Source organism: Drosophila teissieri, chromosome 2L, assembly GCF_016746235.2.
Source record: "Drosophila teissieri strain GT53w chromosome 2L, Prin_Dtei_1.1, whole genome shotgun sequence".
NCBI classification, from domain to species: domain Eukaryota; kingdom Metazoa; phylum Arthropoda; class Insecta; order Diptera; family Drosophilidae; genus Drosophila; species Drosophila teissieri.
In genome coordinates, this window is record NC_053029.1 from 12,004,698 (window position 1) to 12,236,843 (window position 232,146).

The 232,146-nt window shown below is 43.9% G+C and overlaps 40 protein-coding genes and 1 non-coding gene across 58 annotated transcripts; 20 read left to right on the forward strand and 21 right to left on the reverse strand.

The window, feature by feature from the left end:
- The first annotated feature begins 14,447 nt into the window (after positions 1-14,447).
- LOC122620465 lies at positions 14,448-29,250 on the forward strand. Its single transcript, XM_043797944.1, has 5 exons — positions 14,448-14,583; positions 15,322-15,854; positions 24,819-24,912; positions 28,463-28,985; positions 29,089-29,250. The coding sequence occupies exons 2-5, from the start codon at positions 15,438-15,440 to the stop codon at positions 29,237-29,239; spliced, it is 1,185 nt and encodes a 394-aa protein (XP_043653879.1). The 5' UTR covers positions 14,448-14,583; positions 15,322-15,437; the 3' UTR covers positions 29,240-29,250.
- A 31-nt stretch (positions 29,251-29,281) lies between these two features.
- LOC122620456 (UDP-glucuronosyltransferase) lies at positions 29,282-31,491 on the reverse strand. Its single transcript, XM_043797933.1, has 2 exons — positions 30,827-31,491; positions 29,282-30,769 (listed from the first exon to the last, which is right to left on the reverse strand). The coding sequence occupies exons 1-2, from the start codon at positions 31,489-31,491 to the stop codon at positions 29,917-29,919; spliced, it is 1,518 nt and encodes a 505-aa protein (XP_043653868.1). The 3' UTR covers positions 29,282-29,916.
- Positions 31,492-32,166: 675 nt separating this feature from the next.
- On the reverse strand, positions 32,167-36,189 carry LOC122626285 (dynein-1-beta heavy chain, flagellar inner arm I1 complex). The gene is made up of 6 exons (XM_043806482.1): positions 36,126-36,189; positions 35,373-36,071; positions 34,947-35,286; positions 33,373-34,891; positions 32,632-33,313; positions 32,167-32,546 (listed from the first exon to the last, which is right to left on the reverse strand). Exons 1-6 carry the CDS (start codon positions 36,187-36,189, stop codon positions 32,167-32,169), a joined length of 3,684 nt encoding a protein of 1,227 aa, XP_043662417.1.
- Positions 36,190-36,551: 362 nt separating this feature from the next.
- On the forward strand, positions 36,552-38,064 carry LOC122625324 (polyamine-modulated factor 1-binding protein 1). Its single transcript, XM_043805434.1, has 3 exons — positions 36,552-36,913; positions 36,990-37,362; positions 37,422-38,064. The coding sequence occupies exons 1-3, from the start codon at positions 36,613-36,615 to the stop codon at positions 37,933-37,935; spliced, it is 1,188 nt and encodes a 395-aa protein (XP_043661369.1). The 5' UTR covers positions 36,552-36,612; the 3' UTR covers positions 37,936-38,064.
- On the reverse strand, positions 37,926-38,398 carry LOC122625331 (probable 26S proteasome complex subunit sem1). The gene is made up of 2 exons (XM_043805446.1): positions 38,196-38,398; positions 37,926-38,143 (listed from the first exon to the last, which is right to left on the reverse strand). The coding sequence occupies exons 1-2, from the start codon at positions 38,305-38,307 to the stop codon at positions 38,016-38,018; spliced, it is 240 nt and encodes a 79-aa protein (XP_043661381.1). The 5' UTR covers positions 38,308-38,398; the 3' UTR covers positions 37,926-38,015.
- Positions 38,399-38,779: 381 nt separating this feature from the next.
- Positions 38,780-46,499, reverse strand: LOC122626690 (menin). Of its 2 annotated transcripts, none has more exons than XM_043807050.1 (7): positions 45,645-46,499; positions 45,420-45,581; positions 45,256-45,354; positions 44,785-45,112; positions 44,127-44,588; positions 43,253-44,064; positions 38,780-41,350 (listed from the first exon to the last, which is right to left on the reverse strand). In XM_043807050.1, the coding sequence occupies exons 4-7, from the start codon at positions 45,050-45,052 to the stop codon at positions 40,607-40,609; spliced, it is 2,286 nt and encodes a 761-aa protein (XP_043662985.1). In that variant the 5' UTR covers positions 45,053-45,112; positions 45,256-45,354; positions 45,420-45,581; positions 45,645-46,499; the 3' UTR covers positions 38,780-40,606. The 2 variants fall into 2 exon arrangements, with proteins under 2 accessions (XP_043662985.1, XP_043662986.1); XM_043807051.1 differs by having other exon boundaries at positions 45,256-45,357.
- LOC122611740 lies at positions 41,372-43,106 on the forward strand. The gene is given in 3 exon segments (XM_043785030.1): positions 41,372-41,426; positions 41,654-41,875; positions 41,878-43,106. Coding segments are annotated over 3 exon segments (1,410 nt in total). The 3' UTR covers positions 43,011-43,106.
- A 348-nt stretch (positions 46,500-46,847) lies between the features above and the next one.
- Positions 46,848-65,655, reverse strand: LOC122626689 (trafficking kinesin-binding protein milt). 5 transcript variants are annotated; one of them, XM_043807048.1, is made up of 6 exons: positions 65,378-65,655; positions 62,789-63,098; positions 62,245-62,454; positions 51,281-51,559; positions 49,549-51,154; positions 46,848-49,351 (listed from the first exon to the last, which is right to left on the reverse strand). In XM_043807048.1, the coding sequence occupies exons 2-6, from the start codon at positions 62,964-62,966 to the stop codon at positions 48,256-48,258; spliced, it is 3,369 nt and encodes a 1,122-aa protein (XP_043662983.1). In that variant the 5' UTR covers positions 62,967-63,098; positions 65,378-65,655; the 3' UTR covers positions 46,848-48,255. The 5 variants fall into 5 exon arrangements, with proteins under 5 accessions (XP_043662983.1, XP_043662981.1, XP_043662979.1 ...); XM_043807046.1 differs by having other exon boundaries at positions 65,288-65,655; XM_043807044.1 differs by lacking the exons at positions 62,245-62,454; positions 62,789-63,098; positions 65,378-65,655 and adding exons at positions 55,936-56,900; positions 60,816-60,967.
- A 386-nt stretch (positions 65,656-66,041) lies between these two features.
- Positions 66,042-70,835, reverse strand: LOC122611986 (RNA-binding protein 39). Of its 3 annotated transcripts, none has more exons than XM_043785437.1 (6): positions 70,704-70,835; positions 70,525-70,639; positions 68,060-68,208; positions 67,590-67,994; positions 66,931-67,465; positions 66,042-66,829 (listed from the first exon to the last, which is right to left on the reverse strand). In XM_043785437.1, exons 2-6 carry the CDS (start codon positions 70,576-70,578, stop codon positions 66,191-66,193), a joined length of 1,782 nt encoding a protein of 593 aa, XP_043641372.1. In that variant the 5' UTR covers positions 70,579-70,639; positions 70,704-70,835; the 3' UTR covers positions 66,042-66,190. The 3 variants fall into 3 exon arrangements, with proteins under 3 accessions (XP_043641372.1, XP_043641370.1, XP_043641371.1); XM_043785435.1 differs by having other exon boundaries at positions 66,931-67,468; XM_043785436.1 differs by having other exon boundaries at positions 66,931-67,468; positions 70,525-70,813.
- Positions 70,836-71,141: 306 nt separating this feature from the next.
- LOC122619805 (ras-related protein Rab-30) lies at positions 71,142-72,487 on the forward strand. Of its 3 annotated transcripts, none has more exons than XM_043796981.1 (2): positions 71,142-71,537; positions 71,597-72,487. In XM_043796981.1, the coding sequence occupies exon 2, from the start codon at positions 71,669-71,671 to the stop codon at positions 72,338-72,340; it is 672 nt and encodes a 223-aa protein (XP_043652916.1). In that variant the 5' UTR covers positions 71,142-71,537; positions 71,597-71,668; the 3' UTR covers positions 72,341-72,487. The 3 variants fall into 3 exon arrangements, with proteins under 3 accessions (XP_043652916.1, XP_043652906.1, XP_043652925.1); XM_043796971.1 differs by having other exon boundaries at positions 71,142-71,463; XM_043796990.1 differs by having other exon boundaries at positions 71,505-71,529.
- A 4,024-nt stretch (positions 72,488-76,511) lies between these two features.
- LOC122625924 (mitochondrial magnesium exporter 1) lies at positions 76,512-77,941 on the reverse strand. Its single transcript, XM_043805985.1, has 4 exons — positions 77,552-77,941; positions 77,059-77,491; positions 76,809-76,985; positions 76,512-76,744 (listed from the first exon to the last, which is right to left on the reverse strand). The coding sequence occupies exons 1-4, from the start codon at positions 77,666-77,668 to the stop codon at positions 76,572-76,574; spliced, it is 900 nt and encodes a 299-aa protein (XP_043661920.1). The 5' UTR covers positions 77,669-77,941; the 3' UTR covers positions 76,512-76,571.
- A 177-nt stretch (positions 77,942-78,118) lies between these two features.
- On the forward strand, positions 78,119-80,598 carry LOC122625923 (trithorax group protein osa). The gene is made up of 3 exons (XM_043805984.1): positions 78,119-78,769; positions 78,838-79,301; positions 79,632-80,598. The coding sequence occupies exons 1-3, from the start codon at positions 78,716-78,718 to the stop codon at positions 80,239-80,241; spliced, it is 1,128 nt and encodes a 375-aa protein (XP_043661919.1). The 5' UTR covers positions 78,119-78,715; the 3' UTR covers positions 80,242-80,598.
- A 926-nt stretch (positions 80,599-81,524) lies between these two features.
- Positions 81,525-90,620, forward strand: LOC122620272 (trifunctional purine biosynthetic protein adenosine-3). The gene is made up of 7 exons (XM_043797660.1): positions 81,525-81,893; positions 86,108-86,355; positions 86,419-87,068; positions 87,124-87,349; positions 87,599-88,020; positions 88,080-89,129; positions 89,203-90,620. Exons 1-7 carry the CDS (start codon positions 81,717-81,719, stop codon positions 90,489-90,491), a joined length of 4,062 nt encoding a protein of 1,353 aa, XP_043653595.1. The 5' UTR covers positions 81,525-81,716; the 3' UTR covers positions 90,492-90,620.
- On the reverse strand, positions 82,987-83,807 carry LOC122620283 (pupal cuticle protein). The gene is made up of 2 exons (XM_043797671.1): positions 83,782-83,807; positions 82,987-83,708 (listed from the first exon to the last, which is right to left on the reverse strand). The coding sequence occupies exons 1-2, from the start codon at positions 83,791-83,793 to the stop codon at positions 83,169-83,171; spliced, it is 552 nt and encodes a 183-aa protein (XP_043653606.1). The 5' UTR covers positions 83,794-83,807; the 3' UTR covers positions 82,987-83,168.
- Positions 90,621-90,811: 191 nt separating the features above from the next.
- LOC122625975 (dnaJ homolog subfamily C member 28) lies at positions 90,812-92,136 on the reverse strand. The gene is made up of 2 exons (XM_043806056.1): positions 91,969-92,136; positions 90,812-91,903 (listed from the first exon to the last, which is right to left on the reverse strand). Exons 1-2 carry the CDS (start codon positions 92,053-92,055, stop codon positions 90,911-90,913), a joined length of 1,080 nt encoding a protein of 359 aa, XP_043661991.1. The 5' UTR covers positions 92,056-92,136; the 3' UTR covers positions 90,812-90,910.
- A 674-nt stretch (positions 92,137-92,810) lies between these two features.
- On the reverse strand, positions 92,811-93,289 carry LOC122626612 (essential MCU regulator, mitochondrial). Its single transcript, XM_043806929.1, has one exon. It carries the CDS (start codon positions 93,251-93,253, stop codon positions 93,056-93,058), a length of 198 nt encoding a protein of 65 aa, XP_043662864.1. The 5' UTR covers positions 93,254-93,289; the 3' UTR covers positions 92,811-93,055.
- A 1,981-nt stretch (positions 93,290-95,270) lies between these two features.
- On the forward strand, positions 95,271-125,834 carry LOC122615168. 3 transcript variants are annotated; one of them, XM_043790112.1, is made up of 13 exons: positions 95,271-95,313; positions 105,832-105,993; positions 111,687-111,768; positions 113,917-115,347; positions 115,413-115,615; positions 115,680-117,170; positions 117,239-122,557; positions 122,623-122,998; positions 123,063-123,188; positions 123,322-123,417; positions 123,730-125,117; positions 125,196-125,306; positions 125,372-125,834. In XM_043790112.1, the coding sequence occupies exons 2-13, from the start codon at positions 105,879-105,881 to the stop codon at positions 125,401-125,403; spliced, it is 10,770 nt and encodes a 3,589-aa protein (XP_043646047.1). In that variant the 5' UTR covers positions 95,271-95,313; positions 105,832-105,878; the 3' UTR covers positions 125,404-125,834. The 3 variants fall into 3 exon arrangements, with proteins under 3 accessions (XP_043646047.1, XP_043646038.1, XP_043646056.1); XM_043790103.1 differs by lacking the exon at positions 95,271-95,313 and adding an exon at positions 97,058-97,189; XM_043790121.1 differs by lacking the exons at positions 95,271-95,313; positions 123,322-123,417 and adding an exon at positions 97,058-97,189.
- Positions 125,835-125,985: 151 nt separating this feature from the next.
- LOC122615187 lies at positions 125,986-126,826 on the reverse strand. Its single transcript, XM_043790133.1, has one exon. The coding sequence runs from the start codon at positions 126,711-126,713 to the stop codon at positions 126,084-126,086; it is 630 nt and encodes a 209-aa protein (XP_043646068.1). The 5' UTR covers positions 126,714-126,826; the 3' UTR covers positions 125,986-126,083.
- Positions 126,827-127,304: 478 nt separating this feature from the next.
- On the forward strand, positions 127,305-129,231 carry LOC122614239 (U1 small nuclear ribonucleoprotein 70 kDa). Its single transcript, XM_043788775.1, has 2 exons — positions 127,305-127,460; positions 127,545-129,231. The coding sequence occupies exon 2, from the start codon at positions 127,589-127,591 to the stop codon at positions 128,933-128,935; it is 1,347 nt and encodes a 448-aa protein (XP_043644710.1). The 5' UTR covers positions 127,305-127,460; positions 127,545-127,588; the 3' UTR covers positions 128,936-129,231.
- A 1,828-nt stretch (positions 129,232-131,059) lies between these two features.
- On the forward strand, positions 131,060-131,929 carry LOC122625977 (small ubiquitin-related modifier 3). Its single transcript, XM_043806057.1, has 2 exons — positions 131,060-131,213; positions 131,335-131,929. Exon 2 carries the CDS (start codon positions 131,412-131,414, stop codon positions 131,682-131,684), a length of 273 nt encoding a protein of 90 aa, XP_043661992.1. The 5' UTR covers positions 131,060-131,213; positions 131,335-131,411; the 3' UTR covers positions 131,685-131,929.
- A 999-nt stretch (positions 131,930-132,928) lies between these two features.
- Positions 132,929-134,336, reverse strand: LOC122622902 (oxygen-dependent coproporphyrinogen-III oxidase). Its single transcript, XM_043801574.1, has one exon. The coding sequence runs from the start codon at positions 134,232-134,234 to the stop codon at positions 133,062-133,064; it is 1,173 nt and encodes a 390-aa protein (XP_043657509.1). The 5' UTR covers positions 134,235-134,336; the 3' UTR covers positions 132,929-133,061.
- Positions 134,337-134,709: 373 nt separating this feature from the next.
- On the forward strand, positions 134,710-137,261 carry LOC122612413. Of its 2 annotated transcripts, XM_043786018.1 has the most exons (4): positions 134,767-134,849; positions 134,933-135,044; positions 135,217-136,873; positions 136,944-137,261. In XM_043786018.1, the coding sequence occupies exons 2-4, from the start codon at positions 134,971-134,973 to the stop codon at positions 137,181-137,183; spliced, it is 1,971 nt and encodes a 656-aa protein (XP_043641953.1). In that variant the 5' UTR covers positions 134,767-134,849; positions 134,933-134,970; the 3' UTR covers positions 137,184-137,261. The 2 variants fall into 2 exon arrangements, with proteins under 2 accessions (XP_043641962.1, XP_043641953.1); XM_043786027.1 differs by lacking the exon at positions 134,933-135,044 and having other exon boundaries at positions 134,710-134,849.
- Positions 137,178-138,423, reverse strand: LOC122612427 (hydroxymethylglutaryl-CoA lyase, mitochondrial). The gene is made up of 2 exons (XM_043786038.1): positions 138,292-138,423; positions 137,178-138,224 (listed from the first exon to the last, which is right to left on the reverse strand). The coding sequence occupies exons 1-2, from the start codon at positions 138,334-138,336 to the stop codon at positions 137,295-137,297; spliced, it is 975 nt and encodes a 324-aa protein (XP_043641973.1). The 5' UTR covers positions 138,337-138,423; the 3' UTR covers positions 137,178-137,294.
- A 40-nt stretch (positions 138,424-138,463) lies between these two features.
- Positions 138,464-139,711, forward strand: LOC122617598 (ZZ-type zinc finger-containing protein 3). The gene has a single exon (XM_043793521.1). The coding sequence runs from the start codon at positions 138,523-138,525 to the stop codon at positions 139,600-139,602; it is 1,080 nt and encodes a 359-aa protein (XP_043649456.1). The 5' UTR covers positions 138,464-138,522; the 3' UTR covers positions 139,603-139,711.
- Positions 139,636-141,824, reverse strand: LOC122611993 (mini-chromosome maintenance complex-binding protein). Its single transcript, XM_043785465.1, has 3 exons — positions 140,536-141,824; positions 140,232-140,475; positions 139,636-140,121 (listed from the first exon to the last, which is right to left on the reverse strand). Exons 1-3 carry the CDS (start codon positions 141,723-141,725, stop codon positions 139,636-139,638), a joined length of 1,920 nt encoding a protein of 639 aa, XP_043641400.1. The 5' UTR covers positions 141,726-141,824.
- LOC122617589 (E3 SUMO-protein ligase ZBED1) lies at positions 141,814-144,266 on the forward strand. Its single transcript, XM_043793510.1, has 3 exons — positions 141,814-142,208; positions 142,631-143,593; positions 143,649-144,266. The coding sequence occupies exons 1-3, from the start codon at positions 141,900-141,902 to the stop codon at positions 144,264-144,266; spliced, it is 1,890 nt and encodes a 629-aa protein (XP_043649445.1). The 5' UTR covers positions 141,814-141,899.
- Positions 144,236-148,474, reverse strand: LOC122617579 (cohesin subunit SA-1). The gene is made up of 10 exons (XM_043793497.1): positions 148,296-148,474; positions 147,917-148,232; positions 147,686-147,859; positions 147,331-147,630; positions 146,844-147,277; positions 145,947-146,782; positions 145,525-145,883; positions 145,174-145,464; positions 144,517-145,057; positions 144,236-144,451 (listed from the first exon to the last, which is right to left on the reverse strand). The coding sequence occupies exons 1-10, from the start codon at positions 148,364-148,366 to the stop codon at positions 144,390-144,392; spliced, it is 3,384 nt and encodes a 1,127-aa protein (XP_043649432.1). The 5' UTR covers positions 148,367-148,474; the 3' UTR covers positions 144,236-144,389.
- A 222-nt stretch (positions 148,475-148,696) lies between these two features.
- On the forward strand, positions 148,697-149,635 carry LOC122626350 (YEATS domain-containing protein 4). The gene is made up of 2 exons (XM_043806580.1): positions 148,697-149,308; positions 149,366-149,635. Exons 1-2 carry the CDS (start codon positions 148,783-148,785, stop codon positions 149,521-149,523), a joined length of 684 nt encoding a protein of 227 aa, XP_043662515.1. The 5' UTR covers positions 148,697-148,782; the 3' UTR covers positions 149,524-149,635.
- Positions 149,636-151,341: 1,706 nt separating this feature from the next.
- LOC122616828 (interference hedgehog) lies at positions 151,342-154,807 on the forward strand. Its single transcript, XM_043792402.1, has 2 exons — positions 151,342-151,812; positions 151,887-154,807. Exon 2 carries the CDS (start codon positions 151,899-151,901, stop codon positions 154,539-154,541), a length of 2,643 nt encoding a protein of 880 aa, XP_043648337.1. The 5' UTR covers positions 151,342-151,812; positions 151,887-151,898; the 3' UTR covers positions 154,542-154,807.
- A 260-nt stretch (positions 154,808-155,067) lies between these two features.
- LOC122622671 (FGFR1 oncogene partner 2 homolog) lies at positions 155,068-156,631 on the forward strand. Its single transcript, XM_043801312.1, has 2 exons — positions 155,068-155,225; positions 155,290-156,631. The coding sequence occupies exon 2, from the start codon at positions 155,361-155,363 to the stop codon at positions 156,309-156,311; it is 951 nt and encodes a 316-aa protein (XP_043657247.1). The 5' UTR covers positions 155,068-155,225; positions 155,290-155,360; the 3' UTR covers positions 156,312-156,631.
- Positions 156,632-157,561: 930 nt separating this feature from the next.
- Positions 157,562-168,136, forward strand: LOC122626084 (rootletin). Of its 2 annotated transcripts, none has more exons than XM_043806207.1 (16): positions 157,562-158,184; positions 159,285-159,499; positions 159,556-159,626; positions 160,358-160,566; positions 160,633-160,826; positions 160,887-161,880; positions 161,945-162,157; positions 162,790-162,880; positions 163,391-165,098; positions 165,189-165,291; positions 165,348-165,518; positions 165,579-166,043; positions 166,628-167,149; positions 167,274-167,501; positions 167,565-167,804; positions 167,866-168,136. In XM_043806207.1, exons 2-16 carry the CDS (start codon positions 159,318-159,320, stop codon positions 167,929-167,931), a joined length of 5,457 nt encoding a protein of 1,818 aa, XP_043662142.1. In that variant the 5' UTR covers positions 157,562-158,184; positions 159,285-159,317; the 3' UTR covers positions 167,932-168,136. The 2 variants fall into 2 exon arrangements, with proteins under 2 accessions (XP_043662142.1, XP_043662143.1); XM_043806208.1 differs by having other exon boundaries at positions 160,376-160,566.
- Positions 166,260-166,332, reverse strand: Trnar-ccu. The gene has a single exon. It is a non-coding gene; the product is annotated as a tRNA-Arg (tRNA).
- Positions 168,063-168,456, reverse strand: LOC122626085. The gene is made up of 2 exons (XM_043806209.1): positions 168,214-168,456; positions 168,063-168,157 (listed from the first exon to the last, which is right to left on the reverse strand). Exons 1-2 carry the CDS (start codon positions 168,358-168,360, stop codon positions 168,152-168,154), a joined length of 153 nt encoding a protein of 50 aa, XP_043662144.1. The 5' UTR covers positions 168,361-168,456; the 3' UTR covers positions 168,063-168,151.
- A 4,646-nt stretch (positions 168,457-173,102) lies between these two features.
- Positions 173,103-179,162, reverse strand: LOC122611801 (heterogeneous nuclear ribonucleoprotein 27C). 2 transcript variants are annotated; one of them, XM_043785135.1, is made up of 3 exons: positions 179,010-179,162; positions 176,348-177,117; positions 173,103-175,983 (listed from the first exon to the last, which is right to left on the reverse strand). In XM_043785135.1, the coding sequence occupies exons 2-3, from the start codon at positions 176,840-176,842 to the stop codon at positions 175,213-175,215; spliced, it is 1,266 nt and encodes a 421-aa protein (XP_043641070.1). In that variant the 5' UTR covers positions 176,843-177,117; positions 179,010-179,162; the 3' UTR covers positions 173,103-175,212. The 2 variants fall into 2 exon arrangements, with proteins under 2 accessions (XP_043641070.1, XP_043641071.1); XM_043785136.1 differs by having other exon boundaries at positions 176,348-177,113; positions 179,010-179,141.
- Positions 179,163-180,422: 1,260 nt separating this feature from the next.
- LOC122616422 lies at positions 180,423-183,150 on the forward strand. Of its 3 annotated transcripts, XM_043791878.1 has the most exons (5): positions 180,424-181,983; positions 182,168-182,272; positions 182,325-182,421; positions 182,514-182,899; positions 183,019-183,150. In XM_043791878.1, exons 1-5 carry the CDS (start codon positions 180,550-180,552, stop codon positions 183,031-183,033), a joined length of 2,037 nt encoding a protein of 678 aa, XP_043647813.1. In that variant the 5' UTR covers positions 180,424-180,549; the 3' UTR covers positions 183,034-183,150. The 3 variants fall into 3 exon arrangements, with proteins under 3 accessions (XP_043647804.1, XP_043647813.1, XP_043647822.1); XM_043791869.1 differs by lacking the exon at positions 183,019-183,150 and having other exon boundaries at positions 180,423-181,983; positions 182,514-182,983; XM_043791887.1 differs by lacking the exon at positions 183,019-183,150 and having other exon boundaries at positions 182,486-182,625.
- LOC122616452 lies at positions 183,048-183,618 on the forward strand. The gene has a single exon (XM_043791908.1). It carries the CDS (start codon positions 183,061-183,063, stop codon positions 183,529-183,531), a length of 471 nt encoding a protein of 156 aa, XP_043647843.1. The 5' UTR covers positions 183,048-183,060; the 3' UTR covers positions 183,532-183,618.
- Positions 183,605-184,562, reverse strand: LOC122616442. The gene is made up of 2 exons (XM_043791897.1): positions 184,356-184,562; positions 183,605-184,297 (listed from the first exon to the last, which is right to left on the reverse strand). The coding sequence occupies exons 1-2, from the start codon at positions 184,495-184,497 to the stop codon at positions 183,651-183,653; spliced, it is 789 nt and encodes a 262-aa protein (XP_043647832.1). The 5' UTR covers positions 184,498-184,562; the 3' UTR covers positions 183,605-183,650.
- A 2,447-nt stretch (positions 184,563-187,009) lies between these two features.
- On the reverse strand, positions 187,010-192,708 carry LOC122613497 (nascent polypeptide-associated complex subunit alpha, muscle-specific form). The gene is made up of 3 exons (XM_043787702.1): positions 192,593-192,708; positions 188,281-189,398; positions 187,010-188,212 (listed from the first exon to the last, which is right to left on the reverse strand). The coding sequence occupies exons 2-3, from the start codon at positions 189,395-189,397 to the stop codon at positions 187,263-187,265; spliced, it is 2,067 nt and encodes a 688-aa protein (XP_043643637.1). The 5' UTR covers position 189,398; positions 192,593-192,708; the 3' UTR covers positions 187,010-187,262.
- Positions 192,709-194,229: 1,521 nt separating this feature from the next.
- Positions 194,230-195,607, reverse strand: LOC122626244. Its single transcript, XM_043806432.1, has 2 exons — positions 195,114-195,607; positions 194,230-194,915 (listed from the first exon to the last, which is right to left on the reverse strand). The coding sequence occupies exons 1-2, from the start codon at positions 195,526-195,528 to the stop codon at positions 194,284-194,286; spliced, it is 1,047 nt and encodes a 348-aa protein (XP_043662367.1). The 5' UTR covers positions 195,529-195,607; the 3' UTR covers positions 194,230-194,283.
- A 969-nt stretch (positions 195,608-196,576) lies between these two features.
- LOC122626360 lies at positions 196,577-198,652 on the forward strand. The gene is made up of 5 exons (XM_043806595.1): positions 196,577-196,631; positions 196,687-196,904; positions 196,960-197,566; positions 197,626-198,153; positions 198,206-198,652. Exons 1-5 carry the CDS (start codon positions 196,605-196,607, stop codon positions 198,422-198,424), a joined length of 1,599 nt encoding a protein of 532 aa, XP_043662530.1. The 5' UTR covers positions 196,577-196,604; the 3' UTR covers positions 198,425-198,652.
- Positions 198,653-200,875: 2,223 nt separating this feature from the next.
- On the forward strand, positions 200,876-202,453 carry LOC122626586. Of its 2 annotated transcripts, XR_006326715.1 has the most exons (3): positions 200,876-201,157; positions 201,218-201,515; positions 202,082-202,453. XR_006326715.1 is itself a non-coding variant. In XM_043806903.1 (2 exons), the coding sequence occupies exon 2, from the start codon at positions 201,257-201,259 to the stop codon at positions 201,419-201,421; it is 165 nt and encodes a 54-aa protein (XP_043662838.1). In that variant the 5' UTR covers positions 200,876-201,157; positions 201,218-201,256; the 3' UTR covers positions 201,422-201,654. The 2 variants fall into 2 exon arrangements, 1 of the variants encoding a protein (XP_043662838.1); XM_043806903.1 differs by lacking the exon at positions 202,082-202,453 and having other exon boundaries at positions 201,218-201,654.
- Positions 202,454-232,146: the final 29,693 nt, after the last annotated feature.

Genomic DNA, 232,146 nt, shown 5'->3' on the forward strand with positions numbered 1-232,146 from the left:
AAAAAGTAGGTTTTTTATTGCCTAAATTTGAAAAACCGCTCTTTACTTAGGCTGCTGAAAACCTGCAACCTGTGGACCCATTTTGGTAGCCAATTTCGTGTTAATTACAGCGTCTAAGCTGAAAAGTTGGTACTAATGAAAATGCATAACAAATACAAGCTCTTCGTTCGACCCACTCGCCGCCCACCTGCACCTTCACACAGGTGTAATTTTCCCACATACACAGACACAGCGACAGACACAGACGCACGTCGCAATGGGTGCTGGTCACATTATGATCTAAAATTTATAGAATTTGTAAGTGGAGTGCACCCAGCAGGGCGGACGAGGATGATAGCGCCACCTAGCGGCGCACGCCGCAACCGCAGCGGCGATAAGCTTGTTTCAATTCCAACGAATCAGTTCTGCACCTCTGGCTATTTTAGTTGCTTCTATGCAATCGAGATGATGATAAATGAAATAAAATCCGGTGAATGACATGTTTTCATCGGAACTAAATCTAGTGTTTCTATGCATCAAAAATTCTGTCAATTTCCCGACAACGAACCGGAAATAAAAAGCAGACTCCGCAAATTTGGAATGCTATTTCGTGGGAATTGCGATTTCCTGCTTTAAAACTTATTCTTAAAAATCTTATATCACGATAAAAGTCAAATAGATTGACATGGCAAATTAGCTTAACTCTAATTTTGGATAGAGTATTTTCTATTTTATGTTATAAATTTCGCAAAAATTATGATTCATAACTTAGCACTTATCAGTATCACAACTCGTGGTAGGCAGCACTACGTAAGTTCGTGACATTGGTGATTGATCATATGCCAGCTAAATTAAATCATTTAAAACTGCAATAAATGGTGGAGGTGCCACCCAGATAGTGCCCCCATAGGATAGCGGATCTCAAAGCGATTTTCTCAAGGACTCCCTGTCCCAAATTGCTCATCGATTCCTGCCGGCCAAGTGAAATCACACGGAATTACAAACAACACTGGAACACAGGAGAGCAACAAAAACAATACGCCAACCAGAAACAAGCGATGGGTGGCAGGGGGCGTGGCCCAGGGACCCTGGCAAGTGGGCGTGGCTGGGGAAATTGCAATGGCAAACAGCGGAAAGGAAAAGGATCAGGCAAAATGCACGGGCACGGTCTCACAAATTAAAACCGCACACGGAAAGGATGCGACTGTTTGAGTGCGTGTGGTAAAGGGACGGGGAGGAGGGGGTGGAGGGTGGAGAAAGGAGTAGCCATGATATGCCTGCATAATTAATTCCCACCTCATACACGCGCACACCCACACACACCCACACACAGACACTGCCTGTAAGTTTCGAGTGGGTGACATACCCACTTCATCCCACCAGGAAATGCCAGCAGCGCTTAAAATGGAGCTCTCGCTCTCCCACACACACACACACACATAACATCCGTTCGCACACACAGATGCACAGAAACACAGATACAAACACACACAGATATGTACATACAGGTGGAGTTATCATACTGAGCCGTCCGGCATTTAAGTCCTCGCTAAATTGCATTTAATTTCCTGCTGAAACTTTCAACGCGATATGATCTGACATAATGATTGCACGCCACACGAGCAAAACATATCCACATCCGCGAAATATGTGTAATAAATGCAAAAAAAGAGTTCCCCTAGATAAACATCAGAATAAAGAGATAGTTCTAGTATCAGACCGTACGAGAACGTGTACCCTGTATATCTGTAGGGATATATGTACATATTATTTTACATGTAAACTATACAATTTAAAATAAGTTATTCGTCTCATTCTCCGATCGCCCTAGAAATAAAAAAACATACGTCTTTTTTGAAAACATATAAAAAAATTCGAAACCGTTTTCATTCAATTTAAGTTAATTTATTCATTATCGAAAAATTGAATATTATTTATAGCACTATAATTTATCGTTCCATAGCTTTTCCTAATGAGACCGCAACAAAATGTTCTTATTGACTACTAATAAGTGAACAGAACGTGAGCCATTATTTTTTACTATCGCTAATAAGTTTTAATATATGTGAACCACTTAGCACAATTCTACTAAGAACTTCATCGCCATCACAGCAAATATAAGCTTTATACATGGAATTTCCGTATCTCTATTTTCACCTTTCAACCATTTTTATTTGCCGACAGATTTGTGAACCCATTCAGTCTGTAAACACGTGTGCCACTGTAGGTTTTGGACTTATTTATGAGTGTACACATTTTGCATGCTCTTCCAGTTTTTATTGCGTTTTTGTTTCACTTTGGCTAACAGAAATGTGCAAACATTTACAAAACATTAAGCATTAATGCAATATTCAAATTTGCATATATGCGCCGATTTTAATTGGACGAAAAAATCGTTTATGCGTAAATGCAACTAACCGAAACTAATTTTAACTTTTTCACCCTGCACTTTTAATGAACGTTAATTGTTGTTGCGGCTGCCGTTCATAATCGTAACTTCATTTTTTGGGTAATTTAGGCGGACTCACATAACATAAATTATTCACTATTTGGATTAAAACGCTCACGATGCTGGCATTTTTGAAATAACATAAATTATACATTTTATGAATATTCTGAATAAATTAAAATGTGTTTGCAGATAATTTTCCAGCCATTTAAAGTTTGACTTCCGTTTGCTGGAAATTTCCGTATCACAAGCTTAGATGAAAATCGCGAGTGGCTAGCATTAAGGTCCTTTGTTTGGGGTACTCCGAAACTTGCACAATACTCGTATAATTGGCATTCAGATAGGAGAACTCCGGCACTCTCGACCTTGACTCATTGTGTTTGGCAAGTTCTTGGGCGAGTGCGAGGCACTTGGGATCGTGCCGGGTTATTCCACATTGACCTTAGGCCCATAAATACCATCGACCCCAGTGGCCGGGCACGCTTCACACATCAAAAGGCGCATTTACGGCACCCACACACAAAGGAGGCTTTATAAAGGACCGCGATTATCCTCGCCACTCCTCGAAGGCCATCGGCACAAAAGAGGGTAGGGGGAGGAGCGGGGGAAAGGGTCGTAAAAAACATTTATGCGCCCGTGCTGCAAAAGATACAAATGTATCTTGATATGCGGCACTATAATGGGTTACGCATGTGGGACGCGAACGAACGAAAAACAAGAACGAGGTGAATTTCGCAGGATGAACCTGACTGAACGGAGGGAAAGGTAAAAGCCAAACGAGTTGGAGATTAAAACGCAACAGAAGTTGTTGTTTGGTTGGCCATTCAGTACACTTAAACAAACAGCAATCATTAGTCACTTGTTACAAAGGCGAATCTTCCGCCTTCTGCGAAATTTTCACGTAAACACCTCCATTGCATTTTGGCAGCTGCCTGGAATCCGAAAACAAAGAAATCGAAGTCCAACCCCCCGAGATGCCAACAACGGGTGGGAATGTTGCTAATCTCGTGCTTATCTTTATGGTCCCGACGGTCTTGGACTTGTTTTCCATACATCTCCAGTTTTGTCTACCCTCTGTCTGGGGTATGACATGTTTGCACTGCAGTTTTATAAAGTATATATCATCATCATATTATATGGTTCTTACTTTGGTAACGCAAAAATGTTTATCAATACTTGCACAGATACAAAATTGCATCTCAAGCTTATTAGCTTAATATAATCGAAATATAACTCATGCTTTTGGGTAGCAATAGGCTGCTGAATATTTCAGGGTATCCAGATATTCTTCCTACCAAGTTCTTGGTTCCTCATGTTGAGGAGTGCGTTAATGTTGCCCCAGCTTGCTTATGATATGTGAGTGTGTGTGTGTACGTGTGTGTGTGGAAGCAAGGGGGGAGCAAGGAGGCAGGAGGCAGCATTTGAGCCAACTTAAGTTATTGGCCAAGTTTGTGCTGCTGCTGCTGTTGCTGCTGCTGCGTTGCTCGCCTGTTTGCATATTAGTCACACAACAGAACAGAAACGCAAACAACTTGACGCCTTGGCCGGGAGCGAGGGAGAAGGGTAGAGTGGCGAGAAAGAGATGGCTGGGAACAACACCAAATTGAGTATTAAGCGAAAGAAATGATGTCGGGCCTGAACATCTGAGGCTATTAGAATTAATCAAAGGGATTTGTTGGCACCGCAGGCGATAAAGAGGAAAATGCGCGAAAGGGAGACGTGATATCAACCGAAAGAGATGGCAGAGACCGAGTGAGAGAGACGGCAACACTGATGAAGTTCGTTGGCAGAAAAAGCACAGAAGCCTTCGCGAATTCTGCGGTTAGTTGGTAATAAATTCGTGGCTTATTGATATTTATTATTAGCGCCGGAAATTGTTTGCCCCATTTGGCGTATATATCGCTCCGATAATGTTCCACTTGGGAATCGTTGCAGCGCGCTCTTCTTCTTCTCCTTCTTCTTGGCAAAGGGGCGCTGGGCGTCAAGGGGGCGTGTCAGCGGTTATGTTTGCTCTTGGGCCTTTGGCCTGATCATAATTGATTAGCTGCTTGGGGAGCTACGTGCTGTTCAATGTTTGCTCGGCTCAATTACACTTAAGCGGGGATTAAGTATGTTGACCAAATGTGCAGGGCCATAAATATCGAATGTGTTTTGGTTGAGAATGGAGAATGAGATGGAGAAGTGATTTGCCAAGTGGAACATTTTTCATGCAGATGGCACCATAACCATATATCTAAATTCCAGTATGTATATGAGCTTATACTTTTATAGTAAACCATTTGAAAGCACTCTATAGGTAATGAATCCTAATGAATTTCTAGACTCGGGTGATTGATAATTTGTTTAATTACATGCTCATTTACTCCATAAGTCAGCGAAGCACTCTTCACCACCTTTTAGCTCTTTTCGCACTTTAGTATGTAGACCCTCCATTCTAGCAGCGAACCAAGCCCACATTTTCCCCGCCCACACATGGAAATAAAAGTTTTCGGCTCTTCTTGCGAAATGGTTCAAGATTTTCCACCTTTTCAAGGCGCGCTTTTCACAGTTGACATAACGAAAGGTGGAAAATACATAAAGCCAAAGAAAAAGGAAGATGGAGGTGAAGAACAGGAGGAGAGGAGCTAGGAAAGTGCCATTGACGCATTGCTTCAATTAACATAAAATGTGCATATGCAAGCACACAGACATACACTGGGAGAATGATTCTAGGATTTTAGATTAGGCTCAGGTTTATTTAGATCTATACATCAACACATTGCTTACGATTATACAAATAGTTGTTAAGCATCTTAATTTAGAAGAACTCAGTTCTTACTTATAATCATTTCAGCTTTTTCTCTCAGTGCATAAGTCAGTGTGTTAGTATGTATATTAGCGCTTTTTGTTACCACCTTTTAAGTTTTGCATATGTGCGCCAGAGCTCAGTTTACTTCCTTTATGAAAACCATTTCACACTGACTGCGAAAACTTTTCGCCAGACGCAGTCGACATCTCTGGCCCCCCGTTCCCCTCGAACCCTTCCGTTCACTCCATCCTGCAGCGGCGTTTTCCCCACCTCCTGCTCCCCTTTTCCCAGGGTCGGAAAACCACTTGAAAAGACTTCCCACGAACTTTCTAATGCACCGTCGTCTCTGGCTGACACCCAAGAAAAAGGGGGCGGAAAATCGGGGGGCTTAAGGATTGTTGCTAATGGCACGCCTCTTAATCATTTAACAACCTTTCGCCCCATTTTCTTTTTCATTTTCATTTTCATGACACCCACATATTGGCGGCCAGGCGGGGAGGAGTGTGGTGGTGTACGGAGGGATCCGTGGTTCATTGAACGATCTTGAGTCAGTTTTATTGGCAGATTTTGATCGCAGCACTGCTAGATGGGAAAGCCAATGGCCAATTATTAAGATCTACCCACACCAGCGACACCGAACTCGAACCATCCAATCTCCCCCGCAAAAGCGTCAAAAGCCGGCTCAATTAACATGCCATCTTGGCCCCTCCCATCGATACCCTGGCCAAAATAGCTACAATTTCCTAAACTAGCCATGAATATAAATTGTGAACCAACTAAAACACACAAATAATAATATCTAAGAAATGTAGATATGGATTCTTGCTATATTTTTTGTAGCAACGCACAAGCATATATATTCCAGGGTGTCCACCGATTCAACACAGCTTCCTTGTCTTTTTCTTAGCAATTGATTTCCATTTCATTTGAGGCCACAGACCGATTCGCAAATGAAGAGTCCACCGCCGCAGTCGTCAAGTTGGTAATAAAAATTATTATTTTGCAATTTAATTGCCAGCCGCACAACGCCCCAAAGGCCAAGACTCGCGCATCCACCAGACATCGTTTTGGTCTTGAATATGAGTGCCCACAAACTCGGCTCCCCACAATCTTGGCTCCCCATATCCATATCCATATCCCCCAGGCCGACCCCTCCATTTGGCTGATCTGCGGCTGTCTGATGCAATCTCCTGGCCATTGGCGCTTGTGTCTTGGCCTCGCGATCTGCGATCTGCGATCTGTGCTTGTGGCCCCTTGTCATTTATTGGATTTGAATTGAAAGCCTGTAAATAACACGACGAAAAACCGAAAATCGAAAATCGATATTGAAATTCGGCATCGTTGCGAATTTAATTGAATTTCATCGCATATGTGGGCCCGCGGGCAGAATGTGTGTCTCATGGTATCACAGGTCAAAACCTTTTTGTCTGGCCCACATTTTTGGCCAAGTACGAGTATCTATGCAGAGAGGCGAGAGATATGGGAAAAATAAGCCACAGTTTCAGTCGATGCGTCGAAACCAAGAAAGTATGATTGTGTTGCAAAAGTTCAAAGCCCCATAATGCGTCTCTTATGGAAATAATTATTCGGCATTTAATTATTCAGCATTCGTGAACCTGCAGCGCGGTGACAAACAGTAGGGTAATTCCCCAGATCAATTGATTCACAAAGAACGCAAGTTGGAATATTTGGTAGCTCTGACTCATGGCAAAGAGCACTTGACTAACCTGAAGAAAGGAAGTCCAGTGCGATGACTCAGCACACGGAAGCGGGAAGCGAAAGTGTGGCCCTTTCAGGAGATGAAACCCAGCCCTTTTCCATATGCACAGCTAGGGTCAGCTTACTAGCAGCGAAAATGTATAGGTATGAATCATGCTGAATACTTATGTTAACTCAAGGTTAAGGCTATAATCATTATATTTCTTAAGTGTCACTTATATAACAGATCACTTGTAAGCGGTTTTCTTTATAAATGAAATAAATTGGTAATAAAAATGAAATAAAATGAAATAGAAATGAAATAAATAATTGAAATCCAATCGAAGTACTTTAATGCCTGTAGTGCACAATTAGAGTGGAATATATATGTAAATAATAATAATGATAATAAATTCCTCTGGAACTGTGTATCTTAAACGTCTAACAGGATACAGTATAGTGCCCTCTGCTGTAGCTATGCAAACCGCAAATAAAACTGGAACGCCGAAGTGGAGATGAGGCAAGGGTGCCCACAATTCTGTCAAATGTCAGGGTCTGCACCCCACATCTTCCTGTTGGCCAACACATCACGCTGGAGCCATTGAGCACCCATCCCACCACCGCCCCCGCTCCAACAGCCTACCCCTCGCCCACCTTCCGCGCAAACCCGCAACCTGGGGGGGTAATAAAGATCCAAAGAGACTGGAGTCGCGGGGAAAACCCTTCTGTGGAAAAGACAAATCACATAAGCAAATTGGTTTACAATAACCAACCACAAGCAGGGGGAACACATGTGATGTTGGGGATACATGGGGCTACATGGAGCTTAAGGGGGCTAAGGGGGGTACTAAAGGGGGGACTGGAGAAAGGGGACAACGGGCGGAGTCTGTGGGATGGGGCAGAGAAAAACCGCTTGCAGACACAAATATCACAAATTTAGCAAGCAATTTGCATAAAACTCATATTTTGGTGCTGCTACTTCCAGCCATTTTCGTTGTACCTTCTTTCTAGTTGCCCATTTTTTTCACAAATTTTTCTTACATATTTTTTACAGGCGCTTTGGGCGACAAAAAGAAAACTTAACAATTTGTATGCATACAGCAAACGGCAAAAAATGTATGCAAAAATCCGTCGAGATTTCGTAATCCCAAGGGGGGAAGGGGGTCCATATGCAGATGAGGTAACCGAGTGTTAGCCGCAGAGGTCAACCGGTAATAGTCACAGCACCTCAGCCCCTCACGACCTCTTGCAATTAAGCTACAAGACTTGGGCACATTTTCCAACACCCAGTAATCTGGTTGGGCAATCATCGAATTTTGGATCGCGCGCCGAACAATCAAGTGCGACTAATTAAGGGGGGCGCGGAGGTGGGGAACTGTCGTGTGTCTGTTTAATCAATCAAAATGCAGTTCGTCTCGGTTTTCAGCTACGCATTTTTGAACTCACCGGGTGCCCGGAATTATTTTCGAACGTGCAGCGCGACACGTTGGCCGCCAAAACCAAATAACCAGCGCAGTCGGTGATTTCCACCCGGAATACCTTTATTTACTCGCCGGAAAACTGTCCACGTGCTTATCGACATGGTCGGCAAACAAGAGGAGCTGGTAGCCGCCAGCAGTGGAAAGTCGAACAGCCAGAGTGACGCACTCACCGTGTGTTCCACAGACAGTGGAAAATCAGAGAAAATAAATGTCTGAGGCAGGGGCAAGTGGCACTTTTTGAAGGCCGCAGCATGAGATCATTGTTTGACTCACGTGCAGTGTGTCAGGAGTTCGGTTTTAAGTCAAACAACCTACTCTAGGCACCTGGGAAGTGGATCCAAAATTACAAACGAATGCGGTGAAAAGAAATACCCTTTGTTCGCACAATTAAACGATTTAGCTAATACCTTCAGTTGATTATTTCGACATAAACTCATATTATGTCCAATTCATTCTGCATTAAATGAGGATTCTTATTTTCAGGGTTTCGTTAAGTTCATTATTTCTATTTCTAATTTTAAAACTTTTTTTCTGATTTCTATTAAACTCCAAAATGTTCGTTAAAACCACACATACCCCACTTGAGTGTAGGAAATTTTCCACTCCACTCAAAAGACCCCACGATGCGGCGATGCGTTGAGCTTGAACTTTGCGCATGGAAAAAATGTAAATAAAAGATTTTCCTCCACCGATAAGCAAAAAAAGGCGGACAAAATCAAAGCATATCTTGAGGCGTCCGGCGGAGAAAAAAGGCAATTACTGTATCCCACTTTTAAAAGAGAAGTTCACTCGCGGCAAGTTGGGCAAACAAACAAACATATCATGGCAAACAAAGGGCACATACTTATACAACTCAACTTTATTGTGCGAGAGGCGAAGAACATTTTGGGAACTTATGCAAAAGACATTAAACTGAACAGGAATTACCTATAAATAGTAAGCAAAATAATTAAACGTTTTTATCTTGTTTACTGAGATAGTTAAATCATATTTTGATTCAAATTTTATGAGTATATGAGTTTATGAGTATGAAAGAATCGCACAGACCCAGAAATTACAATTATAGAAAGTATTCGGTTGGTAGTTTATGAAGTCAAATAGGAACTAATTGGAAAAAGTCCTGGCTGCACATTCGCTTGTGATCTTTTTGAGTCCGGGTCAGTAATCTAGAAAACCATCTCTGTGCATCTGTTACGTATTTGCATTCGGGTCGCTAGAGAACTTTGAACTTGCAGCTGAGCAGCAGAGAAATAAAAAACGAAAATACAAGAGAGATATCACCAAATTGACCCAATTGAAAACTGCAAATTCCCTTGGCCAAGTAGGCAAAAATAAACAGCATTAATCATCAAATGCACAGCAGCCAAGAAGAAAGGAACAACAACATTTGCGCTGCAGACACTTGTTGCCTCCCCCGAAAACAAAATGATTTTGGGAAAATTGCCAGGGCGAGGAAAATGAGAAAACTGACGTCGAGTAGATGTCGCCAAATTGGCTTTGGCTTGGCGCCCCCGAAGAAAAGGAAATATATATATGTATATTTATATGCATATGAGAAAATAAAAACATTAGCACACTTCGGGATGTTTTATGTCCACAGCATATGCCGCAGAACGAAGAGACACCAAAGTGCCCGCAAAATGTGGCAGAAAATATGTAGTTTATGTGGTTTGCGATTCCATCTAGAGATAGCACTTTGGGTGCCCTATAAAAATGTGAAGAGTACTAAAGTTCGCTATACAAAATCATATAAACGTGGACTTGGGATTCAAGGATAAGAAAAGATATAACATTAGTCATCTTCTCTTGAGTCATCTTTACTTTTGATAGTTTGTAATATTAATCCAATATAATGTTGGTTGACTTAACCGATATTGATTGAGATACCTTAATATTAAATGTTATGATTGCCCAGTTCAACAGTTAAAAGAAAAATTCCAGCCCTTTTGCAAAATATCCCAAGTGAAATCGCAACCTAAAGGCTTGGTAATGCCCAGTCCCACAAGAATCAGTTCTAACCACTGCGCGATACACTCTCTTCTTGGCCGGAAGACATAAGCCAAATAAACACTTGCGCTGGCTGCCAAAAGAAAGCCGAGCAATTAATATCAATGAGAGCCCACGCACTCGCACTCGCACAGAAAGCCGCAGAAATGGCATAAAAAATAGCCGCAAGAACGGCCGGCAAATAATGTTGTCGTAAAAAATAAGCCACAAAGAGGAGGGCCGCCTTGCATCATCGCCAATTGCCAGACGCTATAAAAAATAGCTTGGCAACTTGTGGCGCGATGCCACGCCCCCCATACATATATATATATATATATATATATATATATATATATATATATCGTAGCGGGTACACATGTCTCATCGGAAATTCTGTCGACTTCGTCATGGCCTTTATTTTTAGGTTGCTGCCTGCCGCCGTCTTGTCTCGTTTTTCGATTCGATTCTCTGCCAAATTATTCGTACAACGCGTTTGATTTACTTGCAAATTCGCTGGCACAATTTCGCGACTTCAGTAGGCCAACAGTCAACAGCCAACAGCCAGCTGGCCGAAACGGCTGCGATTTTGCCGCTTTATCGCCACCTTTTGGCCGCATAAAACAGCCAGGCAACAGGCAACCAGACAATTTGTCGTGGCCACAATCTATTAAGCCCTGTTGTGGAGCATAAATCTCGCGGCTCTTCTGGAGCTCTGATAATTTGTTTATTGTTTACACACCGATTTTTTATTAATGGATTTCGAAGCGAAAGGAGCGCAAACCAAAAGTATTCAAAGAAAAGCCCACAAACAGTTTATTTAAAATTACTGAAGCCCTATTCTCCCTATTTTGTTAATATACTTTATCTTAAACATGCCTCAAAAAATATGAGATATGTACTCAAAGCCAGTGAAAAGGCAGAGAATACGAGGAACAAGATCAGAGTCAAGGTTGCAAAAGAATCGATGGGGATTGGTGGAGGAGAATCCTGGTGAAGAGTCTTGCAAAAAAAACCTACCTATACTAAATACTTGTAAATTACTTGTAAATACTGTTAAGTTACTTGTGTAATTTTTCAGAGTGCAGCGAGCAAAGTGCAAATCAAGGGGATTAGCCTTCTCAAATATTCACACGTCCCAGGGCGAAAGATCTCGATGGGTTGGAGCCATAAAAGGCATTTACAGATATTTGGTCTAGGCAAACAGCCGCCACAAAGACAGACCAGACACATTTTCCACTTTCACTAATTGTCAATTCTGTAGCTCGATCGAAAGAAAACACAAAACCGCAGACTGAAAACTGAAAACTGGAACAGGCCGGCTTAAAAGGGGGAAACGGGTGCTTGAACTCAGCTGAGTGATAAGTAAGCGATCGCTTTGCCCCTCGCCAGATGATAAAAAGATTACAGTGCTCTCATACATGGGGTTTTCAACAGCCGTATTAAGACGTCGGATTCAGACCGAGTTTTGGTACTCTCACACGACTCGCGATATCACAGTACCAACACATTTGCTTTAATTTAGCCTCATGACTCATGAATCACAAAGCGTGAATCGAAGTAAAGACACTTTTTGCATGGTTTTGTTGTTATTATTACATCATTATACGAAATATCATAAATATAATATATCACATCGAATTGTCACAATTAGTTTGGGATTTCATCAGAAATAAAGACAGAGACAGGATGTAGATAAAAACGACCAGCTCGCAATTTCAGATATCTTTGTTGGAATCTCCCAGCTGTATTAGAAGTATCTGCAGTTTAGAACACACAAAGTGATAGGTTTGGAGCTTCGAAATCTGGCACCGGTTTTGAAGACCACAGGAAGTACAAAACAGCGATATGAAAATTTATCAAAATGTCTTTGCACAAGCTACAAAAATCTACGACGAAGACAAAGGGGCGAGCGGAGGTGATGAACTAAAAATTCAGAGCAGGCGACGCATATGCAAATTCCCGATCGTGGGTGTCTACAAGAAAACTCGAAAGTCGGGCGGGGGGGGGGAAAACTTTTTCAGGGGGGGCAAACTTTTTTGGTGGGGGGAGGGGGTTGTTGTGGGGAAGTGGGTGCAGGGCAACGCGACATGGACGGTCGCATATTTGCGCTTGGTGTTGACTGAAAAGAGAGTAGACAGCTACGAGAAAAAAAATTCTTCAGACCTATTAAAGATTATTGGCCTGGTGCGAAGTCAGCTACGCCCACGAGCCACGCCCACTTGTGGCAGGGCGGGTGCACTCGAGTGTTGCACAACAAAGTGTGAACTAGGAATGCCAGCCAATGATAACGACCTCGGAATACCCTTACCAAATCCTGCTAGACTGCCAGCTAATTACAACATTAAAGTTAAACTTGTAATACACGTTAGTTCTTTTAGGGAATTGATTTTCACTCAAAACATTTACTTGCTACAATTTATTATTCATATTAATCATTCACTATAATACATAATTATTTATTGTATATTTTCTTTTGTATCTTGTACCTCAACTTACGCCTTGTTTAAATGTTTAACGTCCCACTTTAAACAAACATATTTGCTGCCCTAATTAGACTGACTTTTGTGCCCAAACGGAAGGGCATACAAGAGTGTCATTGTCGGCGCATGTTTTCTCGGAAAAGGGGTAAAAACTTTTTGTCAGCCCGACTGATTGACGGTAGCGCTGAAAGCTGTTGTCCATCATCAACACCAGAGAATTGAGAATGGAGAATGGATAGAATCGAGTGGGGGGGAGGGCAGCAGTCTCAACCGAGAATTCCCGACTTAGAACCGAGAAATGAGACGGCAGTGCATATGGATGCAGATCTCGCTGGATTGCCGCGCTCACTTGACAGATATCATTAATAAGATTTATGGGCTATTAGCAGAACCAGCCAACGGCCATAAATAAGACGAATCCGTCGAGGATTCGCATCTTCAACGGCAAACGTGTTGACAGCCCGCATAACATCTGGAGCTGAATCACATTCGTATCGCATTCGTGCGAATTTACATACGAAATTGAAACAAGTCCCAGCTCAACGCGTGCTATCGATAAGCATTCTTGTAAGTTGCCTGCAAATGAGGCTTTTAAAGTCGCCACCTCAGCAAGTGGCTGATAACTATGCGATCACTGCTATTTATAAACTGTAACTAGATAAGCAACGGCTAGAAAAGTGTATTTATATGTGCTACTTTATGTGCGAAATGGGGAACTCTTTGTAACATCCTTCTTCTCTACATCGGTAGTAACAGTTACTCACAGAGTAAAAGGGTATGCTAGATTCGTTAGAAAGTAGTAACAGGTAGAAATAAGCACTCCTAACTCAAAAACGCAACCGCTAGCTTATTAACGGGTATGTGATAGTCGAAGAACTCGACTATAGCGTTCTATTATGTTAGGTTCTATATTTGCTTCCCAATTCACCATGATAATTGACCCATGATAAATCATCAAAAATGATGTCAGAATTAATTATGTACTATGTGTTACCCAAATTAAAATTACTCGGCATTTCGGATCTTTAAATAGTAAAGTGTGCAATCGATATCCCATACCAGTTACTCAGCTGTATGGTACTATTTCCGGAATTGCTCATAACTTTTTTGGATGTAACAATTGACTAGCAAAACGAAATTCCCCACGCCAACACCCGGACGGATATTCAAACGGACATTCGAACGGACAAATGGATAACCAAACGGACACGGCACTGCCAGATAGACTCGAATATGCATTATTTTACAGTCGGAAACGCTACCTTTCCATGCTCTTCAACGGAGTCTAATGCTATGATTTACTCCACGAGTTACAGGTAACCATTTTAATTGGGATACAAACAAGAGGTATGCAGAACTGCCACACGATCACAAGTAGACGACATAGACGACGCGATGACGTCATCGGCCATAGTACGGCCCGAAAGTCCCTTTTCAATGCAAATGCAAGTGGCTGACAAATGCTTTCTCTCCAACCTCCGATCCGATCTCTGAGTGAAAAGAGAGCGCAGAGCACAAGCTTTTTGCTTCGTGCTGCTGTGAATCGGCAATGCCGATCAGTCGTGCGGTGGATCTCGAAGCGATCGGTCGCATGCTGCGTGAGATTCAGTACACAAATTTTTAATCCTTTGAGGCTCCAAAAAGCGTCCTTTTGAAAATCAAGAACTTGGTGAAAAAATAAGTGCCAGTTACAAAATAATCCTTTGAAAAGTGCGCAAGAAGGTAAATCCTTTGGAAATGTGTTTTAAACGAAAGATCAGTTGCTCATCGAATAAAATGAATTGACAAAGCTGATGAAACACAAATTTAATTACATTTCACAACTGCACGTAAAAAATTGCAATTGATTGCAAATTTGTTAAAGAATTACCAATTAACAACTGGGTATAGCAAATTATTGAACAAAACAAATAAGAGGCTTGTTTTATGTTTTTGAGCAGCGACTATGAAATGTTTATTGTCTTGCCGGCAAAGTTTATTAACGTTTTGAAAATCGCACAGACACAAAGAGAATTGTAAATAAAAAACCATTGAGTAACGCGTTGTTTTAGTTTGCTTTTCGATATTTTTGCATCTGAGAAAAACGCCGGTTCTGCGCAGCTGCGCGTTAAAAGCGAAGACGTGTGCCAAATAAAAACATTCAGCTGCCAAAAATATTTAGCAACTTGTTAGACTCGAAAAATTGCCTGGCAACTTGGAGCATAAAATTATCACAAAAAAAGTGGCCGCAAAGTGCAACTAACGGAGCAGAAAAAATACAATGCAAATGAGCTAAAAAACAAGTCAAAAATAAAGTGGAATAAAACAAACACGGCAATCAAAAAATTTCAATTTTTGTTAAAAGTAAAGCTATTTAAAATAAATAAACCTAATGAAATATCAAACGGGAAAATCTGAATGATTGATTAATTCATAAAAAGCCAAGTGTCTAATGTTTTCGTATATCTTATTCTTTTGCAGAAAAGCGGAATATTATGAGTTTGCCAATATAGAATTATCGCGAACGGAGTGCTAGTTAGTTATTTTATAAACCCAAAATCCAACTAAATACAAAAGAAAAAACGCACTATTTAATTATGAATCTCGTAATGTGCAATCTCGTGCTGGCGTTCATCGCCATAACATTTTTGAAGACGACACTCGCCTACGCGAATTATCCGACTGAAATAAATATCAATTATTTCGACGTGCGGAATTCGACCTTGCCCATGACCACCTCCCATCCCCACACCAATCCTCCCCTCGGTCGCTACATCCTCCCACCCCGCGAGTTCCACGACGCGGACGAGGACGAGAAGTCCCCCGACTACGAGCAGTACTCCGAGGATCGGGCGATCCAGAGGGACAGGTCGTACCTGATCCAGTTAATCCGCAGGCGCGTGCCTCGTGATCAGGCCCCCCAGCAAGTGAATCCTCGGGGCCGCAGTCTCGGTGGCCCCCACTGGGGGCAGGGCGACAACAATCACCTTGACTCCGATGCCGGCGTCGATGGGGTGAGTACTGTAGCTCTAATCTGGGGGACACACACGAGGGCAAACACTTCGGGGAAACCATCAAAGTCAAGTCCTGCTTGCTCGCCCCCCATCCTATGTTTTCTTCATGTCAATTTCAAGCTGGTCAAATATTTACTTTTATTTGAATGACACGAAACTGAGAAACTGATATGAAGGTAATGTAATGGTAAGAACGAAAAGAATGATGCAGGATCTTACAAATGCAGGCAAATCAAACTTTAGCCAGGGTTAATAGGCTGATAAGCTTAAAACAATATTTGGATATATGTATATTACAAGATCATTCTTTTCTCGAAACAAATCTTCAAAGATAATTTACCCACCAATTTCCACAGATGAATCATAGCCAGTTTTTTTTTCTGATTTCTTGTGGCGATTCTCGGTGAGTTTGTCCAGTATCTGCAGTAGCTGCAATTGCCAGTTGCGCATTAGAATCGGAATGGTAATCTCAGTCGGATCGCAACGAGATGGCTCACCTTGAACCCCACAGCGAGCCAGTGAATCGGCGACGGGTGACTAACCCTGAGACTGGCAATCGCTCCGATCCGATCTGCGATCCCAGCTCTCCACTCACTCACCCAATGCGGATCGAGGATCGCAAAAGCCCACCCATGTGTTGGATGTGCGGCCAGAGGAGTTACACAACGGCGGCAATTATGAAACGTGTTGCGGCAGGTAGGAGCCACCAATTTGGTTAACAAGCCAATTTGGCGGTGTGCCAACGGGAGCCAGCATACTGCCCAGATCCAGACCCAGATCCAGATCCACATTCAGATCCAGAAGAGAGATACAGATACCTGCCCAGCAATCGCTTTCGGTTTCACTTTCCGGCCGGTAATTGTGCCGATCCGTTTAAAATCGACAAAAGGGGCAATCTGCAGAAGAACCTGTCGCTCTGCAGTTTCATTTTTTATTGCATCTTTTTTATGTTTTTTTTTCGCTTCCATGGCCGACAGCTGGTTGATGGCAATAAAAAGGGAAAGGGGAAAAGGGTAAGCGGGTTGCAAAGGGGGTTGGGGATCCTAAAGACATGTTGTTCCGTTATGGTGGTCCCTCGTTAATTGGCCTAATTGACTTGACAACTTGCAACTGGAGCCGCCCTTTAAGGGAAATCAATCGTGTCTAAATATATGGGATTTACTCTGTTTAGGAGCAATTTCACTGATTTACATTTATTACTCCTAATTGAGATGGAACATCTGTTATAAGAATCATTTGATGTGTATTTATTACCAATTAATGCAGACTTCTGAGAAAAAAAATATGAATCGATTTTGTGGAAAAGGAGTTTTGCCAAAAAGTAACTTCTCAGTAACTCAGTTGATTAATTCCGAGATGATTAAACGCATACAAGTTTGTCACAGATTTCTGCGTTTGATAAATCTAAAAACTGATTATCCAAAGCGTGGTAAACGAATGGGCATTTCCAATGAATTTTATTTAATTCGCATCTCAAAGATTTTTGTTAGTTTAGTATTGCTGTGGGGAATGCAAAAACATAAATGTTTCCTTTTAAATTTAATGTGCGTGACTTTCGCGCGAATCGCGATCAAGTAGAATAAGATAATATGGCGCAAGTTTTGGAAATATACATATGTATATTGCTTTGGATTTCCCCAAAGCTGACGACAATCATTTTTAGATTCTGCTATTAATCGCTTATCAGCCCAAGGCCTGCGTTCCTTATTCCCCGTCGCAGAGTCTGGGCTGGATTCTCACTGTTATCGCTTGCACATTTGCCTGCAACTATCAGTGATCCAATCGCATACAGAGGTGCGATAAGGTGCCGGCTATAAGAGATATTTGCCCCATTGGGAAATCGGAAAGTGGGGAATGTAAGGGGGGCTGGAACTTGTGGCAGAAGCACTCAGGCGGCATAAATAGCTTATGGTCTGTGGTCATGATTGTGCCTTAATATCCCTGCTCCCGCTTCCGACCCCATCCTTTGACTTTTGAAAAGAGGAATTTAATATCTGCTCCTCGGAACTTTGTACTTTCCACCCGTCTTTTTGCACTGGGAAATCGCTGCACTTGCCTCTCAGCTTCAAGTCCCCACATACCTTTTCATTTCTCCCTGTGTGTTTACCTCTGCCAGTTTATTTGCCAACGCATTCCGTGTGCATAACTGCACTGAGATTAAGTTCTGGGAATGGGCCCTACTTCTGGGCCACAGAGTTCTTTTGGCACAGGGTAAAAATAACGCCGCTCAATGGAAAATGTTAATATAAGCCACGCAAATGGGTCAGCAACCATTCTGGCATTGCAAACAGCCAGCAAGTGAAAACGAATCGAGTCGACTTAATCGATTAATCATCAAGAACTTAGCTGCTGTTGGAGCAAGGTCAATAAAATGTAAATCTGCATACGTATTTATAGCACTTATAGGCAAATGTGCGATTAATATACAACTTGATCTGGTCGTTAGCACACGACCCACAATTCTACAATCGCAATAGTTGAATGACTAGAAAATGCCTTTATCAACACGGGCTTGGAATAAAAGGAGGTTATCTACGGCAAATGAAAAGTTGGCAAAGAACTCATAAGAGTGGAGAAAAGCGAAGGCAAATTTATAATAGATTGAAGCTTTAAGCACTATTTGCTCTTGAACTTAGTCTTGTGATAAGAAGTATAATGCTGAACCTATTGACAAATAATCAACAGCAATTACTGGTAGCAATTAGTTATTTCGGTTGACATTTCGCGCAATAAGTAAATCAATCAATGCGGAGATTTTTCAGTACATTCGCATAGAACTTCGCAAGTGAATTCATTTCACTTTCAGCTCAACGGCTCATCAAGAAACAAACAATGTTCTCCGCGCCCTATAAAATTTCTATTCCCAGCAGGTCTGTGTCGACTCCGTCTATTGCCACATAGAGTTGAACGATGAAATCTGTTGGCACGCAGCAATACAAATTTTGGGGATATGTGTGTAAATGTCGGCAAGATTTCTGATTTATTAGCAATCTTTTCAAAGAAAAGAAAAAATGAAACTAATGACGGGCAAATCGGCTTATGACATAATAGCAAACCGCTTTCGGGCGGTCTCTCTATAAAGTACTCGGTATGTCAGTGATCTGTTCGTGATTTATGGCCCACAAGAGATCAAGTATTCAAGTATTTCATGCGGAAGCTCTGCATATTTATGACAAATCTATAAAGTTTTATGCAATTCATTTCTAGTCTGCAACACAGCGTCTAATGAACGGAGAAAACTAGTCGCCAAAAGACCAAAAAAAAGCAGCATGTGTGTAGGAAAGTGTAGGGAAACTCGTCGCCAGACCCATAAATTAAGTGTAAAGAGTTCACGCATTTCGGCTGCTGGCCATTATTAAGTGGACGCGACTGTACGGCTGGCTGATTGATCGCCGGCGACTTGTTGGCCATTAAACGGGGCATGCCGCATGCGCCAAGAGTCACGCAATTAAGACCCACCAGCGAATATAAATCACGGCCAAGACGAGGCCTTAATACACTCCTCGCGAACATAAATCATATAAATTCCTTTGTTCTAAATTTAATGGCAATTTCTCCCTATGTTTTCCGGGAAAGTTTTGCGGAACCACACGATCCGGGGGAAAGATGAAAGACATTGTGAAGAATTTGGAAGTGTGTCATTCATCTTTTTACAATATAAATCACATTACGGTGTAAATGATCCCAGGAGATTATGTGTTTGGAAATTCCCCCGTATGTATATAGAATACCTTTATCATCTTTTATAAGTTCCGCAGATTTAAGTGTAGCCAGCTACCCTAAGCACTGATAAATCACCGATTTCCGTGTTGTCCATCGTTTATTTGCGCACGAGTCTCGCAACAAAGTCAATATTTCCCTTTCGTCAGTCAGTGTATCGCCTTTGATAAATTCAAACAAATTGCAGATTGAAAAGTCAATCTAGAGCAGGCCAGACAAGTCGGGAGATCGGTGGATTGGTGTGGCAGCTACGTTTCAATCTCTTGGGCAATCTAGCGACAATCTATCGGTGCGTGTGGGCGTTGCAATTAGAAGAGTCAGACACTCGCAGCCCCTCCTTTCCAAGTCTGATCCCCTCAAGTTTGCCCAGACATGTTCTGCCATTCGACATCGACATCTCGACCGGCAATCGAGAATCAGTTTCTCGATCGATCCCCCTGACGACGACGACGCGGATGATGATGCATCAGTTCACATTTCCGGCATTGGCCGTGCAACTGCAACATGTTGCAGCGAGTTTTTGCTGTGAATGGGCGATTTAATTGGGAGGCGCCTTCTCGACTGGGTAACGCAGCCTGTGGAAAGCGATGTAATAACGTTTTAGGAGATTTAGATTAGGGATTACTTAAAATAAAATGTATTGAAGTAGCTCATATTGTATGAGTAATCTCAATACAAATCTATACCATATGTTTTATGAGTATGATTCAATTTAGCAACCTTTACTGTAGACTTATGCGAATTGAATTGGCTTCGCACTCAAGCTATCTTATAAGTTAAAGTCCTAAGAAACTGTAAACCCATTCAGTTTTCTTTAAACTTAAGTGCCAGCCCTGAAAGCCGTTTGGCCTGTTCTGTGGCCAAAACATCACCGCGCTGTCATTGACATTGGACGGATATTATGGCCATTTATGGTCCCAAAGGCGGCGTCTCTGTGCTTTCTGATTTCTACTTTCAGCCTTGATGCTTTCCTTTTGGCTGCTTTCGTTTTCGCAGTCGGCCGAAAGCAAACAAATATAAAATTGTCATAATAAACGAGCCTAGCAGTGGCGGCAGATTTCGCGGCTACGCTCGCTCGTTAAAAATTAAAAAGCATTTTATGCAGCCAGTCCTTTGCGCATTTCTTTTGGCCTCTCTGAAATGCGAGGCGCGCTGAAAAATATAAAATTGTATGGGCTTTTAATGCGAGTAGTTTCAATTAGGATGCGAAAAGGAAAAAAACACCAAGTAAATATGCAAAGTGTGTCCAATTTTAATTACTCAAGTTAATGGTTGAATTGGAAAGAGGCAGGGCGGTGAGTGCCCGCCTAATTGGCACTACATATACAACGCAAACTGAGTACAATAAGAGAAGCACCCATGACATATTAAGCATACGCCATGTGGTCCATCAGCAACTTCCCCTTTTCATGGCAGTGCGTGTCTGGGCCATGTTTCCATTTCTGGCTGCGCTTTTCCATACATTTTTCCATTTTCGCTGCTTAGCTTTTAGTCAAATTGCAATTGCTACATTTGCATTTCGCGGCATCGCATTCAACACAAATTAGTAACACACAAGCTGAAAGGCCTCGAAAGCTGACTGCCCACGAACTGCGGATGCCCTAGAGAAGATAATGTAGGAATTCAAAGGAAAAAGAAATGGGACATTCCTCGCTTTCGCCTACCATTTAATGAATGAATCTTATTCATTCTTTTCAATGAAAGATTTGCAGTGTAATCTCATTCAATGAACTCGAGCCACTGAACTCTGAAATACTGCATTAAAAACTAAACGTATGTGCATATCTATATTTTAGATATATAATTTAGATGGATCTGTAGAGTGATCTGATTTAATTTACATCCAAAAGTGTGGCACATATATTCATGTTAAGCTATTACTAAATCCAAATATACATATGTAGCTGAGAAAAAGCCTAAAATCTTTCCAATGACTATTATTTATAGATCTAGCAAATTCTGATCTGATATATTATGGTTAATTGATTTCTGTTCGTTCATTGACTTGGCGGACTTTTGCGGAATTCGTGTTACCCTTCTGGGTGAAAATTCTAATTTCGCTTAAGCGATTCATTGCGAATATACTTGCCCATTTATCGTTGTGCGTTTAAATGGGAAATCGGTGGAGAGAAAGATAACGAGTGGAGTAAGGCAATGCACATTCAGTTGGCCCTGTTTGTTGTGCTCTCTTTTGCGAGAACAAATATTGGATTGTACTATAGCTAACTATACGAAGCTCTCCGCCCAACCGCCCCGCCCTTTCTGTCCCATTATGCACCCCCGCACACCCCGCCGCCCTCGCAGGTTTGTTGTTTATTTGCACAGTTGTTGGCGAATTTGTTGGCCAGACTTTTTGTGCCGCCACTGCCACTGTTGATGGTGATTCTCCTGTTTCTTTTTCATCTTTTGCTCATTCACGCATTTTACAATCCGCAAAGAGGGCGGGGGGAAGGGGGTATTTAATCTTGACCAGGTACAACACCTTTAAGCCCTGCAGTTCGCTGTCAGAGGCATAGTTCAGGCACTGCAAAGGAATACACTGGTATAAATATTTAATAATCAAATGGAAGTAACTCACCTTAGCTTTAAATTGAGCTTTACATGCTGTTTTCATTAAGTTTACAATATTACAAGATCATCTTATAGTCTTGGATGTGAAAACTCCTAATTGATTTTAGTTCTCAATGGTAGATTTTGTTTCAGAGTGTAAGGGACTGGGGATCATAAAACTGGGTACTGGGTGCGCTATTTGCATTTGGCTCATAACTCTTTTGATTGCAAATAAACCCACGACAGGCTCTTTATTATTGTTGTCGCTGCCGTTGTTGTTACCTTCTGGCTCGTAAAATACCAAACACAAGTCACACCCACGCAAGGAATCCCAATTGAGGCTAAACAAAAAAGGTGCGGAAAAAAAACAAGAGTGAAAAATAATAAAGAAACTGCTCCTCCGGCCAAAGCATCCTTCAAACGCTCAAAACAGAACAAGGGGCAAATGCAAATGAAGTGTGGTCTCTTTTTTTTTCTTATTATTTTCTATAGCAGCTGAAGCGGGCCTAACAAAAAAAAACCAACTGTTTTCGAATACTGTCAACCAAGCAGACACTTAATAGCTTTTTTTGTTCATTCCTGGGTCCCTGCCTCAACTTCGTTTTTGCACTGAGAAAAAAATGGTCTAGCTTCTATACCATTTTCAATGCACATTCAGCTTATTCTTGCAGCGATCCATTCTTTAAATCTGTAACGAAACTATATTATTACTGATAACCAATGCTTCTGAGCTATTATATAGGTGTCTTTGTAGTTAGGATGTTTTTCTCTCCACGTAGTGCAGCTCCGGTTCCTGCTCCTGGGATTGGCACTCCAGATTGATGGTAATCCGAGGGGAACTGAGGCGGGTGGGCAGTCGCCAGAATGGGACGGGGGAGTCACCAACTGCCAACCTGGATGAAATGGTCGTGTCATGGCTGAGCATGCGTAATGAAGCTTAAGTAGAACTGGTTATAAGAAAGGAGAGCTGAGGAATTGCCTACAATGTAAATGTGCAAGGGGCAAGAAGAAATGGGGAATGGAAAGGAAATGGGGCGGAGTGATTCCAGATCCGATTCGAGTGACTTTGATTCGCATGGGCAAAACGATCGTTGCACTCCAGGAAATCCTATCGAATATTAATTGGCTGAGCAAGGCTTACAAACAAAAGTTTGAACAAGATGAACAATTAACAAGTAGTTAATTAAAGTTCAGCTAAAACATGATAATTGGTGCCTTCTAAATCCATGGAAATAAAGAAATTCACGCAGCACAGAAAGAACTTCAAAATATTGTCTAAAAATAATGATTAAAAGAGAGCCTGATCCTGCCAAGTCAAAATGTCCTTGCAGGTCCTGGCTGGGCATTCATTAACCGAACTGAAAAATAAAGCTAATGCATCCAAGCCATAAGCTGCTTTTGCATGCGGCCCATGACTCGGCATTACCCTCAATTTCAATTCGCAAACGATCTGCTCAGTTTTGCAGCCGTGAACAGGGACCCTTTCTCCCATTTCGCTGGCCATTTCACTTAACGCTTTGGTGACTCTGCTGGGAATGCGAATGGAGTTGTATGCTGGCTGCTGACTGCTGGCTGCTTCGTCCTTGTCGCTCCTGCTCCTGCCGGTGTCATTTTTCTTACATGCACACTTCATTTATTACACCCAGAAGGCAGCCACCCCCCGCTTTTCCGCTTTTCCGATTTTCCGCTGCTACCCCCAGCCCCGTCGCATTATGTATCACTTATATGCATGTCGTTAGTTTTCATGACATTCGGGACGCCTTTTTTGGGGGCTGGGAAAAACGTGGGAAAAGCAAGTGCATCCCTTTGTTGAAAATCGATACGTGTGAGTGTGCGGCAATGCAAATTGTAAAAGTTTTCCCCACACTCGCTGCTGTTGCTCTTTGAGCTGTAAGTGATAGCTTTTCAGGTGCTCTCAGGTGTGGCACGCAGTTTTCACTTTGCACCTGCCCTTGCAACTACTCCCCACTTTCCTGCGGCTCTGTGTGAGTTGTGTTAAAAATCAGTTAAATAAATCAAAATTGCTGCGTGAGCTCTACTTGCCGGCATAAATCAAAAGGCAATTTAATTTGCACTCGACCTTTGTGGGAAAGTATGAGGAAATTAATCAGAACATTCCGACTTTATGTTGAAATAATTTTTAAATATTTTTAAAGTTCTTTGTTTTCCATTAGTATTTGTTCCTTATTTATTTTAATCTGCGTTCCTTGTTTTATGTTTTATATAAAAATATTTACCCGCGTAAATATTTATCCAAATAATCGCCAAAATAAATGGATGCTCCACATGCTGTTTCATACAATACTTGATTGGGTAAATATGGGAAAAACATTTCTTTATGCTGCCCGTCACATGACACAATCCAATTTATTAGCTGCTCCATATTATTCTCCGCCACGTTTTTACTCCAAGAAAAAACGGCAAAATTTTTGTAATATTCATGGGTGAAAAAATATGTGTAAAAGCGGAGCTCTCCCGCACATTGTGCAATAATAATGAAAGCAGCAAAATTTCGTTCTCTGAATGGGAAATATAGTTACGTGTTCGCGGTGCAGCCGAAAAATAAATAAAAAATTAGCCGACTATAACCATAAATAAAGTGTTGGCTCGCACATGTTCTGCAAACATTATGACTTCTATCTCTGCCATATTACAGTATTCTAAACTTTAATTTCTTTCTTTTCATCAAAACAGAGCGATGACTATCCATCGGATCAGCCGGTCAACTCGACGTGGAAAGGTCGCATCCCAGAGCAGAACTTGGTTAAAGAGCTGAGGAAATACAACAGTGAGTATGAGTGTGCTACCCTTTACCCCTTTTAGGGATTGCCTCGTTCGGGGTTCATTGGGGCCATTAATGGCGTCTCCCCTCCTCGGCAATTGGGCTGCAAATAGATGTCCGAGGCGCCCGCCCATGATCATCACGTTCTGGCCATAAAAAATGTGCTAAGCAAATGTGCTAAACGAACTCAATGCGAATCTCTCTGAGCAAAAGGGCCAAGCAAGCCAAACAAGCCGAACAAAACGCCATCAAATGCCCTTTGATGTGGGCAAAGGAAGTCTAGGCAAACAGTTGCGTTCGCAATAATAGAAGCATGCTGAATTATAGGACAGCCCACTTGCCATTTCTTACGCAGCTTAAACTTAAAAAAAATACAAATCTAATTAAAAGCTTATAACAAAGCATTGAAATAGCCATCATTTAAATAAGTGTTTAAATAATAAGAGAAGTACTTCAAGCTAAGAATAAAACAGCTTATTTTCTAGAAAGGCAGAATAACTTCACTTTATATTGCAACTTTTTTAATAACTGCCAGAAAACGTCAGAGCGATATTTGGCATTCCCCAACTGTAACTACAATTCCAAGCAATCCCAGTTGTTTTTCCTGTTATTTACGACAATGGAAATGAAAATGACTGTTTTATCCTTTGGCACGTGACTCTGCTCATGAATGATGGAAAACCAGAGCACAGATGTCAACGGGAAGACGGGTGAAAAGTCAGGCACGCGCTTAACTCACGCACTTCACTTTCCAACCGTAGAAAAGTGAGTGAAAACTGCGCCTTAAGGAGTTGAAAAATCACCCAAAAGATATTTCTCCGCTGCGTTTTTTTCATTTTAGTTACTTGGGCGGTGCATCTGCACTTTCGTTGCAATTAAAAGGAGAGTTTTGCTGGTAAACAAACACAAGACCCCATCTCTATTAATTTAAGTTGTTAGTTTGCCGTTTTTCTCTTTTAAGGAGGAGGAAATTCGAGACTTCCACAGATCTAGCCAATTACTTCATTACAAGACACTAGGCTAAACAAAATCCACACTGAGACTGGGAAAAATATTTTTTCTTCAATTTAGTTGAACATTTATTTGGGCTTTACTTTTTTCAGAGAGTTCTATGAAAATCCTTGAGGGAAAGAAAGCATTGATTAGCTACTTAAAGAAACACCTTATATCATAAATTTAAAGAAGTTTTTCCCAGTGTATTGGTAATTGCGAGACAACCACAAGCTAATCCAGACCCCTGACAATGAAATGTGAGCTCGGTATGTCTCAATATTTTTGTATCTCCACCCCCTTTTCGCATTTTCTCTGCATTTTGCATTTGAGTGGAAAATTGTTGTCGCTTAATGGGCGCGACAGTGTTGGGATGTTGGGAAAACCGTTAAGAGCGTGTGGACAGCTCCACAGCAAAAGTCGTGGAAAGTGTGTCACTCGGCCTGGGAAATTGTCAATGGAAATGCCTGTGGATGGTGTTGTAAATGGCTAATGATGCAATTTTCTTATCACAGCGATTTTTGTTGATTTTTCGTTTCAATTGAGTATGTTACTTAATTTGCCGCTAACAAATATTTAATCATCGCGTATGCCTAAGTTTGCTTTCTTTTGGTGTCTTATTTATTCGGGGACTCACACTGTTTAAATGCAAAGATTAATATTGATTGAACAAATATTGCCGCTTGAAATCGACAACGCCTTATCGCTATTCTTAGAATCACATATCAAGCTGTTTTCAATCGTATGTATTACATACATTTTTAGGCGTTTGTTTCTAAAGGTTTGAGTTGACATAATGATCTTAATATAATTACTAAGGATTATAGGAACTTCTCTTGTTATTTCCTTCACTAATGTGGTGTGTAACATTCTGCAGCTATCAAAATGATTTTATTGGCCTAGTACAACTTTGTAAACTGTGATGTTTTGGGGATCTCCCCCTTACCTCATCGCCTTGGGTTTCCATGAGATTGGCCCACATTTTCATGGCCACTGCCGTCAAGTTCAAAGACAGCAAAGCAGACTTTCAAGAACACTGCAATTGCCCCCCTTATACACCACACACCCCACTCCCCCCATTTTCCAGGCCACCGCGCCTCTGAAAGCCCTGTGTTTTCAGCACTCCTGGCTTGTTGAGCCAGAGCCCCTTGAATTATTCATGTGGCTGTTGTGGCTGGGGCAGATGGAGCCAACTCTGAGGCTGTCCAACAGCTCCTTCTGCGCCCTTCTGGTCGCCACTGCAACCTGGAGCTACCACAAATACACTGAGCCAAGACTTGAGTTATAACTGCTTTGAATTACATCCTAGTTCCAGAATCATTCACAAATATTCTTTTATTGATATGTATATATATTCTGTAAAAGCAGCCCCAAAATAGCATTATAATTTTGCTCTTGCAAAAAACAGTAATCTGCATGGGTGGGTCCTAGTATTTTGTGGCAGTGCAACCATTCACACCCACCCCTCCCAGCGTGCTCGTTATGTTGATGATTCAATCATGGAGCATTTATGAAAATTACATGTGGAGCCCACAGTTGATTCTCCCTAGGAGATTCGCCATCAAAGTTCTTCTCCCAGTAGCTGAATGAATGGGGACTGGGACTAGGACCTGGGATTAGCTTGGCCAACTGCACATTGGGTGGTCTTGGAGCAAGCCGCTCCCTTCGATTCCCGCCAATCCGCTTGCTTCCTGCCACTTTATGGCCGACAGGCGGCCGAGAAAAAGTTAATTCCGCATGCAAAGATCGCTTCTGGGTGTTGTTGGTTTCGGTTTTTTTTTTATGGTCGCGACAAAAGACGATAAATAAAACTCGCGTGCAACGGTAAACTTAAGCCAGCCAAAATGGCCTTAAAGGGGCAATCTCCAGCAGCCGATCAATAAAAAAATTGCATCTCACAAATGATCTTAAGCCATTGGCATCGCGAAAAGCCAGTGGGCGATCGAAAACGCTACCGAATCGCACGCAAATAGCACGCAAATCGCACGCGAGTCGCGCGCGAAAGGCATTGAAAACGCAAGGAGAGAATTTCTGGCAGTTTACTGAACTCACCGATTTAGTGGGCTATTAAGTAACAAACCCGTCGACTGGTTATTCCAATGACACACATATGCAGGCGCTGAATTGTGTTTATGTCAATGGGTTGCATATAAAAATTAAACATTTTTGGGGATTAGTCAAAGCAGCAGGATGCATTTTAGTGCTTAGTGCCTTCAGTTATGACTTGCATGTTTACAACGATCATAAAGAGAATTTCAAAGATAAGTTATAGCAACAGGATTGAAGGCAGTTGAAAAGATGCAATAAATATTGGGTACTTGAGCATAGAGCACGCTAGCATTTAAATTTAACTTCCGTCGGTAGACTTACAAAGGTAATTCAATTATTTTTAATTGTTTTCCTTATTACAAATCTAAATTTCTTTACCTATGAACGATTTTTTGGAAAATGTATGCCTTTGTTATCAAGCGTTGGGAAAGTTTTAATGAGCTTTGTCCGAGTCTTAAATCATTTTTCTTCCTTGTGAATTATGCATGTGTATTATAAATGATGGGTTTCCTTGCAGTTTCGCGTACCAGGGAGCTCAACAAAATGATCGAGGCTCATCTGCAGCTGATGGCAAGGGAGGGCATCTGCCAGGTGCCGCGGCCGGAGGTGGTCCACATTACGAGGGAAACGAACACGGTCTACTCGCCTCGTGCCACGATCCTGCACAGGTGCAGCGACAAGATCGGATGCTGCGAACCGGGATGGACCTGCCAAATGAAGAGGAACGAGACGGTGGTGCGGGTGTTCGCCAAGGTGCAAGGCCGTTACTCGGAGCCCTTTGTTGTGCCGATGGAAAATCACACGGAATGCGGATGTGTGAAGGTGGAAACGCGCCGCAAACGGAGTCCCATTTGCCTGTGTCCCAAGCACTTCAGCGACTTCAGCTGGACGGGATCGCAGGTGGGGCACCAGGAGGATCACCAGGAGGTGCGTCTGTGGGAGCGGAGGGAGCAGCGCTGCCGATGCGACTGCCACCTCAGCGACGACACGTGCAAGAGGCTGAAGAACGGCGTTGAGGGATTCTCGGTGATGGAGCGACGGTAAGTTGCCGCTATAAGTACACTCACCCCATGTTTTGCCAGTAGTATCTTTATTTTATTCTTAATTGCTTTAACTATTATTTCATTTTTTGTATTGTTTCAGCCGCATTCAAAGTGGGGAAGTCAGTCCGCCGTTCTGCAATTACGGGGCGTATGATGTGAGGAACGGTCGATGTCCGCGCCCAGGACTTCCGAATCGGAATCCGAATCTGCAACCGTACTTCAAGTCAAGGCGTCAGAATAGCAAAAGCTAAACCAAATTCCCATTGAAAGAATGAAAACCCAGCACTGTACACGAGCTGAAATCTATATATATGTATCGTATAACACTGGTTCAGAAGAAGATTTCTATCCCCAGTAATGATGCAAGTTCGTGCTATGGAAGTAACACTGTGGTTAGAGATACGCGATGGCCATAGAACAAAGAAATCCAGAACTGATCGTTTGGATAAGCGGGCAAACTAAAGGCATACTACGTTTGGTTGTTAGTATTACGAGTAATAATATTATAATATTAAAGACCGATTCAAATTACTATTTGGACCAAGTGATTACTTTACAGAACATAAACTTAAAATGTACTTTTAATTAAGCTGAGTGTAAGATGCCAGTGAAACTAGATAAAATCAGACATTGGGAACTGAAAGTATTGGTTCTTTCGGCCTTTTATCTGAAATGGCTACAGTGTTTTAATTATAATTTATTAAAATCGTAAGAATCTGTCGAATTCACAATCACTGTAGCGCATTCATAAAAAAGTCTCAAGCAACTGTAATTTTCGGTCCTCTTGAAAAATAAATTAAACAGATTCCCAAGTTCCGATCAGAAGTATTGAAAAACAACATTCGAGTGTACTTAAGTTATTGTCGATTAAGTTGACCTCCTAGCTACTTATTTAATATAATTTTGTATGCAATAAAAATACTTCTAGTCACAGCAAGCGATTTACTTTTCTGAGTATGGCAATCGTTACAATTAAGAACCCATAAACTATGAAATAAATATCCAGGGAGTGATATTCGATCATATTAAGTTGCCTGGCGGGATTGTACAGATTTTTAGCTCCTCTATGTCGAACGATGTACTCGATCCAATACGTGGCCAAATCACTGGAACTCATTGGACGATCGCGATACAGTTGAGAAGCTTTCAATATAGTTTCAGTGTAGCTGGAATTGCTCATGATTCTAGAAATGGCCTTCGCTAGTTCCGAGTGCGTGAGATTGTGAGTGGATAAAGTCAGTCCCCAGTTTTTTGACTGCATTCTCTGGAGATTGGCGCGTTGATCCCCAATTAAAGGTAGTCCCAGCATGGGCACTCCATAGAAAAGAGCTTCCGAGATACTTCCTTTTCCTCCATGAGTGATGAACAATCGAACCCGGCCACTTTGCAACAACTGGGATTGGGGCCACCACTTGGCGACCTTCAAATGGGGATAATCCAAACTGATGGCACTTCCATTGGGTCCATCGTAAGTCCAGTAAATGTCATAGTCCGGAAACCGAGCAAAAGCTTTCGTGAAAGTCTGCACTAGTTCGTCAGTTGACTTGCGCCAAGTGAAACGAGTGCCCAAACTGAAGATGATGAGAGATCGATTGCCAGCTGATATTTCCAGAGGAGTCTTGTTTAGCTGTTGCTCTAGCACAATACCTCCTATGTCCACCATACTGGGGACTAATGGTGCTATGGGACCCTCGCTGATCATGTGGTGATTACTTAAAGCCAGAGCCACCGATCTGCGCATGGTTTCAAAACTAGGGTATCGTGGTTCGGGAAAGTGCAAACTAAAAAGGTAATCACAATGGATCTCATTTTTGCATGCAACTATTTCAGCTACATACCTGTAGATCCTTGCCAGCACTCTCCTCGCCATAATTTCCATGAATTTCTCCCAAATTCCAAACACGCTGGCTGAGATTCCACTCCGCTGGTGGCTATCATAGGGCTGTGGGACATACCAACGCTCCTCGGGATTGCCCATGATGCTGTTGACGAATCCGGTTGGCTGTTGGGTGGAAACTATAGCCACCGGACAGTTGAAATGTGCAGCCACTCCCAGCAGATGATCGTTGAAATGATAGCCCAAGAGGAGGAGATCATAGGGAGTTCTAGGTGGACTGCTGAGAAACGCCTTCCACTCCGGCAGATCCAGCAGATCTCCAGAATGTTCCAGCCGCCTAAACATCCGTTCCAGACGTCGAATAAGATCTGGGGAGGATCCCTCTTCTGCTGGCTGCTTCCAGGGAATAAAAACGTGTGACACATTCCCCCGAATCTCTGGCTCCTCCAGCGGCAATGTGGTGACCAGGGTTAAGTGGTGACCCTTCTGCAACAGAGCCCGACACACCGCCAAATGGACCATTAACTGCGACCGGTGCACATTGACAAAGACACCCAAAATGTGATGGGACTCCACCGGGGCTGGGCTATCAGCCAACAGCCACAGCAGGAAAATGCCTGTGTAGCCCATCCATTGAAGTGACAAACTGACCGGCGACCGCTTCATGACTGAAGCTCCCGACTCAAATTCACATTAACAGCTAATTAGCGCAGTCGCACGAACTCACCATAAATCAATCAAAAAGATAACAAGTAATTTGGTTACCAAACGACACCAAATGGAAACCCGTGGCGTCACGGAGCTGGCCCGTTCGAGCCATTAATAAGTTTAACAAAATCGGAGAGCACGGTAATTAAAAGTATAGGTAAACTATAATTTATATTTAAGTTTTAAATCCAGAACAAGGTAGAGCTATCGTATAATTTTTGAAATGTTTGCTTTTATGTTTCACTTAGTTCATTGATATTCCATATGTTTCGCGCAGTCGTTAAACACAGCGATTAATTAAAGTAAACCGCACATCAACGCTCGATGAACAAAAAAGTTAATCACACTAGGATTTCAGTTTATTTGCGGTCTTTGCTTTAACAGCATTCTAATTGAAAATGGGAAAAAATGAGAAGTCGTGTGGAAAAATTGCTTACATATAATTTGCATTTTTCATATGACAGATGGTAATATGGTATCAAAAGGAATAAATATTTAATGGAAACTTTGTAACAAAATTAAATTTAAAGTAAGTAAATTGATTACAAGAGTGTTGAGACAGTTGCTTAATTCGTACCTAAGGTAATAGTTATAACCAAAATAACTTTTATAAGCAATGACTGGGATATCCTCCTATTTCTTGGGCAATTTGGAGTAGAAGTCCTCCAGAAACTCCTTTAATATCAACTTGAACTTTTCAGCGTGTCTGGCCAACTGCAACTTGGCCTCACTGTCCTCGTTGTCCAGCATCTCATCCGCTTCCTCCAGCACTTGGAGGTAGTGCAGCCAAGCCGTCTCCAGTCCCATCACCTGCTCAAATGTTTTCTCGCTGAGCTGCACCCGGTACTTGTGCAGGAGCACAAAGAGTTCCAGCATCGGAGTAAATGCGGATTGCTTCACTGGCACGTCCTTCAGGAGTTTTTCAAAGAGCTGCTTGGCAGCCACCGTTTCACGTATGGTTCGCGGAACCTTCATCACATTTCGCTCGTTGTGCCGCATATATCGGTAGACGGCTAAAAAAAGAAAAATATAAAATAGGTGATAGTTCTTATCTACATACCTTCTCCAAATAATGGATAGTAAGTATGAAGCACTTACCTCTCATCAAATTGGTGCCATGATCCAGCAGCATTTTAATATTCAGAGCCTGCCACTTTTCGATCCAATCCAGGATGGTGCTCTTCAGTGCATTCTGATTGATCAGGATAAAGTACACGTTAGTGATGGCATCCTCGAAGATGACATCATCCGCCAGGGCACTGTAGTGTTCGATGCCACCCTCAAAGACGCCAGCCGTCCGAGATTTAGACATCAGGCGCTGGCGGAATTCCTCCTCCGTCATCTCCCAAAGGACACGATTCTTATTCCACACCGATTCGTATTTAGCTAGCTCCTCTCGCTGAATGCCGATCTCCGCTTGAATGCTTCTCATCAATTCTGAGCACTCCTGATCCTCCCGAAACACGCTGGCGAATCCCTGGCGCTGCTGCTTCTTGGGGAGCTTTAGCTTATAGCCCAGTCGTGGAAACTGATCCAGCATGCTGCGTATGCTATCCACGATTCCATTGATCATACCTCCAATGGCCTCCATGTCGGGAGTAAAGACAATACGACCATCTTTCACATCCGATTCGACGACAATAATGGGGGCGAATGCCATATCCTCATCGCAATGCAGCGCCTCGTAGAGCTTGCTCAGCGAACCACGAGCACTGGTCATTAAGGAACTGGCTAGCATGTCATCCATATCGTTCACATAGGCAATCCACTCAGTAGACATCTGGCATGAAAATCAATCGGATAAAAATAAATTGTAATTCAATTAAATTTAATGCTTGCCTCATCATCCACCGATTGAAACTGCCGACTAAAGGCTGACAGTAGCTCCACTACACTGCTGTAGTAGCTCCTCAAGATGTCACCCGAGGAGCTCAGCGTGCTGGACAGCTGTTGCTGGAACACAGATATATCCACGGAGCCTGAAAACGCAAAGTGCAGCAGGCAAGTGCCGCAGATTTTCTCACAGATCCTGGCCACGCCGCGATTAGCACGCTTGAATATGAGCACTAACTCCTGGAACTCCGCGATGAACTCTGTGCCGTCTTCGAAGAATTCCTCATTGAACTCGGACCCGTAGGTTATCTTGAACACCCCAGGAGCAAGTTGGCGATCACACGCTTGTATCAGGGGTCGAAAGAGTTTCCGTTCCCTCTCGCTGAGAACAGCCAAAATGCGATTGTGACTCAAAGCAAGTTTGATTATACCATTGTATAAGGATCTTATAGTATCGTATCTTTCGTAAAGTTTCTTCATTGTGTTGGGAATGGCAAAGCCCATCCTTTCAAAGTGCTGGGCCTGCTCGCACAGCTCCAGAACGGAGGCATCGATATTGCACTCCAAAAGTCCCTTGAATTTCTTACTACGTACAACCAGATAGCGATCCAAGCGCTGACTAAGGTCTCCCGAAAAGCCGCAACACTTGGCCACCCAGTCTTCGTAGGCCAGTCGAATTTCCTTTTGGAATTCGTGACGCAGTGCGTCAAATTTAGCCAAAGCTGGAGATGATTCCTGTACAGCCGGCAACCATTCGGAGTTCTTCAAGCGATCTCTTAGCCAAGTCAGGCGTTCGAGATTAATGCGGTAGCTGAGAGCCATGGATACGTGTTTTGATAGCCAGGACTCCTGGCTTTGCTCCTCTAGCAGTTTCCTCGACGTAGCATCCATTTCTTTGGAGAACATTCTCCACAGTCTGCTCGTTTCCTTTAGGTATGTTTTTCTCAGTGTTCCTCTCTGGCGGTACGAATAGAATAGCATGGATTGCAGAGCCTCCAACGTTTCCTCAACATTGGACACTTGCTGGAATACATTGAAAATCAGCCTCTGGATGGTCTCCTCCAGTTTCTGCATGTCCCTGCGAAAAGTAGCTACGTCCGCGTACCAATCTGAACGATGAACATTCAGGATATATGCCTGGGAGTCGCGTTGTAGCTTGTGCAAGGTGTCCAGAAACTGATCCTCCACACTTGCCGCAATCTTCTCTAGCTCCTCGCCACAAGTGCCGCCGAAAACGGGCTTGGGTATGCTCCCGTTTTCATCTAGTCGTCCAAATACAATCATGGATTCGCATATGTCAATGACATCATTGAGCCGTTCCACAAAGGCATCGATGTGGTTGAAGATCAGTCCCTCATCCAGCTCCCAAGGCATTTCGGTCTGTTTCTGGGCAAGCTTTACTGCAATTGTATCGTAGATTCCTCTGTAGGTCAGGCAGCATTCAATGGCCTCGTTGCAAATCCTAATGCCGAAACGCGGTTTGCCCGAGAGGATCTCCTCCACCTTCGTTTGCTCTGTGCAGAATCTGCAAAGAGCAATCCAATATTTAATCTTCTTTGGAACTACTGGTGTAGAAGTACCTTATGATCTGATTGCTCAAATTCCGGAACAATGCAGCAATTAGTCTAGCTGTATTGTAGTATTCCGAATTCAGCCAAATAAAACGTATGAGGTGGATAATGCGCGGCAAAAGTTTCGTCAAATCCGCCGGGCTTGTGGCCGCATCGATTTTGGAGCAGGGTTCAATCAGCAGATGAAGGAACTTAATATTCGACAGAGACTTAAGAAGCTCCTCCTTGGCCCTCTCAATAAGTCCATCCATTTGTGGCATGTGCACGGAATTGGCGTTGTGCAAGAGCAATAGCACCTTCTGGACATCCGATTGCGCCAATTGATGGTTGATTCCTTGAAGGACTTCATCTGAAAAGGATAACAAATTACGAAAGTAAAATAGATATATATCAACTTCATTTACACCACCTTTAAATGAACACTTCTAAACTTACAGCGATATTCCCAGAACTCAAACTCATCCCGCACGGTGACCAGATCATGTGGAACCGTCAACGTGTCGTCTGCCAGCAAGGTGCGAATCTGTGTGGTCCAGTAAAGAGCGATTCCCTCCAGGCTTCCGACCAAATACCTATCAACATGACCAGCCGTCAGCTCCTTAATGACAAAGGGGACGTACATCACGGCGACCCCAGAGATTTGATGGTGCATTCCGGTGAGAAATGCCAGGAATCGGTCCATGCTGGAACAGAAACGATTTCGCACCGTGGCGTTCCATTCGAGATAGTTCCGGAAGAAGGGGACGTACAGGCGATCCAGTAGCTCCATCAAGCAGCCATCCACATCGCTCGTCAAGGTGCCAAAGTTAATCTCATCGTGAAATCCCTCCACGCTGAAGATCTCATTCGGTTCCCGGCGAAAGTAGCTGAGATCCGAGACACATGTGGCAGGCAAGCCCAAGCAGGCGGATAGGACATCCCTGTCGTAGTAGATGGTCAGCAGGGGTTCGTGCACCTCTAGGAGCCAGCCGCGGATGATGTCCAGTGTTCCCTCCTTCCAGTCCCTGTGATCCAAGCAGCTCAACACACTCATCCGCTGAACGTAGCCCACCAGTTGGTTCAGTTCCTCGTCGCTATAGGATGGCTTCGGGGTCTCCGGACGCAGCTCCTCCTGGCGCGGTTCCACGCTGCGCTCTGGGATTAGGGATTAAAAGGATATCTGTAGGGCAAATACGGACCCAAACTCACCCTCATCGTCCGTGAAATCGGAGTCCGTGAGATGCTCATCTTCTACTGCGCTTGAGGAGGCCATTTCGCGGAGTTTTCACACACCAAACGCACAGAAAACTTAATAAAAATCCATGGCAACCAAAAGCCGGCCTTTCCGTTACTTCTTAGGTTCGCGCTAAGCAAGTGCAGTATTTTCTAGCTGCATTTCCGGCCGCTTTCAAAAAATACCAAGCTATTGCAGTTCAAAAATTTGAATTGTAACGGTTCATTTTTGTCTTGGTATTTATTTCAAAATTGCATACAAAGGGTTTTTATTAACGAATCCTTTACATAAAATTACAAAATCCCGATTATCCGATGTCGAACTGAAAGTGTGAAAACCATATCAATTCTGGGGTGGCCTTTTTGGGGCTTTTCGGGGGTAGCAGACTTTGGTCACACCAATCTGATCGCACAGCGGCGTTCCATTCAAAAACTACTATTAAAACTTAAAACTCCTGGTTAAATGGCGTTTTCAGCCGAAATCGAGAGGGTGATGGACCAGGGCAACTGTCTGATGCCCGACATCAACATTTGCCAGAGCGACTTGGCCAATCCCACCGAGCCATTTGTCACCAAGATCATGGTGCACTATCTGCGCTGTTACGGCTTTCGCCTGGAGCCGCCCTATAAGATTGGCACCGAACTCGGACACTCGTCGCGGGAGGCGCGCGTCTTCCTCATTCGAGTGTGCCGCCAAGTGGAGCGCATTGTCCAGATCAGCTTTCCCAACAAGACCTACAACTATGTGGATATTATAAAACCAGGTGAGGGATTGAGGCATTTCTCTCAATTTGGTACGAATCTAAACACAATTAACTATTTCATGTCCTCAACATGTAGCTGTTAAAAAAACGCTGGCTACCCTGAGCTACCTTTTCAACCACCTGGCCTACTACAAAGTGTTCAAAAAGAAGGTGCTGGGACCTGTAGAGGAGGCCGTTAAGCTGAAGGACTCGCTGACAGCCGAGGTGAAGGCCAAGAGTCAACAGCTGGAGCAATGCAGTCAGAAGACCGAGGATTGCGAAGTGGCCATCAACCAAGTCAAGAAAGATTTGCAGGATACACAAGCAAAGCTTATTCCTTTGAAAAAGACCTGCAGCGAGCATGAAAACTCTCTGGAACTTCTCGCACAGCAGCAAACTGAGCTGGACAAACGTATCGGTCACTGGGAGCAGCTTGTGGTGGATGACAGTCAAGTGACTGAACTGCGAGAGTAAGTGCTGTCCAACAAGTCTATAGTTTCTTTGCTTATGAAAATGTCAAACATTGCAGGAAGATTAAGAGCGCATCCTCGCATGTCGAGAGCTGCAAGGCGGAGCTGGCCAGCAAAAAAGAGGAGACGAATGAACACCGCCGGATAATCGAAAACAGTAAACATATAGCCACCGGTTTAGAGAAGGCCACGGCTGTGCTTTCGCTGTGCAAAGTGGATGATTACAAGGAGAGCTACAAGCAGCTGGAGGCGGTGGAGAAGCAGTTGCCCACCTGGACGGTCAATTATCACAAGCGCCTTCAGGATGCAGAGGCCAAGAAGCAGGAACTCGCTCTTTGTGATCAGCGGTACGAGGAAAGAGTGCAGGAAAACGATGGCGAGAATCACAAGCTGCATAACGAACTTAAGCAGCTGCAAGTCGATGTTGAGGATCGCAAGAAACGTCTGGAGGATCTAAGTAATAGCTTGATCGAGCTTGACCAGCGAAGTTTGGGGCAAGATCAGCTGTATGCCATGTTAAGTGAGCAAATCTATGAGGCTCTCGGTCAAAACTGGCAGATGAATTCCACTTAATATACTGATTTTATTCTATTACTGCAAAACAGCTCAGCTCGTTTTTATGGTTAGGACTGAACAAAGGGGTCGGTGCCGGTTTACGTCTCCATTTTCTTGCTCTCCAGATGGGCCTTTAGCTGCTGGCTGAAGTCATCCTCCACGTTGTCGTCGTCCCAGTTGTCCTCCCACACATTCAGCTCCTCCTCGTCGTCACCAACACGGAAATCTGCAATAAAAATTATTAGAAACTGCCGATGTACCACATTACAGGGACCAACCTTCGGCGGGAAACTCTTCGAACTCATCGTCCTCCTCCAGGAGACCCAAGTCTTCGCCCTTGTTGTTGGTCTCCTCCTTCTCTTTCTCCTTTTCCTTATCTGGTGCAGACATTTTATGTGCTTTGATTAATTCAAACAATGTTTTTGACGCTATTCGCGTTTTTTGTTTCTAAATGATGCCAGTCACTTTTTATTGTGTGACCGCAGCTGTACCGTCAAAATATACCAAAGTGAACTAGAAAAATACTTTTAGAAATACCATTGACACCCGAAAGTGATGACATGGCTAGCATATAGCTCGAAAAAAGCAAAACCATAAATAAGAAAAAAAAAAAAAAAATTTTCGAGGATATTATATATTATATAAATCTAATTTATATATATATAATTATAATAAAACTTTTCCTTTTCCAGAAAAAGAATTAAGCAATTTGTGCTTAATCTATTCACCCCTAAAAATTCAAATGCAGGCTATTACAAACCGGAAAGATTTGAGTGTTCGCATAAATTAAAGTCTACAAGTTTCTCGGGTTTGCTATAGCCCTTAAAAATTGTTTTATATGCATTTAATGATTTGTATAACATTTTTACGGCTGGCTATTTAGTTTTCAAGCTAAAGGGATTATTGAGCATTTGGATTTTAAGCTACATTTAATTTAACTGTTGCTGCTGGTTGGCTATTTTAAACAATTAGATCAAAAATGTACCATATTTTAACATTAATAAATATATATGTTATATGCGTATAGGTTTTCATATTGTTTCCGTTCTTGAATTGCTGCCTTTTGATTTATTGCATAGCGAACTTTAAGTTTTGTCTATTTTTGGGCTGGTTTTCGTACTGTCCGAGATGTAGAAAAAATAAAACATATTTCACAATTTGCATGCTGCCTTTAGTTGACTTAATGTTAAAAATTTTGTATGCCAAAATATATACTCCTTTGTTGTTTTTTGTTAGTTTCGGTATCGAGAGTTCACAATTGTTACTCCAGTTCAACATTTAACATTTAGTTGTTGCGATCTGCAAATCTGCATAATTAAATAGTTTGCTTGATTTCGTTTGTGTTTACATTTGTAGTCTGCTAATGTTATATACGAGGAATAAAACACCTTATATTTGATTAGTAATATTGTTGATCAGTATTGTGTGTGGTTTTGGGCTCTCCACTTCGCTCCTTCTCCATCCTTTAAACATTATTATTCATCACAGATGCTCTACGCACAAATCAAATTAAATTCAATGCAATTATTATCATCGTTTAACAATTTGTTACAAGCTCCGATTTTTCCGTAATTGCTGTAGGTAAATGGGGCGACAAGTTGATGGGGCACATTCGTGGGTTCGGGACATACATTCAACTTGGTTACGGATTATGGATTATCCCTAAACAATAGCCTGTCCTGCTGCTGACAGCCCACTTAAGTGGTGTTCGTTTACAGTGTGTGGAGAGTGGTTAATTCTATTTAGTTTTATAAGATAATATGAAAGCTTTTCTAGAAAAAGTGTTGTATCACATATAGAGGAAGTGTTAAATATGTATTCTTTTGTTTACCATTCGGTTTTGCCAACTGTTTTGTTGCTTCAAGTCAACAGTTCGTAACAAGGATTTGCGTTCTTAAATATTACAAGATATATGTGTAAATAGAGTTAAATTAATCAGCTTAGCCTCAATAAAATGCTTTAAAGTAAATACATAAATATGAGCAGTCCGGTTATCGTTCAAAAAAAACATCATTTCGGATTTTTGCCTTAAAGTGTGATCGAAGTCAAACACAGAACCTATATTTTGCTTTCGTTTTCAAAGAAGAGCACCAATTAAGTTACGCTTAAACAATAAAATAAAGGTTTAAGCTTTCTTGATGGGAAAACACATAGTTGTAGCAATAAATACATAAGAGTTAAAGTATAACAGCTAAAAATACATCATAAATACTTAGCATAACTTAGCGTTTCGTGTGCCTATGTTTGTTTGTTGGGACATGTCTGTGTGTATGTGTTTCACATTTTAAATTTCTTTTTAAAACGCTAGGCGTTCTATAACGGCTTAATTTCTGTTTCGTTTCGCGCTTACGAACTACATAAATACACATCGAACATCAAAAATATTATAGCTTATAAATTATATGCACGGTTACTGTGGTGGTTCGAATTTTCTGCTGATACAAACTTTACAAGCTGCAATTATTAAGTTTAAATTTAAAAATGTAAGTTCTTGAAGTGTATTTTGACTTCATTGTGCTCATAGGAAAGTTTTCCAGTTTGGCTGTAATGAAATAGGCTTAAAAAATATAAAGAGTTCACACTACTCTGGATTAGAAAGTTGCCGGACACACAACAAAAATCGAACCACCTTAGCTTGGACATATGATTAATAAGAAATTTTCCAATACGTAATATACAACAATGAGAATTACTCGCGACGCGTTCTTTTTGGCCGTGAGGCGGCTATAGAATCTCCTCCTAGGGACGATGATGCCAAGGACGCTCCACCGGTGACTGCTGAACCACTGCCCCCTCCAACAGCGCCTCCACCACCGACTCCGCTCAGGACACTGTCTCCGGAACTGGAAGAGATTGCAGTGATGGTCGCCGAAATGGTGGCCGATTGTTTCTCCACTCCCCGAACCTTTCGCGAGGCCACTGACTGGGCGGTGACTTGGAGGGAGATGGCGTGAGTGTTGAGCTTCTCGGCCAGCAGCAGATCCTTCAGGCCCTTCATCTTTTGGCTGTACAAGGTGATGACCGGCCGCTTGAGCATTATCTCGAAGGGATCGTAGTCGTCGCTTGTCTCCTCTTTTTTAGCTTCTTTGTGCTGTGGTTTTCCCTGTTGCTCATTTAGTTGAACTTGGGATTGTGCTTCACCAGAAGCGGGCAACTGGCCAGAGGTGCCGCTGCCATTGCTTGTGGTAGTTGCCGTAGTTGTGGTGGCTGCGGCCTCCTTTTTGTCCGAATTGTGGTTGTTGTTATTGCTGTTGCTGTTATTGTTGTTATTGTGGAGCTCTGCAGTTTCGGATTCGCCGCCAGAAGGCTGTTGCTTCTGATCGGCGAACGGCTGTCCTCCGCCCTGGAGCAGGAAGTCCGGATTGAGAATCTTCTCGCCGCAGGCAGCGGTCAAATCGGCCAAGGTAGTCGGTAGCTCCGAATTTTTCGATTTCTGTCGAAGAGCGAGAAGTATATGAGTAACTTGGAAATCATTTATTGGAATCCAACAGTGGAAACCCACAATCATGGTAGGTTGTGAGCCTGTTTTCTTCCATCTGAGAATCCTTGAAAAATCAAGCACAATACCAGCCCCCAACCTACATATCTTAAACACAGATTCGGTAAGAACTGCTGCAAACTGACAACAAAGCTTAAATAATTAATCTTTATTACCTTTTACTAACTCTCAACCAATGCGATTTCGTAGCCGAATTGCCAACCAAAGTTCAAAGAACTGACATCGGCTGATCAACAGATTTAACATCTATTAAGTACCATGGCAGTTTTGCCCAAAAGCGCCCAAAATCAGCCACCAATGGCGAAAAATGTGGTAGTGCGCAAAAGCGAGGTGGTCTCCATCAGGAACTGCTGAGCTTTGTGAACCACACCCTAGACTGTGAACTGCGGGGCCTGGATGATCTCAAAACAGGAGCAGTCTACTGCCAACTAATGCACAAACTCTACCCCGAGACGATCCAATTCAAAAAGTAAGGTTCTTTACGAGCAACAGAAGCGACTTCGAGGCAAATTTTCGATTTCTGAACCATAGCTTTGAAAAACTACGAGTAACGCGGTCCTTGCCGATTAATGAGTTGATACTGGGACACAATCACGTGGACTTCTGCAACTGGATGTACAAGTTCTTTGAAGCGAACGACATTGGGAGGGAATACGATGCCAAAAAGGCGAGAAAAGGCTCGCAAATCGGGCTATGCAAAAGTTATGAGATAGCCTCCTTCTCAACTGGCAGCACGAATGCCATGCACAAGTGTCAGTCAATGGTCTTTAATTATGCTAGAAATCCTGCCAGGTTAGAAAGGCGAAATAGCCTAGATATTCAAGTGTCCAGACCGGGCATCTTTAAAAATATTCAGCGGAAAAAGCAAACCAATCAGCCAAATCCAAAATCATCGCAGAAAAAGAAAATCTCAAAGACCTCGCAATTCCTCGCCGAAAGCAAGAACATTTCCCTGCCTTCGGAAAGCGAGGATGAGTTGGAACTTAGTGCCCAGAAACGCTATTTGCACAATCAGATAGCGAAAAAACTCAAAAATGCAAAGAAAGTTAATGGCGCACCGTCTAATGACCCAGGAATTCCAAAACAGTATCCACAAATCCATCAATTAAAGTGTGGGAACGCCCTATGCAAGAGTTATGAGCAGGAAACTGGGGAGCTGCGATCCAAGCTACAAGACTTACAGATGGATAATGAACAGCTGACACGAAAGTTGATTTATGTGGAGCATACACTGTCCAAATACGCTACTAAACCATCGATTGCAGTTTGCAAAATAAATAAACGGTTGCAGCAGAGTCCAAATATGGTAGAAGTGCATCCGCGTAGAACCTCAATAGATAAAGATACACAGAAAGTAGAAGGATCAGCCATTGGGCAAATGCCTCCTCGTAATAGCAAGGAATTCCAGACGTGCATGGAATTTTCATCTCCTGGCTCAGAGGATACAGATGTGACGAGGCATGCCCTTTATTCCAGTTGCAATTCCCAATCTGATATGTCTAAGAAAAGCTTTAAGGTGCAATGCAAAAGATGCGGTTGCGAGGCCAATATAAAACCCTCAAAATGTAAAACATCCACGAAAGTGCGCCACTGACCTTTAAAATGGCTTATACATGACAATCGACGAATATCTCCATCAGATAATAATTTGATTTTAATACTTAACTTTATGAAAAAAAAAAATATACAAAAAATTTCGAAAGTTGGTTCCAAATGATTGAAAACGAATTTCAAGGATTATTATTTTCCAATTTCAAACTTAAACTCGTTGATCATTAAAATTTGGGAATTAATTGCTTAATAAAATCGTTAAAGTGAACTAATAATTCTGCTTACCTCTTCCTTGGCGACAAGCCTGTTGTTATTGCCTTCCAAAGCCTCCGATCCTGCAGCTTCCTTCGACTCCTTATCCTTAGCCTCCTTGGCTTCCTGCTCCGCCCTCGCGAGTTCCGCCTTCGCCTGCTCCGCCTCCAGATCCTCGGGCAATTTGATGACCACCTGGGACCGAATGTCGTAATCGAACTTGGTGATATTATTCACCAAGGGCTTGGCCCAACCAATATGCAGAATGGGAGTCAAGCTATCCTCCTCCCACTGGCAGATGCCGTCGTAGAAGCGCAACAAATTGGCAAAAACCTCAGAATCGCGGAGAATACTTCTCGCTGAGTGGCCTGAACTCTCTGTTTTCATCACATACGGTATGAGCTCGTTGGCAATGTCCAACAGCTCCTTGTATATCTCCTCGTCATCACGACACTGGTACGTATACAAGCGAATAACGTCCGCCGCATTTGCCCATGCGGCAAATGCGTCGCGGTACTTGAGCAATCGATTGTAGTAGTTTCCCTGGTAGGTGTAAGGATACACATGATGGTTCCGGTAGTGAGTCCTCGCCGACTCAATGGCCTCGCGATATAACTGCTCGCAACTGATGCTCGGATGCGTCCGATGAATCTCCTCCAGTTCGCCGAGAGTGCCCAGGGCCATCGGATAGCGTTTGAGGTGGCCCAAATCGTAGAGTAGCCACAGCAGCTGCTGCTGAAGCTCTGCCACCTCCACGCAGTCGCTGTTCGAGGTCAATGAAATATTCAGAGCGGCACAGATGGCCGCCACTTCCATGCCACGCTCGCAAACCACCGCCAGTCCACCTAAATGAAGTAAAGTTATGTTAGACAATGCATTCAGTTTCATTAGTAAATGGCAAGCTTACCCAAGTAGAGCCATGATCCGGATTCGATCCCGGGACGAATATCCTGCCCCCGCTTATCCTCGCTCCCCTTGCCGTGCCATGTCACCTCGATTGTCTCCACGCGCTTTTGGCCAAATACCACCCAAGCATGATCCTCGGAAATGGCCAGTCGCACGTCCTTGTAGCCGAGCAACTGACATCCCGCCACCACAGCCAGAGCGACGCCGAAGCAGTCCAACTTGTTGCCGGACAGATAGCTGTAGAGGTTTTGCAGGTGCGCCCGATCCTTGTAGCTGCTGCGGATCAGCGAGTTCCAGATCACATCCGACACCTTCTTGATCACCTCTCGGGTGGCCTGGCGGTGGGGCTTGGGTTTCTCGACCACCGACAGGATCGTCTGGAATTTCTTATACAGGCCGGCGATCAGTTCGTGGGTTACAACGGGAAACGGGACGCTGTTGCCCATGATGATGTCATTTCCACCTGCAATTAAAATAACATTTTTTAATACTGACTGCCATTTCGAAGTAAGCCACCAAAGAGAAAGCAGAAACTTTTCCAATTTGCGGGCAATTGCTTCCGTTTTAACTGGTCACCCTTTGCTAAATGCTTAACGGTGAACGCGAGCGGTAAAAGGTAGTAGGGAGTGATGAACGGATGAGCGGGGCGCAATACACACCTGTCGTCGCCTGACTAATGTCACCTGCTGCGACAGCGGCGGCGGCGGCTTGAGCGGCATGCGCAGCAGCCTCTCCCGTCGTCAAGGACAGCTCGATGTAGCCAACCACGATGGAGAGCAGGGTGAGATCGGGCTCGATGCCAGAGGTTAGAGCGCGACGGAACAGATTGATAACATCGGCCGTGGACTTCAGGGGGAACAGGCTGGCATCGATGACGCCGTTCAGGGCCATGGGACTCGCACTAGCGCTTCTGGTAATCGTGGACATGCTTGCAGGCAGAGTTCCTTTTAATTGCCGAAATGATTTACTGGAACAAAAGTCCCTTCACTGCAAATATGAATGGAAACTTAGTTAAAGTTTAATACATAATACTAGAATATTTTTTAGCTGAAAGGGAAAATATGTGTTCTTACGGATAGCTTTAAGGATGTAAAATTGATTGTAGTTTCTCTGAATTATTCCTTTCTTACCACAAGCCGATTTCCTTCTGCTGGTGAAGGTGGAGTAGATTCGTTTCCAGTTTGCTCTGGGACGGGTTGCGGATGGTTTAGGCAAGTTAACCAATAAGCCTGCTTTAGAATAACGTGAATTGAAGAATTAAGTAAAATTCAGCCAGAGAATACTGTAAACTTACCCAAATAGAACAACACCAAATTCGTGGAATAACCTGATCTTTTTCTTGATTTCCACTTTCCAATCTTTTACGAATCACTCTTAAGATCCTGATGCCATCAAATGGATATCTTAGTTTACCACCTGTATTTAAGGTGCTTTAATAGAGTTTCCTGATTTTAAGCTGCCAAAAAAAAAGTATTAAGAATTAACTGAAGCAATGGTTGCAGTGGACAGTGGAACTTACCCGAGTGACAGGATATCCTGGCCCTTTCCACCTGTTCGTCGCTTTCGGTTTCGGTTTTGGGTGCTCCTTATTATCCTGCCGAGGGCCTGGGACTTTCGCCTGGACTCGCCCGATGCCAAATGCTGGGTTTTTGTTGCTGCTGTTTGTACAGCCAGCCACTTTGTGGCTGCAACATTGGCAACAAGTTGACAAACAACTTTTTGTCGTTGTCGCACCTTCTTCTCGGCCCTTTTCCGCTTATTTATTTTCTCCTTTTCTTCGCTTTGTACTTCAAGTGCAGGATTTTTGTTGCTGCTTCACTTGCACTTCTCATTTGCAGCAGCAGCAGCAGCACCAACAACAACAGCAACGGCCAAACAACTGGTTTTCTGCATTGGCGCTATTGTGTGTGTGTGCGAGAGTGTGCAAGTGTGTGTGTGCGTGCGTGTGCAGCATGCATGTGCATGTGCACTGGAAAATATGTATATATCCTGTGGCCCTGCGTCCTTCGTCCGATTCCACGTCATCAATTAATCGGCTCACGGGGACAGGTGAATTTCTCGCACCTTTCTCTCACTCGCTTTTGTTGCCGTTTTTCGGCTGCGCGTTTTGTTTTTGTTTTTGTTTTCGTGTTTGACGAAAGTCAACCCTCCACCCACCGTTCAGTTATTTTCCACTTGACACGCAGTTGCCTTTTGCCGCCCGAATCGACCGATTATCTCATCGCGCCGTATTCCAATTGATTCGCGCATTATCTGTGCCGTAATTTCGGGACCAATTGGGCGGTTTTATTGCGCGACGGACCTAGTGAAAACCAGGTGAAATTCCGACGAAATATTGCGTTGTGTTTACCTCGCTGCGTGCCAGTGTGTCCACACCCAGCACGTGCCGAAATGGGTAAGCAGTGTTGCAAAGTTTCGCACTCGGCTGCAAGCATTAACAGTTGCGGTAGGTTTTGGTATTTTCGAAAAGTTAAATCTAGTTTGGCGGGTTTCCCGTACTGTTTGAAATATTGTAGGTATCAGCATGGTTAATATTTCACTAATGCAATGTGAGATCCTCTGATTGAAGAAATATGCAACTTATACTGCAAATCTATAAAGGTGACAAGTAATTTTACTTTAGGAAACAAATTGCATACATTTTACCTCCAATTTGTTACAATACTTAAGATTGCAAGTCCAGACAATCCACACCCATGCCAATGAAAACTCTTTCGGTCAATTTGTATTTAACGATGTTCTCTTTATTTTGCAGATATAAATAAATATATTGATAATTAAAACTAATAACTTTTACAATCCTTTCTGTATTCCAAATTGTTGTATAATTTACGCTTTAGGGCATGCACTCGATTAGCTTTTAGTGCCAACTCCTCAGTTGAAATGCTATTAAACAAAAATCCTCGAAAAACGCGTACAACTCCAATAAACATATGTTACTTCTTGATCTTAATCGATATATTCTTAATCCATGATATTTTCGTTCTTCAAATTAAAACCACTCGAAGTCAAGATAACACAAGTACTGATCTGATCGCCAACTTTAAACTTCTGATTTGAGAATCCTGCTAATAGACTATAACTGCGAGCTAGTGTGTGTTCGCGAGTGATTGGATAACATGTGTCCGTTTATTGCTAATGCTTGGTTGGTTTATTACTGGATCTTGGATGCGGTTCCTTATCGATGAACCTATTAATACGGATTTCTTCACACATTTGTTCCGTGCTCTTAAGTTCTTTTGTGTCTCGGGCTAAGTGCGCTCTGTTTTGAAGCTATGCTCTGAAGTTCTGCATAGCCAAACGAGCACCCGCCCAGTGTAGGACTAGAAAAATAATCGTTTTTCGCTATAATTGATGTATTTTCGTTTGGCGCCATTAGCACCGAAATAAGATTTAAGTCAAAGCAATAGCATTTTGAGTTATGACCTTTGTGATACAGTATTAAGTGGGGCTACGGAGTACGTCTCTTGTGTGGAAAGCGAAAAACGCAAACTATATACGCGTGTAAAAAAATATATATATGTACCTCTTTGCTTAACCACATTCAAGTTACAGATTGATTTCTCTCATTTTGTTCTTCATATTTACAACGTTGCACCTGCTTTGACCCTATACACAACGAAATCATAAAAATAAATGTATACTTGGTTTCGTGTTCGTTTAAGTGGTAATAAACACAGGGAAAATAAATACAAAATTGGCAAAATGTAGTGTAAATTAAAAATAGCTGCTTTGGAACTCGTTTTTCTAACGAACTGGCCATCGTTTTGTTCTTGTATTGCCGCCGTCAGTTGAAGCAAAAATAATAATAATATGCGAAGTACTTGATTAATAACTACTAAATTTAAACATTTCTCTATATGTATTTACAAATCACAGCTACAAACACTAAAACCTTCTTCCAGTGTTGCTTATGGTGGCGATGACAGGCATTATGCGGGGTTTCAAACAGAAAAATTAAACTAAACGTTCATCACACGATACATTACGTTTCGTTATTCAACTTGTTCTCGCGTAGTGCTTAAATAAAAATGTTATTTTACTCGCAAAAGGCATCTTGCCATTCCTTTAAAAGTAAACTATAGTCCAGCAAGCGTAAGAGTAAGGTTGTGAATGATTAGCTATTAGTTTTACAGCCAACCGCCCTTGCGGCCAAAAAGCAAGGAACTAACTGAGCCCACAAACGCCTGTGTGATGGTCTGTGGTGTCGCCTCTTCCTCCTCCGCAGGCTTAGCCTCATTTCGCTTGGTGCTGAGCTTGCTGCTGCCGCTGTCGGCTACCTTTCCCAGATCGGGACGTACTCGTCCGCCTCCTCCGGCACCAGAAATTGTGCCCAGGTCAGGCCTCTGGTTGGCCATTCCGTTCTTTAGCTGCCTGCGCGATTTCTGGCGCTGCATCTGCTTCAGTCGCGTTTCGCTTGCCGTGCCGTTTGATGTCGTCGTCTGGGCACTCGCTCCTGAACTAGGCTGACTTTGTGCTGCTGCTGCTGCTGTTGTTGTGGGTGTCGCGCTCTTTGACGGCTTGATCTTCATTACCAAGCCCTGGTCGTCGCTGTCATCGCTGTTGTAGGCGCTCGTGCTGCTGCTCGTCGATATAGCTAGTCCCGCAGCCGCTGCAGCTGATGTTGATGGTGTAGCGGGCGTGGGCGACTTTAGGCCTCGATGCAGGACACCCTTGATCTGTGCCCGATCGAAGTGTATGTCGTCCACGATGCTGTTGCTGCTGGTGTGGAGACTCTGCAGGCTGCCACTGCTCAGGGGCGAGCTGCTGCGGTTCGCAATTCCTGAGCCAAGGCCTCTCTGTGCGCTTATTATGTTCTCCAGTCCAATGCTCTCCACCTTCTCAATCAGGTTCAGCGATCGCAGGGCCCGTCTTTCCAGGTGCGACAGCATGATCTTCTGCTGCTGCTGCTTGCTAAGGCTGCTCCTTTGCTTCTGTTGCGCCTGCTGATGCTGATCGCCTACGATTTTGCGTCGGATCAGATCCGCCCCAGACGAGAGCAGTCCAAAGAGCGGCTCGGGCGACTGGGCGCGCGGAGGTGATCCCTCCGGGCTATTGCATGGCGTCACCGTGGGCGAAAAGTTGGGACCGGCGGGCGTGTTGAGGGCACTGGGCGTCACCGCCTTGATGCCCCTCTCATTCAGCATTCCAGCGAGTCCGAGGTTCACCGAAAATGTGGAGCAGGAATTTTTACGCGACAGTCCAGCACGAGGCGTGGCAGGACAACTGAAAGTGGGCGAAAGAAGAGAATTAGAATTCGGGCTTACAAACCAACGGTAAAAACCAACGAGTGTCAAAAACATGTATGTTCACATGGCAGTTAGTACCAAAAAGGTGAAGTAATCTACATCACTCAAACCTCAGGTACTATTTTCCTTCATTCATTTGTTTAATTACAAGTTCGAATTATGTTTTATACTAACCTGGGTTGTCGTGATGTCGACGTGGAGGCCATTCGGGACGACATCTGCGACTGCGAGAGGAACGACAGATCGTTAACGAATCCGTCGTCCGGATGCATGACCATGCTGTTGGTGTACGTGAACGTGCAGCCCGGTGCCTCAAACTGCTTGCCGGGCAGATCATCGCTAACGTCCTCCTCTACGTCCGACAGCGTGTAGATCTGCATGCCCAGATCGTCCAGCCCACGTCCACCACGGATCGTCACGCCGGGACGCTCGTCCAGCAGTCCACTGAGCGTGGGCGTGGCCAAGCGCGACCAATGATGCAATGTCTGCGATCCCTCCATGGGTTTGATGATCTGCAGCTTCTCGGGTAGGCGCCACTGGTGCGTCATCGAGGCGGACATGTGATTCGTGGAACCCGACATTCCCGAGGAGCCGGTGGACATGATACTGTCCGGCGTGCGCACGCCCAGCGGCAGATCCGAGTTTCGGACGTTACCTGTACCGTGACCAATGGGTTCGTCGTAGTTATAGGTTCCAGCCGGCGCATAGGACAACATAGCACGGCGGGCCAAAACCTCAGCCGGCGTCAGCCTCTTGAGCGCCGCCTCCAGCTCCTTGGCGCCGGGCGCTCCTGGCACACCAGAGGGCTGGGCTGGATAGCCGTCATCTGACTGGGAGTTGAGACTCTCGCTGGACAGAGTTTTAACTCCCAGCGATTGATTGCTACCGCCACGATAGTAGGAGCCCGCTGGATACGCCATCGAAGCCATGCGCGGCCCCGAAGAGCTGCTCATCGACATAGCTCCCAGTTGGGTCATCGACACGTTGCCGCTGTCCATGTAGTTGCCGCTCTTGCCGGCACATCGCACTGTGTCGAACACCCGCTTGTAAGGCGGTACATTGCCAGCTCCCGCGTACACGCTACCTCCCATGGTGGACGAGCTCATGCCGCCGGAAGGCATGTGCATCATCATGCGGCTTATACGATCCGCCGATCGCTGGCTGTCGCCGGATATGCCAGAGTCTAGGCTGTTCTCTGAGTACAGTGACGACTCCATAAGCTCGCAATGCAGCGAGTCCGGCGCGAAGAGACTACCGCCCATGCCAGCGCCACTCGTTCCAAGGCCGCCGAGGAAGGAGCTCCTGGCCTGTGGCTGCGACCGCTTTCGCTGCTGCTTCAGCTGATCCTGAGCAGAGTGAAGCAGAGCGAGCACCTCTTCGTAACGCTGCTTAAACTCGACCAGCTCCAGTGCCAAAGCATTTTGGTTTTCTTTGGTCACGTGCAGCAGTGAGAGATGTTCGTCGTTGTCTTGCGTCAGTTGGTGTAGCCGCATTTCCGCCTCCGCCAGGCGAGCGGTCAGGTTCACGATCTGATCATGTTGTAGCCGGTTTTCCTCCCGCTGCCGTTCCAACTCCAAACTGAGGTTGTCGTACTGCGAATTGGCATCGCTTAACTGAGCACTGATATCGGCCATCAGCTGGCGCTCGTGCTCCTCCACCTCGTCCGTCTGGTGGGCCAGTTGGGTGGCCTCGGACTTCAGAGACTTGTTTTCGTCAAGCAGAGAGTTGACCTTGCGCTGCAGTAGATCCAAAGTTATAGACTTCGACATGGTGGGAGTGTCTGTGGAGCAACAATTACATATAATTAGTCTTTAAATCGCGAAATAAGTACTTTTGGACGTATTCAAAGTTGATCTTTCGGTCACTTAGCTACCCGTATAGATAACGTTATCTGTGCTTAACTCACCAGTATCTGTGCCATCATCTGCATCGTTGGTAAGCACAGAGATGAGCTCGTTCTTCTTGTGCAGCTCGTGAACCAGCTGGGCGCGATCGTCGTTGGAGGCCTTGAGATCGGTTTCCAGATCCGCGACCCGTGCCTCGAGTGCATTGTTCTGGGTGAGCAGCTCCTTGCCAATCTGCACGGTCAGCTCCAAGTCCTTCTCCTTCTCCTCCAGCAGTCGCGTCACGGCCTCAATGTCATCGTACGCCCGAGTCATCTGGCTAACGCGGTTGCCGCATAGAACTATAAAATATATAAAAATCAAATAATTATGTAACTTTAAACGCAGATCAATAGATGGAATAACTATGTTTAAGTATTTATATTCGTGAAAACTGAGGGCAATTTGTTCGACAGGCTCTGTTTGACAGTGTTAAAAAAAACTAAATTCCCCAAACTTAAAGTGTTAGCACTTATATTTATGAGTATATCTTCTCAATAAAAACTGGAAATCTTTTCGCAAACTTTTGTTACTGTAAACAAATTTTGTTTAAAAGTAGGAACTCTTTACTGTTTGTTACAGAAGACACCCAAAGTTTTCAAAAGTTCACCGTATCGGGGATACACTTTAAGAAAGGCTCCCGTTGACAGTGTTGGAAAACAATGCAATAGCTCCACACTGGACTGGGTTCATCGATTTAACAGTTAAAGCATAAGCACCTTCCATCAGCAGCTGCTCGTTCTGCTGTTCTCCCGTTATTAGACCCTCTGCTGCTGCATCTGCTATCGTTGTTGTTGCCATGTTGCCAATGCTGCTGCCCAAAGAGAGTTCATCCTCGTACTCAAGTTCATCGTCCGTGATGAAGAAGTCTTGGTGCAATTCCGACCAATTTTGGCATGCATCAAAGGCCAAGTCTTCCAAGTTGGTAATCGCTGTGGCTGTTTTTGCAGTGTTGGCTGTCGCTGCAGCTTCCAATGCATTCCCGCTATTGGCATCTCGCTCCGATGCACTGGCTAAAAATCGATGATGGACCCCGCTGCCGGCAGCAGTCTCCCAGTCACTCTCTTTCTCTCGCTCTCCCGTTGGCTCCATCTCCTCTTCCATTACTTCCCCATTGTTTACGTGCGTCATTTTGTCTTTGTTGATTTCTTTCGTTTTCTTTGGCAAATTCTTTTCTTAGTCACTTAGCGTTTGTGCTTGAGATCTAATCACATTTAAATTTAAATCTTTTCGTTCGGCGATTTCCCCTTCGATTTGTATTATGTAATTTTTAAAGCATTTTACAAATTCCGTCTAGGCACTTTCGGCTTGTTTGGCGATACAAAGAGGGGTGTTTTTCTTTTTCCCTTGGCGTATTTCACCCCGTTTATCCGTTTCTTTTATTTCGTTTCACCCGGGGGTCACATGATTTTGTAGTTTTTTATTCAATTGCCTTGATGCTCGGTGAATGTAAACATTAAAACTAATTGCTAAATTAATGCGAATTGTCCAGAGTCACAAGAGAAAATGAATAACTGTCATCGCGCGGCTCTCTCCCACTCTCCCACTTCCTCTCACTTTTGGCTCTCTTTACCACCCACTAAACGCGGAGCATGCGCAAAATCACTTGCAGCTCGTTAATTTATTTCTTTCGAAGATTTCGCTTGGCCGAAAATATATATAAAAAGCAAAAAAAAAACCTCGCTTGACTGGCTCAATGTTATCTTTTGTTTTTGTTTTTATAAATAGCCATGAGCGCAGCTTGGAAACTGGAAGTGGAACTTCTTGCTCGGCCAAACGCACACACTCAAATGGCAGCTGGGACGTCGACGTCGACCGAGGAGAACCGGCAGCGCAGGCAGCAACAACAATAGAAACAGCAATAACAACAACAACTGCAGCAGCAGCAGCAGCATCACTTAAAGTAAAAGGCGTTTTCCCCCAAGACATTTCCAGTGAAAGGGAAATGGCAATAGTTACGGCTACAGCTGGGAATTCTTAATAGAAATACTACAAAAAGACAATTTTGGTAAACTCACATGTTGCTAATTATTTCGGCGTTTCACTTCACTTCACAATAAATATATAATAGCAGTTCAAAAGTCCAAAGGTTAGAGACATAACCCACACACAACAAACAAACTTATAAACGCGAAAACTTCAAATATATGTAGATGAAAAGAAGAAGACAAACGAAAACTGCGCTCCAAACTCGTGACGGTACACACACACAAATACAATCTCTTCTTCTTACGCCTTTTGCGTGCTGTTTTTTAATGTTCTTTTCGCAGTTTGTAAACGTTTCGAATCGTTCATTATATCTTTAACCGCATGTACACTATTTGGAATTTCAACTCCTTGACTTTGGCAAATTGTTTGGCACAAATTGTTTTAGTTTTCCGTTCGGATTTTGCACAAATTGTGTAATTTACAGATTGCAGATACTCGAGAGAATGACAAACGCGAGGCGTGGAAGCCAAGAGTGAATGAATTTCGTTTGTTGTATTGGAATCGAAATCCACATCCACCACCATGCTATCCACACTTGGGGAGAGTAAATGGGAGAGCCAGAGAGCGGTACAGTGTTACCAGCTCAAAAAAGTTATAAAGCAGCGGTTTAAGAGGGTCGACTTTTTGATACTGCGTAACTAATCAATTCTTCTTAGAAAATATGTTACGAAAGAATGCGAAATGTAGGCTAAGTCTGGCGGCATATTTGACCAGAGTTACATTAATACTTTAAGCATTAATACTAAAGCAGGACTAGTTGAACTACATTTACATATGTACGTTTACCCTGTATAAGAGCAAGGCAGATATTTTACTCGAAACTTTGGATGCACATGAGTCGGATAAACGACCCCAGGCCATGAAATCCCTTTGCCAATTGTTTGTTTCCTCTCACAATATATCATATTTCCTATTTTCAGGTAAACAGCGTGAAAAGAGAAAACTCCAACTAAAAACCGGAACCAATTTCCGCCTAATCCTAATCCCATTCATGGTTAGGGCGCGAAAAACTACGCGGGTAATTTTCTGCGTAGCTATTTCAAAGGTATTTCCAAGAATTTCAAAACATTTATGTAGATAAATCAGGTAGAAGACTATTGCACAAAATGAAGTGGGATAGGATCAGCGATGGATCGGATTAGCTGAATTACGATCTTCCGGACACTTTTTCGTGCTCTAAAATTTAAAAATCTAGTTAGAGTTTATGTACCCGCTAATGTTCCACTTAATGATTTACAGCACGCGTCGGACAGTCATAAAGATTGGAAGAAAACTCATTATCTTGCGTCTACGTATAGCAGGTTATATTATACTATACCCTATAAATGAATAAATACGTGCAAGTTGCACAGTACTATTATCCTTTATTTATTCATTTTATAAAAAATCCCGTAAAATCCCTTATGGAAATTAATAGTTTAAAACACTTTAGTATAGTGTCTTGATTAGTTTTCAAGTTTTTAAGATCTACGTGCCAAGTCATAAAACTGTACTTAATGGGTTTTTGGCAGCTTTACGCTAATAGAACTTCAGTGATGATTTCAAGACAATAATGTCATGTGGTTTTTTGCCTGCATTAATGGAAATAAATGACTGGAGCTTTTTGCGCAATCAATCGGCCAAGATAGTGTGTCTGGCAAACAGATGATAAGGCAAAAAAGCTCCTCTCCACATTTGGCAAACTAAATTAATACAAAACTTGCACAGATAGATAAGTGGCGGCCCTAGCAATAAAGATCCCAGGCACAAGATGAGATCATGTGCTTTTCGCCATCCTGCCCTTCGTTTCCCCTCGAACTTGATAGTTTTCCTAACGAACCTGCTAAAATTGTCTATAGGCGATTATACATAGGAGTGTACAAAAAGCCATCATAAGTTGTGCAAATATCAATAAGGCAGACTCGGCTCTAATAAACAAGTCGGCACGATCCATATAGTATAGTATATCGAAAGCAAATACAGTCTGAACATCACTCATCGAAATAAAAGAAAATAAATAGGCAGAAATGGAGAATTTGCTCAAGCCTATATGTGCAAAAAAATGGCTGTCGTGTTTGCTCACACGTCGACCACAACAAAAGAACTCAAAATAAGCAGGGAAAACAACACTAAAGTTCATTAATTGGTAAAATATAAAAGACTTCCGATAAGATAGGCCCAATTTAAGGCTAAGACATGCAGCCTGCACTTCAGTGATAAGTGAAGAAAGTACCCGTACGAAAGTGTGAGGCCTCATTGCCAAAATACCTTAATAACCAAAAACAATCTAAGTTAAGCCATGTCTATTTGTAAGCATATCGATACATTGATGAGGGAGATATCATTGCCAATTGCCCGAGATAAAGTTATTACTAATTCAATATAGGCATGAAAAGCATACACACGTGTAGTAATGCAATAAAATTGTCATAGCAAGTTCACTTTTTTAGATATTGGAACTTTAACTTTAACGCTAAATGTTATAAAAGGGTTCCGCAAATCTGAAAACTTTTCGAGTGTACCTATTATCGCACACGCAATTATCCACTAGAGTGATTGTTATCTCTTGTGCAATGAAGAGTGATGGATTACATGTTATCTTAATGCCACAATTATCAGATACTTGACATTGCCCACAGGCATGGCTAGAAGTTCAGAAAGGACAGATCCTAAAATATTATTTATAATCCCGAACCGACCTCGTCCTTACCTTTGTTCGTCAGCAGACTGCGCACCACCTTCAGGCAGTTCTTGCCATCGACGTTCTTGGAGGCGTAGTACATGAGTTCCCAGCTGCTAGCTGCCTGCAGCAGCTCCTGTGGCAACTCGAAGTGCGGCGCCTCCAGCACGCCCGTTATCGGACTGGGTACCGGCGTGCCCGGCACACTGCCCTCCACCTTGCGCTGTCCCTTCGAGGCGAAGTCGTGCAGCAGGGCCAGATGGGGAGCCGACACGCCCAGCGGTGGATCCATCGACTTTGGCCCCGACTTCATTTGCTGGACAATGCAGCGCATGCGATCCACTGCCTCCAGCTCGAGTTCCAGGCGCGTGGGCGGGGGCTCAATCCCGTTGACGATCGCCGACATGGAGGAGCAGCTGGACAGGCTATCGAAATCGCTGGCGGATCCATTGAGCTGCTGCCGCTTGTCCGCCGAGCGCTGGCAATTGGAGTCCAGGTGCTGACCCAGCAGCTTGTAGGTGTTCTCGAAGTGCTTGCTGGAGTTGGACGGCTGGCGGGTGATCAGCGTGGCATTCAGGGAGTCCTCGGAGGCGGTGGACCACAGGGAGCTGCTCGACTTGCTCTCAACCAGCGACGAGGTCGACGAACTGCAGGCTACTCCGTCCGCGGAAAAGGTGCTATTCAGCTGGTTGCCATTCTCGAAGGTTTGCCCATAGTCGTCCGCCTCCTGCTCGACTATGATGGGCAGGGCCTCCAGCTTCTTGTTGGCATGATGATGATGGGGCTCTGGTTCTTGGTGATTTGGTTTACTTCGCATTGCCATGTTGAGGAGTGGCATTTTGCTTTACGTACATCGTTTGCTTGGCTTTAGCGCGAACTTTTCACTTTGAATTGCGACTTTAACATGTATTGGAACACACGAACAAATAACTTCTAACTGGGAATTTAATGTTTTCTTTTAACAGCTTTTCTTGGATTTGGCTTGCGTTTAGTGCCTATAAAGATTGCGATGCGTGTGTGTGTAAGTAACTTTGTGTGATTTCTTGTTCAAATACTGCGCAGCAGGTGCAGCAAACAAATTGCACTTATCGAAGGGCTACTTTCGACCGACCGAATGTGATTCTTATTACTATCGGATTATTAGGCAAGTCACCATCAATCTGCGGAAGATGTTTGCCTCATTTCCCAAAAATACCAACAATGGCAAGTTGTGTGCGCATATAAATCCCAGCATTTACATACAATGCCAGTCAAAAAAATAAATCACAAATATTTCAAAACTGCGAAGACTTCACACCGCGACGCGCAGCAGAAGAGTGGACAGATTGTGGGCATGTTGGGCATGTTGGGCATGGAGATTTAGTGGCAGCCACTTGAGGAAAGTTGGGCGCAAACGAGTTTTACAAATTAGTTAGCCTTGTCCGGGTCCGGACTGGGAGATTTGTTCGTTCGAATGGAGTTGGTCCGTGGCCAAGAGCACGTAGGTTGCTGGGAAAACTCTGGCCAACTCACCAACGCCTAGAACTCGGCACTCAGGTAGGAAGAACGCGTGGGTTGCGCTTCAGAATGTGGGAAATGGAAAATGGGAAATGGTGCACATCCCATCTCAAGAAGCTGGTCCATTCACGCTCTCAATAGCCAGCATTCGAGATTCGATTATAATTTGTATGTTTATGGGGCCGGCTAGTGGGGCGAAGTGAAAGAAAATTGAGCTGAAGCTGAGCTGAACCCAGCTGAGATAACTGCCGAGCTAGATTCAGTTACTAACGGTTGTGCCAAATGAACGGCCAGCATGAGATGGCCAACATAGAGCTGCTGGCCAGTCGAACAAAAAGCCTTGGTGCCCAGCCTGAGATGCGGAGATGAGTCAACTGATCCGAGTCACCGTTTTTTTTTTTTTATTAACGTGAAATTAATTTTTTTTTGCATCCCTGCAGTTGAGAGAGCGGTAGTGAGCTTTGCATAAAAAACTCAATTTAGTCGCGGTTTTTTAGGTTCATCGACATGCACACCGCGTATGCACCTGTGAGTCACGTTCCCCAACTTCGAGTGTCAAACATTCGAAGGGAGCCGCGGAATAAATCACTTTATCGCATAGATAAACCATAATAAACCATACGACATATGACATATGACAAAACGAGCGAAGCGACAAGAATGAGCACATACATACAGCTTGATTGGCTGATTGAATCAAAATGTGATATATGATATATAATGGGCGAGCAGATAAAGCCGATCGCACATTCATGGGCCGCAGGGTAGGGTAATTATGTAAAGACAGCTGAATAGCTGGGGAAAAAGCAAGCAAAACATCCCAAAAAGGCCAATCAATTCGTACACGCGAAAATAAAACGAAAACGGCAGCAGTAACATAAGACCAACTCAGTTGTTATTTGGCATGTTATTTAGTTATTTTTTTGTTTTTTGCAGTTTTTCTGATGTATTTGGTTCACATCAACTTTCACAAATGCTGTTCGCAATTAATTATTGGCAAAAGTTCGGTGCATTTAAGCACATTTTTATGGTCACTACAAGATGGGCAGGTTGCAAGGCTTTATACGGAAGCAGCAGTCGGATTAGCTGCTTATGCGAGGGATAAGTTCAATATCAGATAGAAGATACAACATTTTACGTAATGAATGAAAAGATACTTATGGAAATGCCACAGGAAAAGACAGCATTTAATTCTAGTGCTTAGGCAACTACTACTGCTTTTGCTATAAGACATAGTAAAACAACCATACAAATGCTTTAATTGATCTATACCATCATGACCACCAGCTTCAGGTGTTTAAATCTGCATTGAGTAACTAATATCTAATTAGTTTCGTTTACAGCCAACGATCAATAACAACCAACGGCCAAGTCAAGGAAGTTCGATGTCCGCTGCAATTGATAGGCCAGTTGCCAGTTGAGTGATAGCCCGGGTAGTCAGTTGTTGTATCAAGTGGTTGTTACCGGGAAAAACGCTTTGAGCCACATTTTCTTGCACCAATTAGCGGCGGGCAATGTGAACGTCCTCCCCAATAGGCCAGTGACACAGAGGAAAACGCTGAGGAGCTGAAGAGGAAAACAGCGACAGATTGAGCGAATGCCTGCAGGTGCAGTGCGTTTGCTAAGTGACGCAATGAAAGTGTGTCACCGTATGTAAACCATTTCGGCCAATTGTTTGCCGAATAAAAAGAAGCATGGTCAGTCGCAAATAAGCGGCTTTTTATCTTATTTTTGTTGGGTTGCCCGAGTTTAGGACCCACGAACATGACACCAATTTTCGCGCGGAATTTGGAGCGGCCGAAGCTTAGCACCAATAAAAGCACAATTGCCAGGGCGCTTATGACTGTCCATCTAACATGGCCCATAGCTCAAGTCCAAGCGCCATTTGTACATTAGCGCACTGGTGCTCTTGTAGTTTGCGGTTGGTGTTCAGCGGAACTCTTGATGAGCCAACGGAACGCGTTCCTCAGCCAGATAAACCGTTGATTGATGCGGAAGAGCCACTGGCCGAAAGATAATGCCAATCGATCAAGAAGCCACGCCAGTGGAGTACAGTTATGGCGGGCTATAAGAGAAGTAGTCAAGTAAGTGTACAACACAGATGCACTGCCCTGTGATTCATGCTTATTAATCATTACTTTTAGTGGGTATAGAAACCAAAGTCTAAAAGAATGACTAATTGACAATTTTTGCTTCATTCCTAATCTTAATGGAAATGAAGAGTTAAAACCAAAAGCTGTAATATCGATTATATTCTTCTTTGACTTGGTTAATTAATATTTTTATATCCAGCGATGCTAAATACAGAAATTAACATGTATGCTGACGGACTTCATACAATTGGTTGAGGTTTTACTGTATTAAGAAGACATTTCCAAAAGCCGTCAAGATTACACACAAAATTGATCACTTCCACATGATTTGTTTTTCCAGCCTGACCTTTGATTTGTTTATTTGTGTTCTTAGCGATGAGCCACAAATTAGCATCTGTAAGGAGTTTCCGAGTTTCTGTGTACCCAGGGATCACTGTAAACCGGCTGCAGTCGAAGAACTGGAAGTCGGGAATTCGTGTAGCGGTAAATGGTAAATTACACATGTACATATGTACGTATATTTACTATATACAATCGAAGGAACACACCCAATGCAAACAAACATCGGCAAACAGCTGGTTCTTTTTGGAGCGACAGAGACGGAATGTCGATGCGCGACAGAGATGGAGGGGAATTCCGATAGAGGGCCATGGGCCATATAGCATTAAAGCGCTCCTTATCAGCGAAACCGAAACCGAGAGACGGCATGGAAAAACGATTATGTAAAGAGACGAAATGACAACAACTGCAAGCGAAGTGAAGCCCCATTGAGCGGCAAGAACAAATTAAGCTGACAGACAACATGCCCTGCCCATGGCCTCCACCCATTAATACATTAATACACGCGGCGCGTTCCCTTTAAATGTTTACAACAGCCAGCATTTTCCTCTTCATAATTCACGAAAAAATTGAAGGAAAGAATGAACAAAAAAAAGTTTAGCACTCACACACACGCACACACACACACACTGGCAATAGTTGTCCTAAAAATAAATTCAATTCGTATGACGGCACGAACAAAAGGCACTTGGAGAAATTCCAACTGCTGTGTGGCGCACACTGCGCGTATGAGCAATATTATTAATAATTTTGCGTTAATGATTTTGGTCGGCAGTGCCATTGGCTCGCCTCTTTGCAGTTTTGCCGTTTTGCCATTTTGTGCCTTTTGCTTTTATTTGGCACACATATTTCTCGTGTATTTTTGGCAAATTATGCCAGACGTGCACACGCACAATTTCACTGCCAACGCCGATTGAAAACACAGATTTTTGCAATTTTCGCACTTATTAACAGAGCGAACGGGAACGGACCACCGCTTACATTTCGGTTTTGGCACACAAACAATTCAGTTTACGTATTTATTTCGCGGCGGCGCTAAGACATTTCAAATATATCGCACACACAAGCACGCGGAGCGCAGCACCATTACTTTTCCTCTTTCCCCACCGATTTCAAACGTCCGACAAAATCGAAAAGCAAAATGAGAAAAAGCACGCGCAGCGTTGCCGGATCGCCGGCCGGGCCCCACTCAGCTGTTTCGTTGGCGCTGTCATGTGGCAATGATCTTGTGTGAATGGCAGGCCACAGCTGTCAGCGTCCGTTTCACAACACTGCCTACATTCAAGAGCAACAAGTGTTGAAAATGCGCGGGAAATCGATAAATCGGGAGGTTTAATATAATATATCAATACAATATATAATATTATATTATATTCTCTAAAAATTGTATTTTAGCAGCTTATCTGCTCCCCGCATTATTATGTCACAAGATGAATTCATTAAATTATATGTTATATATAGTATTATAACCAATAAGATTCGATTTGCTCACTAAATAAATAAACAACGAATATTAATCGCATTTGTTTAGTTGCTAGAGCCAATGGAGGAATACTTAAAAAAGTTATTAAATCATATCATCTCCATATGGCTGTCAACTCAAAAACCATAAATAACCATGAACTAAACATTTAAAAAAGAGCTTAAGAAATATTAACAATAATATTCGCACAAATGTCAGAGACAAAAAACATTTGGCATGTGATACAAAAAGAATTCTGCACTCTATAGTATATATGGCAATTTATTTTTAATCTGCTTTCTTGCGTAGATAAAAGAAAATTGCGTTTCACTGTCAAGCGAGTGTGGATAAACAATTTGAAAAATACTTAAAAACGCATAAAAACAATTGGGTATTTCAGAAAACAAAAGGCCAGCGACAAGTTGAAACATACAAGATACACAGATACCTATTCATACGGAATATAGTATACGGATTGTATAACTCACACGGAATATGAATGATTCAAAGGGTGACCACACACCAGTTTCCGCTGATAAATTCGTATTAATTGGGCAATTGTATAGCTAACCAGAGCCGACAAGTGCCATGAAAACAAATATATTAGGAAAGTCATAAGTGGCTTTGGTCTTCACCCAGTTATGGCTTGCAATATGTAGATAATAAATAAAAAGAAGCAAAGAATATTTCAGTTTTGCTTTTGCAATTTTGTGCTGATGATGCCTTAATAATATGCTTCAAGAAAAACTAGATATGTATTCCTATACTAATAAGAATTTAAAAACTCTATATGGTCCCTCAAATATGAAGTCAAATAGAGCCTGGAACAAGTCTTGCTTAAAATATTAATTAAGGTTTTTCGATGATCTCATTCGCAATTGAGTCATGGAAAATGCACTTGACTTTTTACAGCCTAGGATAGTAGAGTAATAGTAAAATGCAACTCACGGAAATAGTTTAGGCACTCTCTTGTCTGCTCCTTGGTCAGGCCCAGACCCTCCGGCGGAATAGGCAGCGCTGGGGCCGGAACAAACCAGTCCTCGTTTGCATAGCCCGAGAAGTTTGTGAGGAAATCGTTGCGCACCTTGTACTTGGGTATCTGCTCCTCCAGCAGCGAAAAAATCTCCACCTCGGGCAGGTTCTCGCTGCTGCACAGCTCTGTGAAAGTTACAACATAGTATATTAGCACGATGGTGTGAAATGTAGCTCAGAGTGCACCTGCTGTCCAACTACCATGCTCAGGATTACAACAGAATCAGACGCTCTGATTTTGTTACAGCTGATTAACTTCATTTGAATGCAACCATTTGTTGCAGGTTATAAAAGAATTATCTTCTTAAATAGCCAAGCATGAATGAGAATTAGTGACTTCTTGATTAGATTAAGCAATGGAACGCTTATCTATGTGGCTCCACACTAGACGAGTATTAAGTCTGGGCAAGCTTAGCTCGTGGTAGTTGGACTGTGGTGAAGCTCGAAATGATTTGCTCACCGGTCAGGCAGCTGGCATCGCAGGTCTGTGGTCGGGGGGCAGCCGGCGACAACTGCAAGTGCGTCTGCTGGAGGAGACGCTTCGACTGGAGGCGCGGCAGGTGCTTGCTGAGCGTCGCCTGGGCGGAGGGACTGAGCGGCTGAGAGCCGCCATTGGCCCCCAAAGTTGCGGATAGCATTAAATGGTGATCGCTTCTGGATAGCAGTATTGTCGTGGAAGTGTTACTCCTTGATTTGGGGACTCGGGGTGGGTGGGCACCACACTTGCGTTGGGAACTCCTCCTCTGTGCCGCGTCTGGTTAGTTGCTCAACTGAAAGTGGAGAGGAGAAGGCGGGCTTGTGTTAATTTGCTGGCAATCACATGAAACTAATAAGCCAGCTGCCAGGCGACTTTTTCCGCTCTATTTTCGCTATTTACCATCGGTATGAGTTCATTGCTAACAAACGAACAGGGGAACGAACGTGTGCGACTTTTGCTTATCTATTTGCTGGCTGATAAAGTCGGCGGGCGAATGTGAATGATTATTAATACTATAAATATTAGTAAAACGTCAAAGGATTTTCGACTAAAATTTATCAACTACTAAATTGGCAGTCGCAAAGTCAGACACCCCGTGAAATGCTAAACGATTTCTGTGAAATAAACGTTTGGGGCTTTTCCACACGGTACAATTTGGACATTAGAATGGATTCAAAGTATTTAAGTTTAGTCAGATTTTCACGTAGATAAATAGCAATCTTTTGATAACAAGATTTCTTTCATTTTTGGTTATAAGTTGATATATATGTATACATTATCTTTTATTTATCAGTACATTTTGTTAATTACGATCAACTGGGACTGCGGACTAAGTCTAATGTAGCACTTATTAGGAAAATGTTTACTTCTTTGAATTCAAACTTTTAACTACCAATGAAGAGACCTGATCACCGCGCAGGCGTTAACTGATTCTTCTTGGCCCGAAACTTATTGATCGAGCGGAGTCTGCGAGCTTTGTCGAGTCATACCGACGTTTTCGAGGTCGGAAATGTGGAGTACTCGAAGAGCAGATCCAAGAGTCGAAGAGATGGCCAAAACCATGTGGAACAGACAGACTACGTGCTCAGAGGCCCGTCGCCTGCACTCAGAAACTCACATAAAAAACCGCGGTGATAATAACAAAAAAAACGAGCGAACAAGAGGAAAAGTGTAATTAGTCAATAAACACAGCACAGAAAAAAACAATTGTTATTAGCTGGTTAGTTTGAAGATCAACAGATACCACTAAGATATTTACAAATTTAAATACGATGTGATATTGGAACCCTACATTTTTTGACTGAAAAAGGTTAACAAGTTATGTGAAAAGGGGTGAGTTTTCTACCTGGTTTTTTTTTACCAGTGGGATGCAGATGTTTTATGATCGATGTAGAACACGATGCCTATAATAAGTACTTGAATGCATATAAGGATACGGAATACCCTTACTATACTGCTTAAGATACCAATGGTATGTGAACTAAGTAATGACCAGTTTGATTCTCGCAGTGTATGAAGCAATCGTGCACAGCTGAGTGTGAATTGGAGTTTTTTGCAACTCGCAACGACTTTTTAACGATGACGCACAAAGAGCAAAGAGTTTTCGGCATGTGACGCCAAGAGAAAGGTACAATGTAGGTGTTCCCCGCAAATCGCGATACGGACGCCTAATGATAACAGCAGAAAATCAATGGCGCTCTTTTCTTTCGCCCATTGGGCTGCAATTTGCATTGCATAACACGTAGAAAATCGAAGAACTGAGGGAAATTCGCTTTTGGCCAAAAATAACAACAAAGCGGAAAATCGTGAATGAAAACCGCCGGCTAACGGTAATAGTTCGGCAGCGCAGCAACTGCGCTGCTGTCAAACACAAACACACACACTTACACACGCATTCTATTGCTCACACACAGGAAGGCATTTTTCAAATATCGTTTCTTTTTCTATTTCATTTTCTTTTAGACGTAAAGAGCGCGCAATTGTCAGGCCAAAAACACTAGCGTGGATGGCATAATGCTCTAAAATTAATTTCCAAGAGACGACAATCCTCAAACGCTTGCCAAAAAGCCAAGCAATTTGTTAAAGTTGCGTTGTTTTGGCACTCAAACGCACTCACACACACATGCTTTTGCACTTATATAAGTAGCGCGTCGCGTCGCTTGTTGTTGTTGTTTAATGGGGCAGGGTCATTAGACGACACCGTTAAATGTTGCATGTGGTTGTTTTTTATAGTTTTCTTCGATTAAAAGCATTGATTTATCACCAGCAGCATGAATCAGCTGGCTTAGAGGGGCAGTGGGTGGGGGATGCTACTTGGGGGAGGTCAAAAAATGAACACACTCGCACACACACACATGAACACTCACGCACACAAATTTGCGGGGGCGCAGCTGTGCGTGTGTGTGCGGGAATTATAAAACACACACAGGCGCACACTTCTCACATTTCATAATAATTTTCACAGCTCTTGGAAAAACTAACCTTTGCGCCAAGGCGTTCAATTATTGAATTTTCATTTTCGGCCCTCTGTAGTAGCCCTTCTAATTGTTGTTGTTGCTGTGTGGTACCTACATTTGTTGTAGTTGGCTTGTGTTTGCCATTTTTTTTCTCCGCGCTGCTTTCACAAACACACACGCACACGAAATTCAGGGGTCACATGGAATTTTACTCAATTCCGCACTTAACATCGCGCTCGTCAGTATATGGAAAATGTTTGCTATTGGTTAATTGTCTAAAATATGCAACGTGCACCGTTCTGTGTGCGTTTGTGCTGGCAAAGCAAAGAGTTTAACTAATTTTATTTAGCCAGATTTCGATTGGCTGCTGCCCAACACATGCAAGAACCAGGGCTGCACTCGAACCTATCGCCGTGCACCGATAATCGGGCGGACCTGCCAATCGTTATCGCCACTTGAAACTCAATACTCATCCGATTTTACATTTTATTTTTGATTAGCGTTTCTTTTTTCTACAAAATATCTGTATGGTTAAACTACCAGCTTAACGAGTATGGGAAATATTACAATGTCCAATGTTACAAAATCAAGCTTCGTGTGAGCCAACAATCGATAGGTCGTTCAGTGTCCTTAAATTTTTGGCGGTCAAACTAGCAAATTACAAATTAAGCACTAGAAACTACGTAATTTTCCATTGGTAACATGATCTTGAAGCATTTCAGGCAATCTAATATACACATATATAGTTTACGGACCTAATTAGTTCAAGTTAAGAAGTGTTAAAATTTGTAAATTCATATATATTTGTATTTTAATATGTGCCCCTAATTTTCAGCTTGCGTCGAGTCTTTAAAAAAATTGAAAATGTTTTGACCAAAAATTAGTTCTTGTAACGAATATTAACAATATTTTTGTCCACGCATTCAGCTCAATCGTCGGTGTTCTTGCGCGTGGACGTCACCAGATCGGAGACGTTAATGGAGTCCGGAAACATGGTGTGGTAGTTGATCACGGGCACATAGGCCGCCGTGATCACTCGACCGGCAAACCAGCGTCCGTGCAGTGCATTCACTGCCAGCACAGCAGTCGTTGTGCTCGGGCACTTGACGTAGACGGTTCCCGTGGGCGAGATGGTGTCCACGTGGATGTGCAGCACTCCGCCGTGTTTGGCGCACTCCTCTAGCACATCGTCCTTGATTTCCACGTCCCAGGTGGGATTTGTCTCCGTCCGTGGATCAAACATATTGGACAGTATGAAGCACTGTGTGGCGATTGATGGTGCCGCCTCCTGCTGCTGGATCGGCGCCGGTTGAGGAGCTGTGGCCAGCAGCGCATTGGCAGCTGCCTGGGGCACTGCCAAACCGGCTCCTTCCGCTAGCTTGAACATCAGTTGCAGGCGTCCCGTGGCACCCAGATCGATGCCCGTGCGATCCATCTCGTCGGTGTCCAGCGAGGTGGTATTCATGTCCAGGCGCTCTGTCACATTGCCTACTTTCATGAGGCGACCGGCCAGTTCAAAGCCGTTCAGTTGTTCCAGAGCCTTTTTGGCATCGTCAGCATTGTGGTACTGCAATATAGAAGAAGGCAATTAGTTAATTAGGATCTTTCTTATTAAAAAAGGTATCATTTAAATCGCTGTACAAGTCATTTAAGAGCTCGAAAACCCACCGTGATAAATCCGTAGCCCTTGGATCGGCCCGTCTCCGTATCCATGATTAGTTGAATCGCATCGATCTTGCCAAAGGGCTCGAATATGCCCCGCAGCATGTCCTCGGTAATGTTAAAGTGCAGTGATCCCACGTAGAGGCGCATGGGACCCGTGTGACTCTTCGGTTGGAATGCGGGCGCAGCATTCTGCAGACGATTCTTCTCAGCCTGCGTGTGCTGCACCATGATGGGCACGCCGAGCAGCCGCTGGCCGGAGAGGCCCAGAGCCAGTGCCACGGACTCAGGATCTTCGAACTCGATGTAGGCAATACCCTTGAAGCGCTTCGTTTTGTTGCACGTGATTAGACGTACGTCGCGCACCTTGCCGACGCTGGAGAAGAACTCCTCCAGGTCACGTGCTCGCACTCGCTGCGACAGCTGAATGCAGAAGACGGTGCGGGCGTCCCGCTCCTCGGGACTCAGCTCGGTGGGCGGGGTGCGATCAGCTCCATTCGCTGGTGAGCGGCGTCGTGGCGAATTGGTTCCCCGACGGCGACTGCTATGAATTGTAAAAATTATATTAATGAACTGTGAAATAAGCAGTCAAACAAAAGGAGTAATGTTACAACGGGTATAGTATATGTAACATTTTAGGTTTGGAAGGTTTGACATCAACTTACTTTCCGTCCCTTGAGCGGGAATGGCTGCGCTTGCGTTCACGGATCGGACTCAGCCGTTTGCGCTGCTGATCGCGGGACCGACTACGTCGACGCTTGTCCCGCGAGCGATCGACTTGCATCGACTTGCTGCCGCCGCGACGATCTCGCCGGTCCTTGTCACGATCACCGTAGCGTCCACCTCCACCTCCACCGCGCTCATCACGCGATCGACTGCGACGAGTTCTGTCGCGTTCGCGCTCACGTTCTCGCTCCCGATCTCGATCGCCGCCTTCCCTGCGGTGTCGATCGCGGTCTCGGTCTCCACCGTCGCGGTTTCGATCGCGCTCTTTGTCCTTGTCCCGATTACTGCTGCGTTCGTTGCCGCGATCTCGTCGAGATTTGCCATCTCGTGAGCCGCTTCTACTCCTGCAAGAGTGCAACAAAGAAGACTGACTTAAGTATTTTAACTTGTAATTATTAATTGTGCTTACCGGGATCGCTTGCTTTGCTTTTTGTGTGAGCTTCCGCCGCCGCTGCCGTTCCGTGGCCCATTCTCGGCGTCATCATCGTGTCCTCCGCCGCCGGGACTGCTGCCGCTGCGCCTGCGTCCACCACGTCCACCGCTGCCCGCACTGACGTTCTACACAGATAGGTTGTTTTTGTTTGTTTGGTGGATTGGGTGTGGGAGTGGACAGGGAGGATGGGTTGGTTGGGCGCAAGCAATAATGTAGATACAGATAAGTGGATTATTTTTTTGTCGATTGGTTTCAGTTTTTTGGTGGGTGGGAACACATAACGGGTGTGGATCGTTCGTTACGTTGTTGTCGTTGTTGATGTTGGTTGATTTTCGATTATATCATTGAGTTTGTTATGATATATTATTTTTTCAGTTTCGTAAATATTTTTTTTTTGAATAAGAGAAAGCAAATCAAAGTAAATTAGTTAAATTTTTGGCATCTGCAAGTATATAAAGTAGAAATGCTTAAGTCAACAATGATCATTTGGGGATCATTGCCAATTTTTAGCAAGGTAGTAATAAGGATATAGATATATAGAGATATCTTATACATAGTTTTGCTAAATATATATAATATATTTAATTTGTATATGGCACACACACAGATGGTTCACGACGGCGAGAAATGTTGTCTCCACATGGGCAAAATTCCCATGCTCATTCTCAATCAGATCAGTTTTGGGGGAATGTTTAGCGCTGGCTAGTGGAGTGGACTGGTTGATTGGTTCTCAAAAAGACGTCGTCTATATATATATAGGACATAGACATTATATAAGTAAGATTGTAGTGCTATAGTTTAAGAATTGCTTATTACTTTTTGTTTTTTGTTTGTTCAAATAGGTTTTGGTTTAGGCTTGGCTTTTTGGGCTTATGTGTTGGTCATTTATGCTTATTTTTCGATTTCTGTTTATGGTAAATCTGTAATTTGTAATTTGAGCGATACTTTCTTTCTTGTCTGACTGTGAGTGAGAGTAGTAGTAGTGCTGCCTGCTGCCCCAGACAAGTTAGGAGGAGTATATCTGAAATTTAGTGCACGTTCAGTTTCATTGGTTTACATAGAGCAGTAAGGTAACGATTTCAATTGGATTGTGTTCAAAAAAACTCAAACATAAACAAATCATATTGAATACAAAATGCCTAGATATGTTTTGGTTTTTTTTTATTGTTTTGTAATTTTGTAATTGTTTTTTTTCGCAGCTTCTGGCACATTCAAAACTTACCAAATGGTCTCCAGCTTTTTGTGTTTAGAATGACCAAAACAATCTCTAGCAACAATATTGAGCTTATTCGATTCTCTGCAAAGACATTTCACCCTTAAGAATTATTCTAGCATTTTGGTTGGGTTTTTAATTTTTTAATGGTGATTGTGTGTGGGTAGTTTTCGGTTGTTCTTAGTGAGACAGCAGATAGGAAGAAATAAGAGCTTTAAACTCATGAGTTGTTGGTTCGGGGCGAAAGAGAATTCCATTCATTTGCTACTTTAGCTGGTCCGTCAGATGGATCAAGCCTTCTATTTCGAAAACCTTGGCAAACTGTCGGACTATGTTTGATTTGGTTTGGGGTTTAATAATGGTACTCGTATCAGATTTATTCCACAACACACCAAAAAATGCATTTGTAAATACTACTTGCAAAGCCCTTCGGAAAAATACCAAATTATTTTATAATATATATACACATATTGGCAGTTTCCAAGTATTAAATCTGTTTAAATATAATTACAGATGGTTTGCCCAGATAAGGGGAATACCCATTGCTACAAATCCGATTCAGTCATTCACAAAGATTAAAGTCCAAGTTAAATAAGTGGTATATAACATCCCTAACATACATTGTTTTTCAATTAGTAATTTCAATGGGAAACTTAAAATAAAATCCTTTGAATAATAAAATAATCCTTTGAATTTACCAAACACTTGTTAAACGGTTTTAGTTGCAATTGCAACCCTGTCAAGTATTTTGCACCCCACTGTACACCCACTGCAGTACACGACTGTATCAAATGCCGCGTAGAAAAATAAACAACACAAACCCACACACAGACAGATTCTCCGTTGGCGAAACACTTCTGTATGCACGCAGACGAGTATGAAAAAAAAAATTATAATAATCAACACGCAAAGTGGCGTTCCGGTTGCCGATTTTTTACTTAACAGCAAAATTAGGCTAAAAATCGATTAAAGACATCTTAGTATGCATCGACTGCACATGTGTATGTGTGTGTGTGTGTGCCCGAGACGAAGACTTACATACAAACACAAAATGCACGAACGCCTGTGGGTGTCTATGTGGGAAAAGAAGTATACAAACATACATATGAAGTAACTGTTTTTTCTTTCATTTTTGTTCACAGCAAAATAATCGCATTGGGTTGGCACAAAAGCCAGTGGGACTTAATTTAAACGATAATCGGCTGTTATCCGACCATTCGGAACTTACGTTTTTCATATACGGCGCCTCGAGCATCGCCTCCACATCGAAGTCCTCGGCCATGTTCGAAAATTACTTCGGTGCTCTCCGGGGTGCTCCGTGAAAAAAGGCCCCTCCTCGGTGTCTGCCACGTTTGGAGAAATCAAAATGTGGTGGGGACGCACAGCGCAATTCGCAGAACCACTTACGAACTTCTCTTTTGTCTTTTGCGTTTATTCAAATACAATTTTTGTAAATTTTCCACCAGATTTTCTTCTCTAGCGTGGCTGCTTGTTTTCGGCTTCAGGGTTGTCACATAACTTATCGATGACACACAATCGATAACTAGTACCATACTTAATTGAGTACGCTATCGATAATGTCGGCGATTTTGTTTCCGATAAATCTATGAGCCTGTTCAGACAGGGGCTTATTTACATCAAGCTTTAAATCAGCCACTACATACAGCTGCTTGGAAGGGAACTTGCGCTAAAGCAAATGTTAAACAAATGCCGCTCTTACAACAGCAACACAACACGTTTTTTTTTATCGTTTTCAAAAAAGATTTTAAGCTATCATCCGATGTTTTGCAAAACGTCTATTCATCGAAGCAAAGAAAAACATCGGGAAGTATCGCTAAGGGAATAGATGTTTTTTCACATCTCTAATCAAATACCATCACGTAGAAATACAGCAAAATTCTGTTGGTAAACATAAGCAAAATTAAGGCTGGTAATTAATGCGACAGCATGCAACCAGTGGATTGCCATTTTGCAAGCATAGTGAACCTGCCCGAAACGCTGCTGAATGGATTTGGGGCCGATTCGCATAGATAAGCGAGTAACAAGCACCTACAACTGCTGTTGAGTCATCATATTTTAGCCAAATAAGCCAAAAAACAAGGCTAACAGCCGTTGGAATCACCCAACTTGCTGCCCAGGTAGTGATAGAGCCCCAGTTGAGCCACAGGTGAGAGGCGTTGTCTTCGCTGGGGATGGCGTAAGCTGATCCAACGAACCACCACCAGCCATCAAAGTATAATCGTTACGCGTCGCTGACTAGGTGTGTCTAAACTCCGACTAACTTTCGTCTACTTTCGCAGAGCACACACACACTTGCCCACACCCAGCCACTCAAATACCCCAAAAACCAACCCATTTTGGCCACAGCCCCAATGGAGGACTACAAGTTCCTGTTCAAAATCGTCCTCGTGGGCAATGCTGGTGTTGGAAAAACCTGCCTAGTGCGCCGCTTTACTCAGGGCCTGTTTCCACCTGGCCAGGGTGCTACCATTGGCGTGGACTTCATGATTAAGACGGTGGAGGTGGAGGGCGAGAAGATCAAGCTACAAATCTGGGACACCGCCGGCCAGGAGCGGTTCCGATCCATTACGCAAAGCTACTATCGATCGGCTCACGCCTTGATCCTGGTGTACGACATCAGCTGCCAGCCCACATTCGACTGCCTACCAGACTGGCTGCGCGAGATCCAGGAATACGCCAACTCCAAGGTACTCAAAATTCTGGTGGGTAACAAGACGGACAGGGATGATCGAGAGATACCCACCCAGATTGGCGAAGAGTTCGCCAAACAGCATGATATGTACTTCTTGGAGACGTCCGCCAAGGAGGCGGAGAATGTCGAGCGGCTGTTCTATGAAATTGCTGCCGAATTGATTGGACAGGCTAGAAGCAAGGATGGCAGTAGTTCGGCTGCCGCGGCGGCCGCCCAACGCCAGTCGGAAGGCAGCTCCATCGGCCTGGGGAGCTTCAGTGCCAAGGCAGCGCAGAGCAATTGCTGTGGCGGACTCGCCAGCGGCGGCTCCAACTCTAGTCAAGCGGGCTGAGCTGGAAACTGAGCAGCTAATCTATAACTAGTTAGGGGCTAATCGTGATATTCCATTTATCTTTTATTACCATAATGCTCCCGCATTCTAACACATACATTTGTTATACGACTCGGTTACTCATATATTTTGTTTTTATGAGCATGATTATGACGTTTATGATACTTTTGAAACTAAGATCGTTTGCCCTTGTAACGATTCCGATTAGATTGTTCAAACACTTTGGCTCCAAATACCTTTACATGGAAAAGTATTTGAAGCAATTCTTATCGCTTTCACTAAACTACCATATGAACGAACATTTCAAGTGCAATGTGCAAGCCGATCTGGAAACTGTGCAGCTAATTTATTATAGTTAAACGCTAATCGTGATAGTCTATTGATGCTTTACGGTATATTGTTCAAATTCCAAGACTAAAAAAACTGATTTTTCTTTGTTCAACTCTGTATCCTCTTCGTTTTGCAGAAAAAAGTTAATTGTAAAACACACACTAATTTACTAATTATCACGATTAAGATCCTATCGGAAACTAGCTGTTTATGACTAAGGATGCTAAATATTTGTGTTACAAGAACTCCATTGGAGGTGTTTATGACCGCCTGATTTTCTTGATTTGTATTATATAAACGTATTGATCTGATTATGGATCGTTTACCAAGTGAGCATCACAGCCAATGCTACAAAGAATTTATGATATCAAAAATGCTATGCGCACTATTGAGTTTATTTTAACTGATTCCTAAGGAGTATTGCATATTTTATACATTGAATTTTTTGTATACATATACAGTTTATGCATATTTATTTGCAATTATTTTTACATATTTTTATGATTAATGTGCAATCTTTGGTAATGCGATTTTTAAATGATATTCGTAATAGTGTTTAAGGTGATTTTATGACATTCCAAAAATTAAGAATTAGAAATATGAATAGACCAGAATGCTAAATAAAAAGAAAAAACTTAATAAAACGAAAATACAAAAGTGTTCTTATTTAATTGACCTTTAATTAAACAAGTTCAAATTATGGTTCAACCATTTATTAAGAAAGTTTTTAGTTCTTTTATACAGAGTTAAATATGTTGGTAAGTATATTAACTATATAAAAAAATATAATATATAAAAATATAAAATATATATAAACTAAATATTGCTGAAAAAGTTGTTGATATAAAAATGGGAATATCTCTTTATTACATAAATATCACAGTAATTAAAATGAACATTACATTTAAAAATTCACACATTTTTTTCTTAATACATAAAAAAAAACATTCCCCTTAGATTTCAGGGTTCCTTAGGCGGCTTAATAAATTCGCAGAAAAGTCGCTCCACTCCGGTTCAGAGTTCAAAAAGCTCTTCCACATTAAGTTATAGGGCCGGCAAATATTATTGAGTTTTTCAGCCCACAGGATGTTTTTATCCTTTACTTTAAGAGTTAGAAATCGCGAGATGGAATTTTCATTGCGGGAAAAATAAAGGCTTTCAATATATCTCAAATGCAGCTCAAGTGCAAGATAGTTAAGGTTGGTACACGGGTTTCTAGTTTTTCTGATAAAAGAAGCTTGCAGAGCGTTGATCTGCTTAAAATGTTCGCATCCCCACATTTGAGCCATGTATAGATTCATCAATCTCGTCCAGTTTTCAGATGTGCTGCCGAAATTGCTTAGCCGACTTTTGGCTTCTGCAATCATATTGAGTACTTGTTGTTTGTTGGACACTGTAGTTGTTAGCTGAAAATCGAGGAACTCTGCTTTGACAGTGGTTTCGATCTCCTCTCCTGTTATAATCCATTTCTCAACTGACGAAATCCGTCCACTGCGCTTGAAGACCATAACTTTGGACCTGTCCATGTCCACCACCATGCCCCATTTGCTGCAGTAGGCTTCCAGCTGGTCGATCATGTCCTGTAGATCATTGGTACTTTCAGAAAGTATTGCGATCTTATCTGCGTACATAAGGACGTTTAAGTGCCGACCATCGATGACTATCCCGCCCTTCAATTCCTCGGGAAGATCATTCAAATACAGGGTGAATAGGAGTTTTGACAAAGCTCCGTCGTTTTGAAAATAGTTACGCAAAGTGCTTTTGCGTATCTTATCTCTTAGAAAACGCATTACTTTCGACGAGACACCAAGTTTTTGAAGTTTGGCCCACAAAAGGTCGGGCATTTCCGAAGTTATTGATTTAAACTGAACGAGGTAAGCGTAAACTCGCGTCCCTTTATCAGCCAATTTGATTTTGGCGATGGTGCTGAGATTGTAAACCACATCTACCTTGGAGAACTTTCCAGAATATCGAGTCTGGGAGTCACACAAGATGTGGTTTTCCCTGCACCACCGGATCATTCTTGACCTTACTATTTGCAGTACAATCCTTGTGATGTCCGACGATGTAGCAATATTTAGACCAACGATATTGTCTCCTTCTCCATTTGTAGCGTTAAAAATATCATTGCAATGGCGGGTGATTTCTTCCACAATATCCTTCGTCGCAAACTCGGGAAAAGATCCGTTCCTGAGAACATGTACTACTTCCTCAGCACTTATTGCAGAGTCCAAACTGGATTCGTTCACCACGATGCTGGAGTCGAATCGCGCAGTGTTACTGCTTCTTAATCGCCTTGGTGATACCCTGGCCACCTGAGCATTTCGCAGCACTTCGAGGTCCAATTGCAGGCAGATGGGCAAGTGGTCGGATCCATGTCGGGTTTCCCCCCTCTCCGGCTGATCCACCATGAAGTCTAAGACGACGGCCATCAAGTTCCGGCTCACAGCGGCTAAATCAATGGTGGAGTTGCCCAGATTACTGAAGTACGTGTAATTCCCTTCTTCATCCCCGCGGGTCAGTCCATTTAGGATTTGGAGCTGGTTTTCGGTGCAAAAGGTGAAGAACGTTCCTGCCCTCTTTATCTTTTTGTCCCGCGATTGGCGACCATTCGTATTGGCCACACAGTAGTTGGGCTCCACGGCTTGTTTAAACTCCCCAATCCGGATATTCACATCGCCCATAACTATGAGATTATTCATGGGCTCTTCCAGGTTCTCAAAAGCCTCTTTCACTGGCCCGAATTCCTCCTCCCATTTATTGGTATGGATGTAAAGTGGGATAATATCTAGCTTTCTATCACCCAGTCTGAGCTGTAGAATCTTTATATCGTTTCTTTCCACAACTGAGTGGCTTATCCCCAGCTCATTGAGCGATTTCCGAATCCCTATGATGCACCCACCGATTCCTCGGCCAAATCGAAGATTCTTTGTGGCATCCTTCCAATGCAGAAACTCAAAATCGGACTGCTGTCCTTCAAATTCCTTGGTGGCTGTGGCTTTTGGAAGAGTGTGTGTTTCAAGTAAAATGAAAATATCAAAGTTTTGCAGGTAACTGATAAATTCTTCATTGTTTTGCTTGCCTTCCAAGCCTCTGATATTATAAGAAGTGATATTCAACCGCTGCAACGAATCTCTATTTCCTTCTTGTGAGCTCATAATTATATTTATGCAGTTTTAGCTTAGACCTTCGTATCTAAGTTGCGATTAGTCACTAAACTAAGACACACAATTTGCCGATGGCAATAAACCTGATAAGACGGGAATACGTCTATATACGTGCACTTGTGAAATCACAATTATAATTCTTTCGATTTTAATTTTATTGAAAGCGGCGAGTTCCACTCTTTTAATAATTTTAATGTATTTTACTGTTTTTTTTATATTATTTATTCCTTTACTTTTTATTTATTTCTCTGCAAGTAGTCTTCTGATTGGAAACAGTGTTTGGTTGGTTTTTCCCTCCGTGAATTCCCCTTTAATATAGACGATCGGTTCTGCTTGGAAACTATCGATTGCATATCGTCGTCCAATTAAAATGAATCGAAACCAAACTAAAGCGTAAAGATACTTTACCATGTAAAGTAATAATTTTCTACATAAAGAATAATTATAGAATTATAAGCACGCGAGAACTTTTTCAATGGGCTTTAAATTAGTGCTAAAACTCTTAGCATCACAAAATTTAGGCAAGCATATAAATTTCAGATAGCGTTTCCCCTTCTTGCATCTTAAACTTTTTCTGCGTAAAACTTCCATTAATATCCTTCGGTCACTGCTCATAGCTAATTTTGTAATCATTTTGACTACATAATATCAGAAATATAATAAACTAAACGCAATCACAATGTAAACAATATTTAATATTCTAAACAGCCTCTCCTAAATACAAATTGTTAAACTTAAGCCTTCAACAAGTCATTGGTTAGCTCCACGCCGAAGAAAACTGCGGCGGTGGAGGGAAAGGCACGAAGTAGAATTGGCAGGATTCCGCGAAATAGAGCTTTTGGACCCTCTGTGGCCATCAGGTCTCTAAAAACGCTACGGATACCATGTTTGTACGTGCCTTCAGGTGCTGTAATTAATGACATTTATAGATCATTGCTAATATATTTACTATTTACAATTTGGTGACTCACCTGACTGAAGGCGGCTTTTAAGTACATCGAATGGCACGGCCAAAGTCCAAAACACAATGCCCGCCGTTCCGCCAGAGAGAATCGTTGATGTGGTGCTGATCTTTCCGGTGGCGGACTTCTTTCTAGCCAATTCCTGCAGGAACTCGTAGGTGACAAAGTAAAATCCGGTGGGCGAGTCTGCAAATTCCAATTATAAATTCAATTATCAATTACTATCAAGGCGATGGCAATCAATCAATTAATAGTTCACCTCTCAGAATGCACGCGCATGTTCCCTTGAAGAGGCTCCTAATGCCACCCTGCCTGTAAAGCTTTGCAGCTGTGTCTATGGTTCCATTGTAGAGTAGAGGTCCATTGGACACTGTTTGCGTCTGTAGAAGGACTTTAATTCGATCGGTGGGTACTGTGACTAGGGCGGAACAAACTCCGGCCAAGGCACCGGCGGCAAAGATTTGTGGGTAGGTGAGCCTAATGTGGTCATCCGTTTGGAACAATCGTTTACCCGCCGCATAGACGGCAAAGTCCACAGCATAGATGGGTGTTACTCCTACGAGGGGAGCGGATATACCTCTGTAGAATCCACGGACACCCTCATGACGAAATGTCCTGGCGGCACAATCTATGACTCCCTGGTATCTCGGCGGTTGTCCAGGCAGAGGTGTGGGCATGGTTTGAAGACGGACCTGGATTGGAACCAAAAGCATTACTTTGATTACATTAGTAACCACAGTTTTGGAGCTCACCTTTATTGTGTCCAAGGGATGGCCAACGAGCACATTGCACATGCCTCCCACTCCGCCCGCTATAAAGGACTTAACGGGATTGGATTTCTTTTGCGTTGTGATTTCGACCTCCTCCATTGCGGAATTAAAACTATTTACGTAAACACAGCGAGAAATTCCGTCAGCTTCTGAATGAAGCACACGTGCTTAAAGATTGCTGGCTTCCAGATGGTTGCTATCGCTTGGTAATCTGCTTGCTGCTCGGTTGCTGACCTATGATAATGATGTGTGGTTCCGTATAGCGAGGTATTATAACTTCCATGATCAATTGTGCCTCTTATCTATTTCAAATATTTCATTAGCCTTCCCAAAATTGCAGAGGGAACAGCTGATTTGGTTATCATGTTAACTTAACATGCAGTTATCGATTGCAGTCTCTGGTATGACAGGTTAATCGAAACATGGAGCAAAATATTTATAAATTTATTATCGCGATCCAAACTTAATCGTACAACCAACATCTATTTCGCCCTGTACAATATTGTCAAATTTAATGAATTGAATTGTTGGACAATGACCTGAAAAATAACATACATTTCAAATTTTCCGTTCGATTACACAGCCTATCGATTAACACACGATTAACACAGCACGATTCCAAATTTCGATCGACATTCCCAGCGAAACGCGGGCGACGGCCACACACTTCTTTTATTAATAAAGCGATAAAAGTAAATGGTTAACAATTGTGGCTAGCAAAGGTGGGTGGCCAAGTATCTTCTGGCGCAGTGCGGGTTGGGCCAGTACAGTGGAACCACTTTCCCAGTTTCCGTGGAAAAGAACGAAACCTGTAACTTTTGCTGTGACCTGACGACGAAGAAGAAGAGCAACCCACGGAGAACTGCCACAACAACAACAACAAAAACGAGAACGACATTAGCAGCAGGCCAAATTGTTGCGTATTGTTTTTTGTTTTTTCAGTAGGGTTCTTGGGTGCGAAATTCGTGAAAAAAGTGTGGTTGCCAACATACGCATAACTTATGTCTGATAAAAGTGCAAAGGAATCATGTATCAGTAAGAGTGCGAGCTGCAGCAGCAGGCGCAAGAGAAGGAAGTGAGCGAAAACGCAAACGAAACCCGAAGTATATATTCTAGCACCAATCGAGCAACGTGCTTTGTTGAACGATGTCCCATGGCGAGGATGTGTTAGACAACTGGGAGGAAATCGACGAGGCTGGGGTGAGTGCCACGCGACTAGATTGAACATCTTACCTGATAACCGATGGAACACCCCTCTTTTTCCCCAGCTATCCCTGACTCTGCAAACAAAGCTGCAGGCGAGCGATCCACCTGTCCACAAAATGAAATTGCTCCAAAGGCCGCAGAGCCTACAGGAGTCCTCACCAATCCTCAGCAGCGGCGGTGGTGGAAGCGGGGGCGGGAATCCCCCGCCAAGGCAGATCACCATTGCCCGGAACCCCCAGCCACCGCCAGCAGAGGTTGATCCGTCTGCCCAGCTGCAGCAGCAGCTGCCCGTCATGATGGTGCTGCACAAGTCGTCCAATGACTACGATTCGGCCACCTATTCCACACCCACCAGCAACCAAACCGTCAAGATACTGCGACGACCCGCCCAGGCGGAGGAGCGGCGGGACACCAACGGGATGCGACCGAAGCAGCCCATCAAGACGCTCAAGCAGCGCGAACAGGAGTACGCCGAGGCCAGGCTGCGCATCCTGGGCGCTGCCAAAAACCCAGAGGATGACAAGCCGTTAGTAATTATAACATACCAGGCTAAAATGTCCAAATTTGCCTATTATTTTATTAATGTTGGTGCCAAATATGACCTATCGGGGTATTGATTAGCTTTACTCATTTATCTTGACAGAAACCAACTATAGTTCATATTTTGTTGATAATCTTAGACTTTCACTCAGAAGTTCACAATGGTGACTCCTTTATTACGCATAATATGAATAATTTTCAGCGTTCTAAATATTTTGTTGATATTTAAATATTTCAGAGAATTATATATAATTTATAGGGACATCTTAACAGAAACCCTTTTAATAAGAGATGTCTACATATGTCTTATTTTTAGGACCACTCCCAGCGCGCCAGCTGTCAATAGCAGCAGTGGGACTGCTCCGGCCGCGGCGCCGCCTGCCACTCCCCCATCTGCTAACAGCAACAACAACGTCATCAACAACAATAGTAACCATCCAGGAGCCGGAATGCACCGCTCGAGTTCTGCGCCGAAGATGTCCCAAGTGACGCCGATGTATAATAACTACAACAGCTACTTCCAGGGGCCGCACAATCAGCCTGGCCTTAACTATTACTATCCGCATAACCCGCAACATCAGCAGCAACAGCAGCAGCAGCAGTCGCCCTCGATGCAGAATCATTTCAACCAACGCCTGCCGCCGTACGGAGGCGGAGGACCGGGAATGGGCGGTGTTGGGATGCAGGCTCAGGTGCCTCCCCAGTCCTCGCCCAATCCGCAGCAGAGCTGGTCACCTGTTGTGGGCGGATCAGTGTCGGCTGCCCTCCTGCGCCAACAGTCGCTGCAGTCACCGCAGCAGCACCAGCACCAGCAGCAGAATCAGCAGCAGCTCGGCCAGCATCCGCATCCGTTCAATGACCTAGTCCTGCGCTTGCCCAAGGGTCCCTGTCCGAATGGCTCCATAGGCTTTCAGATGCGCCGGTAACAGACTGCAGCGATGGAGAGTGTCCTGTCTATTTCAATAACTTCTAATCTAATTTTCATCTTGGTACTTTGATTCCAAATGCATGTTTCTATATTTAAATGAAAATCAAGCGAAAAAGCGCAACCCACGAGGCATTGGCATTCTGAGATTCGTTGTCGCCGCCACACATTTGCACTCAGGTTCTCGATGTGGCGCGTTTTCGTTGCCCTACCCACTGGCTAGACCCGAGCATCAATAACTTAAACAAATCTTAAACAAATTTTATGACGGACTATGGTAGATATTTTGTAAATTTACAACTCACACCACACAATTTTGTATAATGCATACTAATAAAACGAAACGGTAATTTTAAAATGTGATGCAAGATTATGATTTCTGTGCAGTGCAATGATCCCTCGAATTACTGAGCTCGCGAGATTCGATCTTATTTATTGCCTGCTGCTTTTCAATACCTAATTAATCAGCGGCTGTTGATTCGAACCCGACTTGTTTTCGATCTCATTAATGACAATAGTGTGTTTTTGAGTCTGCTGCCTGACTTGTTGAAGTGAAAGTTACAGGATAACGAGCCTTTTCTTCAATACATAGTATAGAAAGTCAAAATTTGCGATCATAAAAGCTTAGCTGGGGAGTTGCCTCGTTTCGCTTGGAGCTTTTATTCTAGATATGTATGTTTAAGCAGAGCTTTCAGCATGCAGCTGATCCAATAATTCGCATAAATGTGGGTAAAGCAACATAAGTACATAAGAGAAATATTCCAGATCTTTCAGCTGTTCATTTGCATTTACAAAGCGATCCTGATAAGGGGAATGCAATTTGAGTTACTGCTTCATTTACCCCCAGCGCAGAGATCGTTGATTTTTCAGGGGTCCCGAAAGGCTATCGCCGTGTTTTTGTTATTTATTCGCCACTTTTCCAATCGCCTGGCTGAAAACAACAAACGGCTACGCGTGCACTGGAAGAAAATGCTAGCGCCTGCATAATTTGTTTTGTTTGTTCAACTCTTAAAGGGTAAACGGGTATTTTATTATCTTTACTATCTCAATTATATCTATCTATCTGGATATATATGAGAAATCTAGTTACCAGCTGCCTAATTTTCGCCTGTGTAGAAACGAATGCAAGCAACCCACTGGAAGCAACCCACTGGAAGCGCTCTTATCAACTACCGTACCTGAACACAAACATAATCGCACATATGTAGGTAGGGTACTCATATTCACATATATTTATGTGCATACATACACATGTCTACCTAGGCCTCGGCGTTTCCAACCTCTCATTCCAGACTTCAGTTGCAAAAGAGGCGTCAAACCGAGCGGTTTGAACCGAAACCAAGCTTCAAGCAGCGCTTTTGATTTTAATCGTCGAGCTCAACACGTGGGTGCGCATTAGTGTTGTAGTGTTATTGTTTGGAAACTTTGGAAACGTGATCAGTTTCGTGGCGGTGCTTGCTCCTCTCCAGCGGAATTATGTCGCATCGCGTTCTGGTAATTGGCAGCGGCGGTCGGGAGCACGCGATCTGCTGGAAGTTATCGCAATCCCCGAAGGTGGCCAAAATCTACGCATTGCCGGGCAGCCATGGCATCCAGCTGCTGGACAAGTGCCAGAATCTGGATGCGAAGACCTTGGATCCTAAAGATTTCGAGGTAGGTTCGTTACTCCGACCTTGGATCGACCTTCGTGCGGTTCCTTAAATTACTGAAAAGTGCAAGTGTGTGCGTTAATTTTTCGGCATTTTATGCGTTTGATGGCCATTTTATGGCAACATCCCAGTGGTGGATCCGCTTTTATGGCTTCTGGTCGTGGTACAGAACGCACTCCATGCTCGCCGAGAACCTTTATGCTGCGCAGCAGTCATAAATCCGTAATCAAGACGCTGGGAAAGCGTCTCATTGCATCCAATCGCGGATCGACGCGGCAGCTTAACCCTTAGACGGGCCGTGAGGGTGCGATTGCCCATCTGGCTGATAAGTGATGTGTGTAGCGCAGGTTGTGGGTTTACTCTATCTCGTTGTGGGAAATTTATATAAATAAAATATTCCACGTGTGCTTGTGGTTTTGCACTTTTTGTACAATTACGCGAATTATAATCTCGATGTATTTCGATTAAGAAAAAACTAACATATACATTATTTAAAACTTGTTGCTTTTTTAAAGAATAAGTGGTAACTAAATGACTTTTTTAGTTTTATATAAAGTATTAGAACAAATCAACACAAAATTATTTAATAATGGAATACCAAAAAATAACTTTAACTGTGAACCAAAAACCAGTTTGAATGCATTATCGGCTTCATTTGGGTTAATTAATTATAGCTGGTAGCAGTGGCAAAAACAACATCAATTGAAAGAGCTCATTTAGATTATACAAAAATTGCCTTTAAATTGGGGCTTTCCACTTTTTTTCCTTCAAATTGTGTCTTTCACATGCGACTTTAACGATCCTATCATTTTTAAACAACAGGTGTTATTTGGTTCGTTTTTGATGTATGGAAATTTGAATATATTATTATATATTGGTTCAACAGCTAAATAAGATTGCTCTGATTTTTAAATTCGATATCAATTATTACCTTTCGTCACGATTGCTTGCCATTTTAAAGGAATGCTTGGTGTAGACTTCTTTCAAGTCGAATTGATCTCAGTTCCATAAACAGAATCGAATACCCAAAACTGTTTATGCCAATCCAAAATGTGATCCATGATATCCAGCAGACAAGTCGACAGATCGATTAACAATAGCAACTCGTTGTTGTCGTTTTACACTTTAGCTTATTTTTGCTTAGCACTTCTATTTATTGTTCGTGGCTTAATTAATTGTTTAGATCAAAATTCACAGATTCGCCCGCTGGACGCCCAAGAGACCAGCCCCCTCCCTTCCAGCCAATGATGCCCGACCATCGATCATCGACTATCGATCATCAGTGCGTCGGAGCAGCACCTCGTCTTTGGCGCAGCGTGGTCGTGGGCGGATGGGTGAGGTATATGGTCTTGGGTGTGGTGCTCGGTCGGGATCTCGGGGTAGTGGGATCCTGGATGTTGCGGGTGTACACATTGAAGGCGGCCGCATCGTGTTCCACGGTCTTCAGCTCGCCGGTGTAGTAGTCCTTGATCTGGTACGGATGCGTCCTAATGTACTCCAGGGCGCGCAGTATGTAGTCCGGCACCTGGGGTATGTGTGCGCCCACGGGATGGTAGCCGAACTCATCGGCCACATAGTTCACACTGATGACCTCGCCCTCGGGTGAGGTGTAACTGCTGCCGCCCTGCACGGACACACCGCCCAATCCCTGCTGCGAGGCGGAGATGCCATTGGATGTCTCGTAGGCGTAGCGGTACTGGCCATCGCGCTCCACCTGCAGATCGTTCTGCAGGGTGTGGGTGTTGCGATCCGAGTCCGGAATGTAGGAGGAGCCAGCCTGCACCTGCAGCACGGCCAGCGCTACAAAAATGAAGTTCACCTGTGGATGAGATGGGAGTGTTATGCGATTATAATCCATTTTGGGGAATCCACTTTTGCCAGTTGGGGCTTACAAGCAAATACATGGTGTCGCGTTCGAGTTTGGTTCTAAACTGCTTGCCTGCTTCTCGGACGCTTTCGTTTTTATATCCATCCGCTCACCAGCGGATTTTTGGCAATACCTCGACTCGGAAACCCAGTTCCGAGACGCCGTCTCCATCTCCATCTCCGCTCGTCATCGTCAGCGGCAACGCCATCGTCATAATCGTCATGATCGTCTCCATCTACATCATCTCATCGCCGCTGGTCGCCTTAGTCAGTCATAAATAAAATGATTTTATTTCTTATAGGAATTATTTTATATAGGTATTAACGGCGTTATTTGTCGTTGTCGCCGCTGCAATTCCCAAAGTGTGGGTTGCTGGAGTCCGGCGAAACGGAAAGCCGAGTGAAACCCAAATGAAACATTCGTGAATGGTTATGCCCTACTCGAAGGTTGGGGCACTTACAATTTGATATGTATTGTGGCTGATCTTGAAAATCGCATATTGCCCGGCTCGACTTACCATCTCAAGGAGCTCTAAATACCATAACGATCGTTGAACTGCACTGTCGTAAAAACCATATTGTATGTGGATGTGGTTAAGATGTGTCAATGTAACTTTGTTCTTCGAATGATTGATAGTATGCACTGCAAATTAACAAAATTAATTTAATAACAGTCATTTGAGCTGAAATTGATGGAATTTCCATATACCTAGATAGACTGTTTGTAATGTGCCTTCTAAAAAGTAAATTAGTTTTGTTTCAAAGGAAATGACTTTCCAGTTAAGTAATGCTTTACAGCCGAAATGCCAATTTTGGATTATTGGCTTGGTCTAATGAAGCTTAATTACTTCTTCAGCTAGATACGCCGCATTCGCTGCTCATTTTATTTGCATGGCTATTCTTGGAAATTGCATAAGCATAGGTATTCTGATAAATGATCTTTGGATTTTTATCATCAAGCATATAATTCAATCACTTGGCAGCAATTCCGTCTACGAGTTTCCTGCTATCCCCTGGATGATATGAAAAAACCCGTCCGACTAATTCAGCAAAGCGTATCTAATTCCGTACTTATCCGCAGACAAATGTGGCAGCATTCCGCTCCAGACTTGCCGCCCCCTCCAGATGGCCAGATCCCCACATCCCCACATCCCATTCACCCGCACTTCATTTGCATATAATACAGTAAATCATGAGCGCACTCTGTAAAGCATAAAGTCGAATACGTTCTAGCCAAATTTGGGAAGAGCCAGTCGGAGAATGCGACTCTTACCAGAGAACTGAACACGAAAAGAGGAAATACCGAAGATATAAAAGTTGTTGATCTTTCTTCGCAACCTTCGTTCCTTCGCTACGGGAAATTAAAACCTTGGCCGGGTTTGCCAAATCGCGCTTAATTTGGAAAGCCAAATGGGCCACTAAAAACGTCATTCCGTGTGAACGTTCTTGAACCCTGGGAAGCGAAACGGCGAAACGGTTAACCGGATGGACATGGCGGGGGTTAAGGAAATCGGGATGAGCTGCCCAGGTGCTAAATGGTCTGGAACGCAGGCCAGTGCAATCGAGACACGTTTCTCCGGAGCGGGGTAATCCGGCGCTGCGTTGGCGCCAATCCGAATTAGAGCTGAGTAACGATATCGACGGCACCGCATCCGAAATCGAAACCGGACCAGCGATCAAGCTGGGATTAACTTGGTTTATTGACATGGCTGACATAGCTGGCGCCTGAGTCAGTGCATCATCTCCAAGCATCCGCCAAGTGCGAAGACAATGCACCCACAGACCCCGTTTAATGGCAAAACAATTAGGAAGGCATTTACTCGTAGTATTTTGGCGACAAATTGACGATGGAACCGAACCGGTTGTGTACTTAGAGGAGTGTTATCTTTGACTTGGAATGTGGTTGCCAAAAGTCAAAACAACCCCAAACAATGAGGATCCCAAGAAGTGGCGAATGATCGTGACCCGGTTTAATTGGAAAACCCAATTATGATCTCGAATTTTAAGATTGCTTTTGGAGGCAAAACGATTACGATGCAAATTCTGAGATTCTGACTGCCGGATCTCACAAAATGATATCTTTTTGGCAAGAATTTATCAGTGTATCAGTTGTAAATGCGATTACAATGCCAATTAAGTCACTTAAAACATCGGTTATTCGAATATATTTCATCACAACAAGCTTGTCGCGTTCTTATTGTTTGAATGATCTGGAATCATCCAAATGAATTGCTATACATTTGTTACGAAATTATGAATCACTGCACAAATAGAAGTACCTTTCTGATTATTAAATTGAAAACCGCATTTAAAAATGTATTATTTTAATATACATATCTACAAATTTTGCAGGCCATTGCTGAATGGAGTAAGGAAAACCAGATAGCCCTGGTGGTTGTGGGACCCGAAGATCCCCTGGCTTTGGGTCTGGGCGATGTGCTGCAGAGCGCAGGAATCGCCTGCTTTGGACCCGGCAAGCAAGGCGCCCAAATCGAGGCGGATAAAAAGTGGGCCAAGGACTTCATGCTGCGCCACGGGATTCCCACAGCGCGCTACGAGAGTTTCACGGACACGGAAAAGGCCAAGGCGTTCATCAGAAGGTATAAATACCACAACCATCTATTCTTTGAAAGAAACAATTTTAAAATATCCTTGATAAACAGCGCTCCCTATCCAGCTCTGGTGGTGAAGGCGGCTGGTCTGGCAGCTGGAAAGGGCGTGGTGGTGGCCGCCAATGCGGAGGAGGCCTGCCAGGCGGTGGACGAGATCCTGGGGCAGCTGAAGTACGGACAGGCGGGAGCCACGCTGGTGGTGGAGGAGCTGCTGGAGGGCGAAGAGGTCTCCGTGTTGGCCTTCACCGATGGCAAAAGCGTGCGCGCCATGCTTCCAGCGCAGGATCACAAGCGACTGGGCAACGGCGACTCGGGACCAAACACCGGTGGCATGGGTGCCTACTGCCCATGTCCGTTGATCAGCCAGCCGGCACTGGAACTGGTCCAGAAGGCCGTGCTGGAGAGGGCTGTGCAGGGTCTGATCAAGGAGCGGATCACCTACCAGGGTGTCCTCTATGCGGGACTCATGCTGACACGCGATGGTCCGCGTGTCCTGGAGTTTAACTGCCGCTTCGGAGATCCCGAGACCCAGGTGATTCTGCCGCTGCTCGAGAGCGATCTGTTCGAGGTGATGCAGGCTTGTTGCACCGCACAGCTGGACGCGATTCCCCTGCAATGGCGCAACGGAGTGAGTGCCGTGGGTGTGGTCCTGGCCAGTGCTGGCTATCCGGAGACCTCCACAAAGGGGTGCATCATATCGGGTAAGTTTACGACCCCTTCCATAGACCCTCGTAATTGCTTTTATTGCACTTGCAGGACTTCCGGCCGCCAATACGCCCACCCAACTGGTCTTTCACAGCGGCCTGGCCGTGAATCCACAAAAGGAAGCCCTGACCAATGGCGGTCGCGTCCTCATCGCCATCGCCCTGGATACCAGCTTGAAGGAGGCCGCTGCGAAGGCCACCAAATTGGCTGGCAGCATCACTTTCTCGGGTTCTGGAGCTCAGTACCGAACGGATATTGCCCAGAAGGCGTTCAAAATGTAATTATAGTGAACCAAATATGGTGAATCATCATGCATCCAGACTCAGTTCAAATAAAGCAAGCACGAATTAAAAGGCAAACATGTTCAGAATTATTATATAGATTATGTATGCTGTTTGAAATATTCCATTCAGACTCATATTTTTCATAGTTATGCTCCACACTAACTTTCATTTTCTAACAAATCAACTTACTCGACCTATTGATCATCTACAACTATCTTCTTCCGAATCCTTTCCATACGTAGTGCCAGTGCCAGCACCGCGGGGCTGAGCTACAAGGACAGCGGAGTGGACATCGATGCTGGAGACGCACTGGTGCAACGCATCAAGCCCTTGTCCCGCGGCACCCAGCGACCGGGCGTCCTTGGGGGCTTGGGTGGATTTGGTGGACTGTTCCGCTTGAAGGATCTCAGCTACAAGGAGCCAGTCATTGCCGAGGCCACCCAGGGAGTCGGAGCCAAGATCCAGCTTGCCCTGGAGCACGAGTTGTACGAAAATGTGGGCTACGACCTGTTCGCACTGGCTGCCAACGATGTGCTGGAAGTGGGTGCCGAGCCGGTCGCCTTCCTGGACTACATCGCCTGTGGCAAGCTGCACGTTCCATTGGCCGCCCAGCTGGTCAAGGGAATGGCTGATGGCTGCCGGGATGCGAGGTGCGCCTTAGTGGGTGAGAAAATAACCGAACTGCTTTAAAAACCATTCAATTAATTGTAAATTTCTCTTCAGGTGGTGAGACTGCAGAGATGCCATCTCTTTATGCTCCCGGTCAGCATGACATGGCTGGCTATTGCGTTGGCATCGTGGAGCAGTCTCGGATTCTACCCCGTTTTGATCTTTACCAGCCGGGTGACCTGATCATCGGTCTGCCATCATCTGGACTGCACTGCGCCGGCTTCAATGAGATACTCACCCAGATGGCGGCATCCAAAGTGAATCTCAGGGAGCGCTCTCCCGTCGACGGAGGCGAGGATGGGCTGACCTTGGCCCACGTCTTGGCCACACCCACTCAACTATATGTCCAGCAGCTGTTGCCCCATCTTCAGAAAGGGGATGAGATCAAGTCGGTGGCCCACGTGACCCATGGTCTGCTGAACGATGTCCTTCGTCTTCTTCCCGAAGGATTCGAGACAACGCTGGATTTCGGTGCCGTCCCAGTGCCCAAAATCTTTGGCTGGCTGGCCGGAAAGCTGAAGCTGAGTGCCCAAACACTTCTGGAGCGGCACAACTGCGGCATCGGCATGGTTCTGATCCTGCCCCAGTCAAGTCAACTGTGGCGAACGTCTCTTCCGGGAGCCAAAGTGCTGGGTGTCCTGCAACAGCGGACAAAGGATAGCGGATCTCTCGTCAAGGTGCGCAACTTTGTGGAGCAACTGGAGAAGGTGGCCTCGCCGTTCGGTGGTCTCGGCGTGCGGCAACTGCCCGAAGAGCTCAAAAAACTGCCTGCCAATCCGAATGTGACAGCTCCTCGCGAGGAATGCTTTGAAAACGCAGCTGGACGCCAGCTCACGCGCATACCCACCCAATACAAGGACCCCATACTCATCCTGGGCACCGATGGAGTGGGCACCAAGCTAAAAATAGCGCAGCAAACGAATCGCAACACGAGCGTGGGCGTCGACTTGGTGGCCATGTGCGTCAACGACATCCTCTGCAACGGAGCCGAGCCAATCAGTTTCTCAAGCTACTATGCCTGCGGGCGCTGGCAGGAGCAGTTGGCCAAGGAGGTTCACTCCGGGGTCCAAGAGGGTGCCAGGCAGGCGAACAGCAGTTTCGTTGGTGAGTTGGTTTGGGTATCTTTGGGTATGAGTATCTCTCAATCGAAACCTATTTCCTGTGTAACCTCCTTCAGATTCGCACAGTGCTGCTCTGCCGCTTCTGTACGAGCCGCAGGTCTATGATCTGGCTGGCTTCGCCTTGGGCATAGCAGAACACTCCGGAATTCTACCCCTCTTGGAGGAAATCCAGCCAGGAGATGTGCTCATCGGACTACCTTCGTCTGGCGTCCACAGCAACGGGTTCAGTTTGGTCCATGCCGTTTTGAAGCGCGTGGGCTTGGGTCTGCATGACAAGGCGCCCTTCAGCGAGAAGACGCTGGGCGAGGAGCTGCTGGTGCCCACCAAGATCTATGTTCAGGCACTGTCCACTCTGCTGTCCCGAGGGAATCACGGCATCAAGGCACTAGCCCACATCACAGGAGGAGGCCTGAGCGAGAATATACCGCGAGTGTTACGAAAGGATCTTGCCGTACGCCTGGATGCCAATAAGTTCCAGCTTCCGCCCGTCTTCGCCTGGCTGGCAGCGGCCGGAAATATCAGTTCCACTGAGCTGCAGCGCACCTATAACTGCGGCTTGGGTATGGTTCTGGTGGTGGCCCCCACGGAAGTTGAGAGCGTCCTCAAGGAGCTGCGTTATCCACAAAGAGCAGCTGTGGTCGGCGAGGTAGTGGCCCGCAAGGATCCGAAGAAACCGCAGGTGGTGGTCCAGAACTTTGAGGCATCATTGGCCAGGGCTCAAAAGATGCTCTCCCAGCGTCGAAAACGAGTTGCGGTCCTCATCTCGGGAACGGGCAGCAACCTGCAGGCACTAATAGATGCAACGCGCGACTCGGCACAGGGTATCCATGCTGATATTGTGCTGGTAATCAGCAATAAGCCTGGAGTTCTAGGTCTGGAACGCGCCACGCAAGCTGGAGTGCCTTCGTTGGTTATCTCGCACAAGGACTTCGCCAGCCGAGAGGTCTACGACGCGGAGCTTACGCGAAATCTGAAGGCGGCTCGCGTGGACCTCATCTGTCTTGCCGGCTTCATGCGTGTCCTGAGTGCTCCATTCGTTCGGGAGTGGGGCGGACGACTCGTCAATATCCATCCCTCGCTGCTGCCCAAGTATCCGGGTCTGCATGTGCAGAAGCAGGCCTTGGAGGCGGGCGAAAAGGAGTCCGGCTGCACGGTTCACTTCGTGGACGAGGGTGTGGACACGGGAGCGATCATTGTTCAGGCTGCTGTTCCCATTTTGCCCGATGACGACGAGGATTCACTGACGCAGCGCATCCACAAGGCTGAGCACTGGGCTTTTCCAAGGGCATTGGCCCTGTTGGCCAATGGAACAGCTCTCATTTCTCCGCAAGGCAGCAGCCAGTAAATACCAGCTTACGAAACCTGACAATTTGAATGGAAAAACCAGGAATAAATCTATCTATAGAGCACTCTATTTTCTCGAATTAGTTTTAGTTATAGTCTTGAACATTGAAATAAAATTTGGTGTTAATTAGTTGCATAGCAATTTGTATACGTTAAGACTACATTTCGTTTTATATGAATAACTATTTACAAAAAGACATTAATAAACTTTGTTTGATTAAAAAATACCTCAAATAATTTGAAATGATTTACTGAGATATGTATAATTTTTCAACGAAAAACTGATCAATGATTTTAATCTTATTACAACAAAAAGGCCTCTTGAGCTTTTGAACTATTTCATACATATATTGTAAACATAAACTTACAGCACCTTGATCTACATCTAATATCACATATTTTAAAATCACACATTTTGAATTACAATAGTTTGCTAAATAGGGAAAACAAACTTGTACCAGCACTCCCCTGATTTTCCAGATTGCTGCTGGGCTTAGCTCTCACTTCGGGTCTTACTACGTTACGCTGCAATTCCGGATCCTTAAATATGGGTTCAGCCATCCTGTCGAGTTGCAGGCGAAAGAACTGATTCTCCAGAATGGGCACAATCAGATTGTACTTGTCGATGAGCTTGTTCAGTTGCTGCACATCGTCCTGGTGATTCCGGGTAAACAGTTTCCAGGCTGTCAGATCCTCAGCACGCTGCAATGGCCATTCGCCGTAGTATTTTCGCTCCTGGCGCAGTTTCGTCTTCAGCTGGGCAACCGCATCGCGAATGTCCTTGCCCAGGCTTATCCATTCCGGCGTGAAGCCGTTGTCCAACATAATCTTGTTCAACTTATGGGTCGTGAAGTCCAGATACGGATTCTGCGACTGAGCCGAGGACAGTGGCTTTCCTGACCCGTTTAGATTGTTGAAGTCGCCCTTGGACATGGCCTCCTGAATGAGATCCTCGACCACACGATCGATACCGTACTTGGTCTTGATGGCATGCTTGCGAAAGTGGCTGCCGCCCTTGGACATCAATGTTTTCTCTCCAGCCGCCGCCTTGTCGATGCGGTGCTCCAGGACGCGCTCCTGAGCCTTCATGGCGCGCACCTGCTGGTACTGCTTCTGCCGCTGAAAGGGAGTGCCCACTCCTATGCCCTCGTTGGACAGATATTGCCGGTGCTGCGGGGCCGTATGCTTGATGTCAAACTCCATGGCCTCCTCCTCGTCCTCCTGGATGTTTCGCCGGCCTTTGGCAAATTTCTCCTGCAGCACACGGAAGGCCTCGTCCACCTGCTGGAAGCGCTCGGCACTGGCCTCCTCCGTTCCCGAATCGGGATGCACCCGTTTCACCAGATCCAAGTAGGCGTGGCGCACCGTATTCTGATCGGCTGTTTCGTGAACGCCCAGGATGCGAAAGCATTCCTAGTGAAAGGAGGTGCAACATTGCATAATGGTACGAAAAGGAATCGTAAACAATTTTCAATCACCATATAAACCTCCTTGCGTTTGAGGTGCAGTAAACGACTGAATCCGATTGCTATGGATCCTTTGAACAGATTTCCTGCCAACCACATTTTACTATACTTGTGGATGTTATTTTCTTAACAATTTTCGAACTATGCCGTCTGACGTTAAAGGAAATTCTACTACTAAAACAATTTGTTTATGTTTTCGGTGCGATCAGCTGTTGATATTTGTTTTGTTTTTGAAGTTGTGGTAGAAAAATACTGCACGACATTTCTAGTATTTTTGCTGTTAGGGTCACACCAGGGATGGATAATATTTTTAAAATATGCCAAACGTTATTTTTCGAAATCAAAATATTACAATAATACATATTTCTTCGATCTTTTAAATAACAAGACAACGTTTATAAAACCCATTAATTTGAATAGGAATCAAAGTTAACATGCATTAATTATGATGAATTAATTAATTTGATTAATATGATGAAATATTGAGCAAGAACACGATCTTTATTTGTTTTAGGCTATGAGTGTTTGTTCTAAATGAAAGTCTAACCCACATCCACAGAGGCAAATTTCCACATTTACAAGTTGCAATTAAAGCCTGGCGATGACCAAATCTGCTGGCGAGCAACACTCATCTGCAATTCAAAACTCAATTCATGCTCTACATAGACTGGCAACTGGCGTTTGTTCTAGGTAATTGTGTCATAATAAAGAATTATTTAATTGCGTGGTCTTCACTAAAAATCTTGGAATTAAAGTGAAGTCGGTTAAGATGGTTAATATAAAATGTGTGCCGTCTCCAGCCTTTAAAGTTAAGAAACCCATACATTTTTTAAAAGTAGTACATTTATTGCTAAAAACTTGTTTGATTTTGAGCTCTTTGCACTAATTATGATTCAATTGATCGGGTGCACCTATTACCCTGCACCGATTTTGGTTACCGGTCTGGGCAGTTGTTTGCATTGAGTTTTCTTTCCTAGCTCATCCTGTTTGGCCTGTTTGGATTGGCACATTAGCATATATACGAACAGGATGTGCACAGGTTTGCTCCAAATTCAATTGGTTCACCATGTAGAAGATTCAAATGTGCCATGTTGCTCCATTAATCATCATCCGAGATATCAGGCGCATATAGATCAAATACTTCCAGAAACTGGGCCAACTTCTTGCCCATAAAGCCGCCCAATATAATGCCGGGTATAACAATGATCAAAGCACCGATGTACTTGTACTTATTGTTATCCTTGGGAATTTTATTTAGTTCCTTAAAGTCCCTGAAGTTGTCTCCATTAAATGGCATATTTCTATGTGGGTACCTGGTTTGTGTAAATAGAATACGACTGTATTCTGATGGAAATGTCAAGACTTTCTCCGGCCAAATTAGGACAGGCACGCCCCAGAACCTAAACTCGGATCCAAAACCCTCATCTGAATATTTGAGTGTGCGCCCTATTTGGAACTTCCGTTCTGCTGGCTCAACCGACTGGTTTTGTCACCCGTCCGATGGTCCCTCTTCAATTGGCTTGCAATTGTCTACATTTCCGTCTAAGGAAGGGTATTGCCTTTAATTTTAATTTTTGACCTGCAGCAGTGTTGTGTGTTCGTTTGCTGACTAACGGAGCGTAGAAATGTTGGTGCAACTTGGAAACTATTTAGTTTTTCAAAAGGAATTGTAAAACAAAACAAGTTTTAAATGTAATTAGAGAGCTCAGTTGCATTCATATTCCTTTATCTAATGCTTTAGCACTAGGAAATATACATTCCCTTTTCTATTTCCCAAGAAGCCAAAACTCATTTTTAATTGCACCGCAGTACTTTTGATTTTGAAAAGGAAGTAAGAACATACTGGAAGATGGATTGATGCGGGGCTAATGATCGCTGGTACCCTATAATTAAATTGTTTTATTCCGGTGCATGTGTAAATTGCATCGATTTATCTGCTTTATATTTCTACAAGAAGCAGTGAATTATTGTTTATCATGCACTTTTTCTCTGTTTATATGCATTTATTTTTAATTTGAAAAGAAAGGAAGTGGAAAGTTTAATAAATTATTCTTGTTAATTGGATAATAGGGGAATGATAAACTTACATCAATAAAATCTATTACTATTATAGTACTTTATGCACTTACACTTCGGCTTCCTCATCATTCAAACTAGGTCAAAAGCCAATGGTTACTATTCAGTTGAGTTTAAGCTAACACTTAATAATCACATATTACAACTTTAACATTTATTTGTTCATACAAGAATCCCAGCTCACTTTACTTTAATGTGTTATCATAATTCTTCGTAAGCCCCTTCTATTTGCCTTCATGTGCTCTTCACCCACACAGAGATAATGTGTTCCTTAAAAGAAATCCTTCGGTTTGGGGAAAACCCACCATAAAAAGTGCTTAGGTGCGCAATTCTATAAAATGGCTAAGAAACAAGTGCCGAATACCTTTTAGCGACGTATGTGACGCAAGGTTACGTAAACTAACAAAATTTAAGGCGGAATATGTACTAATGGCTTTCTATACTAAAAACAAAGCATATCCTTCACGCACTTTCAAGATTATACACAAAATACAATTGACGAGAGGATTTTTAAAAGTTATGTAAAAAAAAGTACAAAGATAAAAATTGAATGTACCTGCAATAACTCTAATTTTATGACTAACTATTGAAGAATTTTTTTTTTCGTTGGTCATTAGTAGATTCCATTTCCGTTTTAGCATTTCGCACGTTTTGCACAGTTTATGACTTTCTAAGGGTTATGGTTATTAAAAAATAATGAGACAAGAAAGTGCCGTGTGTAACCAAACAGAGGCAGCAAGGAGTGCCAAAGGATTCTAAGGGCCAAGTGTAACAATCCCACTTTTATGGTCTTCTACGCTTTGTTGGCGAACCCTTTTAGCAAGTTCGTTGCTTGAGTCTTTCGTTTGGCCACCGCTTCCGTTGCTTGCGAATGTTTGAAAACAGTGAGCAAACCAAAATCTGAGGAGGAGGGTAAAACCCACCTCCGACTTCACATGTCCTGGGCAATTCAATTAAATTTCCCAAGAAACAAGGACGCCGCAGCTAATCCTGTCTAGGCGATGTTGCCCACGCATTTGGCCAACATCGCTTAGGTAGCGTTTCTGCGGCGAATTCTCAGTTGCGAAGCCGGTTGAGATTACCGAGCCGTCTTTTCGGCCGAATTCAACGGCGGCGAATAACGACGATCGCTATGCCGGTTGTTTTTCACCGACCGATAGCCATACTTACTATATGTGAAAAACCCTAAGAAATCGGGAGCTTTCGGGGCTTCAGTATGCCTTCGACTGTGGCGCGTTGTGGACGTTAAGAGGCTGCGGCAAACTCGAACTCTATACAAGTGTATGTATCGATTCGACTGGGGTTTTTACAGTGAGCCAGTGAGTGAGTGTGAGCGAACGAAAGCCGTTAAGAAGTCTGTGGAGAGAAGGCTAGATATACGAATATGTGCATGCATATACAGTGAGCCATAGGAAAATCTGTAAAACGGGCACGTTGAGCTGTTTTATTTTTCTTCGCCTCGCAGTCTTACGTTTCTACCTATTGCCGATCGCCTCTACCTCTCTACCTTTACCATCTTTTCTGCTTTCTGGCCCGCTCTTCGCCTGTTTCTTACCATTTTTGCTGTCGTGTCTTGTGGTCTTTGGGCGAGTGTAGACGAGTGTGTGTGTTTGTGTGCGTGGACTGAAACTTCAGGTGCAGACCGCGTTGATTTGCTGAACAAGTTTCAGTCTGAGTTTGGCCTTCGTGTGGTACAGTACATGGTACAGTAAACGCTCCCCGGATCTGCAGATCTCTTTGTGTCCTATAACAATAAGTGCTTGTGCAGTCTGTGAATGTATTGGCTTCGAAACTGGATTTTATGCGATTGTTTTGCCCAGCAAAGTGTTTGATTTTGTGCCTGTGTTCGTCGTACGTTGGCTGGCGAAAAAGGATTTCTGTGCATTTTAATGGAGGCGCGTGCTTGGATCGTGTGTGCTCTATGAGGAAACTGACCATTAAATGCGAGCAGCAAAAAAAGAGGAATTTTAAATTGAAAAAAAGTGTAATAGATTAACTGCAACGCAGAGGACAAACCTACGAATTCAGTGAACATATAAATAACATTAAATGCAAGAGTGGAAGAGATACGACAAATTAATGCAAGAATTTCTTCAGCGATTTTATGAAATCAAGGATAGGAAGTCTGGATGAGTCCGCTATAATGATTTTATGTTGTTTTAAGCCGACCAAGTCGGTTGAACTTCTGGTATAATTTGTTCTGCCTGTTTTCTTTGTGAGCCGTTCGGTTTTTACCAGTCCATTAACTTGTCTGTGCCTTTTGCACTTTACTTTGCCAACTGACATTAGACTACTTGTGTGAGTAACTAGTCCATCCATCGGGAGTAACACACTCTGGTACTCACTTCACATGCCAGCTGCGCATTTACGCTCCCATTAACCGGGTAGAAATAACAAACTTACGGGAAAAGAAGCCCCATCTGCTACCAGAAACTGGCCAACAAGTGTTTTGCGCAATGGGCAAAGGAAACAACCACAAAACCTATATACAAAAAATTCAGTCTTGGGGTTAAAATGGACCCAACACCACTACTTGCTTTCAAAAAGTTCGTGTCCTAAGTCATTTGTTTGGTCTTCCAATCTCAATAGGAATACTCTTGGGCCTATCCTCACCAGATTTTCACCTAATTAACATAAATATTTCCTCAAACATTTTGGTGAGCTCAATCCCAAAATGTTCCCAACACATTTCGAAGACGTGCTGCGACTTCAGACGAGAATTCTTGGACTGACTTGTTTCGGATCTCTACCACGGCATGCATAATTAAACAGACCCATCCCCATTAGACAAACTATAGATAGTCAGGCTAGCCAGAACCGATCATAAATTACATTTATGTGACGCGTTTTCGTTCAGCTCAGCTTCTATTTTAAAAACTTTAATCAACTTAAATATCTCCCAGCAGTGCAGCACTGGCCTTGTACATTTAAAAGTTTAAATAAATAAAAAGAAAACCGCACCAAAAAGTGGCCATAAAAAACTGACACCGCCGTAGTCGGGAAAGGGAAAGAAGCCGTCGTTATTGTCGCTTTTGTTGACCTCAAGGATAACCAGCTGACATGCCACATAAATTGGAATACTAGCATTCGCGAACGATATTCGTATATATCGAACTTATATAGTGCTTATATATAGCTGCAGCTGCATTTATAAGAGGTGAGTTGCATATTGAAATGGCAGCGAATGAGCCGGAAAAGAGTGGCAAAGTAAAAAGTGTGGAGTGGAAATGTAGGTTGGAGGTTATACTAACTATAAGAGGCAATATTTAGCCTTTTCTCTACAAATTACGTTATATTCTTCTGCTTTCAAGCTGACATCATTGCATTCCATTACTGTATAATACCTCATAACTATCAATCAATGAATAATGAAATAAAAGCCAATCTTAAGACACGCCTTTTTTTGGATTCAGTCATTGCGCAAAAATTCGATTATTTATGCATATGTCTACAGACAAATTAAGGCATAAACAATGCCGTGCTTTCGTTTTATCCAACGATTTGCAATTAAACTTCGTTTTAATTGTGTTTAAATAATTGATTGATTCCATTGATTGAGCAAGCAATCGCTGTATCGAGAATGGTTATGTGTGGCTATGTGCCATATAAAGCCGCCAATATAGATTCCCACTTATCCACAAAAAGTAGCACACGCCAACAACAATAAGAACAATTTCTGTTACTTTCTATTAAACAAAACCCTAAAAAGCTTCGATTGTCTGTCGGTCGTGTCTGACTCGCCTTTGTTGTCGCATTCATTCAATAAAGGCCAAGTCGGCTTCCCTATACCTATACCTAGGTACCCCCATACCCGGTACCCCCAAAAACTCCATCGAAAAGTCGAAAAGCGAGAGCTACCCAAACAGTTAACCTCAATTTCAAGACGCACTCTGCTCGCTGTTGTTGTTGCTTAATAACAGAAACCGAAACAAACCATAGAAGTAGTAGAAAATTTCACTCAGCCCAAAGTGAAAAGCAGAACAAATGACGTACGAGACCTGCGCAAAAAGCCCTCATCACACTTGTAAACAACCCACAAAAATTCGGTGTTTGCTTTTTAATCGTGGCTCATTTTTTTTGGCACTGGTATTTGGCAAATATAAATAAACTGGTTGCTTTATGGAAATTTGTGCCACGATTAGGGATTCTGTTCGGAGATGAGTTCTACTTAAGTCATTTCCATAGCTTGGCAAAAAGTATCGAAACAAGTAAAACTTGTTTAAGCGCGTGCTTTATGGCTTAAGTCGCTATGGCTTAGTCATAATTTGTATATTGGTATTTCGCTCACAGCATCCAAACGGAAGTTGTGGCTAAAATGTGTGTTAAGAGTTTAATAGGGATTGCAAGCTACAGCAGTGAATGCAAGTTTGTTGCTTAAGTCTTTTGATTTGTGTGGGCTTCACTCGTAGACTCTATATAAAGTCGTGCATGGAGTTGGAAAGTTTTTAGTTTGTGACTATGATTTTGTGAAAACCTTGCTGATGAGAATAAAAGTAATTTAAGTAAAAAGTAAAACCTCTGGATTACAATTGCCCTACCTAACAAAGGCTTCGGTTTCACTTGGATGATCTAATCCCCCATTTCGCAGGAAACGCCACAAAGTCATCTATTATTTGGGCTATGACGAGTAGAGCATTCGATTCCTCGACCTTTTCTCGAAGGTTGATAATTGGCAGCTGATGCCAATGTATCGGCAGGTAGATACAAACACAAACACACCCTAAAAAACAAAGAATAACAAAAGGGTACGTCCAGAATTTAATTCACAGCAATCACAGGTAAAGACCCATTTCCAAATCCTAACTGAAAGTGCGAGAAGTCAGTTAAAATTAGTGGAATGAAATGTATTATGGGTCTAGTTGAGGGCTGATGGGTCCTACGCAGGGTTCACATGAATGACAAATCTCTTGCCGCATATCAAGTGTCAGTTGGCCATTAAAGGAATGGAATGCCAGGGCGTTGCCAGCTTTAGTCCTAAGAGAGATCCATCCATCAGCGCGCTGATCTGGACTAAGATCTTTTCCGACATGCGAGGAACTTATTATAGAAAGAGAGATGGATGTTCACTGCATGTCTGGCGTCCATCAAATCATTAAATAATTATAGCCATTTGATTGGGATAATAATTTTTAGATCATCAACTCTTTCCCGGTAACGAAAGTTTTGAAAGATGTCGATCTTGATTTTCAATTTTGTTTATATTTCGATTCTCAACTTCCGTCTCGGCGGCAGTGAAAGTGCCTCCAAATGCCAAGCTCATTCTAAAAGCGAATTAATGGTCATCACAGCGCTCTCTATTTCTTCTCCGCGGCAAAAAGCAGCTTAATCATGTTGAAAAGCTGTTGACAATTTCATAAGTTTTCCAAGGTGGGCGCTTTCTCGGCGCCATCAGCCATTGCTCGTCGATTAGTTACAATTGCCACAAATTTTCTTTATTTCTCCAACTCCATCGCCATCTTTGTATGTTGTATGCGTTTTCTGTTTTCGTCTTATGTTTTTAATTGTGAGAATTGTGTGGAAAAGTGGAGCTCACTCGCCGGGAAAAGCGAGTCAAAACAAAAAAATCATTTGACACTGTCATTGTCGACAATTGTTAAAAATGGAAAAATGGTGATCAGGCTTAGTGAGGTGAGCTGAACTATAGAAATGCCCAGCGGAGCGGCATTCGTAATCCAGCCAAGTTATCAATTCCATCTACTTGCTTGCGATTCTCCCAAGCTCCTCCTCCATTCGCTTTCGGAATATCTGCGTTTTTAAGCTGCCGAATCTTCAATATATAATTCACATGACCGCCTCACACCGCATACACACCCAGCCCAACACAATGAACCCCCATCTGACTCTTGGCCAGACTGTCTGACTTTTGGCTCTGTGTGCATACTTCTCGTAACCTGTTTCTTAACTTGGCTGCTTGTGCTTGTGCTCTTGCCTTTTTGACTGCATTCTTGGCGGTTGTGCGTCTTCGAGCCACGCAGCTAACGTATTCGGTTTCAAAAAGACGCTAACCAAAACACAGAATTAAGATACTGATACTGATAGTGATACTCTTGGGGGATATGGAGAGATTGTTGACTTGGCCTAAATTAGAAGATAAATTAAATGTTCTCAAAATATAGGATATTAATTACTCATTATTAGAATCTATAATAATAATAATAATATATATCAAGCTGCATATGTTGTTAGAGTACCAATTCGTTGTTGTTATCCAATGACTTCATTTCTTCTCTACTGTTTTGATAGCGCTTGAAGATATGATGGGCGTGCCTTCATTCCTCGGAGGTTGTTATTTTATTTATAACCTGCCAGTGCTTTCTGTTTGAAAATCCGCTGACTTCATTTTGGCACTCAAGTCGGTGGGTGTACTTAATTGTGTTTTTCTGCCCAGGTGCGGCCCATTGCAGCATTTTCACCATTTGGACACAGTCATTTGGATTCAGTTACCAAACCATCAGCTTGCGGCAATGGAAAACAAACTTTTCCTTGTCTATTTACGAATTAAATATTAATTGCGCTCATCACCCACTTCGAAGCCCCGCAGCGCTTCTTGGCGCTCTTTTTTCTGTTTTCCAGCTTGTGAAAGTGTTTGGCCAGTGGAAATCACTTGACCATTTTGTGAACAGCTTTCGACGGCTCCGGCTGTACATGAAAACAAATGAATGTTTTGCTGTTGCCTGCCGAAGTTGCTGTTGGCGGTAGCAAGTTACCCGAAAAAGATAAATACAAATACGCGGATAGTGAAAAGTTTCAGTTGTCTGGTTTTGGTCGAGGAAAAGCGTATCGATGGGAAAATAAAACGCGTTTATGATTTTCTGCTATAACAAATTGCTGGCTATAACATTAGTTGACCAATGGATTAACCACAGAGCAGACCTTCACAGTTCATTAAACGATTTTATTTCCCTCGCCAATAGAAACGCCACCAAACTCCCATCGGTTTGGCCACAAACATTTCATGTAACCCAAATACCACGGCATTAAGAAAAAAAACAAAAAACATAATCTTACATGCCACAAGCCCGAAACTAGTTCATTGGGTCCCTCCGCCAATCGGCCAGCTGCCCAGCTGGTTTTCCTCCCCGATCTCCCCAAGATCTGCTCCCTGCGGCTCCGGCTACCTGACCATCGGAATTAAACACAAATTTTTATGTTGAACCAAAAGATCAATGGCTGCAAGAGCGGAAAAAAGAAATCACAAAGTTCGAAAGAACATAAATTTACATAAAAATCTGGTTTCTTCTGAGTGTCTCTCTTTTCCTCAAGCTGCTTTATTTGGAGTTCCATAAGGTTCGGATTATGGAAAGCTCAAACCGAATGAGAGTGAGTCTGATTGGAGAACAAAGGAGCCGCATTTTTTAAGAACACTATTCGACTTTTATATTGCGAGTCTTTAAGTAACAATTACAAATAATTTAATAAACTTAAAAGAGCCATATCAGACGTATACATTGATTATCTGGGAATCTTAAAAAAGAATCATTAATTGAAATGATTTTATTAAATTGGTTCAAGTAAATTTCTTAAACAAATTGATCAATTTACTTTGATTTCTCACGTAAAAGTAGCAATTTGATGGAAATGAAGCCAATGCTTACACATTAACCTGTCGGGCTTAGATTGATCTACTCTGCCAGATTGGCGTTCCCCTGATTAATGTTTCTCTAACTGGTCTCAATTGAATCTCGAGCACCCATCAAATTGAAGACTCTCCGGTTCTCCATTTCATTTAAGCACTTAACTTAAGAGATTGCACTCTCTTTATAAGCATTTAATCCTCGTTTTCCGTGCCAGTTTCCGCTCTATGTCTACCCCTTCACTCCTTGGACAAGCCAACAACTGACTGACACCGAAAGCCAAAAACTCAATTTGTTAAAAATGGCAAAAAACAATTGACCTTCAGGCCAAAAGAAATCAAAGTATAATATTATTTGGTCATTAGTTGGGCAGGCACAAAAACTGGAAACGTGTTTTCCTCCGTTGGCCAACATCGATTTGTATGGCCAATATTGGCACAGTCAAAAACAAAAGGAAAACCCGGTACGAAAAACACTGAAAATGCCCACTCCAGGCAAGTGCGCAAGTGAAAGTTCCGTGTCTTTGCTTTGGTGGAAAACAGTGGGCTTGTGTGAAGAAGATGGTGGTGGCTGATGGAAATGGCGGTGGAAATGGAAAACTTAAACGCCGTCTCTAAAAGGCCTCTAAAACCAACCGGCAGCAGCTGCATTTCCAATCACCAAAATCCGAAAACCAGCGGCACAAAAAGTTCACCTGAAATTATGTACCCTGTTTGACTTTTACCATTTGCTCAACTTAGTCATCATTTTAAGGCATTCGTTTTGATTTAGCTGGTTTTTGTACTTTGTTTTTCTGCTCTCTGGCTGGCTAAATGTCGAAGGTGTCATCAATATTGGCTGCATACTGAGCCATCGGCAACCGGTTTGGTCACAGATCGTTCAGTTTTCTTGTTTGATATTCGCTCGGCACACATGTAGTGTGTTTGCGTTTGCCCAGAAAATATTTGAATTTTGATTGCGACTGAAGCACAGCCATGAGTCTCTTCCACACTTCTTGTGATGCAGTTTTCCTCTCCGTTTGATGGGTGGATTGCGAAACTCGCAGCTTCGATGTGGATGGAAATGGGTTTTTCTTATGTTTGGGCTTGCACAACTCTTTTGTTCTCTCGGTGGCCGGTGATATGTGGTTCTCTTGTTCGGAGGCTGTCAAGTTCGTTGCCTAAGTCTTTCGTTTCTGGCCTATACCCTAGGCCCAATGCTTGTTGGTATTCACACGCGAGTCAGCTTATTAAATAAACTTTAATTTGCTATCTCCAGTTTAATCAACCTTTAATCGGTGTCAGTCATGAGAGTTACGAAAATCCACACTAAACGACTAGCCATGCCGCCCATTTTCATGCTAATTTTTCGTGAATCTTTCGAAACGATTGTTAAACGATGAGCTTGAGAAAGAGGCAAAGATATCGAAGCCAAATCAATGTCATTAAAATACGGGCATTAAATCAAATCCCCATCCGTTCACTCTCACTTATTTATATGCTAAATGGGTAGAGTATTTTTTCATTTTTACTTTTTTATTACTTATTAGTCAAGCCAACATTTGCATACGGCGCATGTAATCGGTTGCAGTTTTCAGTTTGCGCGAGGAATTGAAAATATTATTTGTAAAGTCTTCGAAAGCCTCTCCATTCGCGCTGCCATCATAAGTTGATGTTATATAATGAGCTGCTGGCCAAACATTTTCCAGGGTACTGACTTCTGAAAGTTGAAATATGTATTATTTCCTCGGGCTATTTATTAAGAAATTAGTTCCGTGAATAATCAGAAGTTATTACAGTTAAACACAGTTAATTTTGCAAATACTTAAATTTATTTAGGAAAGCATAGATAATTATCAAAATGGGCAATTGTTTTTACCTAATATAAAAGTGGTATTATAAGCTGATTGCTTGCAATTAATAAGCTTCTGTAATTTTCCCACAACTAATGTGATCATCTCAACTGCATATTTTAATATTCAACTTCATTGGATCTTTAACAAACCCACCTAAAGTGAACAGCCATGCTGTTTAGCCTTCAATGGACCCACAGATTTCACAGTCAGCTAATGACAATGCTGTCTTTGGCTCGGTCAAAGACTCCCTCCTACCCACGCCCACTTCCCTGCCCCTTTCCGCTCCTCACCAGATGTGTGCGCTTCATTAAACAGCAAAGTAAATAAATGTTGGGTAAGCCTCTATAATTTTTGGCGCCTTTCCGCTGAATGCTACTGCTGGCGCAGCCTAGACCCGAGTTTAAGGTGTCTCCGTGCGACTTGGCTCACCCACACACAAGTGTTTGTGTGGCTTTTGGCCAAGTGGATAAACAGTTAGCTATCGAAACAAGTTAGCTGTTTGACGGCTGCAAGTTGCTTTCTGGGCCAAACCGCATAGTCAACTAATTGCACAAAAAATGCGGCTTATAGCCTGCGGCTTTTCAGCCAGCTGCAGTTGGGGTTTCAACTCTAAACTGGGAAAAGTCAGACTCCAGGCAAAGGAAAACAACGCATTGCATAATTCATTGCCCTTTTGCTTATATTAGTATTTTAATTAGAAATAAACATAAACAAGAGTTGGCATCGCTATTTTTCTTAATTAGCGCTGAGTGGTGCGTGCAATCTTAGCTTACTTGCAAATTATTTTTTCTGTCTTTTTTTTTGTCTTCAATAAGAGCCGCCAAGACCTGTCTGAGTATAAGCCGCTTTTCAATGGCTTGTATCCACCATTATTACTTTTTTTTTTGTTATTTTGGGATTTAAGCCTTTCATTCGCATGCCACAAAGTTATCTAATGTTTCGACGTTGTGTTGATGTTGGGGTATTGCATTGCAAATGAAACATGTGGCAGGGCGTTTGCCTTCGCGTTTGACTAAATTTAAAGCCCAGACTGAGATTTCTCCCAGAGACAATTTGCGGAAGTTGTTAATGGACTTGATCTGCGGCTGGTCTGAGTTTGAATCTGGGTCCAGGAGACTGCTCCAGTTGCGTTAGGGTTTCGTATTTCGTATCTCAAATGCAGTAAAGAAACACACACCACTGGACTGAAGCAAACAAAAGACTAAAGCAACAAACATGAAAGTTATGATATGAAGTAGGAAAAATTAATAAAATGACCCCAATGATTAAATAAAAAACAAATTACGTTAGTGATTATGTATCCAAACACTAGGTTTTCCCACCAAATATCAAACTTCACCCACTAATATATGGTGGCCGTAATCCAGGCTCCACCCCAAAACAAGTTCAGTTAGCAGGCAAGCGCAAATATAAACTGTATCAACATGCAACTGTACATCTTGTGTTAGCCAGTCTATAATTACTTGGCAATAACGGCAACCTTGCGCCTCGATCTCCGCTTACAAAGCGGTGGAAGGTGACGAGGGGACGATCCCCGCGATCCCCGCGATCCCCACCCCAGAAAACCCACACCGACTTTTTTTAGCTTTGGATATGAATGAAAAGTCACACACACAGATCACACGACTGCAAACAAGTTCAGTCGCAATCGTGATAAATGACAGTCAAATCGGAATAACCTTAAACTTTGGGTTGGTCAATACAATAATTTCTAACCCAAATTTTGACTCTTGACTCGGGCGTACAATTATTTTTGAGTACAAGCTAATCAGTTTTTGTAGGGGTGATTAAGGTAAATGAAGTTAAAATACAGTACAATTACAAGGAGGGTAAGGTTTATTAAGTAAATTAGATGGTCGACCTCTGTATCATCACTGAATGATGCATAAGTAAGGAACAACTTTAGTTTGAAATATTTCTTTGCTTATATTAGGAATTCCCCATTTCAATGATCATAAATAATGTGATGTGTGCGAAAGTCATCTTTCAAAAATTCCATTCTCGAGTTTAAACGACGCACAAAAGGCATTAGTTTTATTAATGGCTCACCTGCAAATTTCAAAGGGGAGAGGGCTTTGCTCAGTATTCGCGAATTCTTTCGCAGACTATGGTTTGCGGACTTCTCAAGAAACTTTCTAAAACCGCATTCGCTAAGCGCGATTCGCCGCAGAAACACGTGCTCAGATCGAAATTTCAGCCGGAGACTGAGTCAGAGTGGCATAAATTTGCTAATCATTACCTTTTATCGGATGTGAGGTGTGAATGAGGCAACCGGTTTTTGTGATTATTCTATTTTTTTGGTGGCCAGGGCGAGGCCGTAAACTAATTTACTTTGGATTATTGAATTCAAATCGAAACTTATAGCTCTTTTCACTCTTTTTCTGATTGCAGATTGGCAACAAACCACCGCGCTTAACTGGGCATTAAATCGGGCCAAAATGAAACAATCGACGGCAGCCAATTCGCATTGGCTGGCCGCTTTGCTGTCGTCGTTGCTGCTCCTAAATTTGCTACACTTTATTGGAGCCGACGAGGCGTTTTCGTGTCCCAATGGTAAGTTGGTCCATATATCCATCATACGAGTATATTAACTTGCAGCAACCCGAAATTAAGTACGAATTCCAAAGTGCATTTCAAACACGTGCGTTTCCAGCGGACGCAGGTGTGGCCCAAAAACCGAAAACGAACCAAAACTTTTCGCATAAATCAAAAGCGTCTATGTATTATTTTGGCCAAGGCAGTGGCAAACGGATTTGTTTGGGTGTTGCTCTATTGGGTGTGCTTCAAGCTGGCAATTATGCCTTTAAGAATTCTTTGTCTTTGCCTTGACTGTTCTAAACGTTGTTAATGGCGTAATTGATTGTCTTTGATCGAAGCGTGGTATGATGAACCATTTCCGGTTGTTAAAGTGTCTGAGTTGACTGAGGTGTTTTTTCTCAACATCAAAGGTGTACGGATGCAACTGGATGGGAGAAATTTTAGCCGACCCAAATTATCAAGTAACCACTTAAATCTCGCGTTATATTTTTTTTAATTTCACGCTGCTTTTTGGATAGATTAACGATGACTGGCGGAGTTTTTACGCTTGATAATCCAGCATAAAGAACACAAATTTATCGATGATAAGTGAAAAACACTCAAAAGTCGATTAGGTAATTTTTTTGATATTAATAGGGAGTCCAATTTTATCACTTTTTATAATTTTCTAAAAATGGCATTTCCATGTTCATACCATTTAGAGCTTATCATGATCTTTATTCTCTTCCCGCTTTGTTTGCAGAAAATCAAGTTTATCAACATAAGTATTTATTCCCCAGTGTAGGCTTATCCATATTTGTGTCATAAACATATCGCATACGTTTGTGCTATAAAAATTCCTGTTCTAATGACAAAAGCCAATGAGCAACCTGCTAAACGAGTTAGCACCCAACGAAACCATGAAAAAATCGACTATAAAGAATCGAAATTCGGTGAGCTGAAGAGTGTGCAGAAAATGTGTACATGACGGAAGTTACGACCAGGCTAATCAATCAATATGAAGGGGGTGTCGCAGGTTGGTGGAGTTTGGGCCATAAGCCTTTCACTTGGCATTGCCGCCTACAACACCTGAACAAAAAAAATGTGGCAGCAAGTAGCCGATAACGGTTATTACATATGCCAAACTTGTTTCTCTCCTCACCCATTACCATTTTCTCTGCTTCGTAGAATGCCATGACAGCATTGTATATATAGAATATATATACTCCATATGAAGAATTTCCAACTCCAGACTTGGGCCCCACACAAACGAGATTTCTTAACGGTTTTCCGCTGCTGCAGTCGTAGCTGCTTACTTTTTTTCACTTACCCGACTTACTGTGCACAGTGAGAAAAGTGCAATAGTTCATTCATTAACAACAAGTTATTTATTAGGTTTTCCTATAATATATTCCAGACATTAAAGCAGTTTATGTGATTTCAGTAAGTTTCTGCACATTTGATTGCATAGCGATTTTTCTCGCAGTGCACCTCCCCTTGGCTCCAGCTTTTACCCGCTGTGCCACTTGCGCCGCCGCTTCCTAGCCATCCAAGTCCATCCATCGCTCAACTAGCTGCAGCTTGCTCTGCTGATTAACACTTGTGCAGAGCCAAACAAGTTCGTTGCCTAAGTCTTTTATTTTTTTTAAATATTTTTTTCACCGCACTTAAGTTGTGCATATGCAGGTGTCTGGGTATCGGTGACTTGTTTTAGGTGCAGTCGCTTGGGTTTCATTGCACAAACGACGGCTCGAAAAATAGGCCAAACTCTTGGCAGTTACTGCAGTTTTTTACACCCATTTAGCCGTTGCATATTGATCGGTGTTAATACACCGATATCATGGACATGGATATGGGCTAAGAAGTGATGCTTTTGATTTTATGACTCAACTAATGGAATTATGATGTTGCGCCATTAGTTGAGCTGTCAGATGGTTAAGATCTCTGGGTGGTGTCAAGCGCACAGTGATGATGATATGGGAAATGCCAAGTTCGCCTTGACAAGCTTATTTTCAAATAAATAAAAACCATCTAGAAAATCACCTAAAATTTAAAACGATTATAATGCTTCCACCTTCTACCACCAAATGGTCAAACCCAACGGTCTACGAGTAATCAATTTGCACCATGTTCGTACTGACCGCCAACTCGAACAGAAGTTGTACCGCCATCGGCCATCGGCGGCCACTTAGGAATCCTGAGGCCTAACGGTAAAAGCCTCAAATTGATGATGACCAAGCCGACGTAACTGACGGACTCACAGACTGACGGACTGATGGACTGACAAACATGGCTCGCGGCATGAGCGCCGTCGATCGCGAAGACTTAGAACGGCAAGTTCCACATTTTTGGACACGCTTGAGTAAACGCAGCCGAGCTGCCAAGAGTTCCAGCTAATTAAATGAGCATCTCTCCCTGTCTGTCGGTCGATGAGTTCTATTGCGGCTTCTCTGGGCTCCATCCATGCGTACACTGGCAGAAAAGTGTGGTGTTTCGGCTAAGCTGATTAGGGGTTCTGGGTCGGCAGGCACACACTTGGATTAGCGCCCCCAAAAGTGATTTATGGCGTAGCGACAATGCGTTACCACCACTATTTGGGATGTCTTCGTTGGTTGTTTGCAGTTTTATTTATGATATGGAAGCGTTTAGTAAATCATAAAGCGTGAAATAAGCGTGCACTCAACTCAAATTAAACAAATATTTCTACATATGTCGGTGGCTTTTTAGTTTTGGTTAAAAGAAGTCAACGCTTTTCTGCTCCACCGACTTCTGTGTGAACAGAAAAAAGAAGATAATTAAATAGTAAGGAATATATTTAATTAAAGCTACGCACTCACTGAAATTAAGATCTAATTCGGTTCGTAAGCCTCTTCTTTTGTAGAGATTTAATGGCTAAGATGCCGAGTTACTCGGCTGGCAATGGGGTTAATGAAATGAGCACACTAAAGAAGATTTATTGCCAGCCGCAATCAAGGTTTCACTTTTTCCTTTAGTTTACTTTTCTTGTTTCTGTCAAGAAAAAGAACTTCCACGATTTCGAAAGAGTGGGTTTGAAAACAGGGCATGGCATATTTATTTGTCGGAAATTGGGTAATAAGTACGTGCTGTTAAGCAAACCAGAATTAATCATCGTAATTTTACTCTTTTGACAATTTAGAAAAAGTGAAAAATATTTACGTGATATATGTACTTTGTTATGAAAAATGTTAGTAGCTCCAGTTAATCAAAATTTCATCTTCTTGGCTTAAAATTTAAGATCGTAACCCACCTAACCCACTAAAATTTAATTAGCTAATGTAATGAGCAATCATTACTTTGACAAAATGAGGTATTACAAGAAGCATATAGCCCTAGATATAGGCATATACCTATGCAGGTGAAAATCCCACGTGCTTATATATAATATAAGTAGATGATTTTTACGTAAGCAATTCTCACATTATTAATTTGGCATTGTCTTCACAAGATCTTTTCGTATGCTGCAATCACTGAGCCTGCCCTGCAAATTATATATAGACAATGATCAGGCGCATACTTAGCCAGCAGAAAGAGAAGCACTGAGTTAATGAGACAAAGACGGAGCGAAACACTTGGCCAAGTCACGCAGCAAACATTTGCATAGGTAATGGCGCAAAAACCTGGGGAAAACAAAACTTCCTGGCAAGAATTTCAAATATCTGGCACACAATTCAATAAAACCAAAGAAATTACAACAAGCAAAGGCGGAGAAGTAGAAGTAGAAAAGACGAGGATGGAGACTGAAACCGGCTAACCTTGTCCAGTTCTCTGTGGCTGCACCCAAGTCGAAGACAAGACCCAAAGAATTGCCGAAGCCAATTGGCAGTTACGTGGCTTTAATTGCCCGACGGGAATCGAACTCCGAAGTTCTTGGCTGTCACGGTGACATGGCCACAAGGTGGAGAATTTATCACAGACTGCTGCTCGAAAGAAGAAAGAAAAAACTCAGTTCTGTGGGTTGGAATCTATTTGCAGCCATTAAATACAATTACTCAGAAGGCCCCTGTGCTGATTTAGATTTCCATTGAAGCGTGTGAGGTAACCCAGAAAGATCGCCGAAAGAAGTCCAGAAATGTCCAAGAACCATTCGGTTTTCTGCAAGTGGAACAGCTTACAGTTATCTGTGGTTATTTTGGCATTCAAGCATGGCTAATACCAAATTGCGCTGCGGTAACTGGGCAGACAAATAAATAAATTCGAACAAATTGTGCGGCCAATAGCGGTTCTACCCGCCAGTTAGCCAGTCAGCCAGTTGGCCAGTTAGGCAAACAAATAAGCCGCAGGAGTAACGTTAACTTCTTTTGTAAGCTGCTAAGTTGGGTGGGATCGATGGTAAAATAGGTAATGACCGCAAGTTTGCGGCCAGCTCACTGATCGATTCATTCGGGAAATTGTTGACTTGGGGAATGAAATAAGATGGTTAAAAATGGGTACAACCATTAAGTAAAGATACATATTTTCCTACATTTCAATCAATATTTATTTTGCTTAAATAACTTGTTTGTCATGAAATTACCTGTAAAGAAGCTGGACTTTTCATCCTGATAAATGACACTTTCCACTTAAAACCTGCCAATTTGCCTTCGATTTTTAAAAAGCAGCTTTTTGATTAGTACATAAAAATATAGCCTAGAAATTGTCACTTTGGTTTCTTTAATAAATAATTACGAAGAAATGCAGTTTTCCATTGAGCATGCCTTATCGACAGGATGCAGTTGTGCCGCCAAAGCAATACTTGGACAAGGAAATCGTGAAAGTCCCATTCGGACACCCATGCGAATTGGAAAATCTGGAAAATCTGTAACAACTAGCCGCAGAAACCCGCAGAAAAACACCAAACACCAACGACAACATTTGCCGACCACTTTTGTGTGCGGCTTTAAAATAGCAGCGCGTGCGTCTGCGCATGAAAACAGCAACAAATTGTTTAAATACTTTTGCTTTTTGTTTTAGTCTCCCCTCATCCCCCCGCATGACAAACAAAGAGTTGTGTGCCAGTGCATATTTTAGACGATTTGATTTTAAATGAAAGCTGTCAATCAAGCTGACTTCGAGGCGAGTCCGAGTCCAAGTTTCGCGCGCAACTTTCCCATTTTACCGGGAAAACTCTTAGCATTCGGAGGAAAACGAAAGCGTCACAGTCACATCTGAAATCCCATCTCAGTTGGCCCAAACCACTTAATTATCCGCTGATTTTCTGTTTGAATTCTCGTTCTCATCGCCGAAAGTTGTCGTTGCTGCTGGACATAAGTTATGCAAAACCAGTTAAGATGCTGATTGGGGTCACCAGCGAGCATATCGCCTTCCTCGCCAGTTGGTGGTGATTTTTAATGATTAAGAGCATGCTGTTTAATTTCCATGAAATCGTCTTGCTGGTTTTTTAAGAGGCTTAGATCTAATGCTTACCAACGCTGTGGGTTAAGTACTATGCACAAAGCTGGGCTTAAAAATATCAATTAATTTAAAGTACCAGTAATCTGTAAAGAAATGCTTACAGTATATTTGAGCACCAAATCATCTTAACTGTTATGGTTAAGTGAAATTCTAGGGACTGTGGTTTCAAATAAGTAAACTTATCTTAACTTAGGTGAATTCCAAATTAAATTGTCAAGTTTAAAATGATCTCTAGTCTAGAACTACTCGTAGAATGTATACTAAACATACCATATTAACCTTGTCTAATATGCAAACTCCTCTTTCGTATCTTTCAGGTTGGGAACTGCGCGGCTTAAATTGTTATAAATATTTCAATATCAAGCACTCGTGGGATAAAAGCGCCGAACTGTGTCGAAGGTGAGTGGAGTCGCAACCATAACCATATGATAATTTCCCCAGCCAAACGAGATTATGCCCGATTTGTGAGGAAGTCGCCGCAAGCAACTTGTTCCGCTCTTTGTCATCAATCGAACCTGAGAAGGTGTTTTCATTTTTTAGCTACGCTTCAGCGAATTCGCTACCTGCTGTTCATGACGGAGAGTAGAAGGGATTAATGCGGTACAGTGCGGTACATATATATCCATCGGTATATAGTTCTTGATCCAGCAATTGCCGTTACAGCAGCACATTGCATTTCCGTTCGCCGACAGCTAACTGTCAATGCCAAAGTGGTCGGCAGTTGGAGCCAAAAAAGCTAAAGAAGCAAAACAAGTTGGCTCTGCTGGCCAGGTTTTCAAATTGCTTTTCAGCCCGACTGGGCAGGGCCATCAATATGCCGATCGATACCCGGGTGACTCAATATTTCCAACTCTGCGTTCCGCCTTCTCCTTTCGAGCGAAAAGAAAGTCGCCGAAAGCTTCCGGCAAAGCACTTCTTCCAGGCATTTTTCACCAACTTCTTTTTTGGTTTTTTGGGCGTTAACCTGCACCAATGACCCAAATTCCTGAGCAGCGATCACCTGCCAGGATGGCCCATCTCGAAAATTGAGAGTGTTTTGATAATAGAGTTTGGGGATTGGGCATTTCGATGCCGGGGCTTAATGAACGTGAGAATCGTGAGCTGACCCACGGGGCATTTTGGGGTGAAAGTTTCACCGGTTTTCGGTGCACCCAGCATACGAGTATTTCTTGTGTTAGCTGAAAATAAGTATTAATAAAGTTATTGGCTGCCGCTGAATGTCAATGCCCTACGCAATTTCTCCTCGCCAACGCCGTTAAGTGCCACTTAAGTATGCCGGCCACATCGTGACTCCAAGACACATCCACCAGCACTGCTCCTAATGTAATTTACATGCCATAGACCCCGCCCCAAGTCAAGTCCAGTGCTCCAGTGCTCATTTGAATGCCACTAACGTGGCTGGGGGTCAACATACGCCACTCATTTGTGTAGCTATGCTGCTTCAAATGGTCGATTTGCCAAAAAGTTATGTATACACACGTATCTTCAATGAGTATTGTTTATATCAACACGGGGCGATTGCGTTGACAGGTGTCGTTACCCAGTCAACCAATCGTTCAACTGTGAAATACTTCAGTGGCTTATTTCGGTGAAATTTCTTTTTGGCGTGCGTAGCCTGCGAAATTGGGTAGAATGAGGCAAAAACCTCTGACAAGGCGTGTTAACACTTCAAGTTAACGGAGCTTTTACCAGTTAAAAATCAAGTTGGTAATGTGCCGAGCTGGAAATTAAATAGTTTCGGAAGTTGCAAGAAAATCAGTTGTTGAGCTGGAGAAAATAGACAACATTTAATAACATTGCCCTTTTTATTTGGGGTGTAAACACAAGGAGTAATATAAGGAGTTAACACACATATTCGCCAACTTCGAATTTCTTTTTCTAAAAAAAGACCTCTAAGTGGAAACTCCGACTTATCGCATATTTCTTGCTCACCTTAATACACGCCCAATCCACATAAAACATGTCGAACCAAGCCAAAAAAAAGATTAAAAAGCGCGACTTGCGGAGCCGCGTCTGAAGTTTTCACTCTGTGTGGCACGCAGCAATTGTTGACGGCAGGGAGTGTCTCTCATACATAATTTTGTATGCTTTTTCGATTTCCTTTTTGGCATGCCGCAGCTGCAGCCGCTTGCCACAGGCAGCCACGTCCCACGCGGCGAATGCGTAATGTCGCAATGCCTTTATTTGGGCGAAACTCGTTTTCCACGCTGGGCCCGCAGAACTCCAAATTATCAGATTGCTATCGAAGTGAGTTTAGCGATTGGAAACGAAAGTTTCATGTGGAGTGTGAGCCTGATTTCCCCCGATCCACGGCCAGCTACAAATAATTGAGATAGAAACAGAAAATAGAAAGTAAAGCGCAGCTGCATAATTGTACTTGCATTACGCCCGGCAACGGAAACTTGGCCAAGAGCATACTAACCATACTAATCGGCCAAATCCTCCAGCTTCGTGGTTATCGGCGGAAAATGAATACAAGTGCAGTTCTTATCTGATGCCTTTCGTTGTCTGTGGAGTTTTCTAATAGCCAACCAAATTGCATTGCAGATACGGAGCCGAACTGGTGGCCATCGACAGCTATGCGGAGAACAACGAAACCCTGGCCATCGCCCGCGCCAGTGATCCCAACCAGAGGGCTTCGGACAAGTACTGGCTGGGACTGGCCTCCCTCGACGACCTGCGCACCAACACGCTGGAGTCCGCGTCGGGAGCACTGATCTCGCAGTACTCCGGCTATTGGTCACTCCACCAGCCGAATGCCGAGTCCGGAGAGTGTGTGGCGGCCGCCTTCGCCGGCAAATCACAGAGCTGGGACCTGGGCACCTGCGAGTCCCTGCTGCCGTTCATGTGCCGAGCCCAGGCCTGTCCACAGGGAGCACTCCACTGCGCCAACGGCAAGTGCATCAACCAGGCCTTCAAGTGCGACGGCAGCGATGATTGTGGCGATGGCACCGATGAACTGGACTGTCCGGCACAGTGCCACTACCACATGCAGTCCGGCGGAGATGTGATCGAGACGCCCAACTATCCGCACAAGTACGGAGCGCTGAGCAAGTGCAAGTGGACGCTGGAGGGACCTCTGGGCAGCAACATCATTCTGCAGTTCCAGGACTTCGAGACGGAGAAGACCTTCGACACCGTGCAGATTCTGGTGGGCGGCCGCACCGAGGACAAGTCCGTGTCGCTGGCCACGCTCAGTGGCAAGCAGGATCTGACCACGCAGCCCTTCGTGTCCGCTTCCAACTTCATGATCGTCAAGTTCACCACGGACGGCAGTGTGGAGCGCAAGGGATTCAGGGCCACGTGGAAGACGGAGGCCAAGAACTGCGGCGGCATCCTGAAGGCCACGCTGCAGCGCCAGATCCTGACCAGCACCAACTACCCGAAGCAGTATCCCGGTGGCCTGGAGTGCCTCTATGTGATCAAAGCACAGCCGGGTCGCATCATCTCCATCGAGGTGGACGACCTGGACATCGCCGATGGACGCGACTTCCTGATGATCCGCGATGGCGAATCGCCCATGAGTCGCACCATCGCCAAGCTGACCGGAAAGACGGCCCAGAACAACCGGGTGATCATCTCCACGGGCAACGCTCTCTACCTGTACTTCAAGTCGAGTTTGGGTGAGGCCGGCAAGGGCTTCAGTCTGCGGTACATCCAGGGCTGCAAGGCCACGATCACCGCCAGAAACGGCACCGTTACCTCACCAGCCTTTGGATTGGCCGACTACCCCAAGAACCAGGAGTGCTACTTCACCATCCGCAACAATGCCCGTGCACCACTCTCCCTCAAGTTCGACAAGTTCACCGTCCACAAGAGCGACAATGTCCAGGTGTTCGACGGCTCCTCCACCTCCGGTCTGCGCCTGCACTCCGGAAACGGATTCACCGGCCCTGCGGCGCCCAAACTGACCCTGACTGCCTCGTCCGGTGAGATGCTCATCAAGTTCACCTCGGATGCTCTGCACAATGCAGCTGGGTAAGTGCTCATAACACCCACACAACATGGTTGCAGTATCTTATTTACAAACCTGAATCTCTTAGATGGTCGGCCACTTTCTCGGCCGACTGCCCGGAGCTGCAGCCCGGAATTGGAGCCTTGGCCTCCAGTCGCGACACCGCTTTCGGTACGCTGGTCAGCTTTACATGTCCCATTGGACAGGAGTTTGCCACCGGCAAGACGCGACTGGTTACCGAATGTCTGCGCGGTGGCAACTGGAGTGTCTCCTACATACCCAAGTGTCAGGGTGAGTCTGGCCACCTATCCCACAACTAGTTTGCTTACTAATCGATTTGCAATCCCTTCCACAGAGGTCTACTGCGGTCCTGTGCCACAAATCGACAACGGTTTCTCCATTGGCTCCTCGAACGTGACCTACCGCGGCATAGCGATGTACCAGTGCTACGCCGGCTTCGCCTTTGCCTCCAGTGCTCCAATCGAGAAGATCTCCTGTCTGCCGGACGGCCGCTGGGAGCGACAGCCCCACTGCATGGCCTCCCAGTGCGCAGCCCTGCCGGAGGTGGCCCACGCCAACGTGACGCTGCTAAATGGAGGCGGTCGCAGCTACGGCACCATTGTCCAGTACGAGTGTGAGCCGGGCTACGAGCGCAATGGTCATCCCGTGCTGACCTGCATGTCCAACGGCACCTGGAGCGGCGATGTGCCCAGATGCACGCGCAAGCGATGCTTCGAGTTCCCGACGATCGCCAACGGCTTTGTGGTGGACGCGACGCGAGCCTATCTCTTTGGGGATGAGGCCAGGGTGCAGTGCTTCAAGGGTTACAAGCTGATCGGCAGCAACATCATGCGCTGCAGCGAGGCCCAGAAGTTCGAGCAGCCGCCGACGTGCGAGGACATCAACGAGTGCAGCTCCTCGCAGTGCGACCTGACCACCACCGAGTGCCAGAACACGAACGGCTCCTTCCACTGCCAGTGCAGATCGGGATTCACGGCCACCACCGAGTGCCGGCCCGTGGGCGATTTGGGCCTGGGTAATGGAGGCATTCCGGATGACAGCATCACCACCTCGGTGAGCGAGCCGGGCTACAGCAAGGAGCAGCTGCGCTTGAACACGAATGGCTGGTGCGGTGGCTCCTCGGAGCCGGGTGCCAACTGGATCCTCATCGACCTCAAGGCACCCACCATCCTGCGTGGCTTCCGCACCATGTCCGTGCAGCGTCCCGATGGCAATGTGGCCTTCAGCTCGGCGGTGCGTCTGCAGTACACCAACGATCTGACGGATGTGTTCAAGGACTACGCCAATCCTGATGGCACGGCCGTAGAGTTCCGCATCCTGGAGCCCACGCTCTCCATCCTGAACCTGCCCCTGCCCATCGAGGCTCGCTATATTCGCTTCCGCATCCAGGACTACGTGGGCGCCCCCTGTCTGCGCATGGAGCTGATGGGATGCACCCGCTTGGACTGCGTGGACATCAACGAGTGCAGCAAGAACAACGGCGGCTGTGACCAGAAGTGCATCAACTCCCCGGGCGGATTCGCCTGTGGCTGCAACACTGGCTACCAGCTGTACACCTCCAACGGCACGGCTGGCTATCACGTCGAGCGCTCCGAGTCCGGCGAACGGGATGGGGACACCTATCAGCGCAACAAGACCTGTGTTCCCCTGATGTGCCCCGAGCTGGAGGCGCCCGAGAACGGGCAGCTGCTGAGCGACAAGAACGACTATCACTTCGGCGATGTGGTGCGCTTCCAGTGCCACTTTGGCTACATCATGAGCGGCAGCTCGGCGGCCCTGTGCCTCTCCAGCGGTCAGTGGAACGCCAGCGTACCAGAGTGCAATTGTAAGTGCTATACATCCAGCTCCTCGTTTGATTCCTATTTTACTAACTATGCAATGTTCCCGTTTCAGATGCCAAGTGCGTTTCCCTGCCCGATGACAAGTTGGAGGGTCTAACTGTGGCCCGGCCCGATCCCGAATCCGTGCTGGTGCCCTTCCGCGACAATGTGACCATTACGTGCGGAGCGGCGGGACGCCAGCTGCGGGCCACCGCCTCCTCCGGTTTCCGGCAGTGCGTGTACGACCCCAAGCCGGGTCTGCCCGACTACTGGCTATCCGGAATGCAGCCCTCCTGTCCACGGGTGGACTGCTATGCGCCCATGCCCACGCCCGGCGCGGAGTACGGACAGTTTGTGGACACGCGGTACCAGAGCAGCTTCTTCTTTGGCTGCCAGAACACCTTCAAGTTGGCTGGCCAGACGGGTCGTCACGACAATGTGGTTCGCTGTGGAGCTGATGGCATCTGGGACTTTGGTGATCTGCGCTGCGAGGGACCAGTGTGCGAGGATCCCGGCAGACCGGCCGATGGTCGCCAGATTGCCCGCAGCTATGAGCAGAGCTCGGAGGTGTACTTCGGATGCAATCGTCCTGGCTACATCCTGATCAATCCGCGACCCATTACGTGCATACGCGAGCCGGAGTGCAAGGTCATCAAGCCTTTGGGATTGGGTTCCGGCAGGATTCCGGACTCGGCCATCAATGCCACCTCGGAGCGACCCAATTACGAGGCCAAGAACATCCGCCTCAACTCTGCCACTGGCTGGTGTGGCAAGCAGGAGGCCTTCACCTACGTGAGCGTGGATCTCGGACAGATCTACCGAGTCAAGGCCATTCTGGTGAAGGGTGTGGTCACCAACGACATTGTGGGCAGGCCCACGGAGATCCGGTTCTTCTACAAACAGGCTGAGAGCGAGAACTACGTGGTGTACTTCCCCAACTTCAACCTGACCATGCGGGATCCGGGCAACTACGGAGAGCTGGCCATGATCACGCTGCCCAAGTTCGTGCAGGCGCGCTTCGTGATCCTCGGCATCGTGAGCTACATGGACAACGCCTGTCTGAAGTTCGAGTTGATGGGCTGCGAGGAGCCCAAGCAGGAACCCCTCCTCGGCTACGACTACGGATACTCCCCGTGCGTGGACAACGAGCCACCGATCTTCCAGAACTGCCCGCAGCAACCCATTGTGGTGCGTCGCGATGAGAACGGCGGAGTTCTTCCCGTCAACTTCACCGAACCCACGGCGGTGGACAACTCCGGATCGATTGCCCGCCTGGAGATCAAGCCACAGAACTTCCGCACTCCCAGCTACATTTTCAAGGATACGGTCGTGAAGTACGTGGCCTTCGACTACGATGGCAATGTGGCCATCTGCGAGATCAACATCACGGTGCCCGATGTCACTCCACCACTGCTGCAGTGCCCCCAGAGCTATGTGATTGAGCTGGTGGATCGCCAGGAGAGCTACACCGTGAACTTCAACGATACCCGCAAGAGGATCAAGACCTCCGACGACACCGGAGAGGTGAAGCTGCAGTTCAGCCCCGAGACTGCCACCATCAAGATCGGAAACTTCGAGAACGTGACCGTCACGGCTACGGATAAGTACAACAACCGGGCCGCCTGCCACTTCCAGGTCTCTGTGAAGGCCTCGCCCTGCGTCGACTGGGAGCTCCAGCCGCCGGCCAACGGTGCCATCAATTGCCTGCCCGGCGATCGCGGCATCGAGTGCATTGCCACCTGCAAGCCAGGATTCCGCTTCACGGACGGCGAGCCCCTGAAGACCTTCTCCTGCGAGACGTCCCGTCTGTGGCGCCCCACCTCCGTGGTGCCCGACTGCGTGTCCGAGAACACGGAGCAGGCCGCCTACCACGTGACCGCCGCCATCACCTACCGCGCCAACGGAGCGGTGGCCCAATCCTGTCTGGGTCAGTACCAGGAGGTGCTGGCCCAGCACTACGGCGGACTGAACCAGTTGCTCTCGCAGCGCTGCTCCGCCGTGAATGTGAACATGAACGTGACCTTTGTGAAGTCGGTGCCCATGCTGCTGGAGGAGAATGTGGTCAAGATGGACTTCATCCTTTCCATTCTGCCGGCTGTGCGTCAGCCACAGCTGTACGACCTGTGCGGCTCCACGCTGAACCTGATCTTTGACCTGAGTGTGCCCTATGCCAGTGCCGTGATCGATGACCTGCTGAACATTGCCAACATCGGCAACCAGTGTCCACCACTGCGCGCCCTCAAGTCGCAGATCTCGCGCGGATTCAACTGCAATGTGGGCGAGGTGCTGAACATGGACACCAGCGATGTGCCGCGTTGCCTGCACTGTCCCGCCGGAACGTATGTGTCCGAGGGTCAGAACAGCTGCACCTACTGTCCGAGGGGCTACTACCAGAACCGTGACCGCCAGGGAACCTGCCTGCGCTGTCCGGCCGGAACCTACACCAAGGAGGAGGGCACCAAGTCGCAGGCGGACTGCATTCCCGTCTGCGGTTACGGCACCTACTCACCCACCGGACTGGTGCCCTGCCTGGAGTGTCCGCGTAACTCCTTCACCGCCGAACCACCAACCGGTGGATTTAAGGATTGCCAGGCGTGTGCGGCTCAGACCTTCACCTACCAGCCGGCTGCCTCGAACAAGGATCTGTGTCGCGCCAAGTGTGCTCCGGGAACGTACTCCGCCACCGGACTGGCACCTTGCTCGCCCTGCCCACTGCATCACTACCAGGGAGCCGCGGGAGCACAGAGCTGCAACGAGTGTCCGAGTAACATGAGAACCGATTCACCCGCCTCCAAGGGACGCGAGCAGTGCAAGCCGGTGGTCTGTGGAGAAGGCGCCTGCCAGCACGGCGGACTCTGCGTGCCCATGGGCCACGACATCCAGTGCTTCTGTCCGGCCGGCTTCTCCGGTCGTCGCTGCGAACAGGACATCGACGAGTGCGCCTCCCAGCCCTGCTACAATGGTGGCCAGTGCAAGGATCTGCCGCAGGGCTATCGCTGTGAGTGCCCGGCGGGCTACTCGGGCATCAACTGCCAGGAGGAGACCAGTGACTGTGGCAACGACACATGTCCGGCCAGGGCCATGTGCAAGAACGAGCCCGGCTTCAAGAACGTGACCTGCCTGTGCCGCAGTGGCTACACCGGAGATCAGTGCGATGTGACCATCGATCCGTGCACGGCGAATGGTAATCCGTGCGGCAACGGCGCCAGCTGCCAGGCCTTGGAGCAGGGTCGCTACAAGTGCGAGTGTGTGCCGGGATGGGAGGGCATCCACTGCGAGCAAAACATCAACGACTGTTCGGAGAATCCCTGCCTGCTGGGCGCCAACTGCACGGATCTGGTCAACGACTTCCAGTGCGCCTGTCCGCCAGGATTCACCGGCAAGCGGTGCGAGCAAAAGATCGATCTCTGCCTGTCGGAGCCGTGCAAGCATGGCACCTGCGTGGACCGCCTGTTCGACCACGAGTGCGTCTGCCATCCGGGCTGGACGGGATCGGCCTGCGACATCAACATCGACGACTGCGAGAACCGACCCTGTGCCAATGAGGGCACCTGCGTGGACCTGGTGGATGGCTTCAGCTGCAACTGCGAACCCGGCTACACGGGCAAGAACTGCCAGCACACCATCGACGACTGCGCCTCGAATCCCTGCCAGCACGGCGCCACCTGTGTGGACCAGCTGGATGGCTTCAGCTGCAAGTGCCGTCCTGGCTACGTGGGTCTCTCCTGCGAGGCCGAAATCGACGAGTGTCTGAGTGACCCCTGCAATCCGGTGGGCACGGAGCGCTGCCTCGACCTGGACAACAAGTTCGAGTGCGTGTGCCGGGACGGGTTCAAGGGCCCTCTGTGCGCCACGGACATCGATGACTGCGAGGCGCAGCCCTGTCTGAACAATGGCATCTGCCGGGATCGCGTCGGTGGCTTCGAGTGCGGCTGCGAGCCAGGATGGAGTGGCATGCGCTGTGAGCAGCAGGTGACCACGTGCGGAGCTCAGGCTCCTTGCCAGAACGACGCCAGCTGCATCGACCTGTTCCAGGACTACTTCTGCGTGTGTCCCAGTGGCACCGATGGCAAGAACTGCGAGACCGCCCCGGAACGCTGCATCGGCGATCCGTGTATGCACGGTGGCAAGTGCCAGGACTTCGGCTCGGGCCTGAACTGCAGTTGCCCGGCGGATTACTCGGGCATCGGTTGTCAGTACGAGTACGACGCTTGCGAGGAGCACGTCTGCCAGAATGGAGCCACCTGCGTGGACAATGGAGCTGGCTACAGCTGCCAGTGCCCACCTGGCTTCACCGGACGCAATTGCGAGCAGGACATCGTGGACTGCAAGGACAACTCTTGCCCGCCCGGCGCCACCTGCGTGGATCTGACCAACGGCTTCTACTGCCAGTGTCCCTTCAACATGACCGGCGACGATTGCCGAAAGGCCATCCAAGTGGACTACGACCTGTACTTCAGCGATCCATCGCGATCCACCGCCGCCCAGGTGGTTCCCTTCCCCACGGGCGAGGCGAACAGCCTGACCGTCGCCATGTGGGTGCAGTTTGCCCAGAAGGACGACCGCGGCATCTTCTTCACCCTGTACGGCGTGCAATCCGCCCGCATGACCCAGCACCGTCGTATGCTGCTCCAGGCCCACTCCAGTGGAGTCCAGGTGTCGCTCTTTGAGGACCAACCCGATGCCTTCCTGAGCTTCGGCGAGTACACCTCCGTCAACGACGGCCAGTGGCACCATGTAGCCGTGGTCTGGGACGGAATCTCCGGACAGCTGCAACTGATCACAGAGGGACTGATTGCCAGTAAGATGGAGTACGGAGCTGGTGGCTCTCTGCCCGGATATCTCTGGGCAGTGCTGGGACTTCCACAGCCATATGCACACAGCAATGAGCTGGCCTACACGGATTCCGGATTCCAGGGCACAATTACCAAGGCACAGGTGTGGGCCAGAGCCCTCGACATCACGTCGGAGATCCAGAAGCAGGTGCGCGACTGCCGATCTGAGCCGGTTCTCTATCCCGGCCTCATCCTCAACTGGGCGGGCTACGAGGTGACTTCCGGCGGAGTGGAGCGCAATGTGCCCTCCCTATGCGGACAACGCAAGTGCCCCGTGGGCTACACGGGCGCCAATTGCCAGCAACTGGTCGTGGACAAGGAGCCGCCTGTGGTGGAGCACTGCCCCGGAGATCTGTGGGTGATTGCCAAGAACGGATCCGCGGTGGTCACCTGGGATGAGCCGCACTTCAGCGACAACATTGGCGTGACCAAGATCTACGAGCGGAATGGACACCGATCTGGCACTACGTTACTGTGGGGCACCTACGACATCACCTACATTGCATCCGATGCAGCTGGAAACACTGCATCCTGCAGCTTCAAGGTTTCTCTGCTAAGTAAGTACTAGAAGGAAACTAGAAGTGTTAAGTGCTTATCTAACATCTATGAATCTATTTCGCAGCCGAATTCTGTCCAGCATTGGCCGATCCCGTTGGTGGATCCCAGGTGTGCAAGGACTGGGGTGCAGGTGGTCAGTTCAAGGTGTGCGAGATCGCCTGTAATACGGGTCTTCGATTCTCGGAGCAGGTGCCTGAGTTCTACACCTGCGGAGCCGAGGGCTTCTGGCGCCCGACGAGGGAACCCTCGATGCCATTGGTCTACCCATCCTGCTCACCATCGAAGCCCGCCCAGCGGGTGTTCCGCATCAAGATGCTCTTCCCCTCGGACGTGCTGTGCAACAAGGCTGGTCAGGCGGTGCTCCGCCAGAAGGTGACCAACTCGGTCAATGGCCTCAACAGGGACTGGAACTTCTGCTCCTACGCCATTGAGGGAACAAGGTTTGTTATGGTTCTCCTCCATGCGTTGCTTCATTGCTTATCCGTATTATTAATGGAATTGCAGGGAATGCAAGGACATCCAGATCGATGTGAAATGCGACCACTACCGAGGTGCCCAGAACAACCGCGTGCGACGTCAGTCCAAGGATGGCGGAGTCTATGTGATGGAGGCCGAGCTGCCAGTGGTCAAGTAAGTAGTTGCATGTGAACCCAGGTCCCAACACCGCACGCCGGTCTAGCATGTCCTGATCCGCTCGAGGATCATCCGTGTACACTGTGTATATGCTATATGTGTTTTGTGTGTTCGTTAACCCAATTTGCAGCGATGAGGATGACGATCTGACATTGACGGGTCGCCAGGGACGCCAACAAACTGGCGGCGATACATACACCCTGGAGATAGCCTTCCCGGCTGCGAAGTATGTCTAGCACTCCTATGTTGGTTTACCCCACGCATAACCAAATCCGACCAATGCACCCGATCTGCCCAGCATCAAATCTGCACCCAGTACTACCAACAACCGTCTCAGCCAACACTAAACTCCATCCAAACGAACCAAACCAATCGACCTAACCCCATGCTTGTCTAACCTCATGTCGCATGTCTGCGTGCTAACCCAAGTTTAAGGCTTATATCTATGTCCCGGACATTAACATTCGTTCTTTAATCACAAGATCACGATCGTCCATTTGAACCAACACTAATCCACCATGTTTCTATTCATCTGCAGTGATCCTGTGGTGCACACGTCCACGGGCGAACGATCCAGTGTCAAGCAGCTGCTGGAGAAGCTCATCCTCGAGGACGACCAGTTCGCAGTGCAGGAGATCCTGCCCAACACAGTGCCGGACCCGGCCTCCCTGGAACTGGGCTCGGAGTACGCCTGCCCCGTGGGCCAGGTGGTGATGATTCCCGACTGTGTGCCCTGTGCCATTGGTACCTTCTACGACAGTGCCAACAAGACGTGCATAGCCTGCTCGCGCGGAACCTACCAGTCGGAGGCGGGCCAGCTGCAGTGCAGCAAGTGCCCGGTGATTGCTGGAAGGCCAGGAGTGACTGCCGGACCTGGAGCACGCTCCGCGGCGGACTGCAAGGAGCGCTGCCCAGCCGGCAAGTACTTCGACGCGGAAACGGGTCTGTGCCGCTCCTGCGGCCATGGATTCTACCAGCCCAACGAGGGATCCTTCAGCTGTGAGCTGTGCGGCTTGGGACAAACGACGCGCTCCACGGAGGCCACGTCCCGCAAGGAGTGTCGCGATGAGTGCAGCTCTGGCCAGCAACTGGGAGCCGATGGACGCTGTGAGCCCTGCCCACGTGGCACATACCGCCTGCAGGGCGTCCAGCCATCCTGCGCCGCCTGTCCGCTGGGCAGGACCACGCCCAAGGTGGGCGCCAGTTCGGTGGAGGAGTGCACCCTGCCCGTCTGCTCGGCGGGAACGTACCTGAACGCCACGCAGAACATGTGCATCGAGTGCCGCAAGGGCTTCTACCAGTCGGAGTCGCAGCAGACCGCCTGTCTGCAGTGCCCGCCGAACCACAGCACCAAGATCACCGGCGCCACCTCGAAGAGCGAGTGCACCAATCCCTGCGAACACATTGCAGAGGGCAAGCCGCACTGCGATGCGAACGCCTACTGCATCATGGTGCCGGAGACGTCGGACTTCAAGTGCGAGTGCAAGCCAGGATTCAATGGAACGGGCATGGCCTGCACGGATGTGTGCGATGGCTTCTGCGAGAACTCTGGTGCCTGTGTCAAGGACTTGAAGGGCACACCCTCTTGCCGCTGTGTGGGCTCCTTCACGGGACCCCACTGTGCGGAACGCTCCGAGTTCGCCTACATCGCCGGCGGAATTGCCGGTGCGGTGATCTTTATCATCATTATCGTCCTGCTTATCTGGATGATCTGCGTGCGCTCCACGAAGCGCAGGGATCCCAAGAAGATGCTAACCCCTGCGATTGACCAGACCGGCTCGCAGGTGAACTTCTACTACGGTGCCCACACGCCCTACGCGGAGTCCATCGCCCCATCCCATCACAGCACCTATGCGCACTACTACGACGACGAGGAGGACGGCTGGGAGATGCCCAACTTCTACAACGAAACGTACATGAAGGATGGTAAGTACTAGAATCTGTGACTTAATCTCTATTGAAAGTATCATTCCTAATCCACGCCTAATCCTTAATCCTCGACAGGTCTGCATGGTGGCAAGATGAGTACGTTGGCCAGGTCCAATGCCTCGCTCTATGGAACTAAAGAAGACTTATACGACCGACTGAAACGTCACGCCTACACGGGCAAGAAGGGTAAGATCACCAGATGAGTTCGCACATGATCTCCCATATTGATGTATAACATGTATATTTTTCAGAAAAGAGTGATAGTGATAGCGAAGTGCAGTAGAACAACGATAAATAACAGATAACAGATAACCAGCTGCTTTAATGTAAAATGTGGTCATAAATAACGAATGGGATGCAGCAGCAAGCTCACTGTCAGAACAGTGACCCCCACTGCCCCCAAGAATACTCACTGGCGAGCCTTGCATTGAATCAACGTAATAGCTGCGGTCCATCCACGATCCATCCATCTACAGTCCCCATCTCGGATATTACGTGGCTTAATGCAAGGCTTGGAGGGAAGAAGAGAAGTCGAGCAGAGACGAGAGATGGCTTATAATTGTAATTCCCATTTGTGCTCTTTAGGTATGCAAACTACATGAAATTAAGTCGAACTTATGCGTAATTTAATGAATGAAATATTGTTTTAATCTTAAGTATTATTTACCTATACAAAAACTCGAACTTACCATGCTTGACGCGGTACCAAATTGCAATACATATATACTAATATACTCGTATATATATAAAAAGATTGATTTTTCCAACCATATAGATTGTCCAAGCTTGTTGAACAAATACGCGAGTGCTGTAAAAAGCAAATCAAATATAGTCGTTATTTTGTAATTTAATAAAAGCAATTTAATTATTATGTATGACAATTAATTTTATAAATTTTCTTGTATAAAATAAAACAAAACAAACGAATCCAATTGAATATGCCTGCGTTTTAGTAGTTTCACTTTATTCCCCTGGGACTACGGCGCTGCCATAGAATTTACCCACGAAGGTTCTTCCACGACGCTGTCGGCGCGCCAGATCCTTGTGCTTCTCAAGAATCGGCACGATGCGGGACAGCTTCTTCCCCGGATTGCGGGTGATATACTTCAGGGTCTCCTTCCACCGCAGCTCAACCCTTCGCTGCACATGGAAGAAGCCGTTGTGGAACACGTGGAAGTGGTCGGTGGCGTGGCCGGCGAATGCCAGGATCAGGAGGGACAACGGAACAGTAACGCTGCCCACCCAGTAACTCTCGTAGTTTCTATAGTTGAACTCCGAGACAAGGCCCGTTCCGGGCACCAAGGCGGTCATCAAAATGACGCATATCTCCTCCACTGTCTTCCAGAACGCCTGAACGGCAATCTCCAGGAGCAGGAATGCCACTGCCACTTCGTAGATCCGCCTCAGCAGTGCCGGCATAACATAAAGTACCCGGGGAACGAAGCAATTGTCCCATATGAGGTCCGTTGCAGCCAGACCCACAATCAGCGAGGGTAGCTGCGGCGCCGAAACATTTGGACTTTTGGAAGATAGCGCAAGGAACTGGACCACGTGGAGTAAGCCAGCTACGAAAACGCACTCCAAGCTGGTCATAATCGCACTCAATGCACGTTAATAAAACTTAAAATTTTAAATAAAGTAACAGAAATTTTATCGAATTTTAGGTTGAATTTCTGTGGTGAATTTCAGAGTATTTGAGTGAAAAACATGAGTGATCTTTGTAAAAACTATTGTTTAGAAACATCTCAGAAAACTAAAAATATTTTAGAAAACATTTAAAAAACAATGAATTATGAAGACAGTCGAAAAATTAATACACTCGAGACAGTTCTTATGAGTTACAAACTCAAACCTACAAATAATTTCAATTTTAATAGAAACACGTATTCGACCATTTATTATAAAATTAATTTAAAGTCCAAAAAAGAATAGGGTACGCTATAGTCGACTGCTGCAAATTATTAATAAATATTAACCGTTATTCAGACAATGAAAGCAGCAAAGCAAGTGCTGTAGCAATCAGCAATTGAATGCAGGTGGAAAAATATTCAAGCATGGTTTCGTACCCAATATTTGTAGTACCTTTGCATGCCCGAGACACCCACCATTTTCATGGTATTTATATTTAATAACATATGCAGTATATTTGGTGCATTAATCAGTATTTTGTGCGGGATGCTCCCATTAAATTCATAGGCCGCGCGGCGGTCACATTAGCTACTCAAGCCAGGCGAAAAACTGAAGAAAATCGGAAAAGTAAATTGTGTGGCCTCGAGTATATTGCTGGTACTTGGACGAAGTACGCTAGATTTATTCTTGCCAAGCGGATGGCCGTTTAAGGTGAGCTGCACCAGCGTTTACTTTCCCTTGCGGAGTAAACAAACTCGAACCTAACCTCAAACTGACCATTTTTTTCTTCTGCAGACGAGGAACTTCAGGAAAAGGTAATACAAAAAAAAGACCCCAACATGACCCAATATTTGCCGCCGAATCTGCTGGCGCTGTTCGCGGCACGGGATCCCATCCCGTTTATGCCGCCGGTGGACAAGCTGCCGCACGAGAAGAAGTCTCGCGGCTACCTGGGAGTGGCCAAGTTCATGGCCGACTTCGAGGACCCCAAGGACACGCCGCTGCCAAAAACGGTGGAGACGCGTCAGGAGCGACTGGAGCGCCGTCGTCGCGAGAAGGCCGAGCAGGTTGCCTACAAGCTGGAGCGTGAGATAGCGCTGTGGGACCCCACAGAGATCAAAAACGCCACGGAGGACCCGTTTCGCACGCTGTTTATTGCCCGCATCAACTATGACACCTCAGAGTCAAAGCTGCGACGTGAGTTCGAGTTTTACGGGCCCATCAAGAAGATCGTCCTGATCCACGACCAGGAATCAGGTAAACCCAAGGGCTACGCCTTCATCGAGTACGAGCACGAGCGGGACATGCATGCCGCCTACAAGCACGCCGACGGTAAGAAGATCGACAGCAAGCGCGTCCTGGTGGACGTGGAGCGGGCTCGCACTGTCAAAGGCTGGCTGCCTCGACGGCTGGGCGGCGGTCTAGGTGGAACGCGTCGCGGCGGCAACGATGTCAACATCAAGCACTCCGGCCGCGAGGACAACGAGAGGGAGCGCGAGCGCTACCGGCTGGAGCGGGAGCGTGAGGATCGCGAGGGTCCCGGACGCGGCGGTGCCTCCAATGGCCTGGATGCCCGAGCTGGACGCGGTTTCGGTGCGGAACGTCGACGTTCCCGCTCAAGGGAACGCCGCGACCGTGAACGAGATCGTGGACGGGGCGCTGTGGCTAGCAGTGGTCGCTCGCGCAGTCGTTCCCGCGAGCGCAGAAAACGACGAGCGGGCAGCCGGGAGCGGTACGATGAGTTCGACCGCCGCGATCGGCGAGACAGGGAGCGCGAGCGGGATCGCGATCGCGAGCGTGAGAAGAAAAAGAAGCGCTCCAAGTCACGCGAACGCGAATCCTCCAGGGAGCGTCGCGAACGGAAGCGAGAGCGAAGGGACCGTGAACGCGGCGCCGGATCCGGCGGCGATGTCAAGGAGCGCAAGCCCGACTTCCGCGAAATGGACGTCATCAAGATCAAGGAGGAGCCCATCGACGATGGCTATCCCACATTTGACTACCAGAACGCGACCATCAAGCGTGAGATCGACGACGAGGATGAGGAGAAATACCGGCCGCCGCCTGCGCATCACAATATGTTCAGTGTGCCGCCGCCGCCCATTTTGGCGCGTGGAAATGCCAGCACGAATCCCAATCCCGACAATGGTCAGCAGAGCTCCGGCGATCCGAGTTGGTGGCGTCAGTAGAGTCTTGGCGCTCCAAAATGTGTCAAGGTTAATATTTCTAGAAGTCAGACGTCTGTGGGTCGCAACTATTTATTCATTCGACTTGAGGCACAGCAATCCTGGACAGCCTAACCATAGCTATCCATTTTACACAGAAAATTTTAAGGTACCACTTGGAGGAAGGCCAAGTAGAACAACATTATAGAAACCCAGACCGCTAAACGCAGAATCCACTAATGTGTGCGTAGCTTAAATCATTTAAAATTATAAGTAACTCTTAACAAATGAATATGAAAACAGTAAGTAAAATAAAACTAGCCCTCATGTGTTTGTTTCCCCACCTTTGGTAAGGGGGTTAAAGGGAATACGGAGAGTCAGGAGCTGGAACGCTTTCGGAGGCGCATACTATGGTACTATATGGTACACTATCCCATGGTGGTTCCTGGGATTTTCTTACTCACTTAACATAAGCTGAACAACAAAACGCAACTTGAATACAATACCCTTGCACTAACTCGTGCCTTTTATTTTCTCTGTTTTTTTGCAGTTTTCAATCAATTGAAAATCTGACTCTGACTAGTGTGAAAGCAAAAGCATAAGTATTTAATCAAAAAGTAATCCAAAATGGAAATTAGTTCCGCCAGAATTTGTAGCCAATGCCCAAGTCTAAATTCCAAGCCCACATCAGGTAATTTGGTCAACACACAAACCTCACTAATCCATGCGTCTACCGTTCTAGGACCGCTCTAGAATCAAGACAGCTACCGATACTTTCCCAATCTCCTCCGCTCTGGGTTGTGTTCCTCCTGTTGTGTGGTGTGTAAGTTGAATCGGTGAATCGCGGGGTAAATGTTGTAAACCCAAACCTTTCCGTAAGTTTGCCCCGGTAAGATTACGATTTGCTCGACCGCCGTGTGAGTGTAAGGGAGCTTTTTGCTCTGTTTGGTACACATTGCGAACTGCTCCGATGGTCTGTGGCAATCTACACATCCATTATGTCTGTAATCAATTTACCATTTCGATCTTTTCATGTACGTTGAGCTGATTGTTATCGTACTGAAGACGAACCCGCGGCGGAAACACGCATAGAACAGAAATCTGCACCAAAGGTTTGCTTTTGGTAACTGGTAACGATTGGTTGGTTGTTCAGGTCTTGGGGTTTCTCGATTTGGTAGTCTCTTTTTTGGGTTGCGGACGTGGACAAAATTGTGGGGGGTCTTTTATTTTTGTATTGTTTGGCAGACAGGACCCATGCAATTGCCTTTTCGTACCTTGCGACTTACGGGAAATAAACTAGCGCCTTAGCGAGGCATTTTTCCTTTAATACCATAAGAAAAGCTGACAGGAAATCGATGTCACATTTAGATTTTATCAAATAAAGAAAAGAATTTCTCCTTACACGTAAAAGAACTTGTTTTATTTTTCAAACATAATCACGAAAATTTATAGCTTATTTTAATTTTGGCTTGTTAAACTCGCCTATGACCCCTGGATATAATGATATGCACTGGTGTCCCTTTAAAAATTATATTAATATAAGCAAGCACATTTTTCTGCTCAAAACCAGCCATCTGATTCGTTGAAAACAACGCATTATAAAAACGCTGGATGTTTAGTGCGTCCTCTATTAAAATAATACCTAAAAAGTACATATATACCCTGGTGTATTGCGCGTAATGGGTATCAGCAGTACGCTACCTTCATTTCTGTGAGAATATACTGCGTATATCGATGGGTCATATATCGATATAATTGACTACTTTCTCAACAACATAGAGAAACGGAATATTCAAACAGTATTTTACATGGAAATATAAAATAAAGATATAATCTTGACATTACCATGCCATTTTTTTGAATAAATGTTTAATTTTACCAAAATGCGTTTACCTATCGTTTGCGGCCGATAATTTAATAATATTATGCGGCCCTGCTTACACTGGCATACAAGTAATGAACAAAAATTGTGGTACATAGTCAATGTTTTATAATGATTTGCTTATTGTGCATTGCAATCTTTAGACTAAGAATTTGTGAGTGCTTTTATTTCCTTTGTGACATATTTCTTCATTAGTGTTTAAGAAAAACGTGACCAAAAAACATAGCAGTGACAATAATCGATGGTTGCAGCATAACCTATCGATAATGGCGTGTTTTCAGACACGCCGATAGTATCGCATAAGCAAAGTCTTGGGTCCAGCTCTAATTTTTTTGGCGTGTAGCTGTAGCAGAAGCAAAAGGAAGCCGCTTGTGGAAAATTTCAACTGCCATCAGCAAGCACTGAGCCTGAGAAAATCAGGTAAATTTTTGCATTTTTACGCGATTAGCGGCTGCCCCACGGCATTGCGCGTACTTTTTGCGTGTGGTTTCCTAGTTTGCGCGTGTTTAATGCGACATTTTGTCTCGTTTTTTTCGTACAGCACGCCCGGCATTCGACGCACCGCAAAAAAAACTTCTTTGACCACTCAGCAGCTCCGACGAGCAACAAAAAATCAACATGTCTGACGAAAAGAAAGGCGGTGAGACTGAGCACATCAACCTGAAGGTCCTCGGCCAGGATAACGCCGTCGTCCAGTTCAAGATCAAGAAGCACACACCCTTGAGGAAGCTGATGAACGCCTACTGCGACCGTGCCGGACTCTCCATGCAGGTGGTGCGCTTCCGCTTCGACGGACAGCCCATCAACGAGAACGACACCCCGACCTCGCTGGAGATGGAGGAGGGCGACACCATCGAGGTTTACCAGCAGCAGACCGGCGGCGCTCTATAAAATTACTTAGTTAAGTTAGTTACACCACCCCTTATAACTACAAACATTAAACAAAAAAAAAAAACAAAAGAAAAGAAACAACAACATGAAGAATCCAGCAACACACAGGCAGTAAGCATTGATTGAATATGGAACAAGAGTGCGTTTAGTACAACTGTAGATTCTGTCTGTATGCGTGACCACAACAAACAAAAACTTTTGCAGACAAGAAAATGGTAAATAAAGCATTTTATAAACTACACAAATCCGCAGTCTTTGACTATTTCTACCTGCCTGATCGGCGTTTGTTTTTGCCCTTCTACCCCGAAAAGCCGGCGCGAATTTCCCGCTTTTGCGTCCCTCTTTCCACACAGACACGCACACACACTGCCAGCCATTGCACGTCTGTGTGCGAGCAGGACTGGGTCCAGTGCGCGTGTGTGCGTGCAAATTGATATACATACACATCGGGGCTCACTGAATTTGCGGGAAAAGTACAAACAAATATGTATGTACGCCGGCGAATCTGCAGAGTCTGGGAAAACATAACCTTAAAGTTCGAGCAAGTATACAAATGACGTCAGTTTTTGGAACCTTCTGGGTGAAAATTACATAGAGGTAACTATAACCTCAAAATTGGGGCCTAGTAATACGCCATGTATGTTCACACAGCTAAGCCATACATGGTGATTGTGTATGTATACCATGTATGTATATATGTGCGTATGTATGTGGTTGAAACTTCAGAGGTACAGTTGTGTACAAAAAACTATGATGTAAAATTGAAAAGTAGGTATGTATTTACATACATATTTATGTACGTCGACCAGTCCTGTCTTTCATACAATATTCAGTTTCCAAGAAATCAACTTGATTATCAACATTTAAATATGTACATTTCCGATTTTACCCATTGGGTGGGTAGGAATAAATTTCGAGATTTTTTTTAGATTTCGGTGCCGACTTTACCATGTACATATGTACATTGAAATCGGTAATCTTTAGTTTTCAATGTACAATTATGACTACACATTGATAACCAAATGAGTGAGTCATTTTTATTTTATTTTGTTGCATTTTATAATTTATTTACAAAAAACCGCCTTCTTAACTCGAAATAACAAGATAATTCATTAACATGTGTATTTTATTTTATTTGTAAAAGCCAATTTATAGTATTATTTTACATAATTTTCTTGGCAAAGGACAACTTATAGTGCAGTTTAAATTGTATAAACAATTTTTTTGTTAATAGGGATAAATAGTTATGAAACAATAAACTTCTGGCATGTTTATTTGCAACAAGAATTATAATATGTACAAATTTAATTTAAAATAAAGTGTAATGTGTGTAAGGCACCGATTCCCGCATTAGAACAATTAAATCAGAGACCTAGCTTAGACCCAATCCTTGGGGTTCTTCAGGACCTTCATCAGTTTGCCCTCCTCGGACTGGGACTTGGGCTCGTGCATGTACTCCCAGCGAGCGTGCAGGGGCAGGGACATCAGGATACTCTCATACCGGGCTCCAGGCGTGTATAGGCCGAACTTAGTGCCGCGATCGTAAATTAGGTTAAACTCCACGTAGCGTCCGCGGCGGAGCAGTTGCCACTGGCGTTCGTTGTTGCCGTACTCCCGATTCTTGTGTTTACGCACCAGCGGCACGTAGGATGGAATCACGGCCTTGGCGCAACTGGACACAAAGTTGAAGGCCGCCTCCTGGTTGGGCGAATCGATGTCGTCGAAAAAGATCCCCCCGATGCCGCGGCTCTCATTCCGGTGCTTGATGCGGAAGTAGTCATCGCACCACTTCTTGAAGCGCGGGTAGTAGGTGGCATCGTGCTCGTCGCAGGCGGACTTGAGGGTCTGGTGGAAGTGGGAAGCGTCCTTCTCGCAGAGGTAATAGGGCGTCAGATCCGTGCCGCCACCGAACCACCACTGCTTCTCCCCCTTGGCAGTTTCCACTTCGAAATAACGATAGTTGAAGTGGATGGTGGGGACATGGGGATTTCTTGGATGGATCACGGCACTCACACCGCTGGCAAAGAACGGCAATGAGGCGCCCTCTTTCAGGTTCTTGCCGCGTGCCCGCATCTGCTGCACTGCAGCCGGGGGCAAGGAACCGGTGACCACAGATATATTAACGCCAGCCTTCTCAAATACATCGCCATCCTGCAGAACACAAGTAATTCCGCCGCCACCCTCAGGCCTCTCCCACCGGTCCACCTTGAACTTCTGGCCACAGTTCTCCTCCGCCTCCAGGGCGCGGCAAAACTCCGCCTGGATCTCCATGATCAGGATCTCCATGCGATGACGCATGTTTTCCTTGTCGCCCAGCAGTGCCTTGGAGTCTGTGATGGGCTCGGCCATGAACCGCGAGGTGTCCATCTGCACGCCTTTGACCTTTGGGTCGACCGCCTCCGCGGAATGTGCGTACGTGACGGCCGAAAAGCTGGCCAGGCCCACTCCCGTGCCGAGGAGAAAGCCCCGGACATGCGGCCCCCTGGTCCGGCGCACCAGTTGAAAGGTGCCCAGCGATACCAGCGATATCGTGTGACGCAGTGCGTTCATTTTGTTCTGTCGTCTACTTTAAAATTTTAAATTAACTTAAGTACTTTCCCCGAGCGCAGTCTGTTTGTTATCTTTCACCGACCCGGCATTCCTAGTTGCATAGCCGTTGGTGTGACCGTAATCATTAAAATATACCAAAAATAGGGGTTCGAGCATTTGTTTTATTTACATCAATACAAGTAGTTATTACGTTATTATAAATAAATTAAATTATTAAGTTATTACGTTCACTTAAAAAAGCAGTAGCTAGCTTAATATGTCTGCATATTTTTACACATCAATGTGTCAAGGGTTGAATATTTATATGAATGCATTTATCATCAACCACATGATATAAAATTTTCATAATTATTAATAATTACACTCCGTATACCTATATCTCGTTCCATGTACATTTATTTCAGTAATTCCAAATATTACACTTTTCCATATGTGAAGAATACCCCATTTAAAAATATAAGCGCAATACGGCCACACTGCCGTGCCATTTGAAATAAACGACTGTAAAGGCGCGTCGATCGTTAGCAAATGAGCGTGCTGTGAAAAATTCCATGAAAGATTTGCGAGTGCGTCGTGAGGATTGAAGAATAACACCGTGAATACCATTGCCACAAGGTAGGTGATCAACTGGAGCAAACGCTAAACGCTTTGAACTATAGGTAACTCGCAATTATACGTATTTATTCCGTCGACTGGAGTTTTGCACCCAGGACACACGCACACTCGCGCACTCACGATGTCTGGCCTCAAGAAATTCCAAAACACTGAGGAGTGGCGTCAGAAACTCCGCCAGTTCCTAATGACCGAGCGGTAAATACACATTCAAACCCATCCTTGGATAGTGTTGCACTAGTGTTCGATGAATCCGTAGACATTTACTTTCATATAAGCCACCTGCATGTCAAAAATTATAGAGAAACAGTCCGAATATATAGTACATACATACGATTTATTTGGGAAAACTAACAGTTTGCCTTTTCAGCTTGCCGAAGAAGACCGTGAAAATGGACGAATCTAAAGATATGCGTTACAGTTTGGAGATCGACGAGGATCTGAGGAGACCCTTCGAGGCGCGGGCCAAGAAAGTTCTGGCCGTTAATCCTGCTAGCCAAACGACTGTCAATCTCGGCGAGGAAACCATGTACGAGGGAGGTGCCTTAGAGCCCTTGGATGATGGCGATGATAGCTTCAGTGTCTTCGAGCGCATGTGCGACAAGACGGGCTCCGATCCGGACAGCACTCTTTTCCAATACCTGCACAGCGAGGACCGAAGTCAGGTGATGTCCAGGGCCAAGGATCGTAGCACCGACGATCAGAAGGAGATCGATGCACTGCGTCGCATGCTAGAGGCAGTGGGCACAGAAGACGAACTACTGGAGAACGAAAGTCCCGTCAAGGGGGTGGAGTGCACCCAGTTGGAGGACGTTGAGGCGCCGTCACGCTTCTGGGACAACACACTGGCCGGAATCGATGAGACTCCGTCCAGCACTGGGCTGACTCCAAAGTCATTGACCAAGGTTTCGCCGGTCAAAATGGTGGGTCTGCTTCGACCCTCGACCATCATCGAGGACAGCGAACTGGAGTCGTCGAATGTGTCTTCGCATACAAGCTTCCAAAGCGCTCGCACACTGAAGACAAATGCATCTAGTTGTTACGAAACAGCCACGGATAGTTCCCTTAGTGGAACACTCCTAAACGTCGATGAATTGTTCTACGCCGCAATTGCCAAGGCCAAGCCACCAGGAATGTCCAAGGGAGAGGAGCTGGAGCTTTTAAGCGATCTTCATGGCAGTCTAAAAGAGCTTGCCTCGCTTCCACAGGAGGAAGTGGAGGAGGAAGAAGACGAGATAGAGGATACAATAATCGAGCTGTCGTCTTCCGACGAAGATGAAGATGTGCAGATAGTTTCAGAAGTAAAACAAGAAGACATCTCCAGGGTATCATCAGTCCACGGAAAGGATCCCATTGAGCAGGAGCCAGCGGAGGAGAGCGTTGAAAATAAGGAAAACTCCTTGCATTTCAATGATACCATGGAAGAAATGCAATACATGATGCAAAAGGGTATGGAGTACATGGCCGGTGGGGCTCCACCAACCGCCGCAGCCAAGCCTGATAGCCCTGTGCTGACCAAACAAAGCACGTTCGTGGTTTCACCGAAGCCACAACCAAAATCACCGGCTGTAGCTTTTTTGCAGCCATCATTACCGCTGCGGTCCTCTAACAAGCCACAAACGGTTGTAGCATCGCCCAGCAAGGGTAAAAAGCTGACCAAGGTCGACCTCCCCATGGACTGGACCAAAAAGAAATTCTTCAGTGCAACCTCTGGTATTCCTCAACGTCGCCAGCACCAGATTAAACAGCCCTACGCCAACATTGTCAGTCCTATACGCACCTACACCCAGAAGTCTGGTACTGCTCCGCTTATGAGTACATTCCGTCCAACCAGTACTGATATGCTATCTACACTGGCCATCAGTGAGTTGGAGCAGGAGTCTCGCTTGTGTCACCCCAAACGGATTTTCGCAACAAAGGACGGAACATCGGAGTCGAGTGAAGCGGAGTCTCTACGGATCAAGGCAATCGATTTAACCGCTCACCTTCTTCCAAAAAAGGCTTACATATCCTCGGAGATCAAGCATGTAAGTTTAAATCTATATATGTATGTTAGGAATGATAAGTTTACATAATCTTAAAACATCCATTGAACAGGTGGTGGATGAACGAACTCCTGTTCCCATGCCGAAGGTACCTCAAATTCAAAAATACCTCAACTCCGCCGTGGAGCCCACTGTTATGCGCCATGATGGCAAAATGAAAATGCCCGGCGAGATAGCCCGCAACCCGTCTTCGACGCACATCCCACGTCGCGCCAATCACAGCCTGGCTGATCTGTCGCTCGCCTCGGGCGACGTGTCCTTATACACAATAAGAGATGCCCAAAAGTTTTAAGGTCCATAAAAGTACTTCACGCTCTTAGGCTTAATATTGCAACGATAATAAATGTATTGTATAACTAGTGCTAGTAAATGCCTTCGTTTTCGTTTCACAATGACAGCATCATCACTGAACTCGCGCCTGCGGTCCCTTCCACGCGCGATTAACCTTGGACTCTGAGGGTCTGCCCAGTTCGGTACAGATGTACCGACCCACTTGGATCAGTTTGTCAAGGCTCACGCCTGTATCGAGGCCCATGCCGTGCAGCAAGTAGACCACATCCTCGGTGGCTGCATTGCCTGACGCTCCCTTGGCGTAGGGGCATCCGCCCAGGCCAGAAACCGAAGAGTCCACCACCCGAATGCCATAGTCCAGGGAGACCAGTATGTTGCTTAGGGCCTGGCCATAAGTGTCGTGGCAGTGCACGGCCAGATCTTTAGCCGGAACGGCCTTGGTCACCTCATCCAGCATACGGCGCATTGTGCCTGGAGTGCCCACACCAATGGTGTCGCCCAATGATATCTCATAGCAGCCCATTTGGTACAGGGCTTCGACCACTTTGACGACGGCACTCGGCGCAACGGCACCCTCGTACGGGCAGCCAACCACAGTGGACACGTAGCCCCGGACGCGCACCCCATGCTTTTGGGCAGCCTTCAGCACAGGCTTAAAGCGTTCGATGGCCTCAGCTGCGGTGCAATTAACGTTTTTCAGCGAAAATGCATCAGATGCGGCTCCAAAGACTGCCACCTCTTCGGCTCCCGCCTCCAGAGCACTCTCGAACCCCTTTAGGTTGGGCGTGAGAACTGGATAGCTTATCCCAGGCACTTTGCGGATTCCTCTAAGCACTTCAGCATTGTCGCCCATCTGTGGCACCCATTTTGCGCTTACAAAACTGGTGGCTTCTATGGTCCGCAGTCCCGTTTCGGACAATTGGTTGATCAGCTCGATCTTGGTGGCTGCCGGCAGCAGTTTGGGTTCGTTTTGAAGACCATCCCGTGGACCAACCTCCACAATTCGCACCTGGTTGTTACCACCGCTTGTGACCGCCGTGCGCTGTTAGTTTTAAAATGATTAGAATCACATATAACACGCTTACCGCAGGGTTTTTCAATGAATTTACCTTTGTTGTAAGCGCAAGGATAGAGCGAATTGGGGCAATTCTCATTGCTATTTTTGTAAATAAAGGTTACGTATTTCTCTTCTTCTTTTCGCAGATAGCAGCTGATAACAGCCCACGATCGATTTGTTGTTTAATTTCGATAACCGATTTGCGCAACGAACTACCATCTCTAGCACCAAGGTGTAAACACATGTTTGTAAACAAACACGCATTTGGTAATTATTTTGTGTAATGGAACTAGCAGACGTATCTCCAGAAGATGAGGATGTGTTTCATTTTGAGACCGAGCACCTGGCCCTACGTGGCAACCAGTGCTATGCCAATTTGCTGCGCACTCTGGCCGTGCTGCAGGCACAAAGGATTCGGGTGCATCAGCAGATTGATGAATTGGAAGCCACACAAAAGATCTACTTGGAGAATCCACAGCATATGCTGGACAAACTGCGGAACAACGAGCCCTTGATAGCGGATAACTACATTACCACGGCCGTTCTACCGGACTTGCCGACTTTGTCGCCCAATGATGAGGAAAGGGGCACAAATGAGACACCAACGGATGCGTATTCATGGACACCAGAGACGAACAAGAATCGGGACAGAAGCAATGGGCGGTCGGAGAACTTCAATCGTTTGTGGACCAACGATGAGCAGCGTCGCTTGGAGCAGCTGCTCATCCAGTATCCGCCAGAGGAAGTTGAAATGCGCAGATTCGGCAAGATAGCAAAGGAATTGGGCAACAGAACGGCACAGCAGGTGTTCAGCCGCGTCCAGAAATATTTCCAGAAGTTGCACGATGCCGGCATGCCTGTGCCCGGTCGAATACCCAAGCATCGCCGTCCCGGCTTGAGTAAGCCGAAGGTAAACCTTCGCAAGTCAACCTTCTTCCCCGCTCAGAATATATCGCTACAAATGCCAGAGGACGATTTCAGATTTGATGATCTTCGCGTTCCATCACCTGCGAGCGATATGCTCTTAATGCCGGCATCCTCACAAGTCAAGATCGAACCAAAGACCGAATACGAATACATGGATGCCGATCTGAATGCAGAGGCCAAGCGCAAGCAGGACCTTTGCCTCAAGCTTCTATCGGCCATTCAGGACGAGAAACGGGAGATCGAGGACGGGTATGAGCCAGACTTCCTGGCAGCCAAGTGTGCCGAGTGCGAAGAGGCATCTGTGACACGGACCCAATGGCGTTGTAACAGTTGTTATTGTCACCTGAATCTTTGCGGAGATTGCCTGGCCAGTCAGCTAATTGAAGGGCGCTTTGAGCATTTAAGTCATGAAGTTGTAGTGGACCAAGAGTCATGATGCCCATTAAAGTTGAATATACTTGAGTACTTTTTACCAGACTTGCCTGGAAAGGTACACATTAAATATAAGGAGAATACTTTTTGAATATATTATTTTATTCATAAAAACTTTGTTTAACATTTTGTAAAATTTCTTAATTGCGCATTGGGTAGATGATTTCGGTAGAGATTGAATACGCTGGCGACGCTTTGCTTCAAACTCGGTAGCCAGCTGCCATGTTTCTTTGTCTAACGTATCCTTGCCGCGGGCGATACCCAGCAGCCGCGAGAGGACCAGCAATCCGTGCAGATCATCGGCATTACTTTTCACATTAGCTTTACGCATGTCCACGAAGTCCTGCTGGATCATTTCAGTGTGCTCCTCGCTAACTTTAAAGTCGCTAGTTCGCGCTGTGGTTAAGTACTTGCGAAATTGCTGCAGGCGTGATGGTTGCAGATAGTGGTGGGCTGCCTTTAGAGATTCATCAACGAGTTCCACGGCCTTAGCATCGGCATTAATTGGCAGCACAAAATCGCTCTGAAAACATCAAAATTGTGCTTCGTCGTATTATCATATTCACTTTCAAATACATCATAAATAGTTTCTTAAAGATGTAATAATTTATTTAGATAAATGTATATTCTTACCGGCAACATACTTCGTCCTTCACTAAGGACGAGAACTGGAATGTTTGCTTGGTAGTCTATTTGGTAATACTGGAAGTCGCACTTTAGTTCCTGGTTATTGATCAAGTGCGCCAAATGCTGGACGGCATGAACACCATTGGCCTCCAACTTGCCCTGTTGCATGCAGGTCTCGTCGAGCACTAAATGCGTATGAGGAGCCAACTGTAGTACGCCGGAAACCAGCTTGTTGGTCTCATAGTCCTTTCTGAAAGTACACATTAATATGTATTCAATGTTGTTTGTTCATTTCGCTAAGCCAACTCACTTTGGGGCAAAAGCAGCCGTGTTTAATGTAACGAGGGTCATAGGTAGGTAATGGCTGGCCGGCAACAGCAGCTCCAGAATATTATACAACTTTTTTGCATACGCCTCACAATCCTTAGGTAGATTACAAAGGTTAAGGGCGAACTTGCCGATGCTCTGCATCTCAGAACGGCTATAAACCGTAGATATTAGGTGGGAGAGCAGATACTCGGCGGACAGATCGTCATCAAAGAGGCAGAGTTTAAGAAGCATGCGTAGATCTTTGTGCACAGCGAGCTGGGATGGATACGCCTCCTCGCATATTTCCGTTGGCTGTCGAAGGCTTTTGTCCAGCAACGGATTTGCATGTGGCAGCACCTGAATACCGAAGGCATGTAGGCGGGGTATTAAAAAGGGCGATGGATGTGCTGCCTGCAGCTCACTCAAATTTTCACAATCGTCTATGTCCAGGGTAGTGGCGTCCAGCGAGGCATCTACTGACAGAAAGCCCACAAAGTCGACCAAAGAGTTAAGCTGGTACGTATCAAACTCCTCGTACACCTTTACCATGCATGCCATGCTGGGACGATCGGGCAAAGGCGAGTTAAGCAGGTATTCAGAGCCAAGAACAAAGGATTTGGAGGCGCCTGCTGGCTCGCTTTCTTTTTGAATCTCTTTAAGGCACGGTCTCTTGAAGGTGGTTTCGCTCGCACCGTCCACCTCCATGGCTTCCTGTTCACCCACAATAGCCCGCTTCTTGGCTGAGCTGGGAGATTGACCCAGACTGGCCAAATCGATCTGGGGACAGCACTGCTTCTCGTGCTCCTTGCTCCAGTCATTCAAGCCAGGCACAGAGACCACGAACATGGTTCGCCTCTCTCCATGCACGTTGCCATCGGCGTTGTAGTCGATCACTTCGCCAGTGGCCACTTTCAAGCAGTCCCTGTACTTTCCTTCCTGGATACGTTTGGTGCCGTCGGGGGACTTCACTTCGTAGCGCTCCAGGTAGATTTCCGGGTCCATCATGTCCTGGATCATGCCACGGAAACGCACCAAAGTCTGATCCTTCAGCTTGTGCAGTGGCGTGTAGTTGAGAAGGGGAATCGAGTGCCAGCGGTTGGGATCCTTGAGCAGGTCCTTAAGGGTAGCGCTGTCCGCTTGTTTGGCGGCCAGTTCATCGGGCGTGCTCGGCAGCTCCATGGCACAGGGCATTATCTAGTTAGTTTACGACTGAATTTGCGAAACCTCAAGACCTCCTTTGCAAAAAAACAACAGCTGCTTTGGCGCGCCAAAATCTGATTGCAGCATTTCAGTGATTGTCATCGAGGTGCCTATCGATAGCTGCCAGGGATGTCGAACTCTGCCGCAGAACGGATGTAGAGGCGGATGTGGACATCCGCAAAAAGTGTACAATTTGAGAATTACCAAAGAACTGCAGCGATGAACAAGAAGAAAAGCAATGTGTGGCAGTACTTCTACAAGACATCCGGTACAGTGGCCACCTGTCTCCTGTGCAACAGGAACTACTCGAGGAGAGGACGCGGCACAACCTGTCTGCGGAATCACCTGAAGAGCAAGCACCCACCAGAGTTCCTATCGCTATCCGGGGACATAAAGTACCTGGACATGGTGAAGAGCGAGATCTCCATCGGCTCGCCACAGCATCCCACAGCTCAGCTGGAATTACATCTTCATGTAAGTGAAATAGTACATAGATGTAGATGTACAGATGTGCATATGACAATATGTATGTACACAAACTATGCTAAAAGTGTACCTTATGGGTACCTTGGGGTACCTTTCCATTTAAGGCCAAATGTTCTGTCATGTGGAGATGGTTTCCCCAAAGTTATGTTTTGATTCAAATATAATTTCAGTGGGAGTTCCAATAGTGCTTGGAACATGTTCTTTTTTTTAATACTCTTTCATTCTTAACACTAATATAGGTACAGCGGATGCGGATTTTTATCCGCATGGGTCGAAAATGTAAATAAGTGATAAACCAAAAACCCGTTTAAGGCTAATATTCATAATAGTCTTAGTATTATATTTTCCTAATCCTATATTCTTTTTCACTAATCTAAATACATTATACATTATTCTATTGAACATTTTAGGAAACAGATTCAGATCCATTGGACACCGAGGACAATTCCTACAATAAACGCTGTGATGAGAAGTTGGCCCTCATGCTTTTGAATCACTCCTTTGAGTTTATTGAAGGACCAGGATTTGTCAATTTTATTAGGGCGCTGCAGCCAAGGTACACGATTCAGCCAAGGAGCTACTATGAGAAAATACTGTGTGAGGACATACACAGGAAAATGCATCTTCATTTAAAGCAACAGGTGGATCTGCTGGATGCCATATCGTTGTCAACGAGTCTCTGGCGTGGTGACAAGGGAGAAGGACTGCTGAGCTTGTCCTGCTCCGGAATATCAAGAGATTTCCAGACTCACCGCCTTCTGCTGAAATGCGAGGCATTGAATTATGAAAGCACTTCCAAGCTTGCATGTTGGACTCGGGATCTAATACCCAGTTTGGCCACTGAGGTGCCCAAAGAAAAGATTCATTGCATCATCAGGGACGAGATGACGGCTCTGCCAGGTTCCCTACCTGATTGCAATGTGCATCGCCTGCAGATGTGCGTTAGATTTGCATTGCAATCGAACGAATTACTGCAGAATCTTTCGTCCAAGTGCAAGCAAATAGTTGACCATTTTGCTTCGTCTAAGATGGCCAACGATCATCTGAAATTCATTCAAGAGATCCGCTTGACGCGAGACCCGTGCACACTCGTGCCCTACGATCCCTTCCAATGGAACTCTGCTTTTCAGATGATGAGCAGCGTGTTTCGAATGAAAGATGCTCTATGTCTGTACTGCGAAGAGTATAGTCTGGTCCAAATATATCCCGATGAATGGATAGAGATTGATTTGTGCAGCAAAGTAATGCAGCCGTGTGAAGAAACAATTAAGATATGGAGCAATCCGTCTACGACAACATCATCCGTAATCCCTCTGGTTGCCGCTTTGCGGGATTCTCTCCGAACGGATGTCCATAACTTTGTTTCCTCTGTGGTAAGTTGAAGTAGATTAATCCTTAAAATGTTGTCTAATGTTTTGAACGTCGTAGACTATATGCAGTTTCGCCAGAAAGTTGCTTGAGGAACTGGAAATGAAGTTCTCCCACATTACCAGCGACATCAAATTTTTGATGGCCACCTATTTCGATCCAAGGTATAAGCAAGCATTTTTTACCGAACGTGAGGAGCAGTTGGTGGCCAATGAAGTTTTGCTTCAGCTCGCTGGAGTTCCAGAGGATTGCAATGGTCAGCCACCGCTGAAAATAATCAAAGTGTCATCAACATCCTCCCAGAGGAATGAATCAAAGATCGATAGCATTCTGGATAGTATATTGACAACTGGAACGACGAATACTCAACAGCCGAATACGTCAATGGGCTCCCAGTCTCAGATTAAGAATCTATTATATTTGTACAACTCCGAGCCTAGAATCGATAGGAACATGGATCCCTTGATGTGGTGGAGGAACAACATAAAATATTGTTCCTTGTATGGCCTTGTTAGGAAATTTCTATCAGCACCAGCAGCAAGTGTGGTTAGTGAAACCCTATTTAGGAAATCGGCACATTTGTATTTCGACATGAAAGCGGGCTTGAACCCTGAAAGTGCATCAAAAATCTTGCTTATAAAGTCGAATTTCAGCTTTAGTAATTCGGACATCATTTGAGGTACAGTACTTTATGTAACTTAAACCTATTTATGTACATAATAGCTTTAATCTTAAAACTACTTGATCTCCCGGAAAATTAGATTTTGCACTTAAGCCGGTTATGACTGATCGGTTCGGGTCTTAGCCCCTGTAGTCAGGATCATTGTGTTCCTCTTCGTCTTCCTCCTCCTCCTCTTCTTCATCTAAATTATAAACACGTTTTTCATAAAGTTGACTCGAAATAAAATTGAAGTTATGTTATTCTTACCATGATCTCGACGTTTACGTGTGTAGGCTCGTTTGCTGGCGACGGGCGCCTGATCAGTTTCGCCATGTAGCAGGGAATTGCGATATAATATCAGCGGCTGCCATTCCTCAGCTCGGCTGGATGGCATTGCGGGTGGTATGATCTTGTCCAGGAAGCTCATGATCACCTTCTTGTCTTGCTTCAGGAGCTTGTAGTTGAACTCGTTCAAAACCTCCAGGAATAGCAAGCGCGTTGGAGCACGCACCGGATCGTCAGGCTCCTTGTTGGCAGCGAAATAAATGCCACCGCGATGAATAGCGGCCACTGATTCCCGGTTCTTTATTGCATCAAAACCAAATGTGAGGGCAAATCGCTTGGCCAACTCCTTGAGGTCCACAAACTCTTGCGAGCTCTTTGAAACTGATCCATCCTCACTCTGCTCCTGCAGACTCTTAAACACCGTGATCAGACTCAAAAGAAGAGTCATGGCGAAGTTCACTTTATTGATCTCACGGGCTTTTCCCAATGTGGCCTTAATTATGTCTCCATAGTCGTTGTAGCACTAAAATAATATACGTATTTAGTAACCCCGATATTCATAAGAAAGATAATGGATAAATCTTGAAACATGACAGCGATGGCGGTACTGATTTCAGGGATTTTCTCGTGCTCACTCACCTTGACATAATACTTGAAGATACTAGCTGCACGCATCGTTGGAATTATATTGTACACTACTAATTTGCAGTAGCAAGCCAAGAAATTACGCTTCTTATGCAGTTCCTCGATTCTGGTTTCATCCTGTGCTACATCTTGTTTAAGGGAAAATACATAGTGCTGCACGAAGTTGTCCAAGATAAGGTGCTCATCCATGCGCGACTTGTACTCCAAGCCGCGTATATGTTCAATCTCACTGCGAGCCAATTTGTCCGAGAAAATTATCAGGAGATCGCAGATGGACTGGTACGCCTGCAAATCATATTAATTTTTAAGTTTTCCCAAAAGTGATGTGTACATTTTATTACGAACCGCCTCTTGAATCTGAACTGTAGGTCCATCGCGGGTTAGTTCAAAGCAGGCTCCCATAAAGGTATCCAAATTGTTGCGCAGCTCAGCCACCACCTCGGTCACGTTAACTGACTCGCATTCGTTTTCTACGTACTGCAGTCCCCAACTAATTGAAAAGTAACAGGCCTCTATGCAATAGACTAAGGCTTCGTTGGGCAGGCAGCGATCGATGTTTTCTTTAGACTGCGCCTCCTCTACGTCCTGGAACAGGGACCTAAACAGCTCCCAGGGGTTAAGGTTGTGCGAGGAGTACAGAATAGAAAGGACCTTGAGAGTGATAGTTATGTTGTAGATGTCATCCTCATTAGGGGTCTCCTCGCCTTCGAAAACATTTTAAGAAAATAAGTAACATGGTTAAAGTAAAACATGTCTCCATGATATACCTTGTATAAGGTTGCGCCATTCCTCGATTGCGTCTTTGTACTTGTTGACAGCACTCTCGATAATGTTGGATCGGGCGATATTGCATCTGGTGTAGGTGGCACTTCCTTCGGCACATAGGCATTCTAGAGTTTTCGCGCAAGTTTCCAACACCTCGCGGCCTGTGTGCATGCTCATTACCTGATTGATGCGATCTAACAGTGCCTGAAGGTTGCCCTCTTGTCGGTTGGTGGTGTACAGATTGAGATCGAAGTACTGTGGAACTGCAAGGAGGTTGGCCAACTTTTCACTGTCTGCTTGATACTTTTCAAGCAAGGACGGAAGGGTAACAATGAAATGTTCGGTTAGCTTGGCCTTCTCATCTTGAATAGCCTTTAGCTCCTTGGCACTGAGCGTACATTTGCGATTGCTAGCGCGACCGACTGGAACTTCTCCAGTTGCTGATTGCTTAACGCTGCTGACCATGATCTCGATGAGTGTCGATTCCTGCTTGTTGTCGAGGACCTCTTCATTGGGCCCCGGCTCTTCCAAAAGCAGATCCGTCATACACTCCCAGTCCCTAACCATATCATTGCTATCGATAAAGGAGTCTACAAGGTAGGCGCCATGTTCGTGGAGTTCGGATTCAATGAAGAACTGCACCAAGTCCCGAACCAGCGGTGTATTGGGCATACGCACTTTTCCACGTTTGGTTTTTGTCTCTTCCATGTCGGCGGTTAAGTGAAACAGACGGACGTTTAAGAACTCAGCTGCTGCCTGAGCCACACCACGATGTGAAGAATAAACCAACTCGTACACAATTTCACAATCTTTGTCGGCCAAAATCTCTGGGTGGATTCTGCAATAAACATAAGCTTGGTGATAAAGATTCCCAAAAGAAAAAAAATTATTTAACTTACTTTAAGATACTGATAACCAGCTTGACGGCGTGAACAGAGACTTCAAACTCCTTGTCCAGCGTCATGGCCACAATCCTGTCCTTAAACTTTGACGTGAACAACTCAAGTTTTCCCTTGAGTTCATCCTTCTCGTACAGCGGCAGTAACGACTGCAAGCATCGCAGGCGCACCTCTCCGATCTTGTCGTGGAGCGTCCAACCGATATATTTTAGGTAAGAGTCGTCAAGAAAGTTTTGCGGATAGTTTTCCATCCAGATGCCGATCTCGGCCATACATATAGCTCGTATATCAGGCAGACTGTCTCTGTAGCGGTGAACAAACACCGACTTGAACATGTAGGTCAACATGCTCTTTATTTCGTCCATGTTTTCTTCCAATTCGGATCGTTTAGTCATAAGCGAGTCCAAACGGTCAGAAGCACGACGATCGCGAGACTAAACAATTATAGGATCAGTAATAGATTCCAAGTAGTTATTAGCAATCGTACCTTAACGCGTTCAGCTTCGAATTGCTTGGCGGCATTGTCAAAGTTATTCGAAACCAATAGGGCGACATCCACCAATGCGGTCATCAACTTCATGGCCGCCAGGGTGGCCGTGTGTCGAAAAGCTCGCACCTGCGAATCCGAAAGCCCCGTAAGCAGGGATATGACGTTGTCCATCAGAAACTGGTCGTAGATAATGGAGTACTGGCATTGCTTCACCAGTGTTTGCACAAAATCGCAGAAATTATTTTTAAACTTTCGCCACTGCGTTCCGGTCATGATCAGGGGATATTCGCCGCTTTCCTAAAATATTTTACGGTTGAAAAAGAAGCTTTAAGGATCTCTACAGCAAAATTACCTCGTCAAACTCCTCGGTCATGCGTCGGATAATAGATGTGTGATCCACAGGATACTGTATGTCCTCGGATATCTTGCCCTTGCAACCGCTAGCATTTATAAAAAACTGCATCAATGCCACCAGGGCCGTTTCTCGGTTTGCCTTGTACTGCTCAATCCATTGGTCAACAATGCTCTAAAAAGGGACGTCTGATTAGTACTTGATCAATATTAAGGCAATTGGTTTTCCTACAGCAATGGGGTTCTTCGAGTGTCGCACTATGTAGTACAAGCTGTTCTCGTCCGTGGTTATCTCCCGCTCATTGTCGATCCGCTCGTGGTGTCCCTTGTCCACGGGCTCCTTGCGCGGTCGTTCAACGCGTTCTTTGCGCTCTGTTGGCCCCTTGCGGGTGGCGGGAGTCTTTCGTTTGCGCGCGATTGGCGCGAAGAAGTCGTCCTCGTCATCATCAATTATGGGAGGTTTGTCCCGCACACCGCCCCGCGCTCGCAGCCTTGTCATCCGCTTGGTGGGACTGTCTGCATCCGAAGTGCTCTCATTCAGAGCATCGCTAAAAAACAGTTACATATTTTTTTTAGGGCAACACAAATGGTGGGAAAACAGAGAACTGTACCTGTGCAATTCCTCGTAGTCTGGAGGCGGATCATCCATTCGTATTCGCTTTCCCCCGCGACGCGCCATCATTTTTTGTATTTAACTGGTGTCTCACTGGTAATTAATGTTTTCAAACATTAAATTTTAAATTAAAAAATACAATTTGGGCAAAGCGTCCAATTGTTACAAGTGATGGCACCACCACCAAAATACAGCGCAAAAAATATCGATAGCCGCAACAAGAAACGAGGGATGCAACTAAGAAAAGAGTGTGGCTTAAATTTATAATAATTAAAAACTGCTTAAAAACTGTTTAAATTAAACATAAAGAAATGTATGTCTATCAATTCTATTTTATTTGATTTATTTTATTTATTGCATTATTCTTTGCAGCCCTGGTATCCAGTGCATCCATATATCGATAACAGCTGCTAGCCGAAACGCAAGAAGAAGAACGAAAACAATTCTAAGTTAACTGAGCATAAACAATTTAAAAACATTGAATTATGACAGACTTTGGCGGAGACTCGGGTGGCCGACTTAAGGGCGTAACTATAGTAAAGCCTATAGTGTATGGGAACATAGCCAGATCCTTCGGCAAGAAGCGTGAGGAGGACGGACACACGCATCAATGGAAGGTCTATTTAAAGCCCTATTTCAACGAGGACATGTCCATCTACGTCAAAAAGGTGCACTTCAAGCTGCACGAGAGCTACGCAAATCCGAACAGGATCGTGGTTAAGCCGCCATACGAGATCACCGAGACCGGATGGGGTGAATTCGAGGTGATCATCAAGATCTATTTCAACGATCAATCGGAGCGCCCGGTTACTTGCTACCACATCCTTAAGCTCTTCCAATCGCCTGTGGTCGATGGCGAGCTCACCTCCAGCACCACTATGGACACTAAGAAGGGCCTAGTCTCGGAGTCGTACGAGGAAATCGTTTTCCAAGAGCCCACCCAGATCATGCAGCATTATCTCCTGCTTTCAGAACAGAGCGCCAATGGACTGTTAACCCACGACACTGACTGTAACTAAGTTTTTGATTACTATTTTGAATGGTTACCCATAGTATTCACTTTTCTAGTTGAGGAAAAGAAGACGAAAACGCTGGACAACATTGTGAATGTGAAACAGAAAGTCAAGGGAGAGATTGTTACGCTGAAGGACAAACTAAAGCTGGCACGTGAGACCATTTCGAAATTCAAAGCGGAATTGGCGAAGGTGCAGAAGCAACCTGCGTAACAGATATGTGCACACATTCTCCATAAAAATACTTTCCATGCATACAGTTTTGATTAAGTGTAATGGTTTAAGTACTTATATGTAAATTATTAAATAGATGATTGGAAAAGTTGTTTCTTTTTGTTTTTACTGTGCTATTCAGTTCTACGATGCAATTCAATGTAACAAAACCGGCTTTGCTATATTTTTTATTATTGCAAATTATATCGATGGCTATCGATGTGAAAAGCACAGTCTCTATGGCTATTTACAGCTGAATCCATAATTTTTAATAAATATACACAGTAATTACACATGTAATTTCTTGATTATAGTGTGTTATTAACGATGAGCAGCATTGTTAACTTAAATGATAACTGTCTCCTGTAAGAACACAAGCATTTGTTAACCGTGATCATTCCCATAACCAGTCTTATAGCAAAATTGTAGAGCACCTGGACCTCGAGGAACAACTTCACCTATTTCAGGCTACTGAGTCAATATCCCGTCTAAACAAGGTTGTCTTGAAATATGCTGGCAGCTCCAAAATCGTCATTCTTTGAACCGAAAAATATGTGGAGATAGCATTGAACTCTTTCTGCAGCGCATTAGTTCTACTGTGGTAGAGCTGAAACTCCACTCTTCCATTTATGATCTGGGGGATTTCCGGAAGTATAGTTTCCCCCTGGTCCGGGCATTGGACTATTCGAGGGAGGAATCCGCTGTCGACGATATTGAGGCTTTGGTAAATTGCTTTCCGCTAATAGAGACCCTTAAAATAACAGAAATTGTCACGGGAGCTAGCCTTGAACTATGCTCGGCTCATCACGTTGCCAAGTGGGAGCACCTAAGGAAGTTGGACATTATCGCGGCATCGAGGCACTGGAAAACAAAATGCTTTCAAGAAATATGCCAGAAATTGCCGCTGCAGTTTTTGAGTGTGGCGTGGAGGGAATCCGAGGAAGACGCTTATGTAGAGGCCATATCCAAGCTGAAAGAACTTGAAGAACTCCATTTGGAACTGGACTACCTCAGCAAGGAAAACACATCTAAGTTGTTGGCCTTGCCAAAGCTGCGAAGGCTTCGGTTTGATGAATTCGAAGATGTGGAACAACTGCTCGAGAACATTAACGAAATAAAAGGAGATGATGTTGTGGCTCTTACTTGCAATGAGAACTTTTGGTTGTGGCTCACTCCCACTCCGAATCACTTCCGGAATGTTCAAAAACTGTGCATCATAAATGAAGGCGTCGTGGAGGGGATGTGGTGTGCTTCAAGCTTTAACGAAACCATCAAGGAATTTTCTAGTTTGTTAGAATTTTACTTGGAGGACACAACCATTTGGGGCACTGGTGCTGAGTTCTGGGAGATGATATCCTACTGTCCCCAACTGAATTTGTTACATTTGAGAAAATTCGTGATAGAGGATGAATTACTGGAGTTCAGTGAATCGATTATGATCAAGGCTTTAAGTCACCGGAAAGATCCTTTGGTTATACATTTTGTTAACACTCATCGCGAAGATTTAGTAAGTAGATCACACTAATTTATAAAATGAGTTTTTCTTCCTAATTTTTGTATTTTTAAACACTAGATTATTGAGCGTCTGAATCACTCGAAACTGGAGCTTTCCTTCAAATCCATTAAAAATGCTTTTCCAAATTTGTCTGGTGGCCTTTTAGAACTGGAATTCAAGCATTTGACGTCGTAAATTTTACCATGATTTGGTGTTTGGGAATATTTCTAATAATAAATTTATAATACTTAAGCATAATGCAATAGATAACATTTTATTGCCAAATCAAATAAAAAATATTTTAACGATCGCAGAAGTATACATAAATATCTTAAAGTGTATAAAGAAGTGAATTTGGATTTGATACCATATAACTGCAGCCCACTGTAGCGCGATGAACCGATGAATTCGGAACCACCGGTTCGCCGGTGAACGAAGCAATGCATCTGAACCAGCGTCGCGGTTCCTTCTCCAGTTCCAGTTCCAGCATCCCCATGGAATAATAAATGCCATTGTTTATTTGACTTGTTGAGTGCATGTGCTTGTCCGGTGGCTTCGGTGCCCGATCGAAGCCCGAATTAAAGATACAATGATTTTATGGACCTGCGTCGTTAACGTGTAATGTGCATAAATAATTTAGGCCCAAGATTCGACGCACGCACACAGACACACATATGTATATAAGCCATAAGTGATGCGCGATAGCCGAGAGTGAAAATTGTTAACTGCGCAAACGCAAACGCGTTTCCCCACCTAGAACCAGTCGAAAATCCCATAACAAGGTGAATTCCACCGTGAGTAACTCCTAATCCTTTGAGTCGAGTCCAACAATTCACCGATATTTTCGGGTGTACACCGGGATTTGCAGTACCCCCCTCCAATGACGCTGCTCACATCCTCGCTGCTGCTCTTTTCGCTGCTGACGTCGCGGCTCGAAGCAATTCCGGTTTTGGAGAAGTTCCCCGCCCATCCTGCCCACTCTGCACATCCCGCGCATCCCTCGCACCCATCGCCTGGCGTGCGAATTCTTCGCGCACCCGAATCTTTGGTGGCACCCCTGGGAGACGAAGTGGTGCTGGAGTGCGAGACCAGTTTGCAGCCTGAGCGATTCGAATGGAGCCACCGGTCCAGCAGATCACCGGGAGCGGGGTTCAAGTACCTTAGGACAGGCACGGCCAAAGCGAATGTCTCCCAGGAGGCAGCCATCTCGCGGCTAAGGGTGCTCGTCCGACCGGACACTCTAGGAGAGTACCGATGTGTTGGCTGGTTCGGTCCGCTGGTAGTCACCTCCACCACCGCCCGATTGGAGCTGGCCAGCACTAGCCTGTTGGGCGCCCAGGAATCGCAATCACCCCTCCAATGGCGGGTGTCTGCTGGGAACACTGTGCTCTGGTCCTGTGGACAAAAGGTGCAATCCAATCCATCTGCCAGTTGGTCCTACTACCGAAACGGAGTGGAAATCAAATCAGAGTTCATCGGAACCAATGAAAATCTATTCCTGAGCAATGTATCCTCCGAGTCCTCAGGCATTTATTCCTGCCAGGCCACCAATCCAGCCTCTGGCGAGCGAATTCAGCTGCCCGGCACGCTGCAACTACAGGTTACATCAGAGCAGAGGTCGCAGAGTAAATCCCCACACTTGCTCAAGGGACAGCCGAGCTCCCAAGAAATTACCATACGCGAAGGGAGCTCGCTGTTGTTGCTGTGTCCTGGAGTTGGCTCACCGCCACCGACTGTTGTCTGGAGCAGTCCCGATGTCGTGGGAGCTGTTAAGAACAAGCGTTCAAAAGTAATTGGACATGCTTTGGAGATATCCAACACCCGAGTTCAGGATGCGGGCACATATATCTGCTTCCAAGATAATGGTGTGCGGCCTGCGCTGGAACACTACATAAAGGTGCATGTGGAGCAGCCGCCGCAGATAGTGCGACTACCGTGGGCCGATCTCACCAACGAGGGTGATCGCTTAAAGCTGGAGTGTGAGGCTACAGGAGTGCCTACGCCGGAGATCTACTGGCTGCTGAACGGCCACAGCAGCATCGATGACACTGAGGCTGAGCTATCCGACAATTTTCTGATACTGCACAACGTATTAAAGCGTCATGCCGGATATGTCCAGTGCTTTGCACGGAATAGACTTGGCGAGCATAGTGCGGGTACCCTGCTGCAAGTGAATCCCAAGCAGATCCAGGAACCCCGGGAATCGGGAGGCACACACCGCCCCAAGCCCAACCAGGGTTCCAAGCAGAAGCAAATGTATCCACCGTCTTCTCCAAATGTTACCCGACTCAGTGATGAATCCGTGATGTTGCGCTGGATGGTGCCTCGAAACGATGGATTGCCCATTGTCATTTTCAAGGTGCAGTACCGCATGGTGGGCAAGCGCAAGAACTGGCAGACTACCAACGATAATATACCGTATGGAAAACCGAAGTGGAACTCCGAGCTGGGCAAGAGCTTCACGGCTTCAGTGACGGATCTAAAGCCGCAGCACACCTACCGTTTCCGCATCCTAGCCGTTTACTCCAACAACGACAATAAGGAAAGTAATACCTCGGCGAAATTTTACCTGCAGCCAGGTGCAGCACTGGATCCGATGCCGGTGCCAGAGCTCCTAGAGATCGAAGAATATTCAGAAACCGCTGTGCTGCTGCACTGGAGTTTGGCTAGCGATGCGGATGAGCACTTGATCACCGGATACTACGCCTACTATCGACCCTCGTCCTCAGCAGGGGAATATTTTAAGGCCACCATTGAAGGAGCCCATGCTAGAAGCTTTAAAATTGCCCCCCTTGAGACGGCCACCATGTACGAGTTCAAGTTGCAGTCCTTCAGCGCGGTCTCCGCGTCCGAATTTAGTGCCCTCAAGCAGGGGCGCACACAGCGTCCCAAGACCAGCACCACGGAGGAGCCAACACTGCAAATGGGCGACCGAGATACAACCACTCCCAGTCACAACGAGACATTCAATATGAGTCCCATGCTGACAGGAACAATTGGTGGCGGAGCGGTGCTTATTCTGCTCCTCATCAGCACATGCTTGTGTGTGTGCCGGCGGAGGAGTTCCAGGAGCAGGGGAAACAATCCAAACAAGCCACGGATGGCGGAGCTGAGGGATGACTTCGTGCCACTGGGAAACTGCTCGCCCACCAAGCAGCGCCAGCGAACACGTCACATACACATCACTCTGAATCCACTGGCCCAGCAGCAGCAGCAGGCGATGGAGGAGAAGAACGACACGGACCAGGATGCGCCCTATTATCAGCGACCGTCAAGCTACGACTACGATCCCGGCCTGCGCAGAATGTCCTCCTCCTCGCTGCGCCGCTCACAACGCACGCTGGAACGTGCTGGCGGCAGCAATGGCTCCAACAATGGCAACAACAATAATCTAAATCAATCCGCAGAAGCGGGTCCCGTCGAAAATCCCGGAAAGCCGGGTCGTGTACTCATGAAGCGTCCCCGCCTGTCCAGTCGCTCCGAGAACCTCTCCTCCGGCAGCCTCAACAGCGTGGGCGTGTAATCGCAATCTCGTGATCTTTAGTCTGTACATCCCTCTACGCCCGATGTACCATGCTATTCCTCTACCTCTGTTTTATCTACCACTTTGAATGACAAAACCTTTGCTGTTTGTACTTATACGAATACCACTTAGAGTTAAGGTACTTAAATAGACATAACTAGATTTATGCATGCATGATCGTTTAAGAACATAGCATTATGTCCATTCTATGCTAAGTCTTCCATTTTTCGCGATAAGATCAAAATCTGTACTGATAGCTTCTTAATGACCTTTACAAAAATGACAATAAAGCTTATAGCTTCACCTTTTAACCTTATCCGAGTTTTAAAACGTGAGTACAGAAGATTCTGCAGAATATTGAAAATCAAGCCAAAAAGTTTACTACTATATTTAATCAATTTAGTTAGAAAACACCTTACAAAAAAGAACGCAAAATTGAAATTTAAATGTTTGGTATATTTGCGGTATATCAGGTGATGAAACAGTATTTTTTTGCATTTAATGGTGTGGCGTTAGGGATTTATTCAACATCCGATGGCGTTTGGGATTTAATAAGCTGTCAGCCAATAATTGGGTCGTCGTCAAAATTTCTATTAGAATCGTTTCTTTACCTATATATTTCGGCCGAAAAAACAAATGAAGGTGCTACGCTAAGGACGAAGTTGCACCCAACCCGCACCGAACGTAAGCCCCCGTAGTTAGGCCCCAAAAAGTGCGCAAATGTAAGCCGTTCCCTTTGTTTTCGCAGTGCAAGCAGCAGAGGGCCTGGCCACAAAAACAATAGAAATCCCAAAATCGCTACTGGACTGACTGGGCAGGATGTCGAACCTATCCGTGGGTCAGATCATAATGGATGCGCAGCGCATGGCGAGTCGGGTGAAGGACCTGGACGCGCTGGGCAGCGCGCTGCTTGAGGAGGCGGAGACCAACAATCGGCTGGTGGAGAGCCTCCGTCAATACCAGGACGATATTGAATCACTCAACCGCATTTCGAACAACAAGACCAACGCGGACATGGTGAATCGCATTCAGCAGCAAAACATCAACAGCTCGGAGATACTCAAAGAGAATCGCGAGCTAAAGATCTGCATTGAGGACTACGAGCGTGCCATGGAGCTAATGATGCAAAAGTATCGCGAGCACACCGTCTCCAAGGTCCTGGACAGCAAATTTAACTTTAAGGAGTTGTACAACGAACGCATGTGGCAGGTCATCCGGGAGCAGCGCGAGAAAATCAACGAAATGGCTGCAGTGATGCAGCTAGCGGCCAGTGTGGACGACGGCGTCGTGCAGCGTGAACTGCAGACCATATCCCAGCTGCGCCTGGAGAACGAAACGCTGCGCGAGCTGCTGCAAATCTCCAAGCAGTACGGCTCTTCACAACGACCGATTCGTGAAAGCGACCACCTGCTGGAGGAGAAGGCTGTGCAGACGGACAGTACGGCGGACGACTCCGCAGACGACCTGTCCATATCGGGCGCCTCGGTGGAAAACATGAACAACAACTCGGTTATCCAGATGTACAGCAGCCCGGAACAGCCGGCTAAGGTCGCCGCCGCCACCACGAACTCATTCACCACTGCCCCAGTGCATAGTCAAAGTGAGACACAGGCACCTAATGTGACGTTGGAGACGGCGCCGCCGTCTGAAGAGCCGGTGGCGAATGATAACAATAACGGACCTGCAGTCAACTCAAACAGTGCGCCGCCGCCAGTGACGACGTCAAGCGAATCTGTTGAGGATCAGGCGGAAGTAGCGCCCGTAACATGATAGGTGCTGCTCCACAACGTTGTTGATTCGTTTGGTCTTCATTTGAATCGTATTTACTCACCCACTCACAAAACAGGCCGCGCACCAAGAGGGCCCACATAACCTGCATTAGCTCTTAGCGATTGATAATCTCTAAGTAATTTATACATAATACGCATTTCAACATATTGTCCATACGCATTCAAAACAATGATGTTTATTATTTAAAGCGAGGTGAACACACTCACACACACAAATGTAATGTACAATGTACCCTGTCGATTTTATGGTTTGCTAAATAAATTCCAAAACAAATCGGGGATTAACCAAAGGAAAGAGCATATTTAATTTAATATGAAATTGTATTTCTAGAAGATCAGTAATGTATTAAATTAAGATTTAACTTTGCTTTAGATTGCTACTCCCTAAGCTACATAATTCTTAAGTCATTTCCAAAAAGATGTTGGAATCTCATTTATTATGCGCCCCTCCTTAGAATAGAATATTTTTGTTAGACGAAGGCATTTGAAATTTGGCCATTATACTCCAACACAAACAGAGAAGCGGTTAAATAATTCATTGGATATGACTCATTGCTTATCGAGTAAGGCTGATCAGAACTTGAAATACACACATACTTGTGTGGAGTTTAAATATGAATAAAGTATAGACACTGAAATCAACATTGGACACAATCAATGGTTATCGAGCAGACGATTCATGATATGGTCATGTAAATTTTCAACAACTCATAACTTATTACACAATGAACCAGGATGAACAGAATCTGCCATAAGAAAGCAAACCAGCAGTAATAACTTATATTTTTAGAAGCTGAAGATGCCAAAGGTGAAAGATAAGCTCCACAAAAATGCTATGAATAATTTAATAATTGTATTGTTTACGTTTAATTTATTCATTATTCATTAAGAGAAATTGGGAAAACCAATGTATTGAATGGATGTTTTGGAATACTCCTTCGTCACAAAACGTTTTTTTAATTCGTTGAAATATATTTTTCTAATTTTGGTAAATGTGGAACCCCAAGCATATGAGTAATATTTTATGTTATCTTGATAACCGAAACTTTCAACTGGCTTGGTCTTCAAAATTTGTGAATGATTTCAAAACGTTTTCGAATAGCTCTCACTGGTTCTCAGATCGATTCTCTCTATCGAAAATCAGTGCTCTTGAGGAAAACACATTTTCTCGAACGACTGGTAGTTGAAGCTTTCAGAAATAATTTAAATTTAGTTTCTCGTCGATTTTCAACGCGTTCGCAACCGAAAAAAGTGCCAAGGAACAGCGCCCGGTTCGCATGGCAGCTATCTATATAAGTATTTCGAGTGCTCGGGCTATCGACGGTTATATTAAAGCTATATAAATATATACATATATGTGCTGGTCTTTGTACATGAATGTGATTCGAGTGAAAAATTGAAAACTGCGTGGATCGCATGGGTGATATAAAGAAGTATCCCGTGAGAAAGGAGCAGTTGATCTAAGTGAAACGATATTTCCGGAGTGTTTTGCATTTGAAATCGACTGGGAAGATTTATGGGAAGTGCGCCGCCATTTAGCAAGAAGAAAACTATGCTATTTATAAAACACAGCCAATTTCTGTGGCCGTAAATGTTTTGTATAAAGTGAATATTCCAAAATTAAATCATCCAAGGCAACAGTGCTTGTGTGAGTGATCGAAAGTGAACGAAAGGCTTCGGGGACTCTCGATCCCTGTGAATCTCTATACCTATGCTCCAAAATCCGTGGCCAAACGCACTGAATCCCGCCGGTTACGCAACCATCTACATCTAGATCCACTTCCACATCCAAGAGGCTGGCCCCATTCCCCGTCGTCCAGCCGCAAAATATTCTAAATGCGGAAGTATTTCGTGTGAGTCCACTGCGTTCTAAATAAAGTCACACATTTTGCATTTAGCATTTTGCATTTTGCAAGTACCGCCGCCGAAAAACAGAGCGCTTCAGATGAAAATAGGTTAAAACGCTGGTAATTATTTATAAACGCACTAGGGATTTGCAATCGCTGCAGAAGAGCAGACGATCAGAAGAGCCCAGAGAAAGGAGTGGTGAAAGCTCCAAGCTCCAAGCTCCTGGCCTTTCTCTTCGCGTCGCTCTTTCGATTGAGTTTTCATTTTCGCGAAAAGACCAAAAAACATGCGCAAGCGGCGGAAAATCGCCTGCGCAACTTCCACCTGTGCCAGTTTAGCTCACTCTCTTTCTAGATCGCTCTAAAAATACTTGGATAGGTGGATACATATTTGTTATTGTTTATATTTACCATTTCCATGCGATTGTTTATGTGGTGATTGCTATGACAGATATGAAAGATGATTTAAAGCCTAAATAGAGAACTTTAAGTTTAAGGACGTGAAACTTTGTTTGTTAGGAGTTTCAACTTGAATTGAAGTACTATACTAATTCCTTATCATATCCTTTTAAAAATACAGAGAATCCAATAATCGATATGATTGAAATTTACCTAGAGATAGCCTTTTATTAGTTAGACCACTTAATTTTTTAAACAGTTCAGTTCTTTTTATTTTGTGGCCCATATATTTGTCTTCCTATGAGAGACACTTAGATAATTAACGAATCAAAGGCATTGATCTACATCTGCACTTACAACTTACGTTGACAATACCCATCAAGCCAGGCAGCTATTCAATTTAGAACCAATGGCCAAATGAATGATAACAAAATGAAAATGTTTAACTATTTGATGAACGTGTACAAAATTCTTTTGTTGATTTGGCTTAGTGCCAGAAATTCCACAGATTTGCGCAGTCAATTGGGTATTGGGATCGTGCGAAAAGTACATAGAAAAAGCAAATGTAAATCTAGAAATTTGCAGAAAAATAAACACAAGAACAAGTTATTTTATCGTTATTTTTACATCATAAAAATAAACGTTAAACTGTTAATTATAAAACAAAAGATTTGTCTTGAGAGGAGTTCACCCTTCAACTCTTACAGAAAAAGAAAAGCTGATAAGTTGTACGAGAACAGATGCATCATCTGTACCCATCGCTGAAAGGCGACCAGCTGTGCCCACTCGGCTTTCATCCCCAGACTCGGTATCCCACGCGATGTAAGCGCTGCTTCCGGGATTACAAGGAGCATGGAGCCCGTAGAGCTGGCGAAGAGGTGGCCGCCTCCTCGCCCAACCTCTCCGATGCCCAGAGTTCTCGGTAAGTACATCGCGGTATTCCCATATTTGAACAAATTGATTAACTCTATTTGATAGACCCTCTTCGCGGACGTGGACGTCAACTCAAAATCTTACCAGCGCACAAGCAACTAATGGCAATGATATAGGTATGAATGGAACTCGCAAATGTTAAAAAAATATTAAATTTAAAATTAAAGTATAGATCATTGTTTTTTGTTTAATGTTAGAGGCTAACTCTAATCTTCTTTGTGGCTGAGTGTGTTCTCATAAAAAATCATAGTAATGGTGTCGAGATCGTGAATGCCATTGATTTGCATTAGAAGCTTTTATCTATTTAATAGTATTTATTAAGTTGTTGACCAAACTTTTTATGTAGAGTTAAAATAGCTTTTGTTGTAAGTATTAGAAGTTTTTATTATTAATACATGTATTAATAAATAGTAACAATTTCTCCATGCAACAAAAAGTATTCTTACCATTGAGAAATTGCTCCTCTTACATTTAGATATAATAAGTTAAAAAAATGTTACGAATCTTAATCAATGTGTTTGTCTACTTATCTCTCTCACTCTCACTCTGCGTTTGCACAAAAAACCACCGCCAACCGTGTCATCTCTGTCGCACTGTGTCTGTCTTTCTGCCTCTCTCTTACTTTCTCTCAACACTAATCTCTGCATTAAATGAACCGTTAATGTTAACTACTACCATGCAACGCGTGATCTGTACTGCGCTCCCACTCTCTCGCTCGTTCTGTGGCATCCGTTTGTCTCGCTCTCGCACCCACGGCTCCGAATGGAATCCGAACGCCGCTATTTGCAATCTGCAACTCGCAACTTACAACTGCATGCAACACACCTGACGCCCATACTGAACCCAGTTGTCCACTTCAATGTAGAGCTGAAGAAGCGTCCGCAGTCATGGGCCTCCACGCCGGACATCGACGAGCCGGACAATGTCGCTCGCCGACCGCCGGCAGCGGCGTCCACCAGTCGAGCAGCATCCTCCGCCGAGGATCACGATGTGGCAGTCACTCTGAAGCTGCCGGTCCCACCGCGACGCCACACCACCGCCTTGGACATCAAGGAGGTGAGATTTGATAGTGTCTCGATATACTCGTAGATGATGTCTACATATATGATTTGTATTTGCTAGGTGGAACACGCCTTAACACCGCCAACCCGTGTCACATCCTCACCCAGTAAAACTTCAAGTATTCCAGATGAGTTAGTCATCCTATCGACAGACAGTCTAGCAGAGCGTGTCCGCAAAATGAATCTTCTTAAGAAGCAGCGCAGTCTCAACTCCCGTGAAAACAGTCGGGAGCGATCAGTTCCACGGAGGGAAGAGTAAGTGAATACAATTCTATGTGATAAGCAAGACTATAATGTTAAACTATAATCCTTTAGAGAAAGCGAGTCGTCAGCTACACCCACACCAGTGGTACCCGATCGCCCGGAAAGGAGCAAGTCGGGTACTTCCTTGAACCAATTGCCCCCAGCCGAGCAGAAGCGAGCCGCCCTGCCGCCGAAGAAAGTGGCGGTGGCATCCACCACGACATCGTCCAGCAGCAGTAGCAGCACCTCTCTGAAAACCTCCAATTCCACTTCCGTCAGCAATGAGGTGAAGGTCGAGTCCACGTCCAGTTCGTCGACGAGCTCCAGCTCGGTTCGTCGAAAGGAGGCGGATGCAGTGGCCAGCAAAGAAATCAAAAGACAAACCGTTCCCGCTGCATCGACATCCCACTCCAGCAGTAGCTCCATCAGTAGCACTCCATCCAAGACACAGGACTCACATGGCATGCAGGAGCAGATGAAGACGCTGAAACTGGAGCTGGAGACGATGAAGACACGGGCAGAAAAGGCGGAGCGCGAAAAGAGTGATATTCTTCTGCGACGCCTGGCCTCCATGGATACCGCCTCCAATCGGACCGCAGCCTCGGAAGCACTTAATCTCCAGCAGAAGCTGAACGAAATGAAGGATCAGCTGGACCGGGTATCGGAGGACAAGCGCAGGCTTAACCTGCGGATGAAGGAGCTGGAGAACAAGGGCAGCGAGTCCGAGCTGCGACGAAAGCTGCAGGCCGCCGAGCAAATCTGCGAGGAGCTGATGGAGGAGAACCAGAGCGCCAAGAAGGAGATTCTCAACCTGCAAGCCGAAATGGACGAGGTGCAGGACACCTTCCGCGACGACGAGGTCAAGGCCAAGACCAGTCTGCAGAAGGACCTCGAGAAGGCCACCAAGAACTGTCGCATTCTCAGCTTCAAGTTGAAGAAGAGTGATCGCAAGATCGAAACTCTGGAGCAGGAGCGTCAAAGCTCGTTCAACGCTGAGCTTGCCAATAAGATCAAGAAGATGGAGGAGGAACTCCGATTCTCCAATGAACTAACCCGAAAGTTGCAGGTCAATAAGTTTAGAAGTATTTCCAAAATAGCATACTTATAAAATAAACTCTTAAAATAACTAGGCAGAGGCCGAGGAGCTGCGCAATCCTGGCAAAAAGAAGACACCAATGCTGGGTGTGCTAGGCAAATCGACATCGGCGGATGCCAAGTTCACCCGAGAGTCCTTGACGCGTGGTGGCTCCCAGGAAGACCCACAGCACTTGCAGCGCGAGCTGCAGGACTCCATTGAGCGGGAGACAGACTTGAAGGACCAACTTAAGTTCGCCGAAGAGGAGGTAATACCCAATATCAAATGACGCGTAATACCCACTCGATTAATCACTTGACCATTTCACGCGAAGCTTCGACGACTCAGGGATCGCGAGCGAAAGCGCGTTAGATTCAGTTGTGGGACTCAAACGGAGGTGCCACTCGAGGTGGTGGCCTTCCCCCGCGGCACACAGACAGTGGCAACGATTCAGTGCGATATATCTACCAGTGTGGAGAACTTGCTGACCTCCAATGTGGCTGTCACGCAAACTGATTTCGAAGTGGCCGATAGAAATGTTTCATCCGAAAGGGAAACAATGCCGTCTCCATTTGCGGGTCTCTTTCCGCCATCGTCATCTTCCAGAGTGGGACAGTCCGGTTCGCTGCTCTTCCCCAGCGCAATTTCGCATGTCCTTTTGAGTGGAGCAGGTACCAAGAACCTCAGACACGAGGATCCGTCCTTGGATTTGATCCGCTACAATGCCTTTCTTGCGTGTAGTAACCATTTGTAGAACCAGTTCATGTTCGTTTCATACGTCCGAGCTCTTCAAAACTATTTTTATCCTCGAAAACGATCTCTGAATGGGTTTATTCGATCTTTCATTATTCACTTACTCGTCGTTATTCAGTTGCAATAAATGAAGTTTTTGTGTTTCAGGCTGAACATTTGAGGAAAAAGGTGACTCGTTTCGAGGATGAAAATGATTCTTTGATGATGCAGTTGAAAAAAATGGCAACGCGCTCACGAAGTACGAACCAAACAATACAGCGAAGTAGAGCCTTTATCTAACTAAGTACTTAACCTTAGTTCGTAAACGAGTTAATCAAGATTAAGTCATCCAAATACTACTGGCATGGCTGTCACTTTTGGTCAGAATCAATCAGAATGCCCATAGTTCTTGAGATGATCATCGTATAATTTAATTTCGGAATTATCCAAATGAAGTGACAACTGTGTTAATTAACCATTTCATTCAGTCTAAGGTCACAATAATTACATAGCTGGCGTGACATAACCAATTTTTATCTTCTTTTCATAACTGACCTGAAAGGTTTTCAACTTAACCAACTAACTAAGATTTTAATTTAAGATTTGCTTATTAATGAATAAAATGAATAAGTAACTTGCCATTTTTTGCGGCTGCACATTTATTTAACTGTAACTAATCCCAAAATCCGTGTCCAACTGCTAGTAACTAACTTAGATCGTAATTAACATTTCTTCAAAAATAATAATTTATTTTCTCACTATACCCCAGGTCGCAAGCTGAGTCCCACACCGCATCCTCATCGCTTGGCTCCCGAGGTCCATGCTGATCGCGATGAGGGAATCTCCGACGAGGATGATCCCGCGGAACTGAGAATTCTCTTGGAGCTCAACGAACAGGAGGCCTCGATCCTGAGACTCAAGGTGGAGGATCTGGAGAAGGAGAACGCCGAGTCCAAGAAGTACGTAAAGGAACTGCAGGCCAAGCTCCGCCAGGACAGCTCCAATGGCAGCAAGTCCTCGCTGCTCAGTCTCGGGACCTCGTCCAGTGCGGCCGAAAAGAAGGTGAAGACGCTCAACGAAGAGTTGGTGCAGCTTCGCAGGACGCTTGTCGAAAAGGAGCAGGCGGTGGACTCGCTTAAGAGTCAGATAAGTAAGCTGGACACACTCGAGACCGAGAACGAAAAGTTGGCCAAGGAGAACAAACGCCTGTTGGCGCTGCGGAAGGCGAGCGAGAAGAATGGGGAGGTGGATCAAAAGATGAAGGAGTCCTTGGCCCAAGCTCAACGGGAAAGGGATGAGCTGACGGCCCGCCTCAAACGGATGCAGCTGGAGGCGGAGGACAAGCTGCCATCTCGCACTGCCAAGAGGGTCAACGACCTGACGCCCAAGAGCCATCTCAAGAAGTGGGTAGAGGAGCTGGAGGACGAGATCAGCGAGATGCGTGTCATGCTCAGCTCCGCCAGTACCGATCAGCTCAAAGCCCTGCAATCGGCCAAGGGATCGCTGGAGGAGGACTTGCGCAAGTGTAAGCAAAAGCTTTCCCTCGCCGAAGGCGATGTCCAGCGGTTGAAGCTCCTGAACGGATCCAGCAGCAAGGTCAGCGAGTTGGAACTAAAGCTGAAACGCGGCGATGAGGAAGCTAAAAAGCTGAACTCTAAGCTGAAGGACTTGGAGGACAAGGTCAAGAAGCAAGATGCCCAACTGAAGCTGGGCGAAACGAGCAAGTCCACCTGGGAATCGCAAAGCAAGCGGGAGAAGGAGAAGCTGTCCAGCCTGGAGAAGGACGTGGAAAAACAGACCAAGGAGAAGGAGAAGCTGGAGGCCAAGATCACCCAACTGGATGCCGATCTACTCAGTGCCAAGAAGTCGGCCGAAAAGAGCAAGTCCAGCTTGGAAAAGGAGATCAAGGATCTGAAAACCAAGGCCAGCAAATCGGACAGCAAACAGGTGCAGGATCTCAAAAAGCAAGTGGAGGAAGTGCAGGCCTCACTGACCGCTGAACAGAAACGGTACGAGGACCTCAACAACCACTGGGAGAAGCTCTCCGAGGAAACAATCCTAATGCGTGCCCAACTCACCACCGAGAAGCAGAGTCTCCAGGCCGAACTGAACGCCAACAAGCAGAAGATCTCCGAAATGGACACCATCCGCATCGAGCGCACCGACATGGCCCGGAAACTGAATGAGGCCCAGAAGAAGATCGCCGATCTCCAGGCCAAGGCTCTGAAAACGGTCAATGGCAACGGGGCCGAGTACGAGCGCACCGTCCTCAAGAACAAGCTGGCGGAGAAGGAGCACGAGTACGAGCGCCTGCGCCGCGAGAACGAGATGAACATCGACCTGGTCTTCCAGCTGCGCAAGGATAACGACGATCTGAATGGCAAGCTCAGCGACTACAACCGGATTGAGCAGGCGCAATCCTCGCTAAATGGACACGGAGCGAGGCGCGAGGCAGAGATCAGGGAGCTCAAAGATCAGTAAGTGGATACCCTCAACTCATTGATTATACACAAACAGTTTATATATTATACTACATCTATTGAATTCGTTATCCTTATACATTACAGATTACAGAGCACTGAACTGCAGATGAAATCCGAAGTGGCCACAGTTAGACTTCGCTATGAGCAACAGGTGAAGAATCTGAGCGGAGAATTAACCTCAATGCAGGTACGAACGAATAACATTCTATAAAAAATTCATAAATAATAATATTCTTGAAACAGCGCCAGTGTGAACGTTTCAAGAAGGATCGCGATGCCTTCAAACAGATGCTGGAAGTGGCCCAGAAGAAGATTGGTGACCTGAAGGCCAACAATACCGGAAGACAGAGTCGCGGCTCCATGCACAGCAGTGATGATGATGACAAGAGCAAGATTGCCTACCTGGAGCAGCAGGTTTGCAATCAGTGAAATCAATAGCTGCGGTACGAAGCTAATGGAAGTATTCAATTGCAGATTGGTCACCTGGAGGATCAGCTGGTCGAGTCGAGGCTGGAGTCCAGCAAGATAAAAACGGAACTCGTTTCCGAGCGCAGTGCCAACGAGATCAAGATATCGGAGATGCAGTCGAAGCTCAACGAGTTCGAGGAGGAACGCGTCATCGGCTCGGGCAGCACCAAATTGCCGGGCATGAAGACCAAGCTGGAGCTGTCCTGGCAGAAGGAGCGCGAGGATCAGCAGCGTCTGCTGCAGGAAACCTCCACTCTGGCCCGAGACTTGCGCCAGACCCTCTTCGAGGTGGAACGGGAGCGAGACAAGGAGCGGCTGGAGTCGAAGCGCAAGCTGGACCAGATCAAGCGGGCCACCGAGGAGGAAATGGAGGAGGGTCGCAAGAAGATCGCCGAGCTGCAGTGCGATTTGTTGGAGCTCCGGGACGTACACGCAAAGCTGCGAACCTCCAACGAGAAGCTCAGACGAGAGGTGGGTGTTTTATGAAGTATAGTGCATTGGTTTATCTGAAGAACTTTCGAACAATTAAGTAACTAAATATTTTACCATTCATGACCTATGACCAATACAAAGCAAAGTACAATTTGGTTTTCATACTGTATATCAAATATCGAAAACGATATTTTACATTTGCATTATTAGTCCAACATAACGTTATATTTCTAAAACAAAAAAATTAACGATCATAACCCCAGGTGGGACTTGAACCCACAATCCCCGGCTTAGGAGGCCGATGCCTTATCCATTAGGCCACTGGGGCTTGAGTAACGTCCTGTCAACATGCTTACATAAATTTAAGGACAAAAAAAGTTTGACTGAATATACAGTTTTTATCTAGCTATTACAGCTCTTTAGTTCTCGACGCTCATTCAAACGGACGGACAGAGAAATATAAGGACTCGGCTAAATGGGCTATATGTGTTGACGAGGCAAAGTCAGAAGTATTTTTATTGCGCATTAATAATTTATCGAAATTATGGAATACCTCTAGTTGTAGAATACCTCTTAGTTATATTCTATACAAGTTATAAATATTTCCTAATGTTTAATTCCAGCGTGAACGCTACGAGAAAGAGCTGATCAAGCGACGCATGGAGGCAGATGGCGGAGACCGTAAGGTTGGCGCCCTTCTGCAGACCGTTGACGAGCTGGTGAAGATAGCTCCCGACCTGAAAATGGTTGGCAGCGGAGGCTCAGCTCGAACCAGCAGCAGCAACAACTCCGGTTACGACAAGAACTTGCGGCCGGAGCAGCCGAACGTGCGCCGCAGTCGCTCGCCTTCGCCCACCCTGAGCAGTACTCAGATCACCAGTGTCCTGGCCAGACTGGCAGAAGCCTCGGAGGAGCTGCGCAAGTTCCAGCGGGTAAACGAGGACGAGCAGGAGCGCAGCCGGATGAGGAGGAGCAATCTACGTCGGGCTGCTTCGCAGGAGAACGATCCGCATGGCAGCACCAGTTCGGTGGCAAGTGCAGCAGGATCGCAGCGGGGCGGTGGACGTTTGTCCCGGAACTCCTCCAACAATGGCAGTCTGATTCGGAAGAGCCTCTCACTGGATCACTCCATACAAAGAGATCAGGTAGGCAAAACAGTTCTATTCAAGTTGGTTTTTATCAACTGCAGCATTTAAGTAAAACATGGAATTTAATACTTACAGCAATTTCAATACTTCGATTCACAATGAACTTTGATACTCTTTGCAGAATATTTGGCGCCAGGACGATGGCAGCGTGTCCTCAATGCAATCCATAGACTCTGAACTGGGTGGCCTGGTCAGGGACTCCAGCTTGGACTCACGCCTGGACTCGCGGCTATCCGGTGGTTCCACCCAGAGCGACTTACCTCGAGGACCTCGCAAGAAGAAGAAGGGCATCATGGGCAAGCTGCGCAGCCTGACCAAAAGCAGTCGCAATTCCGAGAGTGAAATTTCAGTGAGAATTATCCAACCAAAACAATTAGTATTTAAATGCTAAGGTACTTTTGTCTGTTTGCAGATTCAAGGATCAGACTCGGACATCAGCGTTGCCAGCGACATGAGGTCGAGCAAGAAGGATCTTCGCGGCCGGCTCTCCGGCATGTTCAAGCGCTCCGGATCCGCCTCTCGCAGCGAGAGCATGGAACGTGCCGGATCCGACCAGCGACCCGTTGCCGTCACCGTAGTTGGACATCCCGATGGACCGCAACCTCGCGAGCCGCCGCCTGCCAATTCCCTTACGCCCAGACCCATACGTTCTGTAAGATGTTAAGATTGCAACTAAGATCAGATGGGATGCTAAACTGGTTTATCCATTACAGATCCCCAAGCCACCGAGCGCCGGAGCACCCACCACACCAACCACAAGACGACGCGTAGCCAAGTAGTCACCATCGGTTAATAGGTTTCAATTTCATAGGATTCATTCTAATCGTAGCTGTAGATGTTCGAATAACCCTCGCTCTCATTGGCTGCCGAATTGCAATTTTGTCTCATGCCAAGTCATCATAATTATTTGTTGTTTTTAAATAGTTTAATACATTTTTATTTGAACACTCCGCCGAAATAAAGTCATCTTTTTCAAATAATTCATCGTGACGCCTGTTTCTATTTCTGTGTGGAATATATTCGAAGTATTTACTAGATATATCGCAAGGGGGCAAACCTACATTTATGTAAACCAGTCCTGCGGATAGTAAACCCATGACAATTGGACATGCTGCATAGAAATGTGCCCAATTTGTGGTCGGGCGTTCCAAATGGGCACAGAAATAGGTCACGGAACTGAGAAGGAAAAGAACGACAAGCTCCAACATTGGGATCTTGAGAGGATTTCTTTAGTTCCAGACAGGAAATTCCAATGCTTACTAGTCAATTTAAATTTTGATATGTCGAATTTCAAAAATACGTATCAATCCCATGAATTATCGATCCGCACAAGAATTAAATAAAAAGAGTGAGTGACATTTATTCTATTTACTTGCAATTTATGTATATATTCAAAGTATTTTGTTTTGCTTAAAACTTGTTTTACTTTCATGTTTTGTTTGCTTTTCTTTACACACTACATTAATTTTGTTCGTTAAATATAATTTCAAAATGTATAATTAATTTGTTGTAATTAATTTATTGTTTTTTTACTCCATTTGTATTCGTGTGTTCTTTCTCAAATGATTTCAACGCAAAACAATTTTGTTAAAAACCTTTGTTCGGGGTTTTCTAATAGACCAATCCAATGTGCAAACGAAGGGTTACAAGTTTCGATTTGATGTCATTTTGAGTACGTGGCATGTTCAAATAAATCAAATCTATTGACTGAATAGCCCTTTAAGGATACAGGATCAAGGATAAAGGATACAGTGTACAGTGTACAGGATACACGGGAGTATGGGAAGGATATATGTATGTATGTGGCTTGTACGCAATTCCAGTGCGAGAAACGAGACGTATGTAGGGGGTACGTTGCATTATTTATTTGTTTTGTAATTTGTTATTACTTAGCGCTTTTGCGTTTCATGTTTGCTTGTGTTACATTTATACATTTATGCGAATTTGTTTGGGATTTACTACTGATCGGTTTTCAGCTTCCGTTTCCGTTTCCTGTTCTTCTTTTCATAGTTAGTGTGTGTGTGTGTGTGTGTGTGTGCTTGTCTGCGTTTGTGTCTTGCACCAGAAATTGTATATATTTATAAACTTTTGTATGCATTGTTTATTGTTGGCTTATTTAGTTGCTGAATTTTCTCTTGTCGCTCGAATGCTGTTCGGTTGTTTTAAAAGTTGTTCGACTAAGTGTTTAGCATTATTAGTAACAATGTCCTTACTTGCGGCTCTTATTCTCGTTTTGTATGTTTTAAATCCTTATTTCCTTTTTATTTTTTCGATTTTTGTTTTGATATTACTTAGGCACTGTGTTCGTATTACATTAAAGAATTAATTTAAAATTTAAATTTAGGTATGTATAAATACATTGTAAAAAATTTCTTTAAGTTTACCGTAAACTAAAATCTTGCAACGCTATATGTATTTCATTTTCAAGTTCTCCTTGTTACTCTCAATATTTTTCTTTGTTGATGTCCTTGTATGTATCTATGTATGTAAGTTAAGTTAAGTTAAATCCTGACGTCCATGTTAATTCTTAAGCACTGTACCACGATCGCCCAGCTGCCATCAAATGCTAATGTTAAACTCCTATTTATTCCCTCACCATCTCGCATCTAAAAGTGCGTGTAGAAAAGTCTATGAAATTATGTCAAAATGAAAGCTTGGAAAGTGACAAAACGTAGCTTCCTCTCCAGTTTCCCTTCAAGTTTCCGTTTCCGTTTCCCTTACATATTCAAGTCGCAACACTTATATGCCTAAAATCGTTACAATCTGGTTTACAAGTAAGTCCTATATATGTATATGCAGTTTTAGGAGGTTTCTATGTGTCTCTGGGTTACTCGTACCTAAGTACAAATAACTTTTTCAGTATCAGTTTTAGATTCCAGTTTTCTCTTTGTTTCTGTACGTAAAAAATTCAAATTCATCGAAAGTTCTCTTTTTGGCTATCATACGCTTAGTTCTTTGTCATCATGATTCGGTTCCATTAAACTCTTAATTTGTTGACTTGTAAATTTATATTAAGTAGTCTACTTGCTTTTTATAAAATCAACAAAAACGAGGAAATCAAATGTACAGAGTTGGCTAGGGGACAGTAACTCAAAAGAATGCAATTTGAGTGCAATTTCCGTGTGAACAAAAACCTTATACGAACTTATTTTGGTAGCCTATTCATCAGTGATTTATTCGAGTTACGAGTTACAAGTTACGAGTTGTAGTTTCGTGTTTTAGCCTTTTTCTGTTCAACATCGTCTCGTTTTAAGCTGCTCCATTACCATTATGTTGCCTTTTCGTTTACAGTCTCAATTTTGTTGTTTTTTTTTGCGATTTGTTTTATTTTGGTTATTTTGCTTAGTTTTCCTCTTTTTTTCTGTGTTTTTCCATATTTTTGTCTATTTTGTATTTATTATTATCGTTATTAACTACATACAAATTAGTTTTTGTTCACTATTCTCTGCATTTGTTACATTTTAAAATTACCATATACATACCTCGTTTCGAATTTTTGCTTAAGAACGAACGAAAGTCGGGCTTTAAAAGGGATGAGTGTGCTGTCGTTTAACTTAGTAATACATCATTTGTCTTCTTAACTTGCAGGCATTAACAATTACCACTCATTGACATTGACTGCTCTTAACCGAGTACGAATTTCTTACTACGCAATGATCGGGAAACTTTTACGTTACTTTTACGATTGGAACGGAAATCATAAAAAATTAATCAAATTCATATACAGCTACAAAACATGCCACCCACATACATGTGTACATATGCCTGTTAATCTTTAATCTTATTGATCTCATATCATTTTGTTTATTTGGTTGGTCTTCTACCTCTTGTCCTATATAAATTTAGTCATTACAAAAAGGTGTCTTAGGTGGAATCGTTTTGTCTTAGGAATTTAGCTTAGATATCTGTTAAACCTCATCTTATTTCAAATCATTCTAGTCTTTAATCGCTAAGAGTACTTCATTACATAAAAACAACTCTCGTTTTGAGGGATTAGAAAAGCCTGGGAGGTCTCTGGGATATGGGAGAAAAACACATTCAAAATTCTAGCCTTCTAGCGTTATCAGAAGTGTACCAAGTTTTGTGTTCAATAGATGTTATGTTGCCTTATATTAACTATGGGTACCAGTCGGCATCTCCGATTCGTAAACAAATTCGAGAAAACTTAAGATCGAAAGTATTGATAAGTATTATTTAAGTTCATTTCTCTCTTCACCTAGAGCTATTTGTTAGGCATATATGTACGTAGTACGTAGAGCTATACAATGTATACAAAAACGCATTCTTTTCAGTGATTTTGGTTTGCATTTGGCGCATCATTCGTATGTTAGCTTATCAATATGTTAAATAATATAACCCTTACATTATTGTTTCATTCGTGATTCCTATGATCTCTTCACTTGAAACGTCGAAATGCCGAAACCAATCTGATAAAAAAGAAACGCAACAATAAAAAGGCAACGGAAATGTTTGTTAAGCTGTAGAAATCAAATCACAAAGGATACACAATTCTCGTTAATAAACAATCATCCCGATTTTGTCATCCCGTCATCAATTGGCCAATAAGAAAACCAACAATAATGAAGGAACAAAAGCCATATACACAAAGTGACATCAAATGGGAACGAAAAACTTAAGGAAATAATCCGATTAAAGGTGTTATTCCGCTACTCTGGTGAATGTAAATCCTCCGGATGTCTGGACATGTCGACTTCCTTCACCTATGTTTTTTGGACTTTTGCTGCAACGTTTTTTGCTCAGTGTATTCATGTGTGTGTGTGGGTGTGGTGTGTGTGCTGACAAACATTTACACTTAATTTTAAATTCTCTTTTTTTCGTCTCTGCTTTAGCTTGAAAGTGCAACACTTTGTTTAATACAATATTTAAATTTATTTTACCGTTAAATCGTTATATGTTATATTTAATATGTATATAGTATATATAGTTGTATATAGTAGGTTTATTCATATATATTCTTGTTTGTTTATTACGTTTACGATGCACATATACTTTATGTAGTTCCTTTGAATAGGTTTTTACGTTTATGTTAATAAAAAAACAATCTATATTGTATTCAACTTTAAAATAGAGGTTCGAAAAATGAAATTGTTTACAATTAACAGTCAGTGTATGTTTTGTCTTCTAAATAAATGTCTAATCGCTCGAATTAGTTAATAATTTTACTTAAGCCTCCACCTCGCAATGTTAATTTTTTCTTCAATTTCTAATCTGAAATTGGCTTTAGCATTAAAACAGAAACTCATGAACGGGTATATTAACCTCCAGAAAATTATAGAGTTCATCTTATTAAATTACATCAGGTTGTTCTCATAATTCTTTGTTATGCACCACAGCATATCCAGATGGTATCAATGGATGCTGCAGCTGATTGACCAAAGTCAAAAGCATTTCCTTCCGTACATGTACTTCAAACTCCTTAGCCGATCGATCAGCTGGTCAACTGATCCTCCCTCGCGCTACGCCTTCATCTCGCCGCCCACTCGCTGACCTCGGCGACAACACTAACAAAAAAAGGGACACATACAATCTTACTCAGCCACGCACACCGGTATAAAACGATACAGTAAAAAGAAAAAGATTGAAATTCAATGAATTGTCAAAGATTTTGTTTTTTTTTTTTCAAAAATCGAAACGTTTTTCACACGTTTACTTTACTTGTTTACTCATTGTTTTAGCGTTTTTGCTTTTGTTTTGTGTTGGTATTTTTTAAAAATTGTATAATTAGTTATAAAATGTAAGCATATGTATTTGTAATTTAAACGAAATTAAATTAGGAATTTATAACTGTAGGATTTGTTTTGTTGTAGTAGAGTACAAATTATACGAAGAACACTAAGCAATAAATCACCGAAAAATAAAGTAAAGTATTTGTATTGTATATTGTAATTAAATGTATGTATTGTAAGTTGATTTGTTGTAAATAAACAAATTAAAAATTAGTGTATGGTACTTTAATAGAAAAAATTACTTCATATTTTATAATATATGTGTATGGTAAATGTATTAGCATATAATATGTATGTTTCTCATTTTGTTTTTGTTGTTTTTCATCATTCTTTTTGTAATAATAAATTGTAAAATCGCAATCATATAATCATCATTAAAATAGTTTACTTTCATCTTGTTTACACACAATGCACGCTCGTTTAGTGAGCGTGCAGAGTAGTTAAGAGTAAATATGTATAAGTAATTAAAGATATATATATGTTATGTTCATAATCAATTAAAGTTATTCTCTTCCTTTCCTTTTCTTCTCTTCTCTTTTCCTTTACTCATTCTCTTCCTTTACCCTCCTCCTCTCTTCTCTGCTGTTCTTGTTGTTGGTACTAAATGGGGTTAAGTGTGAGTGGGTGTGCGTGTTGATGGTGTTGTTCTTGTTGTAGACTGATGTTTTTGTAGTAGTGCACACTTTTAGCTGGTTGTTGTCGTTGGTAGTTGTTTCTGCTGATGTTGTTGTTGTCTGCTTGGCAAACGATGAAAATTTGAAAAAAATGTGCAACGCAACTCTAAGCATCGTATTTTGTAACTTGTTTAACTTGTCCTATTCTCTCTGCCTGCCTCCCTTTTTATGTTTTTAACTCTGTACTCATTACTTTCATTAACTGTAGCTTTAAATTTACGTTTCCTTTTGCTCTTTTTTTACTCTTTTTTCCTTTTTTGTTTCCTTCTATATATATATACTCGTTATATATATATATATATTGTATATAAGTATGTATGTATATAGTTTTTATGTATATTGGTTAAGAGTGTGTTTTGTTGGTTTCCATATCCATTATAATCAATCATTATCATGCTGCTGCTGCTTGGCTTCTCCACTTCGCTTTAACTAAATAATAAATCCAACGCACTATATAATTCTAGTTTCAAGTTCAACTTTCGCTTAGATGTAAACGACCACGTACGCTTATTAATTAGGTTTCTTTATATATGTAGTTTAACTTTTAGCTAGTTTTTGTTTTGTTTACTTTAAATGGTAAATTTTTAATTTTGTAACGTATCTTTCCCAGGTCAGTACCGCCGCCCTATTTCGCCACCACACCCTCCCATCTAACGACCTATTGCCGATTAAAAGAAAAAAAACACTTGCCGATTGGGTTCAACCATTGTCTGAAAACAAAACTAACTAACCTCCATATCTGTGAACCGCACGGCCGGTCGGTCAATGAGTCATAGAAGCTAAGGCAAGCGAAGTTCTCAAAATCGACCATATTGAGATATTTCATCCCAGGCGATTCGATTCCTTTTCGAACGCTTACTATACCTTGTCGCCTGATTCAGAAAGCGGGTGGTGGCGAAAGCTGATCGGCGACCGACGTGCTTTTGCTTTAAAATGTACAATTTCGAATTTGTATTTACTAATTTTAGTAATTAAGGGGATCTTTACTTGTTTACTCTTTAAATAAAATTATAAGTTCTTATTTTCTTTGTGTTGGTATTTCGCACTCTATTCTTGATCTTCTTGTGTCTAATTAGCTAAACTTTATGCTTGTAAATCATTACGTTTAAATCTTCACATTTCTATTTTGTTTCTTTTGTTAATGACATGTATCATAAGTGTCTACGGGTTTTAGTTGGTTGGGAAGTTCTTGTTGTTAGTTGATTCTGACTGGTTGGTTGGATGTTTGATTGGTTGGTTGGTTGCTTGGTGAGTGTGGGGTACAGGAGAATGCTTGTTGAGTGTGGTGTTTATGAGGCGCATGAAAGAAATAATGTTCTCTTGTCTAAATGGGTGAGAGTGCTGATGTTTCGCCTATGAATTACATACTCGCTGCTATAGAACATACAGGTATATCTATGAATCTGACTTGTCGCTAGGTATTCTCATGTTAAATTTGTTTCGCTTTAAATAATAGTTGTACAAGAGTTTTAAATATTAATTTCAACAACTGATCTGATCTGAAATAAAAACGAACAGACGACGCTTTAGCTTACAATTACCACCATCTTTTCTGTCTTCTTCATCATTCGCCGAGGACGACATGCTACTCCGCTCCGCTCCGCTACTCCTACTCCTCCTCCACACGATCCTTCTCTCTTTAGACAGCCTGCGAGGTTGCATAGGGTGGCTGCGTGGAGCTGTCGTTGCCGTACGCTGATCGCGGCCCAGCTCCGTAGTTCGAGGCACCCTCCTGCTTCACGTAGTTGCTGTAGTCGTAGTCGTAGCCGGATCCATAGCCGCCGTAGTCGTACTCAGAGCCAGACTTGGAGGCCGAATTGCCGGGTCCGGTGCGCGGCATGCCGCCCACTGGTCCGGTGGTCGAGGGACCGCCCGTCGCCCAGGCTTGAGCACGCGAGTACATGTCCGTGGCGGTGCCCGCTCCAGCTCCTGGTGCCCCAGTGGGTCCAGCAGAGTTGGGTGGCATGTTCCACGAGTTCCAGCTGCCGCCGCCCGATGGTCCCGAAGGAGCTCCGGTCGACGTCGAGTTGTACATGTCGTATCCGCCGTAGCCCTGCGTCTGCTGCGGTCCAGCGTAGTTCGACCACTGCGGTGGTGGTCCCTGGGGTCCTGGCGGAGCTCCCCATCCCTGGTACGATCCTGGGCCACTGTTGCCGTAGCCGTATTGTTGCTGCTGCGGCGAGGTGCCCCAGCCCTGATAACCAGGCATCATGTTCGGCGCGCCAATGGGCATATTCAGCGGTGGTCCACCCATCTGGCCATTCTGGCCCTGCATCATGTTGATGGGAGCGTGGTGCGGTCCCCAGTGGCTGCACTCGTTGCCAAGCTTGCCGTAGGCGCCTCCCACGGTACTGTTGTTGGAGTTTTGGCCGCCAGATCCATCACGAGGCTCGGCCTTCTTGATCTCGACCTGGGGATAATTAATGGTTATTAATGCTGTTGCGAACACTTTTAGAAACCTTAAAAAATAACTAATATTTACAATTTTAACGCACTTTAGTTTTCGTTTGTGCGATATAGATTTTATAGACATAGATTATATTTATTATGCTTATGTAAAGCACTTTTGTATTAAATGAAAAAAAGAAAACAAATTTTAGCCAGTCCATAAATATTACAGATTCTTAAGCAGTCAATTTATAGTTCTAAAATGTACAAATTGAGATTCACTCAAATATACATGTTTTAAACCGATAAATAACCGCTCTAGATGGTTCGCTAAGTTAGATAATTGTAACCTCTAGAATTCGCACAACTTCCCAGCAATCACATACCTGCTTGCCATTCAGATTGATGTACCGCTCGTTGGTCACGTGCTCGACGGAGGACTCTTCCTCGAAGGAGAGGAAACCGAAGCCGCGGGACTTCTTCTTTTCCTGGTCGTACATGATAACCACCTCGGTGACCTTGCCGTAGCGGCCAAAGAAGGTACGCAGATCGGTCTCGGTGACGTTCGAGGGCAGACCGCCCAGGAAGACCTTGTAGCCGCCGCCCTTCTTCGGTTTCTGCAGCGTGCGCGGATTGCACGGCTTGGGATCGATGGTGCGACCGTCGAGCGTGTGAGGTCCGTTCTGCAGCACATGGTTGACGTTGGTGGGATCGGCGAAGGTTACGAAGCCAAAGCCGCGCGACCTGCCGCTCTCGTTGTTCTTCATCACCACGCAGTCAATGATGTCCCCGAAGCGGCAGAAGTAGCGCGACAGGTTCTCCTGCGTCGTCTCCCAGGACAGGCCGCCCACAAAAAGTTTGCCCCTCTCGTCTTCCTCCATGATGTTGTTTTGGTTGTGGTTGTGAGCTATGGCGCCGGGTAGGTTCTCAATAATTGACGTAATCTTGCCGCTTTTTTATTAACACGGGGTGCAAAGAAATTAACTTGTGTTCGGTTGGTTGCTTGTTTTGGGGGGAGCACTTATTAAATTTTTACACTGTTGCTGGTATTTTTCTTTTTTTGTGGTTTTTATGTATCTTAGGTTGGTTTCAACGTTGCCAAAGTTCTTTTCCTTCAAAACAATTAACAAAAGCCACGACGTTCACACGTAACTTTCTATCGTAACAATATCGATGTCGTTGGTTTGTTTTTGTTGCAGGCACATGGAAAGATACACATAGAATAAAAGAAATCTGGTTAATCGAATTGCTACACAGGGGAAAAAAAAGTTAGTATATTTTAATGTGGTCATTTCACTTGGATTTAAACACCAGGGCTATGAATGTATTATTTTAATTTACATATCGTATGGAGGCAATTTTTCTAGCTGTGTAAAGATCTTGAGTGCGAATGGGTGGAAATGACCAGATGACAAAAATACACACACACAGGCACGCGGTGGAAGAGAGCCAGACAAATAGTAGGCAGCATAGTAATTATGAAAGGCGCAGGTAGGCAGCAAAAATAAAAAAGAGAAAAAGCGGCAGAAGCAACCGGCCGGTACACACACACTCACACACGCAGCCGAAGACATTCCGCAGTACACGTGTGTGTGTTTGCCGTCTAACTGCTTTTTGTACACGTTCACAAGTTTGCTCCTCCTTCGACACCCCAACACTCTCCTCCCCTTTCACTCGCTATCGAACGGCTACGTGAAAGTATTGTTTTCTTTTCGCTGTGTCACGAGCGGAATTTTTGTTGTTGTAACAAAGTCCCCAGCCTCACTCACACCCACACACATGCCGCCTATCAATGAGAACAACGAACTTATGTATTTCCAAGGTGAAAAGAGAGCTGTCGCCGGTTCACCACATTTGCGCGCCATTTGCCAGGGGATCCCAGATTACTGCCAGATGTGGGCCAAGTAAACACATCTACAGGAGTATCTTTCAATTTTGTGTGCAAACGCCACCGAATAACGGATTTAAATGCACTTAGTTATCAAGTAAACCCCGTTTTTCTTCACTGGCAGCACTCTCGCAGACATTTTGCCCATTAACAAGTGAAAAAACATGTGGCAACGCCATGTGTGACGTGAACGCGAATGGAAAGCGAAAAGCAAACGTACCGAAAACCAATGCCCTCAAATAAATGTTAATTCTATCGAAAGAAAAAACAAACAAATTTTTTTGAGTTTTCCTCCAGCTTGGAGCGATTTATGTTTTTTATTGTTGCTGACTAGAGTACTCACGACTGAACTGAATGAATCGCACCGACAGTGTGTGGGAAATTCACCACGGCAAAGGCAACGAAGAAAAAAAAAACAAAATGGAAGACGTGCCTTATGAAAAATGCTACAACAAAGAAATCTCAAGAAATGTCTTTGGTTATCCGTTCTTAGAAAAGGGAACAAACGCATTTCACTGTATTTTTACGCTTTTCGTTTTGTTTGGCCAGCCAGGCGGGTTATTTGATGGGACACTCACTAATTCACGAACGCACAGGTCACGCCGGGTACACTTTGGACACTTTCGCATGCGGGCCGGGGAAATGGGTGCGAAATTAACCAAGATTTCTACTACGCAATTTTACAAATTTCGCACGATTTTTGTATTTTGCACCGCAATCTGCTGCCGTGTGTGAGTGCATGAGCTGGCCGTACGTGTGTGCGCGTGCGAGCGTGTGTGTGCGCGAATGGCCGCCGAGCGTTCTGCATTGGTGTGCGTGTGCGTTGGTGTGGTGTTATACATAGCATTTTTTCGTATGTATGTATAAAAATATGAAATTTTCCACTTTGATGGGTGGAAATAGAGTGCCAAAAGTGGCACGGAGAAGCGCTGAAAATTGCACAAACCTCTGCTTGTCGAGAAATAGATAAAGACGGAGAAACAATTCAAATGAATCGAGCAAATTTTACCCCACACACCAACACACGCGCACACAAGCAATGGCAGCTGCGTCAGGTATTCAGGCGTTTTTTTTTTTGGAAGGGAAAGGCTAGGCAGTCATTTTGTTAAAGCACTGTAATTGTTATGTAAATGCGATTTTCAGTCGCTTTCCATTCTTACCGTTTGTGCCAAGTGTTCGTCTGTGGTTTTTTAAAGATTTCGCACTGCAAATTCACTAAATTTAAGTGTTTTTTCCTTAAAAAACTAGCTTATAAATAATTGTATGATTTTGATGCATACGATATTATAACCTAACTTATATGATAAATCGCCGCCACGTTTAATGCTGTGTGACCGCCGCTGGCCAGAAAAAAATACCGCATGTCGCTGGGAATGTACTAAAATATACGCTAGATGTATAAGCGTCAAGTTAGCGTCGATGAGTTTGCGGCAATGGAGGAACGGTGGTACATTAGGACGTATTGTATTTATTTTGAAGGTGAATACAAAAAAAATGAAAATATGTTAGGAAAAAAGTTTTAACCATTTACGTTTCTAGGGGTTAGAAAAGAATATGAAACATACAATTGAAAACTCGGCTGCCTACTTTTTAAGGAATATCTCGCATCGCAGAGCGTGTTATAAAGTGCATGCTAGACCACCTTAAAGGAAATTTCTTACAGGACATATAAGGAAAATTTCAAAAATAAATTATCTACAGTTTTTGAGAAAATGGCATAACAGTGGGTTAACCTGTTAAGCAGCCCATACATAAAATCGCCCTTGGAATTGATTTTATTGTGTGGTTGTTTACAGAGCGTGTTCCGGAATGCCGTGTTTATAGGCTTATGTAGGTCTTATTAAGTTAGGATCTTGGAAAAATGCATCATAAAATTATCCACAGATTTCCAGAAAATCGGCTAACAGTCGGAGGAGTTTAAAGGGTTTTAAAAATGCCGCCTTAGTACAACTACCATGAGAAATCCATCTCATGAACCACTTTATTAACAATAACATTTCTGCGCTAACTTCAAATATTTATTACTCCTTTCACAGCGCGTGTTCTATATTGCACGGTATCTCAAAAGTTTTGAAATTGTCTTAATTATTTATGCGAAAACTTTCATTACAATTTGATCGACGGTTTTCTAACAGAAGGAGTTTTACTGTTTCTACATGTGTTTTTACATTTACCGTGTTCGAAGCTCTGCTAGTTTACAGCGAACCTGTTTTATTCTATATTTTTGTATTTAAATCGTCACTTAAAAAAAGCCATTATATTAATTAGTATCGATTCATTAGGCCAGCTATTTTTAAAAACAAATAAATCACTAATGTGGAAGCTGTAACAGTTACATATAATACGATCATTTTTGCAAGCAACCCTAATATTATCGACTTATATCGAATACTATGTTTAGAAATCAGAATATCCATTCCTGGCTATGAAAGGGTGTACAACGAGTGTATATAGTAAGGGAGGAGTGTGTACGCACTAAGTTAGGAGCGTAAACGTGCTATATGTGTCTTCGCTAAGCAAAGTACCTTACCCATAAGAAAAATGTCTTATGTTTAAATTAATCCTGGGAGATTTAAATCAAATATGATATCATTACACAATATTTAGTTTAAAACTTTGTTGTTCCTTTGTAGTTTTTAATATTTTGTTGCAGCTCGCTGCTTTTTGCACAAGTTGCACGTACTAACATCCTTTTAGAATATGGCCAAGCCAGGGCAACCAAAATCTCCATTCATAAAAAGTAAAATAACTCCCAAAAATTTGGTCTATTTGCGGAAGAAAAAATATCGATCAGTCGTCAACGATGTGAACGCCAAGCAGGAGGAGTCTTCCGGTGGAAACCACATAGCTTCCGTGAAATCGTTAGTCAGTACAGTGAGCACCCGGAGCGAAAGTACGGATTCCGATGAGCATATCGCAACTATCACCCCAAGTGCTTCAATACCCTTTCACCGAAAAATGACCAGTAAATTGGCGAAAAAGAACTCGATGATGTCCATAAGTTCGGCAGCTTCAAAGAAGTCAAGAGGCACGCTCAGAAAAACAGTATCAAATATTAAAGAAGATCCGTTTTATTTATATAAGCTTAAGAAACTGGAAGCCATCGATGAAACCAAGCTAGAAATATTGCATTCAAATCTGGACATAACTAGTTCCACCGAAAGTGTGGAGGAGGTTCACAGTGATCCGAGTGAAGGCGATAAAATGGTCCCCGATGGTGGAAATACGACTGAACGCGAAGACCAGATGAGTGTGTCCTCCGATTCGAACATAAGGATGCGCTTTGATATTCTCGAAGCTCTCAGGGACATACCTCATTGGGACGGACTTGTTGCTCCTGGTAGCATGGATCAGGGTATCGATAAGGAGAATGTGGAGCAGGGCTTGGAACTAGAAAAGTTACAGATGCCATTGGTCAGCAAATCAGTGGCCTCTTTATCGGAAAGCCTTATTCCAAGCGAGTCCACTTATGATCCACATCCTGCCACAAACGATGCCGATGTGCACAGTCCGTCGACTGTTTCCTTCGCAGGACCGGAATCTGATGACGAAAGCGATTGGGGATCGCAGGGAATGGCATACAAGTCGAGTCCCGTGCCCACTTTCAAAGACATGTCATCAGAGTCCCGGAGGTCCACATCTAGTACCAAGTCCATAGGTTCGACCCACCCCGGCGATCAGTTGGTCGATGGCTATTTGGATTGGCTTATTGAAAAAGTGGTGTTCGATAATGCAGAGTATTTGCAGGAGAAAAATCTGGACAAAAGCAAGCTATTGCATAGCCTCTTTAAGGAAGTCGACGATTACCTGTGGGAGAGATACGACAACGATTTACTGACCAAACGCCTGACCGAACACCACGTACGCCGATGCAAGTACTCCCTTGTAACGCCGTCCACTAGTTCCCCCATCGACGAGGCCCATCGGAGGCGATACTTGGGTGCCCTCAACGAACTGGATCATTGGCTGCACAGGAAACGAGAGGCTGAGGCGATTCACCTGGCTGAAAAGGAACGACTTCTGCAGGAGTTGGAGCGGAGGCAAATGGAGGACAACGAGAAGGTCGAGAAAATGGAGGAGATCTTCAGAAATACTATTTTTGGGGGCACCCAACCCTCTGAACACCTTCGATTTGTGAGTGCTCGAAATCTGATTAGCTAAGTTCAAAACTAAAATGATTTGTTATAGGATTTATTTATATTATTTATATTAAAGGAAAAAATGATGTGAAAACCTATTGCTGAAAGAGGTTTTTCGTGTAACATTTTTTTTAAAATACCTAGAGGGGCATATAAAAACATTTTTATTATTTAATTAGGTAACTGAAACCGTTCTGCAACAAATGAGAAGAAAACGCGATGTGATGTCTGCGACTCGACTGATTTTGATCATAAGGCAGCATAACAATTCCTACGTCAAACAGGTTGGAACTGCGAATTGAAATACGTTCGGTGACTAAAAAGGTTTATCCATAGAAACTCGATGAAATTGAGGCGAATTCTGAAGAAGTCAAATTGGCAACTTATCTATCCGCCGAACACGACGTTCGGGAGATGGTCACCACTCTGAACAGTAAGTGGAAAGAGTATAGTATAGTGATCAACTATGGGAATTAATATAAGTAATAAATAAACAGTATCTACCTATCTTTATTTTCTCTGCAGATAAAAACGCTGAGCTGCATCGAATGCGTATGCTGGTGAAAACAAAAGTTCATAGCATTTCGCATCTGAGATGTCGACGGAAACTGCTGAATCGCAAATTCAGGGAGGCCAGGGAAGAGTTACGAAAAAGGCAAGAGCAGCACTCAGCTCTGCGCGATAAAGTATATACTTGTAATCTGATACACAACAAGCTTCTTGACCAGATCAAAGAAGTTCGCTATAAGGGCGGCATTATGTGCTACCCCAAGTTGTTGGTCGATTTTGATCGAACCGAGAAGTTTATTGCCATCAAGCGGGAGAGTGTTGAGGAATTAAGGACACAACATGACAATTTGCTGAGGAGAATCGGCATGGTCGAATTAAAGATTCTGGAATCTAGGATGAGTGTAAGCATTGCTGACTCTGATTAAGTTTGCTTTTAAGATGCAAGTAGGTGTCTTGGCCAAAAAATAAATCAAACAAATCTTCAACATGTATTCTACTTATGAGGTTTTTCATTTGTTAGGGGAGAAACAAGTGAAGAAAAATCCCAGATCAATCAAAGCAGATGTGTCAAAATTGTACAAAAAATTTACAAGTTTTAACTTATTGGGGTATTTTAAATTTTAATGAAAACTATATCAATTCAATGGCTTTCTTCGTGATCCGCTTGGCATTGGTGGCCGGTGCGGTTTATGGAACCCAAGAGCTGGGCATTTGGGAAAACTCCCACCACACACAGGTGCTCTTCGAAGGCGCCAAGCGGGAGGTGAGTCCCTACACCGAGGATCTGATGAGCCGATTTTGCTGCTGGCGGTGCGACAAGTGCAACGAGGATGTGGAGGTGAAGCCCTGGCAGGAGTCCATGGTGGATGCCTGGAATGAGACGATCAAGAAGACATTCAACGCCCTGGGCGTCCAGGTTCCCTTTTATTACAAGCGATTCTCGGACGACCTACAGCAGGGTATCGACGACTTGGTGAACGAAAAGGAGGAAGTAGATACCAAAGCAAAGGATGGCCCCAAAAATAAAAAATAGTCATGCTCCAAATTTTGAATTAATAGGAAAGTCCCTCATCAATATTTTTGAAAAAATACAAAATAAATTTAAGTAATTTGTTGATCTCATTTATTTTATTTTCAAGGATTTCGATTGTTTTATTGTTGCATGCGTGGCTTTTTCACGGCCGACGGAATTCCTCCTTGAACACCAGCATTCAAGTTCTGGGAAGGACCTGGTGCATAGCCCCCTGTGGGTCTACTGGTGTACATCCTTGGAGTGGACTGACTTCTCATTGTATGATGATGATCAGATCGGGTACTTGGTGGATAAAAGGTTGGCTTGGTAAAGTTCTCGGGAGGATTCATGTTAGATCCAACGGGACGAACAATGGGATTTGCAGTGTTACGACCCGGATTTGAAGATCCAGTAGCTAGCATCAAATTGGCGGCAGAAGTGGAGCCAGAGTTTAAAACAGGACCTGCAGCATTAGCTGTTACCGGTTTCGGGGTCACCACAATCCTGGGATTCGCCGGCTGAGTCTCAGCAGTCTTGTCCTTCAACTCGGCCATTGCACCCACCTGACACTGACGCCAGGTGGGCAGCATTAGACCACGGCTCACAGTCGGCGTGGGCAGAGATGTCTGGTTGGGAACCAGCGACTTCACCGGCTGATGGATCCGCCTCCTGCTCAGCTCCTCTGTCCGCTCCAGGTTTGCCATCTCCAAGTCCGCGACACTCACGTTGGAGCGATTGGCCAACCTGGCGAAACGCTGAGCCTCGACGAGTTTGTCCCTTGCCAAAGCTATGTCACACACTCACATTATATGTTTCTAAACTTGTACTCTAGGACTGCGACTCACTGTAGGCCAGATCCAAGATGACACCACGAGCCTGCGGCTCCACCTCCAATCGCAGGTCCTTCAGCAGGCTGTCCACAAACTCTAGATCGGAGCGGATATCCAAGTCGCGCTCGCTCAGCTTGTAGTTTGTTTTCTTGTCCATTTCACAAATTCAATTGCTTTGTCTATCTATTATATCTAGTAATGTTCCAATTTTGCTGCTGCCAACTTGACGTTGAACAAACTGAGTTTAGGGTTTGCCAGCTAAAGTGCGGCAACTCTATAGATTATTATAATTCTTAATTCATTAATTATGTTCCATAATATCAATGCTGTAATCATAAATATCACATGAAAAAATTAGAATATGTTATTATGAAATAAAGAATTATATTTTATAATATAAGAATCTTAATATATATTATTTTTCCATTTACAGTGTGGGGTTAGAATTCTACTTGCAAAATGCTTCATGTTCAAGAAAGGACACAACAAGGATCGCCATCACGGAGATGAACCCCAAGCTCCCAATGGTCTTCTGTGCCGCATTGGGTCCGTAGCAGATGAAGAATGGAATCTCCTCGAACTCGTTGGAACTATCCAGATCTGGATTACGTTCTTCCTTGGGTAAGGGAATGATTTCAGCTTTTGGAGGCTCAGAGTAAGGCTCGGATTGGTGTTCTTCAGAATTAATCACCGCAATGCGGGATCCTGGATCACTGGTGGCCATAGCTCCGGGTGATACAGTTTCGTCCTGGTGGTCCCTGCCTCCATCACCTTCGGAATCGAGATGGGCACTTTCCACTGCGAGGATGTGGGTGCGAGTGAGGTCCTGACCCATGACGGCACCTCCAAAGGCTCCAGCAGTAGGTCCAGTGCCTGTAAAGAATATATATTAAGACGACTCATGACCACGTTCCGAATTTCACTGTGCTCTTTAACTTACCAAAAATGTTTAAATTGCTGAGAGCCACTACAAGGAGCACCACCATTGATGGGCTACCTTTAAGACGCATCCGATATAGGACCATTCTAAATGGGATCCAGTCCACGAGAAGTATTGATGTAGAAAACAACCCAGACACTATTTCACAATCACGTTGTGAGGATGTCTGATCAGCTGTAGAGCTGCCAGATAGAAATCCTCGAAGCAAAGCCCAAGGGAAGTTTCTCTCTCTCTTGAGAACGATAAAGTATGATGCCATCATAAAGGATCAGCTGCTTTTGCAGACTGCTGTCCTTGAAAAGCTCAAGCATAGAAGCTTTTTCGTTCCAAATTTAAGTTACCATTTTCAATCACACATCGCCAAATAACATTGGTTTTTGAATAGCTTAATACAATTTTGGTTTATTTAAATGACAATAATAATTTGTTTTACACTAATTGCGAGCATAAATACAGAAAGGTCGGAATAAGGACAATGTATCCATTGGCGAGGGGATAATTTGAGTTGTTGGCCCTACGAAAATAAGACTCGGTGGCGTTATATCTGTCATCTCTGTTATGGTGGGAGTGCCTTCGGATATTCCTTGAACCAGAACGAAGAAGGGACCCAAAGAGTCTAGAACTGTATCCATGACTGGAGCGAGAACTGGATCCATGAGAAGGTTTAGAACTGGATCCATAAGAATGTTTAGAACTGGATTCATACGAATGTTTAGAATGTTTGGATCCAAAAATGGAGTGGGAAATGGATCCTAAAATGGATCCAAATTTGGAGCTAGATCTGCTACGGGGAGTTCCCATTGCAATATTTAGGGCCAGGAGCAACATCACCATCACCAGGATGCTCTTCAGCCCACTCGGAAAGCGAGACATTCTGAAATAGACATTTAATATTCAGTTAAATTCGAATTGAATTTATGAAGACTCTTAGAACTGATGCGCAGATATAAATGAAATACGATAAGGCATACAAAATGTACTAATACCAATTTACGTAATCTAAACCGCACAAGAGATGTTTTATTTATTCGGCAGTGCGTAAACTTTGTTGGCAGCAACTGCTTTTAAGGATTATATTACCTGTAATCTTTAACTTGGATTCCCGAAGATGAATATTTTCGTTGGTTGAATGTAATTTTACACTTTTTATTGCGATTTTTGGCACCGCGAATATTGATTCAATGCAGAGAAAGTATATGAAACAACTAAGCTTCCGAAAAAATGCCGGTCCGTATTTATGCTTTTGTCTGGACCGCCTAATCGAGCAGATTTCGACTACGGGGTCAAAATGGTGCTGATTAGTCACTAAGTTGAGATTTGGAGCGTAAATACGCAAAAATTAAATATATTGTATATATTATATATTATGAGTAATTATTTTTTATTATATAGGGATGGCTGCTGATTTCCGTCATATTCGACTATATGTGCAAAAACAACATAGCTCTGAAGATTAGGAATAACAATGGTACTTTTTTATTATACATTTTAGTTTTCAAAATCAACATCTATAAGATTTCTGTTCAGTTATCTTTAAAGTGGTCCGAAATACGTATTTAAAAAAGTTTAAAACCGGCATTACTCAATGCGTCAACACAGCTCTCACTAGAAAATTCATTATATGCATAATCTTTAACAAAACCATATTTTATATAATTTTTATTCTAATAAATGTGGCCGTTTCCCCTCTTTGTTGCCCCTTTTTAAAATCAACACTCATAAGCACATCTTAATTGTTTGGTACATTTATTGGTGGCTTACATTCAGGTCTAACAGAACTACGAGTATATATCAAAAATTCGATTGTGTTTTATTTTTATACAAAATATATAACAAGAACCGTCCGGTTGGTGCTAGTCGTGTATGTATTTCCATACGAATCTTGAGTCCCAGAGAATGGCAATAAATTAGATAAAGCCTTCCGGTTGCCAATGGGACTGGGTCATTGAGTCACTTGAGGGATGTGTGGAGGCGATGGGCACTTAGTGCAGACAGTAGGCCACCAACAGAGTCACCACCGTGGAGATGAAGCTGAAGTGTCCAAAGGTTCGCTCTGCCATATTGTGCGCATCCTTGAGGTTAGCCGACAGTCGAGCCTGTGTCAGACCTGGCATCTTCATTATATCCGGCTGGCCACCGGGAGTAATGGGAGCCAACGGCACAGACCCCTCGGGAATGGTCACAGGAGTGGTCTCCTGAATGGGAGCCAGTTGAACGGATCCGGGGGCGGAGACGGGAGGCGGTACAGCACCTTCCACAGCTGGTGCCGTTCCATTGGCTGGCGGAGCAGTCTCCGGTGGCGGGGCTGGATAGCACGCGATCTGATCCAGCTCAATGGTCTTGGTAGGATCGTTGGGATCCGGACCGGGCACTTTAACGGGCACACAGATAAGGCCACCAGCAGGTGGTGCATTGGGATCAGCCGGAGCTCCCGGCGCAGGAGGAACTGGCGCATTCGGATCCGTTGGATTGGGTGCAGCTGCGGCTGCAGGAGCCACTGGAGTTCCAGGTGCAACAGGAGCTCCAGAAGCAGATGCAGGTGCCGCTGGGTCAGCGGGCGCAGGTGGCGATGGACCCAAAGGCGCCAGAGGAACTGATCCTGCAACTGGCGGGGCTGGAGGAACGGGTTGACCTTGATAGCCAGTAGCAGGTGGAGCGGCATAAACAGGTGCCATTGGCATCGCTGGAGAAGCGGCTGTTTGGTTGCCTCCAGCGTTTATTACCGTAGTACCCGACCCCACATCTGTGGTGGTCACAGATCCAGGCGGTCCGTTGTTGATAATGATGATTTTGTCGTCACCACCATTGCTTCCACCTCCACCTCCACCACCGCCGGAATAAGAATTGGAACTCTCCACCACACGGGTGTGGGTGGGTGTCAGTGCGTGACCCAGGATGGCGCCTCCCAAAGCTCCAGCAATCAGACCAGTGCCTGTTAAACCCAGAAACACAAGTTAGTTAGAACTGTGCCTGCTGCGGATTATTCCACTTTAGACTCACCCAATCCCAAGCCTGAGGAGGACTTCTGCGGCGCCTGTGGGTAGTAAACAGCTCCTGCAGGCAAAGCTCCTCCAGCGGGCAGGAAGGTGGCTCCTGCGGGCAGACCTCCTCCGACTGGCCCTTGTGGATAGTAGGTGGCTCCGTGGGGCACTTGACCGGCTGGATGGTAAGAAGCTCCTGCGGGATATCCACCCGAAGGATGGTAACTGGCACCGGCTGGAACCTGACCCGCGGGATAGTAGGTGGCCCCGTGAGGCACTTGACCCGTGGGATAGTACGAGGCTCCGTGGGGCACTTGACCCGCTGGGTGGTACGAAGCTCCCGCTGGCAATTGACCCGCCGGATGGTAAGAGGCTCCGGGTGGAATCTGCCCGGCTGGGTGGTAGGTGGCTCCGGCTGGAAGCTGACCCGCCGGATGGTAGGTGGCGCCTGCTGGCAACTGTTGGCGCGGATAGCTCGACTGCACATTCTGGGCATTGGTGGCCGTTATGGGCTGATATCCACCAGTGGAGTTATTCCTGCCTCTGTACGCTGTGTTGTGTGCTCCGCCATAGTAGTGGGAACCACTTGAACTGGAACTGGCACCGGGACTGGGTGGTCCAACTGGACGAGATGGGGTCTGGAGATTCGTGTTGCTGTGCGTTTGTGTGGCGGCCGGATAGCTGGGTGGAGCTGGCTTGTATGCTGGGTTGTAGGCTGGCGGCCGCTCATGTATGTTGGTGTGAGCTCCGCCCACTGGATTCGAGGGGGAGTACGCCGGCGGAGGACCTTGGGGCTTAGACTGGACATTCCAGCCATATGGTGAGGCGGGCGCCGAAGGAGCTGCACTGTGTGTCTGGGAGCTGCTCACCTTGCTCACGGGCTGCGAGTGGGATCCACCGCCGTAGGTCCGCCTGACATTATCGTGGTGCGGAGCAGGAGCTGGGCGGTGCGATGGAGCTGGGTGGTACGATGGAGCTGCGTGGTGCGATGGAGCTGGGTGGTACGATGGAGCTGGGCGGGGCGATGGGCGACCTGAGGATTTCCATTTGGCGTGCGCATCCTGGGTGGTTAGGGCCAAGACTAGGAGCACCACCATCAGCAGGCTGCCACTGAGCCGCGTCGGGTAGGGGGTCATTCTGAAATGGATCCAACACTCAATTAGACACAATGGCATCGGCTTGTATCATTTATTCTAGGATTTCCAGCGTTTGGGCTGTTGAGTAAAACAACATGCCTGCCATGATAAAATACGGTCTTTCACTTCGCAACTAATATCAGATAGTAAACACTAAAAAACATACCTCCAGTTCAACCTAAAAAACTAAAACTTATACACCCAGTCCTATTTTTGTCTAGAATTCAATTAAAATGTATAACTATGTTAATGTTACGATTTATATATTTTTGCCAATGTGTTTCTAATAAGACATTAGTTTTGCAAGGCTTTACAGGGTATTTAGTCCTCGACTACTGCAGACGACCTTATTTGTGTGCTTCCTACAGCACCCCAATGTCAGTCATCATCAGCCAGTATGGTTTTGTCTTTATGTTTGTGTAAAAACAATTGATTTAATTTACGCTAATATACACAAAAATTATGGTTAGCGTACTGATACTCGTTTTCCTGTTAGTTTTTCTAGGTAGCTGACATTTGAAGAGCTAAATGTGTGCACGATTAAAGTATTCTGCAGTTCTAGCCTTTTCCCGTGCCACTTTAAATACTAAACAATCAGCGAGAGTCACGCCCTGATTGCAAATTTTCCAGGAGGTGGGCTTCAGTTTGCGCCCTCTTCATTTGACCAAATTAGAAGCGCGTTATGCGTGTCTTGGCCGGTCCTCTAATGATAATTAACTTGCTGATTTGGGCGGCTTGTCGCGTGGCTACGCTCCATTGAGTTTCGCCTTCGGTTCGCGAACTCGAACACACCCACGCTGGGTTCCAGAACTATAAGCACAAGAATTTTAAGGCCAGGGCTTTGGCTTAAGAGGCCAACGGAAGCTTTTCTTTATCACGCCACAAGGTGAAAGTGTCTTGGGAAAAGTCGTCGGAAGCATTCCCATTAAGGACTTTTACAATCAAGAATCAAGAGACATTCGAGTATAAGTGCAACACATTTGCTGCTCAGTTCAGTTGACTTTTTCAGTTGAATTCCGCACATATAGACAATAGAGTTCCGTGCTGCATTTACATACATGCAGTTCTGGGTAAACTCTTGTTTGGAACTGACAAATGCACTTGCTGTAACTTGCGAGTGATGCTAAAAACATGACAAACTGGTTTTGATGACTCATCGAACCACTGAACTGCGACGCATGCGCAGCTATGACGTCAGTGGGGAAATTTTAGTGGTTCAACACGAAATCGCTTATCTCGTGTCTGTTTACTCACAGTCCCTCGATTTCTACGAATTCTACTTCTTCTGGAGCATCTTAACAAACAATTCTCGCCTATTCGTTCTTGAAATACAAAGCTTATCGCTGGAGTCAAATGGCAAAACACCAAGAGATTAGCACAGGCTCGTTGACAGAGTTGTTTCAACCCAAACCTTCAATAATTTTGGGAAAATCCATCACAATAACCATCACAATTAAGGGGACTTTTTAAAAAATATGTGGTACATATAATACACATGTTACTCATTACTAGATTAGGTATAGAAATCGTCTGCGATTCGCGGATTTTAGGTCAGATGTCAGAGCATTTTGAAATTATGATGTATTCCAAGCCAAACGCCTTCATACAAATGAGTTGTTCGGTAATACATAAGTGATTCACTTTCTTTACTGAGCCTTCAAAAGATATTATTTTGAAGCAGACTTACAGCTGCGAAAAAAAAAATAGCACCACTGGCCCAGTAAAATTTGAATAAGTCTCCTAACTACAATTTGGTTTAAAAGGAGCTGAAATACCTTTTAGAAAGGTTAAACAATTCACTTTTAGAAAATAAAAAAAATTACAATTGTTCTATGAATCTTAACTTATTAAGGAACTTATGAAAGTGACAAAATTAGGCGAAAAAATAATAGCACCACTTCATAAAAATGCTTTAAACATAAAATATAAACTTAACAGTAAAAAATTCCTTAATAACAAGTGATTGTATATTAAAACTACGCCATCCATTAATTTAATATTTGTAGTGTATCCTTTATTAGCAATAACAGCTGCGCAACGTTTGGCATGGAGTCAACCAGTCCTGGCACCGTTTTAGGGATATTTTGCTCCAGGACTCCTTAATTATACCCAAAGTTATTCGTTGTTAGTTGGCTTTGAAGCTACAACTGCTTTTCTCATATCTGACCAAGAATTTTTGATGGGATTACGGCCTGGGGACTGTTCAGGCCAATCCAAAACAGGAACAGATTTATTTTGGAACGAATCCTTGGCTTTCCTGCGGGTCTACTTGGGATCATAGTCTTTTAATTGTATTCGGAAAAGGGTAGCATAATACATAATACTCCTACATATATGCAAGAAATTTGAAGACTCATTCAAAAAAGACAAAAAAATCGCAAGTTAATTGGGCGTCAAAAGCCAGTTATGTGTGTTTTTGAGTGGGCGCCTCTTTGAAAACATTTTGGCACGAATCGAATTTAATTGCTCAGTTTGGTCAGTTGGTCTGGAAACTAAATGAGTTTATATAAAATTTTATTTGCCTAACTAATGAGGGAGGAGCAGCTGTTTCTAGAGGAATTATCTAATAGGGATTGGAATAAGGGCACTTATAAGGAAATTATTTGTACCTTTATATATTTTTCATACTTAGTTAGTTTTGCATATTATCTTTTTTCTCAATCCTAATTTGATCTGTTTATATCATAAGTTATTTTGTGATAAATTGTATAAATTCTATAAACTATACTCTATAATAACCCATAATCTTAAATCAACTTTCTGAATTCTGAATTTTCTGAATTGATAGCAATAATTGATAACATACATATGTACATAAGCAGATTAATTAGATACTTCTGCTTGTTTCACATATGCGAAATAATAAACAACAATTAGTTTTAAGCGTCATTTTAATTTCGATTGCAAAAATCAATTTAATTTGTATGGCTTCTGTTAAATTTGAACGCAATTCCAGAAGCAAAATGTTTTCTTTTTGCTTTTGAGTGACCTTCAAGTCGGGCAATTTTTGCAAAAAATAATAAACAAAAGCAGCCACCACTTTATGTTTAACCCAAGGGAATGGCAGTTCCAACTGTACGCAAATGGAGGACTTAACAATTTGTAGAACTCAATATTTAACTTCTTGACATTCACCACGCACAACACCCCCTTAGCTATAAATGTAATAAGCGTTTAATTTATTTGGATATTTACTCTGCTTTTCTGTGTATTATTCCGCTTGCTGTTTGCCGCGTGCGAAATCCGCTTTGTTTCGTGCAAAGTTTCTCGAACAACTGAGCTGCGGCAGCAAACCAACCGCTCGCGTTTTGCGTTTTGCGTTCTGCGTTTTTCTCGGGAGCGATTTGCGGCGGACAGAGCGGCGACCGCGAGAGCGAATCCAACACGTTGTTGGTCAGTGCACTGTGCGAAACTGGGTGTGCCGTTTTTATTTAGCATTAGTAGCTGCTCTTCTACCTTCCTTAATTTGAATTTCTACTCTCGCAACCTTGAAAGATGCAATGCTTTTAGAGTTCCTTTTAGAGTGTGTAAATAATTACTTTACATTTATTTATTATTATTGGTTTGACCTTTTAAAACAAGGGTGCGGAATTTGTATATTTTGTAACAGTATAGTAAGCACGTTAAACATTTAAAAAAAAACATTCGGCATTTTTTTTAAAGAATACCAATGGTTTAAATATAGTCACTCAACTTTTTTTCTGTGCAGTCTCCCTCTGCTCTGAACCGTCGTCTCTTTGTACTAATTTGAGATATTTGACGTTGCTATTTGGTACTCAATTTTTTTTAATTTTAGAATATTTATCTTTATCTTTTATCTTAGTTGTACCATAATTCCCGCTTGAACTTGGAGCGACTGCCTTAAAGATTAATGGCACACATTACACGCAATTAAAACAAATAAATATTTTACAAATAAACACCTATGTACATATTATATTAAAACATATAATAGACATACATAGACTCGTAAAGAATGTGTGCTGTAACATTGGTTTTTTCATAAATAGTCGTAGGCACATTACAAAATCGCAAATTTAAAATTAGATATTTATTAACGCAATGAAAAATATCTAATACCGAATGGGCTAGCGGCTTAAACTTGTGAATGACAAAACCTCTATACCCAGTCATCACTGTAGCCGCAGTGGTGGCTTTTGCTGTAGTTGTTGTTGGGTTTAATGAGCGCCAAGTGAGCTTCATTGCTCTTGTTGGATCATCGCGCTCACCGTTACACAAGGTTTTTGTTTGTGGGTGTGTTTTGAGCTCGTGTCGCTTTGTTTTTTGTTTGGGTAATACCCATTACTACTACTTTAAATGGGGATGTTGTTTTTATGGAAAAAAACAGGCCGACCTTTTTAACTGATGCGTGACAGATAGACTTTAATAAATATTCTTTGGTTTTGATTTAAAGGTTTTTCCAAATTTAAAAAAGCAAGTTCTCTTTGATTAGTTTATGAGATAAAAGCTTCCATTCTCATTGCGTAACTACCTTATTTGAACTAAACAACACTTTTATAGTTATATAGCTTCATCCTACAAAGGTTATATTATTTTTTCCAGTGTGCTTTTATAGCGGGACAGGACCTTTGACAAATGTCAACATTCCGATGAAGCACAAAGGACTTTCTGACGTGCGTTCTATTTTGGTGTCTACGGACTTGCGTCAACTGCTTGTGTGCTCACGACAAACAAGTCCTTTAAAAACTGCTTAAAATGTACAAAACATTAGTTTGAGAAAAAATTAAACTTTTTAGCCATTTAATGTGTTCTTTAATTTTTCTGTTAATTTTTCCCGACTACTAACAGCCCTTACACAACCGGATACCAACCAAGTTTAAATGTTTAGTTAGCTTTATTTCACTTAGATTTTATCCTTAAAGTAGTTAAATAGAATCCGTTTCGACTTCCACATCGCTTGCAGCTACCAAGTTGGCCACGTCGATGGGAGTACCACCTGCGTGGCTGACATCATCAGCTCCACCGCCTTCCGAACCATCATCTGCTCTAACAACAATATCGCCGGCAACGATGGGTGGCTCAGTGGTTATGGTGGGTTGGAAATTTTCCGGACTGTGGGGCGGTGCTGGAAAGCAGGCGACCCGTTCCACTTCTCGCACCACCTCGGAATTGTCGGGATCCGTTTCGTTTAGCATGACGGGAAAGCAAATGATGCCACCATCTGGAAGGGGTTGCGGAGTCGCCTCCAATTCCGTGGACTCCTCACTGGAACCAGGTGCGCTGTCACCCTCTCCCTCGCCCTGCCCCTCCACATCCTCCTCCTCCGGGAGCGGATTTTCGGGAGGAACTACGGCGGAGGCTTCTCCCGAAATAGTCGTTTCATTGTGCAAAACTCCCTCCTGCTGACCATTGTTGACGATGATGATCTGTCGACCAGTTCCCTGGGGCGACGACTGGCTCTCCGCCGGATTTCTATGGTACGTATGGTGTCGGTGGCCAAACAGAACGTTGTTCATCATGTGACCCGCCAGCATTCCGGTGAGGAAATCTCCCGTTCCTGTACGGGTTAAAAAAATTAGAGAAAAGGTAAAGTTTTCGAGCGGGATGTGTTGAAATCGGGACAGTGGACAGTTTTCTATAGGTAAGGAAGTTGACTATCTAACTATTGAGCCATATGGTGTCTTTAATTTAGTAATTGGTTAAGTCTTCTATCAATTAGTATTTATTATGTAATATTTTTTATGCAGGTACTCACCCATTCCTCGATGCATTCCGACGGGCGGTTGGGCGTAGTACACCGCTCCCGCTGGCAAGGATTGAGCATTGGAGTAGTACGTGCCGCTGCCTTGGCCCGGATACGATCCGAAGCCATAGCCAGGTGGCATCTGCTGGCGCGGATAGCTGGGGATCTGCTGCTTGGGGGGCGTCATGGGCATCTTTGGTGGCGCCGGCGGAGGCGGTTTTGGCATCGTCATGGCCGTGTGAACTGGCGACCCGCTCAGCACCCGCCGCCCATTGCCCGACGACGAGGGCTTCTTGTACTTGCGCCAGCCGCCGAAGAGACCGCCAAACGAGCCACCGCCACGCCCCCTACCGCCTCGGGCGTCGGAGGGCTGAAATGTGGAGGCGGCGAGGAGCAGCAGGCTGAGTGCCAGGTACCAGGATTTCATCTTGGCTGCGATGATTTCGAAATGATCTCAACGGATCGAGTTTTGCGGACGAACTGGAGGCAGACGGCCCAACTGCGAACCGTTTATCCGAGGAAAGTGGCGAATGCGTGAATGATGCGCTACAATGTGCAGCAAGGGTATATTGGCATATAGTAGCATAATAAACAGAAATTAATTAAACAATTTTTAAAACTTATTTTTTATTATTTTAAATTTAATAGTAATTTGTCAACTCAAATAAGTTTTAATAATTTAAATTTGTTGATTGGATAACTTTTAAACTAGTTCCATCTGATACGTTTTTTTTTCTGTTTATCTTCTTAAAAATGTATTTTTAAAAACAAGCTGTAAGAAATTGTAATATTTATTTTCTGTTAGCATGTAGAGCTATATTATTTTTAGGATCAGACTACGGTAATGCAAAATAGTAAGGTGTTTTTGTAGTACCTAAATCCAGGCACGTCGCATTCGTCTATCAGAATTGTGACAACACTTGCCCGTGGGGCTGAGCCCCTATCACTGAAAATTGAATGAGTGTCGCCGTGTAATAATTCAATTGCCGCTAATTGAGACGAGCTCGCAAAGTTCTCGGATTTTCTTTTGGAGCCCAGAAAGCTGAATATCATGTTCTCGGCCAATGCTGATGCATGCTGCGGAGGCAACGGCAATTTGCCAAATGTGTCGCATCAAGATCCATTACGGCAGGAATTGGAATTCTTAGTCAAATCTTGTTGTGTTCTGGGCGATCACAAAAGATAAAAAGATACAGAGATATACGGCACGGCGTACTTGGGGCTCGTCACGTTGGCGATGATGATGATGATGACGACGATCGCACATGAACCTTATGTTGACCCATTTCAAAGGCTATGCATTTGCATGTGCACCTTGAGGACCATAGGCCATTGGAAACCATCATGCTGTTGGAAATGTTTAGCCTACATTATAATACATGATTTGGAAATAAGAACTATAAACATATTATAAAGTATTTATCAAGATGCACTAACAAAGCAAGCTAATGCAGCCAGTTCAAAAAATCCTACTTCATAGCAACTGAGTATAGAATTGTAGTTATGGCGTTTGTGGACCTCTCAGCCGTGGCAAGTACCTAATGTGTGGAAAATTTGAAAAATATTTAATGCAACTTCATTTCAGAATCGCTGTTCACTGCCAAAGGAGTCGTTTAGAGGTGCCAATGAGACTTGTAGCCTGGCCAGGAGTACACTGAGTTGTGGCTCGTTTGTCTACCTTATTAACTACTTAGAAATATTCTTCTGCGTGTTTAAGCTACCAACGATATCAATTTATGGATTTATAAGTGCTCTCCTACTGATAGTGCACTTAAGCCTGCTTTTCATGGTGACTAAATATTTGTGGGTAAAACAGATAATCACGTCTCCTTCTCAATTTAGTTTAAGCTCTTTTCAGTTTCGTGCCAAATTTAGCGACGCTCATTGAGTTTGCACCCATGACAATGTTTGGATCTAGTTTTCTATTGTTTGGGCCCACATTTTTCGTGTCATACTACAACAGTTTCTGGGAAATATGCGATTCTCGAAAACTAAACCTGAGTCCGTTGCAGTTTGCCAAAATTATGGGCGACATAATGCGCTATATTTTGATTGGATTTATGGTTATTTGTATGCAGGGATATCGAGTGGACGGAGTTACTTTTTGGTCCAGCATGACTTTTAATTTGACTGGAATGATCTACTTGTATATCGTAGTCAAAAAGTCATACAATGTTCCCCGTGTAGCTGCGGACTTATATTTGATTAAGTTTCGGGTCACTGTGTTTTTGTACACTTTTTTGATGGTTTTACTGGTGATCTTTGTCGTGTCGCATACATCTTTTCAACGAAGCGTGGTGAAACGTAAACAAACTCAGGAAAACTTTGGGGAAATGGACAGCGGTGATGAGATTCTGGGCAAATACCAGAAGCAAAGAGCTTTTTCCAGGCGTGAAATTTGGATGAAGGCGGTGAACGGATATGCGAATATGGCTGATTCAAATGTGATATATAAGATTTCAATGGTATATAACACTCGAAAAGTAATCACTTATACATGAGCTTAAACTTTCATTATCTGCAGGTGCCGGCCTACTTTGTATTATCTAATTTCATCCCGGTTTTATCCAAAGATCGCATTCTGATTGGCTGGAACAAGTACACAAGCTGCCTGGGATTGGTTATCCTGCCAATCATGTGCATGCCACATGGCTTCAAAGCTGTCAGCTGGTTAATGTTGCTCCTGACCTGCTGGACGCTTAGCATCCTGACCTTTATCTCCACTCATTCTCTGAGGAGACCCGATAATATTTGGATTTTTGCACTGCTTGGATTAATCATCAGCTCGGTGTCCATCAACTTTCTAAGTCGAGAGATGGAGAATATAATATATCAATACATAAGTACGCAGTTCGACGTCATGCCTGACATGACGGCATTGATGTACTTCGGAGTGGGTGAGATGTTCAGTGAATCCATTGTTGTGAGGTGCCTGCAGCAGAGGAAGATGTGGGATGCCACCTATGGCGTTGTGCTGAGCTTGGTCACTTATGCGATCTTCTTGGCATTTCCACTCCTCTTCTACCAAGGATGCTACAACCCCAAATGCAGTGTGAGTAGATTACTTATTTTTTCTGTGAACTGTCATGACTTTCCTACTTTAGATAATTGTAACATCTTCAACGGAAACGGCCATTCATTTTATATTTTTAATCCTGACCACTAGTCTGCTTCACATTTCCTTCAGTGGATATGAGTTTCGTATATCCTTGTTATTCTATCTCTTAATGTTGGCTGTTTTTTATGTGATACTCCAGTGGATGACTCACTACGATTGGATACTTTCCTTGGCTAATCTTTATAAATCTAAAAACAATGATTAGTTATAATATGTGGCAATTGTTTGATCATTAAGTCTGCAGGTTATGGCACAAAAATGATAGATTACAAAAGCACTAACATTTAGCTTTTATAAACAAAATCGCTACTACCATTTTCGCGTTTAATTAGCATATTTAACCGTATCACCCATAAATATCCACCTCCATCTCGATATTTCTTAAGGAAGACATCAAAAGTTATTACCAAATAAATGAACTTAAGTTTCCCAATAAGTAATGTAAATATTTTCGGAACAAAGATTTCTCATCAAAATCCACGTTTTATATTAAGTCATATTCTTGGACAACTTTCTCCGCAGTTGGCCAGCATAATCGCCATAAATTATCATGGCCTATTGATTGCTGCCGTCCGTTTAAACTCAATGCTGATGACGATGTTGTGACCAGAAACACGCACTTAGACCATTTACAACGTTTAGGCCCTTTAAAAGTCATTTATAACGAAATGTAGATGTCGAAGGAGCACCGAGAAGTGCGTCGTATGTCATCCATAAGAGCTGAAATTAGTTTCGAGAGTCGCAACCGTTCCAAACTGGTAAAATATTTACGAGCTTCGGAGAGGTTTTTGGGGCAAAACAATCAGAGATTTTGGGCCAAGCCCTAGCCCGATTATGAGTAAGTGTGCGTGCGGGTGAGGAGTATAAAAAGTAACTACTTTGTGGCTTATGTGTGGAGTGCCCCAAAATATTGTTTGTCTGTGTGTGTGTGGGTGTCGGGCGGAAACTAAAACAAAAGCATAGTCAGCTTCTGGGCATATTCGAAGGTGCCAGAACGAGTGTGGATGTGTATGTGTATGTGTAGGTGTAAGTGTGTGTGTGTGTTGTGATTGTGTAATAAAAAATATCCAGCTGACATTTTGTGTCAAGCTCCCTTTTTCATTTTGCCACTTCAGTATACTTGTCGCATGACCAAGTCGTCCAACTGAGCTGAAGCCATGAAGGAAGTGGCCATAAGCCGGGGAAACCATGGCGACTTCGATACCTGAACATTTGAAGTATATCCGGTTTGTAATCCCGAAAATAATAAATAAGAAGTTTAGGTTTAAAATAGTGAGCCATGCCTTGAGAACATTTTAATTCTGAATTTTGTTATCTACAAATTATTTATTTTGAATTAATTATTGAAGTATTGGTGTAAGACCACTTAGCTTTTCTTAAGTAATGTCCCCTTGCATTATCTATTATAAAATATATACCAAGTGTTATTATTTTCTGAGAACACAAGGACTTCGATAAAACACCAGGTACGTGGTAGTTGGCTCGGTTCTTCGCATTTTTATGCTGAGAAAGATTGGGGTGACGTTGGCCCCGGTTCGCTAGCTGCTTGAGTGATGACAAATTACGTTTGTCAGATTTATGACCAATTATGAGCGTGTTATATATCACCCTGGAGAGGAAAGGGCGGTGGCGATGGCTCTGGGAGTGGGTGTGGAAGTGGGCGGTGGGCACGGCCAAATGGCAACGAGAGCCACCTTAATGGCAAGCGCAATGAATAAGTCGCCGTCGTTTGTTTGCGGTCTACAGCACAGCCACATTTGCCACACCGACACATCGGTGCAAGCCCATATAAGTCGGTCTAGGTTTGCTAATGCCAGCACGTCCTTAATGCTGTGCCACTGTATCGCATTTCGTACATTTCGTACATCTTCTCGCGCCCATTTCGCGTGCCCCAAATCCTCAACTCATCAAAAATTGTGGCGTATTTCTTCGTGTTTTGAGAAATGATTTCGCATTTCTTTGGAGAAATGGGCGCGGCCATTCGAGGAAACCAACATATCGCGTGTCTTTATTTTCACACTTTCGGCTGGTATTATTTATGGTTTTAATGCGTTGCAAATGGCCAAAAATCGCTTTTATTACACGCGCAGTTAAACTTCAATTACGCTCGCTAATCATAATGCATATGTTTTGGGTCTTCCAACGAGGGCAGCTATAGATTTAACAAGTGTATAAATAGGAAACTAAATGATGCTTAAATTTATAATCTTATCTAAGATTTTTGAGGCTTTTAAATTAAGGTTTCTGCTCTTTATCTTTATTATTGAATCGTTACAACTTGATGTGTTTATTTATTATAAATCTAATATTAAATTCTACCCCCAATCAATAGATGGGAAAAGTGAAGAGGAAACGAATCACACCTGTTAAATTCCTAAATCAACTCTCGCTCTAAATCATTCCCTCATTGTGACAAAACACAGAAGGCGCGTCGAAATATGCAAAAAATAAGAAAGAAAACTCCCATAAAATAAGCGGCTAAGTGCGCAAATTAAAATCGAAAACCATAAATTATACAAAAATAAAAACAACTGTGGAAAATCTTTGGGCTTGTGGCCAGTTGGTTGGAGTGCCAACAGCTGTAGGCAAAAACAACGGAGCCAAAGCATTTTATGCTTCACTTTACAATTCAATCAGTTTCAATTTCCACCTGCCGAATACATTTCCGTTTTACAGTTTATTTCGGCTGGCGATTGCCGAATGCGGCCGGCTGTTTGTAATTTTTTAATTTCGGCTTGAATTTCAAAATTCAATTAGTTTTCCCAACGCACACACCCCAAGCCCACGCACACACACAGAGATATACACATATATATATCCAGATTCAGAGAGGAAGGAACAAAGGCATAAAACAGTCAGCTCACAGATCCTGTGAAATCGAGGAAGGCAGCTGGGGTGGTGCACACCGCAGATGTCCGCCTGTGTCTGCTCTGGCATTGTTGGTTTCACTTTTTAGATTTATGCTTTTAGATTTTAATGAAAAGCCACATTTATGTAGATGCCTCCACACTTCCAGAAGCGAAAAGCTATAGACTAGATGGGCGGAGGAGACGGCGGCGCCAGGGGGCGATGCAAATTTTGTGGTCCGGGGCTTGGGGCTGCCCAATTTAAGCCCCATAACTCAGACCGCAGCGTTGGAGAAATTAGTTCTGCCCCGGCAGTTGCTCCTCCTGCTTATCGAGCGTGGGAATCAAAGATTTGATTTGTGACTAGGCTACAACAAATGGGAAAACTGCCTGCTAAAGTCTAGGATATTCAATTTAAGCACGATCTGGCTGGATAAAGTGCAAGAAATGGTATTTCAGTGCTTAGTAGCTCGTTTTAATTGAAAGCATATTATGATAGCATTTGCTGAAACTTGAGTGCAAATAATTGGAATGAAATCGAAGCTATAATCTAAATAATCTATAATCTATGCACAATTAACTAACATCCAATCACCTCTCAAATTCATTTTACGCAAATTATTTGGAGTAAACATGAAAACAGAAGTCCGAGTTTGCGCTCCACTCTGGTTAAATATAGGATTAAATAATATATTAAATTTCCTTAGTTGTTTAACTTATATTTCTATTTATTCCATGTTTAAATGTTGCGCTTTAGCAGGTTCGCACTTATGAAGTGCCTTTACATGGCCATCATCTACGTTAGGTTTTCAATGAATGCTCCCATGTTCTCGAATGCACTCAATAAAAATGAAGCCAATATAGACCATTGATTCGTTTCAATAATCACCGTAATTCAAGCGATGAATTTGCACTTGAAAAACAATCAACTGTCTGCCAATTAGGGGAAACATTTGAAAGCGCATACGGCAAAAGCCGACTGTGTTTCATATATATGATTCTTTTTTGTTTTGCAGCTTTTGTTGCCTTTTTGCGCGCGCAAACAAGCGGCAATATCTACGGTCAGCCAGTCGCTCGTCCATCTATCTACACGCAACTGTTGCTGCTGGCAACTGCGCGGCAGCAACAGCAGCAACATTGGCATTTGCAACAGCATTGGAAGCGCGTAAGCCGCCAGCAGCCAGTGGGTAGCGGCAAATAAACATTCAAGGATATGTGCCACGCCCACTCACACGCACTCGCCATCACCATCGCCATCGAGTGCGCTGTGCAAAAAGTGTAGCATACAACTCAGGGCGGCTCCATCAGCCACATCTGCTGCCGTTGCTGCTGCTGTCCTGCTGCTTTCCTGCTGCTGTTGCCACACTGCTGCATGGCAACTGCACATTACCGTTGCGTAGTTTTTCATGCATTCATTTCGATAGTTAGCCAGGCGGCTGGCAACTCCCTGAAAATATTGCCCCGACATGGACAGTCCACCGAAGTGAGCCAGGCATTAAGAACTTTTCAGCTTGCACAGTGGACGCGTAGGACTGCGAAGGAGAATATTTTCCAGTATTTAACTTTAGTTAAATATACTTTTTAATACAATTTAATTTTTAATCTATTGTCATCTGTATAATTTTCCTGTCATCTATTCATATTTTGAAAATAATCCTTAATCATAGAAAGATTCGATTTGTGATTTAGCTCAATTATATTTTTTAGCTCAAGCCTTTTGTTAATTTCTTAATATTTTTAAGTACATTTTCTGTGTAAAGCAATCTAAATAATGGTAATTACTTTATATAGAAACATAAAACCAAAAGCGTAACTACAACATGACTTTAATTGAATTAACTGCATTTGTGTAAATATTCCAATGAAACGGAGACCAAACTCCACTTCAAGGGGATTAAAATGTTCCAGCGAAATTCGCTTGCCACATAATTGCTGTGGCCAGTGTTCGGCTGCTGGGGATTGGTTCATCTGATAAATAAGCACACGTTGGTACGTCCTCCCTGGTGTCCCTTGTGTCCCTGATGATCCCTGCTCCTGTCCCCCTCTCCGTATCCGTATCCGAATCCGTCTCCGCGCCCATCCCGCTGCTCCGGTGTCTCCTGTTCCGGCGCGAGAATGTGGCCCCGCCTGTGTGTGTGTGTGCCGTGGCCTGGCTGCAACTTGACCCCGGGTCAAATGCAACAAGATGCGGTACCTCGAGTGGTGCTGTAACGGTTGCTGCTGCCGATGCCGCTGTTCTTGTTTCAGCCGGTGTTGCAAATGAAATTTTTCTTCAATTAGTTTATTTTCACACCAATGATTTTGATTTCAGGTCCGATGCCCAGCCCAATCCGCCCCGGTATGTTGCTTGTTATTGTTGCCGTTTTTCCAGCATCCTTCTGTTAACGAGTGTGTATGCGTGTGTGTTTGTGTGTGTGTATGTGTATATGTGGGGCAATTAAGGCGCGCGTAATTGTTGCCAGTTGTTGGATGCTGGATGATGTCGATGCCGAGCCGTTGCCGATGCAGATGCCCCTGCCATGGCTGCGATGCAACAATATCATTCCGGCCAAGTGAAGTCCGGCCATTTCTTGCTGAACATTGAGCATTTTGTTGCGAAGCGCACATTTTCGATTGCCTTCCACTTGATGGACCGTCGAGCGAAATCGGAAAATGAAAAACTAAAATGGAAAGCATTGGAGAGGTAAGGAAAAAATAACGAGGCAGCTGGAAATGACTGAAGTGCTAGCCAATTTGAGGAGTCTACATGCATAAACATGGAATCAGAGTGGCAGTGGATGGCAGGTAGCACCCATCACATTACCTTTAGTTGCTGGCCCATTACGTATACGCCACGTAAGGCGGCAAGAATGAATTGGATTTGTCAGCGTGTGTACAACTTGAAGATACTCGTATCAGCAAGAAAAGGACCTGGCATATTCCAGAAATGAGCATGCGATACACGTGCTGCCGCAATTTGTCACATGAGCCTCTAAAATATGCCCAAGGGTGTTTGGAAAAAGAAAGCCAAGAGCTTTCTGCCACACACAGTTCGTGCGGCTCGGTAATTGTGTTTTAAAAACCAATTTCTCTAAGAAAACATAAAGCTTTGGTTAAAATGGTAAGGTAATCCTAATATGCAAGTGTCTATATTGCTATAGGTAGTGGGTAAGTCTTAACAAAACGCAGAGCAGGGAAACAATCACTGCACTATTTTAGAGTTTCAGGAAACATTGATTACATATATTAATTATATTTAGTCTAAATAATATGTCTATTAATTAGTTTTAGCAAATCAAAATTAAATGGAAATTTTGTACATTTTTGCAAACATTTTTAATCTGATTTGTAACTTTATGATGAAGTGATGTGATGAATTTCCAGAGATTTCGTAGCTCAGAACCGCACGCAAAAGCAATACACATTTAGATGGCAGGCGGCTTAGCGGTGCAAAAAATATGAAGTCTAGCTAAGATAAGATGATTTTTCAAGATAAAGGCAGAAAGTTGGTAGGCACTTCTCGTAGCCAAGGAAGATGGGAACTTCGCACACTTTCCCAAGCACGGATATATGTATTTAAATGAAGCAATCAATAAAATGCTTACAGAATTCCATTTGAACTGTGAATGTTTTCAATTTGGAATTTCGTTGGCTCCTTTGCTTTTGACTCTCGAATTTAAATGGTGGGTCTGCGTATTTACATTTCTTTCAAACAAACAGCTGGTTTTTGTTTAGCACAAACACACATGGCGTAGACACAGACATAATTTAATTTCACATGCCCTTGCAGCGGTAAACTTTTGTGCCTTTGCCCTCGCGTCTCATTTGCAAATTTAAGTTATGTAGATTATAATTAGAAAAGTTTTTGGCCCCAACAAAAACTTTGTTTACAGCCAACACCCGCCTGCCATTTCCCGCCATTTCCCGCCGTTTGCCGGCATTTCCCGCTTGCCGCTCGTAAAGTCATAAAGTTATAGGTAAACGCTTACGTGCATTGCCCAAAAAGCTTTTCCAGTTTCGTGAAAAGCGAATGCCTGGGCCCGCTGGGCAATTTGAAAGGGCCGACTAATTAATTACCACGGAATCCAAAAAGGTTTCCGTACTTTTGGCCATTTGAAAACACAAAACTCGCATTGAGCAGTATGCGTATTATAAACGACGCGCAATACGAAACTAATCACTTTTAATTGGCCATGAAAAAAACGAAATAAAGAGCCAACAAGTCAAAGGAGAGCTATTGAAAGTAATATCCGCTGTTTGAAATTTGAGAAAGTTAGGCAGGGAAGGCACCAATGAGTTTATGACCCAGAAATGCTGCGAAATGAACACCGAAAATGACAAGTCTTAAGTTTTTAAATTAATGTCAATTAATGGAAGTGAGCTGATGGGCACTTAAATGCAAATGGTTGCTAAGCAGAAATTCATTATTAATCAAATATTTTTATCGGCTTTCCATAATAATCCTTAATGTTACTTGAGAATAAGTTTTTGATTATCCTTTCGATTTGGAGTTTATTTCCAATATAGATAGAAATAATTCTAAAAAAAAATTACTTTATTTAAGTGCTAATTTTTTCCCAAACCAGTTATGTATTTTTTTATTTGTAATAAATTAAAAGGTGTGCTCTTTTAGGATACAAAACTAAATGACTTTAAAATGGTAATATAACCTTAATGCAAGTGCTAGTTTTTATGTGCGCTAAAAAATGCCACAACCGCCGCAAAACAGGCACACAAAACATTCGAAATATTCATTACGTATACGACGTGTGCTGCAGACCTTTGTTATTGGCATTGTCTACTCGTTGCGCAGATTTACAACAGTTTTTTTTTATTTTTGCTCTGTATTTCGCAGCGTGTTTTTCGCGTGTCTTTTGCACCTCGCGTGTTTGTCGATTTTTTACGACTCACGTGCACCCATAAAGTGGCTAGCTTTGTGTGTGTGTGTGTGTGTGTCTGTGTGAGGCGTGTTAATTATGCTTTTAAGCAAATTAGCCAGTGCATTGATGTACGCGAATAATGCGAAATCGATTTCGGCGAGCAGGCCAATAAATTACCCGCAGAACAAGAGCAGGCGTCAAAACAGAAATCAACAAACAAAAAACAGGTGCCAACATGTGTGTAAATGTGCGCACTTATTTACGCTATGCCACAAAGGAATGCTTAAAGCCGGGCTGAATTTTTTTATTTAATTTATTTTACATTTTTTATTTAATGCTTGTTCCGTTTTTTGTATTTGGTTGTGTGCCAGCCTGGCAATTTGATAATTACAAAGGAAATCCTATTAACGGCGCTTATTTATGCTAATTTCGTTATTTTGCTTAATTTTTAAAACATGAGTGCCCTGTTATCTGTGACGCAGGAGGAGAAAGTGGGATGAGAAAGCCCAACGCGGGGGCAGCAGTCTTTAATTTCATTTAGCGTCTCTGACAGCATTTCAAAGGTGGCCCAGCACGCACCATTCAAATTAGGCAACGCGTACATTATAATCATCCATTGGACGGAGGATGTGAGGATGTGAGGTTGCAGGACGTACGGACGTACGGACAGGTGTATCCTGCTCACCTGTTCATACGAAGCGGCCGTGTCGCCTCCAATTATGTCACATGCGCACTGCGTCTTCATCTGCGAGACGAGGAGCATAACAATCACGATACACACGCCCAGGATTGCCATCTATTGGGGCAAGTGCCCTCTGCCACTTAGTCCCCTGCCCCGCCATTCAATGTCCTTGGCCAAATTCTGTTGGCTTTTTACCTTTCTCACTTGATGCGATAATTTGGCGACATGAATAGATGTGAAAATTTCGCACTTGAAAATTTCACGTGGCCTCTTAATTGGTAAGCCTTATTAATATTTAATTATGCTTGATTTTCTGGGAATGTCTTCTTACCTTTTTACTTTCACAATTTGCACTCAAGACGTCTGGCGCAGCGTGGGCTAATTAAAAATTTACCAAAATATTTTGATATGACACACATTAAAAAAAGATTTTTATGGGTTGTAGTTATTTCAAATAACTTAAAGAACCGAAAAATAGAGTAATGTCTTCGATTAAAAAAAAGTATAAAAGCTTTTAGGATAAGAAGTGTCAAACAAATAAAACTATTTAGAGATAACTTTATACAATCTGTTAAGGGTTAATAATCAGATATTTTTGGGATAACTTTTCAAAATAATAAGCAAGTAACTATTTGCTGCAATCTACTCAAATCAAAAAAGCCATGAAAATGACTTCTAATCAACAGCTTGCATTCTGGTCCTTAATTAAATCCACTCCCTTTTACCAATTACCAATTTTATTGCCAGCCATAAAAGACGACTTTTGTAGCTTGAGATTTTGCCTTGTTTTAGCGTAGATCAACAGAATTTGCCTCATTGTTTCAATTTATTATTAACTTTTATACCTTGAGCGGAACTTTATTTACCAATAAATGTGTTTCCTTCCCGTCCTCAGCCACTGCGTACATTTTATAGCTTTTTAAGCCAATTTCCGTTAACGCCCCAATTGTTGGCCATTTATGCCTTGTTGTCAAAGTTGAAGGTCATTAAAATGCCAGTCCGTGTCCCGACATAGTTATTCCCCCGGTTGACGAGCTTAGGGTATTCCGCCCTGCTCTGGCAATTGCTTTTAGCCTGGCCCAAATAATTATATTTTTGTCTACCTTTTGGCTTAAACAAAGTTCAACTACAAGTTGAAAGTTCTGGGAAATCGGAAACCACTGCCGGAGGTAGCTGGCTACAGCTACCCTTGCTTGATTTAGTTTTAATAGCAGTATATCGTGTTGCTGCTACTCTACGCTTTGTGTTTCTGCAAAAATGCTTGGCATTTTATGACGAGCTGGAAAATGCTGGAGAAGCTGTCAAAGAAGCCGATATGAGTAGTGAGTAGTGCGTCGAGGCTTGGCACTCACATGCAAGCCCTGATTTTGTCATCCCTGCCCGGGGCTGGTAAAATAAAAATGAGCTACCGAAGTGCTGCGACAACGTCACAGCAACCAAGCCAACCCAACCGCCAACTAGCCAACAATAACAAAACCTGGCCAAGACGAAGGGTAGGACGACAAAAAAGAGGAAAAATTACTAGCATAATAACGCAAATATTTTACGATACACAACAAGCAAAACAACGGGTCTGGGAAATCAGGGGAAAGCCAAGAACTTAAGTAGCTTCGGGCGCGCAAAGAAACAAAGTAAATAAAATTTTCCCTTATTTTGCTTGAACAATATTTTCGGTGGCTACATTAACTATGTTGTAGGAGTTGCATTGTTCGGTGTAAAATTAGTACAATTTTACATATGGTACTTTTACATTCCAAAAAAGATTTATTGATCAATATATGGAACCATAACGAAAAAATACTACAATGGTTGCACAAAACTATTATCCAACCTTATGGGTTAAAAACTGTAAGCAATCTGTACTTGTATTTCTTTATTTAAAGATGAATTCTGTGACATTTTAGGTGCAATTCCATATCTAATACTGTTATGGTTATTATTATTAACAAGTGATTAATAATAACAAATTAGTATATTTTGCTTACATTTTTGTTACTTATAACTAATGAAATAACCGTCGTTTTTATTTTTGACAAAGTGTAATCAGAGTTCGCCATGGGCGAAAACAAGTTTTCACAGTGCCTTTTTTTTTTAGCTGGCTCTTATTTATTCGCTACTGGCACACGCATAACTTGCATTGAGGTTAATTTTTGTGCAGGGTATCTGATTGGAGCGGGTGGCGGTTAAGTGGGTGGTGGGTTGGACTGCAGCCAGCCCCAACCAGCTGATTGTCAATCGCCTCGGGCGGAGACACAATCAGTTGCGTTCGCTTTGGGCCAATGAAGCTTCATTTAAAAAGCAAATAAAATTAAAATACGCAGCAATGTGTGTGTGTGTGTGAGAGAGAGTGAGAGTGTGTGGGTGTGTGGAAATGTACGCGTACATTTTTTCGACAGATCAAACAGTCGAATTATGGGCAAATACGTGTCTGCAGAGAAGCTGCGACTTCGGCGGGCAAATTAAAAGCAAATATCGCTCGCGAAAAAATCAATTAAAATCAAATAAGGCTTTGGGTAAATATGCAGCTGATTTAAAATTATTTTTATGTACACGAGCGCCAGCTGATCCCTTTTAAGACCCCACTCCACGTCTCATTAAAGCACACAAATTATAATTATTGAAAGACCCTAGACCAGATGCACGCCAGCCCAGAGCAACCCTCGGAATCCGCAGGACCGCCGTCAACACTTGATAGTGTTTCAATGGATACCACTCCAAATGGCATTCCATTGACCGACCCGCCCCTGCCCCTGCCACGCCCCCTCCAACCACCGCAGCCTCACCAGCCTCGTGAGTCGAGAGCCATTGAGCAGGAAAAACCGGGTAAAATCAAGGGGAGGGGAGGAGAGGAGTGGCTTAAAGATGAAAACTCAACGGACTCCGATCCGAGGACAAACAAGAAGGCGGACAATTAATAAAAATGGAATTTACTTTTATATGTATGTATGTCTCGTCGAGAACTCAGCTCGTCGGCCCCTCGTCGTCGAATGGCAATGTTAAACCATCGTTGGTCCTTTCATGCACTTGTTGGCAAATTATTCCGCATCTCATCATAATGATAATTGCGCGGAGTGAGTGTCAGAGTCGAGGGCGAAAATGTTTTCGCCAAGATTGTTGAAATAATCGATTGACCATGCGGCCAACAGTCTGAGAGTGATTTATACCGAAAACAGTCAATCAAATTACAGCCGAAACGGCGGAACAGGAAGATCCTGCGAGAAACAAAGTAGCTTTCAATGCGCCGACTGATTGAAGCCATTGTTGGTCAACATCCTGTGGCGAAGAGCAGAGAAGAGAAGAGTAGAGCCTTTATTTACGTTAACAAAAAGGCCGGGAAATTGCAGCGAATGTGCGGAAGCCAAAGAGGCTTACAAACACTATTTGATTACCGTTTAATTGATCTTGTGTCTTGTTTAAGACACTTGCTCTGCTTTAAATGAACGAATGAACTCTTTACAAAGTGAATAATTTTGTAACTTCGTATTACTCAGAGGTACAAAAGAAGCAGAAATTTCCTCTTGCCATTTCCGCTCACCATTTCCCCAACAATTAAGTAAATTTGTATTGAAATTGCCCACAAGTGCCAGAAGTAATCTGGCAAACGACATCAGACTCGGACTTAGCCTTTGTCATAAGTTTCGCCGGTTATTTACTCGGCCAGCGACATCTCATTTGGTTATCTCGAATCCGCCAAGTACAGGCGCTTTTTGTGTTGCCACATTTATTTTTGGGGGCTAACCTTCTTCATTTCATTTCATTTGACCCAAAGTCCGCTTAAGTGGCTCAGAAAGTAAAGGGGCTGGCAAAACTTTTCTGGCCGCGGCGAACTACAAATTAAAATTAAAAATTATTACACGCAAACCTTTTCTTTTTTCTGGTTTGGTTGCCTTGCATTTCCTTCTCAAATTACGGCGACAAGGTATTCGGCTAAAGGAAATGGGGAGCTGGCTGGCAGTCAAACAAAGGCCAAAGGCAACCCTTGGGCAAATAATACTTAAACCCTCATTAAAGAAACTGAGAAGTAAAGCAAAAAAAAAAAACCCGGCAAATGAAAGGCACAAAAAAATGTCACCCGTGCTCAGTTAATATAAACAAAGAGCGGAAAATACTAATGTAAACTTGCTAGCAAGTCAAGCAAATTTGGCCAATTTGTTCTGTTTCTCATCTCCTCCATTTCGTTTTTTTTTTCTTTTGCCTTCTACAAAATAATTAAGTTTTGTTTGGAATTTTTCTTACGCTTTTGTGCCGGACACTACTTGGCGAGCTTAACGCATTTTACATTTCACTGTCCGCCCAGTTCGGCAAATAATTTCCGCCGGAGTACAAGTAACCCGTAAATAGTTGAACATTCGGGTGAGTTCTCCTTTTACCAGATTTTCCCCCCATTTTGGGGTCTCATTAAGCCCGGGCTCTTTAACGCATTAGGGTGGCAAATGGACTTTAATTTAATATATTCTGTCAATGGGACAAAATGCCACCAATAATGTGACATGAAAGGGCGCGAAAACGACGACTGGAGGGTCAAGTCGGCTCGAAACATGGCCCTGGGTATCTGGTATCTGGCTTCCGGATATCTCTTTTCCTTGTCGCTGGTCAACGCACGCCATTAATAATACGCATATTTCGTTGTGTTTTTCAATAAAAAGAGGAGAGAACGCTGTGCTCAAGTTCGTCGACTATCAGATACCCGTTAGTCAGCTTGAGGAAGTACGTGCGAGAAATTGCTAAATTCTTTTTACAAATAAATTAGTAATACGAAAAAGTTTTACTGAGTTATATCGTCTTGTGACTGGAAAATATATGTAATACATATCATGTGTTAAAATATATATTTAAAAGCTTAGTTTTTGACTTCATATATATATATTCACATTGTATAATTTTTCGACTTATTCATTGCTCCCAAGTTCATTTCTCCTTTTCGCAGAGTAGTAAACTATAAATATAAGTGCGGATGTATGCCCGCGTTTGTCATCATGTATTTAATTACTCAGCCAGTTTTCATTAAATGCGTTTGGGTCCCGCATCCTTATTGACCATCCAGAACTCGTTCGCCTCCTTCCTTCGACCATAAAGTATGCGAAATATCTTCCAATTATTTTTCCCCGTGATGCATGCGTGTACAAGTGTGCATGTGTGCGTGCTTGTTTGTCCATGTGTGAGTTCAAAGTGTTTGGCCGGCAAACGCTTAAAAAAAAGTGGAATAAAATAAAAACGCGGGCGAAAAAATAGCATGGCCCAGGCAAATAAAGGAGATATGGAAAGTTTCTGGCGGCCAGCCGCGCCCTGTAAATTTGAGTTGAGGATGCATTTTTCATGCGTTAATTTTTCATTTTTAATTATTCGATTATAAAGACCTTAAATAATTGAAAGCCCGCAGGCCAATATAAATACACGACAGTCGTGTTTTAAGAGCGCACAGATAACAAGACTTCTCGCCCACGTGTCAGCGTGAAAATTGTCTTAAACGCTGAGTTCATTGGTGCATTGGTCTCATTGGGAATTAATATTTGTCAGGGGAATGAAACGCGTTCCGTGAGCTCTACTTAATGTCGACTTAAATCAGCTGAATATCATGGAATGCTTATCAGTGGGTTTGTTTTTGGAAATACTTTAAGGGCAAAGGTGTGCCTTTCATAACAAAACCGTACACTTTTGTTTCATGCAAAAACAAGGCTTAACAAGGCACTCGCAAATATGTTTACTCACAAGCTTCTTTACCACTCAAAGTCAACACAGGCCACAAAGTCGCAAAATATTTAAGAGAGAGCTCAGAATGCAGAAAAATATTGTAAGAGTGAAACAAAAAGAAAGGAATTACCAACAAACAAGCCCCAAAAATACCAGAAAAGAGAAAGCAGTGCAAGGTATGGCATTTTATTTGGCACTCGAGCAACTAACTTTATAACGAGTGCAACTATTTTCGCAGTAAATAAGTTTGCTGAAAAATCACCGAGCATGGACCAAGGGCAACTATTTGTTAACGTTTATAAACTAAAACTAAACTCAATGCTTAACGAAAGTAAAGCGAGTGAGCGCAAAGGCGTGCCGGCCCCAAAAATTGTTGGGCTACACATTATTTTTGTAAAAATATGTTGCCGAAAATGCAAGCACAAGGCAAACATTTGTTTCGCATATTTGTTGCCGTCCCCCGGCTGTGAGTGTGTGCGTGTATCTGAGTATCTGAGTATCTTAGTATGCTTGTATCCTTGTATCCCAGTGTCTGTGTGACGGAAAAGGACTAAACTATGTTGCCGCCGTCGGCACTCGCCTTGAATTTTCCGCAGGATGCGCTGTCAGGGGAAATCTAGCGCCAATAACTTGCAACTGCTTATGAGACGATCTCGTGGACTCGACAACCACGCGACAGCCATATGAGTTAGTGGGCGCTCAATTGGGGGGCGTGGCAGTGCGCTCCTGCGGGAGGACTAGTCCACGAAATGTCCTGAAAAATACGCTAGTTTTTATGCGCATTATTGTGCCACTCGAAGCGCTCAGCTGCAGGAGCATTTAAGTCTGCCTCGAGGTCTGGTTTCGGTCTCTTCCAGGAATCACACTTGACAAAAAATAACATTTTTAATTTTCTTAGTAGTCGTGTGATATATTTGATATTTATTAAGTGTTGCCTGGCAGTGTACTGGCTTATTATCCAACTATATAAACCTTTAGATGCATGCAAATGAATAATTTAGTTACTATAATAAACACAATAGACATTTAACACTATTTTTAAATAAATATTGAGTTTGTTTTTGTGTTATTTTTAAGCTCCTTACGAAAGTGTGAATATATACAAGTGTTAAATATAAAATATGGTAATATTGTGAGGGAAAATGCTGTGCAAGTGGCAATAGTTTCTTGCCGTAATTGCCTGCAGCTTATCGTGTATCCGACGATGTTTGAACTGAAAAAGAATTTCCCAGGCGCAGAGCCAGAGCCAGAGGGAGAATAACTGAGAATAAATTTATTGCCGACTTATGAAAATATGCTTAAATTCATCTTCAGAAAACGGGATTCTGAAGAAAGCGAAAAAGTTTTCCTCATAATGAGGGCAAAGTCAAAAGGAATCTGTGGATTTCGTTATCTTTGTGCTGGCTGACAAAACTAAAGGCGGCTTGATTGATTGTTCGGCACACTTAATTTAATGAATTATTTAAGCAAACGAAAACAAAGCTAAATGCTTATAACTTTTTGTCCCTTTTCATTCGGTATACGTACTTCGCATACTTATTTTTTAGACTTTTTGAACTTTTTTGCTGCGACTTTGAAGGACAACGCGAGGCAGAAGAAATAAACCATTAATAAAATCTTTCATTTATTCATCCATTTATTTGGCTGTTTTCTCTACGGTTGCATGTCTGCTTTTCCGCTTGATTAACATAATCCTCCATTTATTATGAGTGTGTATGTGTTGTGTGTGTGTGTGTGGGTGCGGGTGTGTGCGTGCGTGCGTCGCTGTGATTTAATTATGTAATAGTTTGACTGAAGTGGACTTTGGCCTAATCTCCGTGCTGTCTCTCACTGGGTGAGTGTGTGTGTGCCAGTATTGTTTTAATTGATTTGTTTTGCTGCTGCCAGTGGCCTCGTCTCCGGTTCTGGCCAGGTCCAAATGCTGCCCTTGGATGGCTTAGTTGAGTGCTTCAAGCCGCAGCCTGATTGCGAAATGCTCGAGCTGCTCTTGGTGAGACATGAGACGGGATTTCTACATTTGGGTGAAATATGAACATTTGATAAGTGACGAACAGGACACACTGATGGATTAATTAACTTGGCTTCGAGATGAAAAGGAGTTCACATGCTTTTTGAGATAAGTTCAACTCAGAAATGCTTTCATCAACATGCCATACTTGTCCCCTTTGCAGAGTATAAATGAAAGTCACAAAAACTTCTTAAATCCGAACCAACCACCCCACAACACGTAAACAAGCAAACAAAAAACTGTCAGGACTCTAAATACTTTTGAATACTTCTTTTCAACTCACCGGGAATAGAATAGAAGTATCCCAGCAGAAAAAAGGAAAACAATAAATAATATAAATGTGTAAGGAATTCAAAGAAATTAGCATAATTCCGGGGTGTTGCCACTGTCCGCAGAGAGTCCCTCGCAACCAGGAGCGGGTGGCATATGGGCCAAGGTTTTGGCCAACTGTCGGCAGCTTCCCGAAACTCCCACACCATCCTGACCATCCCGACTATCCTGACCATCATGACCACCCTGACCTGACCCGACCTGATCTTGGGCTCCTGCCGGGCATTAGTGTCCGGTGCTGGCATTGTACTCGCAAACTTTTTTCCATTCAACCATTGTGATTTTGAATTCAAGACTGCTGTGTTACCCTTCAGCCATTAAACATGTTGAGTGTGCTGGCATATGTTCACTATATGTGCTAGTAACTGTTTAAAAATTTGTGAATTGCTTAATTAAGATTGGTCGTAAAAGAAAACCATATACAAAAAACGATTTGATAATTTTTAAACATTTTATAAACATATTATAGTTATAACTCTAGCACACAAGCTCTTTCGAAATATTTTTTAACGAAGCATTCGGTTTACTAAATTTAATTATTAAATATATATTGCTAGAATTTGGGTATTTAGTTCACATTTAAAGTTATTTTTTCTTTAAAAATTCGGCGAATTTGTCTAGGATACTCCCCATTCGAAATGGGAATTCCGTGTGCCTGGCTTTGTTCAGCTGGGCAAAGTTTAAACTTTGGTTCTTGTCCTGCGCATAAGTCAAACACGTGCCAGGAAGAAGTTTTCAAGTTTTATTCGCAGCCACACTCGAAGACACTCTCACACCTGCTAACTGGACAGGACAAATTTAAATTCCATACTGGCCACCGCGTCCGGAGGGTGTAACAATTCTCTTCCGACGCTGGAAATGGGGAATTGTGGTAGCAAAACAGTGAAATGAATAGCTAATCTTTAGAATAAATTAAATGAATTCTCTGCTCTTTCTTTTCGTTCTATATTGGTAACACTTTTGCCGCGCTGACGGTGCGTGCTGCGTGTGTGTGCGTTGGCCAAGTAAATCGCATTAATTTGGTATGCTGACCACAAAACTGGGATTTATTAAATAGTCAACTGAAACTCACACCAACAAAGGGCTGTGGCCAAGTGAGACGTGCGTGACACACACACAAATGCCAGCGGCAAGTCTTACTTAACTTATTCTACGTATGTGTGGGTCGAATTCGCTGCATGCGATAAAGTTAAAAGGTTCTCCCACACACACACGCACACACAGACGCATAGCTACACATGATGCCAGGGCACCGCATCCTGCGACCCTTTTTGTATCTGTGTGCGCTTTTCCGCATCCCATTCAATTGCTTACAGTGGAAAATCAGTTTGAGATATTTTCTCGTCAATGCCCTCGAAAGTGTGCTATAAAATGATTTGATTGTGGGGAACGGGGAAGGATAATGAAATCAGTGATCAGCGGATAGGAAGGGCTAAGAATAGATCTCAGCTTTCTTTGTTACTTTACGCTTTTAGGCCAATTTTACTGGAGGTATTATTAAGGATTTATTTATTATTCATCTGTATCGAAAACCAATATGAATACAATTAAGTCTGTTCAAGAAGGACATCTAGTTTAGGGGTATAAGTAACATATTCCATTTGTTTATCAGACTGTGATCTATGGAAATTACATAGGGAATTACATGGAAACTGTTTTATTTAGCTTAAAAGCAGATCTTAATGGCAAACTGCCAAACCACTGTGCCTTAAAGACAATGTCGAGTTTGTCCGCCCCGCAGGATGAGCAGTGCTCCTTTCATTACAAGGAACTCCAGAAAAAGGATGGCAAAAAGTGGAAGGATGGGGGAGCAGGGAACTTACACATCCGCCGCCGATGGCAATGCAAGAGGCTTCATTCCAGCCACTGAGTCAAAAGTCTGTCGACTGGGATGCAAATGCCGCCGCCCCAGCAAGTCAATAAATAAATTCAAACAATTTGACAACTTGCTCAATGGAACCATTCGTTCCAAGGATGTGGACGTGGCCGTGGACGTGGATGTGAATGTGGATGGGGGTGGGGAGTTCGGGATAGCTCCTTTTGATTGTCACTGGGTGCGTTGGCTAGCAATTGCGTTTGAGCGAATTTAAATTAAAGTGTCATTGAAACTGGCAGGCCCTCAGCGAAAATAAAATTTATAGTTTCGGCAGCTCAAAGGAGCAATCGTTCGCCAAAGTAGGGGAAATGCCATCGGCTGCCCCTCAGCCATTTCCCGATTTCTTTTCCATTTTCAATTTCTATAAGTGTACACGCACACGTCCGGTTTAGATTTATCACTTTTGATTCGGGGAGTTCAACAAAGCCTTCATCCCGAGCTCTTCTCTAGTTGGGCAACTTGTATTGATTTAATACATTTATTTGCTTCCCAGATTCGAAGTGCCCTTCGCTGTAACGGACTTGATTCGGTTCTTTTTTTTGTGCGAAGAAGAAAACTTTTAATTTAATTTCGTATTTGGATGTTGGCCATGTTTATCAGATTAAAAACTTGCCCTTTTCCACTCGCTCGCTGAGTTGAATGTCCGTGCCGGTGGACTACAGTGGCTAAAAAAAAAGGTGACAGCAATTTTAATCGTATTTAAAGCAATTTGTATTATTTAATTCACACGGATTAACATAGATAATTTTTTAATTATCCATAGCTGCAATAATTTCACTTATTATTCTACTTGATTTCAGCTAGTTTTTCTGGTCGACTTTAAAACATTGCATTCAATTTATGTGCATTTTGCAACTAATTATTTTCAGTTCTTTTTTTGCGTGCCATAAAATGCAACAATCCGTTAAACGTCTAATTGAAGTCACTAGCCGGTATACGATTACTGTTTTTTGTTTTATTATAAAAACCCGTTGGCAAATAATGTTTCTCTGGTTAATATTAATTTGTGCAAATATGTCAAACTAGCAGTAAACTAACACTTTTTATTGTGCGACATCTAATTAGTCAACAATTTAGACTGTTTTATCTGCGCATAATCAGTTGCCAATAATTTACATTTTCATTGCATCCCTAAACATTTTCTTTTTTTAAATAAGTTGCAATTACTTTTTATCTAGGTTAATCAAGGGAGATGCCATCAGTTGGCTGAAATTGTCCACTCAAACGAGTAAATGAAACCAACTGAAGTGCATTTCATGGCGATAATCAGAAGTTGATGCTGCGGAATGTCGTTCACCCCACAGCTGGATATTTGCAAAGAAAACTTTTAGAGTGCTTTAGTTTCCAGGGGCTTAAAATTATTGAGCATGTCGAAATCCAGTCAACACCTTGCATTTTCACGTGGGTCAATCCTACAAGAAAAAAAGGAAAAAGAAAAAAAGAAGCGGAGACCTCACAAAAGCAAACGATTCGGAAAATAAATGCAGACAATGCATGCTGGGGACAAGAAACCCTTAAAAGAGACATGACTTTGGTGGTCCATTTGGGGCTAAGCCAGAATGATGTGTCTGACTTTTTGGCGCACTAAGCTCGGGTAACTGCAATGCAATGACCGCTTTTACAGTCGACGAAACTTTCATTTCACCTTCAAAGTTCGCTTTGCATTTGGGTAAAAATTTTGAGACCTCCGCGGAAGTCGTATATTGCATCTATGAGCGAGTGTGGCGGAAATGAAAGTTTAAAACCATAAAACTGACACCAATACCACATACATATATGCCAATATAGCAACACTCAATCAGCCCAGTTTTCAGCCATTTTCCATTTCGCTACGTCGGCAGTTTTCCCAGGCTCCAACCTCCAGGCTACTGGCTCCTGTATTCATTTTCAATTTTTTTCCAACCCACCTCTGGCAGCCTCAATGGCCGTCAATAGTCTGCCATCGTCCTTACGGCGAACAACATTCATTGCATTTTTCTTATAAAATTATAATGTCCAATGGAAGATTTCCTTATTCTCTTATTTTGCAACGAAAATTGAATGAGTTTTCCGTTCATCTTCAGCATGGCCATAATGTGAAATGTTAACATGATTTTCCAGCTCTTTACTATGCATATGTATCAGCCTCCATTTTCCCTTTTTCCCTCCCATCGCCAACTAGTTTGTTGTCTGTTTGTGTTTGGCTGCGGGCATGTTCACAAAATTAGAAAAATATTTCCCTTTTTTCCCGGCTCAGTTCATCGATGGCTTGGGACCAATCAATGGCCATTCCACGACGAGGATGGGCGGCGTGTGTTTTGTGTGGTCAATCTATTAATTTACCTCCTTATTAAGTTATGCCCTTTTACTACGTTTGCCCTCACATACAGAAGACATTGTCCTGGTATTTTCAATTTACGTGAACTAATCTAATTAAACGGGACAATTTGCTTAAGGCCATTGAAGTACTTTCAACGATGGTGTTGCTTAATCAAAAGGGAGTTTCCTCAATGCAAATTGGTTTTATGAAGAGAAAGCTTGGCTAACTTTTAATCATTTAAAATAAAGACAATACAATTATTATTTATTATATATATTAATAACATGCTGTTTTATTACACGCCATTTTATACACATCAAAAATTGAAATATGGAAATACTATGTATGTATCATATTTCTATTGCTTTCCGATATGCTTGCAAGGATACAATAATTAGTTATTTAGCTTTTTAATACTACATGAATAATAATATACTAATTTAAATATGTTTTGTTATTAATTCTGTTCTCTAGCAGAGGCCTCATGCAATTGGTATCGACTTCAATATCAAATGTTCACCATACCACACCTGCAGAATGAGCGACCGAGACAGCTGATGTGCGAGAGAGGGACAACAAACCGCTTCCGACTCCGCTGGGAATCCTGCAACACACAAATGCCATTAACTAGTTGGTGGCGCGACAACTTTTCACATTTTGGCCGCTGGGCATCCACAGGACACCTCAGTTCAGCCCGATTCGGCTGAGGATGCCGCTGGAATGCCATAAACACCAAGTGGGAGTCGGGAATCGGGAGGTCGGGAGTCGTCATCATCATTACCATCGTGAGCGGCATCCTGTGGGATGGAGGAGTCGGGGTCTGGGTCGGGGCATCATCCTTATGCTATTATCAACAACATCAGCCATTGTCAAAGTTTGGCGCATTTATTTGGTTGCTCAATCAGCGCCCAAAGCGATTTTGCCGTCAATGTTTTCCCCCCAGTCCCACACCAATTTCAGTGCCCCCATTGGGCCACGAGCTTTGGCTCTGGCTCATTTTTATCAAAGAGCCGGCGGAGTCCCACTACCACTTCCACCTGCGCCGCTGCCGCCATTTACAATAATTACCATCAAATGAACAAACAAACTTTTGTGCCGTCCTTGTCCCGGTCCTGTACTAGTGACAAAGGCGAAAGCCGGAGCTAAAAGCTCCGCTGACCCCGCGAACTCCGTCTTTTTATGGCCAACCACCCACTCTGGAGCTCACCCAAAAGACAAAACCTCTTTTACTTGCTCTAATAACACCAATCAACATGGTCAAATCTCTTTTCTTTTGGTTCGGTAGGTTGAATAGGATAAAAGAATTTTTGTTAATATAAAATGTTATGTACAAATGATGTTTCTTTGTATTTAAAGATAACTAGTAAATGTTTGTCAGCTATTGATTTTTTTGAATGCCAATATTTGGCAGCTTGAATTACCTTAACCTTAACCTTAATAAAGTTTTTTAAGTTTTTTTAAAATGTTGAAAATCTCCTGCTTTGCTACACAGTGTGGCACGTGGGGAAGCCTTTTCCAGGACAGCACCACCGAAGCGGATTTCGAATCTGGTTAGCTGGTGGTGCTTATCGTGCAGCAAGCATCACTCAAAAGTTGCGTTCTTTTCCCCGTCGTTTTCTCTGTATTTTGTATGCCCTGCTTTATTTTCACTTTTGCCAGCCAGCCAGCCATGGCTGTCGGCTCAATTTTCCAACATTTGTGCATTAGGCCGCTGAGGATTAACAATAAGTGGTCCTGGTTCGAGGTCGAGGAGGAGGAGGAGTGCTGGACTGGTTGCGGGGGTGAGGATTGGAATTGGGGAGCGGACTAGCTTATGCCGTGGGGCTGGGGATGTTAATGAGGGGCTGGGGACTGAAACCACACAAAAGCTGCAACCTGTCAACTCTGGTTAATGTCGAGGCCACTTGAGTCCAATCTTAAACTCCAGCTAAAGTTTAAAACAAGAGGAAGTCGAGTTTCGCGACTGTTGGATACCCGTCACTTAGATAGAGGAAGTGCGAGGGAAATATTTCAAATACTCTTATGTTTTTAGCATAGTAACTTGACAGTTAAATGATAAAATCGAAAGAAATGGAAACAGTTTGCGAAAACTGTAGGCTTTAAAGTGGACAAACTTGTGCTGCATGCTAGACTTTCAAAGTTGCTTAGATTTCAACGTTCATATGGATGTGGAAAGATCACTTCGGATATTGATATCGAATTATTTAGTAGTATTACTCACTTTAATTTTCCTTAGTGAAAACTGAAAGTGTAATAAAGCAAACGGAATAATTGCGATTTAAATAAAGAGACACAAGTAAAACCTTAAGTCGGCGCATTTGCGCGTGCCAAACCGCAAATTAATTAATAACCGGTGACTTTTCGAGGGCAACACATGAGCAATTAAAAACCGCGATAAAGTCAAAAAGTCGATGGTATATAAGCCTCCAATTAGGATTTAAGACGCGGGCCGAAACAGACAGTTGGCTTGTTGTAGAAGTTTTCCACTCAGCCAGCGCGGCAATTAAACAGAGTTGAATTTCCTAGTTGGCCAAGGTAACAAGGAGCTCGCAATTAACGCGATTAAACATGATGCCAAGATGCTGGGGGAAATCTCCGGCGAGTGACGGGAAATCTCAAAGGGACGGTGGGGGGAGGTGGAAATTCCCTCGAGTGAAAGGCGTCATCCAGTCAGTGTCGATGTCAAGCCATGTTTGCACTCGTATTTGTGTTTGGACCTAAACGGCTTGCAGCTTCTCAATTTATGAGCCCAAGTCCTTGCCACACCACGTCCCCTTTGCGTCCGTCCGTCACTAACATTACTTTGGTAGCAACTACCTGCCGCGGGTGGATGTGTTTGTGTTTATGTGTGGGTGTGTGTGTGTGTGTTTTATGTGCCTTGTAAATATTTATGCAACCGGTAATGACGAGTTGGCAACTGCCAAGTGGCTGCTTGAAGGTCGCAACTCTGGGAATCTCGGGGCTGCAGATTGCCATTTCAGCTGCCGGTGTGGATTCAAAATCTTGAGCTTGTTTACCGAGGTGCGGTCCAACCTTCAATGGCCGCATGATATGCCCCTAATGAAATGGTTATGGTACACTAACTCTCAAGAGCCGCCCAAACTGCAGAAAGCCAGACAATTGCAACTTCCTGGGTGCTGCTGGCTGAAAGGATCTTTAACTTTGCCTTTCGAAAAGTTTCAAGTCTATGACTGAAGCGAAAAGTAGTTGACGCTTAATGGGAAAGGGAAATTAAATGAAATGCATATTATTTATCTACAACTATTAAATAAACGAAGTTTGACAAACAGTTTTACATAATTTATATGATTTCTTTATAAATTAATTTTCTCAGCATATATCTCCGTTGTCTACCTTGTGCAGCTTCTATTTTTGAATCGGCCATCCATTTCTTTTTAATAATGTTATCCATTTTGCATCTACATATATATATTAAGCGTGGCCCTGATGCGCATTCGGTGTTTGTTCTCGGCACCCAGTCGCAGGTGCCACTGAGCGTATACTTAATATGCCATTTATTTTGGGCGAAAAACTCAAGGCTAAGCGAACGAAACGAAAGCCACTGAGATGAAATGAAACGAAACCCATTCACACAGATGCGACCATCTCGACGACGACACACATAAATACTCGCATCTGGAGGATCTTTGGCAACTGCAGACGAAGAACTGTCTTGCATTCGATAGTCGAATTCATTGTCGCCTTTATTGTTGCTCCTCTGCGCTTCGTTCCACTCCTTTCCGTTGTCGAGAATCAATTTGGCAAAAGTCATTGCATTCAATTGTCACTTGACAGACGACAAATGGTGTTGATTCACAGACACTCACTCGCATGCAGGAGTGGCAAAAGATTCTGCGACAGAGACGACTGGGCCGGGCAAGGATTATTTATTTTGGACACATGTACTCGTACTCCGAAGACTTTCGGCACTCGAGCTTTGGGGCCAGGAGGACCAAGGAGGCATTTAAAAAGTTATTGGCCAGGACTCGGTGAACTTTTCAATTGCCGGCAACTTTGGCCTGCCAAAAAGTACATTTAAAGAAGAACTGGCCCAGCAGACAGAGCATAAATTTGCAAAGTGCCGGGCCTCGGTTAGTGCATAACTTCTGTGGCATGCCAAAAGCCACAAAACAGCAAAGGCATTGCCGTCATGAATAAAGCACTCAGATTCACATCGCATTCGCATTCGCATTCGGATTCGCACCCAGACCCAGACCCACACTCACATTCACACTCGCACTCATTCAGTGAAGCACTTCAAAAGCATTCAGTGAGTGTGTGTGGCACACTTTTGTGGGAAATCAACTCGGGCCAGTCGGGCGGCGACAGAAGTTTTTGTACGTCTGAGTCCCGTCGACTGAGTGACAGGTCGGCGGGTCATCGAACTCGGACCTGCAAACTAATTACAAGCCGATGCCGCAATGCAACCGAGCCGCAAGAGCCGCAAAAAACACATCAATCTTTGGCTTGCTTCATCATGAATTTCGATTTTTTCTGTGCAATTTGGGAAGCTGCCATAGATAACAGTATTATTACTATTACTTTAAATTTAGGCAAGATTAGGGAAATAAAAGACAGCCCGCTGCTTAAAAGAACGCTCTTTTACAGATTTATTTGCAATTAACATTTTTAATATATTTTATTTCCAGTATTTGCTTTAGATACTGAATACTTAAAGCCATCAGCTCAATTTGATTTGGCAAGAATATTTAAGGAACTATTTACTACATAAATCAGCCATAGCTAAAGCAGCCTACTTTTGTCTTTCGATGACTTACTATAAATATACCTGCTAAATATCTGGAAAACTATTATATTATATATCTACAGACATTAGCGCCGCAACATGCAAATTTCTGAGCGCCAGTTCTGTTCTATATTTGAGGGAATATTAGTCCGGAAAATGCGACATCCGAAGGTCCACGGGTGACGATTCGCGTCTCACAGCTGTCGGCACTCTGGTAACCACATTTACCCCGCTCTACCTCCACTAGCTCGATCTCCCGGGAACCATCACCATCACCAGGACCAGAGTCAGGAGCAGAGCCAGGACCAGAGCCAGGACCTGACCCCTTTTGAGGCACATACGGTTAATGAAATTGTGCACTCAATCGAGCGTAATGCCGAGCGAAAGTCAGCAGAAAGCGAGGCAGTCGCCGATATGCAATGCTTCTCGATGATGAGGTTCCCCTTTCCAGAGATGGAGGATGGGGATGCATTTTCCAGCTGCCAATCCCCACCTGGCTGGCTGGCTACAAAAATTAACATCAACGACACTAAACTGCTATCGCTGGCAGCATAAAGCTTGGCAATGTGTGTTTGCATTCGAGTTTGAGCGGGATCCTGCATCCTTGTGCGAACAAATAGTAAAAAAAACGGACATAAAATGTTGTCTGGGCCATAAGCGAACCGCAGCTGAATCCCCGATCCCCAGGTAAAATGTGATTTTGGATATTTAGCGTATTAGGTAAATGGCTCGCGTTTTTTACTTGCCGCATCCGTTGCAAGTTGGCTTTGTGCAGTGCTTCAACATTCCCAGGATGTCGTGCTGTTTCGCCTCCCACTCTGCTATTATTACTTGTTTTCTCTGGCTCCTCTCTTAAATGGCATTTTGAATTTTAACGACCATAACTGCAAGCTTATCTTAAATGCTCTTTTATGGCCAAATTTATGTTTGGCCCGGTGAGCTGGCTTCTTCTCGGAGCAGTCACTGCCTCTCCAATGCTGCCAACTTAAGATGATGAGTTTCAATTACCCTTATGTATAGGAGTATTTTGTATACCAGTCATACCAGCCGGCTGCATTCACACAAATTTCCATAAATGGTGTGGAGCAGTGCCCCGTCTGAGTTATGATTTTTCCAACTTCTTAGATTAGCTTAGATTCGCCGGCATAAATATTGAGGCAAGTGCTGTGATGCCGATAAATCGCATTGCATAATTTATCTAACCATAATTTACCATAGAAATACTTACGTATATACGTGTATATCCAGGGGGAGCCAAACGCTGGCTTGTAGCAATTTTTCAGCTATCCTGGTCCGCCGCCATTTGTTTACCTTCTGGGCAATTGTCCCCGCACTCGGTTCCCTTGGTGTATGAAAAATGACACTGCCAATGTCTATTATTAACACAAATGTATTTTGCCCCAGTCAACGGGCGACGGGTGTCCCCATTTATCGCACATGCTAAACGGCACTCGTGGGAACTATCTAGTAGGACATTTATCTAACACACCAGCCATATCTCCATCCGCATCCGTATCTGTATCTGTATCTATACCAGGCCCATAGGACCATGACTCTTTTGCTATTTGATCGGCACATGTAACTGTCATCGCTCTGTTGGCTAATTAATTACGGGGCAGCTAGAATGTTATGTTTGTTTAGGCCGCGACAGGACGTATTAGCAATTATTATTGAACTGCATTTATTTGTTTTGCCATTTCCGGCGCAAAAAACCAAAAATCTCTCCCAGCGGCCCATTTAAAGCGATTTGTGGCCCACAACGTCGATTTGTGGCGCGTGCCCGCAATTTTCCATAATTCACTTTAGGAGCTCGCACAATGGCAGGACATTTCCCAAACATGACGTTCATATACGAACTTTTCAATTAAATTCATTACACCTTCTTCCGCCGCCTGGTGCTCTCTGCTGTCGCTTAATTTCCCAGCAAACACTAAGTCATTTCCGGGCAAACGGCCTAGCCATTACCTTGATTATCATCTCAAGTTCGAGCCGGCCATGGAAATTCTTTTTCCCACGTTTCCCGTTTGTTTACCTCTGCTCGAGGTGGCCAGGTTTCGAGCATTAGGCCAGAGTAAATTACAGTTGGCGTTGGGATTGGATATCGACCAGTGTATATCCTGTTTTCGGGCTTCTCAGAAGCTTTCTTAATTTAAAAATTCTATGAAAAAATAAAACAAAATGAGAATAATAACTTCGCCGATATACATCAGATATTCGCGTTACAAAATACTGTGAAAAAGATTTTAGCCAGCCCAGCTCTTGTCAAGTTGTACGTTTCTGCGAAACCACATCCCTTTGCAACTTCGTTCTACATGAAAAATAAAAATATCCTGGCATTTTCCGCTCACTTTTTTTGTGACTTGCACGCGCCAAAAAAAAGTTGACAAACCAGCGAGACATCGGGGCCAAAAGGTAACATTCTCGCACTGCGGCAGGACTCACAGGACTCGCAGGACTCGCAGGAAGCGGGCTGAAAGCGGAGCCACCTGCTCCTGGTTTTGGGTTCTTTTGTGGATGCCGCAGCTCGTGCTGCGCCCAGTGAATTATTTTTCACGTAAATTGGGTATGTTTTCTATTATTGCCCCAGACTTCCGGCGTGACACAGCGCCTGTCAGCATGGCAGCAAAGCCACTTGTTTCAAGTCGTTTAAGTTATTTTAAATTTGAAACGTGGCTCGTTTCGGACAATGCCGGCACTTGATATAAAATATTGTCAGCATTTTTTCACTCCAATTTTGCGCTTTCGCTGGCATTCTGGTGCGCCTTCTCTTTTCCCGGCCAAAAAATATGACAACTCATCCAGAAAGTGACCAGCGCCATCCCATCCAGATGGATTTTTGGCCAACCGAGTGGGAACTGCGGCGAGTGCTGGAAGAAGTTGAGGAAATTAAACTCATTGTCGACAGCCACTTGACGTTGCTCGCTTTTTAAAAATGTACATATATTTGCTTGAAAGCTGCATATTAGTGTTGGATTGTGCTGTGGGAATTGGAAATGTGAAGCGAATTTGGAAATATTATACTATATTCATTAGGTAAAAGGAAATGTATCGTATGTCTGCACATGTAAGTTGTCAGGCCTAGCTATTATTTGAATTGTTATTTATTTTTCTGATAAGAAACAACTTCTATTTGCATTAAATGTCTTACTATGTTTTAATAATGACCCCAACTAATTTACTACAAGCTTATGAAATCGATCTTCCGTACGGAAGATTTTATGGAGTGTTTTCATATTGAATTTCCCCAAGGTAAATATACAAATTTGAAGGGAAGGAGATCAAATCAGAGCAAATCAGGCCCCCACACAAAGCAGAATTTATTAATCCCCAACTTAAGTCGTTCAAATACAATATTAATCCAGCCCGCTCCAGTTTCGCAACTCCTGCGGAGAAGTAATTAAAAAATATTTGTAGCCTACTTGGCGGGGCTGGGAAAAACTGCACTTTGTCAATTGCTCTCACCTAATCAATTATGTATTGCTCTGCTCCTTTAATTATCCCAAACCCACGCAGAGCAATCCACAATCAATTTGGCCTGTCACACTCGACAATTCACATAATTCGCCCGATAAAGAAGCAAAGAAGCAAACTGAGAGCATTTCGTTGCCAATTGATGGTTGGCATTGGTAACTGATCCAATGGATCCATGAAGGTGGCTGGGGTGCGGGTCCCTTAGTCTCACATAATCCCAGGAGCTCGACATAGTCGTGGCATTTTGTTTAGAAACTTTTAATTAGTGTTGCGAAAGTTTTTCAATTAACACCACCTGCACAACTATTTATTCTGGCCGCCTTTCGTGGGGGGCGGGCATACAGCTTCCAGCTTCCAGCTTCTTCGAAACATTTGCCCTCATTGTTGTTTGTGTCCTCGCTGTCGACTGTAAATTATAAAAATATTTTTGCACTTGTTTGCTGGCTTGTTGCTGCTGTTGTTGTTGCTCTTTGGGCCCCGACTACCTTGCACCTCGAACAGCTCAGAATAATTCAGTACATGCTCCCCCGACAGCCCATTCATTCAGTTTTCAGCAATAAAATAAATACAAAAACGAAAAGAAACAAAATGAAAGGGAAGGCAAGGGAAGGGAAAAGTGCGGGATTGAAAGGAAATTGTGGGCAGCCGATTTTATGGAATGTTTTCTAATTGAATTTCACTCGATCGTAATTTAATATAAATTGCGCAAGTTTTGACAGCCAACACAGTTGGCCAACAACGCGTCCTCCTTGTTTTCCAATATTAATTAGCGTGGCCGAAGGGAAAACTGATGTTGCTGATGCTCTGACATCTGAAGAGCCAGTAAAATGAAATCTACTAATGGGTATGAAAATGGGAATGGAAATTGTAATGGCAATGGAAATGGAAATGGACTTGTATTGCTAATGAACAACTTCTGTCGACCTGACCCATGGATCGTGCCATTAACTCGAAATGACAATCCATTATGACAATTTCTCAAAATGATAAACACGGCACGAGGCCACGGCTAATTAATTGAACTTATGTTCTAAAGTAAGAAATAAGTTTGAAAAATTAAACAGGTGTCACAAGTTTACAAATAAATTATGGATAAAGCTCAGTGAAATAGTAGTTGTATTTTACAAGGGTATGGAATATTTTGCACATACTCCCAATGTAAAATGTATACTCTCAGAGGTATCTGGAATATCATTTCCTGCATTGGCATGAATTTTCAATCAATCATCATCCTCAAGCTGTGGCAGTACAGTACCCTGCTTCGAGGGAACTTAATGTCAAATTAAACCGATATGAGCACACATTGGAAAAGTTGGTGGCCCACCCACTTCGAGAGCGGAAAAAAAGCGAAATTATCGATTTCTCTGGATTATTATACAAAGCTGGCACTGAGAATGGCCAACTTAATGAAATTTCTGCTTATGCGAATTCGCTTGTTGTTGACACATAAACATGGCGAAGACATCAATAATAAAGGCTATTTGGCCGCAAATAGAGGCCAGAGATGAAGTCATTGAACCGATGACGACGCAACTTCCTAGTCAAACAAAGGCGAAAGGAATCCGCGCATGCGGATTAATAATAATAATAATAATAAATATTAAATGCCATTACAGCTGCTTGGGATTTATCTCAATGAAATTATCTAAACGACGTAATCTGGTATTCAATTGCGTGTCCGCAGACCAAATAAAGATGCGCCGCCCGGACGAACTAATCCGAGTCCGAGCAGGAGAGAATCCCGGAAAGTATTCCGGATTTTACGTGGAGCGTTGAGCGTGGAGCGTAGAGCGTCGAGCAGGGCGCAAACTGTTTAGAAAAGCTTTATTTATGCCCAGACATAAATTTAATGCTAACAAGCAGCGAGAACAGACGCGCCACGCCCTCCAAAGGTGCAAGTGAAATTTATTTGGCTGATTTTAACACCGTCGCTCTTGACGAAACAGCGCAAAATAGTTGCACTTGCAGCAAGAGCTGCTGATGCTGATGCTGCTGCTGCTGCATTCGCGAGATGCGTCAGGGGTATAAAATTAAATTTCAACTTTTAACGAATATTTACGTGTTGCCAGATAAAAGTGGCATAAAAAGTTTCCGCAAAGTGCGAAATAGTTGCCCCAAAGAATGGTCCCGGCCCTTAACAACTCAACTGAACTCAACTCAACCCTCAACCCTCGACCCGGCGAAAAAATGCAAGTGTTAAGTGTTAAGTGTGAATTATGGTGCAGCATGTGGAATGCATGGAAGGTGCTTAAAGAACAATGCAATCCATTTCGATGGCGCACACGTAGCCGAGCGAAACAATTCCGTGGATCCTTAAGAATCGATTAAGAGCCTCGCGATGCGGAGCAGCGGAGAAGCATAAAATAGCTGCCCCCCACTTAAGTACACCTATCCATTATATCACATTCGCTGTGAATTGCCATTTTCTATAATAAATTGTAAATAGAAAGGAAATAGTTTAGTTGCTGTATGAAATCTCTTTTATTGTAACAGATGCGCCTAATGATTTACTTTTCATACTTTTAAAGTTAATAGAAACCTTAATAAAACATTTCAAAGTTAATATGATAGGTATTTTAGTTTTGACATTATATTTATTTATATTTATTTATATTCACTTATTTTCAGCTATTTTTACATACCCCAAATGCAAAATTGCCGGAGCATAAAGTATAATTTTTATGCATGCTTAATTAGCCTTTATAAACACACATTACTTCAGCTTACTCAAAGCCGTAAAGTGCAGTTTGCAATAACACTACAAAATGTAATTTAAATTATGTTTATATTTTCCCCAAATATGAGCAGTAGCTTTGTTTTAATTGTTTGAAAGCGAAATATTTCGAATATTACATTTTCTGTCAAAGGGTTTTGAGTCCCAACCATTCGCACAGACGATGCAAATAAATTTCGAATTAGTGACAAATTGTTTCCCAAGACAACTGAAATTACGCAACCAAATGCATAGGGAATGCATAGGAGTGGGTTTTGGCCCCAAATGCATATGCATTTAGGTGAGTCTTTGGGGGGTGGAAATGTGTGTATGTATAGGTTGAGGATTGCCACGACTACCCAGCAGACAAAGAGCAGACAAAATGCGGATGGATCCGAAAAATGTCCGCTAAAGATATTTAATACGGACGTAGAATCGGAGTTTCCGCACTAGGTTCGTTGAATGCTCAAAAACGGACGCTAAAACGGACAAAAATCGAAACTGTGGCGTTCCTCAAAAAAAGTACGAAAAAGTATTGCTAACGGACACTGAAACGTACAGTGGGCGGGCAAGTAGCGGACTTATCGCAAGTGGTTTACCTAATTATTGAAACATGACCCGAAAACGGACGATAGAACGGACGAAAACTGGGATCAGTATAAATGGTGCAAATGTCTCGCTAACGTACACTAAAACGTTCCGTATATAATGTTATAAAAGTATCGCAAAAGATACCAAATACGGACCGTAAATAATATTATAAAAGTATCGCAAAAGATGCCAAATACGGACCGTAAATAATATTATAAAAGATACCGAATACGGACCGTAAATAATATTATAAAAGCATCGCGAAAGATACCAAGTACGTCCCGTAAATAATATTATAAAAGTATCGTAAAAGGTCCGCATACTCAATAATTTTTGGGGTTTCGAAAATTATAGCTTTTGCTGTCACAAAACCAGTGACAGATAATTAACTTAAGTATCGTTTTTGGGTCTGAAATCGGAGGATTTGTCCGCCTAAAGTTCGCAAAACTATCGTTTGTAATATCATAAACGAAGTTTTTGTCTGCTGGGTACGGATTCTGTTTGACTGCTGAATTTTTCAATTTTCTTGGCAACCCAGCACAAACGCAATTTATTTTGCTACACACACATAGACTGGAGTGCCGATTCAGATGCAAGATACAAAATACAAAATACAGAATACAAAATACAAGAAACTATTGTAGAGTGCAAGGCAATTAACCTTGCTGTCTTTTTGGCAGTTGTGGCACACTTGTGAACATCTTCAGATTATATCTCCGCTTGAGTGTGTGCCTAATACTTGTACTTGCAACTGCATCAGTGAGTCGTTGAGGTTGCTGGGCCACTTCAGGTGCTGTAAGTTTTTAACCAACTCAAAGTCTCAATGGGCCGCAATTAGCCCGAGCTCCCTGCATTTAACTGAGCTATTTAGACCGGCATTTATTCTTTTCGGCTGGAGGACTGCTAATTGCGCTCTTCAGCTTCCGTTTCGAGTTGCTGCACTAGCTCAAGTCTGGCTGAAGTCCCAAATGCATGCTCATCTCGACGAGGCTTCTTCTAAATGATATGATTCACTTTATGACCTGCACTGCACGGCGCGCCTCAAAAGTAGGCAAATTGCAATTGCCTTTGCAGTGCGACTGCCTCTTTAATTGCCCGAATTTCGACATTAAATTGAGTTATTGCACCACCTTGCCCCCGCATCCAGAACTTGGCCCAAAAACCAGGGGGCTGCATTGACATTTCCATTACCAGCCACGGCCCGTGCATTTGTTATGCAATCCGTGCCAAAACAGAACCGCCGGAGCGAACATTTTTCCCATTTGGCAGGCAGAGCAGCCAGAGCAGCCAGACAAATCCCAGCCTGACAACGCAGCGCATTTTAAGTATTAATTTGAGCAAATCTTCGATAAGCCAAAGCGAACGACTAAGGAATGCCCTAATCATTGATATTCATGTTAAGCGAAAAGAATATCGTTGAAAAACCTAATACAAACGGTTTAAAGGATCAGCAAATATAAATAGAACGTATGTACATATATACTATCTGACAAAATCTCTACTATGAGAATAACTTTAACATATTTTTAAAATATTAATAATTCTATTTAAATAAGTACATTTCCCATTTTTCTGTCCTCATAAGACCATCATATACAGTATTCTCTTATAGAATAAAGTCATAGGGATTACAAATTCGGGAGGGATGAGCAGATTTGATGCAACATCCCAAGGGACCCTTAGCACCTGCTCAATGGAGGAGGTAACCCTTCAACTGGGAAATTGATATGGCCACCGATTGATAGCATTTTTACGTCCCTGCAGGGTACATACAAAGTTTCGGTAATAGAAATTGGCCCATTGGTGCCTGGGAA

Bases quoted from the DNA above. Each gene is read 5' to 3' on its own strand.
- LOC122619805 (XM_043796981.1), top strand. From the start codon at position 71,669: ATGGAGGACTACAAGTTCCTGTTCAAAATCGTCCTCGTGGGCAATGCT.
- LOC122625923 (XM_043805984.1), top strand. From the start codon at position 78,716: ATGTCCCATGGCGAGGATGTGTTAGACAACTGGGAGGAAATCGACGAG. The intron at 78,770-78,837 runs GTGAGTGCCACG...CTTTTTCCCCAG, and splicing joins AGGAAATCGACGAGGCTGGG to CTATCCCTGACTCTGCAAAC. The intron at 79,302-79,631 runs GTTAGTAATTAT...TCTTATTTTTAG, and splicing joins AACCCAGAGGATGACAAGCC to GACCACTCCCAGCGCGCCAG.
- LOC122626085 (XM_043806209.1), bottom strand. From the start codon at position 168,360: ATGTTGGAGCTTGTCGTTCTTTTCCTTCTCAGTTCCGTGACCTATTTC.
- LOC122625331 (XM_043805446.1), bottom strand. From the start codon at position 38,307: ATGTCTGCACCAGATAAGGAAAAGGAGAAAGAGAAGGAGGAGACCAAC. The intron at 38,144-38,195 runs GTTGGTCCCTGT...TTTTTATTGCAG, and splicing joins CGAAGAGTTTCCCGCCGAAG to ATTTCCGTGTTGGTGACGAC.
- LOC122626285 (XM_043806482.1), bottom strand. From the start codon at position 36,189: ATGGCCTCCTCAAGCGCAGTAGAAGATGAGCATCTCACGGACTCCGAT. The intron at 36,072-36,125 runs GTGAGTTTGGGT...CCCTAATCCCAG, and splicing joins CGATTTCACGGACGATGAGG to AGCGCAGCGTGGAACCGCGC. The intron at 34,892-34,946 runs GTACTTCTACAC...TGCTCTTTGCAG, and splicing joins TTGAGCAATCAGATCATAAG to ATTCTGCACAGAGCAAACGA.
- LOC122626350 (XM_043806580.1), top strand. From the start codon at position 148,783: ATGACAGACTTTGGCGGAGACTCGGGTGGCCGACTTAAGGGCGTAACT. The intron at 149,309-149,365 runs GTAACTAAGTTT...TCACTTTTCTAG, and splicing joins GTTAACCCACGACACTGACT to TTGAGGAAAAGAAGACGAAA.
- LOC122613497 (XM_043787702.1), bottom strand. From the start codon at position 189,397: ATGACCCCCTACCCGACGCGGCTCAGTGGCAGCCTGCTGATGGTGGTG. The intron at 188,213-188,280 runs GTGAGTCTAAAG...TGGGTTTAACAG, and splicing joins CTCCTCAGGCTTGGGATTGG to GCACTGGTCTGATTGCTGGA.
- LOC122620272 (XM_043797660.1), top strand. From the start codon at position 81,717: ATGTCGCATCGCGTTCTGGTAATTGGCAGCGGCGGTCGGGAGCACGCG. The intron at 86,356-86,418 runs GTATAAATACCA...CTTGATAAACAG, and splicing joins GCCAAGGCGTTCATCAGAAG to CGCTCCCTATCCAGCTCTGG. The intron at 87,350-87,598 runs GTAATTATAGTG...TTCCATACGTAG, and splicing joins GCCCAGAAGGCGTTCAAAAT to TGCCAGTGCCAGCACCGCGG.
- LOC122615187 (XM_043790133.1), bottom strand. From the start codon at position 126,713: ATGACCAGCTTGGAGTGCGTTTTCGTAGCTGGCTTACTCCACGTGGTC.
- LOC122622671 (XM_043801312.1), top strand. From the start codon at position 155,361: ATGTCGAACCTATCCGTGGGTCAGATCATAATGGATGCGCAGCGCATG.
- LOC122622902 (XM_043801574.1), bottom strand. From the start codon at position 134,234: ATGAACGCACTGCGTCACACGATATCGCTGGTATCGCTGGGCACCTTT.
- LOC122615168 (XM_043790112.1), top strand. From the start codon at position 105,879: ATGAAACAATCGACGGCAGCCAATTCGCATTGGCTGGCCGCTTTGCTG. The intron at 115,616-115,679 runs GTGAGTCTGGCC...TCCCTTCCACAG, and splicing joins CTACATACCCAAGTGTCAGG to AGGTCTACTGCGGTCCTGTG. The intron at 125,307-125,371 runs GTAAGATCACCA...TATATTTTTCAG, and splicing joins CGCCTACACGGGCAAGAAGG to AAAAGAGTGATAGTGATAGC.
- LOC122611993 (XM_043785465.1), bottom strand. From the start codon at position 141,725: ATGCCCTGTGCCATGGAGCTGCCGAGCACGCCCGATGAACTGGCCGCC. The intron at 140,476-140,535 runs GTGAGTTGGCTT...GTGTACTTTCAG, and splicing joins ACGGCTGCTTTTGCCCCAAA to AAAGGACTATGAGACCAACA. The intron at 140,122-140,231 runs GTAAGAATATAC...TGATGTTTTCAG, and splicing joins AAGGACGAAGTATGTTGCCG to AGCGATTTTGTGCTGCCAAT.
- LOC122611801 (XM_043785135.1), bottom strand. From the start codon at position 176,842: ATGGAGGAAGACGAGAGGGGCAAACTTTTTGTGGGCGGCCTGTCCTGG. The intron at 175,984-176,347 runs GTATGTGATTGC...AATTATCCCCAG, and splicing joins TCAATCTGAATGGCAAGCAG to GTCGAGATCAAGAAGGCCGA.
- LOC122617589 (XM_043793510.1), top strand. From the start codon at position 141,900: ATGTGGACATCCGCAAAAAGTGTACAATTTGAGAATTACCAAAGAACT. The intron at 142,209-142,630 runs GTAAGTGAAATA...TGAACATTTTAG, and splicing joins AGCTGGAATTACATCTTCAT to GAAACAGATTCAGATCCATT. The intron at 143,594-143,648 runs GTAAGTTGAAGT...TGAACGTCGTAG, and splicing joins ATAACTTTGTTTCCTCTGTG to ACTATATGCAGTTTCGCCAG.
- LOC122612427 (XM_043786038.1), bottom strand. From the start codon at position 138,336: ATGAGAATTGCCCCAATTCGCTCTATCCTTGCGCTTACAACAAAG. The intron at 138,225-138,291 runs GTAAATTCATTG...TAAAACTAACAG, and splicing joins TCCTTGCGCTTACAACAAAG to CGCACGGCGGTCACAAGCGG.
- LOC122626612 (XM_043806929.1), bottom strand. From the start codon at position 93,253: ATGCCATTTAATGGAGACAACTTCAGGGACTTTAAGGAACTAAATAAA.
- LOC122616442 (XM_043791897.1), bottom strand. From the start codon at position 184,497: ATGGACAAGAAAACAAACTACAAGCTGAGCGAGCGCGACTTGGATATC. The intron at 184,298-184,355 runs GTGAGTCGCAGT...TGTGTGACATAG, and splicing joins CATCTTGGATCTGGCCTACA to CTTTGGCAAGGGACAAACTC.
- LOC122625975 (XM_043806056.1), bottom strand. From the start codon at position 92,055: ATGTGGTTGGCAGGAAATCTGTTCAAAGGATCCATAGCAATCGGATTC. The intron at 91,904-91,968 runs GTGATTGAAAAT...TCCTTTCACTAG, and splicing joins AACGCAAGGAGGTTTATATG to GAATGCTTTCGCATCCTGGG.
- LOC122626244 (XM_043806432.1), bottom strand. From the start codon at position 195,528: ATGAAATCCTGGTACCTGGCACTCAGCCTGCTGCTCCTCGCCGCCTCC. The intron at 194,916-195,113 runs GTGAGTACCTGC...TAACCCGTACAG, and splicing joins CGGAATGCATCGAGGAATGG to GAACGGGAGATTTCCTCACC.
- LOC122620456 (XM_043797933.1), bottom strand. From the start codon at position 31,491: ATGAAGCGGTCGCCGGTCAGTTTGTCACTTCAATGGATGGGCTACACA. The intron at 30,770-30,826 runs GTATGTAGCTGA...TTACCTTTTTAG, and splicing joins GTGCTGGCAAGGATCTACAG to TTTGCACTTTCCCGAACCAC.
- LOC122625924 (XM_043805985.1), bottom strand. From the start codon at position 77,668: ATGGAGGAGGTCGAAATCACAACGCAAAAGAAATCCAATCCCGTTAAG. The intron at 76,986-77,058 runs GTGAACTATTAA...TGGAATTTGCAG, and splicing joins ATGCGCGTGCATTCTGAGAG to ACTCGCCCACCGGATTTTAC. The intron at 76,745-76,808 runs GTGAGTCACCAA...CATTAATTACAG, and splicing joins TAAAAGCCGCCTTCAGTCAG to CACCTGAAGGCACGTACAAA.
- LOC122616828 (XM_043792402.1), top strand. From the start codon at position 151,899: ATGACGCTGCTCACATCCTCGCTGCTGCTCTTTTCGCTGCTGACGTCG.
- LOC122617598 (XM_043793521.1), top strand. From the start codon at position 138,523: ATGGAACTAGCAGACGTATCTCCAGAAGATGAGGATGTGTTTCATTTT.
- LOC122626689 (XM_043807044.1), bottom strand. From the start codon at position 56,743: ATGCCACTCCTCAACATGGCAATGCGAAGTAAACCAAATCACCAAGAA. The intron at 51,560-55,935 runs GTAAGGACGAGG...TATATTTTATAG, and splicing joins CAGTCTGCTGACGAACAAAG to TTCTATGCGGCAACCGCGTT. The intron at 51,155-51,280 runs GTGAGTTAAGCA...GTTGCTCCACAG, and splicing joins AGATGATGGCACAGATACTG to ACACTCCCACCATGTCGAAG.
- LOC122626586 (XM_043806903.1), top strand. From the start codon at position 201,257: ATGGGCGGAGGAGACGGCGGCGCCAGGGGGCGATGCAAATTTTGTGGT.
- LOC122616452 (XM_043791908.1), top strand. From the start codon at position 183,061: ATGTGTCAAAATTGTACAAAAAATTTACAAGTTTTAACTTATTGGGGT.
- LOC122616422 (XM_043791869.1), top strand. From the start codon at position 180,550: ATGGCCAAGCCAGGGCAACCAAAATCTCCATTCATAAAAAGTAAAATA. The intron at 182,273-182,324 runs GTTGGAACTGCG...GTTTATCCATAG, and splicing joins ACAATTCCTACGTCAAACAG to AAACTCGATGAAATTGAGGC. The intron at 182,422-182,513 runs GTAAGTGGAAAG...TTTTCTCTGCAG, and splicing joins GATGGTCACCACTCTGAACA to ATAAAAACGCTGAGCTGCAT.
- LOC122612413 (XM_043786018.1), top strand. From the start codon at position 134,971: ATGTCTGGCCTCAAGAAATTCCAAAACACTGAGGAGTGGCGTCAGAAA. The intron at 135,045-135,216 runs GTAAATACACAT...TTGCCTTTTCAG, and splicing joins CAGTTCCTAATGACCGAGCG to CTTGCCGAAGAAGACCGTGA. The intron at 136,874-136,943 runs GTAAGTTTAAAT...TCCATTGAACAG, and splicing joins TATCCTCGGAGATCAAGCAT to GTGGTGGATGAACGAACTCC.
- LOC122617579 (XM_043793497.1), bottom strand. From the start codon at position 148,366: ATGATGGCGCGTCGCGGGGGAAAGCGAATACGAATGGATGATCCGCCT. The intron at 146,783-146,843 runs GTAAGTTAAATA...TGTTTATTGCAG, and splicing joins CTGGTTATCAGTATCTTAAA to AATCCACCCAGAGATTTTGG. The intron at 144,452-144,516 runs GTAAGAATAACA...TTTATAATTTAG, and splicing joins ACGTAAACGTCGAGATCATG to ATGAAGAAGAGGAGGAGGAG.
- LOC122611986 (XM_043785435.1), bottom strand. From the start codon at position 70,578: ATGGCCGAGGACTTCGATGTGGAGGCGATGCTCGAGGCGCCGTATATG. The intron at 68,209-70,524 runs GTAAGTTCCGAA...CTATCTGTGTAG, and splicing joins AGGCGCCGTATATGAAAAAC to AACGTCAGTGCGGGCAGCGG. The intron at 67,469-67,589 runs GTAAGTTGATGT...TACAATTCATAG, and splicing joins TCCCGCTCAAGGGACGGAAA to CAGTCGCCGTCGGGGAACCA.
- LOC122626084 (XM_043806207.1), top strand. From the start codon at position 159,318: ATGCATCATCTGTACCCATCGCTGAAAGGCGACCAGCTGTGCCCACTC. The intron at 161,881-161,944 runs GTCAATAAGTTT...TAAAATAACTAG, and splicing joins AACTAACCCGAAAGTTGCAG to GCAGAGGCCGAGGAGCTGCG. The intron at 165,292-165,347 runs GTACGAACGAAT...TTCTTGAAACAG, and splicing joins GAGAATTAACCTCAATGCAG to CGCCAGTGTGAACGTTTCAA.
- LOC122620465 (XM_043797944.1), top strand. From the start codon at position 15,438: ATGAATCTCGTAATGTGCAATCTCGTGCTGGCGTTCATCGCCATAACA. The intron at 15,855-24,818 runs GTGAGTACTGTA...TCATCAAAACAG, and splicing joins CCGATGCCGGCGTCGATGGG to AGCGATGACTATCCATCGGA. The intron at 24,913-28,462 runs GTGAGTATGAGT...GTTTCCTTGCAG, and splicing joins AGAGCTGAGGAAATACAACA to TTTCGCGTACCAGGGAGCTC.
- LOC122626690 (XM_043807050.1), bottom strand. From the start codon at position 45,052: ATGTCCACGATTACCAGAAGCGCTAGTGCGAGTCCCATGGCCCTGAAC. The intron at 44,589-44,784 runs GTGTGTATTGCG...TTTTAATTGCAG, and splicing joins CATTAGTCAGGCGACGACAG to GTGGAAATGACATCATCATG. The intron at 41,351-43,252 runs GTAAGCAGAATT...GCTCTTCGACAG, and splicing joins GGCTTGTCGCCAAGGAAGAG to AAATCGAAAAATTCGGAGCT.
- LOC122626360 (XM_043806595.1), top strand. From the start codon at position 196,605: ATGGCGTTTGTGGACCTCTCAGCCGTG. The intron at 196,905-196,959 runs GTGGGTAAAACA...AGCTCTTTTCAG, and splicing joins TTCATGGTGACTAAATATTT to TTTCGTGCCAAATTTAGCGA. The intron at 197,567-197,625 runs GTATATAACACT...CATTATCTGCAG, and splicing joins TGATATATAAGATTTCAATG to GTGCCGGCCTACTTTGTATT.
- LOC122614239 (XM_043788775.1), top strand. From the start codon at position 127,589: ATGACCCAATATTTGCCGCCGAATCTGCTGGCGCTGTTCGCGGCACGG.
- LOC122625324 (XM_043805434.1), top strand. From the start codon at position 36,613: ATGGCGTTTTCAGCCGAAATCGAGAGGGTGATGGACCAGGGCAACTGT. The intron at 36,914-36,989 runs GTGAGGGATTGA...CTCAACATGTAG, and splicing joins TGTGGATATTATAAAACCAG to CTGTTAAAAAAACGCTGGCT. The intron at 37,363-37,421 runs GTAAGTGCTGTC...CAAACATTGCAG, and splicing joins CAAGTGACTGAACTGCGAGA to GAAGATTAAGAGCGCATCCT.
- LOC122625977 (XM_043806057.1), top strand. From the start codon at position 131,412: ATGTCTGACGAAAAGAAAGGCGGTGAGACTGAGCACATCAACCTGAAG.